Source organism: Dunckerocampus dactyliophorus, chromosome 20 (assembly GCF_027744805.1).
Source record: "Dunckerocampus dactyliophorus isolate RoL2022-P2 chromosome 20, RoL_Ddac_1.1, whole genome shotgun sequence".
NCBI classification, from domain to species: domain Eukaryota; kingdom Metazoa; phylum Chordata; class Actinopteri; order Syngnathiformes; family Syngnathidae; genus Dunckerocampus; species Dunckerocampus dactyliophorus.
Genome location: NC_072838.1, coordinates 14377099 through 14624825, shown reverse-complemented (window position 1 = coordinate 14624825; position 247727 = coordinate 14377099). Strand labels below are relative to the sequence as shown.

The 247727-nt window shown below is 42.3% G+C and overlaps 9 protein-coding genes across 22 annotated transcripts; 3 read left to right on the top strand and 6 right to left on the bottom strand.

Moving 5' to 3' along the window:
* The first annotated feature begins 13689 nt into the window (after positions 1-13689).
* LOC129173214 (1-acylglycerol-3-phosphate O-acyltransferase ABHD5-like) lies at positions 13690-19492 on the top strand. The gene is made up of 7 exons (XM_054763910.1): positions 13690-13837; positions 14389-14471; positions 14543-14942; positions 16117-16268; positions 17510-17621; positions 17721-17901; positions 18684-19492. Exons 1-7 carry the CDS (start codon positions 13794-13796, stop codon positions 18801-18803), a joined length of 1092 nt encoding a protein of 363 aa, XP_054619885.1. The 5' UTR covers positions 13690-13793; the 3' UTR covers positions 18804-19492.
* A 6080-nt stretch (positions 19493-25572) lies between these two features.
* Positions 25573-45275, bottom strand: snrka (SNF related kinase a). The gene is made up of 8 exons (XM_054764365.1): positions 45026-45275; positions 41578-41907; positions 39306-39524; positions 37847-38093; positions 31301-31442; positions 30729-30941; positions 30516-30650; positions 25573-29223 (listed from the first exon to the last, which is right to left on the bottom strand). Exons 2-8 carry the CDS (start codon positions 41698-41700, stop codon positions 27957-27959), a joined length of 2346 nt encoding a protein of 781 aa, XP_054620340.1. The 5' UTR covers positions 41701-41907; positions 45026-45275; the 3' UTR covers positions 25573-27956.
* A 1321-nt stretch (positions 45276-46596) lies between these two features.
* rpl14 (ribosomal protein L14) lies at positions 46597-50343 on the bottom strand. Its single transcript, XM_054763909.1, has 6 exons — positions 50294-50343; positions 49348-49449; positions 49152-49246; positions 48969-49068; positions 47466-47519; positions 46597-46709 (listed from the first exon to the last, which is right to left on the bottom strand). The coding sequence occupies exons 1-6, from the start codon at positions 50294-50296 to the stop codon at positions 46635-46637; spliced, it is 429 nt and encodes a 142-aa protein (XP_054619884.1). The 5' UTR covers positions 50297-50343; the 3' UTR covers positions 46597-46634.
* Positions 50344-63060: 12717 nt separating this feature from the next.
* Positions 63061-105505, top strand: LOC129172972 (growth factor receptor-bound protein 10-like). 5 transcript variants are annotated; one of them, XM_054763322.1, is made up of 17 exons: positions 63061-63226; positions 69141-69230; positions 72740-72833; positions 77710-77950; positions 78129-78252; positions 87916-88072; positions 90765-90880; positions 92358-92432; positions 92731-92868; positions 93879-93989; positions 95492-95590; positions 95677-95754; positions 96701-96817; positions 96897-96963; positions 97045-97132; positions 97473-97566; positions 99776-105505. In XM_054763322.1, the coding sequence occupies exons 2-17, from the start codon at positions 69180-69182 to the stop codon at positions 99920-99922; spliced, it is 1797 nt and encodes a 598-aa protein (XP_054619297.1). In that variant the 5' UTR covers positions 63061-63226; positions 69141-69179; the 3' UTR covers positions 99923-105505. The 5 variants fall into 5 exon arrangements, with proteins under 5 accessions (XP_054619297.1, XP_054619300.1, XP_054619299.1 ...); XM_054763325.1 differs by lacking the exon at positions 72740-72833 and having other exon boundaries at positions 63070-63226; XM_054763324.1 differs by lacking the exon at positions 63061-63226 and having other exon boundaries at positions 72744-72833.
* Positions 105506-108065: 2560 nt separating this feature from the next.
* On the bottom strand, positions 108066-159904 carry LOC129172937 (triple functional domain protein). Of its 7 annotated transcripts, none has more exons than XM_054763224.1 (63): positions 159421-159903; positions 149630-149680; positions 142809-142883; positions 140366-140480; positions 139029-139221; positions 137869-137973; positions 137585-137781; positions 136778-137018; positions 136081-136203; positions 135689-135880; positions 134946-135077; positions 134635-134865; positions 134188-134310; positions 133320-133511; positions 132958-133127; positions 132187-132361; positions 131919-132114; positions 131227-131393; positions 131031-131150; positions 130749-130940; positions 130442-130591; positions 130248-130362; positions 130056-130171; positions 129859-129981; positions 129580-129774; positions 129386-129501; positions 128441-128507; positions 128268-128377; positions 127961-128030; positions 127798-127887; positions 127619-127711; positions 127432-127543; positions 126355-126545; positions 126178-126279; positions 125267-125296; positions 123862-124004; positions 123654-123753; positions 123331-123574; positions 122353-122460; positions 122051-122244; positions 121808-121978; positions 119676-119771; positions 119432-119580; positions 119288-119354; positions 118702-118805; positions 118559-118628; positions 118404-118493; positions 118236-118328; positions 118093-118143; positions 117937-118014; positions 117565-117756; positions 117324-117504; positions 117018-117257; positions 116437-116930; positions 115634-115881; positions 113749-113884; positions 113654-113681; positions 113413-113575; positions 111188-111309; positions 111018-111096; positions 110735-110935; positions 110500-110638; positions 108066-109922 (listed from the first exon to the last, which is right to left on the bottom strand). In XM_054763224.1, the coding sequence occupies exons 1-63, from the start codon at positions 159488-159490 to the stop codon at positions 109371-109373; spliced, it is 9273 nt and encodes a 3090-aa protein (XP_054619199.1). In that variant the 5' UTR covers positions 159491-159903; the 3' UTR covers positions 108066-109370. The 7 variants fall into 7 exon arrangements, with proteins under 7 accessions (XP_054619199.1, XP_054619202.1, XP_054619198.1 ...); XM_054763227.1 differs by having other exon boundaries at positions 113749-113881; XM_054763223.1 differs by having other exon boundaries at positions 113749-113881; positions 130749-131150; positions 159421-159904.
* A 3283-nt stretch (positions 159905-163187) lies between these two features.
* adcy2b (adenylate cyclase 2b (brain)) lies at positions 163188-203789 on the bottom strand. Of its 3 annotated transcripts, XM_054764229.1 has the most exons (25): positions 203175-203789; positions 193220-193417; positions 188245-188406; positions 187468-187617; positions 185656-185804; positions 184950-185061; positions 183605-183732; positions 182623-182781; positions 182219-182351; positions 181177-181353; positions 180840-180880; positions 180694-180774; positions 180426-180495; positions 177943-178040; positions 177294-177378; positions 175790-175930; positions 174138-174284; positions 172870-173054; positions 172614-172698; positions 170025-170183; positions 169807-169953; positions 169616-169723; positions 167652-167766; positions 167464-167588; positions 163188-166509 (listed from the first exon to the last, which is right to left on the bottom strand). In XM_054764229.1, the coding sequence occupies exons 1-25, from the start codon at positions 203439-203441 to the stop codon at positions 166357-166359; spliced, it is 3375 nt and encodes a 1124-aa protein (XP_054620204.1). In that variant the 5' UTR covers positions 203442-203789; the 3' UTR covers positions 163188-166356. The 3 variants fall into 3 exon arrangements, 2 of the variants coding, with proteins under 2 accessions (XP_054620204.1, XP_054620206.1); XR_008567223.1 differs by lacking the exons at positions 163188-166509; positions 167464-167588; positions 167652-167766 and having other exon boundaries at positions 170025-170166; positions 172614-172693; XM_054764231.1 differs by lacking the exons at positions 163188-166509; positions 167464-167588; positions 167652-167766; positions 169616-169723 and having other exon boundaries at positions 170025-170166.
* An 8480-nt stretch (positions 203790-212269) lies between these two features.
* On the bottom strand, positions 212270-229962 carry tent4a (terminal nucleotidyltransferase 4A). Of its 2 annotated transcripts, none has more exons than XM_054763229.1 (13): positions 225904-229962; positions 223763-223886; positions 221526-221572; positions 221310-221430; positions 220758-220865; positions 219548-219676; positions 219227-219434; positions 218897-219023; positions 218721-218824; positions 218437-218621; positions 217969-218127; positions 216926-217099; positions 212270-214812 (listed from the first exon to the last, which is right to left on the bottom strand). In XM_054763229.1, the coding sequence occupies exons 1-13, from the start codon at positions 226671-226673 to the stop codon at positions 214636-214638; spliced, it is 2433 nt and encodes an 810-aa protein (XP_054619204.1). In that variant the 5' UTR covers positions 226674-229962; the 3' UTR covers positions 212270-214635. The 2 variants fall into 2 exon arrangements, with proteins under 2 accessions (XP_054619204.1, XP_054619205.1); XM_054763230.1 differs by having other exon boundaries at positions 217046-217099.
* Positions 229963-230101: 139 nt separating this feature from the next.
* Positions 230102-234578, bottom strand: srd5a1 (steroid-5-alpha-reductase, alpha polypeptide 1 (3-oxo-5 alpha-steroid delta 4-dehydrogenase alpha 1)). The gene is made up of 5 exons (XM_054763234.1): positions 232463-234578; positions 232179-232345; positions 231859-231960; positions 231631-231781; positions 230102-231554 (listed from the first exon to the last, which is right to left on the bottom strand). Exons 1-5 carry the CDS (start codon positions 232771-232773, stop codon positions 231488-231490), a joined length of 798 nt encoding a protein of 265 aa, XP_054619209.1. The 5' UTR covers positions 232774-234578; the 3' UTR covers positions 230102-231487.
* Positions 233435-239886, top strand: nsun2 (NOP2/Sun RNA methyltransferase 2). Its single transcript, XM_054763232.1, has 19 exons — positions 233435-233670; positions 233852-234009; positions 234076-234171; positions 234246-234351; positions 234619-234690; positions 234765-234849; positions 234937-235129; positions 236174-236248; positions 236398-236528; positions 236737-236810; positions 236878-237008; positions 237260-237356; positions 237475-237683; positions 237753-237845; positions 237920-238055; positions 238731-238811; positions 238962-239100; positions 239164-239203; positions 239282-239886. Exons 1-19 carry the CDS (start codon positions 233539-233541, stop codon positions 239559-239561), a joined length of 2328 nt encoding a protein of 775 aa, XP_054619207.1. The 5' UTR covers positions 233435-233538; the 3' UTR covers positions 239562-239886.
* The last annotated feature ends 7841 nt before the right edge of the window (positions 239887-247727 follow it).

Sequence of the window (247727 nt, the reverse complement as noted above, 5' to 3'; positions counted from 1 at the left end):
CAATACAGACTCAATTACGTGCATATATGATAAATAGGATTGACAGCTCTTTGTTTCAATTTGAACCACATTGATCACGAAAAAGAACATTTGCTGGTCCTTACGCGCACCCCCCCACCACCACCTACAAACTAGATGAGATGCTCTAATATCCTCACACTCACATGAAGGCCATTTAAGGATAACATCTTCCACACAGGGATGATCTAATGCAAGGTAAGGGGAGGAGGATCAATGAGGTGTCGCATGACGAAGACATGAGGGTCCACCATAAAGCGGCGTCGAACGTCGCAGGTTGAATAAGGGCGTCGGGAAAAGAGATAAGACAGAGTGAGTGGAGGGGGGTGGGGGTGGGGGGGGGGGGGCAGCGGTGCAATGCGCACATGGCACATTTTCCTGACACATTATGATGACATGTTGTGCAGTTATCCATCATACACACGCACACACGCATACACACCCCCCTCCCCTCACCTACATACGACATGAGGCTGCACATATGATCGCCGCCCTTTGTCTGGGTCAGCGCATCATGCTGCCATTCTTTCTTGCTTGCGCTCACGTGTACTCGCACACATACACATTACACACACGGAGTCATGTGCATGGCAGATGACCGCCACCCCCCCACACCCTCTTACAACCCCCCCCACCCCGGCTTCCAGCTTGGACCCATAACCTCCTTCTCTCTGTGGTCTGTGTCTATCAAACATGACAGTAGTCCTGTCTTTGCCCTCGTGTCCTCAGAGTGCACCCCCTCACCCACCCACGGGTTCATCATCTCCTGTGACCGCGTCCTCCCATCACCATGAGTCAGGCAATTAAGGTGGAGCGGGTTGGGGGGGGCGGGGGTTGTATGTCGATAAATTTGACTTGCTTGCCGTTCTGGTGGTTGGTGACAGGAGGGGAACTTTCCCACCCATCAGACTGAGGGGACCCTTTGTCTCCCAACACACTGGTAGGGATGTCGTACGCACACATATGCTACACACGCTATGGCGCACATGTACTATTTTGACACCACACACGCACGCACGCACACACACTCATTGTTATTAGTGGCTGTGATATCTTGGACACCTGGATACCTGTATAATATAGTATAGTACAGTGTTGGTATCATTGTGATGCTATGTGGTTATTAACACTTGCTGAGGTGTCAAAGTGTAATGTAAGAGTGTGTGTTCAGGCTCACCTGGCCCTAGAAGGGTAGCGGCGTCGGGTGAAGTCGGGTCGCGGTGCGCTGACACCTGACGTGGCTCCTCTTCCTCTGCTGTGGTGTATAGGATCTGTAGCTACACCCTAGCGCTGACAGGAGAGGGAAAGACAGAGAGGAGGGGTTCTTATCCAGCATGCCGGGTCGTACCACCCGCCTAGAGGGGATGCGGGGGGTGGCGAAGCACACCAGCGTTTGTTCAGCTGCCTCTAAACCATCCTGCTGTCTGCGCTCACATGGTCTCTCCCTCCTCCTGCTGCTCTGATTGGACGACGCGCTTCCTCCTTCATCAAAATGTAAAATTCCAAGACAGAGAGTAGCGCTGCGCTGTGTGTATGTGCGTGTAGTATGTGTGTGTGTGTGTGTGTGTGTGTGTGTGTGTGTGTGGGAAAGGCAGACAATGCAAGTGAGAAAAAAAAAAGTGAGAGCCTTTTGTGTGCATTAGAGAAATACATGTCACGCACACTTGGTACGGCTAAATGCATGTAGAGCAATAAGTGTGTGTGCATGCAAATGTGTGTTGTGGCACCTTTGTGTCTCGGAGATATACAAGATGCCATTGTCTGTGTGGGCGTGAGAGGAAGAGGAAGAGGTAGTCGAGGGAGAGACAGGAGAAAACGCATGCAAGAGATAGAAGACAGCGTGTATGTGTGCGTGTATAGGGAAGGCGATGTGTGCGACTGTCATTACGAGTCTTTGTGTTGGACTGCAGTCACTCACTTTTTGTCACAACATGTCAAAATAGAATGGACACACACGCTCCCTTAGGGGACGATGTCAAGATGGTGACCGGCTTCTCCAACAACAACCTTTCACCCACCCCACCGTTCCTCGCGGGTCCCTGCATCCGTGGGGTCCCTGCAGACTAAACGGGTGGGTAGGTACACGAGGAAGAGAAAAGGAGCACGTCAGAGGGCGGATGACAGCGAACTGATGAAATAATGCTGACTCACTATGACTGCAATACAGCCCGAAGAAGACTTGAGAAGATATTTGCTGAGCACAGACCTCCACCAAGGCTTAAACGGGAAGTTAAGGACCAACCAGATCCAATGGCAGAAAATCTCACTAGGTCGACCTCCGCCAATCCCCAGCATGACAAAGCACAACATGCCTGGCTACGCTGTTCCACTCCCGTCCTGCAGGCGGCGGTAGTCTGCATTAAAAGCAAGCAAGTGCCCTACTAGGCCCCCGACACAACAACAAAAATTCCTTGCCCAACAGCGTAATTACAACCCTTCATGGAAATCTGTATTTTTTCAATCCCCCGACAACTGACCAACAGACGGTGATAAAAACATAACCTCTCGACTTCCTCTATTCACACTTGGCAGAGGCAATAAAACAAACTAAAACCACGTCTCCAAAGATAATGAGAATAAATGAGATTTTCCAATGGGATTTGGTTTGACAGTTAATGTTCTGACCCGGGAAACACAGCCAATTCAGTTTCAAATCAGATACCATTTGCCTTAGGGTGTACTCATAGTGGTGTACTCAAAATAATCCACAAAATCAAAACCCAAGGGTCACTCACTCGTGAGTAAATTCGCGCTTGTCATTTAATCAATGTGACTGTAATTTAGTCACCGCCTGGCACAACAGAAAAACAGACCCACCTGAAATAGTCCACAAAGTCAGGAAAATTCCAGCAACACAGGGCTGTCAAATCGGTGGCGCGAGACGATACTTTTGGTCTACTGTGAATGCACTCATATTGTCGTTGAAATATATCGCACTGCTCCAAATACAGTGGAAGCTCGGTTAGCATCCACCCGGGGTTGGCGTGTGTTTTGTTTAACTTGGCCTCAGTTCGAGTAGATTTTTCGGTTAGCGTACAACGTGGCACGCGTCTTGCCCTGTTGTTAGCACACTGTGTGAGTCCAACCGTGTCCTTAAAGTATTTTTAACGTCAAAATGTCCTTGTTAGCATCCTATTAGCTTGCCACGACATGGAAATAGGAACCGTAAATCAGCTGGGTCACCCGTCTATGATGTCATCAGCAGCTGACTCTCAAAAACGTCAACCCAAAACATGTGTTTTTTAGTTTTACAATTATCATTTTACATGCATAGAACTATTCCAAATACATATAACTGACAAATGAAAGTGATAAATGAACACTTAAGTTTACTTTTACCTTCACTGAAGACGTTAACTGTTCCCAATGACACAATGTGGTTTTGTCCTGAATTATTACTTCATTTCAATCGCACTCCTCACATTCATCAAGTGTTGGCACTTGCAACTTTCTTTGGCTGCAAGCTGAGAAACACTACTGAAATCAAGAAGTAACTCATGGCAAAACAGGAAGGTGGCGTTCAAACAGTCACATCAAGAATCACGTCGTCAAGGAAGGTAAAAAGTAACCTTAAATGTTCATTTATCCCTTTCATTCATCATTTATTGTATTTATATGCATTTCCGATTATTGTACTCATATAAAACTATAGTGAACACTCTTGGCTGTCTGGAACAGATTAATTGGATTTATATTTTTTCGTATGGGAAAAATTGATTGGGCTAGTATCAGTTTTGGTTAGAGGCGGACCCTCCGGAACAAATTTATGATGCTAACCAAGATTCCACAGTACAGTACAAGATGTTTTTTGCAAGAAAACAGTCTGAAAGGGTCTTTCATAGTTACAAATCTATAATGCAAACCAACATGTGGCACCAAACGCAAGCGAGCCAGAGCTTTTCTTCCTGTCACTTGCACATGTCAGTGTCTCAGTGGTTGTTAGCAGGTTAGCAACCAACATTGGGGGAGTTGTGTTGCTAATTTCAACGGTATGGTATGGATTATTTGTTTCGGACGTGCTTTTTAACAAGATACATTAAGGAAGTTGCATAATGGAATTTAATCTGAGATCTATTATCGATTATCTGTCATATACCGTATCTCATACATGTTGACAAAATATTTAGTTTGCTTACATTTCCTCATTTCAAGTTTTTTCACTTCCTGTGTGTCATTATGTTCAAGAAAGAAATAAGAAATATGATATCCCTTTTTATTGCAATCTACCAATTGTTATTTCACTGATACTGAAAACATTCAAATGTTTTCCGTTTATTAAAATATTATTCCAAAAACGCGTATTGAAAAACAACGGTCCTCGTATATCCAGGGGTATTTTATATTGGGGTCAATACGGTATATTGTTTAAATTAAACAATCCAGTTTGGGTATTTCGGTGAAAATGAAAACCTATAGAAGTCAATGTGGATGTACCAACAACAGAACACAGGAACACAAAGAATAAGATAAATGCCGAAACGTTAGACAAAACAGACGCCACATCTACCCGTCCGTATCAGCGTCGCTCGCCCGTGAAACAGACCCTTCCCTCCTTCCTGGCGTTCCTCCGTCTCTCTCCCGCTGCCGATTTAATTACCTTCTATATTTATCGGAGCTCAAGATGCTATTTTGGTTTCCTGACGCTTCTCGCTGATATCGGTGGGCTACATTATTCAGTGCGGGAGCACAGGAGGCCGGCGTAGCTCAGTACAGGAAGGGAGCGAGGATACGTTACAACATGGCTGCAATGATTTTCTCACAGGTGTGGTCTGTATTTGCTTACGTTTCCATAAATACGACTTGTGTTTTCTGTAAAAATATACAGCATGTACCTTCAAGAGACACACAAGCCGCCCTATGGATTGCTGTCCTCCATATTTGCCTGTGATTTATGATTGTTCTTCCGCAGAGGCCACAGTCATCTGAGAGATGATGGCCATATTGATCTGATAAACAGTTTCATTTACTGCCAAAGCCTGCCATTCATACACACACGCACTCATAAAGACACACACACACACACTGAGACACAGCAGGAATAACCTAGCTTTCTGCTTCATCAATTCCCCACCTCCTCCTCCACGTCTGCTTCCCCCCCCCAGGCCACCTCAGCCTCTCGACACTCTTTAACCCGTTCCTCTTCTGCATCTTCCCACCAGCATCCTCCACCACTTTGGTCGCCCTCATCTTCTAGCCTCTTCGTTTCTCACTTGAGCTTTCACGCCAATCTTGTTTGGATGGTGACAGCAAGGAGACTAAGCTTACCCACGATAAGGAGATCCAGCATGTATATTCATCACATAGTGCGCCATAGTGTTCCCAGACATTTCTGAGCAGATTCTCCAGTTTGGCACTTATATGGTTGATACAGTCCTGCACAGCAAAACAAAACAAGCAATGATCAGGTGGGAGTAAAGACAAGAAAGCTACTGAGTTTTAGGGCTATTGCCACGCACGTCAGCAGGCGTATTTCATCACAAAGTCATCAAAGGAAACATCATAAAGCATTAACCATCACAAGGCCAAGAGAATGCCGTGACACAATAATCACATGACATTCAACTATGGCGTGTACAGCTATTTTTACTTTTTTCTTTATACTTACACACCTGTAACAGTAATCTGTATGTATGAGAGTTTGATTTAACCTTTTAAAAATGCAACATACATCTTGCTCTTGGGCATAATTTTGTTTTTTTGGACACAGTTTATTAAGTACACCTGCAATGTCTGATGACATCCAATACAAAGAGGTGTGTTAATAATATGTTTATTACTATTTGTCTTTCAAATTTGCCTAAGGGGTGCCAAACAGCACTGCTTATAATATTTAGTCCCCTTGATGCAGTCAAATAAGGAAACCAAAACTATTAGATGTGTAGAAGTGTAGAATGTATAGTACGGATTAGAAACATAAATAAACATATCAGATGTATACTACGGATCAGAAACATACGTAATCATACACTTTTGACATTGTCAATTGAAAATGAGCACTATAGAGGCAGAATTCATTTATTAAATTATTTTAAGTAATACAAATATTTGTTTAAAATATTTACATAATGAAGAAAATATATATTTATAATAATTATATGATATATTAAATATTATAATTATTTTATTTTTATTCTACTATAAAAGATTACCCCTTCCCCCCATAAAATATAGTATGCAGGTTTAACTAATGCTATGGACATAAATAAATAAAAAACTACAATTTAAAATACATTTAAAATTATTTTTATTTTACTATACAGGAAGTGAACAAATGTATTGCAATTGATGTAAAATTCATTGGGGGTGGGTTGGAATACATAAGCTGTGCTTCGTCCTCCTCCTTTTAGACATGTGCAACTGTGAATAGTAATATGTGGTGTACTCCAATGTAACTTGTGTGCATGTTCAAATAAATGAAACCATAACCATAAGCATAATAGATTTTTACTTGTGTGAAACTAAACTAAACAACATAAAATAAAATGGTATGTGGTAATTATTTTACTAATATTGAGGGTGTGTAAAGGGTGTAAAACTCCTAACATTTAACTTGCATAATACCTCTAATCCCATAATAAAATTACCTAATACTGGGGACTTATTTTCGGGCTAATGATAATGTAATTTTGGCGATCATTTCTGCAAATTATCACCTACCTTAAATGAATTTGCAGACCACTGAAATGACTTAGAAGTAGTTCGACTAATTGAAGTGATGGGTCACTTTAATTAGCCCGACTGCTAAAAGGAAACCAGCAAGAGGGTTTTGCTGGCTTAACGTTTATCTTTACACATACTGACACGAATAGAACGAAAATGCTCTGTAGTGATCATATGTAGATGATGCGGGGTTAATAAAAAACATGGAAAATCTGTGCATTTGCATGTGTGAGCGTGCACATTTCTTTGTGAGTAAACAGATAATGGCATACAACAGGAAATGCATAACATATTCATACACACACACACACACACACACACACACAAGCTGGCTTTCAGTTTCTAAATCAATCCCACATCCGTAGCTAATGCAGTGCTGGGCCCTCTTCAGGAAACATTAGGCCTATTAGTCAAAGTGTACGCATTCCTGTATATGCATTTGTGTGTGTTTGAGTGGATGTGGAAGCCGCACACTCAGCAGTAGCCGATCTCAGTGGATCCTCTGAGGTCAGCAGGTGCAATAGGGAATGAGGGACCATCTTATTGTGTGTGTGTGTGTGTTCCCTCGATATCCTCTGGGCTCTTTATCGCTCTAAAATTATCCTCCATTTACTGGAAGACAGGCTGAGAGAGGGGGAAGAGAAATATGGGCACTCGTGTTTGTGAGCGTCCAGCTGGATCACTCGTGGGTGCGCAACTTAAGAGACAAGTAGACGTCTTCCTTAGTCAAATAATGCAAGCTAATGCCGTTTGATAATGCATAATATAATGTAAGCGGTGTCAGTGAAATTTCTGAAAGCAATAGCAAGCAACATCTTGGAGCTAACGACCAGCTACAGCATATTTTAAAAACACAATATTTTAAAAAACCTACAAGCGACATACATTTTTCCGATAAAATAATAATGCGATAAAATTGTTGCAAGATTACGCGTACTGTGCTGTACGTGGGTTAGAGTGAGCAAATCAAGTGCTCCTTTTCGTCCTGCCTGTGGCATGCATACTCACTTGTAAACAAAATTTCTTGACTGTTTCAGAGGAAGACATTTTGCGTCCTTGTGGCACCACATCTGCAAACATTCCGCAATGAGCTTCAACGCAAGAAACCTTACCGACCGCAGGAAAAGGCAGCATCGCTAAGAGGCTCAGGGCCCGGGGCTTGTTCCTATCACCTCTGTGTTTGAAAAGTGCAATAGGTTTGCCAGACACGCATGATGGCTAAAGCGATCTATGATTTCATCATGGAAATGACGACCCGCCCTTTACCACGGTACAAGACACTGGATTTTGCTGGCTAGTAAAGCCGTTGGAGCCACACTTTGTACTTCTGAGCCGCCACTATTTTTGTATGTTTTCTTAATAGTAGTGATGATACTTGGTTAAGGCAAATCTACAGGTGCGGTTTGTCAAATCCGACCTTGTTTGAGTCATTCTTACCTCCAGGTGTGCACAAACTACACTTAATTCTAAATAAATTTTAAAAAAGATGTAGTTATCGGTTATTGGTAACAGTCTTGACAAGCAAAAATGGGGTGAGCGTTCAAACCGCCATCATGCATGACATCATCATATTGCACAAGTTGGAATATCAGCGGGCCAAATTCATCCGGCCATTACATGTTTGTGCCACAGTGAGCCACAAAATGACAGAAAAATGGTTAAAATGGGCTTACGACTCCTTCCTCAAGGACACGATACCACATCTGACCCGCCACATGATCCCGCTCCCTGTATACGCCCACTACTTCACGGACGACAGCTTTGTACAAAAAAAAAAGCAGGCTTCCCCACACATCTTAAAATAGAGCCTGGAGCTTTGCCAACTATCTGTCAGTTAGCTACAGACATGGCAGCTGTGCTAGTGTTGCTAGCGGCTGTTGTTGTCTCTGATATTTGGTGTCTATTACGGTTAACGTTGTGCAGTCGTCCCTCTCTACTTTGTGGTTGGAAGATCGTTCCTTCACTTTATTGTGTTTTTTCAAATATTCATGAATTAATACATGATCGTTGTTTCCTTGTTGACTATGGCTTATTATTAGTCAAAAAATATTGAAAGACAAGTCATATGTAGTATTCTGGTCAACAGGCGTCAATCATTGCCTTAACACTGCATGGAGTGTTCTCCTCCCATTCCATGTGGAAGTGGTATGTTTTTGGCTTCTTACTTTGTCCTTCTTCCCCACTTCGTTTGAAACCCTTTCTCAAGCTCAGAATAAATAAAATGGAGGCTAACTGGTTAGCTCGATAGCATGCTATGCTTAAAGTGGCGGCCGTCTCTTGTCTTCCTGCAGTGATCCCATAGCCTGCGCATCAGAGTTTTTGCAATGTGGTGTACACAAAGAACAATAGGAGTGTCTGCAGGGCTCTAATAACGTCCAAAAAACGTATTTAGAAAGTCATAAACAGGTTTTCTATGCTCTAACTACAAAAAAATATTTGTATTGAATCCTACTTGGCGATAATTATCTTATCGCAGTCGGGTCTGGATTAAATTAATTGCTGTAAACGAGGGACGACTACATACGTTAAAAGTGGATAACGTGCACAACAGCACTTCTTGGAGACACACTTTTACATCCAAGCCCATTTTCCCTAATGGGTATACGACACTGCAATATTACTTGTATTGTTATTGTACAGTAGGCGCTAGCATTGGTCCTTGAAGGCCGCATCCTACCCAGCCACCTCCCTGTGATAATATCCATACTCTCCACAGTTGCCTTTTGTCTCTGCCTCACATGGCCCTTTGCCCTCCTCCTCTTCCTCACACTATATAACATCCCTGAGGACAAGAAGAGATGGATCAAGTCTCACATTGCAAATCAATATCGTCCATTCATGTGGATGCAGCTCATGCATGGTCATGTGAAGAAGAAGAGCCCTCGCTCAGCGCACGCACGCACAAAAAGTTGCCGAATCGATATAATTGCGTCTCAACGAGCGCCACCGACTCGATTGGAGAAGGGGCGGGTGTGGAAATGGACTCCAAATGTTGTTTGACGGCGATTGCAAAATAGATGCTCAGAATTTCTTTCAGCGGGGTTAATATTTGACTGCCCACATGAAGTAAGTTTCCACGTAGATAGATGGCGATGGAGACGATAAGACTCCTGTTCCGATGCTGGAGCAGGATGGAAAAGTGAGAGGGAGGAGACGAGGGAGGGAACTAATGGAGAAAGCAAGACGACAGTGAGGCCCAGCCATTATAAATCATATCCACTCTTGGCGCCAGCCACGTATCCTAGCAACCAGACAGAATCTCCGCCTCTCTTCCGCCCCCTGTCTATCTGCTGTTAACAGCCTGGCTGCTCTTATTACCCACACTGCACTGGGCCATGCCCCAAAAACTACTTACAGCGTGGGCTGTGCTTATGGCGATAGCTGCCCCCGTCTCCTGTATCCGTCTACTACGGATTACGGCTAACAGGAGCTGACAACAAAGACGATCCTGCACTACACTTACAACAATGACTATAAATACTACACGTGCACAAAGGTGGTATTGCAACCTAAAGCTACCTGAGATCATGTTTTGCTCTAATAAATGCAACAAAAACATGCATGAGAGGTTGGTCAAGCACAAGAGGTGCACAAACAGTTAAATGATGTGTGGCCCCCACTTTGATATTATTTACATTTGTGCCTATAAAGCACATCCAATGTAGGTGAAAATATGCTAAGCATATACAGTCAAACCCCGGTTTTTGTATGATTAGGTTTCCGTAGAAAGGTTTTGCCTCGGTTTTCATACACTGGCTCTGTCGTCACACAGTATCGCACCTAACAAACTAGTCCTATTGCCCTGCACTGTATCATGTATCGTTCCGTGAAATCGAGTGCCCAAACAAAGCAACCTACACATTATTGACACACCAGCCGTGCATTTTTTTATTGAGTGGGACTGCTAAATAACCCGCCACAGGGCTAAAAAAGTTGCGAGTGCCAGCAATTTGATAAAAAAAAAAAAGGTGAGAAACATGATTGAATTCCAGCTCGTCAGGATGCACGGGAAGTCCGCATCAACAATAACTTACAACCATTCATCACCGCCAATTATTTCACATTGTTTTCTGCATAAACTATAATTATTCTCCATAAAATGTAGTTTTGTTAGTATTTTTGGTCGTCTGGAACGGATTCATTGGATTTACATTATTCCCTATGGAAAAAAAGTGTCTCAGTTTTCGTACGTTTCAGGTTTTGTCTAACCTTTTTAATAATGAACACCGAGGTACCACTGTCCATATCTACATTTTTCTCAATTATTATGATTTATTTTTATGTAGACAGTTGTCATTAGTTCAGTCACACTAATTACTTCAGGAAGAATTGATTAATCATTGTTTTTTGTGGTTTTAAAATGAATTAAAATTTAAGCCGGGGTGTCCAAAGCGTCCATTTGATGCCCGCGGCTTGTTTTTTTGCGACTCGCAGCGCTTTGTAGAAATAAAATGAACCAAAAAAACTTGGAAAAATTGGGAAAATACAGCACAATGGAAAGAGAAAAAAATGGCTTAAAAAAACTATATATGTATATATATGTCTGTCTATCGTTTTTTAGGCTGTTCTCAAAATGAAAAAAAAATATTTTGCTTGTTTTGTGTGATTTGATGACACTGACTGACCTATTTAAGTGGATTTAGGCAGGGAGGCTGTTCTTTATCACTTCTAGTAGGCTGCCAGAGTCATGCTGCCATGCATCTACTGTCTACTGTTTACATTTCTCCATACACTTAGCTCATCTACAGTTAGGGTTTCAGCCACAGCTTCCACCAGTGTCTGTCATTTTGAGTGGTATGCATAGCACAAACACACTAACACACTGGAATGAAGCACTCTGCAAGACACTCAGTCATCCCATAGTCCAAGTGCCACCACAAGTAGGTGGTATGAGAGGTTTGAGAAATAAAGGACAAAGTAGCCACTGTGTTTGTGTGCGTGTGTGCGCGCGCACATACAAATAGAACACAAGCACGCCACCTTGTGGAGCAGGAGAGGCATGAGTCTCCTCGAGCTGGCCTTTTCCTGTTGAAGAGTACAAATAATCCTCAATCAATGTGTACACAATGTATTTTAACACAACATTCTGTGGATTATTTCCAGTGCTTAAATGTAACAGTGGCTGAAGGATGCTTCGGGGGTTTTCAAGGGTACCACTTCTCTTAATCTTCAAGATAAAACCTCTTTTTAACATTTAATGAGAGTCAGAGCGAGAGGGAACGTTTAAAAAAAAAAAAAAAAAAAGATAGTAAAAGAGCACTTCTCCTAAAGCAAAAGGATCATACTGTACATTCAAATCCTGGAGGATAATGAATTAAATTAACTTTTCATTTAATCTCACCCACTTTATCTTAAATTGTTAAAGTGTATGCAGATAAGCTTAGGTTTAATCTCTGGATGGGCAATTATGTTTTCAGTCTATTGTCAGTCTTCTCCCAGTGTGTCATTGCACAAGGTGGACACTATTCTTGTAAATGCAGTAGCTTAACCCTCTAACACACTTTTCCTTAACAAATAATCACATAGAAAGTCAACTGTTTCCAGATCATGGGGGATATTTTGGGTTATTTTTACTTTTAAGACATTTTGGTTGTGTTGAATGAATATTGGTGGAAGCTGCCTGAGGATATTCACTTTTAGAATTGCAATCTCTGGGGAAACACGCACATTTGCTCAATTTTTCAATGCAATTTTTCATCTCAACTGTATCCTAATATAAACTAATGCAATCCTTTATGTTAATATTTCAATTTGGACTACTGTACTGGTGTTCAAGTTTTAATTTTTATATTTGTCCACCAGATGGCGCTACTTTTTCTGAGTTAAATCATACAGCATTTTTTTTTTTTTTTTACCTTTTACAGATTTCTGCAAGGATGCTTTGCTACTCAAATGATAAATGTTCCTCTATTGTTGGATAGTGGTATGTATGTTATGTAAAAAAAAAAAAAAGTATGTGTTTTTACATTAGCTTTGTTCCCCCACCCCCATAAAATAAAAAAACAGTAGTTATGTAAACATACTAGCCTTTAAAGGATTAAAATTCAAAAATATAATTAGTAGTTGCAATCTATATGCCAGGTTGTAGCTGCTTTAAAACACTGACTAATTTAAAGTGGGAAAAAATATTAATACATAATATTTTGACAGCGGTTCTGGAGAAACTGATGTTTTTAGTCATCAAGACTTTGAGTGTCAATTTTTGTTTTAAAACTATAGGAAAAATAATACATAAATATCAATGTTGTAGTTTTTAAAAATTTACTTTTTTAAAGTGGCAAAAAAATATGAATACATATTTTTACAGCAGTTTTGGTGGAAGCTGACATGTTTTGTCATGAATTTAAGAACTCCAGTGACAGAAAGCTCTCATTATTTAGCAAACAAATGTATAAAGCTAAGCACGTTTCATACTGAGGTTAGCATCCAACGTTATTAGCATGCTAGGAATGAATAGGCCTAATGCCCGTATATGTTTTGTACAGGTATAACACATTACATTGACAATTTCACCTGGTAATTAACAGATTTGTGCAACAACACCTAATAAAACAAACTATTAAGTAATATTTGTCTGACTTGAATAAACATTTAATTGTAAAGCTGAACACTAGAACAACCCATTATTACGTTGTGTTTTGAGTGGAAATGATGTCATAGGTTCTTTGTAAATATCACAAATGACTCATACCTCTGTTAGGGGTGAGCTGGGGGCACTTCTTGTAGCAGTTTTCTTAATTTAAATGCCGTTTTTATCTTACATTAGTAACACACTGACCACACTGGCTAAAAACAGCCTGTTACAAGATTAGCTTTCGTTTAAAAAACACTGGTGTGTTCACTTGCATTAGGAGAACAGCACCATCGTTCCTGACGAATCTTCAAAATCATGACAAAATTGACTCCATCCATTAAAGTCTATTTTGAAGACCTAGATATACTTGCCTCATGGTAAGTTTCGACTTGGTAAAGTCCGTCTGCATGTGCCGATAATGTTGCGTAGGCGTAATCCCCACCTCGAGTTGAGTTATTTTATACAGTGTGTGCTTGAAGGCAACACAAAACTTTTCTGACAGTTTTGCTAGTGGGACGCAGGAGCACTGTCCCGTTAAACCATGCGAAGAATGGCGGAGTGGCTTCCACCTGCCAAGGAGCAGAGGTTCGTTTACGTTTCTAAAAACATTTAGCCGTTGTGATCAGTTATTTTAGCTTACGACACGGTTTCAACACCGCTCAGAGCTAGTGACAGCTTAGCCGATAGCTACTGGCAAAGCTCGCCCCATCGCCCGTGTTTTGGTGGAAGTGTGCCGAACTTCCATGAAAGAGTAGTTATAACGCTTCCTTTTAAAAGTGTAGTTATTTTGATACAAGTGTGTGATTTGTACAAAGTTGGCCAACTTGTGAGTCGTTCGGCGTTTTGTTTGTCTCACTCCAGTGGACGTTGTTTTGTGAAAAGCAACTTTTAAAGCACCCTGCCTGTCATTTCTCGGAATAGAATCTGATAGTGCTGAGGGGAATACATGTGGCGTCTCATAAAACAAGTTCACTTTTAACTAAACGCATCAAGTTTTAAGTTTATTTTTTGAAAGTTCTTTTTGACGGGATAAGGTGAAGACTGCCTGTCAGCACTGATAACACAAATGTCATGGTCAAAGTTCAATGTATGTAGATTGCATGTTATTTATGTGTTCTGTGTGTTGTGTTTTGCAGCTCCTGGCTACTAAGTTGGCTTCCATCTTGGTGCCCCACTTCCCCCTCTCAGCTTAAAGATGCAGAAGAGAAAATGCTCAAAAGTAGGAAGCTGTAAAAGCACTCGTAGGTCTTGCCATAAACATGTCATGCATCTCTTTACTTGATACTGCAGGTGTAAAGCAGCCTTTTTCCAGACAGTACGTCCACATCTCCAATGGGAACTACATGTGGACCATCACATTTTCCACACATGTGCATCCATCCATCCCACAGCTCCAAGCCCGGTCCAGCCCGCCTCTGGTTTTGCTGCACGGCTTCGGTGGCGGCGTTGCCCTCTGGGCCCAAAATCTGGACTGTCTCTCCAGCAGCGGTCCGGTCTACGCTCTGGACTTGCTGGGATTTGGCCAAAGCAGCCGCCCCATGTTCAGCACCGACCCTGAGGGGGCCGAGGAGCAGTTTGTGGGAGCCCTGGAAGAGTGGAGGGAGAAAGTGGGCCTGGAGGAAATGGTGCTTCTGGGACACAACCTTGGAGGATATTTATCTGCTGCCTACACACTCAGACACCCCGACAGGTACTTTGGTGTGTGTCTTTGTGTTAATATTGTTGTTATTAATTAATTGTCCACATAGTCACTATTAAATTAATATAACAATCAATCAACGCAAATATTGTTCAATATTATGTTGAGTAATGTTACACTGCTAGCCAGAGAAAAGAATTTTTGGTTGAAAGAAAACATGTAAAACACAGCGCCATTGCATCACTATCTGATTTATTACTCTCCAAAACAGCGCTCATTTGCAGTGGTCTTGTTGGAGCTAAAATATATATGTATATATATATATATATATATATATATATATATATATATATATATATATATATATATATATATATATATATATATATATATATATATATATATACACACATACATACACACACACCTTCAAGTACCAACCAGGGGAACCTTTTGGGAATCACTGATATTGGATATAGTAACAGAACATGATATACAAAATATATTTTATATATGATTAGTATAAACGTTTATTGTTACATGCATACATTTAATGTGTTATATTAATTAATTGATTATTGTTTAAAAGAATGTTATGTAGTATATACTGTAAACCAGGGGTCACCAACGTGGTGCCCACGGGCACCAGGTAGCCCCCCCACGACCACATGAGCTGCCCGCAAGCCTGCTTTTCATTCAGGTTTTCAGTTAATAATGTGAGAACACTAGAAAGAAAAGTATTCTGAAACATAAAATGTGAGTTGTGGATACCAGCATTTTGTGAATGTTTTGGTAAAACAAGCATATTTGATCTGTTTGGGTTGAAATAAGGTATGAAAATCATTTCTACAAAAATGAGTAGCTTGTGGCCATTTTCATTTTCTAAAAGTAGCTGTCACAAGAAAAAATGTTGGTGACCCCTGCTGTAAACATTGTCATTATATACTAAATGTAGGTAATTAAACCTTTCCCCTCGTATTAATATGATAAATTACACGTTGCCGTCCTATATAGTATTCAATATACAGTATATAGTATACTATGCCAATACAAGTTATATGTATAATTATATAAAAATGTACATTTTCATATATATAATATAATAATGGACACAAGTGTTTGTCCGTATGCACCACACAAACATCGCATGTTGCACAACCTTTGTGTCACGTGACTGTATCTTGGGTTTTATTTTGTGTGTGTGTGTGTGTGTGTGTGTGTGCAGGGTTAAACATCTGCTCCTAGTCGAGCCATGGGGATTCCCTGCCCGCCCTGAGAACCCCCACCATAACTCCATCCCGGTGTGGATCAGAGCCATGGGGGCCGTCATGAGTCCCTTCAACCCACTGGCTGGCCTCAGACTGGCTGGGCCTTTAGGTTGGTACACTCACCATCGTTGATCGTCACCTCCCAAAGATTGACATGATTACAAAACAAGCCGTTTAGCAAGCACGAGTGGTGAAAGTTTACAAGTGCCCCCACCCCGCCACCCCGCAGGCAGGAAACATCTGATTGCAGTGGGAGCCACTCAATACAATACTTGTCACTAATGGTGCGAGATGAACCCCAATCCTATGCTACTGCGACACCATGTGGGGCATGTGATTGACTTTTTGCTGCAGTAGGTTGAGCAATTTTACATCCATCGTCATTGCAGTTAGCACGTACAAAAACATCTCCTGCGTGGTTGCCTTATGTACTGTATGTGTGAGCTGAAGTAGAGCTTTTAACACTGCTTTACATTATACTGAGGTAACTCTCTTACACCATCAGCCAAACCTGAGCTGTATGTTACACTAATGGACATTTAAAGCCAGACATAAATGCTGTAATTATAGGCAGGGCATTTATTTACCTAAACTGCAAACCAAACCACAAGTTGGTGTTTTAACTTTAATAATGATTTGGCATGCATGAGAAAGTGCAAAGAAAAAAAGTAGCTCTTGGACCACATGGTCATTTATGAACAGGTATATTGCACAACACAGCAGCAACAGAACTAATGTAATGTTGTGAGTATGCAGCATGAATACAGCTGATGAGTTCCTTGTAAACAACAGTACAGCAGTTACACACTTTGGCAGAGGTGGATAAAGCTGCTGGATACTGACTGACAGGTTTCGGCTTAAGGCCGGGGTTTGGATCCCAAGATGCAGAGAGACACTCACGTAGTAACAAAAAATGTTCTTAATACAAAAGGCGCTCCACGCAGGAGGAAGACAATAAGTCATTTGAGGCATTAATTGGAGCCTTTACTGTAAGATGATTATTATTGGAACCTGCCTGTTTTAACATTTGACACATATACAGTATCATAAACAAGTGGAGAATGCCCGATGGGCTATGTTGTGCATACCATGCATTTCAAGTGTGCTATGATTCATTTGAGCTATTATAGGTTTTAGCTAATTAAGATGAATATAGGCCACTGTGCGGCACCTGCATACATACATACATATTCATATATTTTTTTTTAAATATATTTGTATCATTTTATTGCATATTTATTTTCTGTCATATTTTCTTGATTTGCCTGTCTTGAATCCCTTTGAGATGTGTAGTTCGTTACAAATACACGTGCTAAAATGATTTCTATTATTATTATTGTATGCTGTCAGGTCCTACGCTGGTCCAAACCATCCGGTCCGACTTCAAGCAGAAGTACTCGTCAGTGTTTGACGACAACACGGTGTCCAACTACATCTACCATCTAAACGCCCAGACTCCGAGGTGAGCCGCTTTTGCTGAACTCCATAACGCACTAAAGCCTTTTAAAAGACACGTCCTCTACGGTAGTTTTTTTTGTGTGTTGTGTTTTTTTTTTTTTAGCGGCGAAACGGCTTTCAAGAACATGACCATTCCCTACGGCTGGGCTAAGCGGCCCATGCTGGAACGGATCGGCCAGGTGCAGGCGGACATTCCCATTTCTTTCATCTACGGATCCCGCTCCAGCCTCGACAGCGCTTCCGGATACGCCTTCAAGAAAACCAGGCCGGAAGTGGAAATCACGGTAGGTGCTGTGCGTAGATGGTATGCAGATGTATGTTAAAAAGGTTGCTTATGATGGCAGTGTACTCATTTCTAGCACCAGAATGTCTTAACAGACACTAAACGGACTAAAGTATTAAGATGCCAAAGCCTTCATTCTTAATTGTTCATTTTATGCTTCCCAACTTCAATGCTTCGAAGAGTTTAGTGTGAAAGAACAGAGATTGTTTGCCATGTTGACCTCCTGTATGTGTAATCACAGAGAGACATGTGAATACTTTTGTCTATATTTCAGTAAACATGCTCCAGTTAACGCCTCTATGCAATTAAATGGCAAGTCTCTTATAGTGGGCAGGTGGGCGGTCGCCAAACGGGGCCTCTATGTAGCTATTATTGGCATTGACAACTGTGGCTGTAGGCAACATCCTGATGTAGGTGTTTATTAACACCACATGATGGCAGTATAAGTGATCAGCTTTACCTACCTCTGCATGCACTTTAAAATGTTGAAGTGTTGAAGTGACAGTCATGCGTCTTATTGAGCAGTTTGTGCCTTACCGCTATTACAACACTGGTTCTGTTGCCGATGTGTTTGAGCTGTATACAGAATAGTCGATGACAACTACGTTTTCCTTTCCATTTTCTCATGCACGTGGAATCATGATGAAAGTTGGAATACGATAACTACAGTATATTGTAGTGTGTAGACCTCTGTCTCTCCTGCTTGCAGTTAAGCTAACTAAATAACAGGAGCATTTATGCTGCGTGTCTAATACTACTTTGCTTTTTGCCTGTATTTAAAAGGTCATTCGAGGAGCAGGCCATTACGTTTTCGCTGACCAGCCAGAAGACTTCAACCAAACCGTCCTCCGCATCCTCGCAAGGACAGACACGAAAAGCACAGACTCGCACTCTAACCTGTGACCCCATGTAATGTACTTTTTTTTTTTAATGCCAACACACACATGAACTAAAACCCACAACAACATTATCCTCAACAGGGAACTGTTTAAAGCTTCTCTAACATGCACTTTACTAACCAAGGACGCTCATCAGTCCGTCTGGACTTGTGTAAATAGTTTGTGTGAATAAATGCAGCCTGTGATGTGATCAGGAATTTTAAGGAAGAGAAAAAAAAGCAATTGGGCAAGTCTTATCTGGGGCTGGAAAGACAATTCTCGTCTTGTTTGGATCTATACAGAATGTTCTTGCTGATAGGAGGGAAAAAGTAAATAGGACAAAGGGCTACTTAGAGCTAGCGTGTTTGTTCCAGGAAGATTCCAGCACTGTGCCAGCAGGGGTCAGCACAGCACACCGTGGCCTCTAGTTTGCATCTAGACCAGAGAACAAGCCTCTCCCTTGGGCTGAGTGACCCCCAGCGATCCTCACTAGTCTCAGCTCCACACACACACGCGGAGAGAGACAGAATAGGGTCAGAGACGCGACTAAATATAAACTTCCTGTTCCAAGGAGGTGCAGCATACTTTTAACAACCTGGTGCCTTTTTTACGACTAGGCAGGAATTTTCCTCTCGTATTCCAAGGAAGTTGTTCATTAAATGTACAGCCATTGTTCCACAGTGTGCACGTTGTCTTTCATTCAGCTGGATTTGACCTCGCAATTAAGGTGTTTACTGAAACAATCTTACTGCTGCTGTCTGGCTTATGTTGTGCCAACACCAAGCAAGCATACATGCAAATATCACCTGCTCTCACATCATTAACATTCATAATATATACATACATTATTATTTATTGTATTAGGCCCACATGGAACAAACTACTGAAAATATAAATACAACCTTCATTCACTGTCCAAATACTTCTGCACCAAACTGTATCTAACTCAACTTTTTTTAAAATGAAAAGTAACAAATCGTCAATCTTAAAGTACTGTTTTGAAATACTGTATTGTAATTGGATTTTTTTTACTCCAGAAACTTACTGTTATTGTTTTACTTTAGTAACTTTTTAATTTAAATTTAATTCAATTTAACTAGCACCAGAAAATCTTTTTTAAAAACAGGAAAAGATATTTGGAAACGAAAGAATTATAGTATTACATATTATTTTATTTTATTATAAAATGTTAACTAAAAAGGATTTCATGACTAGATTTTTTTTTAATAAATAGACTTAAATACATAAAACTATGACATGATCATAAATAATACTGTATATCGCTTATACATACACGTTATTAATGTGGAGATTTTGAATAATATAAAAATAATTGAAGGCCCGTAGCCTATAAAAAATAATACAAAAAAACCTTTCAAAGTCACTCTCCAAATACTTGTTCTGTCTTTATTAAGGTGGTAAAATTAAAAGTATTATTTTGAAATCCTTTTCTGTATGTAAAAATGAGACAATTATCAGCTAAAATTATATAAAAATGATATAGGATTTTTTTGTCATATATATTTTTTGTTGCATTTTTTTGGTTGCATTTAAATTTTACAAAAAAACATTATACACAGTAATATAACTTAAACAAAATTAACAGTAATGAATACCATATCCAATAAAACATGTTCTTTCATATTATCATACCCATATATATATATATATATATATATATATATACAATTATATAATATGTATTATATGCTGCATATATGTAAACAAACATGGCTGCTCTACTCTTTGTTTATTCCTCCACCACCATCAGGATGCTAAGGTAGTAGCAAAGACCAAAACATAAATAATACAAGAAATAAAAGTACATAGATTGATGAGTGTGTGTTGTAAGAGAGGTCCCTTCGGGTGCATGTGTCCATGTCCGTCATTGCAACAAACATCAAGTGTGGTCCGTCTCCTGGCAACAGGGTAGCCACGGAGACCAAGTCTTTGGGATTGCCAAGCTCCAGGAAGTAACGCTGCGCTTGGACACAGTAATTATGGCTTGTTGCGCGTGTGTGTGTTTTTTTTTCCCTACACATGGACACTTGCACGTGTGTGTTACAAGCACACGCGCACACACCTACAGTATAGAACATGCGTGCATGATTATGCACAGTCTCACTCCGTCACGTGGGAGCGCAGATGAATGAAGCGACAGCGGCTCACATCCTGCGCTTTCACAAAAGCGTCAATTAACTCCGTCAAGATGCACACAGATGGCGCGGCCTGCCAACGTCTTCTTGCTGAGCAATCGGCAGCATTCGGTGCTGCCTTAAAAGCAACAATAATATGCTTTAAAAGCAACACTAACACTGAGTCCTAGGGAGTTGCATCACACGCACCGTGGCACAGACGCAGTAAGAATGTTCTATTATCTTCATGCAATACTGCACAAGTTGTTTTGACAGCGTTCACGGTCTACATTCATGTGTCACCTGTTGTGTAATTCTTTTCAAACAACCTACATACCTCGAGTGGCGTCTTCCACTGCCAACGCTTGTCACACAGATAACGCAGTAACTTATGGCCACAAATAGATAAAAAAAAAAAAAAACACACACACACACACACGGACAAAACGTCTCCACAAACGACAGCTGTCAGGTCAAAGGCCGCAGAGCAAATTAGCAAAGGAGACACAGGTGTTCGACGCGAGAGGCATCCGTGGGACGAGTTGGGGTTGGACAAGGCAGGACCACACAAACCTGTTGACCACACGAACCAAAAACACACACTGTGCACTCGCAGTTTTTTCTCATAAACTTTTTTTTCTCATAAATTGACAACTTTATTCTTGTACACGTACGACCTTTTTTCTCCGAAATTTACGACTTTTTTTCTCGAAATCTCTGATTAATTTTATTTTCAGTGTGGCGCTAATAGAAGAAGTCAAAGTTTAAAACATTCGTGAAATTATGAATATAATTTTATTAATGTTTTTATTCATGTTAAAATGAATGGATGAAAGTCTTTCATAAAATATGTATTATTTAATATTATCATTGAAGATAATAAGTAAACAATACGGTTTTAAAGTTTTTTTTTTTAACGACAGAGTTCCCTCGCTACATCGCGGTTCACCTTTCACGAATTCGCAGTTTTTTTAAATGCAATTTTGCATGTTTTTTCCCTTGTGGCGCATTAGAGCGATCTATCGGTGCTCTGTTGCATGTGTCTGTTATTGTATTTACTCCAGCTACCAGCAGAGGGTGTTGTACACTCATGTGCGCGTCGACGACGCATGCGGCTCCACCTGGTCTCAGTATGTGTTTACGCGCCCGTACGAGCATATGAGGAACCCATATGGGGGAAGGTTGGGGGAAAGTGTATAACACGGGAATAAAGTCAAAATATTAGAAAGGAAGTTGAAATATTTTGAAAATTATACAGAAAAAATCAACAGCAGAAATGTAAAGTCAAAATATTAAGAAAAAAACACATTATTTTTTTAAAAGATATAAAGTTATAATTCCTGGAAGAAATTTTACAATAGGAAAGCTGAAATGAAATAGTTGGAAAATTAAAAAAAAAAACAGCAGAAATGGAAAAAACAGCTGTAATTTTCCAGGAATAAAGACAAAATATTAAGAACAAAAATGTCATAATCAAATGAAGAACAAAAGTTTTACGAGAATAAACTTGTATTATGGAAAAACCGTCATTTTTAGTCGCATTTCACCTCCACTACAAAGGTGAAATGCACTTTTTTCTTGAGCTACGTGTACCGTAGCTTCTTAGCATACCTTAGCATGTGTTGGTTTGCTAAACACCCAAGTGGTCCTTGCATCCTTTCATTTTTCAGTTTGTGGCCCTCGCTGGAAAAAGTTTGGACACCCCTCTTGTATAGTAACTTTTTTGTACATTTTAAATTTGACACAAAAAGTACTTAAATACAGTAAAAAGACTGAATGCGTCTAAAAACTAAACAATAAATTTTGTAAAAAGTCATTTTCAAATTACTTTAAAAATGACTTATTTTTAAATAAATATTTTACCTATTTTTTTTATTTTTCATAATATATTTATGTTGATTTATTTCTTTAAATAACACATTATTCAATAAATAAATTAAATATATGCACTGTACCATAAAATGAAGATATTATTTAACACGATCGTTATTCATGATAATTATACATCATTTTTATTTTGGAAATAGTACATAATAAAAGTAAATTAAAGAAAGAAAATGCTATATTCTTCGGTAGCATCATTGTATGCTACAGTATGATATGTCCAGAAATACTGTATCTACTTGAATTTTTATTATTTTTATAATTAAACAATTAAAAAAATAAAATATGATTCTAAAAAACAGACAAATACATATTCTTGAATATTATCATTGCATATAATAATGATATAACAGTAGAATATCCTTTTATTTCCGGACAGTATAACCGTGATCATTACCGTTCTTTGCTGATTGGCTGGGAGGAAATCACATGGTTCGCCTGCCTTCTTGTATCCCCCGTTTTGACTCAAGTGACCAAAAATGTGAGCTAAAGGACAGCGAAGAAGGACTGAAGCAATCGTTAGACATTATTTCCCAATGTGTACTTTTAGTTAGGTTGACAAGTGTACTAATAAAATGTGCCGACCAACACGGTGTCCAAATGGAACATCTAAAAATACTTCTTTTCCATAATAGGATTAAGTGTAACAGACTGATGGCGCAGGCTGACCCGCCACGAGCAGATAATCCGTCACGTGCTGTCGACGGGTTTGTCGCCAAATGTAACGCAAAAGCTCTCATGTGTACAACATAGCGATACAACTGCTCATGAAGGGATACCTGATTCCCCCTCGTGTGCTGGTGATGCCATCCCATCGGAGAATCAGTGCTTCATTCACTGAAGGCTCGCCGTGGCCTCCTGTTCTGCTGCCCGTGTGGATTACATGTGGCTTGTCTGTGTGTTGTTGTTGCATCATGACGCGCGCATCCTCGAGCGCTCCTGATCCCACCGTCTGATCCCATCTATGATGTGGAACACGAGGCCAGATGTTGCACAGATTATACTGTAAAACCAAACCATTCAGGAAAAACACAAACACTGGGTGAGGATTTTAACTGCACTTTTGGCGACGTAGCAATGCATGGGGGAAAAGGGGTCTAAGGTTCCCAAAAATGCTATTTAATTTTAGCAATTGAAGCTAAAAGTCACTGTAACAAAGCAGGACTTTGTTCATTCATCCATCTGTGTTATCATGTTAGACATAAAGCAAAGTGATGATTTCAACTACAACTACAAACTCCTGCTAGCTTCTTGTTAGCATGTAGCCACTTTAGCTCCCAACCATAGCGCGCATCACAACTATCAAGTTGTATTTACAGCATTCTTTGTATTCAATGCGAATTGTTTTATTTATTTATTTTGTAAGTTAGAAAGGCTCTTTACAGGCTAAATCATGCTAACGTAGCCCCCTGTTTAGCATGTTACGCCGTTAATATTAGCTTGACACGAGCTAGCACTGCAACTGTTAAGTGCTGTTGTACAAATGTTTCTTTTCTGCTCTATTATGCTCAAATGTTACATTTTCTTTCTCAGATTTTTTTTATGTTTTAAGGTTATACAGACCCTTTTTGTTCCGGTTTGTAGCGTTCTCAGACCACCTGCAAATGGGTAAAAAAATAGCAACGTGCGATACCACTGATTTCTACGACAGAGTGTTAGGGCCACATTTGACATTTTGAGAATAATGGCGTAAATTTACGAGAATAAAGTCGTAAATTTATGAGAAAAAAGTTGTAAATTTAAAAAGTGGTAATATTACCGTCAAACTGTGACTAAAACATGATTATTGTAACATTGTCCCGTTGTTAGCATGTAGCCACGTTAGCTCCCAACCATAAGTTAGAAAGGCTCTTTACAGGCTAAATCATGCTAACGTAGCCCCCTGTTTAGCATGTTACACCGTTAATATTAGCTTGACACGAGCTAGCACTGCAACTGTTAAGTGCTGTTGTACAAATGTTTCTTTTCTGCTCTATTATGCTCAAATGTTACATTTTCTTTCTCAGATTTTTTTTATGTTTTAAGGTTATACAGACCCTTTTTGTTCCGGTTTGTAGCGTTCTCAGACCACCTGCAAATGGGTAAAAAAATAGCAACGTGCGATACCACTGATTTCTACGACGGAGTGTTAGGGCCACATTTGACATTTTGAGAATAATGGCGTAAATTTACGAGAATAAAGTCGTAAATTTATGAGAAAAAAGTTGTAAATTTAAAAAGTGGTAATATTACCGTCAAACTGTGACTAAAACATGATTATTGTAACATTGTCCCGTTGTTAGCATGTTGCCATGTTAGCGTTCTCGGACCACCTGCGAATGGGTAAAAAAAATAGTGATGTGCGATACCACTGATTTCTACGACGGACGGAGTATTAGGGCCACATTTACGAGAAAAAAAGTTGTAATATTACCTTCTAACTGTGGCTAAGCGTGATTATTCTAACATTGTCACTTTGTTAGCATGTTGCTATGTTACCAAAGTCTCCAATATCTCATATTTAAACGGACGCCGCTGGCAACACAATAGCCTCTCTTTATGGCGCGTCATTCTCCAGCAGACATCCGCAGCTGTGTTTTGGACAGACGACATGCGTGCAAATCCCCACTCAAATTCCATCCCCTCCCGCTCAAGCTGGACAAAGTCGCCATTAACATGACACGGACCCGGTGGCGACAAGAATGCGAGGTGCATTCAGGCACATCGGGTCGTTATATATAATTTTTTTTGAGAGTCACTGCAAAAGCGATTCAATCTGCAAACATGTCAAATGAATTCCCATCAACAGGCTTCATTCACATCAGTTTATTCTAATATATCTCTATCATATACATACAGTACAATATGCTCAAGACAGGTCGTATGGCACATCCATTATTGTAGTACATTTTGCAGTCGCTGGTATTGCTGTGTGGCTACAGTATAAAGTGACCGGTTGTTCCTCAGGTAGTAGATCGTAGACTGCGGGTGGATTGACCTCCGTGGGTGCGAATAAGGTTGCTACAGCAAAAAACACATGCACTGTTAAGATATATATATATTCCACGAGGGGTGAATCACGTGTCCAATTTACACACAGCGATGCTTGACGGGGAAGGCGGGAGTCGCGTGGTGTGGCGGGGGTGGGACACTGTCGTTGTCGAGAGCGAGAAGACGACGACGACGACGACCTCCTTTTTGGAATAACGCTACAACAGCGGCTACCGTCATTCCCGTACCTGCAAGGTTCACCCAGGAGTTTCCCTTTTCAATGTTAACACGAGAGCTGCCATTTTGTGTATGTTTATTATGTACATGTGCGCACACGTGGCATGTTGTTTGTTTTTTTCCAGTTGAGTGACTTCAAGTTGTGTGCGCAACAAAACCTTATCCGGCATGAACAGAAGAATAACGGAACTAGTCTTCAGCTTTCTACTGCAGCACATCAACACTAGATGAAGAGTCATATTCACATATGTACATTAAGTACGCACACTTTCTTTGTTTGGTTCGTGTGTGCGTTTGTTTTTTGTTAACCCCCCCCCCCCACCCCCTGTTGAAGGTGGACACATACAAAAATAAAAGCGACGGGACTACAAAATACTGTGCACCAGTCTTTCATTCCTCCCTGTTTCACCCTTAAGAGATCCGGGGGGGGGGGGGGGGGGGGGGCATTTTGTTTGAGCTGAATGAATGTATGATGAATTTGACAGAGGATATCCATTTAGAAACATTTTAAGACTATTAAATTAGCACAAAATGCCAAGGCGACACAAAAAATGCCCCCCCAAAAAAACAAAATGCCCCACTGAAAATGTGGCTTTCCATTTTTATCCACCAGATGGCGCTACTTTGCCCCCATTCAAAGCATGCAGAAAATTGCTCACCCCACAAGATGAGCTCGTAAAAATGAGTCCTGAATAATATTTTTCAGGCTGAAATTGTTTTCACAATATTGAGAGAAAAATATTAATATATATTTATACAGCAGTTTTTGGGAAGCTGACATTTTTTTTGTCCAGAGGACATTTGAGTGTGAGTTTTTGTTTTAAACACACACAAAAAATAAAATAAAATAAAATAAATACATGAAAATCAATGTTGCCACCAATCACTGAGACATTTCAGGGCCCAATAATCCAATTTGAAACTTGTTTGAAATATATTTTATGGAAATTCTTGTTTTTCTTCCCATTAAAAAAAACTGCAAAGTTATGTAAACATACTGTCCTTTAAAGCAAGGGTGTCCAAAACTTTTAAACCAAGGATGCCGTGGCCATTTTGATACTTTTTATTTTGTACAAAAGCTAAAATATCCACGTTTTTATACGTATTTAAAGACAAAACTTTGTTAGCTTTGTGTTGCGATGACAAAGTTTATTATTATTAATACCTATTACATCTTTTTGCTCTTTTTTCCATTATTGCTGTTGTTTTTTTTTTTGTTTGTTTAATTTGTGGACTGTGTGGCGGGCCAGTAAAAAACAAGCTGTGGGCCACAAATGGCCCCCGGGCTGTAATTTGGACACCCCTGCTTTAACAAGTTAAAAACCTCAAAAATATCATTCATATATGATACGTATATTTCATGCACACATGACGTGTTTTTTCAAATGTAAGCAAATATTAGAAGACAATGTTTTTACAGCTGTTTTTGAGAAGCGGACATTTTTTTTGTCCTGAGTGTGACTTTTTGTTTAAGCACTGCAGAAAAAAACAGCTAAATACATGAAAATCAACACTGCTGCCAATCACTGAGCAAAATATTAATATCCAATATTTTTACGGCAGTTTTTGGGAAACGGACATTTTTTTATCATTCGGGTCAAATGTAAATATCTTGTTTTCAGGATCTCTTAAGGGTTACATGAAGGCATGAATTCATGAATTCAGTCATAATAATAAAAAAAAGGTAAGAAATAATTTAAAAGTCATAAAAACCAGCACAGTGCAACAAAATGTAACGAGAGATGACAACTGTTGGGCTGTGACAGCGAGTGATGTGCACATTGTGTACATGTATTATGAGCGTGTGTATCCGTTACAGCACTTCCTGCTTCTTTTCAAACAGGCCAAAGTATCTGTGAATGTGCAAGGTTGCCGTCCACCATCTTTACAAAAGTGTCAACCTGTGCGCCCTCATGTATGGTGAGCGGGTGAGTGTTGTGGGTGGCGGCCCCCTAGATGACTTGGCAGCAGCTGTGAGGGGTCGGGGTACACAGCAGCCCCTCCTTTGGGCTGCGGTGGATGTTGACCGACAGAGTCTTGTCACTCAGAGGCATCTGCAGGGCTCGGTTCTTCATGTTCCTGTGGTTCTCCCGGGCCAGGTCCAGCTCCCCCAGCATCAGCGTCCCCGAGCAGGAGCCCTCCAACAGCGGGTCCGCCAGCGCATCCCCTAAAGGGGGCGGCTGCTGGTAGAGGTTCCCCCGGGGCGACGGCCCCCCCAGGAGCGAGACTTTATCCAGGCTGCCCGTGGAGCCGCCCACGCACATCCTCCACACGGGGCGTTCCTGAGGGTCCCCGCCGAGGCCGCCCGCGCCGTTTCCGGGTGTCCCTCCCCCGGCGTTGCCTGTCAGATTGTGGAACTGGGAGCTGAGGCACAAACTCATCAGCTTGAGGCTTTCCACCAGACCACTGGAACTTTTCGCCGAGCCTTTCCCTTGGCCAGAACCTGACCCGGGACTGGCGCAGTTAGAGGGACTACCCTGGCCTGCCCCCCTTTTCTCACCATCCTCATTACTCTCCCCGTCCCCATGTAGAACCGCAGCGTCCGATAAGCGCTGACTCTCCGTGTTGTCATCGCTCGTCTCTGAGCCAGGGGTCAGGGTGGTGACGGGCGCCGCCGAGTTGACAGTTTTAGGCGAGAGCGCCGAGGGCGACGGGACTCGAGAGTTCAGATTGAGGCTGAGGCTGGGTTTGGTCAGGCCAAGCCCTTTTAACTCCTCTTCTTCCTCTTCATCATCCTCCCCTTTCTCCTCCTCGTGGATCTGATTGAGAACGGGGGCGCTCATCCGGGACGTTAAGCGGTTACGAGACGAGGCGAGCGAGGAGGAGGCTTTGCAGCGGAGCACCACTTGAGCGGGAGGACCAGAGGGGGACAAACATCTGTCCTCGCCCTCTTCTTCCTCGTCCTCCTCCACGCTGAAAAGGCTGGGACTGCGGGTTTTGCAAGGCCCACCTGAGGTCAGAGAGCCCAGTCTGAGGGGGTTGGAGTGGTGCTTGGACAGAGGCCGGAGACCCTTGTCCTGGTTCTGCTGGCTTTGCATCGCCGCGTGGTTGTCCTGCCTCTGACTGAGATCCAGTAGCGCCGTTTTGGGCCTGGGGCCTTTGTGGAGGCTCTCAGCACTGCGAGCGGGGGATTGAGGCCCACCAGGGTGTGAGATAGCCGGACCGCCCAAGCCGTCGCTTACATCCTGGTGGACGTCCACTCGGGTGGGCCAGGACTGCCTGTGAATGATCATAATGCATACACAGGTCACACGTTAGCATGTTAAGCCAAGCGACAAATAAAAATGTGTATTCCTACAAAGCCTTTGATTAATCAAGAATCAGTTTGATACAATCAACCAAATTTGTTACAATCAAGCAATATCTCAAAAATAGAGAAGAATTCCTCAGCTAATTGTTTAGCAACAGCTAGTTAAAGGCTAACTAGAACATGTTACTTACACAGCCTCACAAATAAATACTATTACATTTATTCTCTAGTGTGTTGCCTTAAAATAGATGTTTTGTTGTCCGCGTGTTGTCATATCTGTTCTGTATTTTAGTGTTAGCCTCCTTCTCGTTAACAAAACACAGGCAAAAGCTAGCGCATGCTGTCTAGTAAAGTCAGGACTAAAATGTATCTAATGTATTAACTTCTTACCATAAAACTGATTATTCATATTTTTATAGCCGGCATGTTGTTAGTTTTCTGTTTGAAAACAACAACCGTCAATTCTGAACTATAAGCCGCTACGCTTTGAGCGCTGCGTGTGGCAAATTTATGGCTAAAAGAACTACACTTCCCACGATGCATGCAGCGGAAATTCAGGAAGTAGTGAATTGAAGCAGTAAAGTGGATGTTCTGATTGACAATTCTTAACGGAAAATGGCACTTTTTTGGGGGGAATTGTGACCAGCATCCACAATCCTTATGCGACACTTGAACACATATGTCTTTCTCTTTTCTCTGCGTTGTAACGATATAAAAACAGATGAAGAGACAGCTCATTACGGCACGTATGGGACAAACTTGTTGCGCCTATAAAGTCGTCTGAAAAAGTGCCAACAACGCTCCATTTGCATATAATGCGACGTGCATATTAACCAACCTACAGCAACATTGTTATTATTACAATTATTAACATTGTTACGCCGATCGAACTAAGTTACTGGCGCATCGACACTTCGCCATAACACACCGAGTAGCTGCTAGCAGGGCTTGCAAAGAGCTTCACCACAGACTCGCCCGCAGCGCGTTAGCACTGCGCTCACAGCGCCTCAGACCACTACCAAAAGGAAAGGCTACATATTCGAGATACCGAGATAAACGACTGTACTGCAGAGTTTTTTGGGGGGTTTTTTTATATAAAAAGGTGGCCATCTGTCCCTGTGCTGTCGAGGTCATCTGTTGGAGATGAGAGTAGACAGCGTCTGGACTGAAAGAGGGTGTGTTTTTGACATCAATGTGACTTTTCACAAGTGGCAGACTGCACAGTCAGGAATGGCTTTAAGGGGGACAAGTGGTCCAGTACCTGAACTGAGCCTTGCTTGGGCTGGGCGATCGTGTCTGGCTGTGTTGCTCCTTCTCTTGCCGTTCCCTCAGCATCCTCTCAGCCAGCAGGAAGTAAGTCGCCGTGATGTGGTTGTACTGGTTTGACTCCAGAGCCCTGACAACACAAAGGAAGAAAGTCATTAATCTGTCATCTGCGAGCGAAAGGGATTGAGATCTAATTTACGGCACATACTCAGTTATGGCATCCCTGTCCGCGATGCCCCCCAGCACCATACGCTGGATGATAGAGCCATGCTCTTCTTCCAGCAAGCTGCGGTGGGACACCAGCGGCGTGGACAGCTTGGTGGCCGGGGACGGGTCGATGCCTTGAAGCCACTCGTGGCTCTCGATCTGCTCCAGAGTCGCTCGCTTCTTGGGGTCCCGCTGCAGCATGTGGCCGATAAGACTAAAGAGGGATGTGTGGAAATCTGAGTTATTATATGAACATCAGCCACAACGAGATGCATGACAAGCCGTTGCTCAGCATCTTATACTCCCAACATAAACAGGAAGTAGCTTCATTAGCAACACTGAAGAACAAGTTAAGCCAAAGCTATTTGAAGTATGCAGTGTTCTACTCTTAAGTCTTGTTCAAAATAAAAAGGCCCAACGTTAAAGTTAGCACTGCATCCGAGAGACCGCGAGCGGGGGAAGAGAGCAGCCTTGCAGCTTTCTCGTCTTCACACGTCCGCCAACATGAAATATGCAGCACCTGCCGAGCGTCCCGTCCATCTGCGTGAGCGCGTGTGCGTGTCAGCCACTTACTCTCTGCAGGCGCCGGAGATGTGTGGCGGCACTGTGTATTTGCAGTCCATGATCATGGTGAGCGTCTCGCTGTCGTTGGCCTCCTGAAAGGGAGGCTGACCGCACACCAGCATGAAGAGAATGACGCCCAGGCTCCAGATATCTGCAGAGGAGGTGACATGGGAGGTGTAATTCTCCACACCAAAATGCATACATTAACAGAGAACACTTGCTAAAAAGACCCCTTCCCACTAAGCAATAGTTTGGAATGCAATTTGTTTAGGGTGACAAAATATGTATCACTTTTTGGCCCCCTTCTGTAGGGTACCAAAATGGGTGGCGAAAGAAAAATGAAAAATGTCATTTTTGTGTGTCAACAGGAAGCTCATAAACAAAACTAGACTTTTTATAATAATCACATGCCTAGAAGGCAGAACATAAAACACTCCATTGTCCTCTATTATTATCTCCACCGAGCGCCTAACTCAAACAAGAGGTATTTTTTTGATTGCCGTTAGTCTGTCTGTTCTCTTGATTATGCAAAAAAACTTGCTAAATGATTTTTTATTACATTTTGTGTAAGAGTGGTACGGGTGCAAAGCAAAAACCTACAAAATACCAGGGAGGATCTGAATACACGTGTGGAAGCAGGCATCTATTTTCACTTTTTTGGTGTTATAGTCCGCAATTGTTGCAATGACATCCAGCAGAGAAAGTAATTTTTTCCATCAAATACGCATCGTCAAACATGGCTTATTCACCCTTTCTGCTCAGTGACCTAGATATACAAAAAAAAATCCAAACCTTTTCGGTTCACATGTAGCATGACCCATATTCTACCAGAGTAGAGGTCATAAAAATGCGCTAGCTTCGTGCACATCTGTCTGACTGAGGATGCTCCCGGCCCTGCAACCCCCACTTATTCCCCCCCATGCATGCAATAACCCGGAAAGTGGGTTAACGCGTGCATTTCAGCAGAGCGTCATACAAGTGCTAATTTCATGCAACGCTTCTCTTAGAAAAAAAGAGCAACTTCTGCTGTGAGGGCTTTTGTCAGCCCGACGCTCCACTGACACACATTCTACCCTGACGTGTCTGTGATTCAAAAAGACACTTGCAGGTTGGATTAATGCTGCCTGACACATGCAGGACACGAAGAGCCAAGATGGCTGATTCAAAGGTTGCATTTCTTTTTTAGTTAGGAGGGATTACGCAAAAACTACACAACCAATTGCCATTTAACTTTCTGGAGGGGTGACTCATACAGCAAAGCAGCAGCAATTACATTTTGGTCAGCATCTGGATAAAGACGCAATGTAACCACAGGTCTGGGTCTTTGATATTTAAGTTTAGTGGAACTAAAATCTGCTGAGCAAGCAGGAATGGTGGGGAACAATTCTCCATGACTTTTGTTAATATGAAATATTGATCAGCGCTGCTTTAGAAGATGTGCTATTTCAGGCTCGTCTTTATGTATCTTCACGCATCTTTGCCACTGTGGGATTTTCGGTGTGATTTATTTACACTGCACTTAGACAAAAATCTAAAATAGTGGCCACACCTCCTCTAAGGTCCACTTGCAAGTATACTGAAACACTACTTTAAAGAGTTAGGATTCACTCTCCTTTCCAACTGTTTGCTGACTGACTATAATTCACCACTGCACAGTGAAAAGCATGCAAGATCAACACAAGAACATGACTATTCTGTTTTTTGTGGAAGAAGAGGAGAAAAAAATTTGGAGATACAGTCGTCCCTTGCAATATCGTGGCTAGATTATCACACCCTCGCTATATTGCGTTTTTTTAAAAGTTAATGAATAAATAAATTGCTGTTTCGCAGTTGAATATGGCCCATTATTAGTTAAAACAAATACCAAAATTCAAGTTATATGTGGTATCCTGGTGACTAAGATATATCAATAATGACACAAAACATTGAGGGGACAATACATTACATCACACCATACTAACGTCACACTGCATATAGTCAGCCATGGCATGGCTGACATGATAGAGTGAAGGGATGTTCTCCCCTATTCCATGTGGAAGTGGTAGGTTTTTGGCTTCTTATTTTGTCTTTCCTCCCCAGTCCGTTTGAAACCCTTTCTTTAGAATAAATAAATTGGAGGCTGACTAGTTAGCTCGCTAGCGTGGCCGTCTCTTGTGTCCCTGCAGTGAGTCCGTAGCCTTGTGTATTAGCAATGTGGTGAAAAACAAAGAATTTTATTTAAACAAAGAATAATAGGAGTATAAAGGTGAGTATAGGAGTGTTATTTCATGTCTACATGGCTCTAGTAATAGTAAAAAAAAATGTATTTACAAAGTCATAAACATGTTTCCTATGCTCTAACTATGATAATATTCCATTTATTAACATTGAATCCTACTTCATGGAAATACACGTACCGCAGTCGGTTCTGGAATCGAATTAACTGTGCTGTGATAAACAAGGGACAACTGTACAGGCTTTCACGTGACATCCATCCATCCATTTTCTATGCCGCTTATCCTCACTTGGGTCATGGGGGTATGCTGGAGCCTATCCCAGCTGACTTCAGGCGAGAGGCGGGGTACACCCTGGACTGGTCGCCAGCCAATCGCAGGACACATATAGACAAACAAACAATCATTGGCACTCACATTCATACCTATGGACAATTAACCTAACATGCATGTTTTTTGGAATATGGGAGGAAACCGGAGTACCCGTAGAAAACGCACACAGGCACGGGGAGAACATGCAAACTCCACGCCGAGATGCCTAACGGCGATTCGAACCCAGATCTTCCCGATCTCCTGACTGTGTGGCAAACATGCTAACCACTCGGCCACCCTGTGGCCCCTTTTCACGTGACAGTAAAATTTAAATAAATAAATAATATATAAAACAACCCCCGAAAACATTTTCTTTGTTTTGTTTTTTTTATAGATAAAATGGGGAAAGTTGAGTTTAATGTTGTTTGCTAGATGACACTGTGAGTCAGTAAGGCGTGACATGATTGGCTCCTGTCAAATAAAGAGCTGCCTAGTCGTCACGGACTCGTGCACGCCACAATATGCCATTTTATGACAAGGACATGTGAGGCTCATACACCGGAATTTATATATTTCTTTTAAATCACTAAATCTGGAAACTTTCCATTGGATAGTGATGACTTGCGGCATCAATAAGCCTCAGTCGAGTCCTGACCTCCACCAAAGAATCCTGACGCACCAACCGCATAGGTAACATCAACAGCATATGCTAGACTTTTGTCATGAACAATCATTCATTATTCATTACGAAATTAAAGGAAAAAAAGCCCAAAATGGATGCCTTAAGTTAAGTAGTTTTATTATAATCATGCTCACTAACGACAAAACCCTCCATGGCAGATGAGGTCATGATAAAAAGGAGCACAGTCTGCAGTCACCACACTATGATAGTCTTTCAAAAGCCTCATGGCCATCCAAACATGAAGACGTTATAAATGTATTGTGTTGGTGGCTGTCAAGCGCCTCAGTCATGGCAGAGGGAGCAAAAGCAGCTGCAGTCCCCATTGCCATCTTACCTCCGGCCCACGTCTCCTAGCAACCGTCTCCCTCACTGCTTGCGTCAGCGGTGTGTTCAACTTCCTTCCTCGATAACTTTATTTACAAAACCAGATGGAAGGCATTGTTCACGCAGGAGCTGAGAGGTGTTTGTAATATTTTGCCCCTCTTATATAGGTAGCTGCGTAAGTTCAGCCCTGGTATTGCATTGTAATGTGATCATGTTTCCCAATGTCAGTAAACGGGCCCACATATTTCCTGAATTATGCATGTGCTGCTAATACGCGGACTATTAGGTATATTAATGCTTTTTGTATCTGTGCAGCTTGTGCTTGCTGAGGTGGAAGAAGAAGTCTATATTTAACTCCACATTTGCAGAATGCAAAAAAAAAAAAAAAAGGGGTGGAAGCTGACATACTGCATAAAATCAACAGAAGGAGGCGGACGCTTTTCACGCTACCTGTTAATCCTCATCTGATCACATTCCCAAAAGATGTGCAGCCATAATACACTTTTATTGTCGACAATCCTTCAATTTTCAATCCTGATGTATTTTTGGCTCTTCAGAGGAGCACCAAACCCCCAAACGGGGCCAACAAAAAGCGAGGAGAGTCTTGTTATCTGTGTTACAAAGAGGCGTGTGGCCACGCGGCGCCCTGCGGCTACCTTGGCGACTGGTTACCTTAAAGCAGGGGTGTCCAAACTTTTTCCAAAACTGAAGGTTGCGCCAGGGAGCCACATTTTTTTGTGCATTAAAGATGCTAAAACCAATTAATTGTGGATCAATTTATATTAAACTATCCACATCTTAGCTTTGTGTTATATGTGACAAACAAATCAGTGCATTATTGAATAATGTATCTCATTACTAGTGTATCAATTTTATGTTTAAAATATGCAGAGCGCCAATTAAAAATAGACGCTGGGCCCCCAGGCCACTCTTTGGACACCCCTGTATCAAAGCCCTCGCTTGAGTTGGTCATTACACCACCAAGACTAAAACGAGTGCTCAAAATAACAGTGGACAGAATGGGTCATGTGACCTCATCTCCAGCTGGCATGGTCCAACAACAGGATGTCGTTACTCCACCCTGGAGATTTTTTTTGGGGGGGGGGGATGCTCATCCGCACAAAATAAGAGGGGCAGAAAATAACAGCTTTTTTTTGCCCATTTTTTTTTATGGCAACAGCCTAGAAACAAATGTAGATATGTTATATTAGTTAGTTTACATTATATTCATGTTATATTAGGGGGCGCGCACGGCGGAGCGACTGTCTATGAAGTCTGTGACCTGTTTTTGAATGAGTGTGCTGTGGGTTCTGACTTTGTGGATCATTTTGGAGTCTTTTTATTGACGTATTTGAGAAAAGGTGTGATGAGAAGCGACCGCATTACAGCCATACGTATGTCCACGTTTTTTTTAATCAAGCCGATGTGTACAGCAGGTTTTGACTTTGTTGATTATTTTGGAGTCTTTCTCTTGATTTCTTTAATAAAAGATGACTGTTATCGTATATAAGTGTTGAGGAGCGATCGCATTGTGTTTTAACAAGGATACAAAAACGCTACAGGCACCAGGACGAAAAGGCACGGGCACAGGAGGAAAATAGGCAAGATTGACTTAATCATTTCTTGTGTCCGACCTGTAGGTTGATCATTAAAGTTCAAACGAAGGTTTGGACTTTTTTGAGAGTGTTTAAACAAGAGAGAAATGTTATTGCCTGTCTGAAAAAAGTGTATCAAGTGTATGGTGAGGGGTTTTACAGCTTTAAAACATATACAGTATAAGCATTGTAAAAAAATGAACTTGCCGACTTATTATTGCGGGCTATTTTGGGAAACTATTCCCCACGATAAACGAGGGAACACTGTATTTAGGAGTCTTTCTATTGATTTCTTTAATAAAATATGACAGTTATCATGTATAAATGGCAAGGAGCGATTGCATGACAGTCATTCATACGTCGACATCTTTAACTGAGCGAGTGTGCCGTGGGTTCTGACTTTGTGTATTATTTAGGAGTCTTTCAATTGATTTATCTGACAAAAGTTGATGGTTATCATGTCAATTGTCATAGCCACTGTCAACAATACTACACATAACACTCAATAGGCACAACAATAGGTACACCTGCATCAACATAAGGACATTTAATACATGCGAAGCAACTCAACACCAATGCAAACTTCATCCACAAACAATGCTAAAAGACTACACAGCATCAATAAAGTGAAAATATAAAGAAGATGAACACAGCAGACCACACAGACCTGGGTTTGAATCTCCGTGTGGCATCTCTGTGTGGAGTTTGCATGTTCTCCGGGTACTACGTTTTCCTCCCACATTCCAAAAACATGCATGTTAGGTTAACTGGCGACTCTAAACTGTCCATAGGTATGAATGTGAGTGCGAATGATCGCTTGTCGATATGTGCCCTGCGATTGGCTGGTGACCAGTCCAGGGTGTACCCAGCCTCTCGCTCAAAGTCAGCTGGGGTAGGCTCCAGCAAACCCGCAACCCTGGTGAGCATAGAAAATGGATGGATGGATGGATGGATGGATGAACATGGCAGTGGTGTCCTCTGGCATCTGACAAGCAATATGAACTTTGAGCACCACATTGCCTTATCAGCACGCTGATAAAGCTGCCAGTGTGGGAACTTGCAGACGCAGTGCAGCTCTTATTTGATGGCCACAGTGTGTGTGTGTGTGTGTGTGTGTGTCTATCAGTCGGTCATATCAGCAGAGAGGGGCATTAATGTTAAAGTAATACAGCTGCTATATGGCACAGTACAGAGTGTGCCACTATAAAAACGCCTATAATGGGCCCTATGATTTCCGCATTACCGGAATCGTGGAATTTGCCAATGAAACGGAATCTACTGCTAAACGCCAAAATTGACATTTTGCATTTAATTAACGGACATTTTATTTCCTGTCACAACAGAACACACTCTATGCTGGTAAAGTATGTGTAAAAGGTAAAAAAAAAAAAAACAAGAATTAGACAAGGTTTATTGAATTCCATCTTACCGACAGCCGGCGCGTCGTATTCGTCTCCGAGCAGGATCTCGGGCGCTGAGTAAGCCAGCGAGCCGCAAGAGGTGTTGAGCTTCTTCCCGGGCTGAAATCTGTTGCTGAAGCCGAAGTCGGTGAGCTTGACGACGCCCTGCTTCTCAAAAAACACCACGTTCTCGGGCTTCAGGTCCCTGTGCACCACGTGCAGCTGGTGACAATAAGAGATGGCGTGCACGATCTGGGCGAAGTAACACTTGGACACCTGGGAAGCAGACACGGGAAGCTGTTGATTAATCGTGTCTGGAAGCCACTGGGGTAAAATGGAGTACTTGGCCACCACCAGCAGAGGTGCTCTTGCTACACCTGTGCAATCAACAAGAAAAGTTATGGTGCTAACTTTAAGATAAAGGTGGTGCTAACAGCTAAGAAATATGGTATCCTTTTTTAAATTTTTATTATTATTATAGTTTTTTTTTTTTATTATTTCACAGGATTTTACAAAAAATGTCTTTCATTTTCTCAAGTATTTTCCCCAAAAACAGGGGTTGTCTTATAGTCAGGTCAATACACTTTGTTTGATTGTCAACATCATCCAGGGGTGGGAAAAATACGGCATTGGGAGCCACATCTGGCCTGCCAAGCGTTTGAATCCGGCCTGCCAGCTGCTTCCAAAGTATTATCTTTCACAGTTCATATTGTGCTGTATGTCACATCTTTTATTCCTGTATATTCTGGATGTTTTATTCAGGAAAAAAAGTGTAAAATGTTATTTGATGTGGTCTGATGGTTAAGGTGCTCCTGAAAAAAAGGGGCGCTGAAAAAAAGTATGACACTTTTACAGATAAAATATGACAAATAATTCCAGGTGGACTGTTAGAATTATAAACCTGAAGTAGTATGCGTCTATGGAATATATAGTCTGGCCGATTTTGTTAACTCAATGCGGCCCGCGAGTCAAGAGGTTTGCCCACCCTTGCCATAATCAAACAATTTAGTCATATACCCACGCCTGATACCTTCATTTCCGTCAATGAGACTGATTAAGAAGTAAAGAAAATCTTCAAATATGAACAACAATGTTCCTTAATTCCCACTCGATCAGCAACAATATGACCCTTGGTCCACAAGATTATGTACTGTATTGTATTATGTATTTATTGTATGTATGTATTATGCAAATGAAATGTATTACGTCAACTTTGCCTAAAACTAACAATCAAAAGCGAGATAAAACCATTAAACTCCCACTCGGGGTGCAGGATGTGTTTCATCAGGACTACAAACCCTAATGAGTTCTTCCTTGGCCGTTAGCCCAGCCCTCCACATCATTTTGTTGTAAACGGTTATGCAATTTTTGCAGAACACTGCTCACAGGCAAACAAACTTTGTTGTCATAGTCACAGGAACAATGTACAAGCATCCAGGATTCTTCAGGAGTGAAGATGACGACTAATTAACACACAGTCCAACTCACCTCCTCACTGAGGCCTCCTTCGTGCTTCATGATGCAGTCGTACATGTCCCCGCCATCGCCCAGTTCCAGGATGAGGTAGAGCTTGGTGGCCGTGTCAATGACCTCGTAAAGGCGCACCACATTGGGGTGCTGCACCAGCTTCATGCAACGCACCTCCTGGAAAAGGTGTCCCCGCGCCACCGGGTCGAGCTTGGTCTTATCGATCACCTTTACTGCCACCTGGAGATGCGGTAGGGGTGGGAAAATTAGGAACAGATGTGCGTTTACATTGCACAGGCCCGAAAAACTAGAAAAACTTCACCACATTGAATGCATCAGTCAGAACAACACATGAACACATGAACACATGAACAAACAACAAAGTTCGCCTGTGTTTACCTATGAGCATGGGGCTGATGGCCACAGTAAAAAGATTAATTCTATCCGAGAGGAGACTGAGGGCAACATAGAAAAGGACTGCTTCAGTAAAGTGGTGACATTGAAGTATTATACTGTAGAGTAGCGTTTTCCACCGAGGGCCACATACTGAAAAATGAAAGGATGGAGGGCTACTTTGATATTTTGCCAAGCAACACGTGTAGACAGGCTAAGAAGTTATATATATTTCAAGAAAAAAGGCATTTCAACTTTGTGACGTTGGTGAAATGCGACTAAAATGAAATTATTTTTCCCCATAATAAACCCGAGGTTACTCTTGCAAATTGCTTTTTCTCCCTCAACCAATTCCGACTTAATCTTTTAACTTTATTCTTGTAAAATTACAGCTGTTTTTTCCATTTCTGCTTCTGTTTTTTTTTTAATTTCCTGTTGTAAATTTCTTTGCATAATTATGACTTTACTCCTATAAAATTTTGCCTTTATTCACATTACAGTATTACAACTTTTCCCCCAACCTAATTGTCCAAAACTTATATCTGCATTCTTCGTTTGTTTCTATTTAATTTTGACATTAAAAATAAATATAATAATAATAATATTTCAACTTTGCGCTACTAAAATTACATTATTTTTTCCTCATTTTACATTATTTTTGTGAAATTTACTTTTTTCCTCATGAGATTACAACTTTTATTTTGATGTTATTCTTTCAAAATCACTACAGATTTTTTCCAATTTGCTTTTGCTTTTTGTTACATTAGATTTGTGGATTTGTGGCGTGGGCCAATTAAAAAAAACAAAAAAACACCGCGAGCCGGAAACAGTCCCTAAACCGCACTTTGGACACCCCTGCTGTAGAGTCCAGCACTAAGGTACAGCTCCATGTGAAGCTAACGTAATAGGTAAGCTATATTACCAAAAGCAACAATTCTCAGTCTAGCTTGACCCTTTAGTACCATTTGGTATTCCAATTAAAGGGTGCCAAATAGCGTTAATTTTGGTACTCCTTACAACTTCTGATGACAGGAATGCAAAAAATAGCGTACCAAACTGTAAATCTTGATATCAGTGTCGGGTTTCCTGTACTGGCCATATATGTCATTATAATGAACGCTACTGCAGAGAGCAATATGTCCTGGAAGGGACAGAAAGTGAGTAAAAGAAAAAAACATTAATAGGAAAACAAATATGATAGAAACAGAAACTTTCTTCTGTCACCTTATGTTGTCATTTATTTCAATGTCACAAACAAGACGGAGCCGCCTGGGAGTGCTTTTAGATGGGGCAGGGGCCCACAGAAGCACCCCCTGCTTGCCGAGAAGAGCAAACGTGCTTTTATGTCAGAGTCTCCAAATGTCTCCAATAGTCACTACATCTGTTGCTAATTGCTTTTTTGAAAAAAGGTCTGAATATTCGCCGAATATAGCGGCAAAGTTGCTAAGTTGGCACGACTGATCCCTCCTGCTAAATCCTCTTATTCTGTGGCAGACCCGGTGCGAATGAGGTGTGTTAAAAAGCGGAGCTGTGACAACAAGCTACATTCACAGACAGTCCCATTATAATGTATTCATGGGCGATGGCTAACAGGTAGCGTCATTAATGTATTGGAAACACTGGCTTGACAGAAACTGTGGCATTTTAGTGTCGACAAATGCAAAAAATGCGCAATACCTGTTCAACATGCGCGGTTTTCCATACAAAACAGTACTGCGTGAAACTACGAAAAACAGGCCGCGTTGAACACATCCGCCATAGCAAGACATGCTACCGAACAACAACAATGGAGGAGAACCCTGTGTCTATTTCTTGACAAAAGGAGACAAATGTGTTCCGAGAAGAGAACAACTACAGCAAGAAAGCAAATCATTAATAGCAAAAAAGTGTATCAACACACCTTTTCTCCAGTGAAGACATGCCGGGCCAGTTTAACCACGGCAAAGTGTCCACGCCCCAGCGTCTTGTCCAGGTCATACAGCCCGGCGATCTTCCCGTCATGGTGACGTTTGAGGCCCGACATGGCCGCTGGCGGGCGCTGGCGGGGGGTGGAGGAGTTGTCTTGTGTCACCTTCTTGTCCCCCCCCCGCCGTCAGACGTCCATCTTTGTACACAAAGCTTGACTGTCGGCTGAGGTGTGTCGGCGGAGGAAGAGGAGGAACGAGGCTGAGGTTGCTTCAAAGAGGATGTGGATGCAAGAAGCCTCACTTTAGTCCCATCTTGGCATGCTCTGTGGGGTAAAACCATACATCAATCACCAAGACAGAGTTCCTGCAAGAATCTTTCACTAAAATACTCAATCAAAGCTGATTAGTAGATGTCTAGGGAGCTGTAGTTGACATGGAGATGTGTTTCCGCAGTGACAGCATCGATTTTAGGCACATTCACAGAGATTTCCTGTTTTTCGGAACATGCAAAAAGTCATTGCTCCGCAATTATTACAAGCTGCTTGTTCAATATTATTGGATATTGCATAAAGCTTTATACAGACATCCCGTGTCCTCTTGTGTGGCCTTAATTAAGCATTGTGGCGCTGCATGCTTGCTTTTAATGTCTCGATATTCTCAATTGGCCTTCAAATCAATCAAACCACTCCGATTTTGCACTCATGACTCGCGTGCCAAAATGCAAAAATAAGGCAATTTAACATGCTAATGTATTACAAGTTGAATTAGCCACGTGAGAATCATCATTTAGTATGCAAACATTAACATGTTTAGAGGCAAAATGATGGATATAAAGTGTATTTTGCATTTCATTACAAAACTACATGACTTAATTTTGTTATTAGTATATCACCTACGTTACGTTGTAACCAATGGACCAGTCGTGAAGCTAAAACCACGACGAAGCTGCATCGCTGTAGTGTTTAGTGAAGGAGAATCATTACATTGAAAATTTAATTTAAACACTACCCTAAAGAGGTGTCAGTATGAAATCATCCCGTAAGCCATCGTGTCTGACAACATACTTCCAGCTTCATAGGCCTCGATAGCGTAATAACGCTTGGAGGCAGCAGGAGGCGGAGACATTCCTCTTCCACGAGTCGACCTGCATGCCAAGCCGACACAGTGGACGACAGGCACGCACGGTACAGGCCCGGAACATTCCTGCAAGATGATCCACACCTAGGTGTGCCCCCACCCTCGCCTCAAGTCACAGGAACAACAGGACACCAAATAACTGTTGCCAGGGAGCACACCTTTCTATTGAACTACATAATAGTGATAAACGCCCACCTGCGGCCCGGGTGTCCTCCAAAGACACTTGGCTATGCACACGGTGCTGCTTTAGGATTGTTAGGTGCCCTCATAGGGTCAACAGAACATTCAAAACACCTCGCTGGCAGGTGTACACCACTGAAAACCACAATAATCAACTTACAGTACAGTATAGTGGAACCTCTACACCAGTCACTTGGAACTGCCATCAAAATGTTTTATTGTTTTTTACGTTTTCATACAGGGCTGCACGGTCGCCGAGTGGTTAGCATGTTGGCCAGGCGATCGGTCAGTCAGGAGATGCCTCTAGTCACATTCACGCCCCTATTGCTCAATGTTCACATTGCGCAACTCTTATGCTGCAGCCACTAGCTAGCCAGCAAACAATCTGGTGAGCTAGCGAGCTAACCAGTTAGCCTCGAGCCAACCTACCACTTCCACACTGCATGGGAGGAGAACTTTTTTTCCCCCCATCAGCCACCTGAAATACCAGCATCGCTCTGACGTCCGGGGCTTGTTCCTATCGCCGCGGCGTTTGGAAAAAAAAGTTTTACCAGAGATGACCCGAGGGCTAAAGCAATCTGTGATTTCATCATGGAAATGATTGCGCTGGCCGACCAGCCCTTTCACTATTGTTGAAGATACCGGCTTTTGCCAGCTAGTAAACCACTTAGATCCACGGTTTGTACTTCTGAGCCGCCGCAAAAATAATAGCTATAAATCGTTTTTTGGTAATCTGTATTATTTTGATATATATACGTGTATATATATATATAAATATATAATGCATAAAGGCAACAGGTTGACCCTGGAACTGACTATTCCTATTATTTCCTATATAAATACCCATTTCTACTGTCTTTCTTTTATGCGTGTGTACCTAATGTTGCAGCCTATTAGTGTGATTTACTATAAAGACACACACGGCTTGTTGCGTGTGATATGTGTAAACCCTTCCAAATCTCCTCTTGACGCCTGTATTACCTAATGAGGTAGTGTGTGTGTGTGTGTGTGTGTGCGCGCGTTGGGGTGAGTGCCCACTTAAATCAATACGCTAGCAGTCAGTTTGAAGTTTTTGCACAACATTCACATGGAGGTGCAGTTTTGAAGGTAGTAAGGAGCATGTTGATTTTTCAAGGTGTGTGTTCTGCGCACACACACACACACACACACACACACACACACACACACACAAGGTCAAGGACTTGAAGCAGCATTAGTGACAGAAACTTATATATCATATGCTGACACACAAGATAAGAAGTGAATCAATAATGCTGCACTAGATATGAGTTACATAATCAAACTAATGAGGGGATTTAACGCAAAAATGTTATGCTTAAGTTAACCTTCGCATTCACAGCATCTTACAAATGACCACTGACATAATCACATCTGAATAATAAAGCACCCCTAGCATTCTTACAGTTAATATGTGCCGCGCCAAATACAAAAAAATCACATTAATAGTTAACTTCCCACTGTGGTTATCTGAATTTCTTCTGTGACATACAGTATACTGTATAAGCATGCTGCAAGGCACTGTCAACTATCAATAGTATTGCTACACAAACTATCGATATATTTCTATTGAACTATCAAGTAAGAACAAATACTATAAATAACAATTGTATTATTACCTGGGTTGTAATAAACACAAACATGTTTGCTTTTATCTTGCTGCCCGGTCCCTAGTAGTATATTGTATATGCATTGTTTTATGCACATACTAGCCTTTAAAGCCACTACGCATTACTATGACAGGAATAGATTATCTTGGCTCATGTTGTAAGAATGACTATTTTTATTTAGCTGCAAATGAAAATGGATATAGATCACGCTTAGTTATGTTGTCAACAATAGCAAGACGTAAACAAACCATTGTTGGGATTTGACTGCTAACGTTGGCCATATGGGTCTCCTCCAGCCTCCATCTCCAGCCTACATCCGCGGCGATATTGATAGCTAGTGTGGATCAAGCTTTTGTGCGATAGCTTAGCAACAATCAAATAAAAAGCGCCCCAAAATTACCTCGTCGACGCTTTAAATCTAGCCGGTCCGAGGCTAATTTGCCACAATTGACCACACGGGCCCACAGGAGAAACCTTGCCTGCATGCACCACTTACCACCAAGAGACGAGGAGAAGGAAGCGGCCGCTAGTCCTCTTCGGTTTCCCTTTAACCAGACTGCAAGGCCGCACGGGTTCCAGCCGCTCCACCTACGGGTTTCGACGATCTTGTGGCCCGCCAACGTTTGCGTGATAATCGGAAGCGATTGGGGTGGAACCAGACGGCGATTAACAGCACATAGTCTCCGTAGAAATTGTCGACGTCGCTCTCTCGCCTTCGTCCAGTCTTTCTGTCTCGTCAAGCAGCGGATGTGGTTAGCAATTGGACAGGAAGCTATCCCGCGTTGCAACCTTCAAAATAATAAAAGCACAGTCTTGTTACTAGTTAAAGTATTTCAAAACCTTACGTTTGATTATCCCAAACTAAGTGATCCATTTACTTTCTGTTGTTAATTTAAAATCCATACAAGAAAAAACAAACATCAAAATGAACGCGTTATGACTACAAATATTTTTTTATTTTCAAGTGTACTTCACCAGCTTCCGGTTTTATGTCTCTCCAAAGTTAACTTCATTGTCAATGCGCATCGGCGACGTTCGCCTCTGACGTCACAATTACGTTAATAGAGGAAAATAATATTCACAGAGATTTGTGATAATGCAATAACAAAAATGTTACTTTCGTCCCCAGGTTTAAGTCTGTGCAACACAAGCAACATGCCTGTATAATTAAAAGGTACACTCGGTAATTTTGGAATCAAGTTGTACAAAAGGACTTTATCTGAATGTGCTTTTGGTGGCGCGAGAATTGGCTGTGTGCAATTTCACTCAGTACCTGGACAATATTCAAGCTTGTTATGTAACGGCGAGAAGATCTTGTGGGCTTTAAAGTAGAACCTGTTTGGCCGATGATCTAACGCTCTGCGGGATTAAGGCTAGTCCACTAATTTGGACTACAGGGAGCATGCCATTCACAAAAGAAATAATAGTCCAGATTTTCCATGGTGGGAGAGCTGTGTTAAGTGTTATAGATGACAGTTAACACAGTCAAAATGTTGGTTGCATTCAACTAACAGCAGAAGGTCTTTTGTTATTCTCTCGATTTCCTGACGTTTGAAAGTAAACAAAGCAATATGCACAATGAGCAGACTTCCCCCTGGCGGCCATAAGTGGAAAAGCAGGTTGGTTTCGTTGCGTAATATAGTGACTCACCCCTCCCCATCTTTTCTTTACTATACATTGGAATGAAGCATTTCCGTCGCCCAAGCCTCTGTTAACATGCCTTACATAATTTTTTGCTTTAAATACACTATGTTTAATTATAAAACCACAGCCAAATCACTGGCATTTGCACAGGATGTTTTAAATACTGTTTGTACCCTAAAGGTGCATGTCAGTACATCGATTCAGTCACACTGAAGCAGTGTCAACACAGCAGCCAATATGATGATACACTGAATATTTTGTACACTTAATACACATAAAGCTTTCAAGTTTATGTCCCAACAGCTTGAAGCACGTCAGTGGTTTTAAACAGCGACATCTGCAATAACAAGACATGCACATTTACATTGTTTTGCAACATAAAGCATAACACCTTCTGATTAAAGAAACATTCACAGAAAAAAGTTGAAGAATCAATTTGAAACTTTATTTTGAAAAACTTTTCACTTCTTTGCTGCCACTTTCTTTACCGCCTCCTTCTGCAGCTTCTTCACCTCGTGCCTGATGATCTTGTTCCTCTGCAGGATCAAGCAAAGCTTATTAGAAACATTATAGCTGTTGAATCGATGCCGGTTAAAACCAATGACATGGCCATTGTGCCAGCTTGATAGGACTTTCAATTATAGTGATAGCGACCAGAGTGCAGGAGCAAGTTCGAGGCACTTCAGGTTAGATGTCCTTTTACCTAGTTTGACCCCGCCACATATCTCTATGTGTGACCCAGTGGTCTTAAGCTGGTTGATTTCAAGTGTGACAAAGGTTGTGATCAAGGATAAGTGATACAGATACAGCGAGTAGACAAATAAGCTCTGGTCACACTAACATGTGCCAAGGGAGACCTATATACAACTACATCTAACAACAGTTATGCAACGTCTCTGCTATTCTTACTGATCAGAGCTGCAAAATAGCCCACAATGGAGCCCAAGAAAGTTACAAGTGCCAGACATTACTCACAGCAAAACACAATAGGTGGTTCCTGTGCAGATGTTGCTGCCTCATAGCTGTCTTTGTCATATCATCAAGGTAAACGTAAATGTATCCCTTTCCCCGTCATTTATATGCATTTGAAATTGTTTTCTGCATGTAAAAACTATATTTTAGTTTTATTGTAGTTGGATTTGCAATATTTCTCATGTATGTATTTATTTAGATATTTATTTAAATGAAATGTATTTATTTAGAGCACGTTTCGGTTTGAGTCGGACCTTCTGGAACGAATCAATGCTGCTAACCGGTTCCACTGTACAAAAAAACCCTACTGGATCACTTACCATCCTTTTGGCCTTCATCACCTTATAGCGGTCAAAGTCAGACATTTTGGCCCTCTGAAAAGAAATGAGGAAGTCAGTCATGTTTACGCCTTAAACCTAACAACTAAAGAAAATCACTACTGCCTTTTAAGACCCGGAATTTTGTCACCTTTTTGTCTTCTGAAATGACACTGAAAAAAACGAATGGAAAAAGACAATTTTCCACCTTCAGAGATACAGTAGTATGTGAGCCGTAACAGAGGCGGGGCACCAGTTGGGTGTAAGGAAAGCGACAAAGACAAGGGTGGGACGTTTCACACTTCTCCCATCCTATTGTGTTGGAAGCAATTGTTGCTGTCTGACTAGTCATTTATGCTTCACATCAGACACTGACATCGCTTCAAATTAGGGATGCTCCAATAGATCGGTCACCGGTCAGTATCGGCCGATTTCCGTAAAAAACGTGTGATCGGCAGATGCAGATAAATGCCTTTCAATGCAGATCACAAGAGCCGATCACCTGTGGCTAGCACTATTGCAGCCGCAGCAATGCTTTCGTGCTGTGTAGTGTCTTGCCCTAATCAACGTCTTTGGCAGTGTCATCCTCCCGCTTTGCCTTAAACAAAAGCAATCATGTCTGCCACGTGAAACCTAACTGCTAACACATGCCACAAAACCTATCTTGCGCGAGTAAAAAGCTTCAATACGACATTTGAAGAACAACACTTGGAGTATGGGGAGCTTCGGAGGCTCAGGTCAAATCACCGCCAAACCATGCGGCTAACACTCACCCGTATGCGTGTGACCGTCAGATGGATAAGCTAATAATAATAACCCAAAAATGTTTTGAATTCAGACGAGAGCAGCCTTTCTCAACGGTGGAAGTTCACCAAAGTCTCATCCTCGGGAAGTTTCACAAGTTGTCTTCAAAAAGTAAGTCAAACATGTTTTTGTCTAAATTACGGTGGTTTTATGGTTCCTATTTACATATCATATAGCCATTAGCAGGGGTGCATTAGCAGGGGTGCAGGCAGGAATTCTGGGTCCCATGAAAAAAAAAAAAAAATCGCGTTGCTCCCCATTAATAAATGATTTTATTAGTAATGACCTATTTTTTGGGCCCAAGGGACCCTGGAATTGTCCTGGCTTTTCCCTTTGATAAGGCACCCCTGGCCAATAGCACTCATCATAAATAAATTGAAAAATGTTTTATTAATCCATGTGATCGGTAGCGACCAATTTCAGCCCTGGATAATCGGTATCTGAATTGGCAGCATAAAACCCTGATCGGAGCATCCCTGTTGCTGACTGCCAGCTACACACAGTTGTCAGTATATCCTGCTTTTCTGGCTTGTGTATAAAGACTTCTGTAAATAGTCATTTTGCCAGACAGCTGTGTGAGAGGGGCTACATCTTCCCATTATGTACTAGATGTAAGTGGGTGCACCTGTAGGTTTGTAACGTGCTCAGCTGTGTCAATGGCAATAATGTATTTATCTTTGCCAAGTAACAATCCATTTTCACCTTCTGTCTTGCCTCGATCTTCTTGGCCCAGCTGCTCTGTTCCCACTTCTCGTTGACTTGGGCCTTCTCCCAGGCTCTCCTCACAAACTTCTGGCGGGCACTGTGGATGCGCAGTCATGTTCACAAAGCTCAGTGAAAAGCAAATGTACGACCAGTGACAGGCTTTTAAGTGGTCACTCTCACCTGTGAGGAACTTTGATGACATAGTTTGTGAGCTGCATGACCTTGAAGGGCATAGCTTGCCTCTTCACACCTGTGCAGGGACCGTCAACAAGAGCCTGCAAATGCACCAAGCATACATTTAACAACAATAAAAATTAAAAAAAGAACCCAATTGAAATTACATACAAATCATGTGGCCCAGCCCTTTAGCACTCACCCTATTTTGGTCGATAACGTCAACAATGGCCACGAGCTTGCCGGCATAAGGTCCAAAAGAGATGTAGGCGACACGGCCAATCTCGACAAAGCGCTTGAACACCTGAAAATATAATACACGAAGCATAGTGTTAAAAAGTATACATTCCAGCAATATTTATATGCCAATCATATAAATGAACAATTAATTACAATACGATAAGAAAGAGGCATTTGAGATTGTGCTTCTGCATTTTAAACACATGTACTTGAAGCACTGAAAATATGACAAATTGTATTAGAATCCTAAACTTATTAGCTAGCCATCGTTTAGTGACAGAAGTATTACACATTTATGGATTGTAACTAAAAGGGTCTATTGAATGTCTCCGTTGTCATTAGTGGCATAGCATTGTCAGAATATGACCACGTATAGATGTTGCTCATTTTGCAGTTGAAAGTACACTTGCTTTCGCAACAGAACTTTAATCAGTACGGTGCAATGTGTCAAATGCAAAGACCGTATCAGATTTTAAACATCAAATCGCAAAAAACACCCCACCGACGACTAAACTAGCTACTAGCACGAGCCAAGCTACTCCTCCTAACCATGGCTAAAATAAGCTTGAGCCGAATTACATGACATCTTTCAACAAGCCATATGTTCATATAAAAATGTAACGAGGGTACGATGGTTTAAGCAATATCATTGAGCCAAATTCAAACATGAAAGTTTAGCATGGCCAACGGCCCTGTCTGCCGTCTTGGACCACGTTGTAGTGCGCTTGGTAGCCGACATTTTACAGTCCAGTAAATACGTCGATAAAACGTTAATGCAGGCTTAAAACTCTTTGATCGGTGTGAACGAGTGTTCTTCAGCTTACGTGTGGTGAACATTGTGGCAGATAAGAGGACACATTTCTGAAAAAAATAGCGTACTGTCAATGCTAAAGTCATGGCGAACCTACCATGATGGCAGCCGGGGAGCAGAAAGAACGAGACGACTTCCGGTAGGAGCAGGCACCACTTCCGTTTACTAAGTACGCATGCGCAGTAGGTGCGCACTATATAATGTCTGTACTAGTCAGAGAGAGAGAGAGAGATGTGGTTTAAATTGACTTTACTTACCTTTTTATTATTAAATATGCTCGAACGTTCGTATTTTTGTTGTTTTGTTCTTCATTTGCCTGTTTATTTTCGTTATTTTATGCAGTGCTTATGCTGAGTTAAAGCTGGAGGTGTGTGGAATAGTCGTTCATTAATTGACTTATTTTGCGTTTTATTGGAATGTATTGTAATAATTATGTGTTTGTTGCTACGAGTTTGAGTTCTGACACCTTTGTGTGTCTACACAGATGGATCGCTAGATGGCAGCATCTCCATGTCTAGAATACATGAGCTTGGTCGGAAGTGCAACCTTTTATTCATGTCAAACATTTAAGAAATTCCCTTTACTCCTCGTTTTTGTGTCCAGTGGCTCTATCGTAACGTATACTTTCACCCTACTTCCTTATTTTTTTGTGTAGCATGATGAGAGGTTGATATCTTGGTTGCTTATTTAGCGAAAAGAAAACATAGTCAAAGATCCTCTATGTGAAGTAAGTGCTCTGCAGTTTTTAACGACCTACTGCAAAAACACTAGTCAAAGATCCTCTACGTGACAGGATCACTCTGCTGTTTTTAATTACCGATATAAAAGCACAAGTCAAAGATCTTCTATATATGACAGGAATGCGCTGCAGTTTTTAGTGTCCTACTGCATAAACACGGGTCAAAGATCTTCTATTTATGACAGGAATGCTCTGCAGTTCTTAGTGTCCTACTGCAAAGACACGAGTCAAAGATCCTCTGTGACTGGAATGTCTGCAGTTTTAGGGTCCTACTGCAAAAACACTAGTCCAAGATCCCCTATATGACAGGATCATTCTGCTGTTTTTAAGGACCGACTTAAAAACACTAGTCAAAGATCTTCTAAATGACAGGAATGCTCTGCAGTTTTTAGTGTCCTACTGCAAAAACACGAGTCAAAGATCCTCTGTGACTGGAATATCTGCTGTTTTTAAGGACCTACTAAAAATCACCAGTCAAAGATCCTCTTACAATAGGAGTGCTCTGCAGTTTGCATGGACCAACTGCAAAAACACTAGCAAAAGATCATCTCCTGTACATGACAAGATCACTGCTGTTTTTAAAGACCGACTACAAAAACACTAGTCAAAGATCCTTAATATGACGGGAATGCTCTACAGTTGTTAGGGTCCTACTGCAGAAACACGCGTCCAAAGATCCTGTCTGTGACGAAAGTGCTCCGTTGTTTTTAAGAACCGACTGCAAAAATGCTAGTCAAAGATCCTCAATACAACAGGAGTGCTCTGCAGTTTTTAGGGACCTACTGCAAAAACACAAGTCAAAGATCCTCTTTTTGACATTACAGTATAGAGCTTTGCAGTTTTTAAGGATCTCCCGCAAAAACACGAGACCAAAATCCCCCATATGCCAAGTGTGCCTGGTGTTTTTAGTCATCTGCTGCAAAAGGTTTTCAAGCCACTCAGTGGGTCGTTCTGATGTCATTCATGGGCAAGCTTTGGCCAGCCGGCCGCCAGTTGGCTCGCGCTGCTTTTAGCTTATGCCAGTGTATCGAATGAAGAGTCTGATGAGCTTACATAATATCCCCCCCAAAAAACACTGTTCTGTTGTTCCGCGGTTAAGGTCTCGAAAACCAAACAAAATGCCTTTCTGTAAGAACACCCTCCCGCCTGATGAGCGATAGGAAATGTGATTACGTTCCGTCACATACGCTTCGTCCGGCCTTTCCTGTGGCCTTCTCCCAAAAAAACATGTTTGTTCCCGGGTTGATATTTGTGTAACCACGTGTTACCGGTGAGGGAAATCCTGTCTGACCTCTCAGCCTGCCCTGATGAGAACACGGGTGCATAATGACGTCCAGGAGGTGGACTGTTCATTTTTTATGTGAACCTTTGCATAACTCTAATCTTTGTTTGAGCAGTGCCTCACGCAGATCCAATGAATGTACCTGGAAGCATCATTGCAAGGACACGCGAGCATTATTCACGGTGAGAACACAAATACACACAGATGACGAACGCCGAGTTGCGAGTGAACACAAACACACACCCACAGATGGTTGCAGTTAGAAAGTAATATTTTTACTGAAGCTGACACTGGCGTTTCATGTCTGGAAAATCTGACTAATGCGTGTTTGACAAATCACCTCTGATGTAGTGTAGGCTTTGTTTAATCAGACTATGAAGCATTAAAACAAGCTTGTACAGGGAACAGATGGAAGTGCATCTTCCCCATTAAACTTCAAATGGCTCCATTTAAACTGGCTGTTAGTCCAAAAATGGTAGAACTGGACTCGTGAATGCTATGAATATTTATAGAATGTTTTGATTATTTTGTCAATTATTAGTCATTGTTATGTCAATGTATTTTATTATGTATGTCATCAGTTCTTCTGTATGGACTCTCATTTCATTTTTTTTAAAGTTTCTTTATGGTCTGTGTTGTGTAAAAATACAGCAAAATTAGTGTGCACACAACCTAACTTTAAAATTGTAACTAAATAAAACCTGTCAATAAATAGCCAGGATAAACGTGAAAACATATTCAAAAACTCAAGATTAAAAATAATTTAAACAAATAAATAATCATATAAATACAGTATAGAAATAGTCTTTGGAATTGGGCTCAATAAATCAAACACAAATTATAACAGAACAACACATATGTACAATAAAGACAATAAAGACTACATACAATGCAAACAGTTAAATAAATTGCCTAATAAATAGACGCATGGACTGTCATAAAAATATATAATGTACTGTCATATTAATAATTCGTTTTTTATGCCGCTTATCCTTGCTAGGATCATGGGGGTATGCTGGAGCCTATCCCGGCTGACTTCGGGGGAGGGCCGGGGTACACCCTGGACTGGTCACCAGCCAATCGCAGGGCACCTTAAGACAAACAACCATTCCCGCTCACATTCATACCTATGAACAATTTAGAGTCGCCAGTTCACCTAACATGCATGTTTTTGGAATGTGGGAGGAAACCGGAGTACCCCGAGAAAACCCACGCTCGCACGGGGAGAACATGCAGAGATGCCCAAGCGGAGATTCCAACCCAGATCTTCCAGATCTGCTAACATGCAAACTACTCGGTTGCCGTGTGGCCTAATATTAATAATATCAATCAATCAATAAATAAAAGCTTTAAAATACATAAATAAATGGTAAAAAAAAAAAAAATACAGATAAAAAATGCATTCAAATAATAGTAAAAAAGTAAGTAACTCAATAAATACACACTTGGAAGCTCAATATTTCAATGACAGCTTTTTATTATTTGTGATGTGTTGCTATGACGACACTTCATGGCTCATTTCCCATTAAAGATTAATGCAGATTATTTTGTGTTCAAAAACATTGAAAACGTCACCTAAAGACAACATGCAATTTTAATTCAATTTCCTGTCACACCGCCTAAAAGAGCATGGGAGAGTTCTGAGGTATGATTCCAGCAAATAGTAGGGATTTGTTCCACCACTGGCACATTAAACCGACCCCAAAATAATTTATAAAGTGTTGCTCCTGGAAAACAGTGCAAAGCAGCCAGAATTAGTCGCAGGTCTTATATAACAGGACTCGGGCTTAGTGAAGCTGTCATCTGCTGCAATTGTCAAACAATGGGAGTGAAGGGTGAGAGATAACAGAGCACGGCCACTGCTGTGATAATAACACTGTGGGACGGCTATATTTAGAGGCTCACTTTGGCAAAATTGCCCGGCGCTTGTGTGTGCGTGCGTGCAATGTGTTCTTGTAACATTTTGTGGGGACATAAATCTGTTTACATGCTCCCATTGTGTGGACTCGCCTGTCTTTGGGAGACAACGTAAGGTTAAAGGATGGTTCAGGGACAAGAGCCATGTGGGATGTATGTTAACGTGACATCATCCATAGACGCGTGTGTTTGTTGGAAGCAACAAATAATGCCATAAATACTAATGCCATAAATACTAATCATGTACTTATTTGTCTGTGCAAGCCAGGGGTGTCCAAACCTTTTCCACCATGGGACACGTATTATTGTCCTATCTTTTTACATTTTTATATTATTTGTAAATTATTTTTGTTTTGTATTTCTTGAGAGCCTAATTCCGTAAGTTATTTATATAATGTATTTCTGTCTTAAATTTAATATTAAGTTATGTTTTCATAGTTTTCTTGGATATTTATTGTCTATTTATTACAAACCTGAAAGTTGTGTTTCACCATTCTGTTCTTTTATGGATTTTACCACTTTTTTTTTACACACCACAGAAAGTAAACAAAATGTATCAATAATGAAATACATTTATACAATAATACATTTTGCAAAAAGTCTAATGAAATTACGTATATATTTAAGGTCATTGTGTTATTATGTTATTATGATACGCTTTTTTCTCAATGCATTATGCTTTTTTGCTCTACAAGCAAATGCCTGTAAAATTTGAGAATGATTGGTTGAAAAACATGGCCGCCATCAAGCAAAACGTCTTTATGAGTTTTATGAGTCATTGACCACGTGTGTGATGATTATAAAACTTTGAGGATATCTGCATTATATTGTTTGTTCTGCCCACACTGGTGTATGAATGCGAATGAATGTTTTGTGGTGGTCGGAGAGGTCGTAGACACGAATCGGCAGCCACAGTTCCATCAGTCTACCCCAGGGCGGCTTTGTCTACAGACGTAGTTTACCACCACCAGTGTGTAACTGAGGAGTGAAGGAATAATGGGTTCACTTCATTGTGAAGCGCTTTGGGTGCCTTGAAAAGCACCAAAAAATCAAATCCATTATTATTATTATTATATGTATGCTAGCATGTCTCCCTAAGTATTTGGAGCACAACCCATAGGGGGCGCCACAAATGGCACATGCCAAACTGTGTGTTTATTATTTAGGGTGATGCAAATATTTGTAGTCTAATGGACTTGACTTGTATATTACTGTTCTGTGTCGAAAACACATGAAAAAGTTACCACACAGCCAGAATTCCAACGCTCCTAACCACCACAAATACAGAAAGAAAAGACTTTTAGTCATTATATGTCCTGTTTTTATTGGCTGGCAGCCAATTATGAAAAAATAAGTCCATCAACATGGCCAAGTTGCCCTCAAGGTTATCAGTGCTGTTGTTTACCCAACCCTGGTCGCCACATGTTCTCAGTATATACTGCATACCTGCACAATACCTGAGCGGCGCAATTACGCGTCCACAAAGATACTCCCATTCATTTAATGTGCTTGTAGTTTTAGTGCTGACTTTGCTCGTTGTGTTTGATTGTTAGTATATGACCAAAAAAAAAAGCCACAGGGACTAGCAGAATGCTATATGTGGTTACTGTGTGAACACTTTGTCCTCAAGAAGCTTGCCAGGGAGTGACAAAGTCCATTTAGGGAGTGGTTCATGCTGGATGTACTGGGTCAAATAAAAGGACCAGCCAAGGGCCTGAAGCCGGTGGGACCGCAGCGATAAGGGAAAAAAATGACATTATTGGAGGTCCACGGGCAAAACCACAAAAACAACAACTGCAAGCGGCCGCACGTTGATCATGTGACCTAACCCAAAAAGCCTCCTGACAACTGCTGCATGTGCATGTGCGTGCTGTCTCGTTTAGCTTCGGGCATTAAAACTGCTTGGTAAGCATGATGAGAACATTGCAGAGGTTTAAATGACACACAGCATTGATAAGAATAACGTCGTGAAAATAATAAAGGGAAATCATTCATTTCAAACTTTATTAACTGTCATAGAAGTTAACCAAGAGAGGTTCATCACTGTCAAGTAAAACTACCGTACTCTACAGACACATAATAGAGAGGGTTGAGCTCAGGTATAGTACCTCACAAAAGTGACATTTCAGCATCTCATTCATGATATTTATATATTATTAGAGTAGTAGACTACCAGAGTAGGCAGTGTCAAGGTTGTATAGAAGTATAGCTCCATATATCTTGCTACTCACTTGTGTTTCCAGCTACTGTATGTCGACAAAAATGGGTGTGTTCAGTCATTTTCAGTGGACAGAAGGGGTGGGCAAAATGGTGTACTTTTTAATACATTGCAAAAGAAATGCTCCAAACCTTTGATGAACGATACAAATTGCCTGTGAGAAAATACATCTTATAAACACCAGTTCCAGAACTTGTTACTTTTTTTGTGTGAAAGACGACATATTAAAGGAAATATTGCATTATTATGATATATCATTATTATTATTATTATCATAATAATAGTGGTTTATTTGGTGTTGAAAAATGTTGACAATAATTTTGTGTCAATTTGTGGGACAGGAAAGATTTTAAAACGCACCGGTATTGTTTAGTGACTCGGTTAAATAAAAAGGCTTGTGTATCATCTCGTCTCGTGAGTTGGGTGACCTGTGACACCCCAAGTGGAAAGTAAATCTATAGAAAATTAAACCTCCAGACTACTCTAAAACATAACGAAGTTTCATTTCCATAGTATTGTCCTGTGAGAATATATGCTGTGATAAAAATGGCCGCCGAAATGTCAGGGGAGTACAGTGTTCCCTCGTTTGTTGCGGGGGATAGGTTCCCAAAATAGCCCGCAATAAGTGAAATCCGCAAAATAGCCAACTTCTTTTTTTTTTTTACAATTATTATAGATGTTTCAAGGCTGTAAAAAAACCTCACCATACACTTTATACACTTTTCTCTTTTTGAATTTTAACGATCAACTTTAATGACCAACACAAGAAATGATTAAGTCACTCACGTATATTTCATCCATCCATCTCCTGTGACCGTGCCTTTTCGTCCTGGCGCCGTTCCGCTGTACTGTAGCGTTTTTGTATCCTTGTTAAAATATATTGCTGCAGACGAACCGAAGATTTGTTTACAAGCTAGCGATGACACAGGAGACATGGCTAGACGGCACGAAGGAGATTGATTGACAATGGTCTACAGCCAATCAGGACGCAGTGGGCGGTGCAGACACACAAGAGAGAGAGAGAGAGAGAGGGAGAGAGAGAGAGAGAGAGACACAAGAGAGGGAAGAGACAGCCACTCAACTTCCCACAATGCAATTCTTCTTAAAGGGCCAGGCTCGGCCTGTAACAGCATTCATACGCTGTCATAAAAAAAAAAGAAGCAGTAAAAAAAAATCTGCAAAAGGTGAACCGCGATAAGATACTGCATATATTTAAGTAATTGATACTCAACATTGTTGTTTTTTTCTATGGTTATCATCACACTTTTCCTCTTTGCCACTGGTAACCTTCTGTGATGACATCACAAAACAGACTTTGAGTTCATCCTGAGATGCTCACTGAGCTGAAGTCTGACAAAATTTGCTGATGTCACACATGATTTGAACTCCTTTTGAAGTATATTTTCCAAATACTGTACCTCCAAATTGTACTTTCTGCAAAGACAAAATCTTTTCTTTTGACACTTTGTGCAACTTTTTCTTCCACATTATTCCTCTCCTTCCTTCTTTATCTTCAAATAACGACCAGATGCATCAAGTTTTGGGTCGACGCCAGTCCTTAGAGATACCAAAGTTATACAATAGACACTCTCTTCTTGCGCACGCACACACACACAAGTGCACACACCTCTCCTCCTTTCCTCCCCACCACTTCCTGTTGGATTTTGTTCTCGCTGTTCTCAGAAAAACGAGTCACGACTTTGGAAATGGAATGTTCTGGACCTTGTCAGTGGGGCTTGGGACCAATCAGCCAGCCACAGTGCGTCGACCGGGCCAAAGTCACAGTCAGTCGTACATGCCCAGGTTAGATCCCCTCTGACCTTTCCGCGGTTGTGTTACTTTGCAGTGTGATTGCCGCACAGTCAAGGTGCTTCCAACCACAAGTAACAGGGCCATCAAAGTCTGTTAAGTTGCATATAAAAAGGGCTTTTGCCTTGACATTTGTGCTCTAGCGTCCATTAATCACCCTCGCTCCTGCTTGGCTGGCGTCCAGCCGCGAGGCTCCGAGTTGCTGCATGCACTCTACTCTTTCCCTTAACAACTTTAAATGAGAATCCTTCATCCATCAGCTGTGCCCTTTATTTGGTTTCCATCAGGAGGGATAGCAGAGATCTGTTTGGTTTATCTCAAATTCCTCCTCCTCATGCGGCAAGAGTCATCCGAGATTCCCCCAGATTGTTTTAATGGACGGTGAGCTCAGCCTTGACCTAAACAAATGTGGTTTGGATCCTCGGAGAGTTGCTATAAATAGGCTAGTCTTTTTGGCAGGAGATAGCTGATACCCAGAGAGGTCTATGGGCATGATGGGAGGGAACCTTGAGTCAGGAGCTGGATACATCAGGATTTTGCACATAGATTTATGGTTCCATCTTATGCAAAACAGACTTTTTACTGATGTTATGACAGTAATAAATGTTATAACTTACTGTATCGTCTCCCTCACTTGTTTGCTCCGCTTTTCAGAGAAGAGGCGATTTATCAGTCATATTTGAAGTTGCGGGTTTTCATGACGTCATGATGGACCTGATACCGCCTCTGACCCGCCCCCAGCCACCTAGAAGCTCACCATTTCATGGGGGAGAGCTTTGTAAAAAAATCTGGCTTTGCAACACATCTTAAAATAAAGCTCTGCCAACTATCCTTTAGTCACCTACAGACGCGGGAGCTGTGTGTTTGTTCATTTTGTTTTTCTTCAGCGAAAAGGCTAACCTAGCATGACGTTGCTGTTAAAAAATGAGGGAAATGTTAGCGCTGTAGCTCACGTAGGTGCGCTAGTATTGCTAACATTTGTGTCCTCTTGTACCAGTCTTTAATGTTACGTTGTTACATGCGATATTTCGCATCTATTATGTTGGACAAGTGTAGCGTCAGAGTGTATATTTATTATTGCTCTCAGTAGGGTTTACCAAAAGCACTTTTAATCTAAATTCCAGCATCAAGACTAGATTTTGGGCAATGCAATTCAATTACGCTACTGTGGGACCTCAGAGACGTATTTAAAATAGTTTAAAAATACTATAATAGGTGACCTCTAAGATGTTTAAAAGAAACGTGGGGTGTTCTGGCCACATGTGCAACATGGTAAAGTGTGTGCTGTTTTGATTAGCGATATCTTTTACTTTATACACTCCTCGCCTTTTTTTCTATCTCAGTTGGAACACCGAGTGATTAAGCTGGGGAGAAATTAAATTCCTCATATGATTATAGCTTAAATTTTTCCCCGCTTCCTGTACATGCTCATAAAAAGAAAAGACTTGCAGGTGCTGGAGAAACATTGCTCATGCTTTCCTCAATCCGGGTGTCCGGGGCCAGATGGAATGAGTGGCGTTCCACCCTATATGTCCGTCCAATCCAAATATCTACCTGGCAACAGAGTAGCCCACAGTTGAAATATATACTATTAGTAATAATTTCTGTGTTTGATCTGGAAAAAGCTACCTCACGTCTCCAGCTCACTCTTTTAATAAAGACCTCATTTGACTTACCAAAATCAAAATGACATGCAACCCCCACTTGAGCCTATGAAATCATTCAGATTGCATCCTTTTAGCGGAATTACTAGATGCACGTGTGTCATTGGAGGGCCGAGACACTGCGGGGTTTTTCTCCAACTCGGTTCTCCAGCAGGTAATTTAATTGATGAGCTCCTTCCCTCAAATTGAAGAAGGTGCTGATCATAAAAATCACATGTTTTAGTGACCGGCTGGAAAGAAAACCTGCAGTGGCACGAGTTTGACACCCTTGCATTAATGCAACTAACATGTGAAAAGTATATGTTATTAAACTACATCTTCTGTCCTATGTCAAGTACAATAGACATGAATGAGACAAATGATGAGACATTTTAATAGTTGTTATATTACTATAACTTGTGTAATTAAATTGAATTCAATTACATTAAATTCAATTAAATTATGGTGCCTAGTGGTTAAGATCTGGGTTCGAATCTCCGTTGGGCATTTCTGTGTGGAGTTTGCATGTTCTCCCGTGCGTGCGTGGGTTTTCTCCGGGTACTCCGGTTTCCTCCCACATTCCAAAAACATGCATGTTAGGCTAACTGGCGACTCTAAACTGTCCATAGGTATGAATGTGAGAGTGAATGCTTGTTTGTCTATATGTGCCTTGCCATTGGCTGGCGATCAGTCCAGGATGTACCCCGCCTCTCGCCCGAAGTCAGCTGGGATAGACTCCAGCATACCCGCACGACTCTAGTGAGGGTAAGCGGCATCGAAGATGGATGGATGGATGGATGGATGGCCTAGTGCAGGGGTGTCCAAACTTTTTCCAGCGAGGGCCACATACTGAAAAATTAAAGGATGCAGTGGCCACTTTGACACTTTGTAAACCAATGCATGTAAATATGCTAAGAAGCTATATGTAGCTCAAGAAAAAACTGCCTGTACTACCTTTGTAGTTTCCTCGTTAAATTAAATTTTTAGACTGTGCTGCGGGCCGATAAAATCACAGCCGCGGGCTGCAAATGGCCCCCGGGCCGCATTTTGGATATCCTAGGCCTAGTGGTTAGCATGTTGGCCACGCATTCAGGAGATCTGGACGATCTGTCTTTTAAATTAAATTAAATTAAATTAAATTAAATTAGGCAATGAACTCATAAGTAGTATTATTACTGTAAGAGCAAAACTCCAACTTGTGTGAATATTAAAATAATAGTTGGGTCACACTTTACAACAAGGTACACAAACGGTAGTTACTGAGGAACTAATGCAGAGCTAACAAGGAACTAATGACTAAGGCACATACATTTGGACTAGTTACTGAGGAACTAATGAGGAACTAATGAGTAGAGTAGTTACTGAGGAACTAATGAAGAACTAATAAGTAACTAATGAGTAGTGTTTAGGGTTGGGGTTGGGTAGGTTTGTTCCTCTTTAACTAATGTAATCTTGTGTACCTTATTGTAAAGTGTTACCAATAGTTGCAAGTTAACAACAACTAACACAAACACATTGAGTAAGTGATGTTTCACACGCACACACACACACCTACGCACGCCCACGCACACACACAGACATAGTATCAGAGTGACCCAGGTCCATATGGATCGACTTTGAGGGCTGGTATGAAACCCAACCATTTACGGTGTTTTACGTCTCACACATCCAAACCGTATGCTCAGACTAGGTAATGTCACAAGACACTCTTTCATGTGTGTGTGTTTTTGTGTGTTGAGTGGACCTCCCGTGGCCTTGAGAAAGCCCACAGCATCACATCACACATCTGGACTGCTTATCTATTTCCCAACAAGGTGAAACAGTCACGCTTCTCCTGTGTTTTGAAAACACAGCGCGTGTCCCATGTGTTTGTGGACTGACCCATTTTGGTGGGAATGATCAGGCTGTTTCTGTCATTGCGTAACTTTATTACACATGACCTGTGAATGCAAACAAACAGAGCAGTGGGATGCTCCGCTCATCCGAGCGTGTGGGGTGGGTTGAGTTTGGGGCTGGTGGGGGCGGGGGTCTGTATGCGTTCCTAGAAGGCAGTGTTTTAAAGTGGTCTCATTTCTTTTAAGCTTTCGTAATGATTTTTTTCAAGCATGGCATTGTCCCTTAGTTGAGCACAATTTGAAAATCATTAGCTACGAACTGACTCCCAACACCGCATTCCCCATAGAGCCAGTCTAGGGTGGAGGGTTTAGATGAGTTGCGATTGGCCGAAAGCAAGCAAAGAGTTCATGTGTGACCACTGGATGATGGATGACTGTACGGGGAGGAGTTGTCAGGGATTATCTATCACAGTTTTGTCCGAACAATTTAAGGCCTGCACAAGATACTGTATGGTGCTCTAGGAGAGGCTGAGTTGATGCACTGGCTAATGCTGTATCTCTGGTTTGTGGTGGTGATTGATGCTTAGTTTCAGCTATATTTAAGTACCGTATGCGTGCATTGCTTTTACGTTACCTGCCAAAAAGCAGCATTTGCACAATAGTGTTCAATGTAGCACCACAGAGGTTGATAGAGGTCACTAATGCCCAAATAAAAACATTTGTCAACAAACTAACTGGCTCCTTTTAAAATGTTTATTTTGTGAGTGGTGTTCTGAACAGTAATTTTAGATCCCCTTATGTATTTTGCAATGCTTCCAATTGCATTTCTTGCATTACAAATGTGAATGACAGTCACATTTTAACAGCAACATCATGCTAAGTTAGCCTATTCGCTGGAGAAAAACAAGATGATTAAATGTACCGCTCCCACGTCTGGCAGGCTGCATTTTAAGATGTGTAGTGAAGCCTATGGGCGTATACATGGGGTGGGCTCTTCTAGCTAGGGGAAGATCCGAGCCGGTATCATGTCCATGAGGGTTTTTGTTTATGTAGGCATGATAGAGATATATTTAATTTTTGGCATGTTTGGGTGCTAATAAACAGGCTCTCTGGACACATACAACATCATTAGGTCAATTTTGCATAATAGAGGACCTTTAATTCGTAAATGCTTGCATTAATAAACTATTATCCTAAAATTATTCTCAGAAATATTTCGTCAGAAGGGCGGGGCTAAGAATGTATGTTTAAAAGGGAGCGCGCGCACGAGAGTCAAGGAGAGGGAGGGGTAGGAGTTAGTTATTGTGCGCGCGCGCGCGCGATCGAAGCGTCAGCAGCTGGTGAGGTCAGTGCGCGTGCGCGGATGTCTGAAGGCGCGAGCGCGCGTCTGTGCGTGCGCCCGGTAGTGGCGAGCGCCTCTGGGCGGGGGGGCAGGCAAGAGGGAGGAAGGCGTACAAGGTGAAGAGTTTTTCTGGGTTGGGGGGGCCAAGCAAACTGTGTGGAGATCCGTAGGAGGACATTCGAAGCTCCCCGGCTCCTTCGACGCTCTTCCTGGACTGCATCGCCGCTTCATACGCTTTCCTTACCGTAAGAACTTCTTTATTTGAAATACAACAATCCAGCTAGGCGCTAAACTCTTAAAGGGGCGTCTTAACATTTTAGACGGAGGTAAAAAAAAAACCTGCAAGTGTTGATAGTTTAGCAAGTGAGACGCTAAGCTAAACGAGTGACGTGCTTATTTAAATGCCTGTGGGAGATGGCGTTAGAAAGAATTCAATCAACAAAGAACCCAAAACTTGGCAATCTCCCTTTATATTTATTCTCTGTATATAAATCTTTTAAAGACAGACATTACAACACAGTACTTACCTGAGCAACAACATTAAAATGGAGTCAATTCTTGTACCACCGTAAATTACAATCTTATGTCAAGGGTCTCCATCAGGTAGCTCTGCTGTGTCTCTTTTTATTTTTTTTTATTTTTTTTTACACAAGCTCAGTTTTTTAAGGACAAACACCCTACATTTGCATGTGGGATAGTAACACTTCATTTTTGGTCTGATTAAAACTGACTGGAGTCCGTTTGCTCTGCTGGTACTGTTCATTTAATCAAGTGTGAACGAAATCCAGGACCAAACATTCAGACTCCAGAGCTGAGTGTGAACGCCAACCGCACCAAGGGACCACATCGGAAATGATGCCACCGAGGGCTACCGTAACCAGGCGATGCATAAGATACGAGTCAAATGGTAGCCCAGTAGTGTAAATACAGTACAGGTATTTAAACATACCCGTTTCTTTTCAACATAGGAGTCATGTTGATCCTTACAGTTGAAAGTCCTATGAGATCACCTGTAAATGAAAGATGTTGGTATGGTTTATGTGTTTCAGCCATGCTTAATGAGTTACATTTGGGAAACATGGGTACCTTTGCGGGCCGCACGGTGGCCGAGTGGTTAGTGGCCACACAGTCAGGAGATCGGGAAGACCTGGGTTCTGCCTGGGTTTTCTCCGGGTACACTGGTTTCCTCCCACATTGGCGACTCTAAATTGTGCCCTGTGATTGGCTGGCGACCAGTCCAGGGTGTACCCCGCCTCTCGCCCGAAGTCAATTGGCATAGGCTCCAGCATACCCTAATGAGGATAAGCGGCATCGAAAATGGATGGATGGTTACCTTTGCACAATTCAGCACGTCACACCATATCTTTTACATGTTGACACGTATAATATTCCATTTACTTACAAAAAAGAAGAAAGTGGCCTTTTACTGGGGCCAACCTAAGGCACACCTGTGAAATATTCATGCTGTCTAATCAACATCTTGATATGCCACACCTGTTTGGTGCATAAAGTATGAGTTATGAATGCTCACTAACACAGATTAAACAATATTTGAAAGCATACGTAAAAGAAGTTTCAGGTCTTTTAGTTCAGCTCATGCAAAATGGAATCAAAACGTCTCTTTTTCATCATGCTGTTTATTTGTTTTGTTGTGTAGCTCTTTGCTATTCACAGAGCTCTCCTTCCTCATGTCATGAATCACCTTGCGAACTGAGTTATCCTTTCTTGTGTCATTCAGCATCACCGGCTGTCCTCCGTGTCTCTGCATTCGCAGCCGTAGAAGCCTTTTTTCTGGCCATTCCGACCGTCGGTAGTCAACACCTTTGAAGTTTGCACATTAGGGATGGTTAGCTTGTCTTGCTGGTGACTATTGTAACTCGTTTTTTTTCTACCAGTTAGTTCATCACGCTGACGATATTCAAGCCTGCGGTGTCAGCAAACAGGTCTGTAATTATGGTCGGGATCTGTCCATGCGAAAAGTGCCAAAATAACCCAAATCCTTGAAATCAGTGCAGAGCTACGTTGTCTGTGCGTTCAGGAAGTGACAAGAAAAACAAAAAAAAGTGTGCGATTGTGGTTGCTACGATTTTTCTATGTCGAGACGAGAGATGATCACCTTGTCAACGAACCATTTTCATTTCTTTTTGCTTGTACAACACAAGGTTTGAGACCCCTGATCTATGCCAAATGTTAGAAATCTTAGGAAATTTTCTGGGGTTAAAATGTACTGTAAAAGTGGACATACCACTCTGGAAAATGCAGAGTTCCTAATTATTTGTTTTTCTAAGTAAGCAAGGGAGGCTTACCCTTGCACATTGCATTAAAGTATGTTTGAGATCAGGCGACATTAAGGCTTAACATGAGGCGCAGAAAGGATGGCGGCTTGTGTTGCGCAGGTGCAGATGTATGTTGCAACTTGTGCGGTTGTAACTCGGTGACCAGTGTCAACATGATGGTGGTTCATAGTTTACAGGAGGTGTGATACTCATCACTTTGTTCCTGTTAAAATTTTACGCCATGAGATTTTGCGTCATACTGTTGGGGAATAAATCAGCAGGTGAAAGAATAACAACCTTGCTCAGCTGGTGTGTGTTTATATCCACCAACTCACACGTGTGGCATTATTAACTTGCCCCCTCGGCCCATTTAATTCTCTGGATCCCCCTCCGCCCCTTCCGTTATGCCCAGTAAAGCTGAATTACTCCCATTCTCCGCACAAGGAACCACAAATGTCAGCAAATGTCAAGCACTCTGAGCTTTGGCTTCACTTTCAAAGCCTATTAGCAGTGCAGCTTGCCCTTTTGGGCAGCCGCTTGATTGGTGTCAACAGACTCATAAGCCTTCTCTGCAACATGTGAGATATACAGTGGAGCCTTAAAGGTTGAACGCAATCTGTTCCAGGATGCCGCTTGAAGACATTTTCGCATAGGAGGCATTGGAGATGGAAGTTCCAGAGTCAAACTGTCACCATCATAATGCAACAAGTGGAAAAGAACAAGCTTACAAATAAGTTAACAGTACAGTAATCCCTCGTTTATTGCGGTTAAATGGTTCCAGACACCACCACGATAAATTCATTTCCAAAAAAAGTGTGATTCAATATTAATAAATTTTATATTTCTGTAGTTAGAATATACAAACCTGTTTATGACTTTTTTACTACAATATTTACCATTATTAGAGCACTCTAGACATAAAATAACACCCCTATAGCCGCCTTTATGCTCACATTACCCAATACAGTAAATATAATCGGAGAAAATAAGCCATTTAAGACAAAAATAAAACTCATGCTCGTGTGTGTTTCAATAAATGTCTTCCAGGCGTGTGAACAGGAAGTGACGTCTGGGATTCAGTGTTGAGTTTTAGCTGTAGTACGGCCACAACAGTAGCTTGTGTTATTATGATGATGATGATGATGACTACTGTTATTATTATTATGTTATTGTTGTGGCTGTTGTGAGATAAATAATTCTAAAATAATAAAAGCCTGTCGATCAGTCTGGTTTGTGTTACTAGTGACACCTAGTGGCCAGTATAGATTACAGTTCATCAACATCTTGTATTGCCTTAAACTGTGTTTGTGTTTTTGTTCATTTAGTACTTTATATGATTGAAAATGTTTATTTGGACCAAGAATATGTAACATTTGCTAAAATATGAATTTTTTTACTAATAATAATAGGCCGTAGTCAACTACAAAGGAGCGGTCATTTATTAATTAATTTTTTTGAAAACGCAATTGAGTGAGGGAATGACGTTGGAACTGTGATGGAGCGAGGGACGACTGTGTAGTAAAACGTAAAACCAAGAAATTGTATAGTTGTATAGTTAGAAATTGTATAGTTAAAGATTATGCAGAAGTAGGTTACCCCTTGCCTGGGAAGTGGGTCTCTTCCCATTGAAAGAAAATACAGCTGACTTGCTGACTTTGCAGTGTGCATTCCGTTCTTCTTTCAGTATTTGGTACCCCTCTGTCATGGCTTGACAAAGAAACCCCAAAACATGTGGAGTTAACCCTTACACCCTTATACTCTGTCAAGTTTATGACTTTAGTGCTGTTCAAATATTGAGAATCTGTTGTGTAACCAAAAAAAAAGAAATAGAGAAAACAAATGAAGTGAACAGTGATCAGCATGCTTTGTGCAAGTCGTATATTACTGCACATCTCAGGACCAAAGTCGGCTGACTTTGCAGTGCATATTAGTGCTTGAGCCATACCAAGACAGATACATGCACACCACATTTATCACAAAAAGTTCCATTCAGTGGTGGTTTCGCAAAGAAAACCCCTAAAAACAAGCAGTAGTCCATTTGTAAAGTCACACCAGATTTGCTGAAGTCTCTTGAGACCTTACAAATATTTATGCTTTTGCAACTTTAGAGGTATATTTTTCCAAATTATATGAGCAAATAGGTGTTAAGTTTTGATTTCCCATTGTTCAACTGGGAAAAAAAACAAATGGGGGGGGGGGGGGGGATACGTGTGCAATCATAAGCATGCGATGTGCCAATCACACACGCATTCCCAGTCAGCAGAGCGACCTAAAGATAGCAGCAGAGCCCCAGTGGAAAGAGTAATTGGTGGGGTGCAGCGAGAGGCTAAGGAGGAGGGGATATTGTTTGCACCATCTGATATCTGTTATATAATGATACGTACAATGGAGAGTGAGACCCACTGGGAGAGTAAGAGAAGAGCAAGCAAGCAGCAGCCATGCCAAACAAGTGAGAGGAGCAAGTGAGTGTTCAGTGTGCAGATGCTGTTTCCTCCAGATTAGTTATGCAGGCTGCAGAAATAACTGTTCTAGTTTTTCTTGAATTCGGGGAAAATCTTGTTTATGAGGTGGATGCCATTAAAGCTTTGCAGTAAATTGGGAAGTCAGATAGGACTTGTGGGAGGGAACAGATTCCCTGAACTGCCATTATGAAGACATCAGTTGTGTTGGGAATAAAGGTGTATTTTTTTTGTGTCTTACAAGAAATGTTGTAGTTTTTGTCTGTGTCCAACTTTCTGTAGTGCTCAGCCATCTATTAATGAAGTAATATTACATGTTTTTTCTTGTAATAGTAAAACCTTATTCTCTTAAAATTGCAACTTTTCAACTTTTAAACTAACTGACTTTGAGTAAAAACATTTTTTTTAGTAAATTGGGATTTTAAAAAAAATTCCTCATAATAATTACAATTTTATTCCTGTAGATTTGCAACTTTTACCCCCAATATTATGACTTCACTATCATAAAATTGCAACTTTGTGTCTTTTAAAACTGAATGTTTCTTGCGATATTCTGCTTATTTTAGTAAAAGTAACCTTTTTTCCCCTAAGGTTGCAACATTGTTTCTCATTAAATAGATTTTTAAATAAAACTCAATAGTACAAATTAATTTGTATAAAACTTTGACTTTTATTCTTTTAATTGTGACTTTTTTTTCTTTGTTTTCTCTTCGATGTGGCCCCGATACTCAGAAATAGACAGGGCTAAAAACCTTATTATATCAGCCAAATGCTGCTGGCATTGAAAAGTGCTCCTGTGTGTGCACTAATGTGTGGACATTACGTGTGTTCACGGTATGTCCTCTTTCCATACACAACCTCTCACGTACTCAAAACTTGCCCCCACTTACTGACTACAGAAAGTGCTGCACAGTGCAGTTGGACTAGACCACTCCCATTTCAAGATCCCCCTTTTTGTACAGCCACCCCCGTCACTTTGCCCATGCAGTCTGCAGGTGGTGAGTGGTCATGTGTTGCTGTGGAGGTGGGTGTGTTGAGGAGTGAAAGGGGGTGGTGGTGGTTCTTATTTAGTCTTAAGCCCTAGGCATTGTTTGGGAACTGACTTGTGTGTGTGTGTGTTGCACACAATGGTTGTGTTTACTTTGGATTTGGTGTGCACATGTTCATCCATGCATGCCCATTCACTCGCACATGCAGACTTTGTTTTCTCTGCGGGCGCGAGCAGGGTGTTGGGTTTGGGGGTTTGGTTCTCGCCGTCTTTCTTTACACATATACCAAACAGACAAAAGCACAAAATCCCTCACCTGGGAAAGCGAGACTGCTTTAAGTTGCCTCATTCTCACATTGTCATCCCCCGCCTAACCCCTTCAGCTGTGATTTAAATGTAATGTTTCTCCTGTCTTATGTGCTTCCTTCATGTGTAGGGTGCCATTCTCTTCAGAGGTGGGCATTGAACCAACAAAATGGCCTTAGCGGGAGGCCCTGACTACTTCCTGCGTCACTCAAACTATCAGGTGAGTATCTCATGAGTTTTCACACTGTAAGTTCGAATGGAGGACCTGTTGCCAGTATACAGAGTTCGAATGCCTCGAACGTGTCAGAAGAGTTATTGTATCACAGGGTGCCAACTTACTGTGTTTCTACAAACTTTCACAATCTAACTTCATCCATTTGTGTAGTATACGTGTTCCAAATCTGGTAGCAATTGGACAAAATCCGTAAGCGCGGTTCATTTTCGCAGGACACCTGGAAATGCCTCAAACCAAAATGGCCGACTGCCTTTTTCTTCTCAAGCATGGGTTTTTGTTCCTATCAATTGACATTAGGCAAAATGAAACTAGCATCTATGAATACAATAAACATACATGAATATAGGAGTTACTCGATTACAACAATGCATACTTGTGTTTATTAGGCATTTATGTATGTGCAATTGCTGGGAGAGTCTCTCCAAGTTGAAATACTACCAACATATCAGACCCACTTTACAATGCCCTGCAAAATTCCAACAGAATGAGCCTTTTGTTTCTGGATCCCAGATTTCCCGCTCTTCAACCACCAGTAACGCAAAGAATTTTGCTAAGGAGCATGGGGTCTATAAATAGTGGACAACAATAACATTCGTGCAGCTTTGTCGTGCGACAGGCCTGAAACACGTGAATGGTAGTCCTGATGTCTCGCGGAGGAACCGATCAGAGAGCTTTATTACTGCTTTCAAAAAGGCAACCTTCTGCTACTTGTTAAGCCGACATTAAATTGGATTGGTTCACGTTAGCTTCCAGGAAAGGGTTTTGCACCAGTAAGACTGCAGTGAATAGTGAATTGAATCCCCCATACAGAGCAACATTCCTCCAGCCTGCATCTAGTGAGAGGAAGAAAACAAAGTTTGGTAGTCAGAGGCAGAGTAGTGGCTAACAACATTGCTGTGTGTGTGTGTGTGTGTGTGTGTTATGTAAAGCCTGACATGACACAGCATGGCACACATTGAGTCCACCCCATGGAGTCTCTGTGTAGGCACTGACTGCAGGTTTGGTATGTTTTGATAAACCACTTTCCTCAACCCCCCAACATACTTACATAACACAATAAAGAACATTACTGCAGGCATGTTTGGGAATCTGGGCAGCATTCCAGGTGTGTCTTCCTTAAGGTCTGTCATAGACTTTGGAACCAGGCAACTGCTGTCTGTCTCTCCTCTCTCCTGTGTGCAAATGTGCTTGTAAATGTGGACACACGACAAAACCGCAGCCCTCACGCTGGAAGCTTGGCTGAGTTATGGCCTGAACGGGTCTGAAGGGTGGAAAGAAGCACGGCAGCATGTACTTGTAGTCTTGCCTCAAATGTCTGTCTTGAGCGCCAATGAAGGCAACACTTCGGAACATGTGTGAGCTGTCTCAGAGCTCGGACTACAATTCCCTCTTTCTTCCACTCCTCTGAGGTCAAGGGTCAGCGGCTGTGTGCATTGGTTGCCTCGGCAACTGTTAGCACTCAGTCTTGTGGTTGTGCTTCCAAGTAAGTGTAGCAGTTGGACACCATGAACTTTATGGCAGCTGGTGTATGTGCTACTAATCAACTGCCAAGTACGCCATTTTATCAGAGACTCCTATACGTTGGATTTTATTTTAAGTTGCCGCCCCCTTCTGGCCTTGAGGCAAAATACTGATACAAACCATTTTCTGGCCAGCCCAACAGGTGTGAGGTGGCACCGTAGTGTCATGTTAGGTTTACAATGATGCTAAGGCTGTTAAAGTCCACCCTTTTACTGCTCAACGGCTCTTAAAAGAAAGGGATTTTGCACCTTTGTTGCAGCCATTCATTAACACCTGATACCTGTCCCCCTGCTTCCAAAGCCTTGGACTGTCTGCACAAGCACACACCCTCAGTAAAAGACTAGTAATGCATACTTATAAAAACATGTATCACCTAAATTAAAACACTTTGGAACACAATAAAGTATGTAGTAGTTACTCTTTATTGTTGATACAGTCTAATGAGCTTTGTGGCGCCCCCTATGGGTTATAATGAAAATGCTTTGAAGACATGCGAGCATACATGTAATGTAGACATGCTCAACGTTTTATAATCATTTGACAAATGGTCAATGACTTATTGCCAATTGATGGCGGCCATGGGTTTCAACAGACATGTGCTTGTCAGCCCCCCTAAAGGTGTGTACCAAATGCTGCAGTGATTCAGCTAAACGGTTTAAAGTTATAGTGGGTGTTTTGTTGAGTGTATTGAGCTGTGTGAGAAATTTCACGTCAGTCCAACTTGTGGGGTAAAACTTTGAGATTTAATAACAGAGCTACCTTGTGATGTTTTTCTTAGAAAAATGATAGCACGGGCAACACAGTAGGGGTGCATGTTTTGCCAAATTTTCAGCCTTTTGTGTGCAGCCGGTCAGGAGTTGAAGAGTTATCTTACAAAGACAAAGTAATTACAGTACTGTGCTCATGCTATTTGCTTTCATTTAACACAATAATGGTATCGGTTTTCCACCAACTCTCAAAAATGTACATTTTGAATGACTCTTCACTAAACCAAACATCATACTATGTTTGTACTATGTTTGGATTCACCAATTGAAATATAGTTTTCCTCAATGGTGTTACTGTTTGCTAGCTGCAGCCTTTTTACCTGGCCCATGCACAACTTTGGGATTTATGTTAGAATTGAAAATAACTTTTTAATGTATTTGCACAGTTTATTTAATGGAGGAAAGTGAAAGTTTATGCAGGGTTCCACCAGCAAGAATGCTTCCAGTGCCGTGCTTGGACACTTAAGCGGACGTAAGTTAAATATTCGGTAAATTCTAAGGACTTTAGAGGACCTGATGTGGATCTTATCCCACAGACTGTGTAGCCAAATCAAGTTGCCTTCCTTGGAAAGTTTTTGGCTGCCGCTTCTCGGAGCAATAATTTGTACCTTGGGCATTTATGGATGTTTTCGAAGCATCCCGCATTTGCGTGTGTGTGCGTGAATGCACAGCAGGACATCTGGCCGTGCGCAGTTCCTGGAAGCAATGCTTCCGCGTTCTGCATTTTCCAGGAAAAGTCGAGATTTTTTGTTTTGGCCACCTTCCCTCCCTTCACTCTGCAGCTTTTAAGGCTGGAGGCTGTGTTGAATTACACAATTCACAAGGAACTTGGCCGTGAGTGATGGTTGAAGTGTGCTTTGTGAGTGATTGATGTGCCTGAAGCCAGTTTCATATGTAACGCTTTGGAACAGGTGTGTGTGTGTGTGTGTGTGTGTGTGTGAGACAGGCAGACCGAGAGGAAAAAAAGGCCACGGGGTCATGAAGTCACAGTGCTACAGGGTCAAAGTATCGCCTGTGTGTCACTCAGTGTTCCTCGAGAGCAGAGGCGTGAACCCATCTTTTGTCTTGAGTGCTGTGAAAATAACCCACTGTGTTTTGCTTCACTTAAATATCTGACATCCAACACCGCCGCATGGCTTTCTTGTCACATGGTCAGTTCAAAAACATCTTTCTTTTTTGTTCTGCCTGTTTTGTTTTTTTTGGCAGGAAGGCATGGACCGCAGTTCCTCTCACAGGCCTGAGGAGCTGATCGTTCCGGGCTTTCAGCGCTCGGCCCCCCCAAACTTGCCACATCACCATGGTAACTCTCCTATCCTATCTATGTGAGAAATGAAATGACACAAAAAGTATGGCAGTAATTGTCCATTGCTGTCTTTATGCTGTAAATGATGGCTTTCCATTTCTCCATATCTTAACTCATGGAATCTTTGTACTGCCAAACTTTCTTCAAAAGGCTCAACAAATCTACCCTCCCTTTGTTATCTTTATCTCCATCTAGGACATTGTCTTCCTTCTGCCTTCCAGATGTTTAGACAAATATTAAATTCTGTCCAGCATTCTAACCTCCCTCCCATCTTTCCTAACTAACGACCATGTGTTAAAACCTGCTCAGCTCCCAGTGCGTTCTCAGAAATCCCTTCAGCCATCGTGGAAATTCCTGGAAGCAGAGAAGATGTTGTAAATCATCCTCCTCTGCCGACATCCTTCTCTTTCTCCCTCGCCGATGTTTGCTGGTCATGCCAGTGCAAGTGTGTTGTAAACATGGCTCAAAGAGAGAACCGTGACTAGGTAGATTGTTTATATATGTAGGCCTGTAGGTCAGCTGATCAGAGGGGGAGTTAGTGGAGAAAGTAGGACAGAGGTCTGTGTGACAGAGGTGCTGATAGTAGGAGTAAGGGCTAAGTGGGCTCATAATCAAATGCAGGAAGTCCAAATGGTTGACACTCAATGGAGTTTGGCAAAGTTAGCCAAAACCTCAATCCTGGCTATATTTTGCTCATGTCTTACCCTCCGACCATACCGACATGCTCATAAATCGTAGCAAAAGTAGGCTTCTTTTCTTTTTGACCTATCTGTATATACCGTAAATGCTCTAATCATAGCCAGGGCGTTTATTCACCTAAACTGCAGATGGGACCGGGCGATGGAAGGACGCGATAATTGGAGAGCAGAATTTGGAAAATTCTTCATTCACGGTGTCCCGAGAGTATTAAATAACATCTTCAATCAGGTTGATTTGCTTTGCAAGATTCATGTGAACTTGATGCAATAACGCCATATTTCCTATGTGCTCAGACTTTAGGGACACCCTGTATGTAACAGCTTTATTTTTGGAGTGCTTGAGAAAGTGGAAAAGAAAACATACCTGTCTTTGACCACATGGTAATTTATTAACCAGTATATTGCACAACACAGCAGCAACAAAACCAATTTTGTAATAGCTCAGCCACTGCTAATGAGTGTATTGTAAACAACAGTACGGCAAGTGCAGCTTCACAACAACAGCTGAGTCAACATTATAATGTGCATGGAGAGATAGAGCTGCTGGATGCTGACCACTCTTGCTACTTCAGATATAGCCACTGTCGTCTTGGGGCTTTCATAAAAGAAAAAACATCAGGAGGTTGCCTACAGCCACAGCCGTTTGTTTTTTTTAAGACCTGGTGCTAATTAGGCAGTTATATGCGTTTGTAGATCACATACCTGGCAACTATAGGAGACTTGGTGGGTCGTTGAATAGAGGCATTGAGTGGAGCATTTACTGCAGTTTATCTCACAGCATCAAGTTTTGCTGCTTATACGAGTTCTGCCCATTTGTTCAGCACAATTGCAAAGTTCATACAAGGAAAAACACTGGAAAACAAAAATTGATTATTAAATTTCCAGAAAAAAGCATACTCATTAGTTTGCATTTTGTGTCTGTGACTTACTCGTTCAAAGAAAACAACAGAGCGTGTAGTGTGTTTTTCCACATACAGTAGCTGGTGATGGGTCGTTAGCGATTGATCAGCTCTTTGAAGTGAAAGAGCCAGTCTGTTTTTCTGTTAAAGCTGCACGGGATTGGTCAAAATGTGTGGCGCTGTGTGTCTATACACTGAGCCGAAGGGGGGAAGAGAGTGGTTACAGACACATCACAGCCGTGAACACACAAGCAGGAGGGTGGGAGCTGAGAGAGTGAAAGAATGTTGCTACATACTTTATGTACAGTATGTGATGAAGACACTTGCATCTTCTTCCCCCTTGGAACACATACATAAACAAGATAGCTGGCGCGCTCCGTCGCGGAAGAACAGTGGCATTACCGCGAGTGTGTTCATCACATACACATGAATGCACAGGCGACAGTGCGCAGGGATACGGTGGGAGACATACACTGTATAACGCAGAGCGTTTTGTGGTGTCAGATTTTTTTGAGGAGGCATTTTTATGATGCAAATGCACTACTCTTTTGAACGCATATTGTTTTGAGAAAGCCAAACTCTTACTTAAATGGCCCCAACAACTAACTACGTTACGTTCCTCATCACCGAAATCTGACCAGAACTGGACTTAGGAGACCAAGTTGGGGGTAAGTCGCCGTTAATGGACTACATTGCTGATGGGGATGTCATACAACTTCATGTCAAAAAATCCGAACTATCCCTTTAAGCAGCAAAAAAAATCAAAGGAGCCATTTAGGAGCCTAAAGAGCCGGCCCTATTTAGCGAGCCGAGCCAAAAGAGCCCCCTCCCTTAAAAGAGATTAAATTCCCATCTCTGTTACTGACAGTGTTTCATTTTGACTTGCGTATAAACATTATATCCTACGATGAAAAGGTTACCCATCATTCTTCACTCTACAGGTTAAATGTTAATGTAAAAGCAAAAAGCAAAGCAAGCACTGCAAGTACAGCTATTAAATCTTCTCTGACACAAGTTGGCCTGGGTAGCTGAGGTCAAAGGTCGATACTTCTCTGACCTCCGAGCTGCCCATCAATGATTGCAGGGTGTCTCGGCCAGGGACAGAGAGCACTCATTCAGTGTATCCTGGGATCTCACTGGAATGTCCTGGCCTGCGTTTGGACGGGAGATTTTGTAGCCAGATGCTGTCCAGACGGACACCGCGGTTCCTAAACATCTAGGAAAAAAAAAAAAGAGGAGCGGAGAAGACATTTTTATGCTATATGTTCCCATGTTGAAGCCAAGACGGTAGTGTGGGCCAAGCCAGCAATGGGAGGAGAGACGGGAATGCCAGTGATACTATCATTATCTCCCTAAAGCTGCATGATGGGCTAAATTTAATTTCAAATTGCTGCTGGCTCATCAGGTCAAATCTGAAAGTGATGTTCCAACTGATCAGCTGTCAGAGAGAACTTTCCGATGTTCGACAATTTAAATTGCAGAAGATGCTTGAAATTTAGCCTGAGCGTGCCAATAAAGAGATTTCCTAGCTCCAATGTACGACGCAGAGCAATCTTGTGCAGATCAACCAACGTGTGGACGAATTTGCCTCAAAAATTAAATAAATGTTGGTGTTCAAACCATCATCCAAATAGATTCGACTTCAGCTCAGTGAGCATCTAAGGTTTTAAACGCAGGTATTTTAAAAACACTTTTTTTTCCCTATGCGTTTTGGCTGCTTGTCCACATGCAAATGAAAGCCAGAGTGAAGATTGAGTGGAGAATTGTATGACATTATTCCTTTATTTAAAGCTCATTTAACAACAGAACACCAGTAATAAGGTTATTGACGTACAGGTGGTGGTTTCATTTCATTTTTCATTATTTTAGTTTTATTGTACAGTGGTTAATTTCTTTTCCACTTGACGAATGTTAAAATGTTACTTAAGTGATTGCCTGTACAGTTAATAAGCTAATTGGTAAGCTAATTGGTTCACCTTTCATGGTTTTCTGTTTTTCTGAAAACAGAACAACTTGGGAGTCAACTTGCATCTCCTGTTCAAGTTTGGAGGTTGTAGTGTATTAAATAAAAGTGTGTGTTGGCCGTGTGACTTGCACACAAATAGTAAGCGGGGGATAACAAACACAACCATCCCTCCTGAGCTTTACATAATAACTTACTGTCCTCATCTGCTCTCTTCTTCTGCAGCCCATCACCACAGAACCTCTGTCCCACTCTTGAACATCACATGACCTTGTGTCCTCGACTGCCCCCCCCATGTTTGTCATGCATACCTCTTTGTGATCTGAGCTGAGCCAACTCCCCACTGTTTAGAGTACAGAGCAGCTTTTTTTTTTTAATCCTCAGTGTGTACGCTTGCTCGGCCTGCAGATGTTGTACTTTTTTTTATTCTCCTGTATAATTACATGCACATCAGTGCTGCATATTGTACACTCTGTCCTCAGCTCACCGATGTGTGTGTGTTTGTGTGTATGTGTCTGTGTGTGTACCCATGAACAGGCTGGTGAGCGTTCCCAGATTGCTGTAATTCCCCCCCCCCCAAAATGGAATGTGAGGAATTCTGTGCGGTGTTGGTTTGGGACACTCCTTGGTCAAAAGGGCCTCGGACACTGGAACATATTGGTGCATACTGTCCAACTAAAGACTTTTGTATTCTACTTCTGCAGTATCTCACAAAAAGACTACACTCTTCACATATCAGAAACCATTTTATCTCCTCATGGGACAATACCAAAGAAATTAAACTTAGAGTACAACTTGGAAAGCTTTACCAACCACTGAAAATTATTCAACACGGAGCCATTGCTGTTTAAATAGTTGTCCAATAAATATTGTCCAAAGTGTCAATATTTAGTGTGAGCGCCGTTATCTAGTATTGCTTTAAACTTCTTGGGCTGCACGGGTTGTTGATACTAGAGTCCTCTTCCACTCCTCCTTGATGGCATCAAGGAGACACCTTGTGCTCCTCCAACTTCTGCTTGAGGATGCACCCCTACGGATGGGTTCAGGTCTGGGGACATACTTGTCCAGTCCATTTTTATGACAATGGAGGGGATGCTCTTCTTTCATCTGGAATTCATCTTTCCCTCAATGAACTGCATCTCCCCAGTGTCAATGCCTACCCCAGCACTCATGCAGCCCCAGACCATGACGCTACCGCCGCCATGCTTGACTGTAGACACAATTTAAATGTAGTGTAGTATTAAAGTAGCGATTTTACATGGAATGGAATGACTTTTAGTATTTACTCAATCTCTCCCCCCCCCCGCCTCCAGATGATGATGTCGATCTGGAGAAGCTGGTCAATGAGATGAACTCCTCCATGGAGAGCGTGTACTCTAACCAGGCGGACACGGCGCTCATCCTCAACGGGCACAGGCACCATCACCATATGCACGCCCCCTGCGTCAGACACGGCCAGGCCCTCCGTCGTCACACCCCCCCTGCCGCTCCCCCATCCGTCCCATCCAGGGAGAGGTTGCGGCACTCTCAACCGATGCACATCCAGGCCGCCAGGTATAAAGATACACGACCTGCTGAACTTTAATGAGAATTCGCTATTTACCACATACTGTACATGGTATGTAACAAGTAATGATGATCATTATCATCAGCCTAATTGCCATCCCATGACCTTGTGTTTTATCCCTCAACTGGGACATTAGTGTAAGTGTGTGTATGCCTCCACCTGCAGGTGCCTGCGGGAAGAGCAGCATCTGCGTCCTGCTTCACTCCCTGCTATCCCCAACCCTTTTCCTGAGCTCTGCAGTCCAGCCGGCTCTCCAGTTCCCAGCCCCACCGAGGCTTCCGACAAGCACGTAGGTGCACACGACCCACTTCACCTAGCTATTTCTGATCATCTGACTACAATATTCAAATCTCAACGTATTTCATTAAATACACTGTTCAATCTTCTATGCAAATGTGTGCTAACAACACCAATTACAATCTCTCCTACATGTTTTAATTGCTTTGCAGTCAAGAGAGAGCATGAACTTGTGTGTGTGTGTTTTGAGATCAGCTGACGATTGTTTTGCTCATGTCAGAGCAGCATGTGTTGTCTAACCATGGTTATCTTTTAGCGTGTAGTAGTGGAAGCAATATTACCAAACACACACACACACACACACACACACACACAGTGGTAGACATGTTTTGCTGTAGAAGGAGGTGAGCAATGTCTCCAGGATGCTGGAGACGGAGTGCAAACTTCCCTTGCAGAGCTGGGAATACAGGCTGGGAGCGTCTGCAGGTTGACTCTCTCTGAACCTAGTGAATCCATCTGCCGGCTCCGGCAAGACAAGCGTCCGTTTCCGGTTCACACGCTTCCAAGATGGGTCTTGGCGTCATTGTGTGAGTGTGTGAAAGCATGCCTGTGTGTGTGCGTGTCACAGCCTTGCCCTTCCTTCCCCCGGCAGAGCCTCCTGTCCCAGGAATTTTCCATCCTTTTCAGGATGCCCTCCCTGAATAATGAGAATTATTCCAAAAACACCCTCTTTTTAGACACACACGCTTTATTGTACAGTTCACAGGTGCATTGTGCTCATTCGTTCAATCTCCTTGACATCATCTCACAAGATCTGGAGTCAGAGAGCAAGCTTGCACTTTGCACAAAGGGCCTGTTGTGTGTCCTTTCCCCAAACATCTTGATTTTGTCCAGTTCAGCTCATTTAACTTGCAGTCTGTTGCCTCAAAATGGGACAAACGTGTGTTCTGTTTGCATTTTGTCACTGTTTAGGGTTTTCTGCATGGGCCCTATCTTACATTTCCAACTTTCCACACTTATGTATGTGTTTAAGATGTTACTATACTCTTTCTTGTTCTATGTGTTCTACGATCTCAGCTTTGTGTTATTGGTGACAAGCATATTATTAGTATGAATTCACTTTTTTTTCTTACTTTGCACTTTTTGGATCATTTTTGCTGTGTTTGCTTTTTGCTTTTTGTTATACTGACTGTTATGACTGTGTATGTATGTATGTATGTATGTATGTGTATATATATATATATATATATATATATATATAATATTTAATCTTTCAACTTTAGGTAATTTTTTGTTTTAATATAATTAATAGTTATAATAATATAATTATAGTTATAATATCTAACTTTATTTTTTACTGCTCTTTTTTTCTGTTTCTTCTGTTTCTGTTTTTTTTAGTTTTCTTGTATTGTTAGAATGTGCCGAGGGCCAATAATAATAAAAAAAAAAAAACAGCCCCTGGCCATGAATGGTCCCCGGGTTGCACTTTGGACACCTGTGTTCTACATGATGTGGAAGTGCCATATCATGAAGCTGGTGTGTTTTTAGTCATACTTGGTTTAACTTTTATGCCACTCCTCATGAAGGCTCGGGAAAGAGAACTTGGAGTGATGTCCATAAGATGTTTTGAATTTATCTCGTCACAACTTTAGGAAGTCCATATACTGTATGGCAATTTGTCGCTTACCCAGCGGCGACCGCTGTTCAGTACCATTTATTTTTCCTGAAAATGGCTGCCAGAAAGTGCTTTTTTTTTCGGGAATCGAAATTGGAATAGGGCAACAATGGGAAAGTTTTTTTGTTTTCTGGGGAGCTAAAGACCTAACTCACGGTCACTGCCCCTCTGCTCTTGCCACTTCTTGAACAGCTGTTTTATGAAGAAAGCACCGTTTGATGCTGTATTCTTCAATATTCATTCAAATATACCCAATTATTCTTTACTGTTTGCTGATCACTATTAGCATATAACCGGTTGGATGGGGTGCGTGTGTCTCATGAAACTTTGAGCTCTGGTTGGGGGGGTGGTGAAACTTGCCCAAGCGCAACAGAGTCGGCGTGGTTGGGGAGGAGTTTGTGGAATGCAAGCATGTAGGCCAAGAGGAAAAGAATGCAGATTTACTTTAATTTAAGATTTGTGGAGCATTTTTGTAAACAAAATTTACTATAGTGCTCCACTGGGACCCAATATCATTTAAAAAACACCTGAAATGAACAGGATAGGGCCCCTTTTAAATATTATGATGCGTCTTCAGCTTCCTGCATACTGTAGTGTACACACCCAAAAATACTGAGTATTTAGTTGAGATTGTAGCCACTAGAGTAGACTAAAGGGGTTAAAAAAGACGAGAGTGCAAGAAGACACCCAATAACCCACTTCTGCATAATGGTTTGTTTTTTGTGAGATTGAAACAATGTGATCTCTTCCCCACTGGCCTCATTCAGCGGAACCATTGTGTTCTAATCAAAGTTAATGCTTAAAATGAGCCACAGCCAGCCTTTGAATATCGGCTGATTGACTGATGAAATCACTCACTTGCGACACAACGATGTCACAGCAAGCCCTTCAACTCCAGACATTGGCGTTTCTGCTTGCATGCCATGTTGTGTAACGTCTTCTCTGAGCCAAGTATGTTGCGTTTGGGCTGCATAGATGTATACACACACGTCTGTGGGGCTATATGATACAAGGAGGGCTCCAGAGATGAGTCCAGTAGGTCTTATGCAGCAGCACAAATGACAATCAGAGACGTGTTGTGCTAGTTGCATTGTATTTACATAGGCATGGTTTTTATCACAGGATCACTTAGTCGCTCCCCTCCAGCTGTTCTGCTGGAATCCGAACATTCTTCACTAATCTTCAGTCTTTCTCACTGGGATACACAGCTCATATTAGCAGCTTATGTTATTATACTATAAGTATGGCAGAGTGTATGCGTGACATGACAGGTTTATGGTCTGCATTGTGGCTAATAACATAAATGGATTTCTCCTCTGGGTATTATGAGCTGGGCACCATGAAAAATATAACATGACGTCTTCAGCAGGTTTTTGAAGATACATTTCAATATTGTTTAACCCTGTAATTAAGCACAGTAGTCCTCTTCAAGCTCAACTATCTCACATGCGAGTTACACCGTAAATATCAGTTTTCTAGCTCCTGCTTTCACAGGAATCGGATCAGATGCCACCACAAAATGGCGGAACTGGTTAAGTTCAGCATCATGTTGCCCGCATGTAACACACTTCAAACTTCCATTTGTGAGCGGGGACACAATATTACATATAATACTTTCAAACTTTACCTCTCTAAATGGCTAATATAGTCATGAATTAAAACACAAGCACTATGTTTATGCGAGGTCCTGTATATGACAGAAGCACTCTGCTGTTTTTAAAGATATGCTGCAAAAATGCTGGTTAAAGATCATGCAAGATAAGGCAAGAAAGCACTGTTGTTTTTGGAAATCTGCAACAAAAATGTTCGTCACAAGTTTTGAGCTGAGCTTGCGGGCAGATCTGGTGTCATTTGTGGGCATGATTTGGCTTGCGAGCCACCAGTTGAATAGACCTGCGCCAGAACATGGTAATAAGTGATTAAGTCTTCATCAATAGGTGTTAATAGCGACTCCAATATGAGTCATATGTTAACATAGCTGGTTATAAAAACCTAGTTTGACATCAGCTTAGGCCCCTTGTAAAGTCTTTCCCTGTTGCTGACTGACACCACATTGGAGTTGTGGATCTTTTGTCCGGCAGGAAATTAGATCTTCCTCATCGCTATTGTTGCGCGAGTGAATAGGAGAGGCTCGGTGGACGAACTTGTGTGGCTTGGTTCATGCAAAAAGGCAAAGCTTTCTATGGAAAAACAAATGACAAAGCACATAACAAAGCAATAGAATCAAAGCAAAAGATCAGGTTGATTTTAAACAAAGGTAATCTTATTTTAATTGTTGCTTCTCTATATTATCATGTAACAGCTTTTGTTAGCTAAGCCACTTGCTTGATTATTGATGGCACAAAGCTATATGCTATGATTTATCACCCGCCTGCTATGAGGTCATTATGTATAGCAACAATATCATGGCACCTAATTTGAAACTAGAATGCTGAGTCATTCTCTCCTTGCGGTGAGGACTTCTTCCCCTGCTTTTGTCTGCGGTCAGCTGATATTCCTCTGCACGCAAGGGTCTGCTGACCCGCTGCAATCAGATCAGGTGCATGATTGCGCATGTGTGTGCGTGTGTGTGTGTGTGTGTGTGTGTGCGTGCAATGATGGCGGAGAGAGCCTGCTCTACAGCATAAGCTCATAATGACACGGATATATAAGTGCTATTGTTAGCGAGATAGCACGTCACTGTCAATTCTAATGCGGATCAAGGTGCTTTACCGCAAATGGGAATTCAATCACCTACCCGGGTAGGATTTGGCAAAGTGTATGAGTGTATGCCTTTGCAGGATTTGGTATTTGGTGAGGAAGATTGACCCCGCGTGACTCCTGATTCTCGGCCATGATGGGAAGTCAGTTTTATTAACATATCTCCAAGTCAGAACAGAAGTTATCACAAGTAACTTTATAAAGCATGGATCAGCCAAACCAACCGAACCTCACATGAGCAAGTACTTTGGTAAAGCAAAATGCTAACTATTGTGAAAATGATTCTGTATATTGCACTGAAATGTAATGGGTCTTTCCTTGACCCTTGCCTCACCCCTCCACAAAGTCTCATGGAAACAATTTTAGTGGTGTTAGTGTAGTCCTGCTTGCAAATATTTAGATAGTGGTCATTGGGGCAATCATGGTATGGGTTCAGTGAAACAGAGGCCATTTTAACTTTAATGGGGCTTTTTACTTCATTGCTTCATTGCTTGAAAATTGAGATTTTTGTGTTTGCTGTTGGACATTTATCCGCCTGTGCCTTTTACACAGAATCCAGTGAAGAGGAATACTGGCATTCTATTTGGACAGTGACAATCACTTTCACCAACAACAGGGCAGGAGAAGTGAGTTAAGTCTGATACTATCTCCCATGCACAATAGTGCTGGGCCGACTTTGTCCTCCCATTCCAAGCTAGTGCCATCTATACAGGACAGTGACATAGCACAAATGTCAGGTTGTACAAGTATGGTAGTGTAAGAGGGGGCTCCAGACTTCACCCATGTTTTCTTGTATCGAATTACATCGATCACGGGACTTGTAATGAGGTATAACCCGGTGCAGATACTTCCACATAAAGGATTCCTAGACGTGACGCTTGGGCACATCCATCAGTTTATGTGTGTCATGTCATTGGCAGGTCGTGGGGAGGTGAGACACTCAGTTAGGCTTTGTGTTGGCCCTCTGGGGAGGTGAAATTGAGTTTGGCCTGTCTGTGGAGCTAATAAGCTCTGTCTGCCTTGAAACCCGACCACTGGCAGAGATGAAAGGCGTCAGAAGGAGGGCTACTCCACTGATGCTCACATTAGGGAAGGGTGCGGCAGCACACCCCTTGCTCAGACGAGGTAATAATGCAGGCTGAGACTAAAACAACTGCAGGGTAATTGGTCAAGTATGTCAGCGTGGTCCTTTGTATTAATTAAATGGAAAAAGTGTGGGCACGCCTGCAAAACTTTGGACACCACTGTTTTAAATATTTGACATTACGTACCCGAAATAACCTTAAATAATTAAATAATTGTTGGCTTGTTATTATTATTCATTAATGGGTTGCACATTTACAGTACCATTATTTTATTGTGTTCTCTGTGTGCAAAAATGCAAGTTCTCAAAACTATCGGACAATAAATTTTGTTTTCTTTTTGAGCCAATGATGGTAAGAATTCCAATACATTTGGAAATAAACCTCAGGGCAGCGACAAATGGGCAGTCAGATGACTATGTCTCTTTAATAGCATCATAGATGTGCTTTTGTAGATTTTCTAATGCTGTGCAGGGAGGAGAGAATCCATCATTGTGCTCTTCTTTATATGTTATGTAAAAAGATTCCATCTGCAGATAAAGGCCCTCCCCTGCTGTCTCGGCTACAACCGAATTGAGATTTCTTATACAATCTGAGCTTTTATTGTCACTGTGGATGAGATCTGCTCTGGTTTAGAACAACCACTTTACTGTGTTTGTGCGGGGGTGTGTGTGTGTGTGTGTGTGTGTGTGTGTGTGTGTGTGTGTGTGTGCGTGTGCGTGTGCGTGTGCGTGTGCGTGTGCGTGCAAATAGCCTGATAGGTTTAGGGGCCCATAAACCTTTTCGGTCAAGTAGTCCTGACCCTGGTGCAGATTATTCAGGATGACCTCTGACCCTGTACATACTGTTCTTATGTGGTCTTTTGTTTTCATACATGCAGGTGTCTGTCCGTCTGTGACCCTTCAATCCAATACGTTCCAAGCCCGCTTTGTGTGTTTGTGTGTGTTGACGATCTATCCTATAAGCAGACCAATAACGGTCTTCTGGTGGGTAGGTACTGTATATAGGGCAGAGGGGGAGGGGAAGAGAATATGGCTGGTTCATGGCATCATGTAAAAGGAAAAAACTAAAGTATTTTCGGTTCTAAATATTGTACAATTTAAAAAAAATACAAAAAAATATAAATTTAATAAGTCTCACAATAGTGTACCTGTATTTGAGTGAAAACCTAGTGTTGATGCTGGAACTTTTGCAGTGACAGTTAACATGTACACTGTAACTCTGCACTTGTTCACTGTTGTACATTCCATTTAACAGATATAACAAGGTGACATTAAGGACTGGGACAGGAAGACACTGAAGTTAGCAACACTAGCAAATCAATGTGAGCTACAGTGCTAACATTACAGTTAATATGAACAACATCATGTTAGGTTAGCCTATTTGCTGAAGGAAAAACAAAATGATACAACTTACAGCTCACACATCTTTAGCTGACTGACAGTTGGCAGAGCTCCAGGCTTTATATTAAGATGTGTAGCGAAGCCTTTTTTTTAATTTTACTTCAGAACTTTACTTCAAAAGTGACCATTTGAGTGCCTCTTCTCTCAAGTGGTGCAAACAAGTGAGGGAAATTATTTCTTCCACATTTGGTGCTTATAAATGCGACAAGTGACGCATATTACTGTTACAACATCATTAAAAAGTCAATTTTGCATAATAGAGTACATATCAAGTGCCTTGTTGTTAAGTAAAGAGTGCATGTTGTCTTCTCGTGCTTGAACATGCATGATCCACCCACACACACACACACACACACACACACACACATATACATAAACATGAACACGCTAGCTGTGTTCCGCAATTCAGATGGCTGCAAACCTGCCACACGGGGGGGGGGGGGCAGTGCTGCTGCGGATGGTCTTAGTTTACATTCACTTTTCCTCGTTTGGCTCCCAGTTCTCATGCACAGCGTATTAGGGGCCAGCTGTGTTGGCCTGCACACTACACATGAGCCTGATTATGACTCAGTATTGCATTACTGACATTCCTCCATAGCCCTCCTTTATGTACTCCCTCTTTTCTTCCCCGTGCCTCCCTCCCTCTCTGTCCCCAGGCTGGGCAGATTTGCTGAGCAACCGCCTCCCCTCCTCCGCCTCCTCTGCCTCCTGTCCTTCCTCCTTCTTCTACCCCTCCCTTGACCCCCCTTTTGCAAAGCCTGTGCGACGCTCGAGCCACTGTTGCTTCCAATGGAACTACCTCGCACGAGTGCACGCTACACATGTTGCTCTGCTGCTCACTTCAGTGCACAATATTTCACACACAGCTGTTGAGAGGGAAGAGGATATGAGCGAGAGGAGGGGTGGGGGTGGAAATTAAAACCCGCCAGGGATGCGCATACAGTGATTGGCTTTGTAGTTCATTAGAATGAGCTCAAAACACTGTATATGTGTGAGTGTGTGTGCTTTCATTAAAAGCATGGGGGTATACGTGACAGGTAGGAAGGAGCTCACTGTTTTAAAAATCCCACACTGCATTAATCCGGTGTGAGGAGGACGAGGAGGCTCATACCAATCGTCACTAGCCCAGCCTCGATGCTGCCCACCGCGAGTTAACCGGGCCCAGCCGTCTGTCTTTTCAGCCCCCGTGTGAGTCTCTCTCTACTCTGTGCTCTTTCCTCTCTGTCACTTCCTCCCTCCTCTCCCCCCCCCCCCCCCCCCCCCCACTCCTCTTTTCGCTCTTACCTCTCTTGTGTTCTCCTTGCCAGTCAGCCCCTCCCTCCCTCTCCTCTTCCTGACTTCTTTTCCTCCCCCCTCTCCTCTCCTCTCTCGCTCTCCCTCTCCTCTCTCTCTCTGTGTCACTGGAGAGCGTCTCAGTGTGAAAATGCCATCCTGCTCTCCAGACTGTTGCCTCTTTCAGGCTGTGGAGGTAAGAGACTTTGCATGCGTTCCCTTCTTTTTGTGGATGACGTGAGCAAGCATGGAGTGTGTGTGTGTGTGTGTGTGTGTGTGTGTGTGCGTGCGTGTGCGTGTGCGTGGTTGTCAGCAATTGAGCGCCTAACTGCTGTCCGTTTGCCTTGCATGGCGATGTTTCACAAACTTTCCTCAAACAAAAGTCACACGTCATGAAATCACTTTTTTATATTGGGGGGGGAGGTGGCAGGGAGGCGGGTGGGTGGAGAGGAGGGAGTCTTCTGGCTTCAGAAGGGGCAGGGAGCGCTGTGACGTTTTTTTTTTCCCCCTCGCTCTCTTAGCGTCGCTGTGATGGTGCTTCTGGTGTTTTGTGCCATTTCTAGGCCACCGTCGCTTGTCGCCGTCCTGCATGTTTTCCGAATTGTTCGACTTGAGTCGTCCGTTAGCTCTTTTTGGTTCTTGTTTCATGCAATTTTCAACAGTTGCTCCCGCTTGCTTTGTGTGAAGCGCTGGGCAGCAGAGTTTTCGAGAAAGAACGCCTGCTCTAGACGCAGGATGTGAAGTACGTAGGTGTGTGAGCATGCACACACACACACACACACACACACACACACACACGCACACACTGAACCATGCAAACATGTAACGCCTTCTCTCTGACCTAATGTGCGTCGTAGCTGTGGTTTTAAAGCACTTTCTGGTGTTCATTCGCTCATATTTATTGCATGTGTTCGTGTTCCGCACTGCATGCGAGAGAGAGTGTGTGCTTTTTGTGTGCGACTGTGCACATGGAGTGGTGTGAAGCAGCTGCTCTGTGGTTATCTGTGCAGCAAACACACTCTCAGGCAAAATTACAGCCAGTTTAAATGTTGCTTCGGGCACTTGGCTGAACTGGTTCAAAATGGCGCAACAATGGGAGGTGCTTTGAACTGTGCCCGCTTGCTGCTCCCAGTGGTGGCATATTTAAGGACATAATCAAAATGTCGTCCAAGTGTGAACATTTTCTACTTTTTCCCTTCTCGGCCTCGGTGTCGGCGCGACAGAAAACACGTCACCGTGCGATGTGCGCAAGCACGTTTACATGAATATCCGGGGATGTGCTTGTGAGGGAGTTTGGTTGAGCCGTGGACAAAAGGGCTGAACCCAGCGTGCGGGCGCCAGTTTCCGGGACTGTGCCCTGTTTTTTTTTTTTATAAAGAAACTCTTCTGTTTGAGAGTGATGTGAGCAGGACTTTAAAGGATGGACTTGACAAAGCATGTGACGATGGAGGTAAATTTACTATGCTGTCCTCTTTATTCTCTTCATTTGAATTTCCTCAAAAGCGGCTTAGGCCGTGTTGCGCCAACCTACTGTTGCGAGACTCCTTGCAGCGAACATGACCTTGGTCGTGTGTGTTTTTCAGATAGTGAAGGTGTGGAGCGAGGATGGGGCTGGTAAAGTGGTGGAGATCCTGGCGGACATGACTGCCAGAGACGTGTGCCAGCTCCTGGTCTACAAGAGCCACTGTGTGGACGACAACGCCTGGACACTGGTGGAGCACCACCCCATCCTTGGTCTTGGTAAGCAAACACCATTTAGGGTAGTGCACAAGACACTGAACTTTATTAAGTCACTGTCACATTTACACAACTATTTAGCTAATAGTACATTCAATTACAATGCAATCCCTTTTTATTTAATGTTATCAGCATTTGACCCATTACACGAGCAAATGCTTCATTTTTAAGCCGACCTAACACATGTTAACAAATGTTTTGTTGTGGGTGTAGATGCTCTCGTGTCTGCCCGCAATGTGCACCTTCACTTAAGCATGGCACAAGTGTTTCTATGCCTTCTGTACATCTCGAGGAGGTGGTCGCGCTATCAGGATTAAGCGTTTTTTGCCTCCCAGCAGGCACGCACGCTCGTTCCCTCCCCCAATAATACGCTTCAGACACACATCTAAAAGGACATTTACTTTCGCAGTCTACCCTTTTGAAGCTTTCCTTAGCTCCTTTATACGGGTCTGTCTTTGTCCACCGTGAGGCTTTCCCACTCCCACAGTTGTATTTTTAGAGTCAAAGGATCGCTTTGTGCGTTGCTGCCTCATCTGCGTTTGCTGGAAAAAAAAGGGCACTGGAGAGATGGAATGTGAGGTGAGCTGTCGAGGGAGGGAGGGGAAAAAGGCGAGCAAAAAGAGGGAGAGAAAAAGAGGGAACAGGAGGGAGGAGGGGTGGGGGTGGGGGTGTGCATGTGGAGAGGGCCTGGACTAAAGCGTCATACCAGAGTCGCAAGGAACCAATCGTGGATCTCTATCGGACGAGCCCCTAGTGCGGCTGGCCAATCAGTCTTTACTTAACTCGCCATAGGAAATTCCCCCCGCTTGCGCGCACACACACACACACACGCACGCACGCTCTCAAAAAGGGAGGTCAAACATTTCCGCCCATGCATTCCAGCCATGTTCTTTTTTAGCATGCAGCAGTTTGAAAATAAGACTGCGAGTGAAAGAATGATGTCCTGCTCGTGTACACCCTGTCACTATCAATTTCCTATCTGCCTTAGATCATATGCACGCACACAAACACACACACACACACATACACACACGTTCACACGCGTATATGTGCACTACAGTGAGCCTGCATGGTCTCTTAATGTGCGCTCATCTGCGGGCTTTCTGCACTTTGCTTATGGCTCCTCTGCTCTCGGCAATCAGCCTAAATAGATGACATCATCTTCCTGCAATGCCCACACCGCCGCCACCCCTCCCTCCCTCACTCACTCCTTCACTCCCTCCTTCCTTTCTTCCTTCCCCCTCGCCATCTTTTGCCACTTCTTCCCGCCCCTCCACCTTCACTTTCCTCCCTGCCTGCCTGCCTCACAGTGCCTCTTTTCTTCTTGCTGCACTTTAAACTCTTTTTACTCCTACAGTATTATATGCCATTGTGCGAGGATAATGTTGTGGTAGGTGAGAGCGATCTTATTAGCTGTGCATACGACGAAGGACTATACAATGGTCCCCTTAAGTTTGAACTACCCCAAACGTTGTACAATTTGGAGAATTTTCATCGAATGTGTCCACCATCAAGTTGAAACTGCTTTTTCAGTTATTTACAGTACATACGCACTTCAGCATCAAAGGTATCATTCTGCATGTATTTTTTGCCATTTTTTTATTGGCTTTTTGCAACACTTCTGAAAGAACTAGAAGAAAAATATCTATAATATAATCTGAGTGGCCACATGGTGACAGAGTGCTTAGCATGTCGGCCACACGGTCAAGAGATCGGGAAGATTCTCCACTTTTGCATCTCTGTGTGGAGTTTGCATGCGTGGGTTTTCTCCGGGTACTGCGGTTTCCTCCCACATTCCAAAAACATGCATGTTAGGTTAATTGGCGACTCTAAATTGCTCATAGGTACGAATGTGATTGTGAATGATTGTCTGTCTATACAGTACGTGCCGTGCGATTGGCTGGTGAGCAGCCCAGGGTGTACCCCACCTCGTATGCGAAGTCAGCTGGGATAGGCTCCAGCATACCCACGACACTAGTGAGGATAAGCGGCATAGAACATGGATGGATAATCTTAGTGTCCAAGTATTAAATGTCCAGAGAGTGTTCTGTGACTGGTGGTGTGTATGAGTGCTTAATTTTTTTTCACAGATGGATATTAGACCGGTTTAAAACTTCTGTCTGTACTGGTATGACAGTTAGGAATGTTACTTAAAACATTTTTTGTCTTGCTGCCATTCCAGTTGTCTTGATAGAACTCTCAGCTGGTATCAAGCAACTTTTTGTGTACAAGAAGGACTTTTGATTTGCATCTTTTGCAACTGGTTGTTGTGCATTTAAGTCTTAAGTTTGTTAGTGGAGCTGTAAACTCCTGTGTTAGCTTCTTGCGCTAGCTACACTAGTTGTGTTTGTCTCATGTGTGTTGGTTGAGTCTTTTATTGTTTTTGACGATTGATGTTAGGCTGGTTAACTTGGGTTTATACTCATATGGTAATTTAAGCTTATGAAAATGATACTTGCAGCATTGACTGTACATTTAGTTTTCATGACGATTGGCCTCTGGAACAAATAATTCCAAATAGAATTGATCTGAGGAGGAAATGCGCACGCATGACTCCAAAGTCAGAAATCACACCAGACTGTGAACACATTTTTGATTCATGCCTTTGCTTTGAAAACTCCCCCGAGGATGATACAAAGATAAGACAGTCACTCACACTGTCCACCCGTCTGTCCGTGTGTGTTCCCCATTGCAGAGAGATGCCTGGAGGACCACGAGCTGGTGGTTCAGGTTCAAGCTTCCATGAGCAGCGACAGCAAATTCCTCTTCAGGAAGAACTATGCCAAATATGAATTCTTCAGGAACCCCCTGGTGAGTCGCTTGCATCCCAGTGTTGACCTTTCGGTGACTGCTTTGCTTTAGCACGCAGCCCTGCACACACCCACACTGACACACACACACACACACACTGTCAAGCTTCACCATCTTTCCTGCATGATGGATCTAGGCTTGCATTTTAGGCTTGCTACCAGAAATAACTTACATCTTTCCAAGCAGGAAAGTTCATTATAAAGTAATGTCTCGATATATTAACCTAGTCAATGTTTTTCTTATGAGTTGATGGTCCCAATAAAAAGATGAATTATTTTATTATGAAAAATACAAGCTACCCGAAATGTTAAAGTAGCAGAAAACCTCATTTAGGGTCTTTTTGCAGTTTCTGTTTGTGTGTTTTCAATTGCTATGCACTTTTTGGAAGCCAGAAGTGGCAGCATTCATTTCAGAAAGTGCTGTTGGCTTGCTCGCTAGCTAAATATGGTGGATGACGCCATGATGGGTGAAACTAAAACTGCTGTTTAGCCAAACATTTAATATAAAGCTCATATGCCTCCAAGCTTCAATGTGTCCTCATGCAATTCATCGTCACTGATAGTGTGGGTGCCACACATTTTAAAGTAAAGTAGTATTGAAAATGTTTTTTTGCATTGGACTTCCAATGTAAATGATTAATTAGCACTAATGTACCTCTATATAACATTTCTCAGTTTCAAGTTGATATATGCAGTGTTTGCATGGATAGTTCAGTTTAACAAACAGGCCTTAAAGGTTTAAATGGAAAGATTTAAGGTTATTTTAAAAGGTACGTGCACATTACTTATGCTCCACACCCATGCATCATAGTATAACCTACATACAATTTGCACCTCAGTCAAGGCTATTTTCATCTTTTATGTGTTGGACCATTTCATGTGGTGAGCTAAAACATATCAGGCACAAAGCTCCTGGTCCTTTTAAGGACACAAAACCTCAAACTCGCACAGCAGACGCGTCCATTTTGGCGTGGCGTGGCATCTTTTGCTGATGTGGACTCAGCATGGGGTCCGCGCCTCGCTGAGCCGCTACGTGACGAGCCAGCTTTACAGTGACATTATTGCCGTGGTGATTTAGGTGTGTGTCAGAGCCAGCAGGTGACCTCAGCTCTGTGGGTAATGAGTGCACTAAAACACCAGAGTGCTGGCCACAGCCTGTCAATCACACTAAGAGTGCCACTGCTGGCTAAAGGGGATTACATCAGCGGGTGAGATCATACTGCATCTACTCCCAGGCTCAAGTGCCTCTCTTTCTCTCTCTCTCTCTCTCTCTCTCTCTCTCTTTCTTTATCTGCCTCTCTTTATCGCCCAAACCACTCGTCTCTGAGTCCTTGTGCTCATTGCACACACACACAACAATAGTATTCTGCGTAGAGAAGCATAACCCCAGCTTGTGCATACACTAAGTGGTTTCCAGTTGCTCGCGCTCTCGCTCCACCACTCATTGTCACCACCTCTCTCTGTATTTTTCCATGCAGAACTTTTTTCCAGAGCAGATGGTGGCTTGGTGTCAGGAGTCTGATGGCACAATCCCTCAATCACAGCTCTTGCAGGTAAGGAGGGATGACTCAGAGTGCTGCACGTGCAAGTGACTTGTTATCTAACCCTTCCTTTAATCTGGAAACCTAAAACCCTACATGAGCTGCCCTTGAAAGGAGTGAAACCAGAACGAAATGTCTCATCCTGGAGGCTGTGACAAGGACATCTGTTGTCTAAAAATATGCATGAACATACACACAGGAGTCAGTGCAATCTGCTAATTACATTTGCCCGCTACTGCTGCACATTCATGAACACAGAACATGAAACCAAACCGTTTTGTTGCAACCTTATTTTGTGTTTTCTTTTCAGAACTTTCTCAACTCGAGCAGCTGTCCAGAGATTCAGGGCTACCTGTACATGAAGGAACCTGGACGCAAGTCCTGGAAGAAGCTCTACATGTTCCTGCGACGCTCTGGCCTCTACTTCTCCAATAAAGGAACATCCAAGGTAATTTATAAAGTGACTTTCTGCTCAATCTAGTGACATCCAACGCAAGGGGCATATTGAAAACATCGTATTGAAAACGATATGTGACAGTGTATCTGTCATATATAGCAGGTTAGGGTTTGAACTTCACAATGGTCTGGCATACCTGAGAAAGTGGAAATGTATCTCTTTTTGACTACATGTAAGTATATTGCACAGCACAGCAGCAACAGAACCAATGTTGTAATAGCGGTAAGGAGCAAACCTCTCAGCCAGCATTAATACTGCTAATGGAGTCGTTGTACACAACAGTATGGCAAGTGTAATATGCATGAGAAGCGCATGCAGAGGTAGATAAAGCTGCTGGATGCTGACCACCCGTACTTCAAATACAGCTAATGCCAGCTTGTCACAGCTGTTAATGCCAATGTTTATTTGAATTGAGACCCTGGCGTTTATTTGCTTTTGTAGACCACGCGTCTGCTCAATATATGAGACACGGCGGTTAATTGAATAGTGGTGTTAACTGTAGCATTTATGTAGTAAATGTAGTCATTTTTGTCAAATGGATGAAGGTTTGACAAAACCATGAATAGACTCATTAAATAACGGCAGTCTTTATTGTGTGCCATTGTGTTCACTCGCATATTGGAAATCCATGAGAAAATCCAGAGCGTGTCTCATGGGATACATGGTGGTTATCGACGACCAAGCATCACCAGTTTAAGAATGGGGGTGGTGTAGATGTGCACTGCATCATCCTGCGAGGTGCTTCTAATATTTTGTGTACTGTAGGAGAGGAGCAAAAGTACTTTTTAAATAACTTGCATCACTGCAAGCGCAATACTAAAAGTATTGTTCAACTTGAAATACTTTCAAATTACCTTTGTAAAGGCAGCTCTTATACAGGGTATCTTTCAATTGAACAGGTGTTCCTAATGATGTGGCCAATGACTGTATAAGCAAAGAAATCAATAGAATAATGTAAGAGACAGATTATAAGACAGCATTGCCTGCTTCTGACTGAACAGGAGCCCCGACACCTGCAGCTTTTGTCCGATTTGGACGACAGCAACATCTTCACCATTATCACTGGCAGAAAACTGCACAACGCCCCCACAGACTTCCAGTTCTGCATCAAGGTAATGCACACACCAGACAAACATTGCAAGTATTTTTTGTGTGCTACTGTAGTGTGCAGATACCGTGGCGCCACAAACTTGATCACCTCATATGAGCCACTGACACTTGAGTAAAACCACTTTGTAACAGATGCACCTGTGTCTACTGTGCATTGTGTGTGTGTGTGTGTGTGTGTGTGTGTGTGTGTGTGTGTGTGTGTGTGTGTGTGTGTGTGTGTCAGAGGACAACGGGGTTAAAACCACCCAGCAGGGGTTCAAACACACACTCAGCACTGTGTCCCACTCCAAGAGTTATCTGTGGTGGGTCACCTGCTGATCTGGGATAAGCCCAGTGGGATAAGCCAGGATGGTACAGAGAATCTGCCCCATCAACCCCCCTCCTCTCCCCGCCCCCTCAGCTCACTTACACACACGCACACACACGCACACACACACACACGAACGCACGTGCGCGCGCTAGGCTACCGTCATGTCAGATGCTGTCAGCGGGGGTGACAGTGCAGAATTGGGTTAGGGATTTTACTTGACGGGTGGTGGCTGGATTGTTGCTATGGTTACATGAATTAATTAAACGCCAGGGGCTGGCAGGTCCTTATCGTCGTGCTGGGGGAAGAGGACAAAGCCTGGTATATGAGTGTAAAGTATTGGCACAAGAAATGCTCCAGAGTGTAACCAGATCTCCTTCACTCCTGTTGTGAACTCTCTAAAGGTGACAACTGCCGCCTGAGAAAGTTTGCGAGCTTCTAACCTTACACAAATGCACCCTGAAGAGGAGAGTGTCACGTTAAAATAAGAATGGGACGCTTATGGTTGTTGCATGTAAAAGACATATTCCACATATTTTGTGTCAGCTAAATAAAGAATGACGTACAGCCACAGATGGTTAGGCTAACTTGAAACTTGAAGGGCACTTGTAAAGCTCAGGTCAGTGGAAAATAAACACTTGATAAAATAAAATAAGAACTTTATTGTGTTTGTCCCAGTACTGCCTAAGTAGGTTTCATCTAAGAAGAAGAATAAATGAATACAGTTTTGATGAGACATACAGTATATATCAATATGTATGAATAAATAAATATAATTGACTGAAATATAATTTACGATACTGTGTATAAAATATGAATACTTAATACTAGGGGTGTCACAAGATTGACAACTGACACTTGGAATGGTAGTGTGGAAATAATGTTTTTCATTCAGTATATCTGGCACAAAATTAATATCATTTATTGTTTCTCCTTAGTTTAGTAGCCAAATGCTGCTGTGTTTTGTGCATTGATCATCACAACTGTTGGCAGTGCACTGATTTGTGTCACAGTGTAATAATAGTTTACAGACTTTAAAAAGTCATTTACAGGGTATCTGTGCTGCAGAATTGGGTTAAGCACGCATGGAGTTGGGAATGTATCTGATCCAGTTACGTATTGTTTGGCCTCACTGGAGGTCTGCACTCTGTCAATGCGTCTGTTAAAGTTATGTGTTGGCGCTGTTCTTTTTCACAGCCCAGTAAAGCGAGGGGTGACTGTAAAGAGATGAAGATGCTGTGTGCTGAAGACGAGCAGAGTAGGACCTGCTGGATGACTGCTTTCAGACTTCTTAAGGTACCTAGCTATGCCAAACCATTTCTATTAGTCAGTCTATCGCTGGATCCAAGAAACATTAATGTTGTCCCCTCTCATCCTACCAGTATGGCATCATCCTGTATAAGAGTTACAGCGTGCCCCAGCACAGAAAGCCAAACCTGTCACATTTCTCCACACCTGTGGTAAGGATCTGCGTCTGTGACATCATCGTCTTATGGCGCTCATGCTAATGCCTCCGCTCAGCCAGCAGCCATCCACATTGAGCCATTAATTAGCTGATGAATTGGAGAGCATTTCACGTGCCTTGCACGCCTCGTTTTTTGCTCCCCTGGATGCTGGATGCTCCCCTACATACATACATACAAACGACAGTCCGCAAATTCTAGCTGGGGCGTTTATTTACCTAAACTGCAAGGCGGACAGGGCATTAATTGGAAGAGGGGCTCATTTCCAAAATTTTGTAAAAATCCATTATATATAACAAGATGTATTTTTTTACATGTTTGGAAAGCATGAGAAAGTGGAAAAGCTCTCTTTGACCACACTATAATTTATTAAAAAGTATATTGCACAACACAGCAGCAACAGAACCAATATTATAATAGCAGTATGGAGCAAACTGCTTAGCCAGCATTGATACCACTGAGTTTATTGTAAACAAGAGTATGGCAAGCGTAACACGGATGGTTGTGGCACCAACAGCTGAGTAGTGAAAACAATCTTTTAAAGCGCATACAGAGGTTTATAATATCATCATGAAGTGATTTTTGGCGTATCTGTTATCCAAGAAGGTTAGTTCTTCGAATTAAAAATTAAGAACGTTTTTCAAAAAAGATTTGTCCTTGATGAAAATGGTTTCCAGCAGTAAGCCAAGCTAGTAAGCCAAGGAGGACATGTGTGATTTGTGAGTGGACTGAAGTGGGTCTCTGTGCAGACAGGATTTGTCATGCCCCAGTGAGTGTGTCTGGCTTGTTAGACCTCTGACCTTTGTCCACCAACCCTCTCCCGCCCTCCCTCCACCTCCTTGCTCCCCTGCTCCTTGTACTCCCCTCACTCCACTCCCCCACCTTCCGTCACCCTCTGCCGACCCCAAACCCCCACTCCTCACTACCTTGTCCCCCCTAACAGCGGAGTGTGTCTGAAAACTCTCTGGTGGCGATGGACTTCTCAGGACGGACCGGCCGCGTCATCGACAACCCAGTCGAGGCTCAGAGCGCCGCCCTAGAGGAGGGACAGACATGGCGGGTGAGATGAAGACGACTTAGGATGCCTTGGCATATGAGTTCTTATCATGTGACACTCAAATTCTGTTAATTTCCCATAGAAACGGAGCCAGCGTATGAATGTCCTGGGTAGCCCATCACCCTTGCACCCGTCCTCTTTGAGCACAGGTAGACACCGCATTGTATGAGTGTGTACTTGCAGCATACTCTTCCATAGCCCTTCCTAATGCATGTGTGTGTGCTTTCAAGTCATCCACAGGACGCAGGTTTGGTTTCATGGTCGCATCATGAGAGAAGAGGCCCACAAAATGATTATACAACAAGGCCAAGTAGACGGGTAAGAAGACATCAGACTCTTTGGACAACAGTATCCAGACAACCCTGTTATTCATCTTCACAAGTTATTTTATATTTTATATACACAGATATTTATAATTCAGATATACGTTCACGTGACACTATAACCTCAGATATACAAAATTTGTCATATTCTGTTTGGAGTATACCTACTGGGATACATTGTGGTTGTTTGCAATCACATATTTCTTGATCCAGCTCTCGTACTGCATTTTATGACATAAAAGGTGTTGTTACGGTCTCATATGGCTGCCTATTTTCTTTCTACCTTCATACTTACTTTCCACTTGTTCTATCGCTCTCTCTTGTGTTTTGTGCAGGTTATTCCTGTTGCGGGACAGTCAGAGTAACCCCAAGGCCTTTGTGCTCACCATGTGCCACCACCAGAAGATCAAGCACTTCCAAATCCTACCGGTAAGTGACATAAGTCCAAAAAAGAACTGTGCTTTGTGAAGAAAGAGTATAATACTGTATATAGTCATGCTTTTGCTATGTAGGAGTGGGTCAGTACATTTAGAACTAAGTCAAGTTTCTAAATGCAGTATTGCATAATGTAGCAATGGAAAATGCACCAGCCGGCCAGAAAAATTCACTCTCTAATATTCCACTGAACCGCCTTTAGCTTTTATTACAGCGAGCATTTCCTTTTTGGCAGCATTTCGCTAATCTTACGCAATCTCCCAACAATCATTTCCATGCAGAGTTGCATTCTGTGAGCAAAAAAATGTCTATTAAAGATAAGGAAGTGGGACTACAGTGCGAAATCTTCTCTGACATTTCTCAAAGATTCTTATGGGATTAAAGATCTGCGGTGGATTCGCTTCTCATACACTGATGTGCCCATTATACTGGAACAGGGTCAGTTTGGACTCATCAGACCACATGACCTTTTTTCCATTGCTGCAGAGTACAATTATATGCTCCCGAAGCTCTTTTTTCCAACACAATTTGCCTCACTGATAAGTGTTTTTAGGCTGATAAAACCAAAATAAATCCAGACTAAAGACAACTGTGAGTTCAATGCATGAGTATCATTGAAATGTCATAGTGCAAAAACTGAAATCTTTAGAAATTAACACATTTAAAGAAAATAATACAAGTTACCAAATATGGTTTGTTACAAAGAATAACACAACCATGTTCTTTGTCTAAGTTTTAGTCAGTTCTTCACTTGAGCTCTCCTTTGTTGCTGAAGTTGGATAACTCAAATTTATTTCACTGCCTGTGATCTCTGCTGTTATCTGTCATTTGTCCTCCGTTGTTCAAATCGATAAACCTTTGTTCTGGTCTGCCTCGCTTTCTCTGTCACAAAGACAGTGAATAGCGGAAAAATGCGAATAATGGTGTTTTTGAGACTCTCAACCCTATAATATGCCTCATGCGCTTATTAATGCATTTCAAATTGTAAAATGTATAGATACTCACTACTAATGCATGATAATGAAAGATGATTAATAGGAGAACAGATGGAATCAGTCACGCTCTAGCCTTCAGTGTGGTCGTCAGGCTACTGCAATAACAGCGCTTCCGTCTCCAGTGGCGTCGTGTCCATCTCCCTCGGAAGTGGCTAGCGGTGCTACGTGTCCTCTCAACTAGCAGTCTGAGATGATGCAGGTGTTCCTCCAATGCCATGTGTACATAATCCACACTGCTTGACTGTTGCAATTCCAGAATTAGGATCATATTTGAACTTTTATTCACCGCTTTTGAGGCCGGATTGTAACAAAGTTGACGAGTGAAAGCAAGTGCTACTTCAGCCACGCAGGGTGCCACTATGTTAGACCTACGTTATGTCGTTACATCGTACATATGTTGTATTAGTAGGCTGTACATACAATACTATCATGTATTTCTGAATTAATACCAACTTAGGGTGAATGAGGTGAGGGTTTTTTTGAGAGAGAGAAAGCACAAATATGCCTTTTTCCTAGCAATAACATTTGTATACTGTAATTTCCGGACTATAGAGATGCTTTTTTTTCCCAAACAGTGTGTTGTAACAAGGCTAGTTAAACAGTAGCCTACCAGAAAAGTCATTCATTGTGGTCCTCTCCCTCCTCCTGAGAACTAAAACCACTCATGTCGTCTTGACAAGCATCATAATTGAACATTCTAATAATTCTTTCATCACACACTTTGTCTGTCTCTCTTTAACTCTCTGTCTTTTGTTGTCGCTCTTCGTTGTCTCGAGACAAATTAGGCATTTAGCTTGAGCGATCCTCTTCATTCAGCCCAGCCTTTCAAAACCTGTTGGTGATAGTGGATGGTGGGCAGTCCAAGTAGTCCAAACAGAAGCTGTAGTAATTCTACACTCCGTCAAACTTACTTATGATTGTTGCATAAGACTTCAAAACGTGACATTAGCTTCCACTTCACTTGTCCACGTCACTACTTTCTGAAACTGCACCGTAGAGGCTTATACACCGGAAATGATGATATTTGTTTTTGGACAAGACATCCATTAATATTGAGGGCCACATATGCTGAATGGCAAATACTGTATGCATACAAACTGGCATCTGATGTATGCAACCATTTCCAAAAGGGCTTCCTAGTCATTTTTTTGTAACATTTTTCCAAGTGAAAAAAAGCTAAATGCTAACTGTCCTTCTCCTCTGCCAAGTGCGAGGAAGATGGTCAGGTGTTCTTCAGCCTGGACGACAGCGCCACCAAGTTCACCGACCTGATTCACCTGGTGGAGTTCTACCAGCTCAACAGAGGAGTGCTGCCCTGCAAGCTCAAACACCCGTGCACCGCCGTGGCCTTGTGACACTCCTCTTCCCCTTCTTCTGCACCAGTTTTTTTTAAATGTACATTTTTGCACACCCTTATACCCCTGAGATCCCACCTGACCTATCCGCCCTTATTCTCTTACCAGTCGGGTGAGTCCAAATTTGGGGGTGATGTGAACAAACAAGCTTTTCTCCGCCTTATTGCTGTTTGGATGTTTGACGCGACACGTGGCGGATTGTGGACTTGTTGCCAAGGAGACCGGAACGTTTGTTTGTTTAAGGTGCAGGTCTCTCATATGGCTCTTCTTCCCCTCACCTTTCCTCCAGGCCTGATAAGCTGTGGTGCAGGAAGCACCACCCCTTCTTCATTGATCATCAGGGATGGACGGGAATCCCTCTGGATCTCGAGCAAACTTTTTTTCTTTTTTTTGGGGGGGGGGATCCAAGAGGGTTTTCTCAACCTGTGCAGTCCAGTCTGGATAAGCTGACACCATGATGACACCGCCCACTTCACAAAAAAACCCCGCCCCCATCCTATGTGTGGCTCTACTGCTGTGTCCAGGTGGTGCAACCCTTCATCTCCTCCTCCTTCTCTTCTAAACAAGGCGAGGCTTATCAGAAAGGACAAAGGAATGTTTATCAGGAAGGCCAGAATGAGCCTCTCTTTTAGACTTGGATTACTTGATGTCATTTTAATGCTGTTTTATTACTGTTGATTCAATGCAGAACTAGTTTGCACTCGCGGGGACGGGGGGAGGGGGTGGGGGCGTACTCTCTATCCCAATGAAGCGGCTTGTCATCCTCCTCTTCTCTTACATTGTGAGATTGCCGCTGATTGGATTTCACAAGGGGCAAAAAGAGTCACGGCTGACGATGCAGTGCCTTCCCGGAAGCTTTGGGAACGTCTTGTGTAGCTCCTACCACCACGGCCACACTACTGTTATAACAACAAGGAGAAAGAATGTGCTCTGGAAGTGGCTCAAAGACGAGGAGGAGGAACCATTTTCAATCTAAAAGGGTCATTTGTTGGCTTTTTGAATGTTGTTTTCTTTTCTGAGCTTGCTGCTTGCACATTTCCAGTGATCCTGATGTGATAGTGAAAGGTTGGAGCCATCCTGACCACTGCCCCCTCCCCGCCCCTTATGCCCGCTCAGAAGAGACAAATCAAAGATAAGCACTCCCATCATTATTTTGTTCTTGTTTTGCTTTGTTTTAAACGAACAAAAAGACTTGAAGTGTGAACTCAAACACACAATCAAATGAGCTTCACTTGCCTTAGGTGAACAGGAGTCTTGTATATATTCCATTGAAAATTATATATGAAGATGCACACATGGCAAAGGAATAATTAGCAACAAGATGGCCGCCACCGTTGTGACTACATGCTAACTGTGGACAACAACAACTTGCTGATGCTGGCAAAAACAAAAAAACAGCTCAACTCGCTAACATCCATCTAAACGCCCCTCTAACAGGTAATATTCTTCATTTAATCAAATAATCGAAATATGTTTTTTTTTCCGCTGAGCTATTGCTGGCTTCATTTTAGTACGCTAAGCTAAAAGTGGCAAGAAACGCATATTGGCTAAAATGTGGAAAACATTTGTCAAAAGCCAAACTTCATTATTTAAAAAATGTATCCTAACCAATCAACTAACAGTTGTAGACCTTTTTTCTCAATTGTTTTAATTTAGAACAATTTGCAACAAGATGGCCGCCACTGTTGTGAGAATTGCCAACAAAATTCACTCAAAAGCCCCTCTAACAGGTCACTATTCTTCACTGCATGCACACTCAAAAGAAAAGAGGTGTACTTTTGTGCTCAAATGTGGAACAAATATATCAAACGTCAAGCTCCATTATTACTCAAATTCTATTTTTGATTTCCAACAATTCCCGGCAAGATGGCCACCACTCTCATGACTATATGCTTTCTATGACGCAACAAACATTTGTTGCGTAGCATTAAACGCTAGCAGGGCTAACAAAAGCCACCTCAAAACTCTACTAACAAGTCATTCTTTATTTAATACACACACAAATCAAAAGGGTTTTAGTTTTATGCTGAAATATTTGTTGCTGGCTGCATTTTAGCACGCTAGGCTAAAGATTGCTAGCTGGTGGCTAACTTTGGCAAGAAGCAAATATTCCTTGCAAGAAGCAAATATTCCTTACTTCTATTTAAGATTTATCTGGGTATATCTGACCAAAATGTAGTCAGTCATGTGTAGGAATTAGCAGCAAACAACACTGTCTGCCATTAAGTTTGACAAATAATGCAAAACAGAGTAAACGGTAAGGCTTTGTACTACAGTACTACTTGGTGCTTGCAGAATTTAAATTAATGATGGTGTTTATAGGTCAGCTTGGGTGTTTGGATCAAAATTGGAGTAAAATTCACGCCATTTTTTAGACGGAAAACTGAAATGACAGTAGATGAGGAAGATTATACGGTCAAATAAATTACCACAGCAGATCTGTCAGATAAGAGTATGTACTATTCGAAAACAAAAGAAATGAAAAATACGCTCAAATGGTGGAGAATGATTGTTTTGTTGAAAAATTCTTAGTAAATCTGCACGCAAGGGCGACCACTGCTTATGCCGGCGTCAGCTAGCCCGAGGGGCGTGGACATAAGCGAGTAGCAACAATGCATAATGAACAGTGCCCTAGTGGTAATCCATTATCTCCAGAAAAGAAGGTGTTCCCTGCCCCTCCACCCCCGTAAAATCCATCCTGTGCCAGAGCACGGTTAGCACAATGCACACCGCCTCCACCTGCCTGCCCACGACATCATGTGACTTTGCCCCCGTCGGGCCCACCAGGGCGGACTCTCTCCAGGGATTGGTTAATGCTTGAAGCCCCTCGCCCCCTCCACCCACCTCCCCGGCCCTTGTCCCACCTGTGTCCAGCCAGTAAGCTATGAGCCTGTGTGTGTGCGCGTGTCGTTGTGCGTGCATGTGCGTGTGTGTGTGTATGTGTGTGGCTCGACTGTTATATTCACTCTTCATTGCTAACTGCTGGTTATCATATTTGCCTTTTTTAGAGAGCAAAGCGAGAGGAAAGGTGACGTCATGCCTTAGATCTAGATTTTATTAGGAGGGGGGCGGGTTTGAACTACAATACTAGAGACCAGTAGGCACTATTTCCCCACCCCCACCTTTTTTTTTTTTTAAATCACTGTGCTTGTTCAAGTCCAAGGTTAAAAAGCAGTCTAGTTGATGAATGAGTGAATATGTGAAGCTCTAACACTGTACCTAGGTCACAGATCACTACGTGTGGGCGTTATGCTGTGCTCATAACTCCGTGTAAAATGAAGAATGCTTTATTTTCTCCTTAATTCCTTATTATTTGATGATGTGTACATTGACATTATTGTATATTTTCTTTTTTTTGCCACAAAATGACCTTATAAATATATATATGAAATAATATACCACGCTATATACAGTATTAAATTAAGCTTTTTGGGGTTTTTTAACTTTACTTCAAGAGATCAAACTGGATGGGTTTTTTTTAAATTTTTTTGTCCAAATACGAAGGAGTGTTAGGGTCATGCACTGAAAAGAAAAAAGAAAAGTTGTAGCATTACAAGAATATTTTTTAGTTTGTTTTTTTTTAAGAAAAAAATTGTGATGTGACAAGAATAAAGTTGAATTTTTTTTAAAGAAAAAAGTTCTGAGATAAAAGTCATAATATTACAAGAATAAATGTTTCTCTTTTTTTTTCTTAGAAAAAAATATGAAGTTATATTTTTTTGCAACATTGTCAGCAACTTAATTTAAAAATGTTATTAAAAAAAAGGTGACTTGCTGAAAATAAATTTTGCTGACAAATTAAATTCATCAAAATGAAGACGTTAAATGACTTAATCTTGACAAAATTAAAAAAAATTTATTTTAGATTTTTTTTAGATAGAAACTCTAAAATTCTTACTCTTGACGTTTTTTCGTCTGCAAAAATGGTGACAATTCTTGTGCGATTAGAACGTTACATTTGTAGAAATAGGATGTTTTTCCACGTCATTTTACGACTTTATTAAGGTGAAATGAGGACTTGGTTCTCCAACAATGAAACAGTACTTCATACTTGGAAGGTTGGGACTTTTTTTTCCTGGTAAATTAGGATGTTCATTTTGGCACAATTGACATTTTTTAAATTCTCTCTTACTCTTAAAATTGTGACTTTTTTTTCCTTGTAAGAGAACAGAATTCTTGAAAAATTGCAATTTTTTTCCCGCCTTAATCTTCACAAAATTTCCCTCAAAATTGACATGATTCTTTTTCCGCCTACATTGTGACTTCATTCTTGTGAAATTAGAATGTCACACTTGCCACACATGTTTTTTCACGTAATTTTACGACTTTGCTTCTACCAAAATGATTACAGTACTTCATTCTTGGAAGATTACGACTTTGTTTTCTGGTAAAATTAGGACTTTAATTGTGACACAATTGCAATTTTAAAAATTCTCTCTTACTCTTAAAATTGTGACCTTTTTCCTTGTAAGAGAACATAATTCTTGCGAAATTGCTGTTTTTTTCTCCTCCTAAAATTGATTTTTTTTTCTGGCAAAAAAATTGGCTTCTGCTCAAATTATTGTTGCAAAATTAAATTTTCCAACAACGGACAAATTTGGAAAAAGTAAGACGTTCACGACTTAATCCTCGCAAAATTTCAGTTCCCCCCTTTTAAAATGTACTTTTCTTTCTGATAAAATTGTGATTTAATTCTTGTGAAATTAGAACAGCACCCTTGTATAAATATGACGTGTTTTTCCTGTAATTTTACGCTTTTATGAATGTAAAATGAGGACATTGATTCTCCCAAAATGAAAACTTCATTTTTGTAAAATTGTGACTTTTTTCTGGTAAAATTAGGATGTTAATTCTGGCACAATTTTAAAAATTCTATACTTTTTTTTCCCTTGTAAGTGAACATAATTCTTACAAAATTGCAATTTTTTATTCCTCCTAAAATTGTGACTTTTCTGTCAATAAATGTGACTTACGTCTTGCAAAAATAAGACTTTATTGCTGTAAAAATAATTTTATGGTGAAGCGTCTCACTTAAATCTCCCTTTTGTCTTCCTTTATTCTCATAATATTATGACTTTATTGACTTTATTATAGGTATGACATATATATTATACGTATATTTTAGGTTCACTAAACTGACTTTTTGTCTTGTGATATTACAACTTCATTCATGTACATTTTTTTCATAATGTTTTTTCTGTTTCAGTGTGGCCTTTCTACTACTTTGTACTTTTTAAAGAAAATATAAGCTGAAGTCAGTGATTTAAAGCCACCTTAAAAAAAACAAAACAACATCAGACCATTGAGTTTGTCAGGAAATAAATGTTTGTTGATGGACATCCATACATAACCCATCCAGGGTACACACACACATAAAGTAGATGGAGTGTTTTTCCAAGGTAATCTGTAGCAGCTTTCACATTTCCAAGCGTTGTCCATTTCCTCCCACTTGAAGGTGCGTTCCATAATGGAGCTTATTGCAGCAGGTGCCTCATATTTATCCGTTCCTCGTTTTGCCGTCCACTCTTTTGCTTTTCGTGTCTTCACAGTGGTGACAGTGTTGCTCTTTTTCCATAAGCTGAGTCATTATAAGCTCCAACAGTAAACACGTCAGGGAAAGGACAAATCGAAAAAAGACAAAACACGCAAATTATGGTTCATCCATGTGCTTTTTGCTTCAAATTCTGTCTACACAGCTCCTGGATCTACATTGTATCCTGTTCAGGTATTTTTGTACAAATAAGGGACTGATATATTCTCTGTTTATTGGAAATTAGAATAAAATACAACGTTGCTATAAACCAAATGTCTGTTTCGGTGTTTTTCTTTTCTTTCTGTTGTGACAAAGCTTAAAAGCTATTATGTTGCTTTATTATGCCAACAATATGTATTTATCATGATACACAGCTGGTTGTAATGTTTGGAAATCTACGTGAAGTCAACCAAATGTTAGCAAGAGGTCTGATTTTCCTTTAAGGTCACTTCTTAGTTGTTCAGCCATGATTGGGGCTTGCTTTAGTGTGAGCACCGCCCTCTAGTGGTGCTTCAGTGTAATCTTGCAATCAAACGCTTTCTGTAAAATGTTTTTGACAACTTTCCACTTTTCAAATTAGGACTTCATGCTCGTAAAATTGCTATTTTTACTCTAAAATGTAAGCTTTTCAGTAAAATTGTGACAAACTAAAACTATAAAACAATTATTCTGGTAACATTTGATTGTAAAATGTATTTTTGCAAAATAGTTTCTTTTTCTCATATATCATTACAACTTGTGGTTTTTTAAAGTAGGATTTCAATCTCCCCGATTTGCTTTTTTTTGTCTTTAAAAATGTACATATTTTTCTTGTAAAATCGGAAAACCTAATTTTCATTTTAAAAAATTAGATTTTTTAAAATTCTATTTATCTTGAAAAATAAAAAAAAATAAAAATTGCTGTTCTTCTCTTGAAATGTATACCTTTTTTGTCTTGTGAAATTAGGACCTGAAAAAATAAAAAAGTTCTTAAAATGTTGACTTTTTTTTCACTAAGACTACAGTTCGAAAAAAAAAAACTTTTCATTGTAAAACGTATAACTTAATTTTTGCTCAATTATTTTGCTCTTTTAACATTATGACTTATTGTAAAAATTTGATTTTTCAGAAAATTAGGACTTAATTTTTTCAAAATTGCCACTTTTTTCTCTTAAAATTTTGACATTTTCTTGTAAAATTAGGACTTAATTATATATTTTTCTCTTTTTTTAAAATGTAAACTTTTTCACTGAAACTGACTAAAATGTAAAAAATTAAGACTTTACTAACCTTTTATTGTAAAATGTATAATGTTAATTCATGCAAAATTGGTTATTCCCTCATAACATTATGACTTTATTCTTGTAAAATTAATATTGTCAGGAAAATTAGAACTTAATTCTCAACAATTGACTACTTTTTCTATCTTAAAATTTAGACATTTTCTTGTAAAATTAGGACTTAATTTTCCTAATACTGTTTTTTTGCACTTAAAATGTAAACTTTTTTTTCACCAAAACTGACAAAAAATTTGTCAGATTAAGATTTTTACTTTTAAGCTTTTACTAACTTGTTCATGTATAACTTGATTCTTGCAAAATAGTTTTCCCCCTCTCATAACATATTGACTTTATTCTTTTAAAATTTATATATATTTTTGTAAAATTAGGACTTTCTTCTCGTAATATTGTTTTTTTGTCTCTTAAAATGTAACCTTTTTTATTATTTGGTATTCATTATCTGTTTGACCTTAGCAATGAAGTAACTGGAACTCTAATTTTGGCCCACCATGTGTGTGTACATATATCTATATAAATGTGTATATATGTATGTATATATATATATATACATACAGTATGTGTATACTGTATATGTGTTTATATATGTATATATATATATGTACTTTATATGTGTGTATATATTTATTATATATGTGAATTAATGTGCGTATATGTATATATATGTGTGTGTGTATATATAGAGTATGCGTGTGTATGTATGTATATATATATATATATACAGTATATGTGTGTATGTACAGTATGTGTATACATGTGTTTATATATATATGTATTATATATATACAGATCTTGTGTAAAATATGTGCATAACTTAATTATGGTCAAAGTAGGACTTGATTTTAGCAAAATTGCTTGTTTTTTATCTGTTACAATTTTAGATGTTTTTCTTAAAAAAAAACACACAATTTGTCATAAAATTGCCTTTTCTCCTCTCAAAAATGTACTGAAATGGACTCAGATTGGAAGAATTAAGACTTCATTCTATGATATCCTATTTGGAAAAACTAAATATGACTAAATAAAAAGACGCATGCCAAGTTGACTTTTGAAAATGTAGGTCTTTCTCGTACTGTAAACGATCTGAGGGGCGTTTTAACCATCTCATTTCAAATTGTTCTTGTATAACACATGAATGAAATATGACTACATGTACAATATTGCTCAATTGCAATTGCCTGTCATCTGAAATGTTCTTTAACTACCTTTTATTTCTCACAGCATGCTTGTTAAAGTACGTCATTTTTAACAAGGCAAGACAAAGGCTCAATAAAATTGCATTAATACAAAAAAAAAATTTGGACTGAAGTCATGTTAAAAGATATAAGTGGGCTCATGTGTCCAATATGTTTAATCTTCAAATAACTGATGCAAATGAGAATATTTACAGGAGAAATATGATCTATACAAAAAATATACATGCAAAAAAGGTACAAAATTAAAATAGCAAACAAGTGAAATATGACCACGTAACAAAAAACCCCAAACTGAGGTATCCAGTTTTTTTGTTTTTTTTGAATGGCCTCAGCACACCAAAAAATAAATAAAATGTTACACTTTTTCAGCTTAATGCAAAGGGCGGTGGTTTGTTAAACAATGCTGAGTTTGGCAACAAAAAGCATCTGTACACACTGTTTTTAACAAAATGATGTACAAAATTAAACTTCAACGCTGCAGTTTGGAAAATAAAAAGCACATTTTGTTCTTTTTAACATCGCTTTTTTGACTCGTGTAAACAATCATTTCACATAGCAACTGTGAAACTTAAGAACAATAAAATATTTTTTTTTGTTTTTGTAAAGTTCCAAAACGCTAGCAACTTTGGTACACGGACGTACAGTACAAATAAAACATATTTTTGATCGTAATGATTGTAGCCGGTGAACAGAAAAACTACCAGCAGTACTAGCAGTACCAAGTACACACCTTCCTCTACATTAGTTTTATGACACACGACGACGGATGTCTTCATAAATAGTTGCATAAAACGTTAAAGCTGCAACATTGCACATGAAACACAACGTACCACGAGTGCATTTACACTTTGCTTCTTTTCCTCCACAGGTGCAGACCTCTAAAGTCAGGCCCACCAAGGCAGTAGAAGTCTATTTACAAGGTAAGGCTTGGACATATCAGCGCCACACACACACACACACACACACACACACACACACACGCACACACACACGCACGCGCGCATACACAGCTTTTGTTCTAGGAAAAAGAACGCGTTCATGTCTCCATATGCGACATGTGGAGCGTTCTTTTACGCTTTCTATAAATGTAAGAAAGTTGGGAGTGTAAAAGAGCAAAGCAAAAGCTTCTCTCACAGCTGTCACGTTCTCCTGAAAAGCTCTCAATCTGTGCACAGGTCGCCTTGAACCCTTGCTAAGGAAAATAAATTACTTATACTATTATATATATATATATGTTTATATATATATATATTTCTTTTTTTGTACATTTGTATTGTCTTAAGTACAAAATGTGAGTGTAAAGCAGCAAGCAGCAGTAGACGAGGGCCTCCATGAAGGATGACAGGACATTTTGTCAGTGAGGATGAGCTCAGCCTTCTACTTTCTTTGCATCCCGAGGAAGCCGCTGCCAACATTTTGTCCAAGTTCCTTCTGCTGTGGATTCAGACCCGGTGCTGCAGGCGGCTCTGGGTGAAGCTGCGCACTCCTCCAATGGGCCGCGCGTCCGTCTGGTGTTTCCTGCGGTCTATGAAGGAGACGAGACGAGAGGTGTCCAGGCAGCATTCGGCCGTGGAGCGGACGTCGGCCGCCTGCAGCCACACCTCCTGTAAGCAGAGCCCAGACGGAGGCCTCCTGGCGGGGTCTGTCCTCAGGAGCAGGCACACAAAGTCCCGTGCCGCCTGGCTGACGCCGTGGAAGTAATCCCTGGGGAAGCTGAAGTCCTGGCGACAGATGTTCAGGCACGTCTCCTCGGCGCTCTCGTCCAGGAAGGGCGAGGCACCGCTCAGCAGCACGTAGGCCACCACGCCCGCACTCCACACATCTGACGTCAGAGACACGGGATCGCCCAACACCAGCTCCGGGGACGCGAACTCGGGGCTGCCCAGCAAGGGGTGCACGTAGGGGGTGCTGTTGAGCTGCACGGCGTCACCCAGGTCTGCAAGTTTGACTGACGGCTGGCCGATGGAGCTGTGAGCCACCAGCAGGTTCTCAGGCTGATGACAGGAAAAAGTAAACAGTTAATCCTTCTACACTCATTTTCACAATGGTCCTCCATTTATGATGTTCCTTGTTTTGTGATTAAAATAACACCGGCTAATGTTGGAGCCGTAATCCAACTCTCAACCTCCGATGTCACTTCCTGTCCCCTACACATCTGTCCGCCTGCCACCAGGGTCCCTTAGCGAACACATTTAGTGCCACACACACGAGCAGGAGTATTAGGTTAAGTAAAGTTTCAATGGCTTATTCACTCCTTATTGTGTCTACTATGCCACAACTATGAAAATATTACATTTATTAATATTGAATCTACTTCGCGGAAATTCACTCATCGCAGTCGGGTCTAGAACTAATTAACCATGGTAAATGAGGGCCGACTGTGTGTGTGTGTGTGTGTGTATATATATATATTAATTTAATAAATTTCTCAATTATGTTCTCAGCTCTCTGAAAAGAAAAACCTTATTTTTAAAGTACTGAATTTTTGTAAATGTATTTATGCAAGGTATTTGCTGTGTTTGAATGTATTCTATTATTTGTGTGTAGCAGACATTGGAGTTCAAGTCCTACCTTGATGTCCAGATGTACTATTCTGCTGTTGTGCAAGTAGTGTAAAGCATCTAAAAGGTCACGCAGGTAGCCAGCCACCTTCTCCTCTGTCAGATTGCCCCACCTGATGATGTAGTCCAGCAGACGGCCTTGGTCAGCCCTGACACATTAACAAAAATAAGCATTCATACCATGGAGGATTCTTTTGATGTACTGTATATACTGTATGTGTATGTGTGTATGTGTGTGTACGCACATCTCCAGGACCAGGACAAAGCTGCTGGGGGTTTCGTACGTGTCCACCAGGCTGATAATGTTGGGATGCTGGAGCCTTTGAAGCAGGTTGACTTCCTGCGTGACCCGGTCCCGCCGCATCAACTTCTTGTTCACCTGTTTGACAGCGACTGTTCGCTTGGTGGCAAGGTGGTCACAGCGCTTGACGACAGAGAATCGCCCCCTGGTGGACATGAGAGGTAAGTGTGTAGTGGTCATCCGTGTCAAATAAAAGCATGGGGGGGAAAAAAAAGATTGCGTGTTACCTGCCCAGTTCAAGCACCTCGCTGAAGTGAGAGTCAAAGTTGTCTTTCCAGCTCACTCGCGTGCCGTCAACAGATACAGCTGAAAGACGCACACGCACACACAGTTTGACATCACATCAGGTAATAGCAGCGCAACACGTGTGTCACCACTTGTGTGTCTTTGCACCCACCAAGCACTCTGAGGCTGGCTGACGACGTGACGCTGCCGAGCTCGTTGGTGGCGATGCACGTGTAAACGCCGTCATCATCCAACGACACGCCAATGATCCGCAGGGTTGCCTCGCCAGTATCGCTGAAATGCAAACATGATGTTTATATACTGCATACAGTATACTGCATGTGTACATAATAGGTGCACATACAGTGCCTGTAAAAAGTTTGGAGACATGTTTGCATCCAATCAAAAAACATCAGCAATTTAACAACAATTAAGTCCTAATTTGATGAGACAAAAGTCTCAATTTTATAAGAAAGTGTCAAGTATTGGAGAGAAAAAAAGCAATTTTGCAAAAATGTAGTCCTAATTCTACAAGAAAAACATAAACAAAGTAAAAATTTCACAATGTTTTATATATATATATATATATATATATATATATATATACAGTCAAACCTGTCTTAGCAGCCACCTTTATAGAACAGCCACCTGCCTATAGCAGCCACTGAAAAATCCCCCGCAGCAAATTTACATGTTATAGACCCTGTGTATAGCAGTCACCTGTCCAACGCGGCCAGCGGCCACCCATTTTGTCTCCCTTGGTCAATATCTGACTGCATATAGCGGCCAAATTACCAACTCAAGTAGAAGCTTCATGCACGAAAAAGTTTTGTTTTTCAATCAATGAAGGCGTCGTGTGTAGACTTTGATTACTGAGTCCTAGCTCAGTCACAATCATTCACAAGAGCCACACAAACTGTCAGTTGTTCCACATAAAAAAGCCGTCTTCTTTTGAGCTTGCTATTTCCTGGTCAAACATGTAACTTTAAGAGCATTTGCACCAAAACATTACCGCAAAGTAGGCTGGGAACAGGACGTGCTCCCAGCGACGCTACAATAAAAAAAAAAAAAAAAACATACGCCAGCATGCATGCGGCAGCGAGAGCAAAACTGAGTTCGGTTGTACTTAATTGAAGTATTTTAGAATGTACTCACATTATTTTTCATCAATCCTCATCCACAAATCCATCAAAGTCATCTTCTGTATTCGACACAAAAAAAGCAGTCTTCTTTTCCGTTCGCTACTAGTCTGTTAACTTGTCAGTGTTATTCAGCTCCGAAGCAAAGAAGGAAACTTCTCCTGTTGCTTCTGCCAACTTTATTTATTGAACGCGGCCACCAGACAGCAGCTCAGAACACACACACATCTCTCAACATCGTCTCTCCTTCCTGCTTGCCCACAAGGCAAAGGTTAAACAAGCCCCACTACATAGCTGTCCAGCCAATGCCTGTAAGAAGTGACACAGTTTATTTCCTGGTGTGCACTGGTCAATACTGTAATGCCGCTTGTTGTGGGGAAGGAGAAACTCACGTCACCGATGCACTTTAATGGCTTTATTAACAGCGGAGAACACTGCAGGATTTACATCCACGCCAACATAAACACACTTCACAACTCTCTCCAAACTCACAGCTAGCACTGAGCCTAGCTCTCCTGCTCGGGACGCCCACCGTCACTTCCCGTCACTTCCTGATGAACTAAAGCTGTAATGACACTGCCGTATAAAAAGTAAAATATAAAAAACAAGCGTAAGACATTACTAGCACAGCTTTGTTCTGTGGGTCGTGGATATATTCTATCAGTTATTATTAAGCCTCTAGCTTCCTTTTAGTAAGTAAAAACCTTGGCTATGATTGTACTACATTGTCATGTAGACCTACAAAGTACACTTGGAAGAATAAGAGGTGAATAAATGTCTTGGAACTGATGAGGGGTAGGATTAAATAAGCTTTGCTTCTTCCTACTCCTTTTTGGACATGCAAAATTGTGAATTGTACTATGTGATGTGCTACTGTTTGACTCATGCATGTTCAGGATTAAAACCATGAACCATGATAATAACAAGCCTAGTAGTGTTGTACAACTTTTATCCGCAGTCCGCAGCACCCTCTACTGGTCAACATTATTATTAATTCCCCCCCCCCTTTTTTTTCTTTTTTTTCCTCTACTGGTCAACATTCAAACTGGACGCCAACCTGTCTATAGAGGCCACCTGTCTATAGCGGCCACTTTTGCAGACTCCCTCTAGTGGCCGCTATAGACAAGTTTGACTGTATACACACACACACACACACACACACACACACACACACACACACACACACAGTTATATGTCATAGTATATGATCGTAAATAACCACGTGTGTTGTGTACAGAAGACTGTGATGATGTTGTACCTATAGGTGATAGAGAAGCGGCCGTTGTTAGTGAGGTTGCTCTGGTTGGGTCCCCTCCAGGTGACAGTGGCACGGGGTCGACCACACACCTTACACCTCAAGGTGATGCTCTCTCTGTTGTCACACGTGACGTCGCAAAGAGGGACAAGGAACTCGGGCGGAACTGAAAGTGGGTGCAAGTGAAGGTTTTTAGAAGACCGGCGGCGAGAGTGTTATTAGCTTGTAGCTACTAAACACTCACCATCGTAGATGTAATTTGGATTTAGAAGCTGGAAAGGAAGATGGAAGAGTGTCAGAGGACACATTGAAATCAGTCGTTTCCTGACATCAACTCACCTTTACAGAAACTTTACCGGTGTCTCTGGACTTCCTGTAACCGTTTTCCAGCTTTGTGTCTTTCTTGGCCTCTTTGTCCTTTTTCTCGGATTTCTTTCGGATGCGCAGAGTTGTGTGCCAGGAAGAAGACTTCCTACTGGGGCAGAAGAGGGGAACGTGAGAAAGGTATACTGAATATGTAGCATAAACTAAATAGCTTAGCTAATATATAGCTTTTCATATTATATTATAAGTGAATACTGTACGAGTACCAGCATATATCTGTAACTGGCCAGTAAATACATTGGTTTAGAAAAGTTGTCAGAACGATCCAACACATTTAAATATCATCACGGGTATGGAGCACATGGTGGAATAGGACTTCACAGTAAAAGTCATTCAAGCCTGAGGTGTTTATTTGAAGTGAGGCATTTAACTAAGACATGACCTGTGTTTCAATGCACACACTTCCATACTTACACTTACCATCTGGAGTGTACAGTATATGTAAGAAATACGGCAAAATGCAGTGCGCTATCAGTACCTGTAACATTCATAATGCTTCCAGGGCTTCATGTACTGTAAGTCAGCGCTGACTTTAAAGCTAATGTACACGCCATTACACATGTGATTGGCGTATTTTTTAAAATATCCTTGTTTGTGTGGACATAGTCTGAGCTGGTTAGCTTCTGGTCGCTAGCGAACTAACTAAAGAGAGAACGGGACTATTTTTGCAACCGGAACTAATAGATGCGTGACTACAGTCAGTACAATCGTTACGGTTCAAATATCGCTCCCTCACTATATTGCGTTTTTTCAAAAAATAAATAAGTGATCGCTGTTTCGTGGTTGACTATGGCATATTATTAGTCCAGAAACATTGAAAGGCAGCCCGAAGTCAGCTGGGATAGGCTCCAACATGCCCCTGCAACCCTAATGAGGAGAAGTGGTATAGAAAATGGATGGATGGATGGAAGTTATATGTAGTATTGTGTTCACTAGGCATCAGTAATGTCAAGAGACATGACATCAGATTACATTACCTTTCACGCTGCATGGAGACTGGCTACTGGGCCAGCAGAGCCGAGCCAACTTGCTGTGGCTGAGATCGAGTGGAGAAAAAAAAAAAAAAGGTTTTCCTCTCATCCCGTGTGGAAGTGGTAAGTTTTTGGCTACTTTGTCCTTCTTTAGAGTAAGTAAATTGGAGAGGCTAACTAGTTAGCTTGCTATGCTAGCAGCATATCTTATGTCCCTGCAGTGATACTGTAGCCTGAGCAATGTGATGTAAACAAAAAATAATAGTGTGTAAAAGGGACTACTGGAGAGTTATTTTGTGTCGAGAGGGCTCTAACATTGTTACAACCCGTATTTAGAAAGTCAGGCTTTCTGTGCTCTAACTACAAAAGTATTCCGTTTATTAACATTGAATCCTACTTCGGAAATTCACTTATTGCAGTCGGGTCTTGAACCAAGTAACCGCGATAAACGAGGGACGACTGTAGATCCAAAATCGAAGCAGAAGGTGTTTGCGGAGGTGGGCTGTCCACCCTCTGAACGGGTCGTATACACACAGGAAATAATGTGTTACAAGCTGATCAATCACAGCCTTAACGATTAGCGCCACTGCAGCTTGAGGATTTTTTTGGAAGCGTATGTCATGCTACGCACAGAGACTGAACGAAATGCGTAACAGAGCAGCAAAGCGTATTTAAGGGTCAAAATGCAGGCTGTTTACATCTGCGTATGTTGCACTTAACATGCAGCGATGGACCCTAACCACCCTCAATCATCACTATATTAGGCTATGTAGCGGAAGAAAAGGGACTAACTCCAGTGGTTGCTATTCACAAAAGAAATAAATAGGAAGCATAAACATACAAGACATTTCATACAACCCAACCCTTACTTCACTGATCCCTCGGGGCAATCGGGTACAATGGTGGAGGTATGTCCAAGGACGAATCCGGGGATCCAGCCTTCAGCGGCGGGGCCTTGCTCGGTTGCCGCCCGGAACACCAGGAACATGTTTTGCTGGTTGCTGGCCAAGATCTGGACCACTTCGCCTTGCATCACGCTGATCTCATCCTCCTTCACTGCCATGTAGTCCTGGGTGACCAACATGGTGGATACGCTACTGCTGCTGCTAGTTTCACTCTGTCACAGGGAACAAACACAACCTTTCTCAGTAACTCCATTCATGAGTGGGCTCAGTGCATGGCGATAATGACACTTTGGTGCTTTAGAAAGGATTCACATGAAGAGCGTTGGAATTCATTATTGAGGAAAAAAAAGTGGACCAAGAGAGGTGGAACGGGAAGGGAATTCTTTAGCTCGGCGACTCCAGGCAAAGATGAGAGTCGTTTGTAAGCAGGCCTACAAACGTCAGAGGTTAGTTGCAGCTAAGAGGACATTTAAGCACCGTGGGAGGTGAAGGACGACCAGGAGGATTAGGAAGAGGAGGAGGTGTTAGTAAAGCTTGGTTAGAGTTTGGAAATCAAGAGGCAGCCCCGACGATTGGTCCACCTGAGGAGTTGAGACCCAGGAGAAAGTGCGGCTAGAGTCTTCAGAGATTGTCAAAGCTAAAGATGATGCGTAGTAGTAGACAGATTAGTAGTGCTGTCTGCAGGAGTCGGGACAGACCGGGCCTCCCTCTGCCTCTGTGTTAGTCAGATCGGCACCAGGCACCTAGCAGCAGGTCTTTGTTCTTACCCCGTTACTCTGAGTGGACTGGATGGACTGCTCGCTGGTGGACGAGCAGGTGCTCATGCGGTCAGCGTCCTTGCTGTGCGTGGAGTGCCTGTGGCTTTGATTTGGGTTCCCAGAGCCGGTCTGGACCTGGCTGGAGTTCTGACGTACCGGACTCTCCCCAGCTTCCCCTGGGAAGGTGAACGAGCCGGGTCGGCTCGCTGGAGAGCCTGGCATGGAGCTCCAGAATCCAGACCCAGACTTCTGGCTGGGGCTGGCAGGGGGAGGAGGGAGGATATCCTTGGCAAAGGTGGGGGGGACCAGAGGGGGCACGGGTCCAGGCCGTTGTTTGGATACGGGAGTGGAGGGCAATGGCCCAATTGTGGCACGGACCATAGGAGCTACTGCATTTGTGGGGGTCTGTGTTTGGTCCTCTAGGGTCTGGATGCTGGGGCGCTTACCCTGTGGGCTGCCCCCTGGAGGGAGCAGGGGGGGAGGAACGGGACGGGGGCTTGGACCTGGATCATAAGCGAGCACAACTCAAACCTCAAGCACATCTTTGATAGTACAGATGGGCCACAGAGATCGCACTTATTAAGTCATACCTGACATCTTGTTGGGGCTGTCGGGGTCGGCCCCGGGGTGTTGGCGGAGGGGTTGTGGCAGGCGAGAGGGCTGAGGGATCCTGGATGGTCGACGGCAGCCACCTTGTGGAGGGATGGCACCGCCAGCCTGGGAACTTCCTGTTACGTTAGAGCCACTACTGCCTCCGCCTGGAGCTACCATGCTGGACCCCCCACTGGCTCCAACATGATTCCTCTGGTAGTCTATCGGTGAGGCCAGAGCTACAATAAGTAAGACGACATGGTGAGCTCAAACTCATTCTGGAAAATGTTTTCATGTCAGCTCACCATTGAGAAAACTGCGTTGGCTCTCCAGTATTTGGCTGATCTGAAGCGTCCACACCTCACGCACCCCCGGGTGAGAAGAGTGCAGCACGAACGACTCCACTGTGCCGTTGGTCGAGCGAGAAGTTAGCATGAACTTGCAGGGGTCGCCCTCTACGTTGTCTTCTAGACCCAAACTGCTAACCTGCAGCAGGAGATCATCAGAGACTGGCTGATTCGGCAGATTTGTGATGGGATCCCTTACTTTGATGCTGTTCTTATAGAGGAAGCCAGGCAAGGAGAAGCCTTTCTTCTTGTCCAGCGGCTCGCTGAAGATGATGAGCTGCTCAAAGAGGAAGACTCTCCTCTCCTTCATGCGGCCAAGTACACTGCTTTCTGCGTCAGACACCATGAACGTGTCCTGCAGTAGAAGGCGGCCCAGGGCTACGATCTTACCCTGAAGAGAAGCAGAAGGTGAGTACACCACAAATACACACGGTACCGGCTCCTTTGAAAGGTGCTGCTGGGTCTGGCAACCAAAAATCTATCGCATTTAGTGTGAGCTATTTTGGGAACCTATCCCCCTTGATAAACGAGGGAAGACTGTATAGTAAATCATTTTTCAAAGTGTACTTACATCAAATCCCTGAAGTCGACCCACATTCATCATATCGTTGCACCTTTTAGGCACAATGCACATGACCTCCACTGCTTTCTGTGTAAGAAATTGACACAAATCATTTTTTGGTATGATTGTTCACATGTTCTACAAAATGTGCACCTCTTCTCTTACCTCCAGATCCACAGACTCCAGCCCTGCTTTTTTAGAGTGTTTCAGCAAGTCCTGAAACAAAGTACATGTGACCATGGGGTATTAAGGCATCCATAATTAGATATGGAGCTTTGGCGCCCCCTAGTGTACCACAGCACACCAACCTTCAGCAGTAGTTGGTACTTCATGATCCTCTGGACTGGCTTGATGAGCAAGTCTGTGATCTGCAGTCTATGGCCAAGCCGCTGCTTCAGGTCCTGCACAGAGGTCAAAGATGAATGAAAAGGAGGATCACTGTCATGTATGTCACCACATTTTTTTTTCTATCTTACCTCAAAATAGGTGTCAAGGTACTCAGAGACAATGTGCTCAGACTTGGGCTTGTTTTGACAATACACCACATACATGTTTAACCTCCGCTCCTGCACGTTAGGGAAAACATGATTACAAGGGTAAAAATACATGTAGGAATTAATCCACGACAAACCTGTTTGAGAAAGAGCGGCCCCAATCTGTCCGGGTCCTCCAAACATTTCTCCAACTCACCAAGGAAGAAACTGAGCACAAAGGGAGATGAAAGTGAGCTTGTAGTAGAAAACACTGTGTTGTTGTTGTTGTTGTGCTCCTTACTCTTTGTGCCAGTCAAAGATTTGATGGATGTTGCCAAACACGATTTTGTCTTTCCCCTTCATGTCATCGGGGACGCCCTCCTCCTTCATCCGGCTCATGTAACCCTGAGCACCGACACACCAGCATTATTTACAAGAAATGAACAAATGATGCTTTTAACTCTCAAGTGTCCACAAACTGGTACTGGCAGTCCATGCCTGTTTAGCATCATGACCGAGCCACACAAATGCTTCCCTTCAACCTGAGTCGAAAGTGCAGACATCAAACTGTACACAAATATTTAAATGCTGTAGATCGGTCAAGTCAAACCAGAGTTATGATAAGTCATATTCACCATCATTTTGTCCTCATATTTATTGGTAATGTGTGTGTGTGTACTGTCAACGCAGGAAGGCATTTGCTTTGAAAGCAATGAAACATGACACCACCTTCTGATTGATGATGCGCTTTTTTCCACCAATCAAAAGTAAGCCAACACTGCCGTCAAATGGCCAAATGATCACATCGTGAATGGGAAATTTCTACTCACGCCTGACACTTAGGTAAACAGAAAAAGCATGTAAAAATGCTCAAAAGGACCACTCACCTCCACCACCTGGCCCAGGTCTTTAACATAATCTCTCTCCGTTTCCACCAATTCTAGCAGAATGTAACTGAAGTAAAAGAAAAATAAAATATTATCAAGCAGAGAATCAATAAGAGTTAATGGTGTCAAAGTCAAGTGACTTACTGTCTTTTCTTGAGGATGCTGGCCCGCCGTTCGTCCATCTCCTCCATGGGGGAGGATGAGGAGAGGAGGGAGTTGTCCGAGGGGTTGAAGGAGGGAGAGCTGCTGTCGCCTTGTTCCACTGACAGCGAGCTGGGCCGGTCCTCCAGAGCCTGAGAGAGTCCATGTCAATCACTTTTGAATTCAATAGTTGATGGAAAAGTAAACGTAACATAGGAGTGCTTGAGGTTTGGGGTTATTTTCCTACCATCTTGCTTTTGACCAGCTCCTCGATGGCGCTCACCAGCTCGGCAGCACTGGGCGTCTCTGAACTGGACGGGCGCACTGACAGACGAGAGGAGTTCTGCAGATGGACAGTAAACAAACATGTGATCCACTTGCGTTCTCACTGGATTGTCTTCTTTAGGGCCTGTGTCCACCAGGGGCTAGTATTGATAAATGTGGGAACAACATGAGATAGTGTAGCGACAGGAAAGGACCCTTTCTACAGCAGGGATGTGCAAATTTGTTCCACCGAGGGCCGCGTTTTGAGCAATCTAAGGTAATGGGGGCCATTTTCATTTTTTATTTGTATTTTTTTTTAACACAGGCTAAATCCAACCCATGTAGACATGCTAGGACGTTATGCTAGATATTAGACACACAGACGCTCTATTTCAACTTGGGTCGAAAAGTGCATACTTCACACTGGATACGTCTTTAAAGGGCACACGCCATCCGTCTAACTAGAATTATGATCAACAATATTGGCAATGATGTCACTGTGTTATTACATTTTTTCTCATTTGTATGCACCTTTCAAAGCATCCACAGGTAGAGGGGGAAAGGTAAGCCGACACTGCCGTCAGAGATGGCATCATGCCTTTAAAACGGGCTGCACTTTGGACACCAAAACAGAGGTAGTCAAAGTAAATGGGGATTTTTGCACAAAAAGGTACCATATAGAAGGTCAATATAATTGGTGAACACAGACCCTTGAGCCCTTCTTCATCTCTTTAAGAAGTGTTTTCCAAAGAGAACTTAAATGAACCAGAAATTTTTAAATGGAATGCAAATTTGAATGCCTAAATGTTATGGTATGAACCTGTTTATTAGTTACAAGATGAGCGTATTTGTTTTAGTGAGGCGAGTAACTGTCATATGCGGCTAATGTGATGCGTCAAAAAGAGCAGATAAAGGTTAAAAAGAAGGTGAAAGAAATGCACAAGTTTAGAAAAGGTGGCTGAAAGAATGGGATGGTAAAAAAAAGGGTCATGTGAGATAAAAGCAATAAAAAGAATAGAAAAGATGCGGTGTGTTCTTGCTGTGCATTGAGGTGATGAGTAGTCTTTCAAATGGATAAAAGGGAATGGAGGAGTTTTATGCGGATGTAATATAAAAATATATTCCAGTAGACTCTCACCCTTGCTCTGCTGGGTTTTCTGGGTGAGCCTGTGTGGCTCTTGTGGCCTCGCCAGCGTTTATAGAGATGCCAATTACTCGCATGGGTCATGAGATTAAACGCACAGAGGGTAAAAAGGGGATGAGAACGAGTGGGGTAAGGGAGGGAGTGGTGATGGTAACAAGGGGGATATTGTTGTTGTTGGGTTTTTTTCCACCTCGGTGCTGGGGGTTGTATTTGGGCTTCACCGACAACTAAGAGCCTCTCATTTTTTAGCACATGCAGAAAAAAGCCATAGTAATATTTAAAGTGGCTGAAGGAGAGCTTTGCAGCACTTTGGCACAAGTAAGGCTTTGTCTGTTGAAGAAACATGGAATTTAAAAAAGAAAAAAAAAAAGATGGACTGCGGGGAAATTCTATCTCAGAAAATCAAGATTGTTTAGAAAAACTACAAAAAAATAAAGGAAAGAAAGAGAAAAGTCTGTTACGTCAGGAAAAAAAGGAGGGATTTGTTCATGTAATTTATGCAGTAGATTGTTCAATAAAGCAAGAAAGAACAAGAAGGAGCAATCACTTCAAGCTGAAGAGTGCGGGGGGTGGGGGGTGGAGGGTAAAAGGCGAACTGAGGGAAGAAAGAGGGGAGGAAGATGGGGCATTTCAGATGGACAGGTATGGAAACTGAGACAAAGCAAAGACAGGACATAAATCAAGATAATGCTACATTATGGCAAACAATACAACCAGGAAACAAAACAAAAAGAGAAACACAAATTAGTGTCAGAAGAAGAGTCTCTGCTGCCTAAAACTTCTCAAGAGAGGAAAGAATATGATGCAACACAGGAAGATAAAATGCTCCAACACAAACTATCAGAGATTAAGACCAAAAACCTGGACAAATTAAAAATATGAAGAGCAATGATGTGTAATTAGCATAGAGGATGCAAAGATATGACAATACGTTTAGACTTTCTCCCTGACTGCGCCACCTGTGTCTTTACCTTATCGTCCTGCGAGTCGGCCTGTAGCAGGCTGTGCTGCTGGATGGCCATAGGTGGAGGCAAGGGGACTGCATCAGGACCCTCCTCGCCTTCCTCCTCGCCGCAGCTCTGCATGCCCGAAGAACTGGACTTGGACAACGTGCCGCTTGACAGCCCCTCATTGCGGACCCTCTGCAACACAGCCAAACGATTAAAGTCCCATTCGCACCAGGACTCGGAGGAATGTGGCGTTGTCTCGCCAACCTCCTCCACGGTCTCGTCCTGGGGCGTGGCGGCGCTGTCGTCCGAGTCCTTCTGGGATCCCATGGTCATCTCGCCGCTCTTCCTCACCTCGCGGTTCTTCTTGTGCTTGTGGGCCAGCTTCTTCACGTGGCCATCCGCCTTGCCGCTGCTGAGCCGGCGGACGGGGCTGGTGAGCCACTTTCGTAAAGTGTTGCCTGCAAAAACACAAAACGTTGCATGTTTTAAGCCTCGTACAGCGGTACAACAATTACTATCTAATGCCATTTTCTTGTTCTTAAAGTTTATAGTTGGTGTATCTCTACCTGGTCGTTTTGGCCCTGGTGAAGCATGGGAGCCCATTCCATGACCAGGCTGAAGTGTAGCAGAGGACCCTGGCATGATGGAGTCATTGCTGCACACTGACAAAGTGTCTGGAATAGAAATCAACATGTTTGTCATTTAAACACACGGTATGAGCACACACCTGTTACAGTGGCAAAGCACACGTGCAGAAAACATTAAAAGCTGTGGAATTTTGATGCATGCTTTGAATGGGAGAACAAGTGGCACCATTCAGTAGACAAATATAAAAATAGAAATTGAGCCAGCACAGTCGTCCCTCGTAATAGTGCAGTTTGATTATCACTCCCTCGCTATATCACGGTTTTCCAGAAATTAATAAATACATAATTGCTGTTCCGTGGTAAATGATGGTCTATTATTAGTCAAATTATAATGAAATATAAGTGATATGTAGTGTTCTGGTCAAATCTCTGGCAAATTTGACCTACAGTCGTCCCTCGCCCCTTTCTCTTTCCAATTTCACGGCTTCACTCTCACGGTTTTTCAAAATTGTATTAATTAAAAAAATCAGCACTCCTCCGTGATTGACTATGGCCTGTTAGTCAAAAATATGCATATTTAAGCAAATTATTACACATATCTGGCCTAAATTGAGCATTTTTAAGCATAAAAATGGGTATATGAACTAAAACACACAAAAAGGCATTCAGAAGACGCAATCAAATACGTGTTGATATGTACTGTTAAAAACTGTATTTCGCAGGTCTCAAACAGGTTTTCTGTGCTCTAACTAAATAAATATTCCATTTATAATTAAGAAATACGACTTTGCGGAAGTTCACTTATCACAGTTTGGTCTGGAACCAATTAACCTCAATAAATGAGGGATTACTGTATATTCATTCACCACAGCCAAAATGTAGTGGGGGGAAAAAACCCCAGAATGCCACAAAATGTCCCTCGCGTCGCTGAACAATGTTTATTACTGTTTTTCCTACCTTTGTGGTTGAAGATGCCCTCCATCTCCATGGAGGACCGCGAGTGTGCGATGCAGAGCATGGAGCAAGGCACCAAGCCCTCCAGGGCGGGGGAGCGGTCCGTGGTCCTCACCAAGCACCAGTCGGGCTTGTCGTGGCAGCGCTCCAGAACCTCTACCGTCTGACCGCGCCGCACCGTCAGCTCATTGCTGTTGCTCGCCATGAAGTCGTGAATTACCACCGTCAGCTCGCAGCCGCCGGAGAGCTGCGTGGAGCAGGAAGGAGGTGAGTGATAGAAGAGCAGGAACATGAGCAGTTTGTGTGTGCTACATGAGTATGGCTACCTTGTCACTGTCCAGTGTGTTCTGGGAGGTGCGAGAGGCAAGGGAGATTGTGTCTGGTTGGCTGCTGCCTTCACCTTGACTGTCAAGGTCCTCTCCATCCCTAAAACACAACCACCGTTTCTGTTCATCTGGTAAGTCTTAACATCTTATGTTATGTTACATTTATGGACTTGGCGTAGTTTCCATGACTCCTTCACGACAACGTTACCTGCGGCCCTTGTGGTGCTTGGCTGTGCTGGCTTTGGGAATATGAATGGGCTCCTTCAGCGCTCCCCTCAGGTGGATGGTGCGCTCCTGGATCACCTCTCTGATGTGCTTGATCCAGTCCTGCTTGTTCTCAATGTTGGACGCCTGTTCATTGGCAGCCAGAGATGAAAGTCACAGCTTAATAATAAGGCCATTTGGACAAGACATTTTGGAAATATTGTTTCACTTTGTGCTTCCCACAAGTCTGAAGCAACCAACTTAGCATCTCTTATCGGTTGGGAGTATGCTGGGAAATCATTTTATCTCACAGGAATCCAGTCGTTTGATAATTATGCTGGATAAACAAAATATTATTCTGTACTTTTCACTTTTGCTTCATGCAAAATGACCAAATACATCACTTTAGAACAGTTTTTATCCTACAAGACATCATTTTAATAGTGTGCATGCTCCAAATAAATCTCTTCAATGAAACAACGTCTCCTATAGTGGTATACAAAAGCAAGTAATAGCTACGGCCTCTAATTAGTGTGTCAGTAGTTGTGGCTGTAGGCAACGTCTTGGCGTTTTACGGTAGCTGCATTTAAAGTATGAGTGGTCAGTAGGGGTGTCATGAGACACTCAGTTCACAAGACGAGACGAAAAAATATGACAATACTAATTGCACTCTTCTGTATGACTGACAAAAGGGCTCACTGTGTCCATGCCGTTGTTCTATGGAACAAACGTGCCAAGGTGCTGAAACCAATGCAGAGTGAACGTTCTTCTTGCCTCTTTGGAGGCGAGAGACAAAAACGGACACGCATGCACGTGGCGATATATTGAGGCCGGCAAAATGATCTAGTTCATTTTCATTGATAGTGTGATTAATTAGTGAATTTGCTAATTGTCCCAGGCCTAGTGCCCACGAGACATTTTTTTTTTCTTGTGAGATCACCCCTAGTGGTCAGCAAACAGCAGCTTTATCTAACTCTGCATGCGCTTTCCAATGTTGGTTGTGCTACTCAGCTGTTGCCGTGTTGTTGTTTACAATGAACTCATCAGTGGTATGAATGCAGTTTGCTCCTTCCTGCTATTGTAACATTGGTTCAGTTGCTGTGTTTTGATATATACTTAATTATATAATAATAATAATTAATAATAATAAATGATCATCAAAGAGTTTTCCACTTTCTCGTGCACGCCAAGTCATTATTCAAGTTTTTTATATATAATGAGTTTTAAAATTTGGGAAATAAGAGCCTCTCTCCAATTATTGCCTGTTAAATAACTCTAGAATGAGAGCATTTACGGTATTAAGCAGCTATTTAGTCAAATAGTGAAAACCCACATTATAAGAAGTGCTTCAGAGCTTCAGACTTGTGAGAAGCTGCTGAGGGCTGTGTTGTGGGACATTTGGTACTCACCATCGCTCCATGTTTGGATCCCTGACTTAGCTTTAAATTTGAAATATGAGATAGACAATTTCACTGGTTTGTTTGGAGAAGAGATAAAGGACATTTTTCTGTCATGGATTGTCACGATAAAAACGCACACAACACCAATAATCTGCCTGGACAGTGTAGCCCAATTATGAGCGTGTAATGGATGTGAACATGTGTAGTTAGTGATGAAACACAGTTTGTTTACAAAGCACGGGGCACAGGACTGCTTGTTAGCTGTTAGTTCAGCAATTATCATGTATTATTCACTGAACGTGGTCGGATTTGTAGCTTCATGCCCTTCCAAATGCTGACACACATCTCAACCTTCTGCCACTTAGGAAATAGGAGGAAGGGGATTTGAGAAAATGGTTGTCAAATCATTAAAAAGTTGAGTTTGCAAACAACGGCGTGCAGCCAGGATGGTGGGAGGAGAGAAGTTGAAAAAGTGTCAGCAGCGTTGGCGGAAGCATGTCAGCCCACAGAGAGACTTTGGAGACAAACATCCACGGAAAACACAGCCCCAGATATACAGACAAGCCCGTACGTGTGTGCGCGCTAACAAAGCAGAATCAAACCAGAGGCTGGCTGGGAGAGCAAAAAGGACAACTCAGGTGTGAATCGTGACTACAGAGAAGTGATGGCCCATCTTGAAGCTGCTCATGCAACCAAAGCAGACATTATAGAGTGACAGGAGGAAAACCTCGGCTAGACTGATGGAGGCTTTTCAACAGTGCTCAGTATTTATCATTTACTGATTTTTTTCTAGATTATGGTCATCTAGATATACACTTTGTCTCCAAAAATTGGCTTGATGTTCCTACAGTGTTTGCCAAGCCACATCAGTCGAACCTCCAAAGTGTTTTCAGGAAAAGAGGACAGAAGGAGCAAATTACCTTAAGCACAATCTTATTGTCTGACGTGGGAGTGCGTCCCACCCAAAGTGCAAACTTGCATGGGTCTCCCTCCACGTGCTCCGTCACCCCTAACTCTGACGTCTACACAGAGCGGGGGATAATAATCATTATCTATATAATAATATGACAGACTTATATATATTAAGCCCCACTTACAAAGAGTTTACTCTTGTAGATGTATTTGCTCCTGCCATTGGAGTCCTTGACCTCCTTGCTAAAGACCAGGGACATCTCAAAGAGGAAGAGGTGGCGCTCTCGGCCTTTGCGGATCAGCGTCTTTGGATCCCACACTTGGAAGGAGTCCTGGAGGATCAGCTCCCCTTGCGACTCAATGTTTTCATCAAAACCTAGAGGACAAACATGCAAAAGAACCCTTTAGGCACCAGATTGTGTTTCAGTTTTGACAGTGCTAATTGAAAAGCTTGTAGCTTGAAAATGGTTAGGGACAAAGGCATACTGTGAATTATAAAAACCATCAGTATGACCCAAAGTTTGTGATGGGAGTAAATTTACTCATCTAATTTGCATATTATGGCGCCACCAGGCTCAGAATTTGTCAGATCCCCGTCTCCATGATACCAGCTCATCAAAATGTCTGATCCACTTGTGATACTCTTCCTCATCATCATTTATAGCGGGATCTTGAACACCACTGCTGCCTCAACAGCTATGATTACACAGATAGATATAAAGTACAGTATCGATCTATGATGCCTGTGTATATTGTCATTTGCCCAGGTCATTGTATTCTCGGGTCATATCGATCTATCAGCAGTGTAATTTTTGCTGAGGAATCTCCCACAGATAGTACCACGTATGCACCTATTTCCGTGGTTTTTTTTGTACATTCCCACCACGTCCACCCCCATTAGTGGTTTTCTGACGACCCACCACGTCCCCTCCTGCCACCCTGAACACGGTTTAGCAAAGGACCGGCTCAAGTATGCTGCGTGTGGACTGTCATGGCGAGCGGATGCGCCGCCGCACACATAAAGGGCTTCATAGTCTACAGACTTATAAACTTTGCATAGAAACGCCCACAAATGTTGCTCAGATTGAAGTTGCAGATGTTTGTCATCTCCTGATGTAAAGTATTAACTACATGAGGCACCATATTAGCAGACATCGCTTGTTAAATTTAGCAGTGTTGCTTGTCGCAATTTTGCGACTTTGGCACTTAAAGGGTTAAAACCTGGAGAATAAACAGATGAATTTGTGGTCTCTGTTGGTCACCTTCCAGCATGGAGAGGTGCATTGCATCGTTGGCTTTTTTGGGAACACTGAGCATCACCTCCAGGCCGTCCTTGATCTCGCCTTTGCCTTCTTCGCAGCACGTCAGCAGCTCCTAAAATAATGTCCAAAAGCTTGAACAACGCAACACAAAAATTGTCACATCAGCCATGAGATGGTTTTAGGTTACCTTTAGCAGAAGCTGATATTTAGTGATTCTCTGCACGGGCTTAATCAGGTAGGATGAGATTGAGTTGGCCAGTCGGTGCCTCTGCTGAATTTCCTGTTAATTCCCCCAGGGAGAGAAATGATTTAATAGTAATATTACGTAACGGCGTTTCATTGTGACCTTTGTAACATTTTACTTACATCAAAATAGTTCCCAGCATGCTCCAGGATGAGCTGGGTGGAGTCAGGCTTGTTCTTGCAGTAATTCACGTACATCTGGAACTTATCAGCCTAGAAAGAAAGAAAGAAGCTTCTTTATGAGGATAATGGATCAGTATTGAGTTATGGGGACAGTGATACATACCCATGTAACAAAGCAATGGCCCACATCCTCTGGCAGCTGTTCGTATTTCTCCAGCTCTTTGAGAAAGATGCTGATGCAAGAGAGGACATCACATTTTTATACTCTATAAATAAGTCCTTAAAAGATAAAACCGAGCCCTAACTACAGTATGTCGGCTTGCGTCTGCTTACGTATGTGTAAGTACTATTAGACTTTCATAAAGCCAATGAACCACTAGGGGGAGCGATAACAATAGCAATGACATCTCTTTTGTCTGCTTTTTTGTGCACATGAGAGTGAGAGTGAGAGTTGAACTTCTGATGCTCACTTATGGTGGAATTCATAAAGGTCCTGCATGTTCCCAAAGATGATGAGCTCCTTATTGATGATTCCTGGAGGGATCTCTTCCACCCCACTGGTCATCTCCCACAGGTAAGTCTGCAATTCAAAAATATTGAGCTGCGTTCCTTACAAATGCATGGAAAGAATAGCAAAACGTACGTCCATGCACTCCCGTAGGTCGCGCACATAGGCCTTCTCTGTCTGAATCAGCTCCGCCATGATGAACCTAAACAAAAGCATAAACAACACATGAGTGCCCATAATCTTAAATCAAAATCTCCTGCAAGTTCCCCCCCCCCCCCCATTTACTCTAATGGATCATGAAAGTTTTTGTTTAATGTAAGACTTTCAGAGGCCATAAAACACGGTCATAAAGCAGCCGTAGATGATGGACATCATGTTGGTGATTTGTGTGGCTCGTAAAATGACACACACTTCCTTTCCTGTGTCTACAGTGAGAGTCATTTGTGAGCTGATGGTGCTTGACTGGCGTTTGTGCTGCTCTTGTGCTGACCAAGCAAAGCTGAGGCCAGGCAGGACACTTAAATCATGCAAATGCATTATGTATGTGCCTTTGCACTGGCTTCACTACTCAGCACCACTTCCTCAATAAGCTAATAACTAAACCAGTGGTCACCAACCTTTTTGAGACCAAGATCCCCGGTATTTTGTTTCTGCAGCGATGCAATGGCAAATGAGCCACGGGTCGTAGATGGCCCCTGAGCTTGTGGCATCGGCGTTGTGAGTAAACCACAACTCTTATTTGGCTTGTTGGCGTCGTCGCGGCTCAAAGGTTTAGTTTTGGAGGCGCACGTCTATTGAGTTATATTTGTGCCTTAACTTTGAAGTAGCAAAGGCAAATTTTGAGCCCTATTAACTTGCAATAATTACTGTTGTGTGCAAAGGCACATCGCTGCAGCGCTCTGTCGCTCCATCTCTCACTCGCTCGACCTTTTTGCTAGCACGATCGACCGGCAAACTCCCAAAGATCAATGGGTTGGCGACCCCTGAACTAAACCATGATCCACTATGGTAGCCTTAGCTTTACATTTACATTTATCAATACAATGCATTTAACTGCTCAAATAAGAATTAGCCACATACTCCTTTCTGCGTGCAGACTTGCGTTTCTCCTCATTGAGCTCATGGGCGGCATCCCTGAGCTTGACCTCTGACCCTGGAGCTGTGGCTGGAATGATGTCCAACTGGAGATCCTTACTCTGTGAAAGTGAGAAAATGGCCAAGTGATTCATTTTCTAAAAGTTGGTATCACAATGGTGAAATATATGCACACGTACAGCCTTGTTGGAGTCCGAGGAGATACCCAAGGCTTTCTCTAAGCTGCAGCGGTATTTGTCCATTCGCAGGGAGAAGTCTCTGTAGCGTTTGTCCACGGCCGTCACCCACTTTTTGATCTCTCCCGCATGACTGTGACCTTTGTCACAGAAGCCGTCCGCCAGCTGGATGAGCAGCTTCACACGCTCTTTGGTTTGCTGCATTGGACGGAAAGCAAAAGCGTTGCATGTGTGCACACACGCAGCGACACACTGACGCCAGTGTGTGACTGTGTAACCAACCTTGGCGGTGATGTGGAAGTCCTCGTGCTCCTTAAGCAGCTCCTGCGTGTGGTGGATACTCGAGCCTGTGGAGGTGTGTGTGGACAAGTAAAACTCGCCAGTGTCGTGAATCCACTCCAGGGCCTGCAAATGTTGTCATCAGATCACAAAATCCCCACTGGAAGATGTGGTGTTGTGCCAACGTGTGCTTCTTTCACCTGTTTGGCACTGCGTTCAAACACCACATACTGCTGACACTGGTCCAGACGCCGCTTTCTCATGGTCCAGAAGTGGAGGACACGGTTTTCTCTCTGCAGCAGCTCATTGAGGATGTCTGTGCACAACAAAAACTTTGTCTTACTTTGCTCACTTGACACACATTGCTGCCATTGAAATGTCCCCAAACTCACTTTTAACTTGCTGCTCCGGTGCTTTGACGTGACTCAGCATTCCCGGCATGTTGACGCTGTTCCTGTGCATGTACTTGAGGAAGACGTCAGCGTTTCTCCTGGCCAGAGTGCACGCCTGATTGGGAAAAAAATGTGAAGATGACCATTGGAACTTTGCTTATATGTAGTGGGGTCTGATATTATGTGGTGCAAACCTTGAGGAAGGCCTCCTTCTGCTCCAGGTGTTTACTGATCATGGGGGTCACGTGATCAGTTTCACAGTTGGGACCGAGTTTGTCTGCACCTCCACACCAGTCCTCCTCCCTCTTATACTCCTGCTCCAGGCTTTCCAACACACTGCATACCTGGAGGGAACATAACATTGGATTGTATTTTTGGTGCATTGTTAGCATCATGCACTGCATCAATGCTTCACTCTGGAGGGGAAACACAGAATTTCTTCTTAGAGGCAACCATAGTCTCTATGTCATGGCCAGAGTCAACATCTAATGCATGTCCTACTTGTTCTGAGGTCTTGTAGAAGGCCACAGAGGCATTGACCAGCTTGAGCCTGTCCTCCATCTTCAACATGAGCTGCTGCCAGTGGGACGCCACGCTCTCAGCACAATCTCTGATCAGGTCCATGTCGTAGTGATTGGCCTGCAGCAGAGCCTCAGCCTTCTGCTGAACCTGCAGAGCACTCTGATGGGTCTTCTGCAGGCGGGAAGTAGAGGGTTCTTCTAAAGTGAACGAGTAAGCAATGATGGAAACAGGAAATGGCTGAAGAAACAACTGTGGTCGAACCTCAATGGCGTGCTGAAACTGTTCATGTTCCCTCTGAAGCTGCTCTGCTTCCTGCAGGGAGCTGGCTGTGATCAGACCCGCATTCAGCATGGACTCACCATTGCGTATCCAACCCAGGACCTGCAAAAACAAAGATGAAATGAAAAAAAGAGGAACCCAAAAAACCTGACAAAAGGTGGAGATATCCTCCACTTACCTGTTTGACCTCAGCCTGCAGGTGTCTGAGCTGGACGCACTGCTCCAGGTGCCTGCGGTGCTGCTCTGCTGCCAGGTCCAGCTCTTGCTGCTTCTCGTGGAGGAACTCCAGCAAGTCCTGAACACGGGTCGCCATGTCGACATCTCGGTCGCATAGTAGCTCGACGCCTAGGGGGAAGGACACCCTCACATGACATATGGATGTCTATGGGAGAGCTTTTAAAACACTCCAAAACAGGTCAGGAAATAGATATGCATTGTCGTAGATGACCACAATGTATTCCACTAGTTTTTATACCATGAAGTGTTCCAAGTACAACAGTGGATTACGTAACATTAGTTATTTGGACATTCATCCTGACTATTTTCACCATTAATATCAAGTGGATATATGATGTAAGCGATTTCTTGTGCAGCCACACAGAAAAACTTATTAACATGCAAGCTCACAGGTGAATTTTTATGCTTTGTGAGTGGGCGACTCTCATCCCAAACACTGACCGAATCAGACCCTTAAAACACCTCCACAGCGTCAATACTAAACTCCAACACAGGGTGAATGTGCTCTGCTGCAGCTCCTACTTCAACCCTCAGCTTGGATGTGACAAAACAACTTGTTGAATAATAATAAGTGTTCAGATTTCCTAGAAAGGAGCATGTTTAGTGAATTATTTGAAGGGGAGTGGGACTCACCAGATGCCTGGACTTCATTAACATATTGAAGCAGCTCCTGTCCCTGGTGGATGACATCGAAGGTGAGGTTGTTCATGGTCAAGGCCTTGTCGGCGTGATGCTGCAGCCTCTGCTCGGCAAGTGTCAGGTCCTCGGTGTCAAAATCATTCATCTGACCCGTCAGTTCCTCGTTCCACGACTCCAGGTCAGAGATAATCTGAGGGAGAGGAACGTGAAATTTAACTGCAGGCAAGCCCGGCAACAACACACACACGTAAACAAGACTCACCTCAATGGCGTCCCTCTCGAAAATGCGGAGCTGGAGGAAAAGCTCCAGTTTGATTTTCCTCTCCTGGAAGAGCTCCTCCATTTGGGCTTGAGCCTCATCCAGCTGTTGCAGCACACTCTCAATGTGGTTGATGGAGCTGTTGTGGGGCGTTTTGTTGCTGGAGATGGCCGAGTCCCTGACACAGAAAGGCAGAAGAGGTGTCAAACAAAAGATATGCAGATCACACACTAATATGCAGTAGCTAAATCAAAATGAGTCATTACAGCTATAAGTCTTTCTGTCCATATTATAAATGTGATAGGAATTGATTTTACTTGATGATTGCATTGGAAAAGGAAGACCTAAAAACAATGCACAACTTCTTCAAGGATGCAGGATAATAATACATGATACTTTAAGCAAAAACGCAAACCAGGGCAAAAGAGAGCTCTGATTGGTGTTCGAATGATAATCACAAACACCCACACACACACGCGCGCGCACACGCACGCACACACACACACACACACACACACACACACACACACACACACACACACACACACACGTGGAGACTACCACACAATTAGATGTGCACTTATAAAAGCAGTGTTATGTAATACATGCTGGAGTCAACACACCAGAGATGGAGTGATACAAACGCCTCTCCTCCTCCGATTCATTCTTTTTAAGTGCACATCACATTTTGAGTTGTCCCTTAACCTTTTTTGTGAAAATATTTATTAATTTTATTGACAAATAACATAAGTAAGATTGTTTCATGTTTGCTACCTGAGCTGTTGGATGAGGTCCTCGCCCTCCTTGATGACGTTGACGGTGACCTGCAGCGTGGTCTGCTGTTGCTGGCCGAAGCGTTTAATCAGATCCTGGACGGCTTCCACCGACTCGGCGTACACGTCGTCCAGCAGCTCTTTCTGGAGCTCCTCCAGCCATGTCCACAGCTACACGGCAAGTAAACAGGTATTGTTTATGTTTTGACCTCTGACAAAGTGGTTCTGTTTTGTAAAATGTTTGTGCTGCTCCCTCTGTGACTAATTTGGAGATAAAACGTATTAATCATTTGCCTCTACACTGGAAAAGCTCTCAACAGGCAGCCCACCAACCACTTCAGTGTTACGTCACCCTCGGCCCACCTCTTTGACGTGTGTATGGAAGGCGACAGACATGTCCAGCAGGACTTTGCGCTGTTCCACGCGCCGGACAAAGTCTTGGATCCTGTCTTCCAGCTGGTGGGCGGCCTGGTAGATCTCCTCCGGGTCGCACTCTCCCGTCTGGGCCAGCTGCTCGGCCGCCTCCAGCAGCTTGTCTGCATTGGTGTAAGTGTTCTACACAGGATGGGAACAGATAGAGGAGGATGAATCCACAAAGATTGTAATATTATTAAATCATTTCAAAATGGACAAGGATCAAGAACATTATTGTTATTGTAAATTCAATATATGAACATTGGATCATATTAGTAACGCCATTTTCAGAGCTCATATCATATATAAGCAAATGCTTGTGGAAATCTTATTTGTTAGAGCTGCTAAATGGCAGCATTATTGCAATAAGGCTTTTTCCACAGAGAATCAACATTTCAGGTTTTTCCTCTTTTCATTGTGCCTTTTTGCTCTACTTTCTACTTTGCTCCACCCCCCCGCTACAAAGCAAGGAACCATATTTGGTATGTTACTGTCCATCAAAATGGATTCAATAAAAAAAAAAATTAAAAAGAAAATTAAGAACAATTATTCAAAATCACCATTATATCATAATATAACAAATATATAATAAAAATACAATATTTAAAATACTTCATATTTATAAATTATAGTACAGTATATACTATATTAATTATGAAATATATTTAATTTATTAATGGGTTGAAATTAAAAGCAGGAAATGGAAAATGAAGCTGAAATATGCACATAATAGCAGTCAGATGTGTAGTTATCATATGCTAACATAGCATAAATACAAGCAGGGCCTATGAAGGGCATCAAAAACAAATAAATATACCTGGGCCACCTCCTCAAAGTCTTCGTGCCGTTTCTGGAGGGCTCGGGCTCGGTGGAGGGACTTGCCCACCCCTGTGTGCTTGCTGAGGAAGGCCTCGCCGTGGTTTTCTATCCAGTCTAGAACCTGACACGACAAGAGGGAGACCATCAGCACCGCATTAGCCATACGAGGGCGCTCATGGCAGTAAAAAGTGTAAAAAGACGACCCATGATGGTGATTCTAATCAGTGTAATCTGCTCAGCCTTCCTCTCTCAAGACTTCCTCAGCATCTGCATGCACTCTCCATGGCAACAGTTGCCATGTCAACACCGTCGAGAATGCCCCTTTTTGGACAGTGTGTACCCACATTATCATACTGGACCTTTTGATATTATCATGTTCATTATAATGCAAAGACCTTTACATTTTCAGGGATGCAACTCTACATTTGGTTGTGCATGTGTGTACCTGCTGGACGTCCTGTTGAAAGACGCAGAGCTGCAGACGTTGGTGCAGCCGGACCTTGCGGTGCTGCCAGATGTTCTCCAGCTGCCTCTGGTGATGCAGCACCTCGTGGATGATGTCCAGGACGTGATGCACCGCCTTGGAGTAGTTGGCCGAAGCCGTCAGTGAGTCGGCGCTGCCTGGGGTCAGAGGTCGCTGCAGTTTGTCCAAGAGGGCTTTGCCGTCCTGGCTTACCTGGGGGTTGCAGAATATTTTGTAATATTCTATTAGAGCCACAAGAGTTAAAAAAAATATATCGAGAAGGGTGACGTTACCTCCGAGTAGGCAGAGGTGATGTGCTCGTACAAGCCTTGGTGATGGTGAATGGAGTCTTCCAGATCCTGAAGCTCAGAGGGTAAGTCCACCTCGCCGCACGCCTTACACCATGTGTCCACGTTGCTCATGTACTGCAAGGAGAGAGGAGCAGTCAAATCACACAGTGATGTGTTTTCTTTACTGGACTAAAAAACAGTATGTTTATCAATTTTCTTAACAGAATTATTTGTGGATGGCTTGTGGTGACTTCTAAGAACTTAAAAGCATCATGTGAGAGAGGATCAAAACAACAATAAATACCAACAAGTGACCTCATTAGTGCACTGCACACATTTCCATGACAAATGCGGTACGGTGAATCTTCAAACGGGAAAAATGTTTCTACTTCTGCTAGTAAACATGCATGTTCCCATTTGGGCCATGCATCATTCTATAGTGTCCAACTAATGAGCAGAAACAATGGCAGATAACAGAGAGTGCATGGGATTGTATGCAAATGCATGCAAACGTGGCACAGATGTAAGGCTTTGTAGGTTTAATAAAGCCTAATGGTTGTTTTTTTTTAAACCCAAAGCGCTGAATCTAACCAATGGGGAGATGCCCTGGTTCATACTGTCTTTGAGTTAGAGGAGAGAAAAAGATGCCACCCTCATGTTTATGTAATTCTCATGGTGTTGCAGGACTACTCTGCATGCCTCAGTAAAAGAAATACAGTATATAATCGGTTTATAATGCAACCAACCTGGTCACACTTCTGGTGGAAGTTGGCCGACATCTCCAGCAGCGTGCTGCGTTCATCCAGTGCAGCGGCAAAGGCCTTCCACTCCTGCTCCAGCTGGCCTGAAATCTGCTTGATTTGATGGGAGGCGTAGTGGCCCGACTCCAGGAGCCGGTTGCCCACCGACATGATGCGGTTGATGTTCACGTACACGTTCTGTGAGGTGAAACAGAACTTTTATGGCTCTTTTTTCATGTGAGGAGAGAATCTCTTGAGGCTTCCATTGTCACGAGTTTCATAATAGTTATATAATGGCAAGTGTGGATAAGACAAGGAGTGTGTTGGCAGCTCTGATTTAACACCCAAGTTTCTTTAATACGTGATTGTACGTGGCTCCGCATGCATGTGCATCTTACCATGCAGTTCATGGCAAAGTGGTTGTGCTGTGTTTGCAGCTCCACGGCGTGCGGGTGGTTGTTGCCGATCTCAGTGTAGCCTGCCAGGAACAAGCCCTTGTTGTGCATGATCCAGTCAAACATCTGAGGCAGGAGGGGAAAAGAGCAAATAGATCAAAACACAACATCAAGTTATGGATGCAACATTGTGAAGCAAGGTGCAACCAAGCGGTGCAGGTGGTGTTTTTTGCAAACTGCTGCAGTGTGCAGAGCTGTCATCTTTCCAGGTCAGCATGCAGAGAAATGAATCCATTAAATGTAGCCTCTTGCTCTCTTCCAGAGAATAACTGGTGGCCTGTGGTGTCCTAGCAACAAGCTCCTGCTACTGCAGTGTATCCAAGACAGCAGCGATCTGTGTTGCTGCAACCTGCTATTTTATTCCCCTCACTCGGAGATGGATCTCTAAATTTTACCTCATTCTGTCTTATGTGCAACTGAAGTGCATACAATATGTGTGTGTGTGTGTGCGTGTTTGTGTGTGAGAATTGATGAGCTCTGCACACGCAACACAAATCAATGCTTCTCTGTGGCCATAATTAGGTTGTGTTTATATTGCATGCCCCGCAGTCATCAGCCACTGTTGTTACAGATTACCGTCGCATCACCGCCCTCACTGAGTGACAACACACCCCTCCCCGGACTGCCGAAGGCCACCGACCTTCTCTGCGTCCTGCTCGAAGAGGCGGAGCTGGAAGCACTGGTCCAGCTGGAGCTTGCGGACGTGCCATGCCTGGTGGAGGTGCTGGCGGGTGGAGTGCAGCTTGTCCAGCAGCTGGGTGATGCGCGGCACCAGGCCCTGGGTGTCGGCGTTGCTGCTTGTGCTGCTTCCGCCGCTGCCTCCACTACTGCTGCCATTGCGGTTGGAGGAGGACTCGCTGCTCTGGATCCTCTGCAATAACCTGGAGGGAGTTTGGTATAAAGTGTTAATTACATGATTATGTTTTTAACATGATTACCAGAGATGTATATGACATTTGTGACGCCCAAAATGCGTTGAAAGACATGCTCACCAATTATGTTGCTTAGTACCACATTTTTCTTGATGGCGGCCATGTTTTTCTACCAATCTTGCTGAAATTTTATTCTTGTGTTTGTCAGTCCCCTAAAGGTGTGTACCCAATTTTGTGGTAATTCGGCATAACACTCCAGAGTTACAGTGGGTATTTTGTAGGGCTGTGTCAGAAACTACAAGTCAAGCCTGCTTACAGCGCCATCGTGTGGTGTACTGTATCTGTCAGAAAGTAGGAGCGCGTGTTCTGAAAAAATGGCACCTTTTGTGTGCAGCGGTTAAGGAGTAGAAGCGTTATCTGGTAGAAATTAGAAATGCATGGTTGACATTGTAGAGAACTACAATGTACCTTGTGGATTTTCTCATGCAAGTGCATGAAAGCCCAGTGAATCCAGGCGTGTCCAAACACTTCTTCCACCCTGACATGATATAGCATGTCTGACATTGTGTGGGTACCTCTGTCCCTCAGTGTCCAGCTCCTCGATCGGAGCTTTGATGACCTTCTTTTTTAACGTGGCGTGCTCTTCTATCATTCTCCGGGCCCCATCCAGGTCTTGGGGGAAGTCTTTACGCGAAACAGTTTCCTGCATCTCCTCTAGTCGGGCCAGCATCTGTGTGGCGTGACCAGAGAACTCCTCAAAGGCCACTCGGATCTGGAGGGAAATGAAGAATGTTGGTATGAAGGAGCAAAAGCCTTCTTGAAAAGTCACTGCAGGCCTTTATAAGACAGGTCATCTCACCTCGATCCACTCTTCATGGTTGTAGTCCAGACTGCCATCGAAGTCTGCCGTCAGCTGGGAGGGGTCCACCACCTTGGTCAGACCTTCTAATGACACCATGGTGGTCTGAAGGAAAAAAGCAGCGAGGGATTGAAGCAGAGTTTGTATGGACTTTCAGTTAATGGAGTATAAATTGCTTCTTCTAATCCTCTCTGTTGAGAAGTTTTTAATTAGCGCAATCCAGCTCATTCTTTACTTCCCTAAAACAACCAACATGAGACCTTAATAGCGCCAAATAGCTGAGCTTCTCGACTAATCTCTGCAGCATTTAGCAGTGAACACATTTGCTCTTCCTCCAATGATGTCAGGCGGCACAGTGCACCCTCCACTTCACCGATGACAAATACAATATAACAGCCTAGCACGCAACAATCTCATCTGACAATATCAAATTTGTTGAGCGATGGAGAAGCCTTCAGCATCTCGGCGCCGCTTTCCGCACAGCCTCCTCCGCACAACACCCCCACACACATGGCCAGAGAAGAAGCTCGGTGAAGGCCGACCCGACCAACGCAGTATTACACACTGCAAAGGGTCAACAGAATGCTGGCGCCATTGTGTAGGTTCATCGATTTGTACGCATGTAAGGGAGAAAAATATGTTGTGTACACAGATGCATGCAATTCATTTATGAACAATTCACTTTGATAAGAAGGAACGGACGGAACAAGAAGGTTAGCTAGCAGTACATGAAGTCAATCAGTGTGACAAAGCTTGTGTGCCACCCAAATAATCAATATGGACGTGTGGAAACAGTGACAAATGGGGAGTACGGCGGTGAACAATAAGAGAGCATAACCAGGGAAGGCAAATGTCTCATTTTTAAAGATGGCATTACCAGAATTACTGTAGCAAATGAGGATGGCATCTTTAACTGGAACGCCACTTAGATGAGCTCCACCAAGGCCTAACAAACATGATTCCAAACAGCACCAAATTGTGCACCTTCATTTTGCATAATCCAGCAAAAAAAACATCAAGCAGGCTGTGCTGGATGAGCCCACTAATGAACGCACTGAGGTGATGGCTAATGCATCTCCAAAGCAGCAGCACATATGTACTGTAAGAGGAAGTAAGCTGTCATGGTAACAACTACAACTTCCAACAACCAAAACTCTTACCTCAAATTCAAACTTGGAGCTTCCGAAATTGGTCCTCTGCTTTTGCCAGAAGTTGTCGGGCTTGATGATGAGCGCGACGTGGATGCACGACGGGAACGACTCCTGCAGGATCTTCAGCAAGGGCTTGATGCTGTCCCACTTGGAGCCGCGCATGTCAACGATGACCGTGAAGCCATGTTTACAAACCTCCTCGCTAGAGGGAGAGAGGGAGGGATGGATGGATGGATGGACGGACGGAGGGAGGGAGGGTGGGAGGCGGGGAGATTGGAGATAATCCAGAAAAGAGGGGCCGGATGACAGACGTGGGAAAGGATGGAAGAGGGAGGGGTTAATAAAACAAACAAAAAACAAAGGAAAGAATACAAAATCTGTGAGATGACGCATTTTTCTATAGCGTCAGATGCCTACGCAGCAAACACAGATCCCACACACCCACACGCTCAAACAGCCGACCACACACACAGAAACCTGTGACAATGACTATAAAAATTGTTGTAACACACACACACACACACACACACACACACACACACACACACACACACACACACACACACAAATATATAAATCAGCACATTTGGACAGCAGCTCTCTAGGATTATCATCCTCCAAACTATTTCTGAACACTTTTCCTTACAATTTGACACAATTGTAATATCCTTCCATCATGAGAGCCTGTCAGAAACTCACGGATGTGCTTTCCTAAAATAGATCACCACAAAGTGCACACAAAATGATACATATGCATACATATCATATATCATGCAAAATGATAACAGGACTATGACTGCTTATAGAAAACTGGGTGGGATTGACAGTGAATGTCTGATATTAAATCTTGCAGTGATGAAATGGAGATGGATGGAGACAAGCATGGATTTACCTGCGAGGTGAGAAGCCAAGCGGTCCACAATAACTAGTACTGCTGCTGCTGCACTGCCTCAGCTACTGCGACGTTTTGTTTTGCTTCCTCACACACATACACACACACACAAGCTCACACATGCGCGCTTCATCTCTGTGGGTTTTAATCTTCCACGCCCCCGCCCCCTTCTCTCTCTTTTCTGCTCCCTGTGGATCCCGCTTTCCTTTCCTCGCTTGTTCTGCGTTATTCATCCAGGCTTTCCCTCGTGTCCCTTTTCGTCACTCGAGAAGTGATTTTTGCCAGCCAAAAAAAAAAAAAAAAGCTGCGGCAGGCGAACTGCTCTTGAATAATTCCCTCTCCCTCTTGTCCTCTCTCACCCGTCACATGCTCCACTCAGCACTTTCACGTGCGTTGACTGCATGCTTCGTTCTAAAGCATTTTTACAAGAGGGGGCTATGAAATAACGTCTAACCTAGGGATGCCGGCCAGGTAGGCGATCAGTCTCCTCAGGTCGTCCGTTCGTATTCTGTCGTGGTTGCTGCGTGACGGGAAGGTCAACACTGGACCGCCGCGTCGGTCCCTGCCGCCTAAGACAAAACACACAGATGTATTACAGAAGGAACGCTTGCATGCTGCAATCAAATGAGTGGCCATCATTTTAGGAAGTGGCTTATTGTAGCAATGGGACTCATACATAGCATTTCGAACACAGTAATCCGCAATTAATTACACTCGTGCACATCTGCCTTGGCGCTTAAAAACAAATCCAAAATTAATAAGTTTTTACATTTTAACTGGCCACACAGCTGTTGCAGGCAATTTCATCATAAACTGGGAAGTAAAAGCTTTTGTCCATATACCGTAAATGCTATAGTTATAGCCGGGGCGTCCACAAAGAGGACTGCCGTTAATTGGATGCAGCTAATAGCTGGAGACATGTGAATTGAAAACTCACTACATATAACAACTTCATTTTTATTTTTGACTTTAATGACTTGGAGAGCATGATAAAGCACCGCCCGGAGAGAGCCCATGTGATCACAACAACAGTGCATGCTCAGAAAGTAGACGCTGGAGTCCGAAAAAGGCGTAGCAGCTGAGTGCAAAACCCACTACGGTGGCACAGAACTGGACAAGTTCAACTCGACTGACCTCATCGCACATCCGACGCAGTACAACAAAAAAAAAAAACAGCATGAGAATCCTGTTCTTTGTGGGAGAACTTCCCTTGATCGAGCCTTTTGTAACATTCCACACTACAAAATAAGTAACAAAAGTATGTATGCGTCATGCTGATACACAAGGCTGCAATATCAGTGTACAGTAAACAGCATACTTCAAAATACAGCCAGAATGAATACCATGAGTTCATTGTGAACAATAGTACGGCAAGTGTAATACACACGTCTTTCATGGCAACAGCTCAGTAGTGTACCCAACATTTTAAAACGCATGCAGAGGTAAATAGCAGAGGTAAATAAAACTTGTGATGCTTCATATGCAGCTACCGCCATCTTGTGGAGTTAACAAAAAAGAACTACAGCCACAGCTGTTAATGCCAATGTTTTTCGACCCGGCATTATTTGCTTTTGCAGACCATGCATCCTGTCACTACGGAAGACTCAGCAATTAATTGGTTAGGAGGCGTCAGTTGGAGCATTTAAGGTAGTATCTATCTGAAATGGTGCATTATGTCATAGCATAGGTCCCAGCTTCCATTATTGTTGACAGTAGATGGGTTTTGAGCTTTGCTGCGAGTAATAAAACAAGAGGAAGCCATCACAGTGAGCTGTGGGCAACCGGCCGTAACTTCTCAGTGTGGTAACGGACTTCCTGCTGCTTCCGGTCTTACGCCATATGCAGCATGTTAAAACCACTCTGAAGCACAAGCTGCGTCTTTGATGCTATTACACCACAATAATGAAAGATCTCAGTAAAAGGCACGGCTTCTGTCTGCTGCATTCTGTATTTCAGCTACAACGGTGATCATTTCGCCAGTGAGAAGTGCTGCTGTGCTCGTGTACATGCTCGTAAACACAGGCTCAATGTGCTCAGCCCACAAATTAGTCAGATGAGAGGGCTTGCAGAGAGCACGTAGGCTCGCCCCGCCAGCTCCGAGGGCGAAATGAAAATACTAAATGTGACTAACATGAGGAAAGACGAACAAAGCCTGTTTATTATTATATGCATGTTCAAAGTTATAGGCTTCGTGCACCCCATTTCCCCCCTTTTTTCTTACCAGCCTTGCTTTCTTCAATTCAAAGCTGATTACTCAGCCAGCAACGACTCGGGGATGCCGTTTCTGACAATGCGTCGTCGCTATGGAAACGCCACCCTGTCTCTGTCTCTCTCTCTCCCGATGTAAATGTGTTTGCCTGAGTCATCACGACTGTCATTGCTATTCTGTTTGACCTTCCCGGAGCAAACCACCCCCCACAATTTCTATTTGTTACTTCATTTGGTAGGGTTAGATGAATGTTAACAGTCAGCTAAAGGCTGCTGCCATTTTTCCCTGGCGAGAGTCGAGTATGCTGAGTGAACCTCTGCAGGGGGTTGCAAAGACACTGTGCAGGCCTGCAGAGACAACTGTGGGGTTCAACGTCTTTATAATGTCAGAGAACTGTACATACATTCTCTCATCAGATACATACAGTGTGTCTGTATGTATTTGTTTGTGTATGCTAACTGTGGTGCTGTTTGACTCTCATAAAATGGACTGACTTGAAATTTCTTACACAGCTCAATGTGCTGTAACAAAACACTCTCTGTAACTTTAGGTTCTTTAGCCGAATCACCATGAAATTTGGTACACATCTTGAGGGGCCTGACGAGCACGTCTTGTAAAATTGGTAGAAGAACAGGGTCACCACCGAGCAAAATGTCACATCACTGTAAGTTGCCTTACAAACTCTTACCTGACAAAAATGCTACTTTTTCTTTCAGGATGGGAAGCACCTCCATCGCTCTCATGTCCTCATTTCTCCTAAAACCTGGAGAGAAACAGAAGCAAGGTAGACAAAATTAAGACAACATCTTTTTAACCGACAGTATGGCACCTCTTTCTGTCTGCTTCAGTCACAGTTAAGTCGATTTGCGATCAACATACATAAAATACTGCATGTGCAGTGACAGAATATATAAATAATGCACTGTGCAGTTATTGTAAATATCTTCTCCTGGTCTTAAAACAAACCCATAGAAGTAATGATGCGTATCACATGTTGCTTTTTTTTTTAGAAGCAATATGATAAGACAAACTGCTGCAAATGCTCCCCGACGGCAACAACCTAAACAAGCAGCCCCTCTGTGAACATCATCTCATGACTCTGACAGGGAGTCGACAGTAGATAATGACCCACCTAAGTTCCTTTATTGATGACAGAATAGATATTTTTAAGTCGGTCCATTAACTGACGTCATGTAGTCATTAACTTCTCTGAAAGCCGACTACTTTCTACATTGCTGAGCAAAGCTAAATTGGCAGCAGTTAAGAGGCACACATACTGTATTAAGGGGGGGAGAGTGAAGTCACGCATAATAAGGGTAAAGGGCATCGATGGATGTAACAAACGTCAGCGTCTTTTCAGCGCCGAGTGACTCATCTTCTGAAGAAAGAGAATCTTTGATGTGCGGTGTGACTGGCAGGCTGCCACCAAGCACGGGTATTATCAAAAGGTCAGTGAGACGTTCACTACTGACAAGATGACAAGCGGTAAAACACGGCGCGCGCACGTAAACAGCGTGTTTACAGGCCTCGCTTTTTTCAGCACACACAAAACATGGCCCTCTATTGCGAAAGGAGAAACAGTAAGTTCAATAACCTTTGGAATTGACTAAATCCTTGGATGGTCTTGCATTATTAAAGACCTTCCATCTCTTGTATTTAGGGCACTCGAGGAATTATTATTTCAACTTTTACCTGCAATCTTTCATAGAATCACTTGCTAAAATTTCTATGTTTAGCTGCACAATTCATTAAGCGGGCCCAGAAGGGATGCCGAAGAGTCTTCCAAAACACATACAGGCACCCATATACGCCACTTATGTGTGTTTAAGGTGCTGTGGGATGTGAGAAAGTGGCACAGCAGCTAAATATAGAGCGGCCTGGTCACAGCCACACATATGCAAACACAAAAGCACGCAGAGGCTAATTGGGAATGAAGTGGCGGTAAATGACAAGCTTGTACCTGTCAAACAAATGACCGTGGAGCCTTTCGGGGCATCCAACCACGTGTGATTAGCTGCCCAGCAAGCCATTCTCATCAATTCATCCAGAAATGCTTCGAATTAGGCTGAACGATGAAGGACTCATTCCCTTCCCGCTGCAGGCAGAGCCGCAAGCAACTGCGGCTAATCCTGGCATTCCTGGGCGTTGATATTCCAATCCAGGAGAAAAGTGCACACTTTGCTGTTGTCTACCATTCCTATGGAAAAGCCGGAGCAATCATTTCCGACGCAGACGCAGAGCTGTTAGGTGTTGGTGTCGGATACACCAGGCCAGGTTATGGGAGGTAATCCTGAACGTGTGGGAGGGCCGGCAATTATAATATGCCTGCACTGCATTTATGCTTCCTGGCAAGCCGCTTAGCATGAAGACTTGAGACTGACAGGGAAAACCTACATATGGGAGCTTGGAAAACATTCCTGCCATGGCCTCAAAAGTCAACAGACACATTGGCTTGTGTCTTTACACTATGACACACAAACCGGTATCCAGCACACTACTTGCTGCAACCAGCAGAGGTGCTGTTGAGTCAGTATCAACTAGTTTGCAGTCTAATGGGCTCCACTCGCCACCACAAGGGAGGCGACAGACGACTGTGTTTGACAAAACTCATCTTCAACGCGTAGCAAACCCTGCACACGGGAGGCGGCAGGTGCTGTGGCCCGCTACACCAGTGAGCAACGTGCTCATATCCACAGCAAATTAAGAGTCTCCCACGGTTTTGATTGGTTGTCAGATTTGGAGAGAATTTGAGGGTATCAAAGTCGTTCAGATGAGGAAAATGTCCGGATGTTGCTAGTATTGAAGATAAACGTCTGTGTAAATGAATGGAAACTTACTCGATATCTTTAGTCTGGTGCAAACAAGCTCCCATGCAGTTGCTTTTTGTTATATCTCCTTTTTCTTTTTAAGAAATGTCAAATAGCTCCGGGAAATCTGACACGGCAAATATGATTTTTTTCCTTCGTGTTTACCTGCTTGAGAGTACTGAATAGCATCTGCTCTTTGGTCGTTCAATGAAACTCCTTCTGATTGGTCCTTGTCTGGGCGACAGCGATGATCGCGTGTCGCTTGGCTGGACGGTGACTTGCAATAATCACCCAGTTGCGCAGGTTCCTTTGAATATGAATGGACTAGAGGTGACATTGCCTCTCGTTTGTGGCGCCCATAAGGAGGACAACATAACGTACATGCGTACATTCACTCAATTGCACACTGACATGGAAACAGGAGTTTGGAACATTCAGAGACAGCCTGCATCCACCATCCAATTAAAACAACATCTAAATAAAACAAATTACTCAATAGATTGTTAAATGTCCTTATTATTGAACAAGGACATGTTCCACTCCCGTGCTGTAGGTGGTGGTACAGCGCCCTAGTATGGTAGAGGACTGCCTAGCAACTGAAGGACAGGAATCTGAGGCTAAATTATCCAGAGAGACTAACGGGATTTCTTAAGAGCAGGATATAATCATCACACTGTGTTGGAAAATGATGATTAAAATATGTCATTATGATTGCAGGGAGTGATATTTTATTCATTCTGTCCTGAATAGTACGGAGTAAGCAGCAGTCCATCTATAGCCCATCTCATTTAAAGTAACTAACACACTCATTTCAACTGACTAGATTTATTGTGACATTGTTGCAGAGGTTTGAAGGCACGTCCATTAGTTATTCCACAAATGTTCCTTGGGACGTGTGTGTGTGTGTGTGTGTGTGTGTGTGTGTGTGTGTGTGTGTGTGTGTGTGTGTGTGTGTGTGTCCATCCTATCCTTGAATTGATTTATCTCCTGAGTGAATGCATGAAGTGGGTGGTGGCGAAATGGAGCCGCAGACAATATGCGACTACACCCCTCACGGAGAAGGGCAAAGGATGTAGGGGTGAAATTCTACAGACATCTTTTCCAACAGTGACCATTCCAGGCTAGGAGTTATTGAGTCATGAGTCAGGAAACATCAGCTGCCGACACGCTCTTCAAAAGCTTGTGGAGGCCTCCAGGAGGTCAAGTGGGCATTAGACAGGCTTGATACAACAAAGCCGATTAGTCAACAACACCACAACACAAAGACTGTGTGACAAATACCTCTTAAGTGTTTATGCTTTGATGGGAGAAAGACAGAAGGCGACGGCTGCCCGGACAGGGACAGATGGGACGGGTCAGTAGAGGGAGGGACACAGTTCCCATCATACCACAAACAACAAACACTCCTATCTGGTCTGACGGCAACAACAAATTGGAGTAACGACTGAGGTGCGGGGCCTACAGGCCAGCTGTTGCGGGGCAAGGGAAACCAGAACCATGCACATGTGCGTCGCCACATAGCTGTGAACTTCCCACATTGAACACGTGCCAGAAATTCCTGGACCGAGTGATGCGTGGGAAATAGCAGGAATTCTTTGAGGTGGGGTTGAGTGGACAAGAATAGGCCGTCCGTGACCTGGAACCCTAACCTACATCCTGATTGACTCGATGGGAAATACATGATCCAGTGTTGACTGTGACATTTCTACTCCTCTTGTACAGCAAGAAGTCTGTAAATCCTGTTTAAAACATGTGTAGGAATGGGAAATGGTCATCTTGTAAACACTGTAGGAGTTTATCATTGACTGCTGCTGCCTTTCTTGTCTTGGAGTCTTTAGGACATTGGACAGATATACTACCCAGTGTCTTTTTCCAAGTCCTTTATATAGTTCCAAGATTATCCATGTATGCTACAGAAATATGGTTTGCATTAGAGCTCTAGATTCCAATGACTGCATCCTTTCCTCTGTCTTCTGTCAGAGACGTCTGGATTGGCCCGTTCACAGGAAGAGCTTCTCTGATTGGTTGTTGGGATGTGAAATAATCGTCCTGCTTCAAAAAAGCATAACGGGACAATATTGGCAAAGCTAAGAACATAAATAATATGCACCCTAGTGTTTTAGGCTGCATGTCGCCGCTAGTTTTACTAAATGGACAAAAGCAATTGGACGCTTGGCTATCACATGGAAATTGTAGCTATCACAGCTTGCACTCATCTGGAAAGACTTTCAACAAGACTTTGGAGTGTGTCTGTGGGACTTTCCAGAAATAAATTAATCCTGCAGAGCCAGAAGGTGTTTGATAAGGTTGAGGTCAGGGCTCTGTGCAGGCTCTTCTACACTTAACTCATCCAAGCATGTCTTATATGGACCTTCCTTTGTGCAGTGAGGTCACCGTCATGCTGGAACAGAGGCATAAAATGTCTACTGGAGCGCTAGCTTTAAGACTAAAGTGGGACAAAAGAGTCTAGTTATGCTCCAAACTGATTAATTTATCACTTGAAAGCTGTTCTGCTATGGTTATGATTAGACTCTAAAAGGCACTGGACATATTTAGAATAATTTCTCTCAGATCAGAGAAAGTGTTGACAAATCATGCCACATGAATGCATTTACGTCTGGAAACACCAAGCACAAAGTCTGACCAATTAGCATGCTCCCTACAGCACTGAATCTCATTTCCAATCCACTCTTTGGCCCCAAATCTGAATTTTTGGCCTTTGAGGCAAAAAGGACAAGAAACGCCTCTCTTTCAGTTCCCCCATTCGTCCAGACCTCTAATAGCAGGGTAGGATTACTGAGCGAGAAGCAGGCCAAGGTTGCCCCAGTGACCAGAAGAAGAAAAGAAAAGGGGACAGTGAGAAAGGATGGCTGATGTGTGCCAAATGTCCTGGTCTTGTCATTGTGCTGCATCTTATTGTGAGAAATATTTGGCAGACTATAATAAAGCACCACTTTGAACACTGCAGTTCTACAATACATATTCTTTCACTGCATCTTTTAGTGTGGCTGCTTCCCTTTTAATGACTACATGAGATTCAATGCAGCCGCCCTCTGCTGGAAGACGCACACACACACGCCCCCTGGAGGTGGAGCTGGCATTACAACTGAAATGAGACTTGCATGCACTGTAATTCTATCTTTTGGACTCTGTTTAAGAGCAGCTCTACTGTTACAAATCAAGAGAAAGTGATCCTCAGCGCATCTTTTAAGATTTGAATGTTGAACTAAAAAGTTATTACATAACCTTTCTGCCCCCACTCTTGGACAGTCAGACCAGTGGCCGAGGAAGCCAACAGATGGGGCGATTTTAATCCCTGACAAATCTCTAGTAATGACTAGAAAGCACAAAACCTTAAGAAAAATACTAAGTAGATAGTAGTGCTGTGTCTCAAATGACTTTTTCTTTTCAATGGGAGTTGTTTCCATCATTGCCCCCTCAGGCTTTGGTGCAACCTGCCAAGTCACTGTCCTCCTTTATATGTAGGTTTGTGGGGGATTAGCTTTTTTTCAGCCAATACTTGGGGATTTCATCAAAATGTACCATCACATAACAGTGGCTAAGTGTTCCTGCTTTAGGGACTAGAAAGCCTGAATTTACCCTAATATGATTACAGTCGTCCCTCGCTACATCGCTGTTTGAACATCGCTCCCTCACTCTATTGCGGTTTTTCAAAAAATAATGAAATGATTACTGTTTCATAGTTGAATACGGCCTATTTTTAGTCAAAACGTGCATATGTAAGTAAATTGTACATATTCTTGGCCCTAAGCATTTTCAATCATAAAAATACAAATACATGGTATTTAGAAGATGTTATATGTAGTGTAATTATCTGTGATGTTGCATGCGCTTTTAAGAGGCGGGGCCTGGGAAGTGATGTGTGTGACGTCAGATAGCTACTGTAGAGTTGCTGAGTGTTAGCAGTGTGGAGAGTGCCAGTGACTGGCTTGAGTTCAGGCTGACAGCAGCTCCTGTGAGAATGTTTACTGCGCCATTGCAGTAGTATTCTACTACACTGGCCACTAGGTGTCAGGAATGTTACACTGATGAGACAATAGCCACCAAGTGTCCAATGCTAAGGTGTGAGTATGTAATGTCTTGTTTGTGTCAAAGGCGTTTTATTTTCTATTATTATGTCAACTATATTCGGTAATGCAAGTTTAACAGTGACTATTTCATGTTATTTCATGTCTAGAGGGCTGTAATCGTGCTAAAAAGACATATTTAGAAGGTCTGAAACAGGTTTTCTATGCCCTAACAAGGAAAATATTCAATTTAAGGAATCCTATTTTGTGGAAATTCAACTTATCGCGGTCCGGTTTGGAACCAATTAACCGCAATAAACGAGGGAAGACCTGTACTGCCAAACATATTTAAAGTAACCCTTGTAAGATAACCCTATTGTTTATCCCTAATGGCAAACACACAACAGACAGGAAAACGAGTGAAGGCGACACACATCCATCTCATATCAGCACAGAGAGGCTGTCGTCTCTACGGAGACAGGCGCAGGACAGCCAATCAGTAGAGGAATGTGACAATAAGTGGAGAGAGTGTCAAGGTGAGTGTGATGGTGAGAAATGACTTTGACCTCATCCAGTAGACTAATAAAATACACACTCTTACAGCACACACTGACAAACTGATGGATGGATAGCAGTGGGAACCATCATAAGACTTTTTTTTTTTTTTTTTTTACCTGCAATCTGACTTGATACATCTCCTCTGGGCTCTTTCGGGAGGGCTCCATCTGTAGGAAAGACACACGAAAAGATAAATGAGCAACCGGCAGCTAAAAATACTTGAACACAGACGGCACCAAATCTTGTGTCAAACTCCCTGCAACCCACTTAGGCAGCAAGCTAAACGCCGTGTGCCCTCTGCTGGTTGCTGCCAGGTAGCCAAATCAATTTCCTACCAAGACAAAGCAGCATAACAAGCTAGCCTTGTTGATAAACATTGGATCCATCAAGCTGCACAACTGATTTATTACGCCCATCCCTACTTGTTAGATCCGACAAGTGTCATGTACTTTTTCACATTATAACACGACACACGGCTACAATCAGCCCATTGACGCACTTTATTAAAAGCGGGCTGTTGCTGCTGTGACTGAAGCAAAGACATGCTGAAGATGTCACGCGCTGTCTAAATGTAAACATGGTCAATGGTCACCGGGTCGACTCAGTGGCTCACACACGCGCTCTCCGGCCGAGGTGACTCAGCCTGACTGCTTCCTGTTTGGCTGTGGATAGGATCCGGTTTCTTACAGACGTAAACATCAAGCCAACATGAGAAGTAAAGTATGCAAATCTGAGAGTTTCAGTTCTCATTGGCAAGTTTGACTTTTAGACATGAGATCGTTACAATTGTTTAAGTAACCAATAGGGGTGTCACAAGGTCTCGTGTCACAAGATCTTGCAAGATAAATAAATAAATCATTCTTGTTCAGAAAAAAACTGTCTTGTGGGCAGTAGGCCTGCAATAATACAATAAATGAAAATGAACTCAATAATTTACCAGTGACAATAGGCTTTGCATGTGACAAAAAAAAACACTGAACCCACCGAAAAATGCATTTATTTATTCATCCAAAAGCCTCAACAGAAGAAGCATCTGCCTTTTGAGGTGTATGCAATATAATGATCACTTATGGAATAACGATGCATGACCTCTCATCCCAGTGGCAAGTTTCCAGCCGTTGCCCATTTCAAACAGCATCGTTTATCCATATAACACATGTATATCTGCAGGATTTTCTTCCTGCCTGAGTAATCCGACAAGCAGCTAAGCATTCAGCTCCTGCTGGTTTACCTTAAAGCTGAACAGCACATGGTGTCCGCTGTATGGGAAGCAGTCAAGATGGGCAAAAAGTTCTCAGGTTAACTTGAGAGAATGAATGGGACGGCACGCAGGGGAATAGACCAAACATACTTGAAATATTTGTAATGCCACAGCGTGCAAAACGTAATACAGCTGCCCACATTGTGAGACTGCATAAACAATGACTTGTACTGTAAGCCAGACTAGATAAAACATATAGAGGACGCACACAGACTCAAGTATTGAAGCTTTCCCTGCAGCAGTTAAAGTGGAACTCAACCGCACACACACCCACACACACGTTACATGCATTAACACCGACCCAACTGCTTGGAAAAACTGTAAGAGATCACACACACACACATACACTATAACAACTATTAAGGAAATGACAAGGCAGAAATAAAAATCCAACAAGGCTCGATCCCATAAAGCGCCGGATGTCTCGTCTGTGAAATGTTCTTTATAGATACAGTGAACTCACCTAGACCTCAGCGCCGGAGCCCAAAGTGTGCAAAGACAAAAAAAAACAAAAAACCCCAGCTCCCCCTCTTGTCCCAACACTCACTCGTTTCTGTTTCACGGCCCACGTGAACGCGAGACCACCCTTGCTATGGGGCCCCTTCTCGGCAGACACACTCATCGCTTGACTCACTGGCAGACAAGAACGGCCTCCTTCATTTAAGAATACCTATTGTCTTGGTCACACGGATGCAAATGAGGCAAGTAGAGGCTGCCTTACCAGAGGTGGGTATGACATGGTTATACACTGTATGTCCAAGCTAACACACAGCATACTACTACGTTCATGGAACTGGGATGCACGGGTGTCAAGTGAAACTTTTAAAATGCATAAGGTCAGGGTGTGAAAGTTAATATTAAACTTTGAAAGTCGCCCATTCCTGAGGTATTACGGCACCTAACGTCACTAATAGATAAGACACATTTGGTACAGTTACTCTATTTTCACAGATGAAGGTTTTGTGATGTACAGCTGTACAATCTGCACTGGATGTACCAAGAAAACATTAAAGTGGTCATTTTCTTTCTTTCCCACTTTCTCATGCACTCCAAATCATTATTAAAGTTGAAAAATTGAGTTATCAAATTTCAGAAAGAACACCCTCTCTCCAGTTACCCGTCCACTCCTCTTTGTGGTGCAGGTAAATAAACGCCACGGTTATAATTACAACATTTCCAAACGTCGCTGCCTTCCACATAAATAGGTGAATCATTCCACTACTAGCTATCTAGCAAGCTAGCTAGTCCTTCTTCATTCCAAGCACATTTCCAACATTAAATACATCGCTGTGCGTGTTTACAAGCAAAACTAAATTAGGAGTGCTGAACTTTCATTTGATTGAATCCTAGCTTTCTCCAGTGTCGTACGCAACAGTCAGAATGAGACGTGGCAACAACAATGGATGACAACGGGGGTGTCCTGTATTTACTTTGCAGCACGTGGCTGTTGGAAAAGTAAGAAAATGGAGCGCTGCGGCAAAGAAGAGACTATGGAGTATAACACTGTAGCATTCAGAGCTAAGGCTTAGCAACACAGTGAGCTAATCTTCCCATTTATTTATTGTTATCTTTTGATGTTGTGGTTCACGTCGCCCATATGGTATCACCTGCCTAGGTACTAGAAATAGCACCTTGTTTCCTTTCCATTGTATTGCTGCAGTGCTGATTACGCCACCCTTTAGGTGCACTGCCACTGCAGCCAGTACCCAAATGGAGGGGTGCCAAAAAGTGCTACGAACTAGATCATTTAGCTCGGTATCCTTTGGTACCAAAATTGCTATTTGAGGACACACTTTCTACTTCCAGCCCATAGCTGAAGATAAATCATGGGTAGAGGTAGTCGGTGCGAGAGATAAAAAGAGAAAGTGAGAGAAAAAAAAGGAAGGGTAAAAGTGAGATAGCAGTTTTGAATGCTCTGGAGAGCACAAGAAAAAGGAGTACAACGGTCTTTCAGGACCTGTCCTAGTTTGGTTAACTCCCTCACCGTCTTTTTCTACCCTGGAAACCGGAACAAAGACGCGTCCAGTTAAATCCAAGGAAAATTAAAACACATAAGACTGGCACTTTCTACTTGCACTGAGCAGCCTTCTAGTTCCTCACAGTTCACTGACAAATGATGATCTCCAGTCGCCTTCACCCGACCACCGGCCACCGTCTCCCACAACCTACCTCCTGGCCTCTCCATCCCTGTCTCGTGTCCATTTTGCTCTTTAGCCCACTGACTCCATTCCCCCTCTCATTCCGAGAAGGCAGCAGCTTTTGGCAGCAATTTATTTTTCCCTGAGATTGCTACCAATTAGCTATCTCGCCGGAGACATTACTGAACAAGAGCGTGGCAATATGAGAAGAAGGGGGGGGAAAGAAAAAGTGGGACAAGCTCCTAATAACCCCACACAGAGACAAGAGGTTTGTACATGAGTGGAGGGATATTTAGTTTGTTGTGTATGAGAGTTCAACAAGACAAAAAGTTATTAGCTGACAGACATCTCAACACTCTTTACCTACGAGACTCCTTTAAAGCAAGGATCACAACTATTTTCAGCATATGCAGAATTTAATTTATACATAAATAAGCCCACTTTTTTGTTTTGTTCTACATGTTTGGACCGATTCCGAAGCCCTCTGGCACAAAATGAGACAAGCACTGTTGCTAAACATCCTTATCAGCTGACCTTTAGACTTATCTCGTCCGCGCCTAACCTCTGATGTGTTCCGGAGTGCACAGACTTTTACTGACCTGGTTCGTACTATTGACTAGTTAGTATATTTTTAAAAAGTCAGGTGTGGATTGTTAGCATGCTGGTAATGACATGATGCATTCTTTGCATGGTATAGGTCGAGGTTGTGGACTTCAGGGTAGTCACATTTTTAAATGCCGGCACCAAAAAGCCAAAATAAGCCTTTTTAGTCTCTTAAATGCACACATAATTGTACTAAGAGGAAGCTACTGTTTCTTGTGGTCTGATAATCTGAAACCAGGACTACAAAGGGCACACCCGACCCCTGAAATCTGATTTGTTTAAGTATGAGGGCTTAAATCACGACTCAAGCGCAGTACACTTCAATGGACCCGCATGCTGGGGAAAGGTGTGCCTGGGCCCAGCACGATTGCTCATGCATGAGTATACGCATGAGCGCCCAACGTGGACATGTCCTATTATCAATGTGGGTAATGCTAAGCCCATCTATGCCAGCGTGTGTGATCGCTCACGTTTCAATCACATTCCACTTTCTGGCATTTTTGTTTACACGCCTGGCTGGCGGCATCTGGCTAACTCATGGCTATCACGCTCATGGGATACATCAATCATCGATTATCATCACAACTTACTTTATTAAAGTGTCACTTAATCTTGCTCTCCTCTTATCATTTTAATACTTGGGGCTTGTTTTGTCTTCAAAACACTAGTTGTGTGTCAAAACTGTGCAACTGAAACTCGTGTGTGTGCGGCTTTAGACAGTGACGCTATGACAGTGTTGAGTAGTTCACCAAATAATATTTGCTTCATCCCTTAGTAGTTTTATAAGTGTTCTAATCAGACATGATGCCGGTATTTGATGACAAATGAGCACACTCAGTGGAAATGTGCTTTGTAAATAAGTGCACTTTAAATGTTGGCAGTGCTCTCAGCAACTCATTAAATTAACAGTTGTGCAAAGTTCTCTGTTCATGTTCTGCTAGTTGTTGAAAAAAGTTAAATAAGTTAATAAATAAGTCAGTTTCAATTGCTATTTGTCTTTTTTTTTTTTTTTTTTAATTGCAGACGCAGCAATGGCACAACACAGCGGCGGCAGCCCGCCCTCCCATGCAGGCCGTGAAGGTGTGTGCGTGCGAAGGCGGGCTGGTGCTGCAAAGTGGGACAGTTTCTGCCAAATATTTTGCGATCCTTTCAAATGGAAACACAATAAAATGCGTAGGGTACAGCTGGTCGGAAACAAGGCTTTACGTGTTCATTACAGTTGCAGTGAAATACTTGTGGCAACACAGCACATATTCCCAAATATGGACGTTTTAATTGAGAAACACATCCGAAGGGGTAGTCACTGATTTCATTGTATCAATTTCCACAAAGCTACTGCAAACCTTGCACCTTTTCTTCCTTCAAGCCACACAACAACACAAGCGAAGCACAGCGCAAACAGTCTGGATTGGGTTTGCGTGTAATCCAATGAGCTCTCACCTTAGCAGGCCTGCTGCTCCACCACTGTGCTGATCACACATCTTTCAACAGCGATGTAGAACACGTCCAACAAAGACCAAATTGTTAGCAAGCATGTGAATGTGGAGAACGTGAATCCGTTGTTCTACTTTCGGAATGCACTGTTGTAGTGTGGCTACAGAATCACGCTGCCGTCATGCCGACGACTGTAACTCCACTGTACGGTCGTCTCCGCTCGTTGTGTTCTCATTGAATAATTACAGTGTTCAGCGCTGCCAAGCATGTGGGACAAGATTTTCCAACTGATTTTTTTTTTTTTTTTCAGTGGAACCCAATCTGTGAGGTCCCAACATATTTCCCCTATTTGCTTGCCGGTTACCACGGGAGTAAGTCTTTGCATCGCCATCGTACATGCGTATACAGGGACCATGTGACCAGTTACAGACCGGAATAATTCAACAGCGCTTATCAACCTAATACAATTTCCTGCCAGATTGGCTCCAACCACTAAAATGTTGAGTGCTTCACACAGGAAACTCTTACTGGGCTGCTGCACAGATTAGAAAGGCATCTCTTGGTCTACCTTATGACGTACACTCTATGGACAGAAGCTTTTGGACGTCTGACAGTTAACTCTGCAGGAACGGGAACAAGAAGAGGAAATGTTCCTTTGTAACCCAAACCAAAAGGCATGTCCTAAGACTATCATGTCCAGATAAATCCACTAGAACATTAAACCTCACAGAATACTCCCAGAGTTGCGCAAACAAATACAGACACTGAAATACGTCACCGCAAAGTACACTTGACCCCCTGGTGACCAGCCGTTGTGTCATATCAGCCTTAGCACAGATATTTTTTAACCAGAATTTGCACAAGGAAACTTATGGTAACTAATTGCGTAATCCCATGTCTGTTTTTTTCTGACTAGGTTGAGCCTGAAGGGAAACCTCAATCAGTCTCCATCTTCGGGATCAATATCCATTAGCGTTGCCAGTGCAGGCGTGCGTGCATGAGTGTGTGTTTGCGCGTCTGGCTGAGCAAACCTCTTCCTGGGTGAGTCGGCCTGAGTCATAAATGTAAGCTCAAGATCAAATTACCACCTCTTACAGGCACACACATACACAGCCATGCCCATTCAAACATACGAGCTAGAAAATGCTCATTCACAAAGCCCGACCTTCAACCGTAAATGCAAAAGCGACGTGTAATATGTGCTTGGAATCAATGCACAGTCGACGAAGAGAGACGTTTGTGGTGTGGAATGAGTTGGTGATTGACAACATGCCACAACAAACCTCCTCGTCTCTGTGCTGCAAAGCCAAGGTATTAATTCCAGTCTGGAAGACAGAGGAAGTGGGGGGGCGGGGAGACGAGGGACGAGGCGAGAAGGCAGGGTTTTTTTTGTTGTTTTTTTAATTGTCACTGTGCACCAGCATGGAATGGCCATAACACGATACAACAAGAACAAGAGAGGAGAGGTAGAAAACACATGAAAAGTTGCACTGACAAACGAATACTGAGGATGAAGATGGAGATGTGGAGGAGGTCGGGGGGTGTAGCCTGTGGCGAGACACTCAAAACTGTGCAGGTCCAAACACGATTCCCAGTATGGAGGAAGAAGTTGCAAAAGGAGAGCTTGTACGTGATATTCTATGTGCTAAATGGACAGAGCCACAGGTGTCCACATTAGCAGCTCAAGCAACCACGCATTTTAAGCCAAAACACAACCTGCTAATCATACATGCATGCCTGGTGTGTGCTTTATTATTAGTTTATATATTTTTCACGAGATCTTTCAAGATTATTATGTGGGGATATTTCTAGTTTAGAGAAATGCTCTCTCGCAAGAAGAGGGCATCCCCACTATGGATTATAAACACATGGAATATGGAAGTGGCAGTGCGCAAGGCAGAATTGGAAGTGCACATTCAGTAACTCTGATCAAAAGTAGAATTACTGCAGCTTCTGCTTGGATGTTAACAGAGCAGCAACTGTTGAACGCCGACCAAAAAAAACCCAAAAAAACAATCACACGTCGCGAGCGAGCGATGCAAGGAACACCGAGTGCAGGCAGGATTGCAAGGTTTATAGTGCGCATAAAGCACTACGGACATAAATAAGACTTGTGCTTGTGTGTGTTGCTATAAATGTGTTCCGGTGCTGGGAGAGCAAACTCCACACAGAGATGCCCGCTGGAGATTCCAACCCAGGTCTTCCCGATCTCCTGACTATGTGGCCGACATGCTAACCACTCGGCCACCGTGCAGCCCAGGCCTTATATTTGTATTTTAGTTCATTTAGCCATTTGTAAGCTTGAAAACGCTTAATTTAGGCAAAAAAAAATATGGGAAATTGGCTTCAATATGTATTTTTGAAAACTAATAATAGGAAAGTATTCAACCATGAAACAGCATGATTCATTAACATATTTTTGAAAAACTGGTAAGTGAAGTCGTGAATTTCAAAGCTCAGAGTGGCGAGGAATCACTGTACTGTATTATCGTAATACATGATGTGTTTACATATTTATATCGCCAAGAAACAATCAAGCCACACATCCATAAAATGACTGGGTGTTGCTAATCTGATGACATAAATTGAGTCTTATCTGATATACAGTAAAATTTGAACAATACTTAATGTGGTTGGTCAAGGATGAAATTATTCGGACAATGATGACGCTACTCCCGCAATCATTGGGAATTTGTTTTTGTATTGCACAAGTGTTTTACGTGTTTGGGACGGTTGAGTATGCTTGACTCTGATGCTGATTATTCCTGTTTCCATTAATTCCTATAGTAAAAATCTAAAGGGTTTTACTGTATTTTTGCTGATGTGTCTTTAAGTCCGCCCTTTGTGATGGCTCTGCTACTAAACAAAAGGTTTATTTAACTCGTGAGCTAAAACAGACGCAGGTGGATGAGTGCTACCCACAAAACGTAGCCAGCCACACGTGACAATGTGTAATTATAAGACAAATTAGCAAGGGCTCTGTTTGACAAGGCACGTAGAATGGCAGCAGCTGTGCAGCATCAATCCAATGTGTGGTTTGCTGCGACTTTCAGGATGTGAGCTCTCTTTAAGAGGAAGTCATCAGATAATAGGGACGCTGCTGTAGTTTCTAATCACACGAGAGACATCAAACTACAGGAAGCTGCTTTTAAGGTCCGCTTTCTGGTGCTTGTTAGTGCCAAGACAGTGATTTTACTATTGCTTTAAAGATGATGACACAAGCGGACATGACATCAGGTGCAACTGGATGCCTGCAGAGTGCACAGATCCAGAGGGTGACTTGGCATATACTGTACTGTATATGTGCAAGAGGAGCCCACAGACACACATTCACCATAACATCCTATAATGTGTAGGGAGGAGAGGTGGGGCAGGGAAAAACCTTGCTACCAAAAAATGCATGTGTAAAATAACAAGACCTCCTGGAATTGGTAGTTTATGACCCTTTGTTGTCGTCTTTTCTATCACTGCAGGCCTCACACTTCTTGGAGTTGTTCCAGTTGCTCATTAATGCATCCAGTGAATACAACAATAAAAACTATGACACCACTAAGACCCGGCCCTGGATATTTACGTAGCACACTTAGCTTAGCTTAAAACCGTGCACACCCAGGCTGGCTAGATATGCCACGCCATGTATTGTTTACATATTTCGCACGATCACACAAAAAAACACCACACACTGCATTTAGTTCGGGTCATGTTGAATTGACCCAATTAACATTTTAGCAATGTTTGTCCTCTGTGATCTTTTTGAGATACACACACACACACACACACACACACATTCACACACGCACAGGCTTTGTCAACTCAGTGGCGATGCTAGCACTGCTACATTAGCATTTGTTAGCAAGCAAGGAAGCTTATTACAGGAAGCTAATGTTGCAGGCTCAGTGTATTATGGCTGTCTGGTCGCTGCTTACAGAGTTGACGGGGTTTACGCTCAAAATATGTCAAACTAAACCTCATATTAAGGGCAGATGCTCCATTTCCTTTCAACTGTGGTGTTGGAAGGTGTCTACACGCGGTTAGTGTATGCCTTCCAACTTTAGCTGGGGTTAAAACTTATATTGCATAACATAAAATTTACATTTGCAAACGGTGTAAATGTGGTTAGAGGTAAGGCAAACGTGTTAACGAATTTATTATGAGGTATATTTCATGATAAATGGTGCCACATCTTGGAAAAGACTGGAAACATTAGCATTGAAGCTAACGTCGCCTAGCTACACAGTTCGCCAACATACTGGTGTACATTATCTACTGAAACCAATGGTTTATAATGTAAGCAATTTAAATAAAGTGTCAATTAGCTGAAGTCGCAATGAATAACAACGGTGGTAAATTTGGTTAAGCAGCCTCTATGCCCCAGTCGTTCGCAGCCCACCACCCCCCAAAAGCAACAACACGGTGGTGTAAAAGTAACCATCATGATTTAGCCGAGCATCTCTGTCATTGTTGGGCTTACCTGTCTTAAAAAATGCTGCTATGTCGCCGCCGTCCTTCGTCGTCTCCTCCGCTCCTTCCCCGGAGCTCATGGCTGCACACTACCCCTACAACTCCCAATGATTAGATCCCCTCAAAATCGGCAAAAAGATGTCACAAAATCCCCCCTGCTGCCAACCAAGGCGTCATCAAAGACACGCGGAAGGTATAGTTGTATTTTAAACGCTAATCTTGCCATCTGAGAGCCTCCATTTTAGCATAGAACCATACATGAACCGGTACGGGTCGCACCGGGTTCCTCCTGCGGAGTGAAGACTGGAGAGTCGCTACACCGCGGAGGGAAAGAGGGAGCGGGAGGGGCCGGTGGTGGTGGCTCATCTAGGATCGACGGTTGCAGTGACATTCAAATGTCAACTGGACAATAAATGAGATACTAAGTGGTCATATTGGGAGTAAAATGAAACGTCATTTATGGGAAAGTATTTTGTTAGTAAAAACACAATGAGGAAGGATAAAGGTCAACTGTTTTGACTCACGTTTGTCTAAACTGGTATGCTTTCTTGTGACGTTTTTCTTGTGCTGTGAGCTCCTGCTGACACCTGCTGGTTGTAGGTGGAACTACTGACGTTACAAGTCTCAATGGATTGTGACGTGTGTTCGAACAACAAATGTACTGGGACACACTTCCACTTAGTAACGACAAAAAAATATTTTAAAGTCATATTAGTAATTTGGAAATTTGTTGTATCACGCAGAGTATGTTCCGCATTTGCCTCGTTTACAAATATTTTGTTGTACTTCACCAACTTGCCACTAGAGGGAAGCCTGGCATTAGTGATTTTTTTATCACCACAGCGATCTCGTTTTGTAATTAAAATGTTGTGTTTTTTTCTGTAAAGAGGAGGATGGACTCAAATCAATATCACATCAGTATGTGTGAAATCATATAATGCATGTCATGGCATCAAACAAGTCCATTTTGCATCATATTTGTATTAGATGTTTGAAAGATGTATTTTCAGCATCATAATCATAAGAATTGTCATACTCTTGAATTACAAGTACAGTCATGTAATGCTTATTTTGAACAATATATTCTCAAATATTGAGAGGAGCATTGAGAGGCGCCAGATGAGATGGCTTGGGCATCTGGTCAGGATGCCTCCCGGACGCCTCCCTGGGGAGGTGTTCAGGGTACGTCCGACCGGTAGGAGGCCTCAAGGAAGACACAGGACACGTTGGAGAGACCGTGTCTCTCAACTGGCCTCGGAACGCTCCGGGATCCCCTGGGAGGAACTGGACGAAGTAGCCAGGAAGAGCGAAGTCTGGGCTTCCCTGCATAGGCTGCTGTCCCCGCGACCCGACCTCGGATAAGCGGAAGAAGATGGATGGATGGATGGATGAATCAATCAAATATAAATATCTAATAATTATTTTTCATAAATTATTCCTTTCTAAAATAAAAAATCAGATGCGTAGCAAATATATGTATAAGTAAAGACCAATGTGTAAATACAGAGTTAATGTAAAAGACTATATAAAATCAGTCAAATCAAATAAAATTATTTTTAGTAACTCATTCCTTCCTAAAATAGAAAAACAGATGTTTTGTAGCATGAAAGTCCCTATTGTAAACTGAGCTCTATCTGTTATTTGAAATGTCCTATTCTTCTGGGCTGTTTGTCCCCCCCATTGGACTCAATTTGCCGAGACCCAGGTGCACCGTTTTTAGCCACTGACGAACTGGGAGGTTATTTATATCCCGAGCCGAGGCAATTTGGACTTTCTTGTCGCCCATTACTGAAGCACATATTCCTCACAGCGCTGCGGGCAGGCACACTCTGTCTAGTGTTCTAAATTGATTCCGCTGTCAGTGTTGCACGACAAGATAGCGTGAGAGATCAGGCAGGAAAGGCCGCAATGGGATAAAGTGTTTCACATGACAGGAAAGACACTTTCAATATCCGCTATTTTGCTATCTCAGCAAGGCCTTCAAGGATGTATTTTTACTTCATGCCGGCTCATTTAGATATTTTAGCTAAAAAAAAATAAAGAGGTTTGCTTCTATTTGCACCATGTGAAGAAAAGTATTTAGGGCACCTGTCCATTACACCCACCGGAAGCAAAAAAGGAAGAGAAAAGCCTCTTCTGGGAAGACTTTCGACAAGATTTTGATATTTTTTGGCCATTTTTTAAGGTCAGAGATCGCTGACATGGGACCTGAGAGAGGGCTTGAGGGTAGGGTTGTCATGTTTTACCACACCAAACTCACCCGAGCATGGTTTTATGTGCCTGGAATTATCCAAAATGTTTTGTTAACATCAATTTAATAAGATTCAGAGGGAACTAATGTGTATATCCCAACTCTAAGGCCTCAGAATAGCATTCAGACACAATTCCAGGCAATAAAGTTGCTTGTGAAGCGTATCACAATGGACTATTAAAATATATCCTCCATCTGGACATTTGTGACAATACTGCATATGAATTTGACTTGCTTCTAAGCCAGCGTAAATGCACATTTGATTGTTGGAATTGCTTCAACACGAGTCACAATGGTGAGAAATTAAGCCGTTTTACTTTAATAAGTCTATTTTTCTGTGAGCTTGTTTGTACCTCCTTCTGAAGGCAAGTAGTCCCCTTGGGGTAATTATTCACGTCAAGAAAAGTAGCTCACGCTGACTTTCTGGGTCGCACACACACACAGAGGGAATTAATCAAATTAGCATGTTTCTTTCTCCCCACTTTTTAACCAGGAATTTGATTTTTTTTTTTTTTGGTTGCATAAAGTGTACCCATGCAGGATGACAGCAACAATGTGTTATTTTTGTCCCTGGAAAATAGCCATGGTAAATAAACCCACCTGTGAATGTGTCACTGCGAGGAACGGGCACAGTCTGTTCTACAGAAGCACAATGCTGCTGCCCGTGGCTTTAACAAACATACAACAACATATTCTGCCTATTGTCCCAATGCTGCTTTTGAACGCAACAGCTGCAAGCGCACACACACACAACCTTTCAAAGTGAAGACAGTAAATGAGAGTTGAGGTGAACAGCAGCAGGGGAATGTGTTGTTTACTTACCTTGACTGGGATGGAAATCATTTTTGACATGCTTACCTGTGAGGTAAAAAGGAAATAGTGATCACTACTAAAGTGTTACGCAGTGGCGGAACCAGGAATTTTTCATTGGGGTGGCCAAGGTGAGACCATTACTCACATAGGGTTGACAATAAGTAGATGGCCAGTGGGGTGGCCATGGCCACCACTGGCCACCCCGTCCCTCCACCACTGCTTTTGGACCGTCTATTACAGCAATTAATAGCTGAGCAGTGTGCCGAGGACATGCTTTCAATGCATGGTTTCTGGATTCTGTTGAATCACGCTTCAGAATTGAAGTCAAAGTCAACCTAGTGAGGAAACTTGACCAGAACCGACCAAAGTAACCATTGAAAACTTACCTAGCGATTGCAGTTCATGCAAGACGCGGTTTTATTGACAGCTCTTCCGCACGGAAATTTGTGGTCTGCAGTGAAATGCATCCAAGAGGAAACGGCGGTTAGGCTGAACTAATGTTCTGCACCAGAGAGACGCTTTTGTAAAAATTGTCCCCCAGCCGTGAAGGTGGCCACTGGGGTGGCCGGAGAGTGACCAAGGGTGGTCACAGCCACCGCTGGCCACCCTGTGGCTCCGCCACTGGTGTTATACATCATATGGAAAAAACGAACTGGAACACTTGGAAATTGCTGCAATTATTATGAATGATTATATATTTAGATAGATACTGTAAATTCTGTCATTATAGCTGAAGGTGTTTATTTAGGTGTTTCTCAACCATATTTATTGGAAGCAGGTGTGAATTTCACACATTTGAAAACTGAAGTCAATTTTTACACTTTAATAATAATTTGGAGTGCATGAGAAAGTGTGAAGTAGCTCTCTTTGACCACATGTTCATTTCTGAACAATTATATATATTTCACAACAGACGCCACTCCAGCACGTCTGCCCCGCAGCGGCCGAACAGAGCCCAACATGTGCTAACAAAGTAGCCAGGAGTAGGACTGGAGGAGTGATGTGATATTTAAGACTGAGTGCAAAACATGTCATGCACAAGTTTCTCGAGGTGGCACAGAACCGGGGAAGATTGACACCACCAACCTCATCCCGAATTTGAACCAGCATCAGAAAAAACAGCATGAGACCACGAGACAAGACAAAGAAGTTCCCTCAAACAACCAACCCCGTCCAAAACATTTGCAAAGCATGAGAAACTCACACAAAAAAAAATTGACAGACAAGTTATATGTAGTATTCTGGCCACTAGGTGTCAGTAATGTTACATTGATGAGACATTACCTTACATGATATTACCTTAACATTGCATTGAGTCAGCCATGGCACGTCCGAGTTCTCCTAGCATTCCGTGTGGAAGTGGTGAGTTTTTGGCTTCGTACTTTGTCTTTCTTCCCCACTCCGTTTGAAACACTTTCTTAAGTTTATGATAAACCAATTGGAAGCTAACTAGTTAGCTTGGTAGCTTGGTAGCTTGCCATGCTTGAAGCAGTGGCCGTCTCTCATGTCCCTGCAGTGATCCCGTAGCCTGCGCATTACAGTTGAGCAATGTGGTGTAAACAAAGAATAATAGGAATGTAAAGGTGACTATAGGGGTGTTACTTCTCTAATGATGGTAAAAAATGTAATTAGAAAGTCATAAACAGGTTTTCTATGCTTTAACTATGAAAATAACCCATTTGTTAGTATTGAATCCTACTTTGTTAAAATTCACTTATCGTGGACAGGTCTGGAACCAATTAACGGTGACAAACGAGGGATGCCTGTATTTTGACACAATGTGACACACTAACCTGTCGACTACAGGTGCTGTTAATTGGAGCATTTACGCATTTATTTGTTTTTATTATAGTCGAACCTGCCATAAGGAATGCTTGTCTGACTTTCCCAGACTTCAGCTTCTAAAATAGGCCACCATGCTATCATAAATAGCACATTGCTGATCAAATTAGAACACACGCACACACACACACAACCACCCCGCATGTCAAGTTATATACGAATGTTTAATGAATAGCAAAACGGGTGGTAGCAAGGGGCACATTTAAACACACTGCAGTTGGCTGGTTTCCAGGTAGATTTTTTTTTTTTTAAAGCAATCATCTACTTGATCCATCTGCTCTTCAGTGGAATGCTGCTCTAAAAGCTTCTATTAATACAACTCACATTCAAAACTACCAATCAAGCTGGGTAGTTGGCACTGACTGTCCTTATTGACGCTTATTTCAGCATCCGCTCGAAATAAACAGCAGTGGCTCACAGCGCTGACTAGGCAAATGTATACACAGGACATAGACAAAAGTATTAGGGGGAAACAGGATGTGAAGAAACGGTTGGTTCTCACCTATTTTTGCAGCTACAGTGAAACCTCCGATGTCAAACACGCCAAAAGCAGCACAATTTGGATTTTGGCCAGCATTTCAGCACAGAACTTGATTAGCCTGTCAGGACCGCCCATGATCAAAAAGAGGAAAAGTGTAATGATAAACATAGAACCAGAAAATGAAGTTATTGCGACACAAAAGTGTCCAGCAGCTCAGTAGAAGTAACACAATTCAGTAAATAATAAATTACATACAGAACTTAATTATATCAGGCTGAAATTAGGTAAATTGTACATACCAATGATGCCACAAAGCTGGTGTTGTAATTAATTTCAGCAATACCTATAAAACACCACTAGGTGGAAGTATTAGTGTGTCTCTGTTACCTTCAAAGGATGAGTAGTGTTACTGTAAACTGTAGTCGATTTCCACTACACATGATTTCCTATGGGTCAAACTGTTTTTGGAGGTTCCACTGGCCAGCTGTAAAGATTTTTCTGTCGGAATTTCCATCTCGTGATATCCAGAAGCCTGTCAATATTTGCATTTGAAAATAAGAGAAAAATAATGGAAATATTCCAGGGGTGGGGTGAGATCTGACAGTCCAGCCCTTGCAAACTGCTGTCGCTCAAGCATGGATACCGTCACTGTTGTCACCTGCGGTACTGGAGAGGACGTTTGGATGAAAGTTAAAATACGGGACATGCGCAGTATACGCAAACTACTTAAATGGAAAAGAAGAGCAAAATACGGGGGTTTCCCGAGTTGACGGATATACCAGAAGAGCAATTGTGAGGTCAAAGGTAACTGATGCTGGACTCACAATGTCAGCTCTTCCACGGCAAACTCACCCAACTGTGTCTTCATAGTCTAAAACGTCTCGGTAAGATGAATAATTACCAGTAAGAGAACTTAGACTGGAGATTTGGGTGTGAATCTCTGTTGGAACATCTCTATGAAGAGTTTGCGTGTTCTTTCTGGCTTTCTCCCATGCATGTTTGGCTAAAGCAGAGACTCCAAATTGCACATAGGTTTGTCTACTTGTGCCCTGTAACTGACTGGGGACTAGTCCAGGGTGTACCCTGCCTCCAACACAAGTCAGCTGGGATAGGCTCCAGCTCACCCTAATGACACCAAGCCACAGAGGAAATGGATTAAGAAGTGCTTCCCCTTACTTTTGTCCAAATAGTGTTTATCTACAGTCTGCTCTGAAGCACTGCAAGACTGACTCGGCTAATTAGCTGCACACTTCTGTACAAACGCTTGACTGCGCTCCTTGAGAGCTGCAGCCATTTAGCAAACAACTCTCTGGTCAGGCACTCGACACTCCTCAGAGAGCAGGTCTTTTATATTTGAAAGGTGGAAAAAAAACACCCACAGAGCGGGGTCCAGTGACAAATATGGCAGTGTGTGTCCGCCTGGCTGTGGTTTACTGTGTGTCTTCACAGTCCAATGTGGCCTCTGCTAATGACTTGAACATACAGAGCATGACCAATCAGTGCTAATGCCACTTTTGTGTGTGCACTCTTGAGTCTGTTTTTTTTCCAAGTGAGCGCTCTCAAGGCATGACGGTCCCTTGTGACAGCGATCGGGTCATCTCCGTGTGAACAAAGTAGGTCTTCAGCTCCCCTTTGCCCTTCACGTTGATGATGCCTCGACACGAGCACATGTAGCCCAGCGTGGATAAGATCTCACTGGTCTCCTCTGTCACCTGGATGGACCACAAAGCACATATGGAACAAGAATAGCACTTTTATGATGCCCAGAGCAAGCTGATTTATTTGTTTCTTAGATAACAGCCTTCACAACACATGGATGCCATTATTTAAAAAAACAAAAATACGCACAATTACATGTGCCAAAATGTATTTCAGAGCACAAAAAAATTAATAATTAATTGTATGTTCCAAGAAAGAAGATATCCAAGACAAAATATTTGTATTTCAAAATGAATAAATAGACTTTCAATTAGAGATATCTACAGCAGTACAATAGCTTTTTTTCAAACCAATACCAATAACTTTCTGAGACTGATATGGGACCAGTAACTTTTTCATCTACTTTTTTATTTAGATTTATCTATAGTTTGTGCACACCTGGAGGTAAGAAGGACTCAAACAAATTAGGATTTGCCCAACTGTACCTGTTGGTTCGTCCTAATCAAATATCATGACATTACTACGACCACGTCACTTTTCAAACATCGTGGCACTGGCGTTTCAAGTGAATGATAAGGTTTTTTGTGTGCTCGATGTTTGTTTGTTTTTTTCCCCACCTCATCGCAGAGCATTTGGTACAACAATCACGTGAAATGTCTTCCCCAGAAAGTGAATGTTTGTTGACAAGTGAGATCAGAGGAAGTTACAACAGGCCGTTACCATCACAGGCAGGAGAAGAAAGGAGCGCTTGATTTGCTCGCCTCACTGCAGTGTTTTTTAAAATTAGCAGTTATCGGAGCTATTTTTAATGTTATTGTATTTATCTGTATGACGTCATAATTCCCTCATATCGGCCCAAAATTATTGTGCAGCCCTACTTTCAACTATTCAATTCAATTCAATATTTTAATAGAATTTTTTGACTTGTGGTCTGTGACCCAGTTTTGGGCCCTGACCCACCAGTTGAGAAACACCGCTTTAGAGGACACCCACTTATATTTTCTAACCTGGATTTTCCCCAGAACGCCTGTCGTCTCCATCCTGCTGGCCACGTTCACGCTGTTCCCCCAGATGTCATACTGAGGTTTCTGGGCCCCAATGACCCCCGCAATGACTGGCCCGTGATTTATCCCTAAACAAAAACACACAAGTCAGATTTTGGGAAATGGAAAATGCACGGGCAAGGTGTCCTCACCGATTCTCAGTCGGAAGTCATTGAAGGAATGTTTGTTGATGACATCTAACTTGCCAACTAGTGCAAAGGCAAACTCCACCATGGTGCCGATGTGCATGTACTGTCTGTCATGTTCCTATGGGAGGATGATAACATACAAAATACAGTAAATACATTAAAAGGACATTTCAGAGTCAGAAGTACAACACCGACCAAAAATAAGACAGTATTTATTCCCTGTAGACGGGTCCTCTCACTAGTATATACGCAGTTTGCAGTTTGTATACACACAAACCAACAGGCTGCACCAAAAGACTCTCCCCAAGGGACATTGAAGAGATGTGCTTTTCTTCCTGTCACTCACACACACACACACACACACACACACTAGTGCCCTGGAGAAATGCAGCCGGGAGCAACGACACAGAGACGTGATCAGAAAAAAAGAGTCTGAAAGGTCGGGCAAGGTAGCAAACAGCAGAGGAGGAGTTATGAGTTAAGAAAATGGTGATCCATGCAGCAGAGATATACAATATGATGAATGAAAACATCATTTTAAAATGTATTATTCTTCTTTTTTTCTCTGGAAAAAGGCGTCATCTTATATTCAAGGTCATCTTATGTTCAGGTCAATACGCTACTATTCAAAACATTTGGTTGCATTTGTATTAACTATTAAAAAGGGGCTATTTTCAAAGAAAAAAATATATTTTTGACCAAAAATTTGCAGGGCTGCGAAAGCTGAATTGGAAATGTGTGAAAATCCACTGTATAAAATCATTTTCTATTATTTAAGTAAATTACATGAAATGAATGCCTTGCATGGACTGTTGGCCAGTCCAGGGAGTACCCCAGGATAAGCAGTAGAAAATGTATTAAGTAATTTAGTTATTAATTCATGGAATCACTTAATTTAATTTGATGTCATTTAATGACAGAAATAAAACGCATTTAAGCAATCAGTTCAGTCAAAAAAGTAAAAAAATAAATACAATGTTCCCTCGTTTATCGCGGGGGAATGGTTCCCAAAATAGCCTGCAATAAGTGAAATTCGTGAAGTAGCCAACTTCATTTTTTTACAATGATGATAGATGCTTTACGGCTGTAAAACCCTTCACCGTACACTTTATTACACTTTTTTCTCGAAAAGGTTCAAACCTTCATTTGAATTTTAATGATCAACCTTAAAGATCAACACAAAAAAATATGAAGTCACTCACGCATATTTCACTGCTGTGACCGTGCCGTTTCGTCCTGGCGCCGTTCTGCTGTAACATAGCGTTTTTGTCTTCTTGTTAAAGCATATTGCTGCAGACGAACCGAAGATTCATTTACAAGCTAGCAAGCAAGCAAGCTAGCGATGACACAGGACACATGGCAGGACGGCACGAAGGAGATTGATTGACAATGGTTCACAGCCAATCAGGATGCAGAAAACAATGGGCGGTGCAGACAGATGAGCGAGGGAAGAGATAGACACTCAACTTCCCACAAAGCAATTCTTCTTAAAGGGCCAGGCTCGGCCTGTATCACCGTTAAAAAAAAGAAGCACTAAAAAAAACCCAGCGAAACCGTGAAAGGTTCACTGTGATAGAGCGAGGGAACACTGTCTATATTGTTCAGATCTGCCTGTCTTATACCAATTTTATTTATTTATATATTTTATAGTTTCACTTAATTCAATAATTAACAATTAACATAACATGAATGTTTTTGGAATGTGGGAGGAAACCGGAGTACCCGGAGAAAACCCACACACGCACAGTGCAAAAATGCATTGAACCCAGATCTTCCCGATCTCCTGATTGTGTGGCCAACATGCTTGTTGGTCTGCGTGTCTTATGTTCATTTTCTTTCTTTACATAGTTTGTAGTTGAATTGAATTGAATCTTATTTTCTTTGATTCACAGGAGAAAACTCATTTTAGCGATACATTCAAGCGTGAAGCTATATTTTTCCATGTGCATGAGTGTAAAAAAAAACACCTGTGTGCACTCTGGTCCTGGCGTCACGTTGAGTCCGGTGGCTGCCATGTAGGTGCTCCCGATGGTCTTAATCTTCTCCACTCCACTGAACTTTGGCTTGGACAGCAACTGGCAAGGATACACGGCGGGGGGAGCAAAGCGTGTTACATGACATGAACAGAAACAGGAAGTCACACCAGTTGCCAGGTTACTTCGTCAAAATCCGCTATGATCTCATTGAGAAGACGGAGGCATTCCAGTCCCTCCTTGTTGACGTCCGATTCGGTGTAGAACTCCTTGAAGTCCGGAATGGAGGCGAACATCACGCACACAGAGTCGTACGACTGGTGGTAAAGATCCTGATGACAAGCAAAGCAGAAGATAAGACACGGATGCTTTCAATCTACAAAAAGACCTCAGAGAAAAAGACCTCATTCTTCCAGTTGCGTCCCAGGAAGTGTTCGGCCACGTGGGCGGGCAGGACGTTCTCCAGCAGGACCCTGTTGAGGTTCTCCATGGTTTCGATCTCCTCGCACTCCCGCTTGAACTTGTCCCTCCACAGGAAGTCCAACCTACAGTAATATTCATTCTGTTACAGGAGGACACAGAGTAAAGAGACACCTGCGTCATTCTCAAACAGCTACACACCAGGATAGAAATAAATATTCATTATTAAAACTAATGCCCCAATGAGGAAGGACACAGAGGCTCCGCTTTCATTGCTCAAGGAAACGGCAAGCTCAACTATTTTGCATAAAAGATAGTGAAGATATCTTGCTCTCCTTCATGCTTGAGGGAGTTTTGAACACATTTCTATGTGTCAGCAAGCGTCGCCTATCCGGGTCGAATCCTCTCTGGAGTGTTTGTGCTGGGTCCCTCAACCCCCACCATCATTTTCCTCACATCTCTGAGAGCTCCAGGCTACCTGTGGGCAGGTTTCCGCAGTGTAAGTGTGTGTGCGTGTTGTTAAAGGCCAACATGATATACAGTATGTGAGCAGAGCGTATTTTCCCCTTGTGATTTGCGAATGGCGCCAGTATCTAGTAGCTATACATGCAGTCACGTAAAAAAATTATGACACCCCATGAAGTCACTACTGCCCCTGAACCGCTGCACGCAAATTTGTCAAAACATGCACCCCGACAGTGTTGCCTGTGCTATCATTTTTCTGAAAAATACACCACACGGTGACCACACAGCTCAATGTGCTCGACAAGATCCAATGTAACTTAAGGGTGTTTCCTCGAATGACCACCAAATTTGGTTCATAACTTTAGGGGACTGACAAGCACGTGTGTAAAATATGAGCAAGACTGATTGAAAGGCATCAAGCAAAATATCTTTGCTGAAGCACAGGTGGGACTTAGCAACTAACTGTCCGTAAGGCATTGACCATTTGTCTACACGGGGCAGACTGGCCATCGGGAGTAGCAGAAGTTTTCCTGGTGGGACGAGCAATAATCGGCCGATTGACAGCCTTTATTTATTTCTTGCTGTGCCTTGCCTTTGTAACTACTGTAATTAATTCGCTACACACAGAACACATGCTCTGCGTAGGGTCCCACAATCCATGTTGGGGTCTATTTTGCACAAGGGGGCGCATTCTCGGCAAATGCGCACATGGAGCATCAAGCATTACCAGGCGCTGTCATCAATTAAGAGAATAAAATCGCAGGATTCACCCGTTCTCCTGTCAGGATTTTGTGCAACCGGAGTTGCTTAACCAAATTATTTAGCAAGGGAGATTTAGGATGAAGAGGGCAAGAATTTGGACTAGGGCAGTTCATGAGGAACTTGCTGTGACGTCTGTTCTGAGGAGCGTGTGGGTGGATGTCGGAGCCAAGCGTGCTGGGACATAGACGTGAGCCCTGTCAATGACAGATTTTTCGGATGACGAAAAGAACTGTTGTCTACACCTTCCCCCAAGTCTCAGCAAAGCATGCCTTTCCATGATGTATACATGATGGATACATATGGCATTTACAGTATATCTACATACGAACAAGGTATGGGGCGTATTTTGAAAAGTTGGAATTGTACTGTTCACACTGACATGGAAAAATAAGCTACAGGTTCACAGTGTGAACGTAGCCTATGGTACAAAGCGTTAGCTTGGCTAATTAGCTCCAAGCCAAGCCCCTCTGTTCAGGCTGATGATATTGCAGTATGTACCATACTTGGTTCGGACTCAGCACACCCTCCCCCGGCTTGACCCATCGCTCGGTGGAGGGGATGTCGTTCGCCGATTCCGCATGAAGGAAGCATATCCACTTTTTTTTCTCACTGGCAATCCTGCGTCTCTTTGGTTCCACCATTTTTGGGTAATTTATGCTGTGATCGCTTTCCTTGTGGAGACTCTGCCTTGTTCAAGACAGGAGCTCCACCTAGTGGTTAAACCAACAAGTACAAAACAGTTCAGCACATGTCGCGCGTAGTTTTGACATCCCTGTGCTCAGCTAACAAAAAGCGATCCTTGACGACATGGCATGGATGTTTTTCACCTCAAATCCAGGTAGGACAAACAAAAAGTTGTCCGCTGCAAACTTTTGTCTCCAAAACAAAACCTTCCCCCTCCCATCTGTTCATAGTGACCTAAAATGAGGACATGCAAATCTGTTTGGACCAACTGCGGCTTTCTGAAGCGAGCGTACATTTCTAGTTACGGATCCTCTGGAGGGACTCCTGCCCATCTGTAACATCTGCTCTGTGGTCTGAGCTGATGGATAGTATGCCCAAAATAAAAGATAAATAAAACATGCGCATGTAAATCTGTGTCAGATGAGCGTCTTTCCCTCGCCAAACATGGAGGCACGTCACACTGGCACTTATAATAGTAAGATCATGCCGGTCAAGCAATACACAATATACGGTACTGTATGAACAACAGTCTTTTTCAGCTCATTAATCAACCTTTCATCACCCGATGAAAGGTTGGGTTGGGTGAAATAAACGTGGAAGAGTCCTCAGCCCCTCTAGATACCTTTAAGATGATGTCAAAGGACTACAAAGAACTGCTGACCTGTCTGGCTAACACCAGAAGTGTGATGAAGAAGATGAAGAGAGACACGGAGCCCATGGTCTTCAGGTCCTTCAGGACTCCTGGTCTAGTCAGGCAGCCAGAGAAAAGCATCGTTGGTCTTAAATCATACAAGTGCACATTGAGCAGACTTACTTATATGTGGGAGTCAATTCGATGCAAAAGTGATGTCATTATTGAGTACTGACCTCTAAAAACTGTGTTGTGATTGTGTGCACGCAGGTTGGTTGCATGTTACCTATCCAGTGTTTCCGTGGGGTACAGAGCTTTGCTAAAGCCGTCCAGCAGGGAGGCATGCGTCTGGAGGATGATGATGTTGTAGATCACCACGGCAACCAGCATCACCACCATCTTGAGCTCGTAGTTGATCCTCAGGAACACCGAGCACGACACCAGGCCCAGGATACAGCAGTAGATAAAGTACTGCAAAGCACACAAACACGGTATGCCGACGTGCATTGACATTTTGACAACAAATAAGACAAAATTTTAAAAAAAGAAAAAAACATACAGTATGTCATGTCTTAGCTGCTCAATACTTGTCTGGTGACTCTGCTTCGATGACCACTATTAGCTTGAAATTAGCATCGTAACTCCTTCCTCGTCTGTTGGTCATTGATGTATACGTGAGTGACAAGAAGAAAAGCTCTGACAAATTGCACAAACATTCTGACGAAGCGTGCCATTTTCAGACCAAAAGTTGAAATAATTTAACTGTACACGGCTAGAAGAGATTGTGCTAAAATATAAACTGCTGAAGAAAGTTTTAAATTGATTTGCACTTTACTTCAAATGTATTGACACATTTGATTTATTTAAGAAAGACATTCATGAATTTGAGTGTTTTATATATGTTGTAATGTATTCATTTTATCACCCCTCAACGGTCTTCATTATGTGTTTTTCATCAGTTTTTTTTTTTTTTTTTTTTTTAGACCTCTCCCTTTTTGTTACGGTATTTTTATTAAATGTTTGTGTTCAGCCTGACTTGAGCCTTTTTCTTTTAGAAGCTCGATCAGTTCCATGAATTGACGGCCTGTTCGGCATGTTGTTGTACGTACTGCATGTGCTGCTTTATCTTCCAGGGATAAACAAGGCTTTGCGTCATTTTGATTAGACTTGTTTAAACCGTAAGTAGGTCAGGCGTTGTTCTTTAAGACAATTCAAATCAAGAGTAAGTTTACTAACTCTGTGGTAATATTTGATAGGGCCTCGGGCCCCGTGCTGAAAAAGCTCCTGCTCTAGACCCAAGAACCAGTTTTCCACTGACTTTTTTCAGTGGAAAGAATACCATCCTAGAAGGCCTCTTGTGTGTACATTTTGAATTAATCAGCCACTGAATCGAAAGCTTTGAACTCTAAGAATTCCCCCTGCATGTGAGACACATGCTGCCAGTGTACTATACATAGAAGTTTGTGTCCTTACGGTAAAAGCACATTGTTAATGTCCGTGTGGGAAGGACATCAGCTTTATGCTATTGATTTATGGAATCTATGCTGAACTCACTGGGAGATAAAACCTGCTTTCTCCTGCGGGTTCAACCTGGAAGTCCAGCATGGTGTCATTGGTCATATTCACAGGTGGAACAGTAAGTCCAGGTGAGGCCGACGCCAAGACTTCCTGCTTGGATCTCCCAGGCTCCTCCACAAAGAACTAGAAGCAATTCAAAAACAAAAAGGAGAGGTCCTGATGTATACCAAATATATGTCTGACACTGTATGACAAAGTGGAAAGAAGAATGAATAATGTCATGCTTTACAGAAAAGGTATGCTTTGAAACTGTAAATATTAGTAAATATGCAGTATGGTCATTTATTGTACTTCATTGCAGCAAGCAGCATATCATGCACTTTTGTGACTATTCCTCCCTAATACTTGCACACAGTCTTTCATCTTCTAAAGCCTTTCTCGCATTTTTTGACCCATTTTGGCTCAAAATCAATCCGGAGTTGTCTAATTCCCAGCAACAAGCATACCATGCACTTCCAGTGTAATACAGTTATCCCTCGCCACATCGTGGTTCAAATTTGTGGTTAAATACGGCCTATTATTCATAAAAAATATGCATATTTAAGCAAAAATTGCACATTTTTTGCCTAAATGAAGCATTCTCAAGCATAAAAAAGCTAAATTAACTAAAATACAAATACAAGGCATTCAGAAGACGCATTCACATTGCGATGATATGAAGTATTCTACACTGGTCAGTAGGTGTCCATCATGTTGCTGTAATGTTCGGTGAGGCACACAAAAGTCAGACTTGAAAATTGGACCAACTGGCTTTCATTGCAAGGTTGAATTATCTCACAACAGGCACAATAAAAATAACATAATAATCATAATAAAAACAGGGGCTATTGTTGTGACACTCCAAGGTAAAACTCAACTCTGAGCTTATTTTCTGTTATTCTGTCTACTATGTTTAATAATACGAGCGTTAAGGTGACTATAGGTGTGTTATTTCACTTCTGGAGGCCTCTAAAAATGTTAAGAAAAAGTATTCAGCAGGTCGTAAACAGGTTCTCTATGCTCTAACTTATTTATAAATCAGGCATCCCACGTGGAGGAAATTCACTTATCACGTTCGGGTCTGGAAGAGGTTTGAATTACTGTATTGTTGTTCCTCCCGGGGGCCATTTGTGGCCCGCGGAAGAGCATAATGTACAGAGAAAATGATGAAATGTTGATACTAATAACTGATAATAAAACAGCACTTAGTATTTAAATATACGGTATATAACAAAATCAAATAATACACAAGTGGCTCCCCGTATCCTTTGATTTTTCAAGATGCGGCCTCCATATATAAAAATGCTGTGGGCCGATGAAAAACAACCCTTTGTACACACCATTAATGAAATCCAATGCAAGCGCTGTATCAAAAGTTATGCGTTTATAAAAGGTTATAATACTCATGGTCAGTGAGGTAATAACATTATGTGCGTGTACCTCATGAAGTGAGTTTCCGTTAAGTGTGTCTTTTGTACATGACAGGCATAAATGTGACTTTACAGCTTCATGATTTTCTCCATGTGACACATGACTGAAAAACATACAACACTTGCGGTCATGAGGCTTTGTCACGCCGCAGGCTAATTTGCAACAGCAAATGTGATCTTCGCATTTGTACTTTTACTTGCGTGTGAAGGACATCTCACCATGTTGAAGACGGCCATCACCAGAATCAGAGCAGTGGTGGTCATGGTGAGGACCAGGCGCAGCCAGGGATTGTTGGTGACGATGATACGGGAGGAAGTGTTCAACCAGGGGAAAGAGCACGCCGGTCCCTTCCTTCCTTGCTAGAGATCCATAAAAAGAAAGAATGAAGCTTTTGTTTCTTCTACTGCAACCTCAATGAGCAACGCTTTTATTGGGAAACACGGCCGGTGTCGAATCAATGCCCTTTGCAAACCCATTAAAAACGATCCCTCTCGCCTGCTCTCGACTCTCATTCATAGTGACATCTAGGTCAAACCCCAAGGTTATTGATAACCATTCGTGGATCCGCGAGCGACCCACTTACAGGTGGACTATCGGCTCTCCGGAGAGGCAGCAAGGAGAGTGATGAGGTCCTAAGGGGTAAGACGGTATAAGGATTGCTCATACAACATGCAAGACAGGTGGCGGCTTGGAAATTAAAACGACCAAATCGAGATAACGAGAATGAGACGATCAAAATTAAACCAGCATGTAAAAAAAATGTTAGGACACCTGATAAAACAACTCCGTGGAGCAAGCGTTGATGAGCAGTCTTGCTGTTACAGCTGTAACAGTTAAATATAAAAATATGTACATAGAAAAAAGTGTGGAACAAACAAAATATTAGGTAAATATGCACAATTACACAATTACAACTACACACAGTGTGGTTGTACATTACAGCGATGTGAACCTGCACTAATGAGAGATGCTTCAAATATTTTGGCACATCCTATTGGGCTACATAACTTATAAATGTTGAGCTGTCCCTTTACGTTTATTTAATTTGCACTAATTACATACAGTGATGTGCGGTCAGGAGAGGCAGGTGAGGTATATCTTCAACAAAAAAAATTTAAAACGAATAATGATAAAAAGTATAAATTATGCAACCTGTCTTAACATAAATAAACAAAGGAGTCAGTACCTCACCAGCCATGAACTTCACCGCACGTCACTGTAGATGTGCAGTATGTGAAGACATGATGTTTGTGACTGATTGTGACTCAACTGTGCTGTTTGTGATATTTTTATGTTATTAAACCTCACTCTACTGTACAAGCTGGATTGACTTGAAATTTCACACTGTAACTTTAGGGTGTTTACTTGTATCAACACCAAATATGGTACACAACTTCAGGGGACTGACAAGGGAATGTGGGCAAAACTCCAGCAAAATGGTTTCAGAAACATGGCCGCCATTTAGCAAAACGTCTTAGCAACTAACTGTCCATTAGTCATTGAGCATTTCTCGCATGATAATAACACTTTGAGCATATCTATATTACATGCATGTTAGCATGTCTTCCAAAGCATTTTAACCACAACCCATAGGGAGCGCCACAAAATCCTATACCTAAAAAGAGAGTAAAATGACAGTGTTGTCACTTTACAATGATAACTGTGCATTCTCTGTTTAAGTACGATTGTGTGTGTTTCGCAGATAAATCCATGCTCACCCACCAGAACGTGACCAGCAAAACAAAGCACCAGGATCAGAGCCAACAGCAAGAAGGCCAAGCCAAAGGATATCCCCAGCACTGCAGTTCTGCAACACACACACACACACACCCCCGCCAATAAATGTAATGAAGATTCCTAATGTATTCTGCCTCAGTCCTGCAATCGATTTAAGTAAGCATTTATCAGAATGTATTGGGGAGCGCTCTGTGTGTTTCTATAATGGATTTACTTGAACGCATCAGCGAGCCTGATTTAAGGATGCCTGTCATAAAGTGGATGATGTCACGGCTCCATCCTGCCACAAACAGACCAGAGGTTTCAAAAAATAAGAGCGAAGGAGGGCTGAATTTAAAAATCAATAGACTCTCAGATGCTGAATTACCCTTTTGGCCCGCCCAGGCAGCAAATTAGCATGACTCCCTCTCCAGTGCCGTTACAGCGCCGCCACACTTTGATTCACCTGATCTATAATCACCAGCAGGCATGGAGTCATATCACCCCGGGTCTGTATTTGAACATCCTGCCTAATGCTCTTTAATGAGGCGACTGGCGTCAAATAGCTTTCTCACATCAATCTGCTGCCACAGCTGGAGCTTGGCGACACTATGGCGGCGGCGGCGGCGGTGACGGTGACGGGGCGTGAACTCACTTGGGCAAGACGAGGACTTGCACTATGAATATGCAGGAGAATATGAGGCAGGCACACGTGATGTAGTACTTGAAGGCGGGTAAGGTGGTGGATCTGTACTGTGGAGAGAAGACCAGGACTGTAAATTAACGACAGAACTCTGACTATGAGTAAAATGTACACAGCAACTGATGCAACAGTAGAACTTGAACAATGTGCATGATATGGACAAAAGTATTGAGAAAATGTATCTTTCTTTTTTTGTTCCAGCATCACTTATTCATGCTTATTATTTACTAACAGCGACACAATATAATAAACATATGCAGGTGGTTGTGAGTTTAACTGTTAAATGTTGCAGTAGCAAATGGCCAAACAAAACACATCATTATTGATGTCCAGAAATACTAGCTCTTAAAAACTAATGTACAGTAATCTTCTGGTCCTGGTCCATTGATAACTATTGATCACCACCTACCTGTGCGCTAATATTATAATGTATGATAAAAGAGATACCTTTGCCCTTTTGGTTGATCAGAAGTTGTGTCCAAAAGCTGTTTTGATGGTAGCAATGTTAGCCTGGACAGCCAAAGTGATGCCCGCTTTCTGTACCGTCGTCTCTCCTTAGTTTGTAGATCCGATCTCACAACAGTCATTGGTACCCTTTAATAGTCATTCTAATCATCTGAAGGTGTTCTTGCAGTGACAAGATGACTTCAGTTACTGGATAGTGACAGACTACAAATTCACCAGAAGGACCAACTGGAAGAACCTGCTCCTCATCTCTGACCTACTACTTCAGAGTCAACCTGAAGACCCCACCAGGACTTTCGTGGAGAATTTCGTGGCTACATTTTAGTAGTTTGAGATGTAGCCATTTGAAATTGAGGTGCACTGAATAATAAATGTTTATTTCCAACTATTTTCATTGAGAAGCCTACCGTAAGGCAAACATTCTTCATATCAGTAACCTATTGGTTTAGTCCTAGCTTTATGTCCATGTCATTATTAACAATGTCAATATTAAGATCTTTTTCTTTTATATCCAGCCTGTTAAAGTTCTTCTGCTTATTTCATATGAACAATGGGGTTCAATTGAAGGATGTAGCATGACCATATTTCTATGATTGGTATTTTTTTTTACTGTATTGGCTGAGAATTGCTGAACTGTAGTTTTTACAATTTCATTTAAAATACTCAGATAAGTTTGAGTAGCTCAGTAACAAATCTGACGCATATGAAGGAGCAAATGAGAAACACATCAGCGGTGGACTATGTCTTCAAGAAAGCGGGTCCCAAGCAGAATCTGCAAGGTAGGCGACAGATCAGCGGCTTCGGTGTGCAAGACATTGTGGACTCTCCGGCACAGATACTTTCCAGCCACAGTCACAATGCACTCTATGAACTTAACCAACATCAAAAAGGTCCTTATTCCTCTTCATACACTTGTCCTACAAACTATATTAGCAACAGTTCTAACCAGCGATTGCTAACGGGAAGATGCATATACACCTTAAATACGTCATATTATCCGACATGATGCCCATTTTAACACACTGGTTCAACAGTCTGTATAACAGTGTTTTATTTGCTTACTGCATACATTCTACCTGTAAGAAAGCAAAACTACAGGTCAAATGATCGTGATGTCATTCCCTTAGCTGGTCTATGGGACTATCCATTAGATTAGCATCACGCTAATGGACAAAGACTGTAACGTTCCTAAAAAAAACAAACAAAAAAAAAAAACACAAGATGGTACTCAATGCAATCAAATAGAAAAACTGTCTGGGAAATGTCAGTGTACCTAATATATACAATGTAATGTGGCTATTTGTTTTTTGGTCAATTACTTCAATTGAATTCAGAATATAAATATTTTGCTATGAATAATGGGTTCACTTCACTGAGAAGCCCTTTGGGTAAATCTAATCCATTATTATTATTATTACTATTATGCACGGACTGTTTCTTAAGATGGATCATGCTAGTATTGCTTGAGGTCTGTGACAATTTTACTCCACATACTGATATGCTAAAGGTGTCCCAATACTTTTGTCCATATGACGGTGTGAAATGGTCATTTAAGAGGCAGTGGAAGGCGGCACTGCAAATCATGCCATACATTTTCCCCACATAAACCGACATTTAATTACCACTGGGCACATCTGCCGCACCAGCATGAAACAGATTCAACATCAATTGGTTCCTTTGGTTTTCATTTTCTGCACAGCTGTTGCATTCGTGTTACCGTGAACAGGGAAGTAAATGTGAAACATGAGGCCAAACCATTTCCAGGGCACCTCATTGAAATTCTACATTTCAACCAAAAACAATTACAGTATGGGAGCACATTTCAGTGACCAAATATGGTCACACACAAACGAGAGAAAGTGCAACACTGAACAGCCTCTTTAATGACTTACACAGCCACCAATGCATTGCAATTGATTGGCTCTCCCTGAAAACAATGGCAAAGGCTATTTTATATGCAGTGGCCTTACCTCGGTCTCCAGAGCTTTGTTGTGAAAGAACAACGAGATCCTCTGGATGTCCTCCGACTTTAGCCACTGTCTAGAGAGCAGAGTAGTTCTTACTAGAGCCGCTCCACGGAAACTTTTGCAGGTTGGCATATAAACATGCTTATATAACATCAAGCGATGCAGCTTTCAAAGTAAACATGAATCAACTGCTTTGAGTTCAGTTGCAGCTTTTCTGCAGGTAAGCAGGTGGTATTTATTTTAAATGACGATGATGTAACGAGGCGCTTACTTCTGCGAGTTGATTCCATCAATGGTGCGAATCATCCGCTCATTGAGTTCTTCCTCAAACCTCCTCCGCTGAGACTTGGACCTGAAAAAAGGGGGGCTTGGTTAGACATGAAAACTGAAAAGAGAGCACCAAAGATTATAGCTCACCTCTCCCGTCGCTGAAAGTGATACTGCCCCATTGGGACATCCTGACAACAGGAATAACACACTCACTGGTAAAGGGTTCAAAACATCTAAATCAGTCTTATAGCAGAGTATCGTAAATGCTCAAATTATAGCCGGGGCCTTTATTGGAATAAAAACTACATCAGGAGGTTTCTTACAGCCAAAGATGTTAATGACAATTTGTATAGGGACCCAGTGCAAATCAGAATTGGATTTGTAGACCAGGTGCGGAGTGACCACAGGAGCGGTTAATCGAACAGAGGCGTTCATTGGAGCATTTATGGTAATTAAGAGCGATGGTGGGCCGCACTGTACTGACGGTGGTGTTGATCTTGCCGTTGTCCGTGCTCATGCTGTCATGGTGGTGGAGGTTGGCGAACGGCTTGGCGGCCCCCCAGGACTCCAGGTAGCGAGTCATCCTCACAGACGCCCTCATCTTGCCGCCATCCAGAGATGGGCGAGAGCGCAAACCCAGCAGCGGACTGTGTCTCTCAGTCTGACCAACAAAAAAGATATCGTATCGAATTTAATGATATAGAAGGTGTTCAAATCAGTTGCACAATTAATGTATATACAAAAAAATTCCGAAATTGCTTCTGTAACCCCAACTGGTCCAGCCAGCCCCTCGTCCCGCCTGGGATCAAACCAGGGTCCGCAGCAGTCAACTCCATGTCCAGCGCGACTCCGAAGGTGTCAGGGAACAAGGTTTTACCATCATAGCGCCACACAGCCACACTGGCTGGCACCCGTTACACTTACAGTATATTCTTCTTTGTCTATGTTCCTGCCGCCTCTCCCTGTCCTTTCTCTACTGCTTGTTACAGCAAGCTCAACTGCCATTCAAAAAGTCATATAAAGATAAAAATGAAAGCCTTTTGGTTTAGTTTGGCCTACTTAATAATAGAATCAGAGAAGCCTTACTGTATGGTCCCCAGAGGTTTATTTTGACGGAAGATAAATGGTTGCTGTGACAGGCCTACTATGAAACAGATTCCTATAGGAATGGAAATGGTTGCGCTAATGCCAGCAAGGCGCATTGACAGTGACATTCAATAACAATGACTGTGTAGACGACACATCGTGTCAGCAGGTGCCCCACATACAGTATACGGCCTTTATCCATTCAGAGCTTCTTGAAAATGTCATCAAACACCACCAGTCTTTTTTCTAATATCTGACAGGATATTGAAACACGATCCTCATAAATGTGAATGAAGGGGTGCAAAGTGGAAGGCCCGTCATATTATGTAAGGGGATTGATTATATGCAATAAGAATTTGGTATTCTTGTCCCCAGCAGTTCAGGTTAGGTGTCAGCGTTGCTTTTATGGACATCCAGTCGGTGACAACAGGTTTTCCTACCTTGGGGTTGACGACCAGGTAGGTAACCACTCCATGTTCTTTCAGGTAAGAATCTCGAGTCTGTCCTTCTCCAGGCTCCACCTTATAGGAGCCCTTCAAATGCTCCAGAGTGACTGATGAGATGTGGACCCTCCTGTAGAAGAGAAAGCGCACTTTAGCTCACACAGAATTGTAATTTCTAGCTTATGTAAGCACATATTGTGGTATTGTTTCCCTTAAAACAATGATGGATGGTGATGCCAATATTATTCCAGCTGGTATTTTTCAAACTCCTGACAGCAGGCACCCCGGGGAACAACCCATTAGCGGCCCAGTGAGACAATAAGCTGGCACTGGGTGTATAATGGTAGCACGCCCGTGTTTAACTACATAACCAACTCGTTTCATATGCCTAAGTGCCTCACCCTGGCACACCTCCCGCCTCCATGTGATTGGCTAGTGTCACATCATGTGACCACACATCATATTGCCACTTGCGGAGGCCGATCACACCGCACAGGACGTTCCCAGAGTGAACGCCGACGCGCATATTGATGTCAACGCCTGTGGCATCTCGAACCTTCCTGTAGAAAGCAAGAAAGACATTTAAAGGGACAGTTTGACTTTATGATTGATGCATTTAATTTAAAGTCATGTGAAAACATTAGGATTTTGGTGAGGATTTGTGTCAGACAACTCTTCTACTCATGAACCACTGCACACAAAAGGAGGAAAATTTCCCAAAATATGCACCCTAACTGCGTTGCCTCTGCTATTACTTTTCCAACAAATACACCACATGACGGCACTGTTATTAAACCCCGGAAGTCGGATTGACTTGAAATGTCTCACACAGCTCCCCAAAGACCCACTGTAACTTTAGGATGTTTAGCCGAATCGCCACAAAATTTGGTACACATCTGTAAGGGACTGACAAGCACACGTGTGTAAAATTTGAGCAAGATGGATTGAAAAACATGGCAGCCATTAAGCAAAACCGGCTGAGCAATTTCCCATAAGTCATCAATCAATTGTCTAATCATGATAAAACTTTTAGGATATCTGTATTACATGTATGCGTGCATGTTTTCCAAGGTATTTTGACCACAACCAAAAGTTGTGTTACAGTTGTGTTGTGAGTAATGTATGATTTATGTCATCAGATTTTGGTCAATGACAGAATGTTTTTTTAGTTGTTTGAAATGGTTTGGAGCAGACTGGGGCTTATCGTAATGTATTCACATTTTGTTTACTGGAGAGTTCAAACGCAGCTAAAACTAACTCTGGCTTTCTTCCTGCTCTGACGAGCATGTGTTTGTTTGTGTCTGTGTGAGAGAGGAAGAGCGGGAGAGAGAGAGAGAGAGAGAGAGAGAGAAACTCAAGAGAGAGAGAGATTTGGTATTTTACTTGATGGCCTCACACATATCCAGGCCCATCTTCACACAGTTCCTGGCGTGGTGAGGCAGCGATTCCGGTAGGCCCGACACACAATAATAACAATCTCCCAGGATCTTAATTCGCATGCACTCGTTTTCCTAGAGGAAAGAGAGAATATGCAAGGAAGATTTGTTAGAGATATAAATGTCGATTATTTTTCTCCTCCTCTGGACACAAGTACAGCCATCAAGGCCAACATCATGCACCCACTCACATAACACATTAGTCCGTGTTCCACATGTGGGATGTGTAACAGCTCGTGGCTGGACTGGCTTTACATAACAGCACAGCTTCGTCCACCAGCGGGCACAAAGCCTGACTCGAGAGTATAAAGGAGCCACAAGAACCGGCAGACATGCAGCCAACCCATGAGTCTTTGGGGGTCCGAGAATGAACACAGGACAGGGTGGAGATTTATTGATTGACCTTCATTTGATGGACAGCGCGAGACAGACATTCCCCCTTGTTATTTATAATTTCCCAGATTGTTCTCACAGGAACAGCAACACAGTATTTCATGCCTTACTGGTCTTTTATTTCCAAACAAGAGCACACAGGGAGCCTTCTTCATTCTCAGAGGCTTTAAACAACTGTCATCTCTGAAATCATAAATGTGACGTGCCTTGGGATAACATTTTTTACTTGCTTTTAGCTACAAGGCTTGTGTATGTAAAATACATAAAACCTGAGCTGACGGAAATTGACATAAATATTCTTCAATTTGGATAAAACTTGATTTGCGCATGAATCAGTGGTGTGCAGTGTCCGACCCAGGGGCCGTTTTATGGCTTGCAGCTAATTTTTTCTTGGCACGCGGCATGTTTTTAAAAACGGCCCGCATCCCAACATTGCCAAGAATGAGTTGGGCAACAACAACAAAAAAGAATGAAAAAGTTATGAAGCGTTGTTTGCTCTCAAAGAAAAGAAAAAACTTGGATATTCAAAAATAATTATAATTGCCTTCAAACAAAATCACTCTAGCCAGAGTTAGATATTATTTTAAAATTGTAGACTAATAAGAGTTAATAAATGTCCACTACTGTTGTCTACCGCCCACCCCCCAAAAACAACCAAAAAATGCATTGGCCTACGAAATATTTATATAGTATTTGGATAATCAGGACATGTATTCATTTATTAAAAATTTAGTTGGAAAAAGATCATTTGGCCTCTATTTTGTATGTATGCCTGGGAGAATACCTACCCATTATAAATGACTGTGTTCATTTGTATTCAAATAAAATAATAAACAAAACAGCATAGAAATAGTGCAATGATCCATAGGGATGGGTGAGTATCATTTTCACAAACTTACCTTTGCTATCTGGTCAAACTTGCCAAAGAGTTCATTCAGCATGTGCACGAGCTCCCCTGGAGCACAGTCGCTGGCCAGCCTGGTGAAACCCACGATGTCAGCGTATAGAATACTGCAGGAATAAGCAACAAAGTTAACATGTTGGAAAACTGCCCTGCTGTGGCCCAGTTTGCCAAGGCAGGGCATCATGCACTGCTTCAGAATGTCACAAGTTAGAATTTGTGTTTCTCCTCAATGAACCATACATTATATACACAGTATACAGTGTATATACGGTAATAAAAATGGTTGTTGATTTTTTTTTCCCAAGACACTGTACATCCAGCATCACTTGAAGACCACTTAAGGATATTGTCTTATTGTTTTGGAAATCAGGTTTCTAGAGGACATTCCTTGGAGAGCCTCTTGTGATAAGCCCAAACAAATGATTGTGCTCGGCTCGGTTTCCTTCCACCGACCGGTCATGAGGAGGGTGGTGTCATTTTACAAAGTGACCTCAGAGTACAACAGAGACGGATTAACTCTGAATTGAAATTGCCCACGCCAACAATAGAAGTAAGAAGATTGGATGCGGGGAGTGAAGGAAAGAGAGGCAGAAAGAGAAGAATTAAACGGAGATGATAGAAGATGAGAGCAGGTTGGAGGACAAAAAAGGATGAGCAGCAATGAGGGGGAGGTAGAACATAGGTAGAGGTAGAACAGTCACCTGACGTTGGTGTGCCGCTGCACGTAGAGGTTGTGGAAGTTGTTGGTGCTCTCAGTTCGACCAAAGTTTGGTCCCTGGAGGCGCTGGATGATCTCGGCTTTCATGACTCGGGCGATGTGAGACGGTAACAGAGACAAGAGCAAACGCTCCTGTAGAGGAAGTTTGAAGGAAAGGAAAGCATCCCACATCATTGTGTTTTACAGTTTTGACAAGCTTAGCTAAATTACAAGAGTCCAGCACACCACTTTGCACTTTTTTGGAAGGGGGATGCTGGCTCATTCCTATTGTGTAATCACTAAAAGTGATGTTTTTTGCATGCACTCTCGGTGTTTTAGGCTGATTTTCCAACACGTGTGGGAGTGTGTGTGTGTGTGTGTATGTGTGTGTGTTACAGAGACGGAGTGGCTGCCTGAGGGGGTGTGACTCATAAATGCAGCTCAGAGCACAGAGGGTCATTACACTGTTCACACACTGTGGACTCATTTCCTAAAACACAGCAGAAAATTAACAAGATGGAGAGGTCGTGGGGCGCTGGGCTGCACCAAAAATAGAAAACTTCACCACCCCGCTACACTCCACTACGCTGAGTGCTGAACATGTTTGATAAATGAACCAAAGCGGCATTTATTCAGTCTCAGGGCTCACCTCCTTCACTGATTTCATTCATTTGTAATATTCACAACCAATTATCGTCATGTCTACAGATAAATACCCAAACAGTATTCATAGAAATATTCATAGCTAATCCCAACTGACTGAAGACTCAATTAATAATCCGAGCTGTTATTCGCTATTTCCCTGGCTGAAATGAATGGCGAATGTCAAGATATTAATGTCAAGCAAATGTCACTGCATAATGCACACACCATGTGTTGCCAACTCAGCAGCCGGAAGCTGTGAAATATTTTAGAAATGAAGCAGAATAGGTTAGAATTAAACAGCACCACCCCTCACATTTCAGTAACCATTTCATTATGTCTTCTCGGGGCACAATGCGATAGCGATGAAACTTGGGTAGACTTTACAGTAGTCAGTGTACAGCTTGTATAGCAGTATGGATTTACGATGCACTGAAAATGAATCAACACACAGACATTATTGTCAAAATCTGGCAACACAAGTGGGTAGTAGTAAGATAATTGAGTCTTGCCTACAGCCAAGCAATGTCTGGCGCTGCATGAGTGCTGCCGGTAATGGGGAGCTTCAGTTCATTGAGGGGAAAACATCAATTCCAACATGTACTATGAGATTCTGAATTGATAGATAGATACTGTAGATAGATAGAGAGATAGATACTTCATTAATCTCCAAGAAAAATTGGAAATAATTGCTGATGTCCTCTCTTGGGAAACTGGGCTGTATTGCAGTTTTGCAACATCATCACAAGCCAAAACGAGGAAGCTGAAGGTGAAGGTTAACGGAGTGACCGTATTTCTCCAGACCTGAACCCAATTGAGCACCGGTGGGGCTCAAACAGTGTCAAACATCCGTCCACCAGCGACGTCATCATGGACGACGGAAGAAGATTTCACTAACGACCTGTGCATCTGCTGGAGTCCGAGAGGGTAAAGGCAGTGCTAGATAACAATGGTGCTCACACTACAGTACGTACTGATGCTTTGGACACAATTTGCTCACTGTAAGGTGTACTTGTGTTGCCAGCTATTGCACTATGGAAGACTCTATACTGCTATGCACGCTACTACTCTAAAGTATATCCAAGTTTTCTTACGATAGTAATATGATAAATCGGTTGCTGGACGTGAGATGCTGTTAATTTCATAAAGGTGTGGAGAAGCGTGTTTTTTTTACCTGTTGGTGCTTCTCAAACTCCAGTTTAATGGGGGACTTGATGCAGTTACAGGTGTCCTGATAGGTCTGCCTGAGGGCCAGGTCCATCAGGTGCTTGTGGTACGCCCCCGCGAGATTACCGCAGGCGAAGATGATCACATTGGCGAGGATCTGCGTCCAGTATATTGCACACACGGAGAACATGGCATTTAAAAATGCGTAAGAAGGTGACGCATGTTTTCCCGCTATCGAGCGCCTGCCATTTACGCCTACATTATTACCTTGTAAAACCAGATAAGAGCGTGCACTTCAGCCGTGCTTTTCCACCACTGTGTCAACCTCAGGCTCTTTAAAATGTGGCCCTGCATATCAATAGCTTGTCTTTTGCTTCTCTACCCAAGGGCAATGAGCTTCTTTGGACACGTTTTATTGTGAGTGTGTGAGCATCATTGTGCAAGTCTTTTCCGTGCGTGACATCTAACTTCAGATCCTTTATGTGGCATGTCGTGTATTTATAGGGACAATTACACCATTTATCCGCATGCCCTTTGTCTCTAGTGGAGCTGAAGCGGACATAATTTGCAACTATGTTATACAAAGTGCCTTAAAGCTGCAGAATATGTACAGTACAAAATGTCACACTCATTAATTATTCAATTAGGGTGTTGTTGAGAGTCTTGACTTCATCCTCAGTCTTGCAAACACTTTCAACTGAAAATGGCCTTTATAATCACATCGTCTCCATGTGCAGGGACTTGACCTGTGCGAGAGGGTCAATGTGTGCAATTAGCATCTCACCTGCCAGACTAGAGGCTCCGAGTCAGTGGCGGCCGAGGCCAAGCAGACGCTGAGGGTGACAGTGTGTGACAAGCAGGTGATGGCACTGGCAATAATGGCCGCTCTCATGGAGAAAGGCAGCATGGTGTACACCACAAACACGATAAAGAGGAAGAAGGAGACCTGAGAGCAGAGAGACATATGCAGACTGTACAGTAAAGCTGTGATCATTTGTTATTTTTTAAATGTACTTTATATTTATATAAAATGCAGCTAATTAAAAATTATAATATTTTTTTTATCAGGGTACTTAAAAACAACTTAATTAGATTGATAAAGTCATCAAGTGAAAATACAAATATAAAATCGGTACACAAAATAATGTATCATAAAAATTCAGGAAATAAATACATTATTATAAAAATAATAAAGTAATTACAAAATTAATATATAATTATAAAATAAATTTTGTTTTTAATTCAGTAAGTAAATAATTATAATAATGATTTCATCAATTTACTTGAATGGAAATAATGTATGTCAATTTATAGTAATTACAAAATGAATATATACATGTAAAATAAGTACAAATAATATGTAATACAAATCAAGTCAATAAATAAATAATCATAATAATGATCAATGTACTTGAATTAAAAATAATAAGTAAATTGATAGTAAAAAATCTATTAAATAAGTACAAATAATATATTAAAGGCATCCAGTAAATAAATAATTAATTATTGTAACAATGATTTCATATGGAAATAATATACATAAACTGATAAAGCCATTACAGATTTAACATATAAATATAAAATACCATAATAATATTTCTGAAATAATTGTTGCATCCAATCTCAGATTGTGCAGGTGTGCCTAATGTTTTGGACGGACGATCTAACCTTCAGCCTGTCCTAAATATTTGGGGCTTGTTGTCAAAGTGTGACTTGTGACATCGTCTATGCTGACTTCCTCTGTCGTGACCTCGCCCCTTCCTGTTGTGCTGGTCACACACCCCAACACAAGACAGTTTCGCCTGTGGACACCAGATGAACTCTGACCTTCCTGCCTGTCTGTTGCTTTCCTGTGTCTTTCAGCATCTCCAAAAAAAAGAGTCTTGCTTAAGAGCGACGAAGCAGCAGCCCCGTTGTTGCATCCCTCTGAAGTATTTTTGTCTCTGAAAGGGTGTAGAAGTGAAACCAGGACGTCATTGCTCGTACTTTGACTGTGTTGTGTTCTATCAATCCTCCAAAACAGAGGATAAGTGTTTGATTGACTGAACTGCTTCTCCAACACATATAGAGAGAAAGAGGTGTTACGTGCAGGCTCCGACTTTCTGTTACCAAGGGAACCAACACCGCTGAGAAGGCTGACATGAGAGCAGCGGTGGTGGGTTTTTTTTTGTGTGTGTGTGTGTGTGTGTGTGTGGGGGGGGGGGGGGGGGGGGGGGGGGGGGGGGTGTTCCTGCAGATTGAGAGTGTGGTCAGTCCAGTCATTTGGGTGGAATTGACATTGGCAGGCCAATTTCAGGTGCGTCACCTGCCTCAGTCAGCCAGGCTAGCCAGGCATACTTCATCTCCGCCGCACACCCGACCTGAATGCTAATACTCCCTCAAACACCTCGAGATGGGAGCTGCAGCAGCCATCACCTGGCTGCAGCTTACTTGATTACTACCGCCTCCGCTCTCAACTCCTCTGATCACACAAACCTGGGCTGAGGTTTCATTCATTCAGTACCGCTCTCTTACCGCCCCAACACAGATGGCAATGGTAATGGTTTAATTTATTTGAACATGCATACAAGTTACACATGTCCAAAAGGAGTGGGAAGAAGTAAAGCTTATTTATCCGTTATCCGTTTCCCATCAATTGCAATACATTTATCCACTAGCTGTGTTTCATATGTGGTTTTTACCAATTAATACATAGGAAAACGATAAGGTAATGTAACTATATGGGAATATAATTGTCAAGGTTTTTCCACAATCATAATAAATAATAGTCATATATTATAAACAGTTTAATAATAAATACATAATAATCAGTATAAATAGACATAACAGAACATAGTTGGAATAATGGGTGGGCACTGACAATGAATGAAGAGTAATGAGTGTGGAAGTGGTTAGACAGAGCATTTTGTACACAGTTTTTCAAGACTCTTTTTCCTTGTATTTTGCAAACATCAACTGCCTTGACTATTTCTTGAAATCGCTCATATTGGTGCTTTGTTCGAGTTCCTTACTCAATCCGTTCCATAATTTGATTCCACATTCTGGAATGTGGTAGTTTTTAGTGTTGTTCTCGTGTGGAAGTGTTTTAAGTTTAGTTTTTCCTTGAGATCATATTTCTCCTCTCTTGTTGAAAAGTATTATATGACATTTTTGAGTAGCAGGTTATTGTTTGCTTTAGCTGTTTGAAAATGTACTAGATCGGCAAATTTTTATATTTGTGATAAGATTTGTATGTTCTCCATATGAGGCATTATGGATTATCCAAACATCTTTCTTGCAGTACATTTAGCGAGTGCGGATTACTTTTATCGTTATTACCCCACATCACAACACAATAAGTTAGATTATGGTAATACCAGAGAGCAATAAAGACTATGGAGTGATTTTTGGTCAAAGACAAGTTTTGCTTTATTTGGTCATGAGGTATTTCTCGCCACCTTATGCTGTATATTTTTAACGTGAGATTTCCAGCTCATTTTTTCATCTATGATCTTCCCCCAAAAATGTATTTTCGTTCACCCTTTCAATGTCCACACCGTCAATTTGCATTTGCGTGTGCGTATCCTTTCTGCTATTACGAAATAGAATTATTTTAGTTTTATTTAGGCTCAAGGATAATCTATTTTTATCAAGCCATCTTTTTAATACGGTCATTTCATTTGTGACTTTTTTAATTAGCTCGTGTGTGCTTTCACCAGAACAAAAGGTAGTAGTGTCACCTGCGAATAGCACTAACTTTAAGACTTTCGTCACTTTACATATGTCATTACTATATACGTTGAACAGTTTTGGTCCCAGTATGGACCCTTGGGGAACTCCGCATGTCTTCACATATTGCTTCCTGTTTGCTAGGTTCTGAGATATGCACAAACAGAATGATGCGGGAACAAATTCCCTTACTGAAACTTGGGCAAATCGGCAAATTTAGCATTCGTAATGGTCACAAAAGAAGAGGAAACGCCACAGACAACAACAATGGTGAACCTTACCGTTGTGGTTTGTACCTTACTCAGAACATTGACAAAACACCAAAGGGTATGGATCACTTTGCAGGTAGCACCCTTAACAAAATGCCAACAAAAATATGCTAACATAATTGGTATTAGAGATGGTAAACTCCATTCCTTTTGACTCCAGTCACTCACTAAAGTCAATCAAGTACTCGATTCAAGGGAGTCGGTGTCACAACGTGCATGTGTAAAAAAAAAAAAAAAGAAAACTCACATTAGTTTGTATCTCATAATATTACGACTTAAAAAAAAGTTTGGTTACAACTTTTTTCTCTTAATATTTTGACTTCATTCTTGATTTTTCCATTTTTGTTGCTGATGTCGTTTTTTTGTGAAGTTTACTTACTTTCAAATGTGTCGTGGACCAACAAAAATCATCAAATGGCCCCCAGGCCGCACTTTGGACACCCATGGTGTACAGTGTGAGTGACTTATATAAGTATATAAGTAAGTATAAGTAAGTAAGTATATACTGTAAGTAAGTATTATATAAGTAAGAGCTTATATAAATATAAGCTTCGACTTACACCAGAACTGGACTTACGTAACAGTCTAAAAAAGGAACTTGTAGGTATCCCGAGGACCAGCCAGTAACCCAAAAAAGTGGCCATTATGGATTAGTTTGTAGATGGCACACAGAACAGAATGTTGCCGGTGGTACAGCATAAATCAATTAGTGATTCTGTGTACTTTCCAAACTTTCTTGGGAGTGAGGCTATATTTAAAATTGGGCCAGGTAATTGTGACAACATGGAGTCATGCTCCCTCTAGAGAGACACGGGGCCTTTGGAGAAATTGAATAAAGCTCGGACTAAAAGGTTAACGCATCTCGATGGGGGCTTGCAAGTGGACATGACGAACTCTGGCATTCCTCTGCCTCAGTCTGACAGGCTTCTCTGCATGTGTGCGTAGAGAGATGGTACGCAAGCAAGAAGCCCATGTACCTCTCTTTTGCTTTTTTTGCCGTTATTAGCTCTGTGGGCTCCAGTCATCACAATCCTGGCAATCCACTGAGAGGGAGCTGCAATTTCACTTTCTGTGCTCCCTCACTCACTGTCCTTTTTCTTTCTTTTTTTTTTTTTTAATAGGATGATCGTCAGTGCCATTTGGCTTCTCACAAAAGTATTCTCACGTCGGCCAGGTGTCCCAATAATTTTGCTCATACAATATAGCTGTATAGCGGGAGAGAGGGAGGGAGGTGTGAAGCAGCTATGGGGTGATTAATAATTCAAATTGATTATGCTCTCACAGGTGGCTGATGACAAAAATATCCCCCGTCTAAGACGGAGGGAGGAAAGAATTGTCATGTGGGGAGGAGAAGAAGGGCGGGGCAGTCGGGGGTGGTAGAGGTCTTGCGAGGAGGAGGCAGGTGGGGAGATAATGGGATTTGATGAATACGTGGAGACAAGGCGCTACATGGAGAAAATAGGATTCCTGAGACGTGGAGCGAGGAGGAGTCTGGCACTGAGGACAAATGTGTCTGACTGCGCGCAACAGACCTAATTAACACTTGTCACGTGTGCAATTCATTTAGGACAACACACACACGCGCGCGCACATGCACATGCAGTCAGGCTGATGCGTAAAAAGCATGACGTGTGTGATGGGTTTATTTAGCAGGCAGGTGTCTAATAAAAGCATAAAGACGTCTATACAATGGGAGCTGACAGTTTTATCGGAAGTTGCCGCTGCTGTGCTGTCGCTCTTATCCGTCACTGTATTGAAATTGCTCCTTTTGTGTGTGCATACCTGGTCCCAGGGGCTGAGTATCCCTCCCGAGAACATGAACAGGTAACCCATGGTGACCAGACACGCCCATATAAGGAGAGAGAAGAGGCGGAGCATCCGCTTGAAGACGGACTCGATGCAGACCAGGATGAAGATGGACAGGAAGAGGAAAAGGGCCGTGGGCACCGTGATGAGAAAGGTCAGGTGGTCCTCTGTGTTCTGGGAAGGAAGGAAAATATTGCATTGTAATGCTTTTCAATAATAATACAGTAGTAATTTTATTTTTGTTCCCTTTCACCATCAAAGATTACCCGTATGCAAACAAACTTAATTTACCTTCTGGAACCTCATCAACATGCACAAAAGGATGCAGGCACTCTGCTCAGGTGTTTTGCTTTTTCTTTGGCTTATTCCAAAAGAAGGAGCAGGTGTTAAGAAAAACGACATACACTGAAAGTGACGTACAAATAAGCGCACTCACATTCAGTGTTTTATTGTTGTCATGTGTCATAGTGGTTAACTTCTTTTTACACTTGTTGGACGACAGTGTTTATAAAGCAGATCTTTGATGCAAATCCTGTTTGCATTACACCATTCTCAGGTGGTGTTAGGGCTATCAAATGATTCACATTTTTAATCAGATTAATCACAGTTTACCAACTAGAAAGATTAATCACCATTTGCAAGTATGTCTGCAATACAGTATGCCCATTTTTACTGTACTGCAAGAACAGAAAGATAAATGACAGGGCAAAATTATGTATATACGGTCACACACACATTCACATATATACAGTAAATATGCATTTATATACATATACAGTGTATTTAACATACTCTATGTTTATTAACAGCTCCAAATCAAGCTGAAAGAAACTACACACCATAATATAACGTGTTCATCTCTTTGCAATGTCTCTCGGCACTTCCTCTGAACTAGGCTAAAGGCTGGAGTTACAGGTATTTATTTAGAACAGGACAGAAATTTTCAAACGCAGTTACAGTAAGAATAGAAAAACTAAGAGACATCACACTATCATTCCACGCAATTAAATTGGGCCAACTTAGCCATTGCTCTTTTTGGTGTGGAAAATAGAAGATTGCTTGAACGAACTTTAGTAGCTATCACACACTGACGTCCAGTGGTCTCCTATGAAGTGCTGTTTTGCGTTGATGTTCGGGGTGTCTGTGAATGCAGCTCGTGGTGGGGAATGAGGAAGTGTTGTTCCGAGGACAAATGTAAAGAGACAGTTTGAGATACATGCACTGCTGGTGATGTGTTAATGTAGGAATAAAGTAAAAAACAAAAGGGTGTCAGACTGTGTACATCTGTAGGGACGCCACACTTCTCTCTGTCCACTGTTGTGACAGACAGGTGTGGCTTGCCATGATGAGCATGCGTTAATGATGGTAAAAAATGTTGACGTAAAAATTTGTTACCATCATTAATGCAATATTTTTTGACAGTCCTAGTTTTTATATTAACAGTGATTGACATATTTTTTACAACAGTATGGAAGTTAATATAATAAATGCTTTACAAGAGTTTGAGCATATACCGTAATTTCAGGTGTCATGCTTTGAACTTTGAGGCTCGTACAGTGATGCGGCTCATTTATGGCTAAAACTACAGTTCCCATGATGCTTAGAGTGTGGCTTCGGGAAGTAGAAGATGCTAACAGCTATAATATAGAAGTCTTTATGCAGCAATCATGTTTTGATCTGACAAATCTTAAGTAAGTTAGATCAAGCGTAGAATTACCACAGATTTTGTTTGGACTACTGTAACAGTTTGATTTAGCGTAGGTTGATTGGTTATGCCTGGAAAGTGGGACACATGGATGATGTCATATAAAGGCAGCTGTTGTTGTGATACGCTGTGCTCACACGTTGTGTTGAATAAATGGAGCCACCACGCCCGCTCCAAAAGAGTACAAATTCGTGAGTGTTTGTCTTGTCAAAAAGTGACTTTAGACGCCCCACACCTCGGACGCCACATTGGTGGCAGCGGTATTTGGAGTGTGTCACCTGGCATTCTGAGCCAGCACGTCCACTCCAAAAGAGTTCAAAGGGAGAGAGACCGACAAGTGTGTGATGAAGGAATTATGAAGCACTTGTGAAGAAGAGGACGACTTCAGTGGTTTTAGATCCAAGGAGCAGGATGAGGACGGCGATGAATGACTTTTTTTTAACTAGCATGTTACACGCACTGTTCAGCACTGTTTAACTAGCCAGATTTCATGCACTATTCGCTCCTGTTTGAAAAAAAGCTTTTATTGAATGAAAAGTTTAAAAAACTCTTTTGGTGTAACATCTTGCTGTGTGCTAAATGTCCCACGTTACGACGTGGACACCTGTGGCTTAGGGACAAGTATGGCCTATATGTGTACAAATTGTTTCTTCCTCTTTAAATTTACTGGGTGCGGCTAATGTACCGGTGCGCTCTATAGTCCGGAAATTACGGTATATCCTATTGGAGCATCAGAAGTCAGTGGGTGTTCAAGAACAGATGGTGTTCAAACTCCATCCCACTAAATTGTCTTTCCCCACACTTTCACTGCAACTTGTTCACCTTAAACCTGACAACCAATGTTGAACTAACAGCCCTATCCTTACACTTTAGTGGGGCAGCGCTCGCTATCTTTGCATGCTAACGAGGACAGTCGGTCCTCGCAGGGACGGAGGCACAATATGACACAAACAGATGAACAGACGGTGTGCAGATCGGCAAACAGACAAGAGCGTCTGAGCCTAGAGAATGTGCTACAGCATCACTTCTGCGCTGGCACGGTCAAAGTCAGCGTTTTGACGCTGTCAACACACACCCACAGGCACACATGCACACTCGTCCAATTAATGCACTGAATCTTCCCTTAAAATAAGCAATTGCATGTCAGCAATTAGAACGTCTCGGTCAAGGAGACGTCCTGTACGCCTCTAATGACTCATTTGACAAAGAATTGCCTTGTTGAGAAAAGCAGAGCATCCTGGGTCAAAGAGAGAGTATAAAGTGTAGCTGAGGTAGTGTGAGTCACGGTCTGGCGCAGGGGTCCTGTGGGATACGACTACCGACACCACAGCAGTGCACAATAGAGCCCTGATAAGGATGTAAGTAAGACTGCATGCTTGCACAGTAAATCATCTATTTGTGGTAATATGTTCACTCTGTATGTTTCACACTCAAGCCAGTAGAAGCTTTTAAAAAGCCATTTTCCTTCACAGTGTGGCAAAGAGGGATGAAATTGCCTGTCTGTTATAATATATTGTTTCCAGCCAGAACAATTAACTCCCTTTTTAACCCACTCTGCCTCATGCAGCTATTATACTGCAGCAGCATGATGGGATGAAAAGATGTGCGACTGATGTGATTATTATTCACAGTTATCCACACAAATGTAGCTAATGCACTGTGTCAGAAGGCGCCATGTATGCACTTTTCACATTTTGGTTTTGTAAACAAGCAGCAGCACTAAAAATGAAAAAAATGGAAATATGGAAATCCCCTTGAAAGAAAGTTAATCCATAACTCTCCTTGGTGTTCATTTTAGTGGTTTTGTTGATGATTGAGGTTAAAAGATGATTACTATGAAGTACCAGTGTTGTCTTGATGGATGCACTATCCTCAAGGGACTTTGTCCCCAAATGTCCCCAAAATGGACAACAACGTCTTTGTGACATACAGCGCTCGCTCTATGGTTTATGTTTTTCTGCAAATGCTATCCTGGCACCACCTCAGGGGATCATTTCAACTGAGACATCAGTGGTGTGCATCAGTACAAATAGCAGCAATGATAAGACAAATTGATGAGAATATGAATACAATGTGTGGAAAGTCTATGCATGCTATCATTATTAGCCTGCAGTGGGCCCGAGTTAACTAGCACAGCCAAGAGGGTACTGTTCTGGTTTTCTCCCTCCTCGACCTCCTTGTTTGAAAATAAACAACGTTGATTTCATGTATTTTTAAGACTAAAGAGTAATAAAGAGAAGTGAAATATAGCAGCAACAAGAAAGACACCGTAAGACAAGGGTGTCCAAAGTGCGGCCCGGAGGCCATTTGCGGCTACCACCAAGTTTGTACCGAACACCGAAGTTCATTCTAATGATCACCTCCGTCGCAAAGCTGAGATGCAGTTTATTCTTGAAATATCCAGTATATCACTTTTTAGCATTTCACAAAATATCAAAGTGGCCTTTGCACCCTTTCAGTTTTAAGTATGTATGGACACCACTGGTGTAAGCTAACTCTTCTACTCTACTTATACTCTACTTCTACTTCTACTCCTGAACCGCTGCACACAAACGGGTGAAAATTGTGCAAAACGGGCATCCCTACTGTGTTACCTGTGCTATCATGAAAGTCACATATTTTAAAATGTATTTCTGTGAGAGCCACGTTGAATATAACTAAATGCGTGCATATTTAAGCAAGACCAACAATTTTAGAATATAATAAGTCTCTGAATTTATTCTTTTTATTAACATTGTTATACTAAAGCTATTCAATAATAAATAACATACCTCTTGCCGTGCAACTTCTGGTGCTGCACGGTCTTGCACCGTACTCCGTATCTTTCTTTCTTTATGCCATCTTCTTTGCCAAAAGGGTTGGCTATGCAGAATTAGCTAGCCGGCTATTTGATCAAAGAAGGGAAATTTACGTCTTGACATCTCAATAACCCAGGTAGACTACCGCATTATCCAGTAATAATCACGTTTTGGTGTCTGACCTGGAAAATATGGCAAGGATCGTTGAAAAAAGAAAGTTTTACATTTTGAACGTTATTGTTAACACTGATTTTTGTAATGTTTTACTTAAAAATATCAGCAATTACAAAAAAAACAAAAAACAAAAAGATTTTATAGTGTTTAGACATGAGCCAGATGCAGTCATCAACAGCAGCACATCTGGCTCCCAAGCCATAGGTGTCCTACCCCTGGTTTAGCCGAACCACCACAAAAATTTGGTACACAGCTTTCGGGGACTGACAAGCACGTGTGTAAAAGTTGCGTAAGATTGGTGGAAAAACATGGCCGCCATCAAGCACAACATCAGCCATTGAGCATTTGTCTAATGATTCTAAGATGTTTTGGATATCTGTATACATGGATGTCTTGCAGAGTATTTTGGGCGCAACCCACAGGGGACGCCACAAATGTCATTTTATTCCCCGTGTTCATCAAAATGTCGCCAAGACGGAATGAAATCGGTGTATGTGGATGCTGTAAATCAATATTAACAAAATCTTTAAGCTTGCTAACGATCCCAAACCACTTGAAATATGAACCTGCAGCCAATGGCGCAACATTAGCGCTGTCATAATCAATGGTGAAAATGATGACAGCGTTGTATTGAATCGTAGTATTGATCGCCATTAAAGTGTACTATAGAAGCCATGAGTGTACGTAAGCTTGTTTAACCACACCTAAACAAATCTACAATTCCATTTTTATCCCCCTGAAAACTGCAGATAAGCTTAAGAAGGAAACGAGAGACTTCCTCAGACAAACACACCCAAACAGTAACAAACACGTACAAGACTTTGCACAGTATGGGCGGAGGACCCTCCATCACCATAGAGTCCACATTCAGTCACTCCCAGCTCTGATCTGCGGGGAAAGATAAACTTCATTTTAGGAGCATTAGTGCTGCTTTGGTGACTTTTCTCTGGGCTCCCTGATAAAAAAAAAAAGAAAAGAAGTCCAACGCTTACAACAACATCCTCGCCTCCTCCAAACCTCCACTCCATTTATTCCTGCTATTCTTCTTTGTCCTGATAAAATTCACGCATGGCTGACTACACACATGCATATCGGAATACCGTTTGATGGCAACAAATTGGAAAAATAATGAGTAACACTGCACACGTGCTGGGAAATAAATTGAGTGACAAGGGGAGGCCATGAAATCTATTGATTGATCTTAAATACAAGCAAGATGATCGATTGGGACTTTCCAGGAACACGACGATTACGGTGAAATGAAAGGAAGAAAACCTCCACGATGACGCTAAAGAAGCCAAATGATCATAAATAACAAGTGGGCATGCCTTTGTATGCCATTTATATAAAAAAAAGAAAGCAGCACTTCATAGACAATGGCGTGTGTTTATGGTCCAAACAATAGTTTTCACTTGACAAAAGCACCGCCGCCCGCGCAGCCGTGAACTGCACTCTCGTCCCGCTCTTGATCCACTCGGCGAACCCACAGTTGTGATTTTTAAAGTGGCGCTTCACACCCTCTCATGTTGCCGCGCATAATTAAACGCAAAAAATAACATTACAAAAAAACAATAGAACATCAATCACCTATGTAGGCCACATACAGTGATCTTGCCCTCTTGCACGAGAGTATTTTTGTATTTTTATACATTTTGTTGCTGCTTTTTTCTTCTTTTTAATAGGCCTTTATTGTACTGAATGCAATTAAGGGCGCTACATGTCACATGACTGTATGTGTTTGTGTAAGCTATCGCTTCTACTCCTGAATGGCTACGCACAAAAAGGTGAAAATTTGTCAAAACGTGCACTCCAGCTGTGCTGCCTGTGCTCTTATTTTCCTGACAAATGCACCACACGGTGGCGCTGTTATTCAACCCCAAAGTTACGCCCCATAAGTCGGCTTGACTTGAAATTTCTTCACAGCTCAGTGTGTTCTACAAAACACCAACTGTAACTTTCAGGTGTTTAGACCAATCACCACGAAATTTGGCAAACACCAATAGGGGACTGCCAAGCACAGGTCTGTAAAATTTGAATAAGATTACAGTCGTTCCTCGCCACTTAAAGCTTTGAATTTCACTGCTTTACTCTATCATGGTCTTCCAAAAAATATTAATAAATCACCACTCTTTCGTGGTTGACTACGGCCTATTATTAGTACAGAAATATGTATATTTACACAAATTTTACATATTTCTGGCATACGCATGTGAATATTCTCATTCATTCAGGTTATTGTATTGTCAGAGCATTCAATTGATCGCAACTGGACTGTTCCGGCTGTATTTCTGTCCTAAATTAAGCATTTTCAAGCATAAAAAAACTAAATTGACTAAAACAAAAATATATGGCATTAAGAAGACACTTTCAAAGATGTTGTGATGATATGTAGTACTCTACTTTGGTCACTAGGTGTCAGTAATGTTGCATTGATAAGACAATAGCCACCGCAGGAAGTACTGCACAGAACAGGAAGTGAAAAAACTCTCCCAATGCTAGCATGTATGAATCTAAATCTTATTTTTTCTCTTATCATGTCTACTATATTGGGTAATATTAGGCCTGTCACGATAATACATTTTGCTGGTCGATAATTGTGCTACAAATTATCGTTGATAATCGATATCATCAACAACATTTTTGAGGCCATTTTTTCATTGTCATGAGAGGTGTAATTTACATTTGAACCACTAGATGGTACTGAAGTATAGTGTACCTGTGTGAGCCACATTAGCCTGACACAGAAGTTGCCTGTACATATGTTGTTTAAAATGTGTGCCATATATGCCATATAACCGTACTGAATGGTTAGCGGTTGCAATGGTAGCGAGCAACAGTCTGTGAGCGCGCACCATTTTGCACTGTTTTGCTCATATTTGCTGACCAAATGCCTCAGTAAGCGTTGACTGTCGGGACGAAGGCTCCACTGCCCGAGGGTCATTTCCATCTGCAGTTTTTTTCCCAGTTGAGAAAACTGTCGTTTGCGTTCATGCGCTCGCCTTGTTCATTCCGTTTATAACCGAAATATTCCCACACTGGGGCTATCGGCTGTGGCATTCGCTTTAGAAACCATCGCTTCTGTGCCTTCATTCATGTTAACGTATGCTGCCTCACGAAGCTAACTGCTAACCCTCTGTGTCCACAGAATGAGATGACGGCTCACTCTCTCCGTTCATTCCACTATAGAACCAAGGTGCACAGACAGATGCAGAGTGAACCCTCTTGTCATCCAGCCTGTGTGACACAGAGAGACGAGCAGATGAAACACACGTCAATTTATCGAGGGCATCATAATTATCTTCCTCGATGAATTGATTTATCGATTATCGTGACAGGCCTAGGTAATATGAGTGTAAAGGTGACTATAGGGGTGTTATTTCATGTCTAGAGGTCTCTAATAATGTTAAAAAACATATATTTAGAAGGTTGCAGGTTTTCTATGCTCTACAAAAATATTGGATTTATAAATGAGGAGCACTACTTCGCGGAAATTCACTTATCACGGTCGAGTCTGGAGCCAATTGACTGTGAGAAACGAGGGATAACAGTAGTTGAAAAACATGGCCGCCATCAACCAAAACGTCTCTGCAAGAGAAAAATCTGTTCGTACACATTCATGTGCAATTTAATCACTACTGTGCTCTGTACTATACAGCACAATAATATAATAAGAACATGATATAATACAGCATTTCCTTCAAACCTTGTTCAAAAAACCCCAAAAAATGCACTGATGGAACACAGGCGTGAGTTCATTCAACTTTCAGATAGTGCTATCAGGAGAGCTGCAGCTTTACTGCGGGAATCCCTCATTATCTAACAACTTTATGTCACACTCTTACTTTGATGTCACTATATGGATGCAATATGCATTTAAAATATGGGTTTGCTCAGCATTATTATGGCTTATTACGGTGACTGACAATGCCAACATGACACCAACTGGCAGCATTTTAGGTCGTCAAAAAGTAATGTCAGAATTTTTTTGAAAAACTAGACAAAACAGCCTCTGTAAGGTGATGAAGGTGCAAGCACAATCGACATTGACCGCCTTGGGAGGTACAAATAATTATTGCAGATAATATTAGTTAATAGATTGCATAGTTATATAGATTTAATATATTATTTCTCCAGCTTTGAGTACCTGCAAAAGTGCTATGAATGTTATGTATGCATGTATATATATCCATCCATCCATTTTCTATACCGCTTCTCCTCATTAGGGTCGCGGGGGCATGCTGGAGCCTATTCCAGCTGACTTCGGGCGACAGGCGGGGTACACCCTGGACTGGTCGCCAGCCAATCGCAGGGCACATATAGACAAACAACCATTCACACTCACATTCATACCTATGGACAATTTAGAGTCACCAATTAACCTCACCTGCATGTTTTTGGAATGTGGGAGGAAGCTGGGGTACCCGGAGAAAACCCACGCACACACAGGGAGAACATGCAAACTCCACACAGAAATGCCCAGGGGAGAATCGAACCCAGGTCTTCCCGATCTCCAGGCTGTTACTGTGTTGGCCAACGTGCTAACCACTAGATATATATATACATATATTGTATATATATATATGTATATATATTATTATTTATACTCAAAATAAAAGACCCATATCATTTTCACATAATTATCGTTTCCTAACTGAATAATGGATCATCCTTGGCATGCGATAGACAATAAATGAATAATTAAAACAATGCAGTGTGCTTTTTCAGGGCACAGGTTTGATTCCCGGCCAGGCTTGTCCCGGCCAAAACCATTGACTCGCTCCCCTTACAGGAAAAAGCCGGAAGTGGGGAAAACATTATATGTATTAAATTATTATTATTATTATTAAATAATTTATAATGGAAATTAAAAAATATAAAAAAAATAATAAGCTTTATTGTTTTATTTTTATACTATTTTAAATTAAAAATAATATTGTTTCCAGTGACAATTCCATAACTTAACAATAAATCATCATCATTAAATGCCTGTTTTTTTGTTCAAATCAAGTGGATCTTTTTGAAATAGCTGAAAGTCCAAAGTCATCAACAGTAAGAAAAACTAGAGTAGAAAAACTTCAAGACGAACAAAAACAAGCTAAATTTGCTATTTACTTCAAAAATGAAATGAATAAGTGATGGTGAAAGGCAACCAAGCAGAGGCAATAATTGTGAAAAGTTGTCACTGCTACTTCCAAATGAAAAGCATGCATGCCAAAACATCTCCTGTCTGGCGCCAGCGGGCACGCTCACTCACCAGTCCCGAGGCGAAGAAGACCACCAGCAGCGCCAGGCAGGTTCCCATGACGATCAGCAGCAGGAAGACGATGAGCGGATGCTGCTGGCTCATCCTGTAGTAGGACTCGTACAACCAGTCCTGGGGCTTCTCCCCTTCCATGCACGCCTCCCCTTGGAAGCCCGGGCAGCCCTCTCCCCCGAGGCTGTCCGGCCCCTCGCCGCTCTCGCCTCCATCGCTCTTCTCCAGCAGGTAGCGTCCGCGGGTCCACAGAGCCTCCTCCCACATGGGTAGACTGCTCTTCTTCCAGAAAAAGTTTGCTCAAATGTGACGGATGGACAGCTGAGTGGAAGATGCCAGCACTTCCTCCCCATGCAGGCTTCCCTCACATCTTCTCAGGAGTGCATCATGAGGGTCTCTTTTTTGGGGGTGGGGGAAAGAAGGGGGAGAGTTCTATTCTACCATCTCTTGTTTTGCGTCTAAAGTGGCTCAGCTGAGGGAGGCAGCATGTCGATCGGACGAAGTGCAGATGAGGACTGGGAGGCAGTGAATGTGTAGAGCTGGGAGGGAGGGAAAAGAGTGTGTGAAAGGAGAGAGGGTGTGTACCAATGTGGTGGGGAGAGATAGTGTGTGTGTGTGTGTGTGTTGGGGGGTGGGGGGCAGAGAAACAGAAGATGGTGTGAAGTTGAAAGCGGAGGGGATAGAAAAATGAGATAACTGTGTGTGTGTGTGTGTGCGTGCGTGCGTGCATGCGTGCGTGTAAAAAGCCCATTGAAAGTGACTGGTGTGGGAGAATGGTTGTAGCGAGAAGAGTAGTGTGCAGAGAAAGGGGAATAAAATGTCAACTAGCAGCAGCCTGCGATAAGATTAAACAGGTGGGTTAAAAAGGGGGCCAGGGGAATGGGGAGGAAAAGGAAGGGGAAACAAAGTCAGGAAGGTTAAACAACAAAAAAAAAGCCTCAGGGAGAGAGCGCTTCAAAAGCTGATAATGATGAAAAAGTTAAGCATGCGATGATAGCTCGTGTCAAAAACTACAGTAGGAGTAAGTACGAGTAAGAATAAGCATGAACTAAGTAAAAATTGAAAAAAATGATTTGTGTTTGTTTGTCCAGTAGTTCGAAGGCTACTTTCTGATTCAGCAAATGGTGGTGTGCCATATTTGTGTTTGTTTGTCTGTTAGCTAGCATAGCGGGCTACGTCCTGGTTCTTGAGAATGAGAATGAGAATGAGGTCAGGCATTGATCGACAGGACTCAGCCATTTGCATTCTTGGGCAGGAGGGAAGGGTTCAAAAGAGGTTCAAACATTCAAAAGAGAAAAGAAATTCATCTAAGAAAAGTAGAAAAAATTGTGGACCGTTGTATTTGTTGTACCCATTCGTTAGCTCGCACGGCAGGCCACCTCTTGGTTGACAAAGAATGATATTATGTATAGACAGGACGCTATCACTTATCATCGGCTTACAACAACGTCTTGACATCTCTCCCCCAAAGGTTGTCTCAGTCCACAGGAATTTACAATTGCTTTATGGCTGTAAAACTATAGTTGTAAAGCTATAAAAATGTGGTAACATTTTTGAGAGTCGACCACTCAAACGGGCGGCATAACACAGCTTGCGGCTGCCATTTTGATTAGCTAGCTAATAGAATGCTAACAAGGAAGGCCATTTTGTGTTTAAAAAAACAGATTAAGAACACAGTTAGACTCACGCAGTGTATTAATGACACAACAAGATGCCATATAGTACACTAACCGGAGAATGCACGCACACTGAGGCAAAATTGGGGTGTAAGTTTTCGACGCTAACTGGGGCGGATGCTAACCAAGGTTCCACTGTACTGTATATATGTTGGTCTGAACCTGCTGGTTCATGGAGAGTGACATGAGGCGGATCGGATAGTACCACTGTTGCGTGAGGGGAACACTTCTATTGAGACTTAAATTCTACTAAAATAATGTGGGACAAACCACACAGACATTGTGAGTCGGCGGGCTACTTCCTGATTCATAGAGAAAGCTGTCAAGTGTTAGGAATGGCCACAATGGACTCTACCCTTTGCAAAAACAACCTAAAATTGGTGCATCTCAGCCAGTTTTTCTGCAAAACCTTATTCATTTCCATGGAATTATGTGGACAACATTTTGGAGGATTTTATTTTCCCTTTGTGCCGTTTTGAATCGGATCAAATTTTGTACGGCAAAACAAGAGGGCCTTTCTTTTCATCCCAATCCGCATTCAAATATTTCACTGGAAACATAAAAACTTTGACCTTATGCGCTTGATGAAATATCTGGCATTTACTAAAATAACTACCATCCGTTGCCTTGGGGGGGGTGCTGAGGATGTTTGTATCAAATTCCATGGTAATCCATCCAACAGATGTTGAAACACTGTAAACAAAAATCCCAAAATGTCAAACTGCTGGAGGTGGTGGCAGAGGAATCAGGAGATTTCAAGGTCAAAAGGCCTTGATGGAAATATTATGGCATGGCATGATTGACTTGTTGATTTGGATGGATGGCACGCACGATGTTGTGAATACAAAATGACATCCTATTTAACTCATGGACTGCCAGCCATGCTCAGAGCAGAGAGCTCCATACTTTTCCGAGTTTTTGGGCATTTTTGCTGAACCCACAGAATACTGACTTATAGGACTACATAAACATTGAAACTATCGAAAGAAACCTTAGACTGTCTTCTTTCATCAGGAAAAAAAGGTTTGTTTCTAGCCTTTTGGGGTCTTTAGATATTGGCGGTAGAACATAGGGTAGTTTCAGCAAAAACACCTGATTTGGACCAAAACGGAGAAAACAAGCTTTTTCTGCAGAGAAGCAAATCCAAGCAGGGTGACGGTGGGGTCTGCTGGATGTGGGGATGAATCCCTGTTGCTGACCGATCCAGACGGCAGCCACTCGTCAGAAGAGTCAGGGTCGGGTTCTGAGTCACCCGACTCTGAACCGCTTCGGGTGTCAGGCTCCAGTGTGGCGCCACATGGCTTAGCGACGCTAACCGCTAGCTTGTTGCTTCGGCTGCCGTTGTCGACTGCATTTGTGTCCCCGTCACCTACATCACCCACGTCACCTCTATCTTTCGCCATCGCCTCACTGCTAAAGGCAGATCCACCGCCAGACAAGCGCTGTGGCAGTGCTAGCTGCCTGCATTTTTGGTCTCCGCTCGATTTCTGCATGTGTTTCGCCATTTTCCTTTCTCAACCCGCAATCCGTCTTCTTCATAGACAATCTGTCGCTGCCGGTTGGAGGAAAAGAGAACTGTTGGGACAGAAATAGATTGCCTACAAGTCAAAAATTCACACACGAGATGAATAAGACTTTGATCTGTAGCTCCCGCGGAAAAAAACAAAAGACGTCAACAGACGTCAATAGACGTCTTTGGCAGTGAAAGAGTTAATATCTTTCGGCAATGAAAGATTACATGAATAATATACGCATGTTTAACCTGAACCAACTTCAGTAATGGTCTGAGTTTGTGGTCTTTTAGTGATGTTCACCCAGCTGGGCCATGTAATGACCATAATGGCCTGTAATCTATTTATGCTGATTTGACTGAAAAAGACAGATGTTGTCCTATTTCTCGACGGTGCAGAGGACACCGTGTCGCGACGGCATCACACCAGCCTAAATAAAACGTTTTTTTTCTTAAATGAATTTAACCCTGCCTTGATTACTTTCACAGCGTGCCTGTGTGCACATGGTGCAGTGCTGCACGTTGGGCTGCTAATATCTAATTGCCTTTTTCCTACCCTGTTAAGTTCTGAGGGCCACAATCAAACAGACTTTTGATGACGCAAGTTAAAAAGTTGTAAAAGTTTTTTTTTAAGTATACCCCGCTTTCATAAATATATGGACATATGTCCTTTATACGACGGAGTATTAGGGCCACATTGCAAAAATAATAATAATCTGAGATTTCGAGAATAAAGTCGTAAACTTGCAAGGAAAAAGATCCTAAATTTACGAGAATAAAGTCATAATATTACGCGTCATACGTGTCAGAGGGAAAATAGACAATAGCTCTTCAGAAAACTTTCCTCGTGCTTCAGGCTAGCCTTTATTTATAACGTGGCTGCAAAACAGAGCAGTGGAGCGCTAACAGATTAGCATTTCTAGCCCTTCTCACTTCCGCCCTCCTTAATCCGCCCCCTCCACATGGCCAAGGCCAAAGGTCACATAAGTGCCCCCTTTTCATAACTGTCTCAACGAATGCCTGTATCATAAACTTTTTTCTCGTCAATTTCCGACTTTATTCTCGTAATATTATGAGCTTTTTCTCGTAAATTTACCATTTAATTCTCATAAATTTACGCTAACTATATATTATATATATATATTATATATATATTATATATATTATATATATTATATACATATATATATATATATATATTTTATATAAATCATTTGTTAAATGCATTGCAAAGTAAAATCAGAACTATTTATATACGTCCAATTTCAATGTTTTCTGGCCAATGTATTTATTTTATGACAAATGTATATGTTTCATGACCTGTCTATGCAGTTAATGGCCTTTCTTTTCAAGCTGGATGTGGAAGAATTCTGAGTGTTGTCCATATGATAGTAGCATCAGCGTTTAATTGGAGACTTGAGTGCTGCAGAAAGACACGGAGTCAAGCAACGCACCAAAAGAAGATTCTGTGGACGCGCTGGGTGGAAGTGTGATGTGTTCACAGCATCTCACTGCTGCTCATTCTGCATTTTGGGACAGTGAGAGCGTGCTGGTGGATTCTCCCAGAAAAACAGTGCGGGTCTTGTTTGAATGTAATTAAACGAGTTCCCCATCTGCATACGTGCCATATCATACACTCCCTGCTGGGTTTACTTGACTGGGCATATGCGAGGCAGTCTAATTAGGCCTGCCTTGATGCAACAGAGACTACGTTAATGAACTGGCTTCCTCGAGTGGGTGCCCACGGACACACACGCACACACAGTTACAGTTCATAGGTGAGTGTGTCAGCGAGTGCAAGTGTGAGACATTGAACTGTGACTCGTGTTCCTTTATTCCTTGGCTCGCTGGGATCAATGCTTTTCATGGGCCATTGAACCATCTTACTCAAATGAGACACACAAAAACATGCATGCATGCACGCGTGCGCACGCACACTCAGAGACAAAACGGCAGGCTCCCCTAATGAGGGTTTTGTAGGATTCCGGAAAGGTGCCGTAGAGTCAACAGACGAACCACTCTAAAATCATCGCACCAGCAATGGAGAGGGAGAAAGTAACAGCAGACCTCTTCCAAAGCCCGGCTGACCAATTGTAAACATCCCCCTGGGGGGACCGGAATAACGATGAGCACCGTGCTGTGAAGCCGCATTTCGCCTAGGTACTGAATGTGCGTTGTTGCTATAAACGGACCCGAGAAGACCACATGAGCTTCGGAAACCCTGTCACATTCAAAAACAGGTGTGGGCTGGTGCCGACCCCCTCCCCCCTTTCTCCACAGACACATACATGCACACGCACGCAGACAAAGCGGTGACAGAATGGGAGCACATGGAGGAAGAGTGGTCGTAACACACTAATCCTGAACCAACACCCTCCCACATTCACCGTGTCAGGGTAGTGGACGCGGCCCTATGGAGGGGACAGGGAAAGGGTGATGCTGCCTTCACGTACTGTGGGAAATTGGGATGCTCAGTGGTGGCCCACAATACGTTGTCCATACAACTTCCTGTATATGTATTATTGTCACATCTTTTGGGTGTGTCTGCTAGATTATATGCACAAAAGTATTGGGACACATGTACACGAACCTACCTCATTGTAAGCATTTTTAAAAATGCTAAACTTTTTTTTTAATGTATATTCTTTTATTTTTCACCTCTAAAAGTTTAGAGACACCGACTCACTCGATAGCATAGAAAAATATGTCTAACTTTCGACTGATACTGTATATGTTTTACACTTTACAAGAAAGCCCACTTTTTCCCCGTTTTCAACAGACAGCGAGCCACCATGTGCTGTCAAATGCCTATTAATGACGTGCGAAAACTTTTTATTCTTAATTATTTTTAAACCCAGGAAGTGATGAGGTCAGGCCTCTCAAGTTCTTCCACGCCACACTCATCGAGCCGTGCTTTTACATGTCTTGTGCCGATAATAAACTCAACCTCTATACCTTTTTGATACAGTCATTGCGTGTGATTTTACGACTGCATCAGCAACTCCTCAGATTTCCGAGAAAGATGCACTACACTGGCAGTCTGATCAATGTGAAATTGCACAACAATTTTACCTCCTATTATTATTGCTATTCCTGAATCCAATAACGGACCCTTAAGCTGCCCCGTTGCTCCACTTTGCTCTCTATGCTAGTTAGTAACTGGACTAGACATGCGGCAGGCCTATTAAGGCTTGTTTTTTTTTTTTTTTTTTTTTTAAATGGAAGCACCGGCCTGCTGTATGTGCATAGAAACGAGACTGATGAGGGAGAGTGGTGTTTGCACAAAAGCAATAAGAAGAACTAAAAGCTTTGAAACGCACACAATTATCTCCAAAAGCACAATGGTATACTGGTACAAAACACAAAATTGTACATCCTAACTTTAAAAAAAAAAAAAAAAAGAGGCAACTAATTAAGCAATTGGTACAGCTGACGGGTTTTACTTACTAAAACAATTAGGCCTAGCTGCACAGGCTAATGAGATCCAATAGAAGAGTTGCATCATAAACGGACAACACAAGGATAATACGGCTCAGACGTATATACTGTATTTGAATGAGCTTATTAAACACAAGAAACAACTCTCACTATGACGCAACGCAGCTCTTCACCACTGATAACTGCAAGCACAATAATAAACATCCATCATACGTTTTCTGTACCGCTTGTCCTCACTAGGATCACGGCCTATCCCAGCTGTCTTCAGGCGAGAGGCGGGGTACACCCTGGACTGGTCGCCAGCCAATCGCAGGGCACATAAAGACAAACAACCACTACAAGAATAAACATATACCCCAAAATGTTGAATAATTAATATCAATCTGTGTCTACAGTTGACAAGAAAATATCCAAAAATATGTACAATTTGAAAAGTACATGAGCCATCCATCTTCTATGCCGCTTATCCTCACTAGGGTCGCGGGTATGCTGGAGCCTATCCCAGCTGACATATGTATGAGTATGTTTATGTTATTACATGTGGTGTATACTGTAATATAAAAGCTAAAATCTACAATATGTATTATGAAAGCCAAGAAGGTACTTTTTTTGTTTATTTAATTGCAAGCTGTCAAAACAAAATGGTCCTAAGATGTTCTGAACTTTTCAAGGCAACTTGCTGGGTACTGAATCACTAATCACACTGATGCATACACACACTGATAATTACGCTCTGGTTGGGGTGGGGGTGGGGGGAGGGGTGAGCTTGAAAATAAGCCCACCTTGATGAGGGCAAAATGTGCTTCCATCTCGGTGATTAAAGCACACGGAGACGACCTAAATATGCAGCAATCAAGACAACATGCACGCACAGCTACCGATTCCTCATTAAGGCTGACACTCAGGGATTCATTAATGGATAACGAACCAATGGTTTCCTCCATTGAACGTAATGATTTAAACTGTACACCATGCTCAGACCAATTTTGCTTGACTCTTACATAACCATCTTCAGTTTTTTTTCCTAAGGTTCTTGCAGGGGGAAAGTCTTGTGGATAATGAGTCTTAAAGATGGAGCATTTCAAGATCAGTGTCTTTACCAACTTGCCCACCAGGCACAGATCATTCACTTGCAATGCATGGAAAAAAAAACAGGAGTGCCCGGTGGGATACATTGTAGGCATCTCCAACCACATATTTCGTGTTCAGTTAGTCAATGATGTGGGAGTATCCAATTTAAAGCACCTTTAAGTGTATGCTACATTGCAACAGTGTGCAAAAGGTGGAACATAGCTTACAACATCTCTACTATTGGTATAATGTGATGCATTGTGATTTATTTTAATTCTACATACAGTAGTTGGCAACAAAAGGCCTTACTACAGCACGGTGAAACATCCATTTGAGTGTGATGCAGCCACTGATACAGAGGCAAACAAGTGCAAGTGCACCATCTAGTGGTCTACAAAAGGACCACACTTGAGGATCATTGGCAGTGCAAGTGCTTTCTCAGTAAAGTGACAGTTTCAGTACTGTATCCTCTACTGTACCAACAGGAGAATATTGGGAAAATGGGTTAAAAGACATCGAAATTCGTCATTCAGTCTTGGTTGTGAAGTTGTTTGATTTTTGCAGTGATAAAGTAGCAATACATACAGCATAATAGTAACACGTACCCCTGAGCAGCACACCTTCGAATTAGTCTCCCGACTTCGAAAAGCCATCTCTGTGCACACGTGCAACTGAGTGGCTGTAACGAGTACATTACAGCTCCCATTACAATATTTTTCAACAATTTTAAATACGTCTCACAGGTCCCATAACAGTCTATTGAAAGGGCGTTAGCCGAAATCGAGTCTTGATGCTGGAATATAGAGTTTAAAAAGTGCTATTTTGTAATTCCTACTGGGAACACGCAGTTTTGTTAGCTTTAGCTTTAATGCTAATGAGCTGTGTGTGTGTTTCCAAGGAGAGCTATTGTGTTATCCACTTATACATATACATAGTTGAATGTAATAGATACTATATATCAGATACAACAACATAACATTAAGCAGTGGGACAGGAGCACACAAGCGTTAGCAACACTAGCACATTTTAACATGCAAGTTTTTTTTTCTTTAGCCTAAATGATCAAACTTACAGCTCTCAGATAGTTGGAAGATCTCCAGGCTGAATTTTAAGATGTGTGGCAAAGCCTTCACTCTTTCTCTTGTATTTTTTATTTTCACAAACCTGGCTCATCATCATGTCCAAGCAAGAAGATGTTTTTTTCGCTTCCGAGGAACTTCAAATCCAGAGCAAACAAGTGAGGCAGATGATCAATTTTTGTCATGTTTGGGGCTCATCAACACAATCTAGGGACACATCTTGCATGATAGGGGACCTTTAAAAAGCACACAGTGAGTGACAGTTTTAAAATGTTTATTAAAAAATAAAATAGAAAAAAAAGACATAAAAAACAGCCCGAAACAAAAGCTGGCCAAGTGGTTTTCCTCTGGCCACTCGCTCACATGAATCAGCCGAAGAGGACAAAAAAAAAAAAAAAAAAGGGGGGGGGGGGGGTGCGCCACCTTCCACAAAACAGCAGCCACAGTTTAAAAGCCCTCATCATCACAGAGGGGGACAGGGTACTACATTGCACCTGCATGTGCATATTTTGGGCAGAACCTCAACGGCTCCATGGTGCTCTTTTATTGCTTCACTTTTTTATGTATTGAAGGCAGAGCATCACTAAAAATATCAATGGGGAGGGGGATAAAAAAGTGAAGCAAGGAGCGAGCTACGTTGGAGGCGGTAAGACACTGCATGAAGATGTCTGCTAACTCTGACCCAGTCCACAAACAGCACATCACCAATTTCATTATCATTTGAAGGATGCGGTTTTAAAAAAACTTGCCAAATACATTTTATTTTTTTACTAATGGAGCATTTCATGTCCCATAGAGACATCAAGAATATGGTGTTCTAATACAATCAATTAAAAAAGGTGACAGTTTGAATATATAATGATTCTAATTTTATGGCGTCAATGATGGCGATTAGCTCATGATCTACCTTAGCTGCTCCTGCTTTTTTACAGACTGAGTCAGAGTTGCATGTAGTTGATGTCCAAGGAGTGAGAGGGGGAAAGGGGGCGGGAAGACAACCAAAAATGATAAATAGTGTAACAGCACTGAACATTATCAATGTAAAAAGCTTGTCTGGGGGAGGTGCACGAGTGCAAGACGCTCTCTAGGTGCAGCCTGTCTGATTCCAAACCTTCCAAGGCTTTACTCACTATGTCTCTCACACACACACACACACACACACACACACACACACACACTGCACAAACTGACCCCAACCATGGACAATAAAATCCCCTATTCCTTACATTTGGCGGATAGATGTAAAAAACTAGACTTTTCAGACATGTCACCAGCTTCATACTAATATAGGAGGACTGAGGGGCAGGGCTGTGGTTCATTCACATTCACACACGAGTCAGGAGAATGACTCCAGTCCAGTCCAAACGAGCACTGTCTGTCATCATTCAGGGAGGTGGGAGGAAAAAAGAACCAACCAGAGACAATCGAGAGTAACCCACTTGCATAGAAATAACACGGGGGTGCATGGTAGTGTTGTTGGTGCGTCACAGTCACAGTGTGTGAGCGCTGTGTGGCGGGAAACAACACACACACACACACACACACACACCAAGTAAACACAAAGAAAGGCATCGCAAACAATTAGCGGAAGTACCTGGCAATCAAATATAACCAAGATTCCTGAATAGAATCAAAAAATATAAATCCCTTTGACTCAAGTCCTCGGTTTAGGAGGACAACCTTCCCACCCCCACCCACAAGGGGAAGCCCCTTATCGCTGAGCACCTTATAGTGTTGGCCTGCGCTGATTTACAGCTTCACGGCACAGTTGCGCTCAGATTTAGTGCAAGCAAGTCATCGCTGGCCTCTTTCCAACCGCCGAGCATAAAACCCAAGTGACTCTTTCCACAATGCTGATACCTCCAGTGTGGAGAAAGACAAAAAAATAAAAAAGGCAGTGACGAAAGAAATATGGCAACAATCTTGCAGTTGCAAACGCCAAAATACAATTGCAACTTCTCGCCTCACTTCCCGGCGGGATATCGCAGCGTGCAACAATTTTCCTGCCACTTCCCTCCAGGATGCCTCGGAGCGACGAGGAACTCTTCCTCGGGCTCCCCTCGTCTACTTTCACAAGACGGATGGAGGAGGGAAAGCGTGAGGACTATTAAAGATAAGCGCTCCTTATCCCTTTCCGCTCCACGCGCTCTGCATCACACAAGGAATAGAAGGTAAGAGGCGAGGTCTCCATCTCTTGGTTCCACTCCAGAGATGACCAAAGGCTCCATTAAAAAAAAAAAAGTAAAAAAAAATTAAAACTCTACTACAAAAATAAAATAAACTGTATAAAAATGCTTTTGACATATTGTATAAACACACAAAATTAAATAAGCATTTAGTTTAGTTCCACCTCCCCCCCAAAAAATATTGCACAAAATAAAATAAGTGAATAAACTGTAGCGCTGAGCCTGGAACAGCTTTGCTGCTCGGGTCACAACAAGGTTGCAGAGGTGAATGGAAGCTCCCAGCCGCACCAGTCAAACAAAACACAGCGAGAGAAGACCGAGAAGAGCCGTAACTGAGGGAAGACAAAATACTGACAGCAACATAATACTGAAACGCTACAAGGCAGTGAACAAAAGTCAACCAGAGCTGTCGGCTGTTCCATGTCGCGGTTGCCCCAGTCGAGTGAAAACTGCTGGTCTCTGTGAGAGGGAAGGGCGATAATAGAAGTGAGGGAGCGGTCTCTATCTGCTGGGGCTAACCGGGAGGCTGTCCCTCTTTCTGCGTCGCCAAGTGTTACGATGGTACTGTGTGTGCGTGTGCGTGTGCATGTGCATGTGCATGTGTCCGCGGGTGGCCACAACTTGGTTGGTGATGAGCGGCGGGTTGTGGAAGGCCTTCACGTTGAACTTGGGTCCGTTCTGAAGAGGACAAAAGGTGGACGGGGTGGGTGGATGATTGGTTGGATGGAGAGAATGGGTGGGTCAGTGCGTTTTACGAATACAAACATTTGCATTAGTCCATCTTAAATGGCACTTTTCAAATCCATGTCAACTGATCGGTCTGAAATGGGACCAGGCTTTCGGTGCACATTCCAGTCTCTGCAAGGGCTTTAAACCAGAACTTGAACCCCAGAAAGGTTTGAAGCAAGTGACTTCCAATCTACATCTTGGGTTCCTCATACTTCATTGGTAGACAGAGGAGGACTCAGTGTACGCATCATGGAATTAATATTAATGACGTTCAAAAAACACCATGAAAATACCAATGGTTCCTTGTTTAATGTGAGCAAAGCGAGTACAGTCGTCCCTCATTTACAGCGGTTAATTGGTTCCACCCCGACCGCGATATAGGATTCAATGTTACTACGGTAAATAGAATGTTTTCATAGTTAGAGCACAGAAAACCCATTCATGGCTTTCTAAATACGGTTTTTAACATTAGAGCCCCGTAGACATGAAAGAAGACCCATATAGTCACCATTACACTCCTATTATTCATCGTTTACAACACATTGCTCAACTCTTGTGCTGCAGGGACTACAGACGCAGCTAGCCAGCAAGCTAACCAGTTAGCCTCAAAGTTATTTCTTCTAACCTTAAGAAGCCAAAGACTTACCACTTCCACACAGAATGGGAGGAGAACTTTTCTCATTCTATCAAGTCGGACATGCCATGGCTGACTTCAATGCAGTGTTAAGGTAATGTTTCAAAGCTTTGTGTCATTACTGCCACCTAGTGACCAGAATACTACAAATCCCTTGTATTTCAATATGGTTTGACTAATAACAGACCATCGTCAATCACGAACAGCGACCGTTTATTAATTAATTTCAGAAAAAATGCGATCTAGTGAGCGAGCGATAATTGAACCGCAATATTTCGAGGGACGACTGTATACCCTACTTGTTGTTGATTGTAAAAGTAGCCTAGAGGCTACCACCTAGCACAGCACAGGCCATAAATACTGCATTTAACATATTGATCAGAATATAATAATGCATTTTTGTATTGTTTCCGAAAAAAAAATACAAAAAACGAATTTTGAAGAAGAGGGGTTGCCTTATATAGTAATTATAAGCAACTGGGTTAAAGATAGACTTCAAACCTCGGTTTTCGTCAAATATTTTTGCTAGAATGTTGCCTCCATTTTCGGACAGTATTATATGGAACAGTGAACACATGGAACAGTGAACACTGAAGTCAGTTTGCCCTGTCCTTCCGTGAAATTGAGAGCCCAAACAAAACACCGTGCGCATTGCTGACTAGCTGACAGCGCGTTTTTTGAGTGTGACTGCGAAATAACCCAACATGTGGCTAAAGAAAGTTGCGAGTGCCACCAATTTGATAAAGAAGGTGAAAAACACTATCGAGTTTGATCTTGCCAGATGTACGGGAAGTCTGCAACAACAATAAGTCCATCCATTTGTCATTTATAATTAGTTTGCATAGTGCTGCATGTAAAACTATAATTATTCTCTACAAAATGTATTTTTGTTAATATTTTTGGGTGTCTTCAATGGATTAATTTGATTTACATTATATTCTACGGAAAAAATGGCCTCCGTTTTCGTACATGTTGGTTTTAGTCTAACCTTTTGGAACGAATTAATGACGAAACCCGGAGGTACCACTGTACTACTAAATGGATTAGTAGAACTACTATGGCCAACAAAAAAAATAATATGATCAGATGGGACAAAAAAACCATCGTTGCAAGGCAAACATTTACACTCCTTAATCATTTGTTCCCCGTGAGTTGGCATTGAGGACAGCTTCAAACACTAAGGAAACACTGAAATCCAAAGATCAACAATCAAGTCACGTAACTGCAAAGTGAGAATTAACTCATGATGGATGTTTGTTGCCAGTCGACTGCGATATGTAACTGATTACTGGTGGCATTTATATTGACTCCACCATATCTAGTCTGGGGAAAACAAGGGTGATAAAGAGGAACAGATAAAAAGGGACAGACTGTATGTGACGGAGAAAATGGGTGTTTGCGTGTGTGTGAGAGAGACAGGAGCCCTACCTTGTGAGTGTGGCTCGAGTGGGGGCTAGGCGGAGGCTGGGGACTTGAAGGGGTGGGGGCATGGGCATGGGCTGAGGGGTGCATGTGGAAGAAGGCAGGGAGACCGGTGTCGATACACACCTGTCTGCCAGGTATGGAGTGCATTGTTAGACCCCCGGGGAGTTGGACACGAGTCTGGCAAGCAGCAGAAGAATGACATTTTTTTTATTAAGTGTCCACATGTAACAAAATAAAAGCAGGGTTTTCCATATACAGTATTCATTTTGTGGCGGCCTGCCACAAATAAATTTGAACTGCTAAAAATAGATTGGCCTGTTTTTTTCTTTTTTAGATTTAAACACATTTTAATGAGACTGCAGAGACCCAGAGCAGTACATGTCATTGTGACTCTGCTTCTGAACACACCTCATACAATGCACATTTTGGCCCATCAGAAGCCTGAAAAAGCTACCACAGCTGACTTGGTTGCGCATTATAACGCATCTGTGAATTTCTCTTGGAGATAAAAGTATCCATTAATATACATTACGTGTACAGTGAGGTGTGTATTATCTTTACAATCAGCGCACATTTACATGGAGCCCAGGAAACATAATGAATGTTTTGTTTTGTTTTGTTTTTTTTTTTTTAAATTGTTCATGCATGTTACAAGGCGCACAAACGCACGTCAACGGTTGCACAAAATGAAAACACCCCTAAGTCAATAACTTAATGTTCCATTTTTAAATAAGGTTTAAAAAATGAGATAGACATGTATTTCTTATGACAAACCAACGAGCTGAGGTTTTCCCCAGCCACACACAAACACTCAAAAATATCCACTTTTTCCCCCCAAAAGCTCAGTTTTTAAGGATAAAAACTGAGTTCACATGTGGACGAGAGGGTAAAACCCATACAAAAATATGCGTTTTTAAAAGATACTAATTTGTGCAGACATGGCCTTGCAAATTATATGATGACACCATCCTCTCCAACCCAACGTCAGAGATAGAAGTCCTGTGGGAAACATTGGAAAGGTGTTAATGGTGTAGCAGTGTGTCTACCTGTGAGCCAGGAGGCAACAGCAGATGGGGCCCTCCCATTGCAGGTTTGCCTGTGCCCATACTAAATCCCGGTGGAAAAGCAAGGCCCAGCGTCGGGAATGAAGGGTACGGTGGCAGAGAAGGGGGAGGCACAGGACATGGTGGCGCTGAATCAGAGTCCTGACAAAAAGGACACAAACACAAAAAGATAAAGCAGAGGACTGAATTATAATACAGCATTAAAACGGAGGGTGCTGTGGCGAAATTTGTATCTGGAAGCTGTTTTATATTCAATACAGAGGAGTGATTCCGTTTTGAAATTAATGTGTAAAACAAACTGTACACCTCCATCTCAATGTTGCAACACTATGTTGGAATTTGTAACGTCACACATCTTTAGTGTGTTGTTGCCAGCCTTTCAGCTCTGACTGAGTGGTTCAACAGACATAAACTGTGCACAAAATTAAGGATGTGACAAAGTTTACTGACATTATCTGATCCGGAGAGTGAGGAGACAGAGGAGGATGACGAGTGCTGCTGGGGACTGGAGATGGACATAGGCGAGTCTGCGCTCTGGGGGGATGCCGAGTCCCTCTGCTGCTCCTCTGAGGCGACGCCACTGTCGAGCACGCAGCTGGGATCCTCCTCAGACACCACCTCCTTGGGTGTTGGCACTAGAAATGCCCGACAGAGTTTAATGGTGGACGGTGACTTACCGCAAAGACTATAGTTGCTGAAGTCTGAAGAAAAAAACCCAAAATGAAAAATTGTACCTCTGTTATCTGTTCGTGCCAGGTCCCTAACCCCCCACTTTTTGATGATCCACTCTCTGTAGTCGATCACTTCCTGGGTCAACCTGATTATTCTTCCTAAGGTGCTGCAAGGACGATAGAGATTCAGTCTCATTTGAGTACTGTTTTAATCCAGTCTCTCTTCTATGTGTTCTAACCTTTCAGAGTCCTTGTTGGGATATGAGCGAGCAAGTGGTGACACGGCATGACTGAGTACGGTGTAGGCGTAGTCAAACACCTCTCTGACACGCATGGCGCCATAAGAACCCCTGCCGACATCGTTACCTGCACAATAAAAAAAGGTGAACATCCCACTAAAGCCCTTAATCTCCTTTTGAATGTCAGACCGAGAACACTAATTCTAATTCACTCATTCTAATTATAATGTTTTAGTGTTAGGTCTGAGCTTCCACTCTAAGTGTTCTAAGGTATGTGGACAGCATAGAAATCTACATATATACACAACTCGGAATAAAAGGCTGACATACCTGGAAGCAGTGGATCTTCGATGCAGAGCGTGGACGGCCTGTAACCATTGGTCATGGCCATCTCGTCTTTGGCAATGTAGGCACCTCCATTTTTGATGCGAATCCCTGTTTTCAAGTAGTTAAAATGGCGACCATACAGCTCAAAAAACTCGATCAGCAAGACCCCCAGGTTCTCATTGGGGTTTCTGGTGTCGATACGAGGATGAAGCTGAGGATAGAGAGTGAATGGAACAGGCATTAACAAGTAATTAAAGACAAACAACTGCTACCACAAAACTCTGTACTGGGGCAACGTCCTTTGAAAAACAATTGTATGTATACCTGCAAGAAGCTGATGACCATGAGGATGAGGCTGTAGGAGCTGATTCCCCCCGTGAAGACCTCATTCAGATCTCTCTGCAGCAGAAACTGCTTCAGCACAAAGATCAGGTAAGGCAGCACCGGATACTTCTGAAAGCAGACGAGGCAATACAGCACATATGGCATGAGTGTATGGCACTTAAGTTGTTCTGGGGGCTACGTTTTCAGGCCCAAAAGCGGTCGTGTGCAGTATGAGATGGGTGGCAGCTGAGTAACAGATTGTACATAACAATGTTCAAGCATAAGAGTGTCCACATGTGCACTTGGCACCAGCACACCCTGGGCCGCAGTTCGATGGTGGACTTCGTGGTCATGTCATCATGGATTTGCAAACATGTGTTTTGGACACTGGCTTGAAGAGCGGGGCGAAACTGTCAACCGATCACCACCTCGTGGTGAGTTGGCTACGACGGTGGGGGGAGGTAACGCCTCGCCCCACTTCATTATGCAAACAGATCAACACTCAGCCCAGCAAGCTTTTGGAGCCAGGTGTAAACCAAAAAAAAGAAACAAAAGTTTAGCACCCCTGTGGGTGCCTTGACAATGGAAAAACTCTCTGAAACAGCCGCAGTGGAAAAGGGGTAAGCACTACCGGTGCTGTCGGGCTTGGACGACTTTTCAAAGAGGCTTTAAAGAGGTGAGAACAAGATGTACCACCCCACTCCCCTATCCTCCCAATGATAAGACTGCACCGCAGTCTTGCTCCCTCACACATTAACAACATTGACACTTAGATGGGGGTTGATTGAGTGTGGTTGTCAGCAGTGGTATTTCAAGCCGCGGCACGCAGCCCCACATAACCACGACGCAACATAAACAAAAGGACAAAAGCCAAATGATGACATCTTGCTGGAAGATCAGCGCCTCGAATTCCTGTGCTGTGTTGAAGTTAAAACATGCACGACTTCACCATCAGTAGGAGAGACATTAGTAGTATAATCAAGTAGCACTGTCGCCGGCATGCTTCCATCTTCAGATGGGGCAAAGCAAGCAATGCTTTGAAATGCTGGCCAGCCACAATTCACAGAGGGAATTTCCAAAGTTCTATATTTGGATGCCACTGTAAAACAGTAATTATGCGACTCCTCTGGAGGGCAGTTTCAGTTAAATATGCCTCATGACCCTTTTTGTCGCGCTCTTTCATTGTGTCTTTCTATGATGTGTGTCCCACCTGAACATAATCTTTGATGAAGCTTGCCGCCTTGACACCAGTCTCTACGTTGAAGCTGATGTCCACTTTCACCTCAGTCTCCTGGTCTGTAAGCTTGATGATTGGCACCTGAGGAGTGACACAATTGAGAGCACTTGGCGCGTTGGTGTTAGGTAAGGGGCACTTCCTTTTTCTCACACTTCTTTGAAGGCAGCCTTGACACCAATGGCCAAGCTTTTCAGACATTCTCAAAGATATCTGCAAACAGATGGATGATGCTAATTGTGTCTGATAGTTTAGTTCACCTCTTCTCCATTGCTTCTCTTAAAAAGATAAAGCGAGCCAAAGCTTTGGATTTCTGGCTGACCACTTGAAGTCTAAAAAAGGTTGTTTTTTTTCCTCTACGCATAAACGGTGCTGCCAAGTTGTGATTTGGCAGAGCTTCATCCAGTTCCCTCACTGTTTCTCATTAAGGGAGCTTCTCACACTTCAACAATGCCATCAAATAAGTTGATTTCATGATCAAATTTGAATCACATGAATAAGGGGATAGCCAAATCGCAGAATACTTACGGTAGCTTTGTCCAGCACTTTGATGGAAAACGGCTCTGCAACGTTGTGCTTGCGAAGAGCCTGTTCCAGCTCTTGCAGCGGGGGGCGCTCCCATTTTCCAAACACCACCAGGTCAATGTCACTGAAGGGGGGGAAAGAAACAAATATTGAATCAAACTAATGGCTGTCAAATCACAAAGTATACACAGCTCATCGATTGATTCGTCGGCCTCTTGCCTTGTTGGAAGGTACAGTCCTGTGCTGAAGCTGCCAAATATTTGGACCTAGAAAAGCAAAACCATGAAACATTTATTCCACTGGTCATGTACCGGCATGCACCGATTCACAATTTTTCCCACTTCCGATCCGATACTATTTTGCTACCTGTTTTCTTTAATATTATAGTTCCACTGACGCTATAACAATGACGAGGAGGTGGTCGATCATCAATTGTTTTACTGAGCAAAACAGGCTATTATCGGCCGCAACCACGGCAAAAGAATATCAGCAAATGCAGCAAGAAGAATATCGGCGAACATAGCTGTCGCCGCACACATTCAGACAGCAGGAGAACACAGAACTCTTAACATCTCAACTTCAAGGTCGCTACATTATCATTATTGTTGATATTATGTGAGGCTGTGATAAACTCCTCTCTACAGGCAAGTGTATTGTAGTGACCCAGAAGTTTTGTGTCATGTTGAGAGTTTGTGATGTCTGACTGTTTTGTGTGGCTGTGAACGCGTCAGACGGAACGATTGTGTGTGTGCGGCGCGAGCGAAGAGGACGCCTGCAGTGCACGTCTTTGCTGACAACAACACTCTGACACCACCAAAGCACAGACATGGCTCATGGATCGGAAATCTTCTGAGGTGGTTTCAGAAATTTCAGATTGAAGCATTACGCTGGCATCCGAGCTTGATACTGATCAGCCCTGTCCTTAGAAGGGTCCATAGCAGTCAGAGTGAATCCCAGTTGACAGACAGGTTTTCTAAAGTGTCCCATTAAACCAAGGGTCCCCACGTATTTTCTGTCATGCAGCTGCTAAGGGACAGAAACCCAAACTGAAATACTATTGACAACCTCATAATACAGTATGTACTTATTTATCTGTACAAACCACTGAATGAGTTGCTGGCACCAGAATCCTGCATACAGTCACCTGATTATCAAAAGTTGAATCAAATGAGCTGAAATAACATCTGCTACACCCTTTTCCAAGTTAAGTTTATTAACTCAATCTGTAACACAAACAAGACTGCCCAGATTCTCAAGACAGTGGAAAAAAAAATGAACATGATCCACACACTGGTCTTTCCTCATTTCCTACCGTATTCACAGTAAACCCAAGGGCTATGTATGCTTCCTCATATTTCCTGGTCTTTTAATTCCAGTTATCGTCACTTCTTTTCCTTTCCTCTGACGTCTCCTTTGTTTTTCTTTTCATTTCTGTGAGAAACTTCTCCGTCGCTCCTCCTCTGTCAGCTCTGCACACTTCTACTGGGTTGAACAGGCAGCCTGTTGATTAGTTTGAGCACTGTTGCTACCAAGCCGGAGGCTTGTGTATAGCGTTCAAGAATAAATACCATGCATGCAGGCAATGCATGATGCCACTGATGCTCCTGCCTCTTACGCAGCCCACGACACCACTATCTGAGAAGCACTGCATTAATTTAACCTGCAAGAAAACACAGCAAAGCATATGGAGAACATGCAACCTTCATAGCCTAAAAACAATCAAGTGCTACGTTATAAAGCACTTGTGAAATTGACTTTTAATGATGACTAGTAATATGTGTGCCTAGCTATGCTAGTGTTGCTAACGTTTGTGTCCTCCTGTCCCACTCAGTGTTACGTTGTTGTATGTGATATATGGCATCTATTACATTGGATGAGTTCACAATAGCGCTCAAAAACAGTGAAGTCAGGCGTGGACAACAACAGCCTATTAGCATTAAAGCTGCAGATGGACAAAATAACGTGCTCCCAGTCAGAGTAACTAAAAGCAATTTTAAACTGTCTAAATTCCAGCTTCAAGGCTAGATTTTGGGCAATACCCTTCAAACACAATACTACTATTCCAAACTCCTTCGTCGCATAACATCCCATATGCATCAGTGATTTACAGTCTATAATATTGAATTGAAACATCCACACACTGCTGGACAATGCATTTCCGGGTTCCACTTCAGAGCAGGCCGGTTGCCAAGTGGAGACCGCTGCCAAACGAAGCAAACAATGACTAGAAAAGAAATAGCTGTGTGTTTCAGGGCTGCAAGAAACGGCTCTCCAAATGGGAGGCTGGAGTGGAGGTCCTTCCTTTTGCGTCTGGGAAATACGACCAGGCGATAATGGCACAAAAGACAGCGTGCGATTGGTGACGACAGTACAAATCAGAGGAGAGATGAAGAGTTTTGCCTGACACAGCTAAGTATGTAAATGTGCACTTTAGAATGAAATAGAACCAAACTTACATCTGCAGTGGGCCACAGTTCCTTGATGATCCTCTCTATTCGATTGACCACCTCCTTCCTCATGGCGGCCTCCTCCGGCCGTGGAGACATAAAGTTGTAGAAGTCCATCACCTCCTCGTGGAGTCTGAGCAAGACGGGAACAATGCAAGGACAATAAATTTCCTGTCTATGCAAAATGTGTAAATTAACAGACATTTATAGATTGTTCATTTGCATTTTATATCATTTTTACCCCCGGCATATTGCATCTTGGTGGCTACGTTGTGCAGCAGCGACTCATTTCATAGCCCAAGCCCTGTGCACGTATGCTCTGGATCCAAATGATACATTTACATGCTTGCAAAACGGAACAAGTATAACGCAAATACATTTCCAGTTGTATAACAACTCTCCCAAATGCTTGACACATCTTTGTATAGTGGGTTTAAATCCCAAACATCGGCAGGCAAAACCAGCCGGTATGCACAATGAAATGCGATTCTTCAAGCGTAACCATGCTTAAAGGCTAATGTTTATGTGTTTAGGCATGATGTCAGCGTTGCAGACTGTGTAATAATAACATTTGATCCGCATGTACTGTTGCAGCCATGTGAGGTGAATTAGGGACATGGAAGTGAAAAGTAATCTTGTCCAACATCTGACGGTTTTATGAATATGAACACAAGTCATTGATGGATGGTTAAAAAAAATCTTCAATATGAGAAGAATGGGGGCCTTGTTGTGTATATCTTCATGTGTGCAGATGGCAAATACTGCCGGCGACCCTGAGAAAACCCTTACATTAATATATATAACGGGAATATTTCTTAGCTGTCAAATGCCAAGGAACAGTGGGGCTCTGTTCAACCCTGTGGCCGCTCATTTTTCTAGGAATGCATGCTATGGTGTCAGTGTGAAATACAGAACAGGGGGACTGTCACAATCAATTACTAAAGCCCTGCGGGACTATTCAGTCAGCCCATGTGCCCACGCCTTGGTGAAAACCCTCTGCCAGCCAGCCAGATAGCCAGCAAGACAGATGTCCAGGCCAGCAGTCAAAGAAGCACATGTATTGCTGGAACACCAGCAATACATTGTCTAATTACACCTTAAAACAAATGCACAACTATTTTTCTGCAGTTATAGTGCAAAAGGTGTCCCTAAAGCACATACACTACAATTCAGTGGGCAATAGAGTGCAGCTGTCATGAATCTTATCATCCATGTTAAACACTTGACATTGTTTAAATAGTCACGTATCAGGTAATTGCAAAAAGCCATTGCAAACAGCTGCTACACATTTGGAGGTTCCAAGACAGAGCAAAAAGTACATCATTGTTTGTGCTATTACGAAAAATGGCCAAAAACGGACAAAATAATGTCGGGTCTTCACTTGTTTAACGAGAACTGTTTGTTTTAATAACGCACATTTTTTTTTGCTAGAATTGATGGCTACTTAGTCAAGCTAAAGATGGCAACTGCTGCACATCCGGTGAGCACTAGCAAAACAATAAAAACAACTAACCTGAACTTCGCGATTCTAATAAAAGACATTAATTTTGTCATTTATAGAACTGTAACTGAACTTTTCATTTTTTACGTGTTTTCCCACATAGAACGGCTATAAAACTGACAATATACTGTGGGGTTATTGAAGGTCTTTAAGTTCCGTAGGACCAGCAGTTTGAGGACAGTTACTAATAATATCAGCGTAAGAGTTTACATGATAACGCCTTACTTGAAATTCCGAATGTATTTAACCAATTCAATAACCGCAATGTGAAAATAACTTGTGGGCTAAATTAGTTAGCTCCAAGCTAGCTAGAAAGCGATAGCTGCACTTCCTGTGACAATTAGCAAACCAATTTAAAAAGACACTGCTTCTCAGAAACTACAGCTTCAAATGTAAAGTTTAATTGTGTGTTTGGAAAAAATATATATATTTTTAGAACTATAACGGGACTTTTAAATGTTAAAAACTCTCGTATTCAGAGAGTGGTTTGGTACTTTTACGCAACTTACGTAAGACACAGATACTATTCAGCAAAGGGCCTTACGCCACTTTACATGCGTACTGGCGTATTCAAACTGAAAAGCAGTACATGTCCACGCTTGTAACGTAAATTTTCTAAGCCCCCCCCAACACATTATTTAACACTCACCCGAGGACCCCGGGATTGTAATTCCTCGTCTTCCAGGGCGTCCAAGTGCTCGCATAGTTGCCATTGGTGCAGTTAGAAAGCAAATAATTCACCCCAAAAGTGCTGGCCTTGTTGTCACTTTTCCTTCGGCCAGGGTGATGATGATGATGGTGGTGGTGATGGTGATGGTGAGAGTGGTTCACAGAAGGTACAGAGGGGGGGACCTGCTGACGTTTAGCGCACAACTGCTGCAAAGTAAAAATGTGCTGCATGTCCTGTAGGTTGTGATGAAGATGGTGGTAGCGGTTGTTGTCCATGGTATCCCCCAAACTGAAGAGCAAGCTGGCACCGCCGACGTTTTTATTGACGGATACATAACCAGTCTTCTCCAGCGAGCAGACGGCTGGGGGACTGTCCGCCCCGGTTTCCTGCGACGGCGACGAGGAAGCGATAGATCCAGATTTGGGGGGCGTTATTCCCTTCCCCACATCTGTCTCGGAGGTGAAAAGGCTTTGTACGTTCCCGTTGGACAGCGTCATACCCAGCGAGGAGGACACGGCGGCGTCCTTACCGCAAGCGTTCATGATGCTGTGATGGCTGCCCGTAAAGCTCTTGCTCGCATTTTTCAAAACGTCGAACGCGGCGTAACTCACACACTGGTTGTGGTTCTGGTTGTGGAGCTGCTGAGCTGAGAGTGTCCGTACTCCCTGAGAGGTTTCCCAGACGTGCATCCATAAGGCGTTAGCAGGTCCTTTCTGTTCGGGCTGAATCCAAGCTACCCTCGGATCCATTCAACTTCTTTCTCCGGTCACCCCCCTATTAAGTATGTAACTAACGCCAGCGAGTCCGTCGTGATGCCGTACCGATCCCCTGGACCAGAGAGACGTGCAGGGAGACGAGAGGGCAAATATTTAACCGTTAAAACGAGTTGGGACCATGGATAAAGCGGCCCCCTCTACGCCGCTAGATGGGGAGAAAACGCTAACCGTTTTCTACGGGTATTCAATATGGCGGAGTCTCGTCAAATCCTTGCGCATGCGCGCTACGAGGGGATCCTTAAAGGACGGTACGCCCCCTCACCCCGCCCACTTCTTCAATACCGCTCAAGCGGCCGGCTGAGGAACTGCACCCATATTTGTTGAGCGTTTCATTATTTTTTATTTTAAAAAATAACAAAAATGAAACTCAGAATTAAATGTTGCATTTTTTTCAAACATTTTTCTGATTATGTTCATGTTTACTATTGTAACTTTGCTAAGCATGCATGTTTAAAATAAACCACACCATTATCATTGCCATTAATTCCCCACTATTTAGTATATTTGTAGTTTATGTGTTATCGCCTCACCATATGCAGACATGTAACTTCGTCTCTTCTTCCTCTATTACGGCAATTGTCTGTGGGGGAATAAGCACCGAAAACAACATGTGTGCAGAATGTGGTAACTATCCAGCAAAACATGAATCATAACCCAGTAGAGATCATCTGCCATATAAAATACTTATGTGGCTCATAATGCAAACCTCTTTTCATGCTGCTCACGTATGTGCATATACTGAACCATACCTTTTCTATATATTATTTCTAATACTGTATATGCAGTTCTCCACATAACAGCAGGTGGTGTTATGCATCAGTGGCAGCCATTTCCCAGCCTGCCCATTATGCATCCATGATGAAGCAGAGGAAGACAGGCTACTGCATAACCGGCACCTTGTGGGATGAGTATACATTATAAAAGAAAGAGTGAGGGAGGGAGAACGCCTCTTGCATAATGCTTTGCCCCGGCCCGGCTGCTCACGTGTAGCATGTGACAGAGTCAAGGAAAACCCCCCAGAGCAAACAATGTGTCAGAAAGGATATGCAGCTCTCTCTCACAAAACAGCCATGCAGACATGCACACAGCTGCTCACTCCCACTGCCTGTAAAAAAATATAAGCCCTATCTTTTTCTCCATCTCTCACTGCAAGATACATAAGCATCAGCTTGGCACACACTGTAAGCACACACAACAGCAGCAGCAGGTTATGAGGCTTTGTAGTGTGGGGTTCCATGGCTGCTTTGCCTCACTGTCATCATTTATGCGGATACACACATTGGTAACGGCTGGACCACAATCCGCCCACCCACGCCACCAAACGATTGCTGGGTTGAAAAGCAAGACAACATATTTTCCCACAGAATCTGCCTCACTGAATGTATCTACAGTGGTGTGAAAAAGTGTTTGCCCCTTCCTATTTTCTTGTTTTTTTTCACGTTTGTCACACTTAAATGTTTCAGATCATCAAACAAATTTAAATATTAGTCAATGACAACACAACTGTACAGAAAATGCATTTTTTTAAATTAAATTGTTTTTGAACTTTTTTTAAGGTACAAAAAAAATCCAAACCTACATGGCCCTGTGTGAAAAAGTGATTGCCCCCTAAACCTAATAAGCGGTTGGGCCACCCTTAGCAGCAACAACTGCAATCAAGCACTTGTGATAACTTGCAATGAGTCTCTTACAGCATTGTGGAGTCTTGGCCCACTCATCTTTGCAGAATCATTTTAACACAGCCACAAAGGGGGGTTTTCCAGCATGAAGTGCCTTTTTAAGGTCATGCCACAGCATCTCAATAGGATTCAGGTCAGGACTTTGACTGTGCCACTCCAAAGTCTTCATTTTGTTTTTCTTCAACCATTCAGAGGTGGACTTGTTGGTGTGTTTTGGATCATTGTCCTGCTACAGAAACCAAGTTGGTTTCAGCTTGAGGTCACAAGCAGATGGCCGGACATTCTCCTTCAGGATGATTTGGTAGACAGCAGAATTCATGGTTCCATTTCCCACAGCAAGTCTTCCAGGTCCTGAAACAGCAAAACAGCCCCCGACCATCACACTACCACCACCATATTTTACTGTTGGTATGATTTTTCTGAAATGCGGCGTTAACTTTGACACCAAATGTAATTGGACACATTTGGATCTTCCAAAGAGTTCAATATTTGTATCATCAGACCACAGAATATTTTCCCAAGGGTCTTGGGGATCATCAATATGTTTTCTGGCAAAATTGAGACAAGCCTTAATATTCTTTTTGTTCAGCAGTGGTTTTTGTCTTGGAACTCTGCCATGGAGGCCATTTTTGTCCAGTGTCTTTCTTATGGTGGAGTCATGAACACTGACCTTAACTGAGGCAAGTGAGGCCTGCAGTTCTTTGGATGTTGCTGTGGGGTCTTTTGTGACCTCTTGGATGAGTCGTCGCTGCGCTCTTGGGGTAATTTTGGTTGGCCGGCCACTGCTGGGAGGGTTCAACACTCTTCCATGTTTTCACCATTTGTGGATAATGGCCGTCACTGCGGTTCGCTGGAGTCCCAAAGCTTTAGAAATGGCTTTATAACCTTTCCCAGACTGATAGATCTCAATTACTTTCTTTCTCATTTGTTCCTGAATTTCATTTGATTTTGGCGTGATGTCTAGCTTTTGAGAGTCTTTTTGTCTACTTCACTATGTCAGGCAGGTCCTATTTAAGTGATTTCTTGATTGAGACCAGGTGTGGCAGTAATCAGGCCTGGGTGTGGCTACAGAAATTGAACTCCGGTGTGATAAACCACAGTTAAGATATGTTTTAACAGTGGAGCAATCACTTTTCCACACAGGGCGATGTAGGTTTGGATTTTTTTTCTTCCTTAACAATAAAAAGTTTCATTTAAAAACTGTATTTTGTGTTCAGTTGTGTTGTCATTAACTAATATTTACATTTGTTTGATTATCTGAAACATTTACGGCTGAAAAAAAATGCAAAAAAAATCATGAAGGCGGCAAACACTTTTCCCACACCACCGTGTAACAGTTAGGAATGTGAAAATGTTACTTTTTAAAAGGTGCAAGATGATAATGCGCACAAGAAGATAGAATTGTTTGGATAGTTCCCAGTGAAAAACCTCATCAAGCAAGAGCGGCAGGAGCTGCACACATAAAACTCAGAGCCAGAAGATGGAGCATCTGTGATAATTGCACATTTGCCATGCATGTCTAAATAAGCTCATATGTTCCCTTTCAATCCAGTAGAAATATGAATACTGCATTTCACAAGAATCTGATATGCAGACGACACACATGGGAACAAACAGCCTAGCACTGGGCGTTTTACAGCTTTCAGCAACACACCGCTTTCATTTCTTTAACTCTCAACCGCCCTGTAATTTGGCACCATGGAAAAATGACAAAAGCACTCATTTATTTCAAATAAAAAGCTTTTTCTTTTATATAATGTGTAACCTCATTGGCAGGAACAGCGGTTTGGAAATACTGTATGTCCTGTGTTGATTGAAGATTTATGGTGAGCAAAATGAAGACGGCACTCGGTTTACACCCCACTCAGTACTACCGGCACCTAAAAGGTCACTTTAGATTGTAAATAGTCTAATGAAGTCATGATATGAATGAACATTTTATTCTGTAGTCTCTAACATAACTTTTCCCTTTGCTACAATAAGGCATCAAGTCTCTTTAAACCCTGACAGGAGTGATGTGTTCAGGTGACACCGTTTATTTCAGGCATAGCTGAGTATTTATTGAGAGCCATACTTGCTCACAGCAGGTCTAAAAGCCAAGGACAGCCCTGCTAAAGTTACAGGCTGTAGGTGTGGTTACATTTGATGTCTTGTATGTGAGATGTTCCCTTACTTATCCATTCCAGTCAAGTGGGTGTTAAATAGAACTGATAACTCTTGAGGTACAAAAATATGATAAGCCTGCTTTGCATTTCCTTTTTTTAAATGGTCAATGGAGGAGAATATGTCCCTCTTTAGAGAGCTGTTGTGTGGTGGCTTTGCTTCCACTTCAAACTATCAGTTTGTTAATCAATAATACTAAGTAGCTATATAGTATATTTGTTATTATAGAATCTATAATAACAAACAGAGGTAGATTCCACTTACTGTGCAAGTTAGAATATCAAAAACAACACAAAATATACCAAAAAACCTAAACAATCCTACATTGTGTCAATGAAGATAGCTTCCCGTCCTGAAGGCGGCAGTAACAAAGTAGTTTCCCAAGAAATGAGGGAGAAGTGTAATGTCTACCATGATGAAAAATAATAAAATGAATGGATCTGTATAAAAAATATGTGTGCTTTTCTCATCAGTCCGCTCCTCCAAAAATGTGAATCACAACTTTACGATTTAAAGAACTGACAGTTTTATAAAAATCTTTATCAAAACTATTAGACTCATTGTCTTGTTCTGCTTTAAAAGAAACTTCCTGTGGTCTTGCCACTGTTCTTCATGGGAGGTCCCAGAAGGACAGTTGCTGACGGGGGACTTTCTTAATAAAAATACATAGACCGGCTGAAAATAATTCATCCAGTCAAAAACATGGCGGGCTCCCTTCCTCCACAGTACGGCTGCCTAGAGGGCACTAACTTTTGAATGTACTGCAAGCATTACGCTTCCTGCTTTGAGTATGTAAACTACACTTTACGTAACACAAGCATGAGTTATGATTGTTGTCAGCTAATGATAGCTACCTTTAGATACTAATGTTAGCTATCATTGAAACTCTATAATACTTTTGGAATAAAAAATAAAAAAAAAAACTAAAAAAAAATGCAGTATATTCTAATACAAAATAGGGATTAATGCCTTCCTTGTTTTTGGGTAGTCTTCAAATTTAGTAAGGTACCACCTGCATAGAGGAAAGATCAAATATCATCCATTAATACTACTACTGAGTGGAAACCATGGAGCGTTTATCTTCTTACTTGTGGTGGTCCACAGCCCTGCTCCTGAGGACCACGATGGTGAAGACGGCGAAGGCTGCGCTGTGTACAGATTGGCCCGCCAGAGCGAAGCCCACCCATTCAGTTATCTCTCCTAAAAAGTTGGCTCCAGACACATACTCAAACATTCCACCTGCAAATACAATCACGTCCATGTTGTTGTCTGCTGCCTGCATGTTAGGCGATCAAAGAGGCCCTTTCATGCCAAACCTTTGGGGATTTTATAACCCGTCTCTCCATGCTTCCTCAGGTTCCTCAGAATGTGGTCAGAATGCAAATTCATCAGCCAGCCAACGAACCACAGCACAGATCCTGGAAACAGATTAACCAACAGCTGCTTTAACAAAACACTGTAATGACAAAAAGATGTAAAGACAAACTTTTCACCTAATGTACTTTTGCATGTTAAAGTACAGTAGTAGTAAAATGCATGTAAGTCTGATGTTAATGCACACTGGCAAATGCAATTAATGACCATCTGTAGTACAAAACACAAATTCCCTCATCATGTGCGCACACAGTGCACCTACCCGCAATGAAGCATGGTCGTGTAATCCAGTCTGCAGGGTACTCAGCATAGTGGCTCAGGTATCTGATCTGCATGAAGCCGTTGTAGATGCAGAAAACAGTCGCCAAGGCAAACGAGACGAACGGTGTTGGTTTACCTCCACGAATTAAAAATGGATAAATCAGCGATCTGTAACACAACACAAAAAAGTCAAACTAGTGCGCTTCAGCTGTACCAAACTAAACTGTGGTGCATTCACGTGTACAAGCACGGGGCGTGGGGGGGAGTCAAGAGCGTTGCACCTACCTCTGTGCGTAGTGACAGAGATACATAGCAATGATCAACTGGTTAGTGAGCATAGATGTTTTGGCAGAAGAAGTCCACACTAGCAGACACACAGGCACCAGGAACGCCGGCAGCTCCTGAACGAACCAAGCGAACTTGACGTTCACTGGAAATCCATGTCCATATATCGCGTATCGCCCATATGGCACATTCTTAAATAACAAAGAAACAAATGCGCAGGCTGCCATTAATAACATGAAATAAGCCATGCAGTCCAAGACGTACTGCTCTTCCTCTTCTGAAGAGAAGATCACCGAAAGAAGACTGTCCATTTTGAATGAATAATAGTGACAAAGAAAATGGTGCCTCGAGTACAGTAGTCTGAAGTCGAGGGAAGTCCCATTGTAAGACAGGGTGGTGCCGTAATGGACCAAAATCACATGACCGCTCGGTGCCAACTCTCTGGTGATGTAGATGTCGATACGGAAATATCGATACTTCCGATACCAGTTTTTTACGCTCTAAAATTATCGAATCAAAAATACCGATACTTTGATACTTCAATCATTTGAGGAATCGTCGTTAACAGGAACACGTGGAACGTGGAAAGTTTTTATTGAGGTCTTAAATTTACACATGACTACTAATTTCATCTGCCAAACAGATGGTGTTGTGTTACACGTATTGAACACACTGAAGCGACTCGTGATGTTACATTTAATAATGCGTGTGCCAAGACAGAAGAAAACACAAAAATAACAAGTTTAATAAACTGTTTGTCTTTCTACGAATGCCGTGTCCAAGGATCTGCCTGCTCATAAATGCAAATCAATATCACGAGTGAAAGAAAATACTTCTCAAACACAACCCCTCGTTTAGTGGTTTGCCCCAGCCCCTCATATGTGTAAAAACAATGTTTAGTGTTCTTTTCTTCACACAAACTGTACTGTATTCCTTACAGGCATCCGTAGATGCCGCTTAGAAGGGTCCTAATTCACATGCGTCAGCGCGGCTACATCAGTGGGCTACATGCTTCTGGGATACAACATAGGATAGCGGCTCACTGCTAACATTTTAGCCGAGTTGTACACTACTTTATGTTGTGTCCTCGAAACACGCTCATTCGTTTAAGTTCATCCAGCGGTGTACTGGTCTCCAAAATGGGGAAAAGAAGCAGACAAAGACAGAAAAACCAGCTTGCAGCAGGCAGGGACCACAGAGATATCCCTGTAAGAGCCACTCTTCTACTTGAATGTTTTTGGTGTTTTTAACATGCTAACAAAGACCGAGACAAAATCTGCAGTGTTGTATAGTCCTGAAATAGCTATTGTCAAAGCAAAACCAGTTATTATAACAGAATCACTAAATAAATTAAATGTAATTCATTGAAGTGAACTAAATGTGTTTCAGGGCTGGGGTGCTGGTTATGCTGACATTGTTAAAGAAAACAAGCTGTTTGAGCACTACTACAAGGAGCAAGGCTTGGTTCCAGAGGGAGAATTTGAACAGTTTATGGACGTAATGAGGGAACCACTACCAGTAACTATACGCATCACTGGATACAAGAGGTAAGATTGTCACAGCATATTGTTGTGGATGACCAAGTAAATATGTCCTGCTCTACCTGGTTCCAGCCACGCCAAGGAGATCCTTCACTGTCTGAAGGACAAATACTTTAAGGAGTTGGAGATTGATGGGCAGAAGGTTGAGGCTCCACAGCCTCTCAGCTGGTGAACCAAATATTATAATTCATGCAAAGTCACACCACATAAGAAATCCTCACTCATTTTGCCCACTTTTCCAGGTATCCTGATGAGCAAGCCTGGCACACCAACCTGAGCCGGAAGATCATTAGGAAGTCTCCTCTGCTGGAGAAGTTCCACCAGTTTCTTGTGAGCGAGACAGAGTCGGTGAGTAAATACGAACAGAAAATATACAAGAGAGCGATGGCTTTGAGGTAGGGGGAGATGCAAGAAGACTTCAGGGGAACTGCAGCAGCTTGAGAAGAAAATGCCACAAAATAAGTTCCAGAAAATAGGTTCTCCTGGAAGTAGGGGGAGGCTCCAGCCGTATTATGTTCTCTGAAGGGAGCCTCAATGTGCCACACTTTGAAAATCCCTGCTCCAAGGAATTCTGTGGAAGGGAAATTAATTCACATCTTGTGTTTACCTTTGCAGGGTAACATCAGCCGCCAGGAAGCCGTCAGTATGATCCCTCCTCTTCTCTTGAAGATTGAGCCTCATCACAAAGTCAGAGCAGTCGTTATAGTTTGTTGGTATATATTTTTGTGAAACTGAATGACACAGCTGTGTGTGTTGTTTAGATATTGGACATGTGTGCAGCCCCTGGGTCAAAGACAGCCCAGCTTATAGAGATGCTGCACGCTGACATGGAAGTGCCATTTCCAGGTAAGAATAACATGAGTTGATGCATAATAGATCACATACTGTACACAATATACATGGCTGATGGATTGCCCATCTATTTCCTTTTAGAGGGCTTCGTCATCGCAAACGACGTGGACAACAAACGCTGCTACCTGCTAGTGCATCAGACCAAGCGTCTCAACAGCCCCTGCATCGTAGTGGTCAACCATGACGCCTCCTGCATCCCCACGCTGCAGATCCAGACGGATGGAAAAAAGGACATCCTCTTCTATGATCGTATCTTGTGTGACGTGCCCTGCAGGTCAGATGATGCCTTTTTTCTGCCTTCCACTTTGCTATTTACAATCAACTGTGGAATATCTAGGGACATCTGAAACACATACAGTCGTCCCTCGCTACATTGCAGTTCGAACATTGCGCCCTCACTCTATTGCGGTTTTTCATAACGTAATTAATAAATGATAGCTGTTTGGTGGTTGAATACGGCCTATTATTAGTGAAAAAGATGCATATTTATGCAAATTGTACTTATTCTTGGCCTAACTTAAGAATTTTCAAGAATAAAAATGACTAAATTAACTAAATTATAAATACAAGGCAGAAAATGCGTTCTAATTATGAATGTAGTATTCTACATTGGCCACTAGTTGTTGATGTTCAGTGAGACAAGGTCCAGATGTGATCGCCAGGCATTTATTGCAAGTTTAAATGATCTCACAACAGACACTTTAACCATAGCATAATAATCAGAATAATAACACTGATTACTGTTGGCGCCATAACCCACGACAAGCTAAAACTCCACTCTGAATCTCCGTCACTTCCTGTCCTCTACTTATCTAGCCGTCCACCACTAATGTCCCCTGGGGAACACATTTACTGTGACACACATGAACAGGAGTTTTATTTGCATATTAAATGGCTTATTTACTGTTATGTCTACTATATTGGGTAAGACAAGTGTAAAGCCATTTAAAGCCGTCATTACAATACATTGATGAGACATTCGCCACCGCAGGAAGCACGTTGTCCAGAAAAAAACAAGGAAATGCTAACGTGTGCGTCTGTTATCTTATTTATATCTAATATGTCATATTTCCTCTGATTATATTTACAATATTGGGTAATACAAGTATAAAGGTGACTATATGGGTGTTATTTAATGCCTAGAGGGCTCTAATAATGTTAAAAAACGTATTTAGAACGATATAAACAGGTTTTATATGCCATAACTATGAAAATATTCCATTTACCAATATTGAATCCTATTTCACGGAATTTAACTTAACCAAGCTGCCTCAGTTTCCCACTGCGCTTGTATGTAACTGCTGCTGTCGGCACACAGCGGAGACGGCACCATGAGGAAGAACATTGACGTGTGGAAGAAGTGGACGACCAGCAACAGCCTGCACCTTCACGGGTGAGCAGAAGTGGCGATTGTGTGCCACTTGAGTAGTTTTTGTGGTAAATCAAATTCTGCTTAAATGGAAGAGGCAATGGAGGAGTGGCCTTTTGGTGCTTGTGAAAGTTGGCTGTATTATAGTGTGTCCGTGTGTGTCCGCTCACCAGCCTCCAGTTGCGTATAGCTGTGCATGGTGTTGAGCAGCTGTCTGTGGGCGGGAGGATGGTCTACTCCACCTGTTCGCTTAACCCTATTGAAGACGAAGCTGTCATTGCGGCACTGCTGGAGAAGAGCGAAGGTAGCAAACATAGTGATGCCAGATAAAAATGGTGCTCGCAAACACACTTTTCCCACAGTTTGGACACGTGTACTCATGTTGCCAGGTATTTACACAATAACAACTGCTACACAAGCTTGTACACTGACTACTCTAAAGTATATCCAAGTTTCATTTCTATAGTATTGTCTCATGAAGTTAAAAAAAAATAAATCTTTTTCCCATCCAGGTGCACTGGAGCTTGTCGACTGCTCTTCTGACCTGCCTGGCTTGAAGTGGATGCCTGGGGTCACTTCCTGGAAGGTAATGCAACATCAACATCATGCTATACATCCTTTGGATGTGAAGAACTATTCTTGTTTCTGTGTAGCTGATGACCAAAGAAGGCAAGTGGTATTCTGACTGGTCGTCTGTCCCGAGCAGCCGCCACACTCAAATCCGACCCACCATGTTCCCGCCTGATGACGCAGAGAAGCTGGCTGGGATGCATCTGGAGAGATGGTATAGACACACATGTCAAACAAATAATGCTTGTCGTTATTAATAACTTTATGTGATAGTTGTTTTCCTTAGTTGTTGAATTGAATGCAAATGTAAGGGTGAGTAGCACAGTTTTGTCCAGCAGAGGGCGCTGTTGTCACGTCCTTTAGTTCGTAGAACGCTGGAACAAGTCTTCCCATCTTGGTGGCACCATTAACCATGTGCTTGATTCTGTAAATGCACGTACTTAATTGTAAGCTTCTTCTTCTCAGTATGAGGATTTTACCACATCACCAGAACACGGGAGGTTTCTTTGTGGCCGTGTTGATGAAGAAAGCCCCCATGCCCTGGAACAAACGATATCCCAAGGTACGTTCTCAAATAGATGCATCATTATACTTGTCCCCCTATACAAGTCCCTCACCTGTTCAGTTTTTCTCATCACAGCTGGTAACTAATCACATTTACTTGTCCCTCTTGCCTCCAGCTGAGGAGAGAGTCCTCATCTGGCACTGAAGCCCAAACACACAGCTCTCTGGTGACCGTTGCAGAGACTCCCTGCCTCCCCGAGAGCGCCGCTGTAGAGGGAGAGGAGAGGCAGGAAGACGGCGCCGAGGGCACAGTAGACAGGGAGGCCCAGGGCGGAGCACCCAAAGGAGATCAGGAGAAGAGTGACAAACAAGATGGCGTATGTGGGTGAGTCACTCTCGTCGAATACACTGGTAAAGAAAGAAGAGTAAAAGCAAATTATATTTTCTTCCCTAGGCCTCCACCTTCAAAGAAGTTGAAACTGTTTGGATACAAGGAAGATCCCTTTGTCTTTCTCAGTGAAGATGACCCCATCTTCACCACCATGCAGTGAGTGAGAAAGAACTATTTGTGGCGCTGTTTCAACACTTCAAGTACATCATTTTACGTGCTCTACTCGCCAGATCCTTCTATGATTTGTCTCCAAACTTCCCTAAGCTGAATGTCCTGACCAGAACCCACGAGGGCAAGAAGAGACACTTATACATGGTGTCCAAAGAGCTGCGTAACGTGCTGATCAGCAACAGCGAACGCATGAAGGTGCGTGTCTGTATATTTCGTTTGTTTTTGTCGTCAGTCCCAAACCCCTGCCGTCCTGCACTCTGTAGTGCAGGGGTGTCCAAACTTTTTCCAAAGAGGGCCGTGTACAGAAAAACTGAAGGAGGTGGGGGCCACTGCAATATATTTTGTACATTTAAGATGCTCAAACCAGTCCAATGTTGGTCAGAGTATGCTAAGCTACCTGAAGAAAACATAACCATCTTAGATTTGTTCTAGGTGACCAAGTAAATTACTGTAACACCTAATAGCTCATTTTATTTTTAGAATGTGCCTAGAGCCAATAAAAAAATAAAAAAAAAAACAGCTGCGGGCCAACCCCAGCCGCTGCTGCCCAACAACACAGTTTGTGATGGTGAATCTTCTGTGTCATGCTTAGCCACGTATATCTTCATTTTACATGGGTATGTTCAGGAAATGTGACTATATTTACCTCCTGTTATGTGGACTCTGCCAGCCACAAAATGATGCCTCCCACTCCTGCTGGGACTTGAGAGCAGCTTCACTTTGTTTACACAGCCTGAAGCAAGGAGGAGAAAAAAAAACACATTACGCCCCTGTTCAAGTCCAAAACAGCCTAATTGTTAAAAATAGCAGACTTCTACAGAGATATGCTGACTACTGTGTTTTTTTTTTTAAATCTTATCTCCCTTCCAGGTCATCAACACAGGAGTGAAAGTGTGGTCTCGCAACAGTGATGGTGAGGAGTTTGGTTGTGCCTTTAGAGTGGCTCAAGAGGTGAGTGTTTTTGAGGTTCTAATACATTTTATAAATGCTAAAGTACTGTTTTTTTTTTGTTTTTTTATATATATCATTGTTTTGTCATGTATTTAAGTCAATTGCATCAGGCTACAGTATGCTAACCTGCTAACTTTGCCTCCTCCTCAGGGTATCTACACTCTGCAGCCTTATATTCGCTCCAGGATCATCACAGTGAGTGTGGAGGACATCAAGGTGCTGCTTACCCAGGAGAACCCCTTCCTCAGCAAACTGGACGAGGACGCCCAAGCTCAAGCCAATAAAATTGGTACAGTGCACTTAATTCAACTTATCGAGCTTTATAAATGAGCTAATGTCTTTTTGTTTGCAGAAATGGGCAGCATTGTGTTGAAGTACATTCCCAACCCAGAGTAAGTGTCTTTCAGCTGGTTGAACACATTATTATTATTATTTTGTTTGTTTTAATGCGTTTACCTTCTATTTGATAGTAAGCCCAAAGAGCCCCAGTGTCCCATCCAGCTGTGCGGCTGGAGAGGAAAGACGTCCATCCGAGCCTTCGTCGCCCGAAACGAACGTTACCACTACCTGCGCATGCTGGGCGTGGAGGTCTTTCGGGACAAGCAGGGTGTGGGCCAGAAAGCAACAGATGAGGAGAACAAAAGAAAGGCAGATGAAGAAGCAGCAGCGGAGGACAACAGGGAGCTGGACTTGAATAATGGAAGTGAGAATGGATCATCACAAACAAAGATGGATGGGACAAGCGGTTGAGAGGAGGAGGACTCAATGAAAGTGCATTGAAGCTCAAAGAGCAGCAGACCAGCTGGATTAAAAACACACTGCAGGAGAGGACTTTCTTTGCAGAAGCAATCCCTGCCAGAGGAACACTGAGCTGGAAATTTTGGTTTTGATGCCTCCAGGAGGATGACGTTGTTTTAGTTAATTAAATGGCTTCTGCATTTGCTTTACTCATGGTATTACAACACAAAGTGGCATAACTTTTCGTTCAGTTGTGCATTTTTAAAGAGTTTTATATAAGTCTTATCTCATTTTGTACACCTGTATGATCAGAAATGGAGAAATCAATAAAGGTGTGAAAAATATTTACCTGTCATTTTATTTGAGTTCAACCAACCAGGTGTCTGTTGATCCATCCATCCATCTTCTGTGCCGCTTATCCTCACAAGGGTCTGCTGGAGCCTATCCCAGCTGACTTCGGGCAAGAGGCGGGGTACGCCCTGGACTGGTCACCAGCCAATCACAGGGCACATATAGACAACAATCATTCACTCACATTCATACCTATGGACAATTTAGAGTCGCCAATTAACCTAACATGCATGTTTTTGGAATGTGGGAGGAAACCAGAGTACCGGGAGGTCTGTTGATTATTTTTAAATTATTGACATCTAGTCCTATGTTTAAGAAAATGTAATTATTTTCATTACAGTGTTCATCTTTTGTATTTATTTTAAGAACTAAATGTTCAAAATAGATTACAAAGGAAATATTTTGTTATAGTACTTAATATTTAGAATTGAGTTCTATTGAGAATAGCAAACACAGGGCATGCAAGAGAGATTAGTGCGTAGTGTATCTAAGAAATATGGTACAGTACTTTTGTATTTTTAAACTATTGGCTAACTCGACAGTCTCAATGTGAGACAAATTAAAATAAAATATTACAGTATTGTTTATATTTAATGAAAAATAACGGGTTTATAATAGGTACATTGTCATAAAGTAATTATTACAGTATTGCATTACTACGGTATTTTGAATTAGGAATCACAACCGGTCACACAAAATAAAATGCTTGACTATATATTTTTTTGGATTTTTAATGACAAAAACACGTCCTTATGTTAGTAGTTAAAGTACTTGTTTAAAAATTGTAATATTTTGTATTTATTTTTTAAGAATGCTATAGCAGGCACTTATGTTAGACCAATTTTATTAGAAATCATATATATGTTTATTCCAATTAAAAACATTTAGTTAGAGTACACTTTAGAACTACTATTGCGATTCTGCCATTGTTTTGAGGTGTGAACTGTTAATGTAATTTAGCTACATATACAAGCTGGTTTTGGTCAAGAAGATGAAAGCATGGGAAAAAAAACATGATGACAGGGGGGTGAAGACCATACATCCAAATACAACATGACAACTAGCGTATGCTGAAGGCAGCGGTATATTGTCGGTGTCAGCATCACAGCAGTGGCTGAACTAACGGATACATGGACACTGTTTATTGCCCTGGTGGCGTTACCATGACGACAAGGGCTCTCACCTCTTTGCTCTGCTGGTAGCAGGAAACATTCGACAGAGGCACCTCAGCATCCTACATGAGCTCTTTGCAGTTTCACAAATACGCTTCAGGGATACAAGCATTGGGATAAAACTCCTCAATAAATAGAGCCACTTCCTGTAGATCAGTGGTGTCCAAACTTTTTCTACCAAGGGCCACATACTGATAAATCTGATAAATATTTCTCTAAAAAGGCTAAAAACAATCCAACGTACAGTAGATACAATGGCACTCTGGACACCATTGGTGTCTATACAGTCACCATGAAGTCCATACCTGTGAACACGTTAGCTCATGATTACACACAAAAAGGCACAATTAAATAATATATTGACACTAATATAAGACCACCTTTCTCTTTTTCAAGCACCGTTTTTGGGAAAATAGTTCTTTTAGGTAATGACATAACAACGGGTAGATTGCAATAATAAAATAATGTATTATATTTCTTACCTGCTCTGTTTCATTGATCCCGTTATCTTAAAATTGCATCCTAACACCTCCTCTGCTGTTTGCTAACTTGCTAACAACTTTGTTTGGCAGGTCTCGGTGTGGCCAGATCACCCGTGTGTGTGTGTGAGTGACAGGAAGAAAAGCTCTGACTTGCTCAGGGGAGAGGTGGCGTTTGGCGGCACCTGCTGGCTTGTATGTACTGTATTAATTGCTAGACTGGGGGTGTCCAAAGTGCGGTTTTTGGGGGGTTTTGCGGCCCCGGCCCATTTTTTATTGGCGCTTGGGCACATTCTAAAAATACAATTACAAAACAAACAGCAAAAATGGAGGGAAAAAAGAGCAAAAATGTGCAAGTAAGGAGGAAAAAACTGAAACTTTGCATGTAATTTTTGATTCTTTGCACACTGGATTGCTTTAGCCTTTTTTCTCCGTTAAAAATATCAAAACTGCCCTTCATTTTTCAGCATGCATCCTTGAAAAAGTTTGGATATCCCTGCGCTAGACTGAATATAAGAAAACTGTTCTTTTTCAGACGTTTTTTCTAGGGCCAATTATTAATATTATGGTCAATATTTGTACATATAAAATAGGTTAACAGCAACAAACATACCATGTTAGCCAATAAGTGTCAATAATTGTATAATAAATAGCATTCATTAATTATGGAACAGAAATACTGACAAGCAACTACTGTATCGTATCAAAAATAAGGTTGTGCTTCTGGTTTTGCTATATTCAGCTTGTAATTTAGGCGTATTTACAAGGCAATTAATTATTTTCTGCACTTTGAACTCAATATTTGATGCTTTCATCTTTTGACCCAGATACCTACACTCTTATGTTGCAAACAAATCCTATTTTAAAAAAAGGAATTGTACATTCATTTAACAGTTGACTATCTGCTTGACACTCTTGACCTGTTCTTTAAAAACTACGTATACAGTACATCAGTTAGCACAGTGCTTCTCAAATAGGGATGCGGGGGGGTGTGAACTGTCAGGGCGGCGTGAGAGGCAAGGAGGACTTTCAACATGAGTGTACACCTGCCAACATGTATGAGTTTGTCGTACTCGGCATGCAATTTGACTCATAAATACGCTTGCATGCTTCACTGCTCTCCATGTTGTCACGTGTCGCTGACTTCAGTTTCGAGTTCAGTCTGTACGGTACAGATGAATATAAGATAAACTGCAGTGACAACAAGCACCGTATGTAATAATATAAAGAGAATATATCCACATTTATATAGTTTAACAGTGTTAACGTGTCCTTCTTGCCTCTAGAAGAGTTCAGCCTGAGTGGAATAAATGCACGGATGTCACTAAAGTGCACCAAATGCTGAATCTTGTCCTCCTTTTCCTTCCTCCTCGCCCTGCCGATGAGACGCTTGCATGCTTTATGCCCACTTGCTTGCTAAGCCTCGTCCACATGCATATATGTTTGGGGATTATGTAATCAAGCAGTTACGCAACGCTCGAAGAGACTGAGTGAGGCAAATTCTCCCTCTTGCTCACACACACACACACACACACACGTGAGCGCGCGCGTGCGCGTACACACAGTGGATGGAGAATGTTTGGATTAAACCAATCACTGCAAGGCCTTTAAAATCTGTTGTTAAATCTCTGGCTATGGTTGCAGGCTTTGTCTGATAATGGCGCAAAGCCTCTACTCTCATCCTGTGTGTACTCCTCCTCCTGCAAAGTAAAACAATGCCAAGGATGCAGCTCCCCCCATCACTGTGCTTTCGCTGGTGAAGCTGCAGCTTGTACAGCATTTCATCCTTTGGGGCACTTTTGTGTTATTGCCTTGGATTTTTTAATATGTGACGATAGGTTTTTATGTTCAACAAAAAATATATATTACAGTATTATTTTACTTTTTATTGTTTTTTTAAGAATTACAATGACTTTTCGATGTATTTTTCTAATAAAAAACGGCAATAGCAGGTCCTTATTTTGGAGTATTCAAGTCAAATATTTATTTAAGGATTATAATAATAGGTCCTTTTGATGGAAAAAATAAAACATTTTTTTTTTACACAAGTAGGTTGTTATGTTTGAGAAATAAAAATGTAATAAATATGATAGTATTTGTTAATTTATTATAATTGAATAAGGTATTATTAATATAGAAAGTTTTTAGTCAGAATAGGTCTTTATACTTGACAAATAAAAATAATTATAGTATTTACTTGTTAATTTATTATAATTCATATTATGATTTATAATAATAATGATGCTAGTTATAATAATTAGTCCTTAACATACACAAACATTTTTTTACAGATGTATTATTAGTATTGGCACTTTAAAAAAATGTTGAAAATAGGTCTTTATGTTTGACAAATAAAAAATAAAATAACAATTATAGTATTCATATTTTGTATTTTGGAGTTAAGAATTACAATATCCTTTTGATAGACAAAATACCATATTTTTATGTTAGACAAATTAATTTTTTTAATTATAGTATTGTTAATATTTTGTATGCATTATTTACATTAAGAATAATTTGACAAATTAAAATATGATTTATTAATTCATGTATTTAATTTAATTTAATTTAATTAAATGTAATATATTTAACATTATTTCATTTCATTTGTCCAAAAATAATGTATTATGTATATACTGTATTTACTTTGTAGTCATGACAATAGCGGAACCCTGTTGCTGTCTAATGAACCAACTCTGATACAGGATGCTGTCTTTTGTGTTGAAACACCAGGATTGCAGGCGTACAAAGCGGGAAAATAAATAAATAAAAAAAGAGAGTGCCGGGTCATTGCTTACAACGTGTACCGAATTGCTGCCTGTCACGTTGAGTGATCGCACACTTGCTTCAAAGATTTATGTAGCTCAGCACACACACGTAGAGGGAAACATGCGGCAGCACGCCACAATGACAGTTTGGGGTTACTTTCACCTGTCTGGGAAGACTCATCTTGATGTCTTTTAAGCGAACAGCAAGAGTGGACAAGTAGTTATCAGCTATTTCCCACCTTATTTCTTTCAACACATCCGCCACAAACGTCATGAAATGGCATCACAAGCTGCATATGAATCATAATTATGATTTCACGGCAAAGACTAACGGCGTGAAATAACAATAATGCATCACCATTGACATCACAGCTGCCATGGCTGCCATCTGCTACCGCCTGTTCTCTTATTAATCATCATCACCGCATCCCATAATAGCACAAACAGTGTTTTCCCGTGCAGTGCTTGTCTACTGTAATATCATGCAAAGTGTAACGGATGCCAGCTCGTGTGGCTGTGTGATAGTATGTTTGGTAAAACCGTACTCCCTGACGCCTTAAGAGCTGCGCTGGGCAGTGGGTTGACAGCTCGGGGCTTTTGGCTGACTGGCTAGCGCTGCTCGACTTAACTCTCAATCAGCGGGGATGTGTGGGCTGGTCTGTGTTACATAGGCAGATTGTACAACAAAAAAAAGAAAAAAAGGTCACCTGTTTGATCCCTCCAATGGACCACTGTAGTCCCGGCGGATAGTTGGCAGATCTTCAGGCTATTTTAAGCCGTGTAGCAAAGCCTGGGGCATACGGAGTGAAAGAAAAACATATTTGAAAAACCTGCTAAGCTCATTTCAGTTCTCTTTAAAGGCCAAATCAATTTTTAGTTCCGACAGTGAGCGAGTATAGTCTGGGGTGAACAGAAACTCTGCAGAAACGTTTTGCGGGGATGAATGGAGGCCCCAAGTGTGTTATATCCTCTAAGGGGAGGCTCACTGTGCTACACTTGAAAACCCTCTCATTTAGACAACTGCAAACCTATCACAATGGCAGAAAAAACAGCTTTAAAGTCATTTCTGGGGCAAGTTGGAGCCCTTGAAGCCAATGTCGTTGTTATTTTTTGATGTTCAACGCAAGCTCTGGCACCGTAGATTCAAGGAAGACAAAAGTTTATAGTCATGTACCTGTCAAAACTGATGAAAACCAACTCAATCAACTTAAGTTTGAAGCCACAATACAACACCCACAATCCTGAGAATTGATGAATAATTATATAATAATAATAATAATTATTATTATAATATATACAGTATATATACATACATGTATACATATAGACAGTCGTCCCTCGTTTAGAGCAGTTAACTGGTTCCATATATGGCCGCTTTAAATGAATTTCCGAGATATAGGATTTAATGTTATGTTGTTAAGATAAATTAAATATTTTTGTAGTTAGAGCATAAAAAACCTGTTTATGAACGTCTGAATAAGGTTTTTAACATTATTACCGCCATGTAGACATGAAGTAACACCAATATAGTCACCTTGACACTCCTGTTATTCATTGTTTACAACACATTCCAACTCCAATAGGGAGTCGAGACGGCTGCTGGCTGGCAAGCTAGCGAGCTAGCGTGCTACCCAGTTAGCCTCGAATTGTTTTCTTTTACACTTAAAAAGCCCAAAACTTACCACTCCCATACGGGATCGGAGGAGAACCTTTTTCATTCTATCATGTCGGTCATGCCATGGCTGACTTCATGCATGACTTCATGCAGTGTTAATTAAGGTCATGTACCATATGTCTCAATGTTTTGTATCATTACTGCCGCCTAGTGACCAGAATACTACATATCACTTATATTTCAATTGGCTAATAATAGACCATAGTCTACCACGAAACAACAATCGTTTTTTAGTTAATTAATTTCCGAAAAACCGCCATGTAGCGAGGGAAGACGGTACATTAAAAATATCCTTTTAAAACCTTTTGTTGGCGATCTTCTTATAGTCTTGAACAGGGGTGTACAAAGTGCAACGCAGGGGTCATTTGCAGCTTGTTTCCTATTGGCCAGCGGCACATTGTAGCAATGGAATTAAACCAAAAAACCCCAGCAAAAATGGGAAAAATTGAGCAAAGTATAAAGAGAATAAGCTGAAATATTGATACTAAATAGCTAATAGTAAATAAAAAAAAGATAATGACAAAACAAAGCTTTGCCTTTAAATAAATAAATATATTAAAAAAATGTTTTCGCCTTTTTACAAAATAAAAAAAGTGGCCCCACCGCATCCTTTGATTTTCAGTATGTGGCCCTCGGGGGATAAAGTCAGACACCCCTGGCCTAGAACATCTTTATGTAGAGCGACAGTTCTTTTTTTTTAACACATCTTCAGAGAGTTCTTTTCCATGAAGTTTCATGTCGAACTTCCAATGACCAACATGGCGTGAGAGCGACCACACCAAATTGAACACACCAGCTCCTCATTCACACCTGAGACCTTGTAACACTAACAAGTCACATGATCCAAGGGATAAAAAAAAATGGCTGATTTGGCCCAATTTGTACAGTTTAACATCGGGGTGTACTGACTTTTGTTGCCAGCGGTTTAGACATTAATGACTATGTTGAGTTATTTTGAGGGGACAGTAAATTTACACTGCTATCCAAGCTGTACATTGACTACTTTCTTTCATGCTGTCCCATTAAAGAACATCATAAAATTCTTGAAGTGTGCGTCCCAAAGTCGTTATTGTAATATTTTCTTAGCAACGGCATGCCAGAGGAAAAAAGAGACGGATTCGGTGAATGAGAAGTTGGAGGTTGGGACTGAGGAAGGGGGGGCGGGTGGCGGACACAAGGCTTTATTTAGTGCATGCCTGCAGGTGTTGCCTAGTAACAGAAAGTGAGAGATGAGAAGCTGAAGAACATCCCGCTCTTTATCCGTCCCGCCACTTAGCAACCTTTTTCTCTCCACTCCCGGCCTTATTTTTCCTTCCCCAAAAAAATGCCAAGTCATGCCGACACACAAATAAAGACCCGCACTCTCATTCTCACACATATTTGGCACCGGGAGAGACCATTCCTCATTAGCAGTCAGCATGGTTGCTATGCTGCATGCAGCCAGCCAGGAGAGGAAACAAGGAAAGGAGGGCACGAGGGAGGGAGAACAACATCCGCAGAGGTTGTTGCCATAGCGTTTGTTGCTTCGCTACACTTTCCCCGCTATTGACTCGTGAAAAGATACCTGCGCATGTGACGGCTCTTACGAGAGGGCGGCTCAATAAATCAGCTTAATGGATCTCACATGCAATCATGTGGTCCTTCACACCATTGATCAAGGTGAGACGGAGGGCACTTGGCGTGTGGGAGTGAAAAAATACACAATGTACCAGAAAGAGGGATGATTTAATTCA

What these genes read in the sequence shown, in the direction of transcription:
- LOC129173214 (XM_054763910.1), top strand. Translation starts at nt 13,794, where the DNA reads ATGCGAAGAATGGCGGAGTGGCTTCCACCTGCCAAGGAGCAGAG. An exon ending in ACACTCAGACACCCCGACAG is followed by an intron (nt 14,943 to 16,116) that starts GTACTTTGGTGT and finishes GTGTGTGTGCAG; the next exon opens with GGTTAAACATCTGCTCCTAG. An exon ending in CAGACTGGCTGGGCCTTTAG is followed by an intron (nt 16,269 to 17,509) that starts GTTGGTACACTC and finishes GTATGCTGTCAG; the next exon opens with GTCCTACGCTGGTCCAAACC.
- snrka (XM_054764365.1), bottom strand. Translation starts at nt 41,700, where the DNA reads ATGTCGGGCCTCAAACGTCACCATGACGGGAAGATCGCCGGGCTGTAT. An exon ending in ATCTCCGGCGCCTGCAGAGA is followed by an intron (nt 30,942 to 31,300) that starts GTAAGTGGCTGA and finishes ATCCCTCTTTAG; the next exon opens with TCTTATCGGCCACATGCTGC. An exon ending in CCAAGCAAGGCTCAGTTCAG is followed by an intron (nt 29,224 to 30,515) that starts GTACTGGACCAC and finishes GATCATTCACAG; the next exon opens with GCAGTCCTGGCCCACCCGAG.
- rpl14 (XM_054763909.1), bottom strand. An exon ending in ACGTTATCGACCAAAATAGG is followed by an intron (nt 49,247 to 49,347) that starts GTGAGTGCTAAA and finishes GTGCATTTGCAG; the next exon opens with GCTCTTGTTGACGGTCCCTG. An exon ending in AGATCGAGGCAAGACAGAAG is followed by an intron (nt 47,520 to 48,968) that starts GTGAAAATGGAT and finishes ATTTCTTTTCAG; the next exon opens with AGGGCCAAAATGTCTGACTT.
- LOC129172972 (XM_054763322.1), top strand. Translation starts at nt 69,180, where the DNA reads ATGGCCTTAGCGGGAGGCCCTGACTACTTCCTGCGTCACTCAAACTAT. An exon ending in CCACCCCATCCTTGGTCTTG is followed by an intron (nt 88,073 to 90,764) that starts GTAAGCAAACAC and finishes TCCCCATTGCAG; the next exon opens with AGAGATGCCTGGAGGACCAC. An exon ending in AATTCTTCAGGAACCCCCTG is followed by an intron (nt 90,881 to 92,357) that starts GTGAGTCGCTTG and finishes TTTTCCATGCAG; the next exon opens with AACTTTTTTCCAGAGCAGAT.
- LOC129172937 (XM_054763222.1), bottom strand. Translation starts at nt 159,490, where the DNA reads ATGAGCTCCGGGGAAGGAGCGGAGGAGACGACGAAGGACGGCGGCGAC. An exon ending in CTGGACACTGAGGGACAGAG is followed by an intron (nt 137,019 to 137,584) that starts GTACCCACACAA and finishes AACTCCCTCCAG; the next exon opens with GTTATTGCAGAGGATCCAGA. An exon ending in GATCCAAACATGGAGCGATG is followed by an intron (nt 124,005 to 125,266) that starts GTGAGTACCAAA and finishes GCCAATGAACAG; the next exon opens with GCGTCCAACATTGAGAACAA.
- adcy2b (XM_054764229.1), bottom strand. Translation starts at nt 203,441, where the DNA reads ATGTGGGAGGAGGCTCTGTGGACCCGCGGACGCTACCTGCTGGAGAAG. An exon ending in AGTTTGACCAGATAGCAAAG is followed by an intron (nt 183,733 to 184,949) that starts GTAAGTTTGTGA and finishes TCTTTCCTCTAG; the next exon opens with GAAAACGAGTGCATGCGAAT. An exon ending in CAGGACCAGAGTGCACACAG is followed by an intron (nt 167,767 to 169,615) that starts GTGTTTTTTTTT and finishes ATCCTCCCATAG; the next exon opens with GAACATGACAGACAGTACAT.
- tent4a (XM_054763229.1), bottom strand. Translation starts at nt 226,673, where the DNA reads ATGGATCCGAGGGTAGCTTGGATTCAGCCCGAACAGAAAGGACCTGCT. An exon ending in TACAATCCCGGGGTCCTCGG is followed by an intron (nt 223,887 to 225,903) that starts GTGAGTGTTAAA and finishes CGTCTTGCTCAG; the next exon opens with ACTCCACGAGGAGGTGATGG. An exon ending in CGAAGATCCACTGCTTCCAG is followed by an intron (nt 219,024 to 219,226) that starts GTATGTCAGCCT and finishes TTTATTGTGCAG; the next exon opens with GTAACGATGTCGGCAGGGGT.
- srd5a1 (XM_054763234.1), bottom strand. Translation starts at nt 232,773, where the DNA reads ATGGACAGTCTTCTTTCGGTGATCTTCTCTTCAGAAGAGGAAGAGCAG. An exon ending in ACGACCATGCTTCATTGCGG is followed by an intron (nt 231,961 to 232,178) that starts GTAGGTGCACTG and finishes ATCTGTTTCCAG; the next exon opens with GATCTGTGCTGTGGTTCGTT. An exon ending in GGGTTATAAAATCCCCAAAG is followed by an intron (nt 231,782 to 231,858) that starts GTTTGGCATGAA and finishes TTGTATTTGCAG; the next exon opens with GTGGAATGTTTGAGTATGTG.
- nsun2 (XM_054763232.1), top strand. Translation starts at nt 233,539, where the DNA reads ATGTTGTGTCCTCGAAACACGCTCATTCGTTTAAGTTCATCCAGCGGT. An exon ending in CGCATCACTGGATACAAGAG is followed by an intron (nt 234,010 to 234,075) that starts GTAAGATTGTCA and finishes ACCTGGTTCCAG; the next exon opens with CCACGCCAAGGAGATCCTTC. An exon ending in AAACAAGATGGCGTATGTGG is followed by an intron (nt 237,684 to 237,752) that starts GTGAGTCACTCT and finishes TTTCTTCCCTAG; the next exon opens with GCCTCCACCTTCAAAGAAGT.